The sequence below is a fragment of the Cervus elaphus genome, chromosome 14 (genome assembly GCF_910594005.1).
Source record: "Cervus elaphus chromosome 14, mCerEla1.1, whole genome shotgun sequence".
NCBI classification, from domain to species: Eukaryota; Metazoa; Chordata; class Mammalia; order Artiodactyla; family Cervidae; genus Cervus; species Cervus elaphus.
Genome location: NC_057828.1, coordinates 39,862,015 through 40,125,270, shown reverse-complemented (window position 1 = coordinate 40,125,270; position 263,256 = coordinate 39,862,015). Strand labels below are relative to the sequence as shown.

Here is a 263,256-nt window from a genome sequence, read left to right as displayed (position 1 = left end):
GCTCCCCAAAGAATCCTATTGCTTATATGGGAACTGGGCCTGTATTATGAGTTTAACAGTTACTAGGACATCTATGCTACACCTCAAGTTTTCATCCTGTTTTTAAAAAATCATTGGTTCCCTGTCAGGCAAACATTGAGACCAGGGATGACTAGAAGAGTCTCAAGGCCAAAAAGAAAAGCAGTGTCAAGAGCTGGACCATCATGATGAATGAGAAGAAATAGTCACACTGCCTTACCATTCCATCCTACTGACAGGTACAGAGCCTTACACCACTTGATTAATTTTAAAAGTACACATCTATGAGTGATAATGTGTGTGTACACACACACACACACACACACCTGTAATCTTAATTTAAAAGTCTTAGTTTTTAGCTGGTTTTAATGTCAGCTCATAATATTCACCTGTATTAAATCATAGTGGTATTTCATACATGGGTGATGGCTCTTTATTTCTTTGAAAGACCAGAAAAATCCCATGTTAGGATCTTGTCCTTTGGAGATGTTACTGACATACAGATTCTGCAGCAAACTGGTGAAAACTACCTTTTCAAAAGCCACTGTTTTAATCTTATTTCAAGGTATCAAACCTAATTTTAATTTTATTTTTATTAAAAAAATCTTTTTACTGTACTGCTTGGCATGCAAAATCTATTTTTTTTTTTAAGAAAAGCAATTGTTTTGTTTTATTGCTCTTTTTGATGATCAAATATGGCACAGGGATGAACATGTATTACTTTTACATATTCTCTGATATTTTAATCACCTACAGTAATAAGAATACTTAAAACATTAGTGATATGGAACATTAAGCTATTCAATATAGATTAACTCAGCAGAATGGAAATTTCTTTTTTTTTTTTTTAATTTATTTTTTCAGTGGGTTTTGTCATACATTGACATGAGTCAGCCATAGATTTACACGTATTCCCCATCCCGATCCCCCCTCCCACCTCCCTCTCCATCCGATTCCTCTGGGACTTCCCAGTGCACCAGGCCCGAGCACTTGTCTCATGCATCCCACCTGGGCTGGTGATCTGTTTCACCATAGATAATATACATGCTGTTCTTTTGAAACATCCCACCCTCACCTTCTCCCACAGAGTTCAAAAGTCTGTTCTGTACTTCTGTGTCTCTTTTTCTGTTTTGCATATAGGGTTGTCGTTACCATCTTTCTAAATTCCATATATATGTGTTAGTATGCTGTAATGTTCTTTATCTTTCTGGCTTACTTCACTCTGTATAATGGGCTCCAGTTTCATCCATCTCATTAGAACTGATTCAAATGAATTCTTTTTAATGGCTGAGAAATATTCCATGGTGTATATGTACCACAGCTTCCTTATCCATTCATCTGCTGATGGGCATCTAGGTTGCTTCCATGTCCTGGCTATTATAAACAGTGCTGCGATGAACATTGGGGTGCACGTGTCTCTCTCAGATCTGGTTTCCTCAGTGTGTATGCCCAGAAGTGGGATTGCTGGGTCATATGGCAGTTCTATTTCCAGTTTTTTAAGAAATCTCCACACTGTTTTCCATAGCGGCTGTACTAGTTTGCATTCCCACCAACAGTGGAAGAGGGTTCCCTTTTCTCCACGCCCTCTCCAGCATTTATTGCTTGTAGACTTTTGGATAGCAGCCATCCTGACTGGCATGTAATGGTACCTCATTGTGGTTTTGATTTGCATTTCTCTGATAATGAGTGATGTTGAGCATCTTTTCATGTGTTTGTTAGCCATCTGTATGTCTTCTTTGGAGAAATGTCTGTTTAGTTCTTTGGCCCATTTTTTGATTGGGTCATTTATTTTTCTGGAATTGAGCTGCAGGAGTTGCTTGTATATTTCTGAGATTAATCCTTTGTCTGTTTCTTCATTTGCTATTATTTTCTCCCAATCTGAGGGCTGTCTTTTCACCTGGTTTATACTTTCCTTCTTTGTGCAAAAGCTTTTAAGTTTCATTAGGTCCCATTTGTTTAGTTTTGCTTTTATTTCCAATAATCTGGGAGGTGGGTCATAGAGGATCCTGCTGTGATTTATGTCAGAGAGTGTTTTGCCTATGTTCTCCTCTAGGAGTTTTATAGTTTCTGGTCTTACATTTAGATCTTTAATCCATTTTGAGTTTATTTTTGTGTATGGTGTTAGAAAGTGTTCTAGTTTCATTCTTTTACAAGTGGTTGACCAGTTTTCCCAGCACCACTTGTGAAAGAGGTTGTCTTTTTTCCATTGTATATCCTTGCCTCCTTTGTCAAAGATAAGGTGTCCATAGGTTCGTGGATTTATCTCTGGGCTTTCTATTCTGTTCCATTGATCTATATTTCTGTCTTTGTGCCAGTACCATATTGTCTTGATGACTGTGGCTTTGTAGTATAGTCTGAAATCAGGCAGGTTGATTCCTCCAGTTCCATTCTTCTTTCTCAAGATTACTTTGGCTATTCAAGGTTTTTTGTATTTCCATACAAATTGTGAAATTCTTTGGTCTAGTTCTGTGAAAAATACCGTTGGTAGCTTGATAGGGATTGCATTGAATCTATAGATTGCTTTGGGTAGAATAGCCATTTTGACAATATTGATTCTTCCAATCCATGAGCATGGTATGTTTCTCCATCTGTTTGTGTCCTCTTTGATTTCTTTCATCAGTGTTTTATAGTTTTCTATGTAGAGGTCTTTTGTTTCTTTAGGTAGATATACTCCTAAGTATTTTATTCTTTTTGTTGCAATGGTGAATGGTATTGTTTCCTTAATTTCTCTTTCTGTTTTTTCATTGTTAGTATATAGGAGTGCAAGGGATTTCTGTGTGTTAATTTTATATCCTGCAACTTTACTATATTCATTGCTTAGCTCTAGTAATTTTCTGGTAGAATCTTTAGGGTTTTCTATGTAGAGGATCATGTCATCTGCAAACAGTGAGAGTTTCACTTCTTCTTTTCCTATCTGGATTCCTTTTACTTCTTTTTCTGCTCTGATTGCTCTGGCCAAAACTTCCAACACTATGTTGAATAGTGGTGGTGAGAGTGGGCACCCTTGTCTTGTTCCTGATTTCAGGGGAAATGCTTTCAATTTTTCACCATTGAGGGTGATACTTGCTGTGGGTTTGTCATATATAGCTTTTATTATGTTGAGGTATGTTCCTTCTATTCCTGCTTTCTGGAGAGTTTTAATCATAAATGAGTGTTGAATTTTGTCAAAGGCTTTCTCTGCATCTATTGAGATAATCATATGGTTTTTATCTTTCAATTTGGTAATGTGGTATATTACATTGATTGATTTGTGGATATTAAAGAATCCTTGCATTCCTGGGATAAAGCCCACTTGGTCATGGTGTATGATTTTTTTAATATGTTGTTGGATTCTGTTTGCTAGAATTTTGTTAAGGATTTTTGCATCTATGTTCATCAGTGATATTGGCCTGTAGTTTTCTTTTTTTGTGGCATCTTTGTCTGGTTTTGGAATTAGGGTGATGGTGGCCTCATAGAATGAGTTTGGAAGTTTACCTTCCTCTGCAATTTTCTGGAAGAGTTTGAGTAAGATAGGTGTTAGCTCTTCTCTAAATTTTTGGTAGAGTTCAGCTGTGAAGCCATCTGGTCCTGGGCTTTTGTTTGCTGGAAGATTTCTGATTACAGTTTCAATTTCCTTGCTTGTGATGGGTCTGTTAAGATCTTCTATTTCTTCCTGGTTCAGTTTTGGAAGGTTATACTTTTCTAAGAATTTGTCCATTTCATCCAAGTTGTCCATTTTATTGGCATAGAGCTGCTGGTAGTAGTCTCTTATGATCCTTTGTATTTCAGTGTTGTCTGTTGTGATCTCTCCATTTTCATTTCTAATTTTGTTAATTTGGTTCTTCTCTCTTTGTTTCTTAATGAGTCTTGCTAATGGTTTGTCAATTTTGTTTATTTTTTCAAGAAACCAGCTTTTAGCTTTGTTGATTTTTGCTATGGTCTCTTTAGTTTCTTTTGCATTTATTTCTGCCCTGATTTTTAAGATTTCTTTTCTTCTGCTAACTCTGGGGTTCTTCATTTCTTCCTTCTCTAATTGCTTTAGGTATAGAGTTAGGTTATTTATTTGGCTTTTTTCTTGTTTCTTGATGTAAGCCTGTAGGCATGCAAAATCTTAATTCCCTGAATAGGGATCAAACCTGTGTCCCCTGCAGTGAAAGTGCAGAGTCTTAACCACTGGACCACCAGGGAAGTCCTCAGAACAACTTTTTAAAATCACAGGTTCACTAAATTTTCTAGGCTGCAATTCAGTTCACATGAGTTTATCTCCTCTCATTTTATATAGAGCTCTTTTTAGTTTTTAATGCTACACAAACTATAGTGATCACAGATACCTTCCTGAGGAAACAGTACTGTCTGTATAGCCTTTTTTTTTGTCTAAGGGTGTGCACATCACATCCAGTTCTATCTTGGCCTCTGATGCTATCATCTCTCTCCACAAGGTAAAAACAGCTACTGTTCCTCTTTCTGCCCTTTATAGGAGTGTATTTCATCTGTGGTGTACCCGTTAACTAGCCCATCCTCTCTCCCTGGCACCTCAGCCTAGTTTTTGGTTGCTGCAGTTTTCTGCAAAACCCTCTCATCTTCAGAATCCCAAATGCCCAGGCCCTGGTTGGAGGAGTGGCCACTCCCTGTGTCATCACCTCCTCTTTTCCACACTCCTTTTTGTGGTTTCCTTCAGGATCTCTGGAGTGGGGCTGGGTGAGAGAGAACATTAGGAAGAACAATTTAGCTTAGAGAGTGTGGCACCCGCAAAGAGGAGTACCTGCTGAATCGTAAGATTACTGTTAATTCCTGGCCACTCTGCCTATACACTCTATTCGACTATTCTTCTCCTGAATCCTGTAGTTTCAAGGTTCTAGGTGATAGTTTAAAAGTGGGTGCTTCCATGAGAGGAATGACAACTGATTTCCTGAAGGAATGTTGGTGCTGAGTGCCTAGACCCTACTAGCTCTCTCTCTTTTCTCTGTTCTTTGTCTTGTACAGCCCCCATAACTGCATAGAAAGATGCATCTACAAGCTTGTAAAGAGGTGTTCATTTTGTAGTACCCGGGGGATTCAATGTCTCCTTTCCTCACATGAACTCTAGAGCTGAGGTTGAGAAAGTTTTTCTGCCAAAGGCCAGATATTAGATACTTTTTCTTTGTAGTCCATACAGTCTCTGTTGCAATGATTCCACTCTGTGCTGTCATGTGAAAACAGCCATAGAAAATTGGTGGACATGGGTGTGTTCTCAGAAAACTTACTTATAGACACTGATATGTGAAGTTCATATAATTTTTCTGTGTTATGAAATATTATTCTTTGATTTTCTTCCAACTATTTCAAAATGGAAAAGTGACTATTGGCTTGCAAGCTGTACAAAACAAATGGGGTGAGACTTGGCCAGGTCTGTCCCTGCTTTAGAGAAACAGCCCTGTTCTAAATAGCCCTGAACCACTGCTCAGGGTACTACGGGTCTTCTGTGAAGTGAAAGTACCAAAATGCTTCAAAGTATGAGCATGTAGTTGTGTTTTTTAAGAAATTTCCTAGGGAAGAAAGTTTCAAAATACATATGCTTTTTCCAGTTCAGTTTAGCAATCCTGATATATTCTTCTGTAGTGGGTGTTCATCACACTCCTGCTTGCCTCTGAAATGAGAAGAAGGCAGAATTACTCTTCAACTAATGGAGGTATGGCTGCGAATGTCACCCATTATCTGGGACAATAATTATTAGCTCCATCTGTTTATTTATCTGCTTATATGCAGAGATCATGAATCCCCAAAGGCTGCAACAATGGCCAAGAATGATGTAAAATGAAAGTAAAAAGTCCAACTAAGTAAAGACAAATCCAAGTCAAACATGTCCTTAACTATACATGTTCCCCTGTTTACACGTTCCCTTCAAGATCAGTTGAATCCCAGAAAACTCTCTGAATCCTATTGTATAAGAGATCACTGATTCCTGACACTGCAGCTCGCCCACCAAGGCCACTGATCACATGCTGACTGCAAAGAAATGCTCCCACACAGACACCCCTCAAGACTGGAATAGGTAGCTGTTTCACCTAATTCATAGAGAGAGATGAAGTTAAACAAAATGAGAACATGGAAGAATGTATTTCAAGTGAAAGAATAAGAAAACCCCCTGAAAGAAAACCTAATGGAACAGGGATAGTTTATCTCTTCTGAAAGAGAAAACCTTATAATCTAGGCTACTTTACCCAGTATGTTTATCATTGAGAACTGAAGGAAAGATAAATAATACAATAATACCAGCTGTTAGTATTGGGAGTTAAAGTAGTAAAAATACAGCTGTAATTAGAATGGATCAAACTGTTGTGGTATTTGATGCTGAGATGTGGCTGGTGGTTTTATATCTATAATTCTAGCAATAAAACTGATTGCACCTAAAACTGATGAGTCAACTGCTAAATGTAGTGAAAAGTTAGATCTATTGAAGGTCCTTCATGAGTTAAATTACTGGTTAAGGATAGTTTTTCCTCCTCCAAGGGATCTTTCCATCCTAGGAATCAAACCCTTGTCTCCTGCATTAATAGACAGATCGTTTATCAGTGGGCCATCTGGGAATCCCTAAGAGTGATGATGGGTGAAGTAAAGCTTACATTATTTATAGGAGATGCTATATCAGTATCTCTAATTACTAATGGTATATACTAATCAACTGCCAAAGCTCCTGATCATAATAGATATTACTATAAAAAGATTATTAGAATATGGCCAGTTGATAAATAGGCCAGATTTTAAAAAATTGTGTTTGGTTGAACCTTCCTCAGTATTCTAACTGTAATTGATACTACAGCAACAGTTAATATATCTAGATTTGTTGATGTTGTTGTTCAGTCACTAATTCATGTCTGACTCTGCAACCCCATGAACTACAGTACACCTGGCTTCCCTGTCCTTCACTATCTCCCAGAGTTTGCTCAAACTCATATTCATTGAGTTGGTGATGCCATCCAACTGTCTCATTCTCTGTCACCTCCTTCTCCTGCCTTCAATCTTTCCCAGAATCAGGGTCTTTTCCAATGAATCATCTCTAAATTTAATATAAAATTGATCTAAATGTAAGTTTCATCATGTTGATAAGATTAAGCTTGATATTAGTAAAATGAATACCTTGTGTAACTTCTGGTACTCAAAAGTGGAATGGGGAATATCAGAGTTTTATAATAAGGGCTACTATAGTAATAAAAGATGTTGGATTAAAATTTTTAGTAGTTGTTCATTGATGAGAATATATTGATTTAATACCGATAACCATTATGGGAACTATAGATGCAGTGGCTTGTGTTATGAAATATTTAGTGGACACTGATGGGCATCAAGATGGCAAAAGAGTAGGAAGTGGAAATGTTCACCTTCTACAAGTGGAATGATTCACACAAAACAACTACTGAACACCAACAGAAGACCTTAGGCTTCTGAAAAGACAAGAAACCCTCCATATAACCGAATAGGACAAAAGGGGAAGAAAAAGAAGGAACTGGATGGGGCCTGCACCTCAGGGAGGGAGCTATGAAGGAGGAAATGTTCTTGCACCCAAGGAAGTCTCCTCACTAGTGGGTAAATTAGACTGGACAGAGGGGGAGCTTTGGAGCCTTGGGGGAGAGCTCGGCAACCAGATCATGGAAGGCAAATGAAGGGTAACCTGCACAGAAGGTCAGCATTGAAGCCCTCTACTCTCCAGACAGAGATACTTTGTTGGCAGGGGTAGGGGCTGGGTGCTGAAGCTCAGGCTTCAGAGGTCAGACCCAGGGAGAGGACCAGGACTGACTGTGTGGAACTGCATGAAGAGGCTGGGCTGTGGCAACTGAGTGTGTACTCAGAAGAACCCCGGACTTGCCAAGATGCAAGGCACCATTAATTGGGAGCACACGAGGACAGGGGTGAGACCACCAGAAGATCCTTTTTCCTTTGAGTGCTCCTGGGCAACAAGACACGATGTACAGATACTCTGGAGGCAGGCTTGAGTCACTGCTGCCATTGTGAGCTCCAGATGTAGGCACTGGCTGCCACTACAGATGGCCCTGCCCCTGCTGTCCTGGGAGGGCACAGAGAGCACCAGCACTTAGGAAATCTGGGAGCAGACTCCAGGCCCTGCCCTCTTTGTCTGGGGGTGGGTGGGTGAAGATAATGCCTGTCCCTAGGAAATCCATGAACATGTACCAGGCCCTGCCCCCACTCTTCAAGGAGGACATGGAGAGTGCCAGCCCCTAGGGAATCTGTGAACAGGTGCTGGGCTATGCCTCTGCTATTTAGAAGTGTGCAAAGGCCACTGTACCTACACATCTCATATCAAGGGGATCATGGCCAACACATGGAGGAAGGAGACAGCAAACATCCAAAGTAAAAGCAGCTCCTTGATTTTGGAAAACAGGGTGAAGTAGAAGGACTTGAGCTCACCTTCTCTTGAGAAAACACCAATATCACAACTAACTGCTAAACAACCATCAATAAAAAAGACTGGAACCTACCAACCAAGATATTTTACATTCAAAGACAAAGAAAAAGTCACAATGAGGTGGCAGGAGGGGGAACTTTCATGACATAAATCCTATATCTGCCAGGTGGACAACACATAAACTGGAAAATAATTATATCACAGAAGTTCTCCCACAAGAATGAGCCCTGAACCCCACACTAGGCTTTTCAGCCTGAGGGTCTGGCATTAGGAGTATAAATCCCCAAAACATTTTTGACTTGAAAGGCCAGTGGGGCTTGAGCGCAGGAGCTCCAGAGAGTTGGGGAAACAAAGATGCTATTCTTGGAGGGTGTACAGAAAATCCACAGGAACCAGGACTGGACTTCCCTATGAATCTTGGAGGATCTTCAGAGGGAGGAAGGTGTCAGTTGCTGCTCACTGAGGTGGCAACAACACTGGTGGCAGAGGCCCTAGAGAATATTGATCAACATGAGATCTTCCTGAGGTCACCATTTTGTCATCAAGACTTTGCCCTACCCCAGAGCCTACAGGCTCCAGAGTTAGAATGCCTCAGGCCAAAAACCCAACAGAATAGAAACACAGACCTATGCCTTAGCAGACAGGGTTCCTAAAACCAAACTAAGCTCACAGTCACCTATAAACACACCCTTGACATGGTCCTGCCCACCAGAGAGACAAGACCATTAGTAGAAGGAAAGAAATCATAAAGATCAGAACAGAAATAAATGAAATAGAAACCAAAAAAATAATAGCAAAGATCAATGAAACTGAAAACTGATTCTTTGAGAAGGTAAACAAAATTGATAAACCTTTAGCCAAATGAACCAAAAAGAGAGGACTCAAATAAAAAAAATTAGAAATGAAAAAGAAGTTACAACTGATACCACAGAAATAAAGAGGATCATAGAGACTACTAAGCAGCTATATGCCAATAAAATGGACAATCCAGAAGTAATGGAAGATTCTTAGAAAGGTACAACCTTCCAAGACTGAACCAGGAAGAAATAGAAGATATGAACAAGCCAATCACAAGTACTGAAATTGAAAGTGTAATTTAAAAACTTCCAACAAACAAAAGTCAGACAATATGTCAGAAGTCAAAACCAGATGGCTTCACAGATGAATTCTATCAAACATTTAGAAAAGAGTTAACACTTATCCGTCTGAAACTCTTCCAAAACATTGCAGAGAAAGGAACACTCCCAAGTTCATTCTATGAGGCCACCATCACCTTGACAGGAAAACCAGATAAAGATATCGTTAAAAAAGACAATTATAGGCTAATGTCACTGATTAACATATACGTAAAATTCCTCAACTTAACACCAGCAAACCAAATCTGACAATAGTTTAAAAGGATTCTACACCATGATCAAATGGGATTTATCTTAGGGATGCAAGTTTTTCAGTATATGCAAATCAATCAATGTGATACACCATGTAAGCAAATTGAAGAATAAAAAACACCATACACAAAAACAAATTTAAAATGGATTAAAGACCTAAATGTAGGACAGGACACTATAAAACTCATAGAGGAAAGCATAGGAAAAACACTCTTTGACATAAGTACAGCAAGATTTTATTTTACCCACTCCTATTGTAAATAGTGTTGCAATGAGCATTGGGTAAATAGCCAGGACATAGAAGCAACCTATATGTCCATCAACAGATGAACAGATAAAGAAGGTGTGGTACATATATAAAATGGAATAAAACTCAGCCATAAAAAGGAACAAAACTGGGTCATCTGTAGATATGTGGATGGATTCAGAGTCTGCTATACAGAGTGATTCCAGCTTGTGCTTCTTCCAGCCCAGAGTTTCTCATGATGCACTCTGCATATAAGTTAAATAAGCAGGGTGACAATATACAGCCTTGATGTACTCCTTTTCCTATTAGGAACCAGTCTGTTGCTCCGTGTCCAATTATAACTGTTGCTTCCTGACCTGCATATAGGTTTCTCAAGAGGCAGGTCAGGTGGTCTGGTATTCCCATCTCTTCAAGATTGCCAGGAGAAATATCAATAACCTCAGATATGGAGATGACACCATACCACCCTTATGGCAGAAACTGAAGAGGAACTAAAAAGCCTCTTGATGAAAGTGAAAGAGGAGAGTGAAAAATTTGGCTTAAATCTCAACATTCAGAAAACTAAGATCATGGCATTTGGTCCCATCCCTTCATGACAAATAGATTGGGAAACAGTGTCAGACTTTATTTTTTTGGGCTCCAAAATCACTGCAGATGATTGCAGCCATGAAATTAAGTAACTCTATGGCTGATTCATATCAATGTATGACAAAACCCACTGAAATGTTGTGAAGTAATTAGCCTCCAACTAATAAAAAATAAATAAATAAATAAAATTAAAAAAAATAAAACTTTCAATGAAAAGGAAAAAAAAAAAAAAGACACTCCTTGGAAGGAAAGCTATGACCAATCTAGATAGCATATTAAAAATCAGAGACATTACTTTGCCAACAAAGGTCCGTCTAGTCAAGGCTATGGTTTTTCCAGTAGTCATGTATGGATGTGAGAGTTGGACTGTGAAGAATGTTGAGCGCTGAAGAATTGATGCTCTTGAACTGTGGTGTTGGAGAAGACTCTTGAGAGTCCATTGGACTGCAAGGAGATCCAACCAGTCCATCCTAAAGGAGATCAGTCCTGGGTGTTCATTGGAAGGACTGATGCTCAAGCTGAAACTCCAGTACTTTGGCTATCTGATGCGAAGGGTTGACTCATTGGAAAAGACCCTGATGCTGGGAGGGATTGGGAGCAGGAGGAGAAGGGGACGACAAGGATGAGATGGCTGGATGGCATCACCGACTTGATAGACATGAGTTTGAGTAAACTCTTGGAGTTTGTGATGGACAGGGAGGCCTGGCGTGCTGCGATTCATGGGGTCGCAAAGAGTCAGACACGACTGAGCGACTGAACTGAACTGAACTGATACAGAGTGAAGTAAGTCAGAAAAATATTGTATATTAGCACATATACGATGCAAAGAGATAGAAGAAAACAATAGAATGAGAAAGACTAGAGGCCTCTTCAAGAAAATTAGAGATACCAAGGGAACATTTCATGCAAAGATGGGCACAATAAAGGACAGAAATGGCAAGGACCTAACAGAAACAAAAGAGATTAAGAAGAGATGGCAAGAATACAGAGAAGAACTATACAAAGAAGGTATTAATGACCCAGATAACCATGATGGTATGATCACTCACTTAGAGCCAGGCATCCTGGAGTGTGAGGTCAAGCAGGCCTTAGGAAACATCACTATGAACAAAGAAAGTACTGGAGGTGGTGGAATTCCAACTGAGCTATTTCAAATCCTAAAAGAGGATGCTGCTAAAGTGCTGCACTCAATATGCCAGCAAGTTTGGAAAACTCAGCAGTCGCTGCAGGACTGGAAAAGGTCCGTTTTCATTCCAATCCCAAAGAAGGGCAATGTCAAAGAATGTTCAAACTATTGCACAATTGCAGTCATTTCACACGCTAGCAAGGTAGTGCTCAAAATCCTCCAAGCGAGGCTTCAACAGTATGTGAACCAAGAACTTTCAGATGTAGGTTTAAATCTATTAGAGAATTAAAAAATTTTTAGTCCATGAAATTTAATTTTTTGAAACATTTTAGTGTTTTAAAATTTCATTTAATTGGGAGTTAAGTTAGAGCATGTTTGGTTGAGATTATATATAATTGGAGGATATATGCTATAAATTATGAGATAATTAAAATTATGTAGGCTTTGTATGTGTTGTTATGAGGCTTCCTAGGTGGCTCCATGGGTAAAGGATCTACCTGCCAATGCAGGAGACACAGGAGATGTGGGTTGACAAGAGTCTGACATGACTTAGCAGCTAAACCACCACTACCACTTTCAGAAGCAGAGCATTCTTATGAAAACTTTTGTAAGCCAGTGACTTAAAAGGGAGAAGCAATTACATTGATAATGGATGCTCCAGATATAATAAATAGAGATGAAGCACAAATGCTTATAGACACAGTTGAAAGCTGTGGTGGCTTAATGCTATGCTGAATGTAGTACCCAGGAAAGGAGCTTGGTGGGGCCATTCTCCTGCTTGGGGCACATGTTGCCTCTATATGGATTCCTGCAAAACAAACATTGAAGGCAATTTTCACTTTTCACCTTTTTTTATAAAAGTGAAAATCTTCTTTGCATTTCTTTTGGATAGTGAAAATAGGTACTAATGTAGATCTTTTGTAAAGGTAAAATGGCATAAAACAAAATTTTGAAAAGTGGGGTAGGGGCGTACCTGTATAATATGTATAGGTAAAGGTCTATGAATGGTTAAGACAGCTTGTTAAAATAATTTTGTTTGATAATAATAAGTATACAAGTTCATAATTACATTTTTTATGTCCTTCAAATATTGACTAATTAACCCCTTTTGGTTATGTTGTTGGTTAGGGTTATAAGCGCAGTAACAATTTGTTTGACTATGTTAAGGCCTTTGATGACCATTACTAAGTCATAGTATCCCCCATAATTAAAAAGATACCAAATGTATGACACCAGAATTATGTGGGAGCATGGGATAATTAGTCATTAGTCCCCCAAGATGTCTTATTTAAGGGAATAGATGGACAATTTTAAGTGGAATGATCTTGAGGTAAGAACCAGATGTAAGCTATAGTTTCCTATTAGAACCATCACATGATATGGGCCTGGAGAGAGAAGAGGGGCATAACCCAAGTGAATTTTGTTTCCCAGAGCTTGGTAATTAAGGAAAGAGAATGGCTATGAGAAACATGCTGATGAGAATGGATGTAATCTATAATAGCATTTATTTAGGAAGAAAACTGTCAGTGGATATATACCATATACTTTACCTTGGGGAGTAATTATACATGAATGGATGAAAGAGCCAAGACTAAATTTAGCTAAGACTAGATATATAAACAAAATTTAAAAAATGAAATGGCTAAAAGTTTTTAATCAGAAAAATAATAAAACCAAAAAGTTCTAGAACTTAGGTAATAAAAGATTATATTTCAGCTGGGAGCTAACAAATAGGTAAAATTGAAACAGGAGTATGTGACAAAGATTGGCTGTGACTTATGGAGTTTTTTGACCCTTGGGTGCATTGTTGAGAAACATAGACTTGGAAGTTGTATGTAACCATACAAGCTGAATGGTTCCTTCACCTAGTATTTTTTTTACAAAAGGGCAAGGTTGCTATTACTCACACTGTTAATATTACCCCAGGAGCAGGAAAATCAAAGGGTTGTGATGAAAGAACTAAATAAAAAAGAGCATACCTTGCACCTGAGTTCCCATCAGTTGCCCAAGTTACAAATAACCACAAGTCACCACAAGGTAAGGAAATACCACCAGCCTTCCATCTAGAGCGGGAGGTCTGAGGAATAAGAAGTATCATTTTTATGATTCATTAGAAGGAGATTCATTGTCTTGGTGGCTTTGATAAATTGGGGGGGGGGGGGGGCAGCTGAGAGAATAAGAGAGCCTTTTGGCCCTGTTCCATCTCCCAGATCCTCTCACTTGGAACCGGGTTGATGTACAAGAGCCAAAAAGATTTCATAAGATGGTTTTGGACCTGTGAGGAAAAGGGCATGGGTTTGACGTTCACACCAGAAAAGTTTAGACATTTCACTCATAGAGTCCACATACTATTCTTGAGAGAAATACGCCACCTAGGAACACACCTAAAAGGCAATAGGAAACAAAACAGGAAGCTTCTTAGCTGATGTTAACTTGATACTCATGTCTGCATTTTAAAGCAATAATTTTCAAAATTTAGTTTCCACTTAGAATTTTAAAACTTGAAAGGACATTAAGGATTAAAATTCTGAATGGCCTCACTATGACATTTTGGGCAGGATGATGCTTCAATGTGAGGGATTATCTTAGTGACTGCAGTATATTTAGCTTGCCTGGTACCCAGTCAATAATGTCAGTGATACATCTCTGGCATTAGGATAACAAAAAACCCTGTCCCCACAGATTTCCAGACGCTTCTATGTGGAAGTACTGATGGCACTGAGAACCCTTATTTTATTTTTAGGCAAAAAATGATTAAAGATGTTAATTGTCTTATTCAAATCATAGCTGGCTAGATCAACAAATATTTCATAGTTCTTACCATGTGTCAGTCACTGAGCTAGATGCTGATGATACAAAGATTTGTAAGACATAGACTGCAGAGTCTAGCACAGGAGGCAGACATATAAAGAGTTGATTTCACTCTTATACATATGGGCTTCCCTGGTGGCTCAGATGAAGAATTTGCCTGCAATACAGGAGACCTGGGTTTGATCCCTGGGTCAAGTAGATCCCCTGGAGAAGGGAATGGCTACCCACTTCAGTATTCTTGCCTGGAGAATTCCATGGACAGAGGAGCCAGGCAGGCTACAGTCCATGGGGTCACAAAGAGTTGGACATGACTGAACAACTTTCATTATACACACACACACACACACACACACACTCACGCATATATTGCCAGTGTGCTGAGACAGATGACATATTAAATTGGCAAAATTTGGCAAAATAGCAAATAGATAAAGTTTGTGGAGCTGGCTGGATTTTATAACCATGGAGAATGCACACGGTACCTTTTATTTGTATCTTAAATTATATTCATATGCATTTTTCATACATTAATCTAGTAAACGAGTGCCTACTATATGTGCAGTAATGTTGTAAGCATTAGGGATACATTCCCTCATGTAGCTTATATCTGAGTGATCTCTTCTGTTGTGACTATTTCAGTTCTACTCCTAAAAGACTGACAATAGTGGAATATCTCTAAAACTTAGGATCCTATCAGTAAGTTTAAAAATAAGTATCCTTTCATTTCACTATTCCTTCTAAACCCAGAATATCATCAAGAGGAGGATGCCCATCACTTATTGGCCCCTAAGTAATATAGAAGCAGTTAGAAGTTACAATAAAATTTTTTGAAATTGCTTTTGTAAGTATAAGTTTATGAAAATGTTACATATAATAAGAAAATGGTATAGTTATGATTACTGTAGATTTTATCCATATATTGGTTAAGTTGGATTGAAGATTAGCATCATTTTATTTATAAGAAACTTTGTTAACTAGTTTTGTTAGCTTCAGTTCTGAGTGGGATCAAATGTTCTTTGATCTTTAATCAGAGAACAAATTGAACTCTTTCAAAGCACATAACTTAGCATTTTTGGTGTGACAAAAGTTAAAGTTAATCAAGTATGCTGCATTTTAAAAATGTTAAAGTTGTGTGTTCTCTGTTTTACAGTAAAATTATTTCTTCTTTATTTCCAAAGAATTAGTCTCAAAGACACACATTTATTTGACATCTGAACTATAACTGTACTATCTATTGTTGAAAGAAAACTCAGAGAGCTTTACTTGATATTAATATTATATTGTGCAAGAAACAAGCTGTTCTTAACAGGGAGACTTCAAACCCCAAAGTGGTATGAAAATCAGAAGGATGTTACAGGATGACTTCTAAAGTGAAAATGAAGAAGGTGTTTAACCTTTCAAATGATGATGATGACGATAATAATTATTACTATAAGGGTTTCCAGGTGGCAGGGGATTGGTTAAACGTGATTATCTTATACTATTTTAGGAAGATGACTGAAGTTTCACTCATTATTATCAGAGTCATTTACTACTATGTCTTAGTTATCATTACCATTGCATAATAATATTAATATTACATTTCTAAAAATAGATGATATATTATTACACATGTCAGAATTTATCTCAGAAGCATAATATTAAATAAGCATGAAATGAATGAATAAGGATTAAATAGTTTTTATGCATAATCTCCATAATGAAACTTGAGGTCACCAAAAAAAAAAAAAAGTCTGGTTAGTTTTTTTAGTAGGCATTATTAAGTTAATAAATTATCCAAAACTCTCATATTTGAGCAGAAAGTCTGGTTAGAAATCTACTTAACACCAAGGTTGATGACTTTTTCAGTCCTATTCTTGTAATTAATGTTATTGGGCTCAAGACTTGAATAGCGAATGAGGCAGTAGAGAAAATGAAGACAAAGAGGGAAAAATCCAAGGAGAGTGACTTAGACGACCTGGTTTGAAACTGAGTTCCAATATGTATTAGCTACATGACCTTAAGAAAGTGATTTCATTTCTTTTGTAGATTTCTTAATCAAATATGGAATGTAACTACTGCAAAAGGTGGCCACAGGGACAAATCAGCTGGTATATATGGAACATAAGCATAAGCTTCTTGTCAGAGAATATTTTTCTGCATATACACATTTAGCAGCAAATCACAATCTTTCTGGAAAAGAGCACATCTGCGGAGAGAGAGATAGGAACAAAAGTATACTCTTCTGTTTAAGAGAAACTTTCTTAGGTTAAGGGATTGCACCCTATATAGCTCTTAGTAGAAGTAAGCAAACAGCTCTAGAAATCAAGTGATAAATCACTATAAATTGGCTTAATTTAGTCACTTAAGCCAATGCCACACCTAAATGTTTTGCCCTGAAACATGCGTTAGAGCAGTGGTTCTTGAACAGTAGTGAACATTAAGATAACTTGGATGTATTACAAATAAAAATAAATAGATTACCATGACTACGCTTTATTTCTGATCATTGAATTAAAAACTAAGGGAGACACCCAGGAGTTTATCACTTTCTTAGTAGTACCTGACCTCACCCACTAACCCTCAAAGAAAAGAAGCAAAAACATCCCTCAGATATGAGAACTGCTGAGTTTAAGGATCCAGAAAGTCTAATACATAAACTTGACCCGACTGTACTAGATTTGGTACCCTTGGCCACAGAGGTTAGGGGTTATGACTACCTCAGCCAGCTCTTTAGTATGGAGTAGCACACTTTCGTATATCATTCTGCTTCATGTCTTTTAGAATAATGGAATCTGCCTGCAATGCAGGAGACCCATGTTTGATCTCTGGGTCGGGAAGATCCCCTGGAGAAGAGAATGGCTACCTGCTCCGTTATTCTTGCCTGGAGAATTCCATGGACAGAAGAGCCTGGTAGGCTACAGGCCATGGGGTCACAAAGAGTTGGACACAAGCGAGTGTCTAACAGTTTCACTTTTCACTTATATTTATGGTTAACTTAGCTACAGAGAAAACCATCTGGTTCCTAATCCAGAATGTGGATGTGAGATACTCTTAAATTCTTGTGTTACTTACATAAAGTCTAGAAGTGGCTCTTTCCACTTATTGGATATTTGATCTTGGCCAAACTACTTAATATTTCTGAGTTTCATAAAATTAGGATATTAATAGTAGCAACTTGATAGGACTGTGTCATAATAATAATTCCTACATAAAGTGACTATTTTCTATTACAATTAGGACTTTGAAGTCTCAGATAGGAAAAACTCAAGGAAGTAGCATTAGTTATATAATGATAATTAACAAAACTTGTTGCCAACTAGACATGCTCTAAACTATAAAACCACCCAGTACAGAGGCCAGCATAAAGCAGGTTCTCAGAAGTCCCAGTTCTCTCTCTGATTCCCTTTCCCTGACTCATGACAACATTCTATGTTCTGCCTTGCTTCTTATTTTACACCAAGTTATTATTATCTCTTGTATTATTTATTATTGTATTATTTGTCTTGTCTTTAAACTATTTGAAGGAAGGGAATACATGCTCAACTCATGGTGATATCCACAGTGTCTAGCACAAGACCTTGAAACAGAAAGTGCTCAATGAAAGTGTCAGTCGATGGGATAAAAACAGTAAAAAAAAAAAAAAAAAAAAAAGAATGATAGAAAGGGGAGATAGGAGTTTGTGGTGAGTAGAGTCAAGTGTGTCTGATGCAGAGTAGCCTAGTACTAGAGATGTTTAATCTCTCCCAGCAGTTGAGTTTTGGCCTCTGCAAGTCCCATCTTAGTTATCCAAATTTCAGTTCAGTTGCTCAGTCGTGTCCAACTCTTTGCAACCCCATGGACCGCTGCATGCCAGACCTCCCTGTCCATCACCAACTCCCGGAGTTTACCCAAACTCATGTCCATTGAGTAGGTGATGCCATCCAACCATCTCATCCTCTGTCATCCCCTTCTCCTCCTGCCCTCAATACTTCCCAGCATCAGGGTATTTTCAAATGAGTCAGCTCTTCGCATCAGGTGGCCAAAGTATTGTAGTTTCAGCTTCAACATCAGTCCTTCCAATGAACACTCAGGACTGATCTCCTTTAGGATGGACTGGTTGGATCTCCTTGCAGTCCAAGGGACTCTCAGGAGTCTTCTCCAACACCACAGTTCAAAAGTATCAATTTTTCGGTGCTCAGCTTTCTGTGTAGTCCAACTCTCACATCCATATGTGACCACTGGAAAAACCATAGCCTTGACTAGACAGACCCTTGTTGGCAAAATAATAATCACAAAATTTGAATACATATTTGAAAAGCATTTAAATAATGCAAATATTTCCAAAAGATACATGTTTGAAGCTAAAATGATGATAATTTAAAATCAAATATAACTAACATTACTAAATATGGCTAATTATGATGGATTGAACCTGAGGTGTGTAGCCAGGCGGATACATCTATACTTGATATATCCCCAGCAACTGAGTGGTGTGAAAGTGTTGTTTAATACAATCAAATGTCTTATTTCAGAGAAGAACATGACTCAGATAAAATTTGTTTATGAAGCTGGATTATAAAAGTAGGTAGGCTCACTACTTACAGTGGCCACAGGACTGGAAAAGGTCAATCCTCATCCCAATTCCCAAGAGGGGTAGTACCAAAGAATGTGCTAACCATTAGTCACTGTACTTATCTCCCATACTAGTAAGGTCATGCTTAAAATCTTGCATGTTAGGCTTCAGTATTATGCGAACCATGAACATCCAGATGTCCAAGCTGAGTTTATAAAAAGGAAGAGGAACTAGAAATCAAACTGCCAACATTTTCTGGATTATAGAGAAAGCAAGGGAATTTCAGAAAAACATTTTTCTCTGTTTCATTGACTATGCTAAAGCCTTTGATGGTGTGTATCATGACAAACTGTGGGAAGCTCCTAGAGAGATGGGAATACCAGACCATCTTACCTGTCTCCTGAGAGACCTGTATGCGAGTCCAGAAGCAACAGTTAGAACCCTGTATGGAACAACTGATTTGTTCAAGATCGAGAAAGGAGTATGACAGGGCTGTCTGCTGTTACCCTGTTTGTTTAATCTATATGCTGAGCACATCATGAGAAATGCAGGGGTGGATGAGCTTCAAGCTGGAATCAAGACAGGTGGGAGAAGCATCAACAACTTCAGATATGCAGATGATACCTACCTAATGGCTGAAAGTGACGAGGAACTGAAGAGTCTCTTGATGAGGGTGAGAGAGGAGAGGGAAAGAGCCGGCTTAAGACTAAATAGTAAGAAAACTAAGATCATGGCAACTGACTCCATTACTACATGGCAAATAGAAGGGGAAAGGGTGGAAGTAATGACAGATTTCCTCTTCATGGGCTCCAAAATCACTGTGAATGGTGACTGTAGCCCTGAAATCAGATGATTGCTCCTTGGCAGGAAAGCGACGGCAAACCTAGACAGTGTGTTGAAAAGCAGAGACATTACTCTGCTGACAAAGGTCTGTATAGTCAAGGCTATGATCTTCCTCATGGTCATGTACAGTTGTGAGTGCTGGACCATAAAAAAGGCAGAATACTAAAGAATTGATGCCTTTGAATTGTGGTGCTGGAGAAGACTCCCGGAAGTTCCTTGGACAGCAAGGAGATCAAATCGGTCAATCTTAAGGGAGATCAACCCTAAATATTTACTGGAAGGACTGATGCTGACGCTGAAACTCCAGTATTTTGGTCCTCTGATGAGAACAGTCAACTTATTGGAAAAGTTCCAGACGCTGGGAAAGATCAATGGCAGAAAGAGAAGAGAACATCAGAGGATGAGATGGCTGGATGGCATCACCAATGCAATGAACATGAACTTGGGCAAACTTCGGGAGATGGTGAGGGGCAGGGAGGCCTGGCCTGCTGCGGCCCATGGGGTCACAAAGATTTGGACATAACTTGGCAACTGAACAAAAACAGGCTCACTACTAAGAATTTTAGTTTCTGAAACATCCTTTCACTTTTAATCAGACTACCAAAACACAAAAGCTGGAAAGTGAAAAAAAGTCTTTGAAAGAAAAAGTATCATTTATTCAGTTATGTTGAGGGTACCAGTCTCATTTCTATTTGAAGAAAAAAATATCTTTCATTGAAGTGCCTTTGTGTCACTGCAAATCAGAATGGTAGGAGATGTTTCCAGGACTACACAAATATAGAAAGGAGCAATGGTGATAGTGCCAACAAAACCTTCCCATAGATACAGAATATGGTGAAAGGCTATCAACAAGAGGGTGGTTGAACAAGAAGAATCAAGGCTTGCTGGATTTCAAAGGCAGAAGCTGCACCTCTATCTCTGTAGAAGAGTTCTGACAGATAAAATACAGAACATCTTGAATGTAGTTAGTGAGAATACAAAGCAAAGATTGAGGGATGAGGATGTAGAAATGGGAAACTGAGGAGTGGAATAAATGTTTGTCAGCTGCATATAGCAGGCTAATAGTGAACTTCCCTTATAGCTCAATTGGTAAAAACTCTGCCTGCAGTGAAGGAGATCTGGGTTCGATTCCTGGGTCGGGAAGATCCCCTGGAGAAGGAAATGGCAAACCACTCCAGTATTCTTGCCTGGAGAACCCCATGGAGAGGGGAGCTATAGTCCATGGGATCACAAGAATCGAACACGACTTAGCGACTAACTCCCCCATAGCCTCTTAAGAAAGAAGTGAGTAAAGTCACTCAGTCGTCCGAAAAAGAAAGCAGAAACCTATATATATTTTAAATAATTAAAGTAATTTTTATTTATTTATTTATGGCTGCACTAGGTCTTAGCTGCTGCATGTGGGCTTTCTCTAGTTGCAACAAGCAGCGGCTATCTCTAGTTGTGGTGCATGGGCTTCTCATTGTGATAGCTTCTCTTGTTGTGGAGCACAGGCTCTGTAGGCTGCAGGCTTCAGTAGTTGCAGTGCATGGGCTTACTTGCCCCACAGCATGTGGAATCTTTCTGGACTAGTATCGAACTCATGTCCACTGCATTAGCAGGCAGATTCTTAACCACTAGACCACTAGGGAAGTCCAGATCTCCATACTTTAATAGAGCCTGATAGGATATGATTTTATTTTAAAGCTCCTAAAAACAAAATGAATAAAATACAAAACTGTGCCTTAAAACATGAACACCATATTTTGTTTTATCTCTATGTTTGCCTGCAGATTAGAAGTAATCTCACTAACTCCTTTTTCCCCTCTCTCCAACCACCTCTGCTACCCACTCCCTCCAATAGAAATAGAATGCCTGAGGTTTTGAGTAAAATTTATTCTAAATAAAATAGATTGGTGATAAGAAAGGGAATAGACGCAAATGTTCATGGGGCAGGAACATGCAGTTGAGTGGTTTCTTGGATGGTAGCTTCTACTTTTCTTCAATGCAAGGAGCAGAATCATGAATTTGTTTGTTTTTTTTACTAGTTTATTTGTGTTACTCACTAGTTTGTTTATTTTTGCTTTTATTTCCATTACTCTGGGAAGTGGGTCATATAGGATCCTGTTATGATTTACATTAGAGAGTGTTTTGCCTATGTTTTCCTCTAGGAATTTTATAGTTTCTGGTCTTACATTTAGATCTTTGATCCATTTTGAGTTTATTTTTCTGTATGGTGTGAGAAAGTGTTCTAGTTTTGTTGTTTTACAAGTGGTTGACCAGTTTTCCCAAGGCCACTCGTTAAAGAGATTGTCTTTTCTCCATTGTATATTCTTGCCTCCTTTGTCAAAGATAAGGTGTCCATAGGTGCATGGATTTATCTCTGGGCTTTCTATTTTGTTCCATTGATCTATGTTTCTGTCTTTGTGCCAGTACCATACTGTCCTGATGATTGTTGCTTTGTAGTATAGCCTGAAGTCAGGCAGGTTGATTCCTCCAGTTCCATTCCTCTTTCTCAAGATTACTTTGGCTATTCGAGGTTTTTCGTATCTCCATACAAATTGTGAAACTATTTGGTCTAGTTCTGTGAAAAATACCGTTGGTAGCTTGATAGGGATTGCATTGAATCTATAGATTGCATTGGGTAGTATACTCATTTTCACTATATTGATTCTTCTGATTCATGAACATGGTATATTTCTCCATCTATTTGTGTCCTCTTTGATTACTTTCATCAGTGTTTTATAGTTTTCTTTATATAGGTCTTTTGTTTCTTTAGGTAGATTTATTCCTAAGTATTTTCTTTTCGTTGCAATGGTGAATGGAATTGTTTCCTTAATTTTTCTGTTTTCTCATTGTTAGTGTATGGGAATGCAAGGGATTTCTGTGTGTTAATTTTATATCCTGCAACTTTACTATATTCATTGACTAGCTCTAGTAATTTTCTGGTTGAGTCTTTAGGGTTTTCTATGTAGAGGATCATGTCATCTGCAAACAGTGAGAGTTTTACTTCTTCTTTTCCAGTCTGGATTCCTTTTATTTCTTCTTCTGCTCTGATTGCTGTGGCTAAAACTTCCAAAACTATGTTGAATAGTAGTGGTGAGAGTGGGCACCCTTGTCTTGTTCCTGACTTTAGGGGAAATGCTTTCAATTTTTCACCATTGAGGATAATGTTTGCTGTGGCTTTATCATATATGGTTTTTATTATGTTGAGGTATGTTCCTACCATGCCTGCTTTCTGGAGGGGTTTTATCATAAATGGATGCTGAATTTTGTCAAAGGCTTTTTCTGCATCTATTGAGATAATCATATGGTTTTTATCTTTCAATCTGTTGATGTGGTGTATCACGTTGATTGACTTGTGTATATTGAAGAATCCTGCATCCCTGGGATAAAGCCCAGTTGGTCAAGATGTAAGATCTTTTTAATATGTTGTTGGATTCTGTTGGCTAGAATTTTGTTAAGGATTTTTGCATCTATGTTCATCAGTGATATTGACCTGTAGTTTTCTTTTTGTGTGGCATCTTTGTCTGGTTTTGGTATTAGCATGATGGTGGCCTCCTAGAATGGGTTTGGAAGTTTACCTTCCTCTGCAATTTTCTGGAAGAGTTTGAGTAGGATAGGTGTTAACTCTTCTCTAAATTTTTGGTAGAATTCAGCTGTGAAGCCATCTGGTCCTGGGCTTTTGTTTGTTAGAAGATTTCTGATTACAGTTTCCATTTCTATGCTTGTGATGGGTCTGTTAAGATTTTCTATTTCTTCCTGGTTCAGTTTTGGAAAGTCATACTTTTCTAAGAATTTGTCCATTTCTTCCAAGTTCTCCATTTTATTGGCATATAGTTGCTGATACTGCTCGCTTATGATCCTTTGTATTTCTGTGTTGTCTGTTGTGATTTCTCCATTTTCATTTCTAATTTTGTTGATTTGATTCTTTCCCCCCACCCCCGCCTTTTTTTTTTTTTTTTTGGTGAGTCTGGCTAATGGTTTGTCTATTTTATTTATCTTCTCAAAGAACCAGCTTTCAGCTTTGTTGATTTTGGCTATGGTCTCCTTTGTTTCTTTTGCATTTATTTCTGCCCTAATTTTTATGATTTCTTTTCTTCTACTAACCCTGGGGTGCTTCATTTCTTCTTTTCTAGTTGCTTTAGGTGTAGAGTTAGGTTATTTGTTTGATTTCTCTCCTGTTTCTTGAGGTAGGCTTGTACTGCTATGAACCTTCCCCTTAGCACTGCTTTTACTGAATCCCATAGGTTTTGGGTTGTTGTGTTTTCATTTTCATTCATTTCTATGGATATTTTGATTTCTTTTTTGATTTCTTCTGTGATTTGTTGGTTATTCAGAAGTGTGTTGTTTAGCCTCCATATGTTTGTATTTTTAATAGTTTTTTTCTTGTTCAGTTCAGTTTAGTTCAGTCGCTCAGTTGTGTCTGACTCTTTGCGACCCCATGAACAGCACCACGCCAGGCCTCCCTGTCCATCACCAACTCCCGAAGTTCATCCAAACCCATGTCCATCGAGTTGGTGATGCCATCCGACCATCTCATCCTCTGTTGTCCCCTTCTCCTCCTGCCCTCAACCTTTCCAGCATCAAGGTCTTTTCAAATGAGTCAGCTCTTCACATCAGGTGGCCAAAGTATTGGAGTTTCAGCTTCAACATCAGTCCTTCCAATGAACACCCGGTACTGATCTCCTTTAGGATGGGCTGTAGTTAATATCTAATCTTAGCACATTGTGATCAGAAAAGATGCTTGAGATGATTTCAATTTTTTTGAATTTGAAATCTTCCAAGGCTAGATTTATGGCCCAGGATGTGATATATCCTAGAGAATGTTCCATGGGCACTTGAGAAAAAGGTGAAATTCATTGTTTTAGTGTGAAATGTCCTATAGATATCAATTAGGTCTAACTGGTCCATTGTATCATTTAAAGTTTGTATTTCCTTGCTAATATTCTGTTTAGTTGATCTATACATAGGTGTGAGTGGGGTATTAAAGTCTCCCACTATTATTGTGTTACTGTTAATTCACTGTTTCATACTTGTTAGCATTTGCCTTACATATTTCTCCTAAGTTGGGTGCATATATATTCATAATTGTTATATCTTCTTCTTGGATTGATCCTTTGATCATTATGTAGTGTCCTTCTTTGTCTCTTTCATGACCTTTATTTCAAAATCTATTTTATCTGATATGAGTATTGCTACTCCTGCTTTCTTTTGGTCTCCATTTGCATGAAATATCTTTTTCCAGCCCTCCACTTTCAGTCTGTATGTGTCCCTAGGTTTGAGGTGTGTCTCTTGTAGACAGCATATATAGGGGTCTTATTTTTGTATCCATTCAGCCAGTCTTTGTCTTTTGGTTGGGCATTCAACCCATTTACATTTGAGGTAATTACTGATAAGTATGGTCCCATTGCCATTTACCTTGTTGTTTTGGGTTTGAGTTTATAAACCTTTCTGTGTTTCCTGTCTAGAGAAGATTCTTTAGCATTTGTTGAAGAGCTGGTTTGGTGGTGCTGAATTCTCTGAATTTTTGCTTTTCTATAAAGCTTTTGATTTCTCCTTCATATTTGAATGAGATCCTTACTGGGTATAGTAATCTGGGTTGTAGGTTTTTGTTTTTCATCACTTTAAATATGTCCTGCCATTCCCTTCTGGCTTGAAGAGTTTCTATTGAAAGATCAGCTGTTATCCTTACAGGAATCCCCTTGTGTATTATTTGTTGTTTTTCCCTTGCTGCTTTTAATATTTGTTCTTTGTGTTTAATCTTTGTTAATTTGATTAATATGTGTCTTAGGGTGTTTCGCCTTGGGTTTATCCTGTTTGGGACTCTCTGGGTTTCTTGGATTTGGTTGGCTATTTCCTTCCCCATTTTAGGGAAGTTTTCAACTATTATCTCAAGTATTTTCTCATGCCCTTTCTTTTTGTCTTCTTCTGGGACTCCTATGATTCAAATGTTGGGGCGTTTAACATTGTCCCAGAGGTCTCTGAGGTTGTCCTCATTTCTTTTAATTCTTTTTTCTTTTTTCCTCTCTGCTTCATTTATTTCCACCATTCTATCTTCCACCTCACTTATCCTATCTTTTGCCTCAGTTATTGTACTGTTGGCTCCCTCCAGAGTGCTTTTGATCTCAGTTATTGCATTATTCATTATTGATTGATTCTTTTTTATTTCTTCTAGGTCCTTGTTAAACTTTTCTTGCATCTTCTCAATCCTTGTCTCCAGACTATTTATCTGTAACTCCATTTTGTTTTTGAAATTTTGGATCATTTTTGCTATCATTATTCTTAATTCTTTTTTAGGTAGACTCCCTATCTCCTCCTCGTTGGTTTGGTTTGGTGGGCATTTATCATGTTCCTTTACCTGCTGAATATTCTCTGCCTTTTCATCTTGTTTAGGTTGCTATGTTTGGGGGCAGCCTTTCTAAATGCTGGAAGTTTGTGGTTCCTCTTTATTGTGGAGGTTCTTCCCTGTGGGTGGTGTTGGACGAGTAGCTTGTCAAGGTTTCCTGGTTAGGGAAGCTCGTATCAGTGTTCTGGTGGGTGGAGCTGGATCTCTTCTCTCTGGAGTGCAATGAAGTGTCCAGTAGTGAGTTTTGAGATGTCTGTGGGTTTGGTGTGACTTTTAGCTGCCTGTATTTTTGTGCTTAGGGTTATGTTCCTGTGTAGTTGGAGAGTTAAGTTGGTATGTCTTGCTCTGAAACTTGTTGGCTCTTGGGTGGAGCTTGGTTTCAGTGTAGGTATGGAGGCTTTTGGATGAGCTCTTGTGGATTAGTATTCTCTGGAGTCAGGAGTTTTCTGGTGTTCTCAAGTTTTGGATTTAAGCCTCCTGCCTTTGGCTTTCAGTCTTATTCTTACAGTAGCCTCAGACTTTTCCCTCCATATAGCACCGATGATAAAACATCTAGGTTAATGGTGAAAAGATTCTCCACAGTGGGGGACACCCAGAGAGGTTCACAGAGCTACATGGAGAAGAAAGAGGGAGGAGGGAGATAGAGGTGACCTGGAGGAGAAGAGGGGGAATCTAAAGGGGAGAGAACAATCTAGCCAGTAATCAAGTCCCTATTTGCTCTCCATAGGCTGGAACACTCAGAGAGGTTCATGGAGTTCCACAGAGATGAGAAGAGGGAGGAAGGTGATAGAGGTGACCAGGAGGAGAGGAGGGGGAGTCTAAAGGAGAGAGACCAATCTAGCTTGTGATCAGTTCCCTAAATGTTCTGCACAGCCCAGAACACCCAAAGAGATTCACAGAGTTAAGAAGAGAAGAGAATGGGGAGGGAGGAGATAGAGGTGACCTGGGGGAGAAAAAGGAGGGTCAAAAGGGGAGTGAGTAATCAAGCCAGTAATCACACTCCTAAGTAAAAATGGGTACTGAAGATTGGATTCTTAAAGGTTCAGAATTGATAACAAATGCCAAAAAGCAAAGATTAAAAATCTAGAGTAGAGGTTAGACTCTCAAAAATACAATATTAAAAAAACAAAATTGCTAAAGTTATTAGAATATATATATATATATGAAATTTGCTTCAAAAATAGGGTCTTATTTTTTGCAAGGTAATAGTAGGTTTTAAAAATGAAAATTAAAGGAGAAATAAAGAACCTAAAAAATTTTACAAATTAAAAAATGATAACAGTAAAATATATCTAGGAATTTCTCTGGAGCTGTTGAGGGCAGTGTGGGGTCAGTTCAGTTTCAGATTGTTCCTTGTTCCAGCTTATACTTCTTCTCAAGGTCTATAGGTCTTCCAATGTAGCCAATGCTAACTACAGGGTTTTAATCTGTTGCACCTGTCACTTCCATAGCGGTTCCCTCTTCTTTGTTTATTTTGGCTTCCTGTTTGCAAGTCTCTTCAGTATCTAACTTCCGCCCTGACACAAAGGGTGAAGGTGGTCATTTATTTCGGCTCACTTGTTCAGTTGTGCTGCAGGGAGGGAGGAAAACTGCAAACAAATATCTCTGGTGTGTGTGGGGAGTGCTTGCAGTGTCTGGGCCACACTGGGTTTGCCCCTGCTCACGGTGTGCATGCTTTTCCAGTCTACACTGCTCAGGCTCCAGGTTGCTCTGCAGGGGAACTCTCTAAAGCCGGCCCTGGGTTGCATGCACTTTCCAGGTCTAAGCCACTCAGGTTCAGGTTCTCGGGTACTCTACAAAGGCACAGACTCAGTTGGGCCTACTTTTTGTGCCCTTCCCAGGTTGAGCAGCTCAGGCGACCAGGTGCTTGGCGAGTGCACACTCCCCAGGTAGGGCAGTGTGTCTTTTCACCTCCCTGGTCCCAGCCGCTCGGTTTCCTGGGTACACAAGGAGTTCTGTCTCAGGCGTGCCCTGTGTCTCCTCTGGGGAGCTTCCTGGCTGCGAGCCTCCTGGCGGATGTCAACCATCCAGGATCCCAGGAAGACTTGGTTAACAACTGGGAGCCTGCTCGCCCCTCACCTTCTGGTTCTGGCTGTCGCCCGCCTGCCTCTCTGCCTCTGGTGGGGGATGGGCCAGTCCACAGCCAGCTAGCTCTCCTCTGGTATTTGCTCAGTCCTTTGTTCTGTGAATGGGCCCAGCAGTGCCTTAGGTTAGAGCTTTTTGCAGGAAAGTTCTCTCTCTCTGACTATCCCACAGTTTGGGTTGCTATCTCATGTTAGCTCCCTCAGATTGTCCTCAGGACATTCAGGCCCAGTCCTTACCCTAAGCAATGCAGCCCATGCCTCCCTGTTTAGCCCCCACTTTCTGGTGGCAGAAGTGTGTCTGGGCTACTTCTCCACTGGGAGTTGCAGTTAGGCCCATAGTCTGTGGGTTTTATTTATTTATTCTTTCCTCCCGGTTATGTTGCCCTCTGAGATTCCAAAACCCCCAACAGACCTGCTGGTGAGATGGTTTCCTGCTGTTTGGAAACTTCTCTTCTTTTACGACTCCCTCCCCAGGATGGGTCTCCATCTGTAACTCTTTTGTCTCTCTTTTTATCTTTTATATTTTGTCCTACCTCCTTTCAAAGACGATGGGCTGACTTTCTGGGTGTCTGGTTTCCTCCACATTCAGAAGTTGTTTTGTGGTATTTGCTCAGCATTCAAATGATCTTTCAATGAATTTTTGGGGGAGAAAGTGGTCTCCTCGTCCTATTCCTCCACCATCTTCTGGGTAAAGATTCTAATGAAAAACCTGATGATTTCACAAAGATTTACAAAAGGACTGAATGAACTGGTGAATATGCTTATAACTTTTATGGTTTCTATCTGAAAAATTACTGATTTGAATCTGTGTTTTTCAGGTGTAAGGAGAAAAAAACAAACAAACAAACAACACCTTCCCCTCAAACTAATTATGACAGTAAATTGGTAAAATTATATTTTATAAACAAATTGAAATATTTATCTTTTCTCTCTATCTGAACCCTCCAGAGATTGGAAGCTCTTAGTTTCCAGTAACTTTATCAGATAAGGTAGGAAGGTTATCTCACCTTGAGAAGGTAGGAATTTTCTTAGATCTTTTAGGCAACATCTGTGATAAGCCTGTGGGATGACTTTCCTAGCCCTGAAAAGTTTTATTTTAAAATTTCAGTCTGAGACTCTATAAAAGTCTCAGCAAAGCAAAAAAGTCTATGATCAATTATGGTTCTATAAGTCATCAGGCCAAGTTTATTGAGACCAGACCTATATTGCCAACAGGTCTTAATTTGGTTATATTAGGTAAAATTGACAGTGATTTTAGGGAGAAAGAGATGTTTCAACGAATGTTAGATCCCAGTTTGTTAAGGGAGGTCTGTGTCTACTAAGACTCATTTCCCAGATAGTTCTTTGCTGTTAGGGTATATTAATGTAAAATTTAATTGAATTATTAAAGGACACTCTAGGGTTGTTTCTGAAGCTTATCTCAGTAATCTTCCTTTGGATGAAGATCAAATGCCTCACACATGACCTTAAATCAAGATTGGAAGAAGACAAAAGTTAAGGAACTGTCTCCAACCTGAGTGGAAGGATCTTTCTATCAGGTACTCTTAACTAGCTCATGCCCAGTGAAATTGAAGGAAAATTGACTCTTAGGTTAACTCCTACTTCCAAAGGCTTCTAAGCTGGACTGGTCCATAGAGAGGCCTGCTGACCTCAAACTCACCTCAAAACAATGCTCAAACAGAGGAAACTACTCTACACTAGGATGAGAAGAAGATAACATCAGAAGTAGACGGTTTGCCCAAGATGCTGATCTGACTTTTATGATCATTTGTAATGTTTTCTTGATTCCTTGGACCTATGCCTATTAGTCACATGTTTTCTATCGTGGCCATGATTCTATGCTAGTTTAAAACTCAATCTAATTGTTGCGTTGTGGCCAATTACCTGTGCCTAGTACTTCTGGGTTACCTGTTCTCTAGGTGGATTTCTGTTCTCTAGGGCTCTGATTGGATACTTCCTAGGAAATTTATTTTAGAGGAGTGTTCAGTCCTGTTCTATCTATTCATGATATTGCTAGATGGGATCTTCTCACCTGGCCAATTGATAACACCTGCTCTGATTCTGGTCATAGATTTAAGTTTTCTCTTAGGGTCACTTAAACTCAGTCAGAGTGATGAGCTAAGACTCAATAAAAAATTAACCTCTCATCTATTAAAAGGAAAACTCCCTCAATTATGGGGAGGATCATGGTTAAGTCCAGGCTATGGTCATTTAAGTTTACAGGCTCCTCTATGATCAAGCTGGTAATTGTGAGACAAGGCTGTGTGCTTTATGAACTATGCCTATCATTACCCTTAGAGAGAATGATTAGAGAGAATGATATGAAACTCAGTGGATTTGTGGCACTAATTTATGGCCTTCACATCTACAGGGATGGATACAAAGTGTAGCCATGAATTTAAGGTCATACATGTTAACAAATTAGAGGTAACCCTAACCAGTGTACCATTGATATGCTCCCAGTGGGTCAAAGATCTGTATTCTACTGGTATGACCACTTAGCAGCTTGTGTGTGTGTGTGTGTGTGTGTGTGTGTGTGTGTGTGCCTTCAACGGGGTTGGAGGATGTAATTGACCATATCAAAGCCTTAACAACTTTCATAAGCTTTAAATGATAGTAACTGGGCTATTAGCCTATTAAATTCTGTCTCTATGATGAGAAAAGCAGTGCTACACAACTGCAAGGCCCTTGACACCTTACAGCATCTCAGGGAGATATCTGTGCTGTAATTCAAACTGAATGCTATATTTTCATATCTGATAAATCCTTTAATGTAACATATTTGAGCCACATGAAAAATCCGATTTCTGCTTTAAGTGACTCATTCCCTAGTCTTGACGATCTTTAAAAAAAAAACTGGTATGGGAGGCTCATGGCTTAAATACTTACTTTTAATTCCACTAATGTTATTAACTATACCATTTGTATTTTCCTTGTTTCACAAGACTATTATTTCTTGTATTACCAAGTATGTGACTGAGCCTCCAATGGCAATTATGACTAGACTTGAACAAATGTATAGCTCGATATATGATCAATGATTGTAATAGTATAACTCAAAGTGTGAAAAGATGCAACGAGAGGGAATACTTTCCTGGACCATAACTAGAAGACAGGTGTCCAGAGATCTTTGACTATTAAGACCTAGTCCAGTAAAAGCACATTGAGTGTCTTATCGACAAAAACCTTCTTCAGAACTGGGAACGAGCCTTTCCAGCAATGAGGGACAAAATGGTCATGAAATGCCCCCCAAAGTATGGTCGGATTTATGACCACAAGGGGGCCATGTCAACTACAAATTGACACTTACCAAGAGCATTGCCGATGACTGAACAACAGTCATCTGCCATCTGCCTCTATGGAGATTGAACCCCATGCTGCTATAGCTGTTGACCTTCAACAATCCCTGAGGGAGTTCAGGGTGGAGCAAGGCACTCTGTGCTCCAAGGAATCTGGTGGGACAGGTCTTTAGATAGTTGGATGTTTTTAGGAACAGATTTTATGATCTCAATCCTTGCATCTCCTCATATCTAGAGAAGCACTAAATCCCTTCATGGTGACATCAGATCCTCATGACTATTAGAGAAACCTTTTGTAAAATGAGTGCTTCATGGTATTGAACTCCCCCTTCACCTTATATATTGACTTTCCTCCACTGCCGCTTTGGAGCAGTCTCTCAGAGCTATCTGAGATGCTGCCTCCTGGACTGCAGTCCTCATTTTGCCCCAATTAAAACTTAACTCACAACTCTCAAGTTGTGCATCTTTTTTTAGTCAACAATTTCTATGACTAAAGTTGAGCATGGTGATCTTTCATTGAACTCTTTGAGTAAATTCTTCCCAAGAGTCAAACATTTTATATGAATTATATGATTTTTATCCACAGCCTCTGAAGATAAGCAATTTTTTATTGTCTTTTTATAGACAAAGAAACAAAAGCACAAAGACAGAGTAAGTTGCCCAAGGACACATAACTAGTACATGAAGTCCAAGTTCAAGCCCAGATTTCCTGACTCTAACACACCCAACTCTTGACTAATAAGCTCCATGCTTCTAATCTTATCACATGAGCTCATCACACTTTGTTGTCATACAAAGATCCTGATTATCAAAAACCATTTACATCTAGGATATATTCCTATTTAAGCATTTTAAAATTAAAATTTAGGTTTATTACTTTTCATAATTAAGAGTTAACCTCAAACTGAGCCAGCCTTAGATATTTGGAGAAGTAGTAAGCCTGGGGCATCAAAAGAACACCCAGCTTCTCTGCCAAAACCAAGCCTAGGTACACTCCCTGCAAGCCTTTCATTTGTCACTGAGTTAATATTTGTCAAATGCCATCTGTCAAGTGGGCTTCCCAGGTGGTGCAGTGGTAAAGTATCTGCCTGCCAATGCAGGAGACACAAGAGATGCGGGTTCCATCTCTGGGTCAGGAAGGTCCCTTGGAGTAGGAAATGACAACCCACTACAGTACTCTTACCTGAAAAATTCCATGGACAGAGAAGCCTGGTGGGTCACAAAGAGTTGGACACAATTAAGCTACTGAGCATACACACACAAACACAGAGTCAGATGGACCAACATGTGTGAAGGGAGGGATGTCATAATAAGCTGGCCTATTTAAGAAACAATATAAATCAACTATACTCCAATAAAGATGAATTTAAAATACTGATCCCACAGGCCATAACTACTGAAGCTCCACAACAAGAGAAGCCACAATGAGAAGCCTGAACACCACAACTAAAGAGTAGCCCCCACTCGCTGCAACTAGAGAAAAACCCAAGCACAAACAAAGACCCAGTATAGCCAAAAACAAATAAATAAAGTTATATTAAAAAATACAGCCAGGGTTGATGGTACACAGCGTGTGCAGGGGGAGTGACACAGGATGATACTGGAATTATTGACAGGCGTGAAGGCTGTGTCAAAAATTGTGGGTTTTATTTAAAATTCAATGAGAAGTCATTGGAGAGTTTTAGTCAGAAGAAGGACATCCAATTGGAGGTTTTAAAAAAGATCGCTTTGGTTACTTTGTCAAGAAAGGATTGGAGATGAGAGTACGGAAGCACAAGGGCCAAGAAAGAAGTGGAGGTAATAAACTGTTGTGACTCAGGAGACAGAGAATGCATGCCAAACTAGGACGTACAACACAAGCCAAGGTCAAATATTCACCAGTTCATTTAGATACACGTGTTCCAGAAGACCACTGATTAACTGATCTAACAATAGCTACACAGGCTCAAGCTTTCTCCAAACCAGCATCTCCTGCCAAATTCACAAATTATGACCAACACAATGCTTTCTAAATTCTGCCTTAAAACTTGACTTTGATAATTCCAATCCTGGAAATGTGTAAGTACCTTTCCCAATACCCTTTCCCCACCCCCATGTTAAGACACTGAAACTCCATCTGCAGGTAGCTTCCCTCTGGTCTTTGTTGATGGCAGCCTTGACAGTAATGCTACCAGAGAAAATAGAAAGAAGTGTATCGACTCAATGTGGACATAAACTCCATAGGTCTTGAAGCTGAATATAAGGGTCAGAGAAGCAAGGTAATAAAGATTAGTCCCAAGTTTCTGCTATTTCAACACCAAGGAAATAAATAAATCCTGAGGAACTAATATAATATTTAAGAGCAGAAACTCTGGATCTAGTGAGACAGAAATTGACTCCTTACTCTGTGACCCACTTGTAATTTTGCAAAAATTGTTTGCCTAGTACAAGCCTCAATTTCTTTATGTGTAAAATGGGTGAACACAAATAGAACCTCTGTCCTAAATTTATTAGGATTGAATTAGAAAACTATTATAAAGTACTTGGCACCATTCTTAGCATATGTTCAAAAATAAACATTACTTATTATACTGAAGATTATTCGCAAGCATAAATTCTAATATGCAAAACATTTAGTTTAATACAATACCTGCATTTTTTCTATGACAACTTAATTTTTTCACAAGCTCCTTTTCTGCCTGGTAACAGAAATGTATGCTCAGTTAATTCAGTTTGCCCCAGCTCCTGCCTGCAGGTAGGATCCTGAGGGGCTCACCAAGCCAGCAGGGGATGTGGAAGGGTGATGCAGCTGACCCTCAGCCACCATCGTTACAATGATCTCTCTGAGACTGTCTCACATCTGTTAGGTGTTCAGTCATTCATCCTGTTGGCGAGGAAAAAAAAAATGCTTCCTCTGACCTTTAGGTTTTTTTATTTTTATTTGACTGCTCTAATAATTAAATTGATGTGAAACAGATTCAGAGAACAAACTAACATTTTAATTTCATGAGTACAGAAATTCATAGAAATGTGAAACTCAAATGACCAAAGCAGGCAGCCTGTACAAGTTTTACACAAAGAAACAATGAATTTGTGAAGAACTGACAAGACAAAAAAACTTGGACTTGGGTGCTAGTTATTGAAGAAACTAAGCAGAGACACACAGCCTTCACAGCCCTGAATTCCTGCCTCTGGTAAAAGGATGTCTCTTTACCTCCTAATGCATGGAGGATGACTTTCACATGGGAGATTTATTTTTTGCTTACAGGAGGACAGAGAGGAGGGTCAGAGTATCCTCTGCACCAGCTGTTTCTCAAGTAGATTTAATTCAAAATCATCAGTATGCCAAAGTGAAATGTTTGGGGGTGGTCTGCCCTGAACCCCATCTACCCATTAGGTCACCACTGCACCCTCTCCATTCCCATGTCAAGATCTTCTGACACTCAGCTCTCTCTGCCACTCATGACTCTCTGACACTTGATAAAGAATCAATTTCTTCAGCCAACCACCAACTGTAGGAAATTAGGTGGGGATGCCTAAAGCACTTTGTCTTTTATGCTCTAATGTTCCCACTCCTTGCTGGGACAGGGAAGCTCTGGGGTCTTACCAGCTTCCATGTGCTTTCCTGCGTCTATAAGGATGGGCAGGAAGCTTGGGTTCTCTGCCACAGATATGCAGATCCCTGGACAGCATGTCTCCCTCTCTCCCTTCAAGGGGATTGAAGGGGAGGGTGGCTGAAACCAAGGGTCCCAGTTCTCTCTCCTCCACTGAGGACACAAGCTCACCTGGCCTGAGGGATGAGACAAAATTATGTCCTTTCATATATTTTATGTTCAGAGCTCACAATTTAATTCTTTTGAAATATATTTTTATGTGGACCATTTTTTTTTTTTTTTTGATGTGGATCCTTTTTTAGTCTTAATTGAATTTGTTACAATATTGCTTCTGTTTTGTATTTGAGGTTTTTTTTTTTTTTTTTTTTTTTTACCGTGAGGCATGTGGGATCTTACTCCTCATCAAACTCTCACTCCCTGCATTGGAAGACAAAGTCTTAACCACTGGACCACCAGGGAAATCTCTCACAATTTAGTTCTTCTGTTTCTTGTGTTCTATTCCACCATGCCTTTGCTGAGGGCCCTAAGTCATAGGTGCTATTTGAAGGAGGGAAAAGATCATAAGGCTCAAGAGATACTGAGAACAATAGTGGTTAATATATCAAAATGTGTATTATCCTATTATACAGCTACTATCATTGTTCATATTTATGTGAATCCACTGATTTAAGGAGGGCTTGTAAAGTTGTGACTAAGCAACTTAGGCTATAGAGCCAAATGGCTTGGGTTCAAAATCTCAGTAAACTATGCCTTTGGGTGTTTTTAGTGCCTCAATTTTCTTATTTGTGTCATGGAGATGATCGTGGTACCTTCCTCACAGCACTGTTTCATGTGTTGAATGAGATAACAAAGGTACAGTGGTCAGAACTGTGCACACAGTAAATGCAGTATGTTAGTCATTCTGTCGTGTCCAACTCTTTGCGACCCCATGGACTATAGCCCACCAGGCTTCTCTGTCCATGGAATTCTCCATACAAGTATAAGTGGAGACATGTTTTCTTATGCTTTAGAAACTGAGGTCTAATTGGCAATTGAGGGATCAGTTTACAATATGCTTTGTATCTTTTATAACAAAAATGACTATGAGATAGTAAATGTGAAAGTGACTTTTTATCTCAAATTGTAAAATAAAAATTCTGAAACCTGGTATGTATGAGTATAGACCTATTAAGTATGATCTGATTTATCTGCCCTACAAATACTATCTTCCCTTGACTTTTCCTTCCCTATAAATTCAGTTTGATATAGCAACTGAGTTATACGGGTAGAGAGTTCTGTGGCTCCAATGCAAGCACAGTCTTCAAAAAAACTTCAAAATGCCTCACTTGGTTTAATTCTCTTCAGACCCTACAGAGAACCCCAAGCCAGCTTCTAAATCCACCTCCTGGTGAATGGGTCAGAATGGACTCCCAGAGTTGGGAGCATAGAGATTTGTTTTCTTAGGATTTTCAGTTCACATTACTACCAGGTGTATACGGTGTGTCCAGTGCTAAGTGTTGGGGATGTAGGAGCAAAACAAACCGAGAGGAATCCTCACACTGATGAAGCTTATGCTGTAGTAGAACACAGGAAAACACACAGTAAACAAAATAAATGAATACAAATACAGACCATGTTGGCTGATGGGGAGTATTGCAAGAAAAAATTGTGTAGGGAAGGGGGAGAAAAGTGAGTGAGAGTGAACTGTTTTATGTGGCTTCTTTTGCTCTGCCCATGCCTAGGATGTAAAACCAGAAAAAGACATCTCAATACTTGATGCACCACAGCAGGGCTCATTTGCTTTTTCCCGATGACAGAAGATCATGGCTAAGAGAGCTACTCTTTTTGGAGTTGTTCTGATGAATAATTTGAGTCTACCTGCTTGAGAGAAACAGTGACATGGGAAAGACTGTGGACATTCTGGGATGGAGGTGTCGCCTACATGGGTTGGTAACTTCCTCTTATTATTCAGGTTGTTTATCTTAGGAGGTGCAAGACAACTTGGCAGTCATACCACTGGGAGGGAGAATGGGGTGGGGGGACTCCCCTTGCAGAGTCACCTGCCAGTTCAACAAACAACCACCCTCTATTCCAGGCTCTGTGCTGTCCCTGAGAACCCTCTACCCATATAACTCAGTTGCTATGTCAAACTGAATTTATAGGGGAGGAAGTCAAAGGAAGATAGTAATTGTAGGGCAGATAAATCAGAGCATACTCTTTAATAGGTTTATACTCATACATACCAGGGATTTTATTTTATGATTTGAAATAAAAAGTCTCTTTCACATTTATGATCTCATGGTCATTTTTGTTATAAAAGATATAAAGCATATTGTAAACTGATCCCTCATTTGCCAGTTAAACCTATTTCTTCTATCATAACGTTGGTTTTATATTATTTACCTTTACACTGTGCTTTGCTCTCTCTGCAATCCAGTGACCTTCCCCTCCTTACCACTTTAGCTCTTACTCCCATAGCAACATTCTGGATCTTGCGATCACCAGGAATTACCTGAGGAAACCTAGGGTAATTTGGGGAGTACCTACACTGAAAACTTGTAGAGTACTGTATAATATTACATATTATATTCAGTATAAACATGGGCTTCCCAGGTGGCTCAGTGGTTTACCACTGAGAATTGGCCTGCTAATGCTGGACATGCAGGAGGCAAGGGTTTAATCCCTGGGTTGGGAAGATGATCTTCCTAGAGTAGGAAATGGCAACCCACTCCAGTATTCTTGCCTGGAAAATTCCATGGAAAGAGGAGCTTTGCAGACTACAATCCACGGGGTCACGGAATTAGACAAGACTTAGCACACATACCTATAAACACAAGCAATCCTCCTTTGGGATCTCAAATTCTTATCTTTCCAGAACCCTGATACCTTCTGTATTAGCTTGTTAGGGCTGCCATAACAAAGTACCCCAGAATGAGTGGTGTAAGCAACAGAAACTGGCTTTCTCACACTTCTAGAAGCTACAAGTCCCAGATGAAAGTATTGGTAGGTTAGATTTCTTCTAAAACCTCTCTCTACTGGATTAGTCAGTCTCTTTACTGGATTAATCTGTCTCTTTACTGGATTAGTCTATTATTCTCCAGAATAGAACCATAGGATATATGTATATTTGTGTGTGGGTGGTAATTCACTTCAGTCATGTATGACTCTTTGTGACCCTATGGCCTGTAGCCCACCAGGCTGCTCTGTCCATGGGATTCTCCAGGCAAGAATACTGGAGTGGTTGCTGTGCCCTCCTCTATAGGATCTTCCTGACCCAGGAATCCAACGGATGTCTCTTATGTCTCCTCCATTAGCAGGTGAGTTCTTTAACACTAGCGCCACCTGGAAGCATGTAGATCTGTACAACAGGAGACTTACTGTAGGAATTGATTCACACAAACATAAGGGCTTTGAAAAGCTCCACTGTGCTTACTGCAAGCTGGGAAATCAGGACAACAAGTGGAATAATTCCATTTGAGTCCAAAGGCCTGAGAACCAAGAGATCCAGTGTTGGAGGGCAAGAAGACCTGGATACCCTAGCTCAAAAAAATAGAGTGAATTCACCCTTCCTTCACCTTTTTGTTCTATTCAGGCCCTAAATGGATTGAATGATGCCCACAGGCATTGGTGAAGACAAATATATTTTACTCACTCTATTGATTAAATACTAATGTCTTCTCCAAACACTTTCACAGACACTGAGAAATCATGCTTTACCAGCTCTCTGGGCATTACTTACCCCAGATGAGTTGCCACCTAAAATTAATCATCACAGCTGCTTTTCCTCTAAGTCTTCACATAAGTCTTTCTTCTCTGTATTTGTGTGTCCTATCTCCTCTTCTTATAAGGGCACCAATAATATTGGACTAGGGTCTAGACTAATGACCTCATTAAACTCTAATTCCTTCTTTAAATATCTGGTCTCCAGATAAAATCACATTCTGCAGTAATGGCAATTAAGACTTCAACAAAGGAATCTGGAGGGACACAATTCAGCCCATAACCTTCATTCCTACTACGCCTGGTCTTCCAGTAGGACATATGAACTGTTGAGCCCATCCTCTTGCATCTTCATTATCTTCTTTGCATGGCCTATGAACTATTGTCTTTTACTTCAGCTACCCTCCTAACAAAACCCACAATTGCACCAACCCTCTTCCATTGAATCCATGTAAGAAATACACACTGCGGGTCAATTTATCTGTTATACATCCCTTCTCTGATCTTAGATTAACATTGCTCCTGGACAAATATCACACAAGCACAGCCCAAATGGTGCTCCTGTGCATAAACAAGTTATGTTCTGTTAGAAATGCATGCTCCTCCACCCCAACTAGAACCTGGGGCTCCAGGCAAGCCTCACAGCTATTTCCTACATTTTGTGCTCTCCTGCAGTCTACTCTTCTACCACCTACTCACTCACTAGTTTGTTTATTTTTTAAATAAAATAAAAATAAACAAACTATAGAAAAAAAACTTAAAAATACAAACACATGGAGGCTAAACAACACACTTCTGAATAACCAACAAATCACAGAAGAAATAAAAAAAAGAAATCAAAATAGCATAGAAATGAATGAAAATGAAAACACAACAACCCAAAACCTATGGGATTCAGTAAAAGCAGTGCTAAGGGGAAGGTTCAGAGCAATACAAGCCTACCTCAAGAAACAGGAGAGAAATCAAACAAATAAATTAACTCTATACCTAAAGCAACTAGAAAAAGAAGAAATGAAACTAGAACACTGTCTAACACCATACACAAAAATAAACTCAAAATGGATTAAAGATCTAAATGTAAGACCAGAAACTATAAAACTCCTAGAGGAAAACAGAAGCAAAACACTCTCTGATGTAAATCATAGCAGGATCCTCTATGACCCACTTCCCAGAGTAATGGAAATAAAAGCAAAAATAAGCAAATGGAACCTAATTAAACTTAAAAGCTTTTGCACAACGAAGGAAAGTATAAGCCAGGTGAAAAGACAGCCTTCAGAATGGGAAAAAGTAATAACAAATGAAGCAACTGACAAAGAACTAATCTCAAAAATATACAAGCAACTCCTGCAGCTCAACTCAAGAAAAATAAGTGACCCAATCAAAAAATGGTCCAAAGAACTAAACAGACATTTCTCCAAAGAAGACATACAGATGGCTAACAAACACATGAAAAGATGCTCAGCATCACTCATCAGAGAAAGGCAAATCAAAACCACAATGAGGTGCCATCTCATTCCGGTCAGAATGGCTGCTATCAAAAAGTCTACAAACAATAGATGCTGGAGAGTGTGTGGAGAAAAAGGAACCTTCCTTACACTGTTGGTGGGAATGCAAACTAGTACAGCCACTATGGAGAACAGTGTGGAGATTCCTTAAAAAACTGGAAATAGAACTGCCATACGACCCAGCAATCCCACTGCTGGGAATATACACCGAGGAAACCAGAATTGAAAGAGACATGTGTACCCCAATATTCACCCCAGCACTGTTTACAATAGCCAGGACGTGGAAGCAACCTAGATGTCCAATGGCAGACGAATGGATAAGAAAGCTGTGGTACATATACACAATGAAATATTACTCAGCTATTAAAAAGAATCCATTTGAGTCAGTTCTAATGAGGTGGATGAAACTGGAGCCTATTGTACAGAGCAAAGTAAGTCAGAAAGAAAAACACCAATACAGTATATTAACGCATATTTATGGAATTTCGAAAGATGGTAATGATGACCTATATGCGAGACAGCAAAAGAGACACAGATGCAAAGAACAGACTTTTGGACTCTATGGGAGTAGGCGAGGGTGGGGTGATTTGAGAGAATAGCATTGAAACATGTATATTATCATATGTGAAATAGATCGCCAATCCAGGTTAGATGCATGAGACAGGGTGCTCAGGGCTGGTGCACTGGGATGACCCTGAGGGATGAGATGGGCAGGGAGGGTCAGGATGAGGAACACATGTACACCCGTGGCTGATTCATGTGAATGTATGGCAAAAACCACCACAATATTGTAAAGTTATTAGCCTCCAATAAAAAAAAAAAAAAAAAAGAATCTTTACACAGTTAAGAAACTGGTATTTATCCAAAAGTCCTTTTCGTACATCTTGATGAGGAAGCATTTTTGCAAAACTTGGTTAGTGCTATGACAATATTTTGAGATAGTAACTAGAATTATGCCTGATAACATTTTGTTGGCAATTTGATCTCTGGTTCCTCTGCCTTTTCTAAAACCAGCTTGAACATCTGGAAGTACATAGTTCATGTACTGTTGAAGCCTAGCTTGGAGAATTTTGAGCATTACTTTACTAGTGTGTGAGATGGGTGCAATTGTGTGGTAGTTTGAGCATTCTTTAGCATTGCCTTTCTTTGCGATTGGAATGAAAACTGACCTTTTCCAGTCCTGTGGCCACTGCTGAGTTTTCCAAATTTGCTGGCATATTGAGTGCAGCACTTTCACACCATCATCTTTCACGATTTGAAATAGCTCAGCTGGAATTCCATCACCTCCACTAGCTTTGTTTGTAGTGATGCTTTCTAAGGCCCACTTGACTTCACATTCCAGGATGTCTGCCTCTAGGTGGGTGGTCACACCATCGTGATCATCTGGGTCGTGATGATCTTTTTTGTACAGTTCTTCTGTGTATTTTTGCCACCTCTTCTTTTTTCTTTTTTTCATTTATTTTTATTAGTTGGAAGCTAATTACTTTACAATATTGTATTGGTTTTTGTCATACATTGACATGAATCAGCCATGGATTTACATGTTTTCCCCATCCCGCTCCCCGCTCCCACCTCCCTCTCCGCCCGATTCCTCTGGGTCTTCCCAGTGCACCAGGCCCGAGCACTTTTCTCATGCATCCAGCCTGGGCTGGTGATCTGTTTCACCCTAGATAATATATATGTTTCGATGATGTTCTCTTGAAACATCCCACCCTCGCCTTCTCCCACAGAGTCCAAAATTCTGTTCTGTACATCTGTGTCTCTTTTTCTGTTTTACATATACAGTTATCGTTACCATCTTTCTAAATTCCATATATATGCGTTAGTATACTGTATTGGTGTTTACTTTCTGGCTTATTTCACTCTGTATAATGGGCTCCAGTTTCATCCACCTCATTAGAACTGATTCAAATGAATTATTTTTAATGGCTGAGAAATATTCCATGGTGTATATGTACCACAGCTTCTTTATCCATTCGTCTGCTGATGGGCTTCTAGGTTGCTTCCATGTCCTGGCTATTATAAACAGTGCTGCGATGAACATTGGGGTGCACGTGTCTCTTTCAGATCTGGTTTCCTCAGTGTGTATGCCCAGAAGTGGGATTGCTGGGTCATATGGCAGTTCTATTTCCAGTTTTTTAAGAAATCTCCACACTGTTCTCCATAGCGGCTGTACTAGTTTGCATTCCCACCAACAGTGTAAGAGGGTTCCCTTTTCTCCACACACTCTCCAGCATTTATTGCTTGTAAACTTTTGGATAGCAGCCATCCTGACTGGCGTGTAATGGTACCTCATTGTGGTTTTGATTTGCATTTCTCTGATAATGAGTGATGTTGAGCATCTTTTCATGTGTTTGTTAGCCATCTGTATGTCTTCTTTGGAGAAATGTCTGTTTAGTTCTTTGGCCCATTTTTTGATGATTAGGTCATTTATTTTTCTGGAATTGAGCTTCAGGAGTTGCTTGTATATTTTTGAGATTAATCCTTTGTCTGTTGCTTCGTTTGCTATTATTTTCTCCCAATCTGAGGGCTGTCTTTTCACCTTGCTTATAGTTTGCTTTGTTGTGCAAAAGCTTGTAAGTTTCATTAGGTCCCAGTTGTTTATTTTTGCTTTTATTTCCAATATTATGGGAGGTGGGTCATAGAGGATCCTGCTGTGATTTATGTCGGAGAGTGTTTGCTTCTGTTCTCCTCTAGGAGTTTTATAGTTTCTGGTCTTACATTTAGATCTTTAATCCATTTTGAGTTTATTTTTGTGTATGGTGTTAGAAAGTGTTCTAGTTTCATTCTTTTACAAGTAGTTGGCCAGTTTCCCCAGCAATATTAAAAACAAAAACAAAAACACAAAAAATTTTAGAAATATATATGAAGGTCAGTTTAAAAATATGGCTTCTAGTTTTTTTTTTTTTTTGGCGAGGTTATAGTGAAATGAAAATGAAAATTAAGGAGTAATAGAGGGGTAATAGAGGACTTAAAAGAAAATAAAAAAAAAAACAGGAAAAAACATTTTTTTCCTAATTAAAAAAAATAGTAAAAATATATGAAAGTGAAAATGAAAGTTAAGGAATAATGGGGGAGTAATAAGGAATTTTAAAAGAAAATAAAAGAGAAAAAATAAAGAAAAGAAAAGAAATTTTTTTTTAATTAAAAAAAAAAAGTAAAAATATATCTAGGAATTTCTCTGGAGCTGTTGAAGTCAGTGTGGGTTCGGTTCAGTTTCAGATAGCTCCTCATTCCAGCTTACACTTCTCGATATCTATAGGCCCCTTCCATTATAGTCGGTGTTATCTACAGGGATTTTAATCTGTTGCACTGGTCCCTTCTGAAGCGGTTCCCTTTGTTTATTTGGCTTCTGTTTGCTGGTCTCTTCAGTGTCTAATTTCCGCCCTGACACAGGCGGGCGGAGGTGGGCTCTTGTTTAGATTCGCTGGTTTAGTTGTGCTGCGGGGAGGGAGGGGCGCTGCAGACAGATATCGCTGTGTGTGGGGAGCACTCACAGTGTTCCGGCCACTGGGTTTGCCCTCGCTCACGGGTGTGTGCTCTCCCTGTCTACACTGCTCAGGCTCCCGGCTGCTTTATATGGAGCGGGCCCTGCGTTGCATGCTGTTCCAGTTTTCGGGTACTACAGAAAAGCGCAGACTCGGTTGCGCCTGCGTTTTGTGCCTTCCCCGGCCCAAGCAACTCAGGCAGCCAGGAGCTTGCTGGGCACACTCTCCCCGGGTGCGGTGCACCTTATCCTCTCCGTGGTCCCAGCCTCAGTTTCCGCGCCGTGCCAGTCAGGTGCCTGCGCCTTGGGTCTATTCTTGGGAGCTGGCCTCTAGCTGCGACCCTCCCGGCGGATGTCGACCATCCAGAATCTCAGCAAGTCTTTGGTTAGAAAGTGGAGGCCTGTCTGCAGTTTGGTAGGGGTGCTGTCTCTGGGGCCGAGTTTGCCCCTTTCCCCTCCCCCCTGCCTCCTGCCTCTGGCAGGGATGGGCCGGGCCGCAGCCGGCTAGCTCTTCTCTGGAATTGCTCAGTCCCTTTGTTCTGTGAATGGCCGGCAGTGTTTGGACCGGTTAATTTTCTCTCTCTCTCTCTCTCGCTATCCCACAGTTTAAGTTGCTCTCTCACGTTAGCTCCCTCCGATTGCCCTCAGGGCATTCGGGCCCAGTCCTTACCCTAAGCAATGCCGCCTTCTCCTCTCCGTTCCGCCCCCACTTGCTGGTGGTGGATGTGGGTTTCTGGGGTATTTTTCTGCTGGGAGTTGCTTTTAGGCATGTAATCTGTGAGTTTTATTTATTTTTGCTCCCAGTTATGCTGCCCTCCGAGATTCAAAAAGTTCCCCCAGACCCGCCCATGAGAGGGTTTCCTGGTGTTTGGAAACTTCCTCTATTATAACTCCCTTCCTGGGACGGGTCTCCGTCCCTAGCTCTTCTGTCTCTCTTTTTATCTTTTATATTTTGTCCTAACTCCTTTCGAAGATGATGGGCTGCTTTTCTGGGCGCCTCATGTCTTCTGCTAGCGGTCAGAAGTTGTTTTGTGAAGTTTGCTCAGCGTTCAAATGTTCTTTCGATGAATTTGTAGGGAAGAAAGTCGTCTCCCCGTCCTATTCCTCTGCCATCTTGGTTCCTGCTGCCACCTCTTCTTAATATCTTCTGCTTCTGTTAGGTCCATACCATTTCTGTCCTTTATTGAGCCCATCTTGCATGAAATGTTCCCTTGGTATCTCTAATTTTCTTGAAGAGATCTCTAGTCTTTACCATTCTATTGTTTTTCTCTATTTCTTTACGCTGATCACTGAAGGAGGCTTTCTTATCTCTCCTTGCTATTCTTTGGAGCTCTGCATTCAAATGGGTATATCTTTCGTTTTCTCATTTGCCGCTCACTTCTTTTCACAGCTATTTGTAAGACCTCCTCAGACAGCCATTTTGCTTTTTTGCATTTCTTTTTCTTGGGGATGGTCTTGCTCTCTGTCTCCTGTACAATGTCATGAACCTCCATCCATTGTTCATCACGTATTCTGCACTTTGTCTATCAGATCTAGTTCCTTAAATCTATTTCTCACTTCCACTGTGTAATCGTTAGGGGTTTGATTTAGGTCATACCTGGTCTAGTAGTTTTCCCTACTTTCTTCAGTTTAAGTCTGAATTTGGTAATAAGGAGTTCATGATCTGAGCCACGGTCAGCTCCTGGTCTTGTTTTTGCTGACTGTGTAGAGCTGCTCCATCTTTGGCTGCAAAGAATATAATCAGTCTGATTTCGGTGTTGACCATCTGGTGATGTCCATGTGTAGAGTCTTCTCTTGTGTTGTTGGAAGAGAGTGTTTGCTATGACCAGTGTGTTCTCTTGGCAAAACTCTATTAGGTTTTGCCCTGCTTCATTCTTTATTCCAAGGCCAAATTTGCCTGTTACTCCAAAAAGTCAGTACATAAGGTTTTGGTGAAGGGGGAGTTCAATACCATGAAGCACTCAATTTACAAAAGGTTTTTTTGTTAGTCATGAGGGTCTGATGTTATCATGAAGGGATTTAGGGCTTCTCTGGATATGAGGAGATGCAAGGATTGAGATCATAAAATCTGTTCCTAAAAACATCCAACTATCTAAAGACCTTTTTTTGGGGGGTGTTAGTTCTGTAAGGTCTTATAAGTCTTCATAGAACTGTTCAACTTCAGCTTCTTCAGCATTACTGGTTGGGGGCATAGGCTTGGATTACTGTGATATTGAGTGGTTTGCCTTGGAAACGAACAGAGATCATTCTGTGGTTTTTGAGATTGCATCTAAGTACTGCATTTCAGACTCTTTTGTTGACCATGATGGCTACTCTATTTCTTCTAAGGGATTCCTGCCCACAGTAGTAGATATAATCATGATCTGAGTTAAATTCACCCATTCCAGTTCATTTTAGTTTGCTGATTCCTAGAATGTTGACATTCACTCTTGCCATCTCCTGTTTGACCACTTCCAATTTGCCTTGATTCATGGACTGAACATTCCAGGTTCCTATGCAATATTGCTCTTTACAGCATCAGACCTTGCTTCTATCACCAGTCCCATCCACAACTGGGTATTGTTTTTGCTTTGGCTCCATCCCTTCATTCTTTCTGGAGTTATTTCTCCACTGATCTCCAGCAGCATATTGGGCACCTACCAACCTGGGGAGTTCCTCTTTCAGTATCTGTTGGTCCTTTAATGGACTGGAACCTAGTGGTCCAGAGTCGACGATGAGAGAGTGAAAGAAGTAAAGAGGCTAATATTCCCTGGGTTATGCAGCCGGCTTCCGTGCTCCAGGGAATCAGCCAGAAATAGAGAGAGAGAGAGAGAACAAGAAAAAAAGAAAGAAAGATACAGGGACCAAAGCTCTGATGGAGCAAAGGTTTTAATCAACATGGTGTGTGCATATATACTGTCTTACAAGGTGGTTATTCTCAGCAAAGATAAACATTAAAATTCCAGGCTTACAAAACATAAGACGATCCCTATCAAAGAGAGAGTTGCAAACAATCACCTTTTACCGTATGGCTCATAAAAAGGAAGAGGCTCATAAAAAGGTGATTCCTCCATTTTGAATCACCGTAATGAGAAATGCCTGGATTCCTCAGCCCCGGGAAAGGCGTGCCTCTCCTCTTAATTCCTGAATATTCAGTAATTAATAAGGGCCAGAGGGTTCCTGACAGATCCAAAACAGCACACAGGAAGCCTCTTGTTAAATGCTTCCTGACAATTACCCCTATTTTATTATATTTGTTTAAAAAAAAAAGGTCCTGACCAAATGAGTTTAGTTAGTATTAACCAACCTTATAGAAAGGTGATGATAAACAACAAATACAATTAGCAAGACAATCACCAAAGTTACAGTTCTAGACCCAGTGCTGTGGGTAATACTTTGAAACCATCCTTGTGGGTCTAGCCTGGATAATTTGTTTAGCTAAAGTTTCCAAATTAGTGGAAGAGGGCAAACGTTTAGAAAAATTTTAAAGATTTTTTTTGCAGTAATTGTATATTCAGAGAGGCATTATCATATAAATGAAATTTGATTTGTTCCCAGTTGTAGGTACTATAATTGAACTAAACAGGAGTAACACAAAATTGGCAATTAATACAAGTCACAGATTAAGTTGTAAATTTCTTATGGCTATAACAAAAGAAAATGGGACACAGGCCTGTATAAAATATGACTGATTATAGCAAAAGAAATTGTTACTATGACCACGACTGGTCCCTGTGAAATGTCTGGTCCGAGTCTCAAGTTCTCTGGTGTTGGCAGCAAGTTTTTGTGTTTTATATATGTCTCATAGTTCAGGCCCAGTTTATTTATCGAGGATGGTTCGAGGAGGAGGAAGGTATCATTCCACTGTCAAGTCAGCCAAGAAGTCCTTTGTTATGGTAATGTTTCAACATAGCGTTAGTAACCTTTTACATAATCTTTTTTGTTCTTTCCCTAACTCTTTCCCTAAAGTTTCAGTAGTAAACATGGTTCACAGACAGAAAAAGGGCAGCAATGTCCGCAAGTCTTCTTTTGGAGGCAAGACAAAAGTCCAAGTTTGTCGGCAGACGTTTATGCATAACTTTGCTGGGCCCATACACAAAGGAAGGACTTCATAACCTAAAGAAATGTTAATTCATTTTCCCTCCTCCCCAGGGTGTGAGGATTCCAGGGAGGGGGCATATGGGTGGAGTCATTGGTTGATTCTGGGTCTTTCCTCCGTCAACTTTATGACCTGAAATAAAGGGGGGTTGGGTAAGTAAATTAGTTAATCTGGCTTGAGTGGGGGTTGTGCAGGCCAACGGAAAATAGCGATAAGGTTTTCAGGACTCTGAGGCATTCCCTGTTGAGAAATCAGATTTTTAACTTTATTAGTGAGGGTTTTTTTTTCTGTCCCCAAGAGGGAAGGTCACAGGATTGATGCCGCTGAGGACAGTGCTTTTTGGAAATCTTTAGAGCCGCCATGGCCCGTATTGGAATTTCTTCCTCCCGGGGTTCTTGCTGTTTCATCTCCATTTTGAATGTCGGGGGCCTCCTTGGGTCGAATTTTCTGAGGAAAAAGTTTGCTGGGTCCATCTGGGGAAATACAAGCATATTCCTTTCCCCGTAAGATTGATTTCCCAGATTTCTATTGTTTATTGAACCCGTCTTGGTCCCAAATGGGCAGAGGAAGAGAAGAGTCCTTCAATTCCTCGAAATGTCTTTCTCCTCTTGTTAAAATGTTTCCCTGTGGTAGGTTTAAAAAATGTAAAACAAATAGAGCTGTATTAACAATAATTATGAGTTTAGAAAATATCTTATGTTGGAATCTAGTAAAGTCTGCTCTAGATAAGGAAGACAGTAGTGTACTTGTGTATTCCCCCTTCTTTAATTTTTTTTATTTATAACTTTAGTGTGTGATGTGTTCGTTTGACTATGTCTTGTGTCTGTGGCTTATAAGGAATATCTGTAATATGTTTAATAGAAAAAGATTGTAAAAATTGTTTAAAGTGTCTAGAAATATAGGCAGGGCCATTGTCTGTTTTAATAGAGCTGGGAGTTTATGATGGAGGTTTCCATATGTTTAAATACAAAAACTGAATATATAGAATCAGAGACTATATTAATGGGGTAAGGATATAGGCAAATAACTTGAATAAGAGCATATAATTTATTTTGTTGAGCAGAATGAAATTTAGCATAAAAGGCTTTATATTTTTTAAGAGACCAGAATGAAGCTTTGGCGTTTTTAGTCCCATCTATATAAAAGAAATGTGAGAAACAATAAATTCAGTGTTTTTGAAGATATTCCACAGCTTATCAGAAGGATAATGAAATGAAATTTCTCTAAAATATTTTAGAAAAGCTAATTAGAAATCGGTAGAAGTTTGTAATATGTTCTCAAATTGAGATTTATATGTAATAAAGTTTTATTAAAGTATAAAGGAGATAGAGAAAGCCTCTGACATAGGCATCAGAAGGGGGCAGAAAGAGTGCCCCCCTGCTAGTCTTCGGCCAGGTGTCATATAACTACTAGCAGTCTGCTAATTAGAGAAAGGAGATGTCTCAAAACTGAGGAGAATAGCACTAGGCCCCTCACCCACAACATGCATTTTGAGATAACCTTAGCACCAGGTGAGTTGTCTCGGGCCACAAAATGATTGACATGAATCTTGAAGAAAGGCAAGTTTCCAAGCAAATACAGTTTCATTAACATAGCTTAAGACAAACACTTCCATAAGAAAAATGCATTGGTTAGCTCAAGGTTTGAGGAAAGTTAAGTTCAGGTGGAACCAGGTGTCATTATGGCAACACAGTATTTTAAGAGAAACCTCCTTTTAAATTTGTATAGAGAAGACAATATATATATATATATTATGTATAATATATATATATAGCTAGTTTGTTTTTTCCTGCTGCTTAAGAGAGATAAAATGTCTGACACTTGCAGCCTATTTTTTCCATTTGGACAGCCCTGGCCTTCCTGCCTGTTAAGTCAAACTAGACTGGCCAAGTAAAAGACCGAAGGTTTGTGGGGGCAGGGGCCCAAAAAGTCCAGTAGGTACTCTAGAGGGGACTGCTTGAGGGTAAAGGAGTTTAGGGCTGGTATATCGATGGCAGCACTGCTGGATGTTGAGGGTTTGAGGGAAAAGATGGAATTCGCCCCTGGTTTTTGTTGACGGGGACTTGGGGGGTCTCCTGCTTGGACTTTCCCAGAATAGTTTTTTTGTTTTTGTTTTTTTAATATCAAATTTAGAATTACACTCTTTGGCCCAATGCATTTTTTTACGGCAGCGAGGGCAGAGTTTTGGAGGTTTTTTGTTTTTTTTTTTACTTTCTTAGAGCAGTCTTTTTTTTTTAAATGGTTCTTATCTCTACATGTAAAGCATCCTTCATTTCCCTTTCTTAAGGTATTTCCCTTTCTTGTTTTAGCTAGCATTTGCATCTTTTGAGTTTCTGATCTTATATTTCGACAAGCCTTTAAATAATGAAAAATAGTCCCTGTCTCAGAAATTGGGGCTGTAGCCCTTTGACATTCCTGATTTGCATTTTCATAAGCAAGTAATTTCTCTAGTTGCCTTTTAGCTTCTCTAATTACTGTAGGAGAAATAGCAGTTTCTAATCTAGCTAAGAAATTGGCATACCTTTCATTAGGTCCCTGCCATATTTTAGTGTAGTTACCTCTAGGCTCCCCTTGAGGAGTAATTCGATCCCAAGCTTCAAGGGCCACTGTTTTTAATTGATCATGCAACAAAGGAGGACATCGTATTTGAGCTTCTATAGTGTCAAATTTGGAGAAGGCAATCGCACCCCACTCCAGTACTCTTGCCTGGAAAACCCCAGGGATGGGGGAGCCTTTTGGGCTTCTGAATATTCAGGAATTAATAAGGGCCAGAGGGTTCCTGACAGATCCAAAACAGCACACAGGAAGCCTCTTGTTAAATGCTTCCTGACAAGTATTCTATCATTTTGCCTTTTCATACTGTTCATGGGGTTCTCAAGGCAAGAATACTGAAGTGGTTTGCCATTCGCTTCTCCAGTGGATCACATTATGTCAGACCTCTCCACCATGACCCGTCCATCTTGGGTGGCCCCACACGGCATGGCTTAGTTTCATTGAGTTAGAAAAGGCTGTGGTCTGTACGATCAGATTGGCTAGTTTTCTGTGATTATGGTTTCAGTGTGTCTGCCCTCTGATGCCCTCTCGCAACACCTACCATCTTACTTGGGTTTCTCTTACCTTGGACGAGGGGTATCTCCTCATGGCCGCCCCTCCTGACCTTGAACGTGGAGTAGCTCCTCTCGGCCCTCCTGCGCCCTTGCAGCCGCTGCTCCTTGGATGTGGGATTGCTCCTCTTGGCCGCCACCCCTGACCTTGGGCGTAGAGTAGCTCTTTTCTGCTTTATTGACTATGCCAAAGCCTTTGACTGTGTGGATCACAATAAACTGTGGAAAATTCTGAAAGAGAGGGGAATACCAGACCACCTGACCTACCTCTTGAGAAACCTATATGCAGGTCAGGAAGCAACAGTTAGAACTGGACATGGAACAACAGACTGGTTCCAAATAGGAAAAGGAGTACATCAAGGCTGTATATTGTCACCCTGCTTATTTAACTTGTATGCAGAGTACATCATGAGAAACACTGGGCTGGAAGTACAAGCTGGAATCAAGATTGCCGGGAGAAATATCAATAACCTCAGATATGCAGATGACACCACCCTATGGCAGAAAGTGAAGAGGAACTAAAAAGCCTCTTGATGAAAGTGAAAGAGAAGAATGAAAAAGTTGGCTTAAAGCTCAACATTCAGAAAACTAAGGTCATGGCATCTGGTCCCATCACCTCATGGGAAATAAATGGGGAGACAGTGGAAACAGTGTCAGACTTTATTTTTTTGGGTTCCAGAATCACTGCAGATGGTGATTGCAGCCATGAAATTAAAAGACACTTACTCCTTGGAAGGAAAGTTATGACCAACCTAGATAGCATATTAAAAAGCGGAGACATTACTTTGCCAACAAAGGTCCATCTGGTCAAGGCTATGGTTTTTCCAGTAGTCATGTATGGATGTGAGAGTTGGACTGTGAAGAAAGCTGAGTGCTGAAAAATTGATGCTTTTGTACTGTGGTGTTGGAGAAGACTCTTGAGAGTCCCTTGGACTACAAGGAGATCCAACCAGTCCATCCTAAAGGAGATTAGTCCTGGGTGTTCATTGGAAGGACTGATGCTCAAGCTGAAACTCCAGTACTTTGGCTACCTGATGCGGAGAGTTGACTCATTGGAAAAGACCCTGATGCTGGGAGGGATTGGGGGCAGGAGAAGGGGATGACCAAGGATGAGATGGCTGGATGGCATCACTGACTCGATGGACATGAGTTTGAGTAAACTCCAGGAGTTGGTGATGGACAGGGAGGCCTGGCGTGCTGCGATTCATGAGGTTGCAAAGAGTCGGATACGACTGAGTGACTGAATTGAACTGATCTAAAGATCTGTCCTCCTAGGTTCCCTTGAGCACATAGTGCCTCATTCCACCCTGAACTCCCTCAGGGATTGTTGAAAGTCAGCAGCTATAGCAGCATGGGGTTCAATCTCCATAGAGGCAGATGGCAGATGCCTTTGTTGTTCAGCCATTGGCAATGCTCTTGGTAAGTGCCAATTTATAGTTCACAAAATATACTTTGAGGAAGTGGTTGGAAACCTATGGAAATGCAAAGGCAAGCAGATAGGTAACTGTTTCCTTGTGGCAAATTTTTAAAAAATTGTAGAGAAATTTTAGAAATCAATGTTAATGCTTTGAGAGAATAGTCTTAAAAATATATTTCTTCATTTAGTAAACACGTAAGTGTTTGAAATCCTGTAATAGCCTCTGATTGTATAGATTCTGCTTGTTTTAAAGTTTTCTGAAGTCATTAGAGAATATTTAATTGTTGGGGTTAGTTTTTGATTTTAAGTAAACATATCTGTAAAGTGATGAACATTTTATGAGCAAGGAATGACCACAAATACTCTCACATTCCAAGATGTTATATAATGACTTATGGAATTAACATTGCATGCACATGAGGCCTTATTGATTTATACCCTCAGTATCTTCTTGAAGAACACTGTGAATTACCAGGCTCATTTATTGCTATAGATGTCATGTTTGTTTTAGCCACTGTTGGCCTGGACAATTCCTATTAGTTGGAGGTTTTCCTCCATTCGTACTTCTCTTCAATTAAAAAGTCATTTTGGGGGTTACTTTTGGCCTTAATTTGCTTCCTGATGGAATACTTTCTTCTGCAGCTGAGAGTTTGTGAAGAGAAATTTTATCTTGGGAATAAAGTTTATTTGGGAAATATTTATATATTTCATATATGTTGGCTGTAAAAAAGGGAGAATAAAAGGAAGAGAGAAAGGCATTAACTGAGATCAAGCTGTGAAGAAATAGGACACCCAAATTTCAGGAATTGAATTCTCTAACACTGTGGGACAGCCTTATGAATATAATTCTAAGTGGTGATTCAGTTACAATCAATGTATTATTATAGAATTCCAATTCCCATGGCGTCTGACAAAGGACCTTCAAAAAGAATATTTCTTACCATTCTCTTTTCAAACTATAGATTTTTAGTTCCACTAGATTTTCTCTCTATGCCATAGTGAGATGGTGAGGGAAGGGAGGTTTCCTTGAAGAGAAATCAGCAGAGTCTAGTTGAAAGAGAACTTTAGGAGCAGTGGTGGTGTCATGTGACTCACAGATCACAGAACTGATGCTGAGAGCAGTAACTGGATAAGACCATTGTCTTCCTCAGGGAAGGGGTATGTTTTGGTGGGATGGAAGAGTTGTGTTATGTTCTTCATTCCCCTCCAGAAAGGACCCTTTAGACTCATTTATTTGTAGACACAAGTGAATGCTACTCATTATGCTAATGCTTTTTTTGAGATACAGGGTTTGTATCTTAACAGAGTTGCTTTTATGGCAAAGGATAAAGATTTAAAGGTGTAATTTCAAGCTTTAGTGAGCTGGGGTTTGAGAGAGGCTGTATTAATTAGAGTCAAGAGCAAATCACTGCAATAAAGAGATCTGTAAATACAAAGACTAAAATGGGTAGTTGTTTATTTCTCTTTAGTGTAAAAATGCATCCTGGGTAGAACTTACTCTGAGAAGCTATCCAGGTATCCAGGCTGGTAGGGGCTTACCCATATTCCAAAGGACATATTATTATTGTCTGCAAGTTTGAAGCTGAGATCCACATCCACATTCAACCATTAGGAAGGGATACAGCAGATTTCCTCCTTAAGGAAGTGATTAGGCTAAAGTCATACACTTTGCTTCTACTCACCTTCTGTTGGTGAGAACTTTGGCCACTTAGAGGCCAAAGGGGACTGATCTGTCCTTGAGTAGCCATGTGCCCATGTTGGGTAATTAGCTGACTCAGTTATGGAGTGCACTCCACCACCACTCAACTCTATATTCAGAAGTTCCACTTTCTTTCTATTCTTTAAAAGAAAAGATAACTGATGCTGTGATGGTCACAAACATAATAGCTAAAACTTCCCCACTGTGGGAAAGGAAACATACATCTAAATCCCAGGAGGTTGCAGAGAGTCCCATATAGGGTTAACCCAAAGAGTGACACATCGAGACACACTGTAATTACAATGAGAGAAATTAGAGAAGGAGAAACAGCAGAATGGACCAGGAGATGATAGAGGACATTACTGTTGTAGTTGAAAGTGAGAAAGAAATCCCTGGTCACCAATCTACAGGACTTTAAAGAACATGTAAATATCACAGATTATCTGACCTTTTACAAAACCCTCAACATTTGTATAAGGTCCACTGTTGTTATGTCTATTTTTGTTGGGGGAGAGTTGAGGGTGGTGAAGGGTGAGGGGTTATGAATTGGTTTGGCTTGCTTTGTTTTGTAGAAATCTAGGTAGGTATATTAGCTTCCTACTGCTGCTTTAGCAAATTACCACAAATTAGTGCCTTAAAACAGTACCAATTTATTTTCTTATTTTTAGGGGGCTCAGATGCCCAAAATGGGTTTAAATAGGCTGAAACAAAGTTGCTGGCAGTATTGTGCTCACTCTGGAGGCACTAGGGGAGAATCCATTTCCTTGTCTTTTTCAGCCTCTAGAGTTGTATTCCTTGAATTCCTTGCCTCATGGCCCCCATCTCCCTCTTCAAAGCTGGCATCACTGCATCTTCAAAAATCTTTCCTCTCTAACTTCCAACTTCCTCTTATAAAGACCCTTGCAATTACATGGGGCCAATCCAGATAATCCAGAAATCATTTCTCCATCTCAAGATCATGTCATTTACTCATGTCTGTAAATTTTCTTTTGCTATGTAAAATATCATACTTGTAGATTCTGGGGATTAGGAATTGGTCATCTTTAAAGAGATTGTTCAGCCTACCACAGTAGGTATCCTGTTAGCTTAGAAGGTGGGAAAGAAAATTTGCTGTGATTTGGAAAAGTTAGGTCTGGGGCATCTGGATGATATGAAATAATATGGGTTAAAAGGTAACCTAAAATCATCTATTCTGTCATCATTTCTAATATGAAGTAGCATTCATAATTATCTGAAAATTTTTATTGAAGCATGAGAGCAATATGTCTCTTTAGCATTTTATTCATTTGGCAAGTGTTCATTGAGCATATACTAGGTGCCAGACAGTGAATTCCAGAGTACTTAACCAAGTGTAACATTTCATTTCAGGAAATTTCAGTTTTGTGGGGCAGAGAGAAAAGGACATTAGTAATTTCACTACAGTGTGATGAATTTAATAACAGGTATTCAGAGCATTAAGGCAAAACATAGGAACAACACCCAATTATCTGATCAAAGAGGATTGGAAATGCATCTCAGATATATCAGTCAGGGTTCAATCAGAGAGGCAGAACCAGAGGTTTGACTATAAGCAACTGTAGAAGCAGGTGAAGAAATCTCTGCAAGGTTGCTGTCTTCACATCTAATGTTGGAGCTTGAAGTCTGCAGCACAGGCAACTGGGAAGGGAAGGTGGGTATAAAGTGGAGAGCAGGGATAAGGTAGAACCCACAAGCTGGGGACAGTGTTAGTCTCTTGCTGCCTCCAACACTGAGGATGTTGATGATGTAGGTGTCCTGCAGGAGAAGTTGGTGTCTTTTGTCAACATTACTCAACCCACTTGGCCCAGAAGTGACAGAAGCTGGAGGAAGACCCAAGGGAAAGTAGAGTGGCTGCTGCCTCACACCAGCGAGGCGAGCTGGCAGAGAGATGAAAATGTGTGTGAATGGCAAGTTGACCCATCCCAAAGCCACAACACTGGAAGTGATGGAGGAAAGGGGGCTTTCATCTAACTCTAAGTAGATGTCCCTATGGCCGGGATGCTTTATACTAGGATGTGATACAGGTGGGAGGAAGGTAAGGTGAGATGAGTGAATGATGAACCTGAAGCCTTAAGTCAGGCAAGATCACTGCAGATCAGCCTTTTTATATCAACTTTCTTATAAACCAGAATAAAGTGTTAAACTGGATCCTGATGGCAAGGGGGACCACTAACTATGTTGATTATGCAGTTTTCATTTCAAAAAGTTTAAAGCCATTAGCAGAGCACACTCTTTCCCTCAGGTTTCAGCTCTCCTTATTCTTCTCTCCTTAACCATCTGTATCTACAACAAACTCTCCAGCTTCCCCCAATACTCTTCTTGCCTCAATCTCTCTACCTGGAATAGTTTGCCTGCTCTCAGCCTTCTTCCTTTGCAAATACTGCACAAGGAGATCAAACCAATCAATTCTGAAGGAAATCAACATTGAATATTCATTGGAAGGACTGATGCTTAAGCTCCAATACTTTGGCCACCTGATGGAAAGAGCTGATGCATTGGGAAAGACCTGATGCTGGGAAAGATTGAAGGCAAAAGGAAAAGGGGACAACAGAGGATGAGATGGTTACATAGTATAACTGACTCAATGGACATGAATTTGAACAAACTCCGGGAAATAGTAAGGTCCAGAGGAGTCTGGCATGCTGTAGTCCATGGGGTCACAGAGCTGGACATGACTTAGGAACTGAAAAAAACAGACAGCATTCAGTGCGGGATGGAAATAACAATACCGTGTGTCTTCCTGAGGATGGGAACCTTGTTGACATCATCCAAATATCCCTGCACAGTGTCTGGTACTTAGAAGATGTTCAGTAGGTAAGTACTGACCACATCAAGCTCCAAGAGTGTCTCATCAAATACTTTGCTTACATGTTTTTTTCAGTTTTATTAGTGGTTTTGCTGAAGTAAGGCTTTTAAATCACTGTCAGACAGAGAGAGGCTAGACATTTCTACATTTGAGCAGAGGATCAAGAAGAGACTATAAAAGTTTCTTACATCCTTCACTAAAGCATCTAAAAAGGACTCCAAGGGAGAAGGGAAATCATTTCTCTTCTGAGGAGTGCTCCAAGGCACTGGGGAACCCTGCATTCTTTACCGATGCACTTTCATTCTTTACCAATCCATCTTCATAATGATCACCTATGATGGCTTCTTTATCATTCCTGATTTCCTTAATCCCCATAGGACTGCCTGTCAGGTCCTTGGGCAGGTTATACTTATAAAGAAGCTTCAATTTTTTTAAGTAGATGAAGTTAAACAGTCTTTGGAAGCTTTGTTTAATAGTTGAGGTGGTCAATTTATGTGCTATTTCCAGAAGAATTTTGTTTGTTATTTCTGCCAACTCCCTGATCACAGGATCTTCATCCCGAATCACTCGGTCAATAGCTGTAACAGTAGAAAGGCCATTAATTCAAAGCATTGCTTTCACAGTCTGAGAAGCTCTCAGTCTCAAAACAGTCTTACCACCTTTCACAGGAGCTCTGCTGCCCTAATTTTTGTTACCTAGACTAATAGCATCCAGGAAGTTTTTGCCTTCTGTCCTCACTAGACCTCATTATGTGCTGAGGGCATATTATGTGTTGAGTATTCTGCTAGACAGCATAAACATATATTCATGAATAGGCTCAATATTGCTCAGAATAATGAAAAAAAGTAGAGTCAGTCTAAATGTTTATCAGTCAGAAAGGGCTTAAAGTTAGTAATGAAATATCATAAAGGCAAATAGGACATACATGTTAACATGATGATGTAGACCCACGTTTCTTAGCATGAAAAGATGTTTATGACATGAGTAAGTGAAAAAATTATAAAAAAGTTATGACAGTTTAAAAAATAAATATGTAATAGTTTATATTCTTTAAAAATACGTGCCATTAAATATATACCAACATGCAAATATCATTATATTCAGATGCTGAGCTTGTGGGAAGTTATTATTTTCTTTCCTAACAAAAAGAAATAGAGAAGGAAAAAACAGATAGATGTAGAAATGAGAGAAAAAGGAAAAGGAGCAGAAGGAGGAGGAAGAGAGCAAACAAAAATATCTGAGCAACATGGAGAGAGTGCTTAGCATTTAGCAGGCAGTCAATAATATAAGTGAATGAAAAAAATGAAAAACGAAGAAAATTATGTGTCAGTGTAGGTTCATCAATTGTAACAAATATACCACTCTGCTGGGAGATGTTGGTAACAGTAGGAGGCTGTGCATGTGTGGGGGCAGGAGGTATACAGGAAATCTCTATCTTCCACTCAGTGTTTCTACTAATTTAAAATGGCTCTACAATATAAAGTCTGTTAACAAAAGAAGGAAGGAAGGCCGCCACCTTGTCTTCTGCCGCAGCCTGTTTGGAATTCTGATTCCAAAGGGGAAATAGGCAGAGGCCAAGAGAGATCCAAACATTTTGATAGAATAAGTATTAAAAAGTGAAAGGGAAAATCGCTCAGTCGTATCCGAGTTTTTGCAACCCTATAATCCGTGGAATTCTCTAGGCCAGAATACTGGAGTGGGTAGCCTTTCCCTTCTCCAGGGGATCTTCAAAACCCAGGACTGAATCCAGGTCTCCCACAATGCAGGTGGACTCTTTACCAGCTGAGCTTCCAGGGAAGCCCAAGAATACTGGAGTGGGTAGCCTATCCCTTCTCCAGTGGATCTTCCCAACTCAGGAATCGAACTGGGGTCTCCTACATTGCGGGTGGATTCTTTACCAAATGAGCTATCAGGGAAGCCCAAGTGACTCAGTCATGTCTGACTCTTTGTGACCCCATGGACAATACAGTTCATGGAATTCTCCAGGCCAGAATACTGGAGTGGGTAGCCTTTCCCTTCTCCAGGGGATCTTCCCAACCCAGGGATCAAACCCAGGTCTCCTGTATTGCAGGTGGATTCTTTACCAACTGAGCTATCAGGGAAGCTCTTCTGATGCAAGTATATATTGCTATCTCCTAAAATGTAAATTCTCTAAGGAAAGGGACTTTGCTTTGTCTGCTGCTGTGTGTCCTGCTCATAGAATAGTGCTGTCATATAGTAGATGCCAGATAAATATTTGTTGAACAAATTAATGAGTGATTGAATTCTTAACTCTCTGTAGTTCCTAAGGATTCTAGGATGGTAGCTAGGTCTCAGATAAAGAAAGGGCTAGATGGAGATATTGAGGCAGAGAGAGAAAGATAGAGGGAAAGAATAAAAAGTAAAAAAAAGATGCCCCTTAACCCAGTCCTTCTACTGATTTCCCCTTAACCACCTAACTACCTCTATAGCACTCTCCCATCCCTGGCATCACTATAGAGCTCAGATATAAATGGAATCACAAACAGGGAAGTTATTTAGGCCTATATATAAAGATTTCATTATAATTTCAACACTTACCCTCAAGCATGACATCAATTTCATCTCTGAGCAGTAAATGGCCACCCAATTTTGCCAAGTACCCTATGCACAAATTAAAATTAAAGTTACCCCAAAATACATTATGAAAATACATTATCTGATATTATCTACCTTCAGTGCTTTCTTCAAAGCAAAATGTCTCTAGATTATTCTTGAATAATCTTTTAGTGATTTCAAATAATTAATAAATCTTTATTGAGATATATGTGTGTGTATAAATGTGCACAAATCACATTTGTACATCTCAATAAATGACCAGAGTGAATACTTCTAGCTACCACCTAGGCCTTTAAATTGAATATTACCATTATCCTAGGAGCCTCCTTTATGCCCTTCCCAATTTCCTCCTTCACCTTTCAGAATACATTCTTTTGCTCAGCACTACATTGTGAGATTCATCCTGTTTTTAAACATACCAACAGTTCATTCATTTCCATTGCTACATGACAGAGGTTAGCAATGTTCTTTTGAAACAGAGCTGTGCTTATTGGCTTATTTGCTTATGGATCATCTCCAGCTTTTCTCACCCTACAAACGGCAGAGTTGAGTGGTTGTCACAGAGCCTGGTATTCAAAGCTTGAAATATTTCCTATCTGGTTCTTCACAGAAAGAGTTTCCTGAATGCTTTTTGTATGATATGCCATCTTATTAATGCATCACTTTTTGGCCATTCTGCTTATGATGGACAATGTGTTGTTTTTAATTTGAGGCTATTATGAATAGTGATGTTATTGTGGGCATTCTTCTACATGAACTTTGGTGTAGATATGTATGCTAATTTGAGGCTATTATGAATAGTGATGTTATTGTGGGCATTCTTCTACATGAACTTTGGTGTAGATATGTATGTAGATATGTATATGGTATATAGCTAGGAGTGGACTTACTAGCTAATGGATAAGCTTATGGTCACCTTGAATCATTACTGCAGAAGAGTTGCCAAGGTGATTGTACCAATTTTCACTCCTACCAGCATTGTATGAACATTTCTACTGCTCTCTCTATCCTCTCTAACACTTAATAGTTGTTAGCCAATCTTTCAGTCAATCTCATGGGTTTGGTGGTGTTATTATATTGGATAAACAAATTGGATATATAATTTTATATATATTGAATATGTAATTAGATATATAATTTTGTATATTGGATATACAGTTGTATATTTCTTTTGCAAAATGTCTGTTCCGTATGTCTCTTGCCTGTTTTTCTATTGAGTTGGTTTTAAATTATTTATTTTTAGGCATTTTAAATTCTGGTTACTAATCTTTTAAAAATATTACACCTATTACAAATATTTTCTCCTAACCCATGGCAAAACTTTTCCATTTATACTTTTCTTTTTGATGAGCAAAATTATTTATTTTTTGGCTGTGCTGGATCTTTGCTGCTGTGCGGGGGTTTTTCTCTAGTTGTGGCTAGTGGGGGCAACTCGTGGTGGCTTCTCTTGTTGTGGGTCACAAGCTCTACAGCACAGGGTCCACAGCTGTGGCACATTGGCTTAGTTGTCCTGAGGCATGTGGTGTCCTTCCAGACCAGGGATCAAACCTGTGACCCTTGCATTGGCAGGTGGGATTCTTAACCGCTGATCCACCAGAGAAGTCCTCTAGTTTTATTGCAGTCCAATTTACAGTTAGTGAAATTTGGGATCCTGATAGGAAATTTTTGCTGTCTCAAGGTCATAAAGATATTCTCCCATATTTACTTCTAGAAACATTATTGTTTTACCCTTTCATATTTTTGGATTGCAAATTCAACTGAAATTATATGGCATAAAATAGGGGTTGATTAATTACCTATGTAATTAATCTAGCACTATAAAGAGAGGAAAAAAGTCCTTTCCTTATTGCTTTGTAGGGTCATTTATATCAAAAATTGTGTGAGGGTCAGTGTCTTAACTCCATTCTATCATGTGCCATTTCTATAGTACCTTGATATATGATGGGTCTTGATATCTGATGCTATAAATTCTTCAACTTTGTGGTTCTTTTTCAAATTTTCTTGGCCATTCTCAAACCCTTAAATATTCATGTAAAAATTAGAATCAGCTTCTCATATTTCATATACATACACACCCAAAACTCCTGGTGAAATTTTGTTTGTGGTTGTATCAAATATACTGATCAAATTGAGGAGAGCTGACCATGTTATAATACTTAAACCTTTAATCCGTAAACATGATATATCACTCTATTTAAATATTTTTAAAAAACTTCTCAGAATTTTCTAGTTTTGTTTTGTTTCATGTGTGTGTGTGTGTGTGTGTGTATCAGCCTTGTACCTCTTTCCTTAGTTTTATTTTGGGATATTTGATAAATTTTGGTGCAATATATTAGGCATTAAAAAATTAATTTTCTAGTATTTATTGTTAAGTGTGTAGAAACTCAGTTGATTTCTGCATATTTGTATTGTATATAGAAAACTTGCTAAATTTAATTCCTATGGTTTTTCTTAATTCTTTCCAGTGTTCTAAATACTCAATTACTTATCTGCAAATTTTGGAAGTTTTAGTTTCTTTTTTTCCAAACTTATCCATTTTATTTCTTGTTATTACCTTATTTTAGTTTTGGAAAATTCTTGGTCATTATCTCTTTAAATATTTAGTTTCATTTTTTCCCCACTATCCTCATGGAAGTGTATATTAGGCCTTTTAACCACATCTCATGTTCTTATGCTCTTTTCATAGTTTCCATTTTTATCTTTTCAAGTTTTGATCTTGAGGCTGAATATTTTATTCTGACATTTCTTTTTTTCTCTTCCTGAATTTATTTATTTTAAATTGAAGGATAAGTACAATGTTGTGTTGGTTTATTCTGACATTTCTAATTCTCTTAATCTCATTTCAGTTCTTTCTAATCTGCTGCTAACTTCATTGAGATCTGCATTCTATCTCATTGTGTAATCTTTTGAACATACTAATCATATTTATTTTAAAGTTCATATCTGATAAAGTTGAATAACTGCAGATACTAGATTCTGTTTCTACTGTTCTTTCTTGTAGTTAAAAAAAATCTAAACGATTTTAAAAAAAAATAAGTATCAGTTATAGTGTATACAGGCTTGAGTCAATACTGTTAGTCTCTGGGCATTTTATCTTCTCCCAGAGAGGATTTGTTTTTGCTTTTTTGGTAGGCAGTTAGGTTAGAAATATATCTCTTTAATTTGACCATGGAGTTAGATATTCAAAGATTTGATAATTATAAGGGCTGGTATATTTTTAGTTTATTCTTATTCCTAGGGTAGAGACATCAGGGATCAGGCAGAAAACTTGGGTGTATTTACCAGGATCCCTCCTCATTGTCAATCCACTCCAAGTTTTGTTCCACCAGTTCAGTGAAACAGCTAAAATTTCTTCTTAGTTTATCAGCCTTCCACTACCCTTTTTGAATATAAAATTGGAAAGTCTATAAAGGAAAATAACTCCCAAATATCAGGCCTACTTCTTTTAGTTTTTCTACTCTCACTGCCTTTATAAAAGCCCTTAAATGTTTTTAGATAGACTTAAAAAATATTTTTTTTTTATATTCTTATTATCTTCCTTTTACACATCATAAAAATTCATGTTATTGTTGTTTAGCCACTAAATCATGTCTGACTCTTTTGTGATTTCATGGACTGTAGCCCACCGGGCTCCTCTGTCCATGAAATTCTCCAGACAAGAAGACTGGAGTGTGTTGCCAATTCCTTCTCCAGGGCATCTTCCCAACCCAGGGATCAAGCCTACGTCTCCTGCACTGGCAGGCAGATTCTTTACCATTGAGCCACCAGGGAAGCCTGATAAAAATTCATAGGGAGAAAGAAATTTGGTGAAGGTCACATGGCTAGTGGGTATTCATTTTGAGATTTCAATGGAACCTTATATATTCTCACCAATAATTCACATTGCCCCTACCTCAGTCAAAATAGGGATCACAAAAATCACAGCAATACATTATTTTGATAATATGATTTACAGATAATAAAACTTGGGATATTCTCATTGACAGGTGGAACATGGGCTTAAGAATTTAAGACTAATGCTTAAAGACAAAGCCCTGTGTTGTGGAGGTATCCTTAACTGGCAAAGTTTTGCTTAATTTTGTAATCCAGTGTAATTCCTTTTAGAATTAGATGGAGGGTACCAATAAATGAATAAAAATTTCCTATGCTAGAGAATACTAATTTTCCCTATTGTCAAATTACTTCTTTATCTTTAGTTCTCTTACTGAAACTGAAGTGAGTTTTAGCTAGACACATGGTTGTTCAGCAGATGACTAGACTTTTAAGACTTCTCTGCAGCTAGGTATGGCAACATGTCTATGTTCCTGGCAAATGATCATTTAGTAGGTTATGTTCAGTCTTTACAGAGCTGTGTCCTCTTGATATATTTCCCTTTCCAGTTGACTGTTACATAGAAGTGGTAGCAGGAGCTAGAGCAAACATCTTGGATCTGATGTAGGAAACTGTGTGATGAGAATATAAGAGCAACAAAAGAACTGACACTAGTCTATTTACACCAGGATTGTTAAATGAGAAAGAAATCACCTACTATTTTGTTTAAGCCATAATTAGGTTAACCCAGTGACACCTTTTGCCCTTCATGTTTTTGCTTATTTCTTGGTGTAATACTGCTAATACTGTCTGTCTGCAATGCAGGAGACCTGGATTCAATTCCTGGGTTTGGAATATCCTCTGGAGAAGGAAATGGCAACCCACTCCAGTATCCTTGCCTGGAAAATCCCAGGAAAATCTGACTATTTATTCCTCATGATTACAATTACTGTTGTTGTGTTAGTTGCTTGGTTGTGCTTGACACTTTGTGACACCATAGACTGTATAGCCCCCTCCAGGCTCCTCTGTCCATGGAATTCTCCAGTCAAGAATACTGCAGTAGGTAGCCATGCCTTCCTCCAGGGGATCTTTCTGACTCCGGGATTGAACCCAGGTCTCCTGCATTGAAGGTGGATTCTTAACTGAGCCACCAGGAAGCCCCACTGTAGCTATAGTAATATCTGATAAGGCTAGTCTGCTATCTTTTTTGGTTAGAACTTCCTGGATATTCCTGCATGGTAACTTTTCTACATCAATTTTAAAATTAGCATGTCAATTTTGAAAAAAGTCCCATTGATATTTTAATTGGCATCTCATTCCATGTACAGACTGATTTAGGAAACAATTAAAAGGACAGAAATGGTATGGATCTAACAGAAGCAAAAGATACTAAGAAGAGGTGGCAAGAATACACAGAAGATACACAAAAAAGATCTTCACGATCCAGATAATCACGATGGTGTGATCACTCACCTAGAGCCAGACATCCTGGAATGTGAAGTCAAGTGGGCCTTAGAAAGCATCACTACGAACAAAGCTAGTGGAGGTGATGGAATTCCAGTTGAGTTATTTCAAATCGTGAAAGATGATGGTGTGAAAGTGCTGCACTCAATATGCCAGCAAATTTGGAAAGCTCAACAGTGACCATAGGATTGGAAAAATTCAGTTTTCATTCCAATCCCAAAGAAAGGCAATGCCAAAGAATGCTCAAACTACCACACAATTGCACTCATCTCAGGCTAGTAAAGTAATGCTCAGAATTCTCCAAGCCAGGCTTCAACAATACTTAAACCGTGAACTTCCAGATGTTCAAGCTGGTTTTAGAAAAGGCAGAGGAACCAGAGATCAAATTGCCTACATCCAGTGGATCATCAAAAAAGCAAGAGAGTTCCAGAAAAACCTCTATTTATGTTTTATTTACAATGACAAAGCCTTTGACTGTGTGGATCAAAACAAACTGTGGAAATTCTGAAAGAGTTGGGAACACCAGACCACATGACCTGCCTCCTGAGAAGTCTGTATGCAGAAGAAGCAACAGTTAGAACTGGACATGGAACAACAGACTGGTTCCAAATAGGAAAAGGAGTACATCAAGGCTTTATATTATCACCCTGCTTATTTAACTTATATGCAGAGCACATCATGGAAAACATTGGACCGGAGGAAGCACAAGCTGGAAACAAGATTGCCAGGAGAAATATCAATAACCTCAGATATGCAGATGACACCACCCTTATGGCAGAAAGTGAAGAAGAACTAAAGAGCCTCTCGATGAAAGTGAAAGAGGAGAGTGAAAAAGTTGACTTAAAGCTCAGCATTCAGAAAACTGAGATCACGGCATCTGGCCCCATCACTTCATGGCAAGTAGATGGGGAAACAATGGAAACAGTGACAGACTTTATTTTTGGGGGCTCCAAAATCAATGCAGATGGTGACTGCAGCCATGATTAAAAGATCCTTGCTCCTTGGAAGAAAAGTTATGACCAAACTAGACAGCATATTAAAAAGCAGAGACATTACTTTGCCAATAAAGGTCAATCTAGCCAAAGCTATGGTTTTTCCAGTAGTCATGTATGGATGTGAGAGTTGGACTATAAAGAAAGCTGAGCACTGAAGAATCGATGCTTTTGAACTGTGGTGTTGGAGAAGACCCTTGAGAGTCCCTTGGACTGCAAGGAGATCCAACCAGTCCATCCTAAAGGAGATCAGTCCTGAATATTCATTGTAAGGGCTGATGTGGAAGCTGAAACTCCCAATACTTTGGCCACCTGATGTGAAGAACTGACTCATTGGAAAAGACCCTGATGCTGGGAAAGATTGAAGGTGGGAGGAGAAGGGGTTGACAGAGGATGAGATGGTTGGATGGCATCACCGACCCCATGGAGATGAGTTTCAGTAAACTCGAGGAGTTCGTGATGGACAGGGAGGCCTGGTGTGCTTCAGTCCATGGTGCTGCAAAGAGTTGGACAAGACTGAGTGACTGAACTGAACTGACACATTTAAAATTTTGATTCTTTCCACAATTGTGGGTTATACCTTTCTATTTATTTAATTTTTCTTTGTGTATTTCAGTAATTCTTGCAAGTTCTTCATAGAAATACTGCCTACATTTTAAAGTTTCTTTTTAGATCTTCCTTCCTTCCATTAACATGATTTGATACACATTGAACTGATATTTGTATGGTTGTAAGGTAGGAATTTGTGTGTGTGTGTGTGTGTGTGTGTGTGTGTGTGTGTGCGCGCGCGCGTTTTCATTGTCCTAGCACCTTTTACTTGACAGTCCATCATTTCTGATCTGATATACATTTCCAGTTCTAATTTTTATATTAGGTGTTTTTGTACGTGTGGATCTGTTTCTAGGCTTCCTATACTGTTTCACAGGTCTTGTCTCCTTGAGTGAGTAAAAGATTGTCTACAATCTGTTAGTTTTATCTCATATGTTGGTCTTGAGCTTCCACATACATCCAGAATCAACTTTTCAAGATTTAGGGAATTGTCTGTTTTTTAAATTATAATTGTATTGAGTTTACTGATTAATATTTCTCAATGGGGACTCAGAGGGAATTCTAGATGGGATAAGTTGTTATTAGTACTGTTACAATTACTACTGAATACTAAGCATACTACTATAATATTAAATGAACATTAAATGCTATATGAACCTGAAGCAAGCAGACAAGGGAGCCTAGGGGATATAAAACACAGAGGTCAGTTTTCAGAGGCATGGAGAAATGTAAAAAACAGTGAAAAATTTACTGGGAGCTGGAAGTCCTACTGTTAAGTAGATACTGTATGTTCTTCAGTTCAGTTCAGTTCAGTTGCTCAGTCGTGTCCAACTCCTTGCAACCTCATGGGCTGCAGCATGCCAGGCTTCCCTGTCCATCACCAACTCCTCGAGTTTACTCAAACTGATGTCCATTGAGTCGGTGATGCCATCCAACCATCTCATCCTCTGTCAACCCCTTCTCCTCCCACCTTCAATTTTTCCCAGCATCAGGGTCTTTTCCAATGAGTCAACTCTTCACATCAGGTGGCCAAAGTACTGGAGTTTCAGCTTCAGCATTAGTCCTTTCAATGAATATTCAGGACTGATTTCCCTTAGGATGGACTGGTTGGATCTCCTTGTAGTCCAAGGGACTCTTAAGAGTCTTCTCCAACACCACAGTTCAAAACCACCAATTCTTCTATGCTCAGCTTTCTTCTTTCTTCTATGCTCAGTCCAACTCTCACATGCATACATGACCACTGGGAAAACCATAGCTTTGACTAGATAGACCTTTGTTGGCAAAGTAATATCTCTGCTTTTTAATATGCTGTCTAGGTTGGTCATAACTTTTCTTCCAAGGAGCAAGGGTCTTTTAATTTCATGGCTGCAGTCACCATCTGCATTGATTTTGGAGCCCCCAAAAATAAAGTCTGTCACTGTTTCCATTGTTTCCCCATCTACTTGCCATGAAGTGATGGGGCCAGATGCCATGATCTTAGTTTTCTGAATGCTGAGTTTTAAGCCAACTTTTTCACTCTCCTCTTTGACTTTCACCAAGAGGCTCTTCAGTTCTTCTTTGCTTTCTGCTGTAAGTGTGGTATCATCTGCATATCTGAGGTTACTGATATTTCTCCCTGCAATCTTGATTCCAGCTTGTGCTGCATCCAGCCTGGCATTTCACATGATGTACTCTGCATATAAGTTAAATAAGCAGGGTGACAATACATAGCCTTGATGTACTTCTTTCCTGATTTGGAACCAGTCTGTTGTTCCATGTTCAGTTCTAACTGGTGCTTCCTGACCTGCATACAGGTTTCTCAACAGGCAGATCAGGTGGTCTGGTATTCTCATCTCTTTCAGAATTTTCCAGCTTATTGTGATCCACACAGTCAAAGGCTTTGGCATAGTCAACAAAGCACAAGCTGTTTTTCTGGAACTCTCTCACTTTTTCAATGATCCAACTGATGTTGGCAATATGATCTCTGGTTCCTTTGTCTTTTATAAATCCAGCTTGAACATCTAGAAATTCTTATGCAATAATTTATCCCTTCCTTCTTTAGTTAGCTGAATTCCATCCATCAATGCTTTCTTTAAGGGTTCATGGTAATGAACTTTTGCTGAGTTTTTGTGTTTTAGAAATATTTTATTATCTTTGTAGTTGTATATAATTTTGATGAAACTTCCCTGGTAGCTCAACTGGTAAAGAATCTGCCTGCCATGTAGGAGACCCTGGTTTGCTTCCTGGATCAGGAAGATCCCATGGAGAAGGAATAGGTTACTCATGCCAGTATTCTTGGGCTTCTCTGTTGGCTCAGATGGTGAAGAATCCGCTTGAAATGAGAGACACCTGGGTTTAATCCCTGGGTTGGGAAGATTCCCTGGAGGAGGGGGCATGACAACCCACTCCTGTATTCTTGTCTGAAGAATCCCCATGACAGAGAGCCTGGAGGGCTATTGTCCATGGGGTCGCAAAGAATCGGACACGACTGAGCGACTAAGCACAAAACAGCTTAATTTTGATGATCTAAAATTTTTGATCACATATTTTTCTACTAAGGATTTGTATGTACTATTCTACTATATTTTAGAGTTGAATATTGAAATGGAGAAGTCTAATTTCAGATTTATTTATTTTGTAACGTATAGGTGAGTTTTTTTAACCGAAATGTTCAAAGAATTCTTTAACTCTAAAGTTCCATAACTTTAGGAATGTTAGGAATGTTTTATTCTGTATAAAATATGTCTTGAAAAATTTTACCATCTTCAGCATATTTAATTAAAATTTTTTTTGTTTTTAAATTTTATCTTTGAATACTTTTTTAATTGTTCATTTTTTCTTAAGGGATATTATCTTTCTGTAATCTATCTTCTCTATTGTTACTCCCCAATTTTTCAAACTATTTCTTATTGGTTTACATCTATTTTGCTAACATTTCTCAACCCTTTACTCCTTTTCCCTTACTGGGTTATCAACACTATGTATTTTCTTCCATTGCCTGCAATGTAGTTTTTTTTTTTTTAAATAATGGTTATATATTTTTCTTACACTTTCTACCGTACTTTGAAAGATTATTTTTCATGTGCTCCTATTTTACCATTATATATTCCTGAGCACTTATATCTATAGACCTTTATTTTTAAGAGTTTTGGATTCATGAATATAATTATTATGATTTTCAAGTACTCTGTAGAAACATTTTTTAAAATTTGTCTCCTGCATTGCAAGCAGATTCTTTACCACTGAGCTACCTGGGAAGCCCACATGTATGACATAACTAAGTATTTTCTCATTCCTTGGTGCCCTACATACTTCCTGAGGGCAAATGAGAACTCTTTCCTCTCATTTCAAATAAAGGATTATCAGTTTTGATCTTCGTGGTAAGAAGGTAGTGGGAAAAAAACTGGTTGGTCAGATTTGTTCAAGGTCAAAAATTTTGGTTGTCTTCTTTTAGAATCTTACTGTACTCCCTCAACTCTACATTTTCTTTTTTTGACCTTTATTAGATTTGGTAGCTCTTCCTCATCTGTTGTGGGCTTCCCTGGGGGCTCAGATGGTGAAGAATCTGCAGTGTGGGAGACCCGGGTTTGGTCCCTGGTTTGGGAAGATCCCCTGGAGAAGGGAATGGCAACCTACTCCAGTATTCTTGCCTGGAGAATCCCATGGACAAAGGTGCCTGGCAGGTGACACTTCATTGGGTTGCAAAGAGTCAAACAGGACTGAGCGACTGACTATCGCTCATATGTTGTAATTTGTGGTTAGAGATGTTCATGTTTTGTTAAAGACTGACATTTAAAAAAAATATATTATTCTTCAATGGGGAGAGGTGATTTTTAAGCAGCAAAGGAGAACTGTAGTGGTTTGCCACCTTCTTAAATTTTGAAATTCATCTGGTTGAATATTTTGTATGATAGTTTAATTACATACTTAGTAGTGTATTATAAAGTAGAACTCTATTCTCATCATATATTTTAACTTCTGCTCATTATAGATATCATCATGAAAATTTGAGTCCATCCTAAACAAAGAAAATTTATAATTTTTTCAAGGAAAACTTCTAGCTGCTATCCGTTCTTTACCTGTTAAGACAAATTAGGAAATGAGAATTGAATTTTACTTACCTAGTAAAATAACTGATCCTCTTTTCAGGTATCTTCTGGAACTCTCCAGGAATCCTAAGGTCTCAGATATCAAATCTGTAATGTATTTTTGATGAGAAATAAGCTGAGAATAAAAAGGAAAAAAATTATCTCACTTCTTGAAAATACTTATATGCTAAATTCAGAGAGGCTTCCAGGGAAACAAACTTGGTTGCTTATACCAAATTAGGACCGGGTTAAAACTTGGGGGTTTCTATGTAGGAATGTTACTCTCTTGCTTGCAGATATTATTCAGCTTTTATATGATATCCAGTCTTTGGGTTTCCAACCTTTGGTTAACATCCTTCCATCCCTACCTGTCTATTGTTGCAGTTTATGCTGGTTTTCAGAAAACCAGCTCATTCAGTCATGGAAAACTAATTCCAGCTTTTCTTTTGGTGATCTGAAATGCTGTGCCTGTCTTTACACTGCTCAAAGTAGGTGGGTTGAAGGAAGGAAAAATAGATGATCCATGTTAAGGAGAAGAAAGTGGGAAAGTTTAATTTTTCTCTGTTCTCAAGCCCTAGCTGTAATTGTACATATATTATCTTCTCTTCAGAGTCCTTCTAGATTCACCTTGTGCCCATTATGCTTTTCATCACTTTGTATATCCTTTAAAATTGTCTCTGTAACTCTTAGGGTAGTAAATCTTGAGTGGACACTTACAAGATTGTTACAGATGTTGAGCACCACCAACTCAAAATTGTAATATTCATCCTTTAGGAAATATAATGTTGACCATTTTAATTCTGAGGCACAGATTTCTAATGTATATTTACATGCCTGTGAAGCAGAATAAGGTCAGTAAATATCCATTCCATCTGGTGTTATATAAAACACTGTGATTCTCTGCAAAACTAAGAAAACCAAAATTTCAGGACTTACTTTAACTACTCTTTCCTCTGTATCTTCCAAAAACAGGATCAGAGGCACCAAGCCTGCATAAACCACATCATTTAGCATCCATGTATACTGACTCATGTCCATGAGTAACTGACCAAAGTGGTGAATGGCCATACTCCGAATACCTCCATTAGCCTAAAACATGCACACGGAAAAGACCTCATTTGAGAATATACATATACACACTATATATATATATACATATATATATATATATATACACTAACATATAATATGTATGTATATATATACACACACACTATATAGTATATATATTTATATAATGTATATACACTATATATGATGTGTATATAAGTGTGTGTATATATTTATCATTTGTTTTTAGAAAAGATTCACCTTGGGTGAATTCACCTTGGGTCTAAGAAGTCATCTCTTATTCTGATTTGAAAATAAGACTTACTTACCAAAATTCATATTACATGAAAGAAAATCCCCTGTGAAAAGTTTACTTCTTAAATTTAGGAAGATAGTATTTAATAACATACTAAAGATATTACTGGGGATGGTCTTGATCACTGTCTCCTGTACAGTGTCATGAACCTCCATCCATAGTTCTTGCTCCTTGGAAGAAAAGCTATGACCAACCTAAACAGCATATTAAAAAGCAGAGACATTACTTTGCCAATAAAGGTCCATCTAGTCAAAGCTATAGTTTTTCCAGTAGCCATGTATGGATGTGAGAGTTGAACCATAAAGAAAGCGTAGAGCCGAAGAATTGATGCTTTTGAACTGTGGTGTTGGAGAAGACTCTTGTGAGTCCTTTGGACTGCAAGGAGATCAAACCAGTCAACCCTAAAGGAAATCAGTCCTGAATATTCATTGGAAGGACTGATGATTAAGCTGAAACTCCCAATACTTTGGTCACCTGATGTGAAGAACTGACTCATTGGAAAAGAGCCTGATTCTGGGAAAGATTGAAGGCCAGAGGGGAAGGGGACGACAGAGGATGAGATGGTTGGATGGCATCACCGACTTGATGGACATGCATTTGAGCAAGCTTCAAGAGTTGATGACAGATAGGGAAACCTGGCTTGCTGCAGTCCATGGGGTTGCAGAGTCAGACATGACTGAGCAACTGAACTGAACTGAAAGATATAACTTGGAGATAATTTCTATCAAAATACTTAGGGTAATGTGACCATGATGTATTCAATGCTGGAGGCCTTTGCAGAATTGCTACTGAATACCAATGCGAGTTCTTTGCATACTGGCATAATACTAGGTTTCCAAGGGTTTACTTAGTCTAAATAGGAAGGTGACTGGAGTATAAGGATTCTAGAAGAGAAAAATTACAAGTCAGAGGAAGAGATTAATTTTTTAAAAATATAATATCACTTCCAGTTTTTACAAAAATATTACTCCACTTTGAAAATAATAATTTACATGGACATACTAATTATCAGCTGTATGAACTTGGTCTAATATTCACTTCAGTTTGCCTCAGTTTGCTTGTATGTAAACTGGATAATAGTAATAGTGTTGTCTTCTAGTGAAAATGAAAGTCACTCAGTCATGTCTGACTCTTTGCGACCCCATGGACTATTCAGTCTGTGGAATTCTCCAGGCCAGAATACTGTAGTGAGTAGCCTTTCCCTTCTCCAGGGGACCTTCCCAACCCAGCGATTGAACCCAGGTCTCTCGCATTGCAGGTGGATTCTTTACCTGCTGAGCCACAAGGGAAGCCCAAGAGAGTTGTCTAGAGAATTATACGAAATTGTCCATATAAATGCCTTAGAATAATGCCTGGTGTACAGTAAATGCTCAATAAATTTTAGCCAGTGTTATTATTACTATTATTATCATTATCTCCTTATAAAAATCTTTTCTGCCACTAAGTTTCCTCTTTCTATAATTTAATAATATTGAGCCTTTTTTTCAATGAAATCTGCAGAACTAGTAAGAAGTTACAAATTTTGGCAAGATAATTTACTGTGACACAATTCTCTAGTTCACAAACAATTCGTCAAAGGAGTCTTTAAAAACAAATAGATTTCTCATAGTATACCAACATGTTCTTGTTTATTAAAATACTGTATTTTTAATAAACTATACATTTACCATAAAAATGAGAATTTTCAAAACACACAACTATCTGATCAAAGAGTTTCTAATTAATGTTTTCTATGATAAGAAATTCATTTGGGATATTACACATGTCAACTCTAATACCCATAATATGCCTGCTACTCACTCTGTTTTACAGATGATACACTAACAGACTGAGCCACTTGCTCAGGAGTTCACAGCTAGTCAGTGGCAGCACAGGGATTTGAACCTAGAAAGTCCAGATTCAGGGTTAACAAATATAGCCACTAAACTACAATTCCTCTCTTATCTAAGAATAAAGGTTACATTTTGACTCTCATTTCCTATGGTCAGGCTTCCGTAGTTTAAAAACAAACATACAGGGCTTTCCTGGTGGCTCTGTGGTAAAGAATCTGCCTATCAATGCAGGAGACATGGGTTCGAGTCCTGATCCGGGAATATCTCACATGCCACGGAGCAACTAAGCCTGTGAGTCACAGTTAGCCTGTGCTCCAGAGCCCGGGAGCCACAGCATCTGTGCAGCCATGACTGAAGCCCACGTGCCCTGAAGCCCATACTCTGAAACAAGAGAGGAAATCACAGTGAGAAGACTGTGCACTGCAACTGGAGTATAGTCCCCTGCTTACTGCAACTAGAGAAAAGCCTGAGCAGCACGGGAGAGCCAGCACAGCCAAAAATAAATAAATAAAATTTTAAAAATATGTAAAAACACAAATACAAACTTGGAGCTCACTTGGTTAATATTATTATCTCTGGAAAACAAATGGCAGATCTGCACAAAATGACTGCGTTCTGTTCACTTATTCTGGAAGGTAATATCATTGCCTTAGCTGGCACTTCAGCTGAATGATGAAACCTAATGGTCTCACATATCTGTGTAACTCACATGATCCATCAGAGGACAATAGCTGGAAGCAATTCTGGTAGACAGGGAGGAGTAGGTCACCTTGTCCAGTCTGTCTAAAAGTTTCCTTAGGGTTATCAACGCCCGGATTATAACAGTTGTGTCTTTGGAAAGGAAGGCATCCAAGATGGATGTTAATAAGCTGCAGACATTTTCTATCTATGTATAACAGAAAGAAAATGGTGAGAATTAGGAGCTAGAAGGAGACTTGAGGTAGCATTTGATATGCACACCTCTGAGTTTGGGCAGCATGCAGTGGTGTGCTGGGGCTGGCTTACAGGAATCAACTGTCAAAAAAAGTCACTATTAAAAATTTAAATTTTATAAATTTAGAAATAAATAAAAACAATGGTAGTAAATACTCAAGACTCATTGCTTCCTATTTCTTTTGCTAAATTTGCTAAATTTTTCTGCCTTTCGGGTTGTTTACATGTATTGTATCTGTATGGTGGAAATATTAACTAATAATGTGTTACTGTGCATCTCTGCCCAGATCCATGTTTACTGATGTCCCTTTGATAGATTGAAATCAGCAATGGTGGGAGTATTTACACCAGGGAATAAGTGGTCTTATTTTCACAAAGTTGATTGTTTAATAAATATATACCAACATGCCATTGGCAGTACTAACATCTAAACTAGATGACAATGACCTGTTTGGACATGAGAGCCACTGAGCTCCTGAGCTAAGTAGTGGGCCTCAATTGCAGATCAGAGACATGCAGAATATCCCACCATTAAAACATGAAAAGAAAACATCAAAAAAGAGAGAGAAAGGCTGGAAAGAAAAGAAGTAAAAGAAATAAATACTATTTGCCAAAGTAATAGCCAGAAGACACTTGTGTCATGCAGGAAAACTGAGTCCTTACTAGTAGATGGTGGGTGAAACATCAATCCAGATCACTTTCTACTGTCTCTCTCTTGGTCAGAGCACTAGACAAGGCAATAAATAACTTTCTATTCACAATTCATACTATTGACTCCTATGATTTATCTAAAAGAAATAAACTATGACTCACTTCATTCTAAATGCAAAATGAGTGCCCACTGACTGTCTTTAAGCTTTCAGAGACTGTGCTTAATAGATATACTAGGATTTATTAAATTTATTATTAAATCAGTAACAATTTATGGAATATCTACAGTCTCAGCATTGTGCAAGGTACTTTGGAATATGCAAGTGAATTATAAAACTTGAGTTCAGTTCAGTCGCTCAGTTGTGTCCGACTCTTTGCGACCCCATGAATCCCAGCACGCCAGGCCTCCCTGTCCATCACGAACTCCCGGAGTTTACTCAAACTCATGCCCATCGAGTCGGTGATGCCATCCAGCCATCTCATCCTCTGTTGTCCCCTTCTCCTCCTGCCCCCAATCCCTCCCAGCATCAGGGTCTTTACCAATGAGTCAACTGTTTGCATGAGGTGGCCAAAGTACTGGAGTTTCAGCTTCAGCATCAGTCCCTCCAATGAACACCCAGGACTGATCTCCTTTAGGATGGACTGGTTGGATCTCCTTGCAGTCCAAGGGACTCTCAAGAGTCTTCTCCAACGCCACAGTTCAAAAGCGTCAATTTTTCAGTACTCAGCTTTCTTCACAGTCCAACTCTCACATCCATATATGACCACTGGAAAAACCATAGCCTTGACTAGACGGACTTTTGTTGGCAATGTAATGTCTCTGCTTTTTATTTTTTTATTTATTTTTTATTTTTTTTAAATTAATTTATTTATTTTTTCAGTGGGTTTTGTCATACATTGATATGAATCAGCCATAGATTTACACGTATTCCCCATCCCTATCCCCCCTCCCCCCTCCCTCTCCACCCGATTCCTCTGTGTCTTCCCAGTGCACCAGGTTCGAGCACTTGTCTCATGCATCCCACCTGGGCTGGTAACCTGTTTCACCACAGATAATATACATGCCGTTCTTTCGCAACATCCCACCCTCACCTTCTCCCACAGAGTTCAAAAGTCTGTTCTGTACTTCTGTGTCTCTTTTTCTGTTTTGCATATAGGGTTGTCGTTACCATCTTTCTAAATTCCATATATATGTGTTAGTATGCTGTAATGTTCTTTATCTTTCTGGTTTACTTCACTCTGTATAATGGGCTCCAGTTTCATCCATCTCATTAGAACTGGTTCAAATGAATTCTTTTTAATGGCTGAGTAATATTCCATGGTGTATATGTACCACAGCTTCTTTATCCATTCATCTGCTGATGGGCATCTTGGTTGCTTCCATGTCCTGGCTATTATAAACAGTGCTGCGATGAACATTGGGGTGCACGTGTCTCTTTCAGATCTGGTTTCCTCAGTGTGTATGCCCAGGAGTGGGATTGCTGGGTCATATGGCAGTTCTATTTCCAGTTTTTTAAGAAATCTCCACACTGTTCTCCATAGCGGCTGTACTAGTTTGCATTCCCACCAACAGTGTAAGAGGGTTCCCTTTTCTCCACAGCCTCTCCAGCATTTATTGCTTGTAGACTTTTGGATAGCAGCCATCCTGACTGGTGTGTAATGGTACCTCATTGTGGTTTTGATTTGCATTTCTCTGATAATGAGTGATGTTGAGCATCTTTTCATGTGTTTGTTAGCCATCTGTATGTCTTCTTTGGAGAAATGTCTGTTTAGTTCTTTGGCCCATTTGTTGATTGGGTCATTTATTTTTCTGGAATTGAGCTGCAGGAGTTGCTTGTATATTTTTGAGATTAATCCTTTGTCTGTTTCTTCATTTGCTATTATTTTCTCCCAATCTGAGGGCTGTCTTTTCACCTTACTTATAGTTTCCTTTGTAGTGCAAAAGCTTTTAAGTTTCATTAGGTCCCATTTGTTTAGTTTTGCTTTTATTTCCAATATTCTAGGAGGTGGGTCATAGAGGATCTTGCTGTGAATTATGTCAGAGAGTGTTTTGCCTATGTTCTCCTCTAGGAGTTTTATAGTTTCTGGTCTTACATTTAGATCTTTAATCCATTTTGAGTTTATTTTTGTGCATGGTGTTAGAAAGTGTTCTAGTTTCATTCTTTTACAAGTGGTTGACCAGCTTTCCCAGCACCACTTGTGAAAAAGGTTGTCTTTTTTCCATTGTATATCCTTGCCTCCTTTGTCAAAGATAAGGTGTCCATAGATTCATGGATTTATCTCTGGGCTTTCTATTCTGTTCCATTGATCTATATTTCTGTCTTTGTGCCAGTACCATACTGTCTTGATGACTGTGGCTTTGTAGTAGAGTCTGAAGTCAGGCAGGTTGATTGCTTCAGTTCCATTCTTCTTTCTCAAGATTACTTTGGCTATTCGAGGTTTTTTGTATTTCCATACAAATTGTGAAATTCTTTGGTCTAGTTCTGTGAAAAATACCGTTGGTAGCTTGATAGGGATTGCATTGAATCTATAGATTGCTTTGGGTAGAATAGCCATTTTGACAATATTGATTCTTCCAATCCATGAGCATGGTATGTTTCTCCATCTGTTTGTGTCCTCTTTGATTTCTTTCATCAGTGTTTTATAGTTTTCTATGTATAGGTCTTTTGTTTCTTTAGGTAGATATATTCCTAAGTATTTTATTCTTTTTGTTGCAATGGTGAATGGTATTGTTTCCTTAATTTCTCTTTCTGTTTTTTCATTGTTAGTATATAGGAATGCAAGGGATTTTTGTGTGTTAATTTTATATCCTGCAACTTTACTATATTCATTGATTAGCTCTAGTAATTTTCTGGAAGAGTCTTTAGGGTTTTCTATGTAGAGGATCATGTCATCTGCAAACAGTGAGAGTTTCACTTCTTCTTTTCCTATCTGGATTCCTTTTACTTCTTTTTCTGCTCTGATTGCTGTGGCCAGAACTTCCAACACTATGTTGAATAGTAGTGGTGAGAGTGGGCACCCTTGTCTTGTTCCTGATTTCAGGGGAAATGCTTTCAATTTTTCACCATTGAGGGTGATACTTGCTGTGGGTTTGTCATATATAGCTTTTATTATGTTGAGGTATGTTCCTTCTATTCCTGCTTTCTGGAGAGTTTTAATCATGAATGGGTGTTGAATTTTGTCAAAGGCTTTCTCTGCATCTATTGAGATAATCATATGGTTTTTATCTTTCAATTTGTTAATGTGGTGTATTACATTGATTGATTTGCAGATATTAAAGAATCCTTGCATTCCTGGGATAAAGCCCACTTGGTCGTGGTGTATGATTTTTTTAATATGTTATTGCATTCTGTTTGCTCGAATTTTGTTAAGGATTTTTTCATCTATGTTCATCAGTGATATTGGCCTGTAGTTTTCTTTTTTTGTGGCATCTTTGTCTGGTTTTGGAATTAGGGTGATGGTGGCCTCATAGAATGAGTTTGGAAGTTTACCTTCCTCTGCAATTTTCTGGAAGAGTTTGAGTAAGATAGGTGTTAGCTCTTCTCTAAATTTTTGGTAGAATTCAGCTGTGAAGCCATCTGGTCCTGGGCTTTTGTTTGCTGGTAGATTTTTGATTACAGTTTCGATTTCCTTGCTTGTGATGGGTCTGTTAAGATCTTCTCTTTCTTCCTGGTTCAGTTTTGGAAGGTTATCCTTTTCTAAGAATTTGTCCATTTCATCCAAATTGTCCATTTTATTGGCATAGAGCTGCTGGTAGTAGTCTCTTATGATCCTTTGTATTTCAGTGTTGTCTGTTGTGATCTCTCCATTTTCATTTCTAATTTTGTTAATTTGGTTCTTCTCTCTTTGTTTCTTAATGAGTCTTGCTAATGGTTTGTCAATTTTGTTTATTTTTTCAAAAAACCAGCTTTTAGCTTTGTTGATTTTTGCTATGGTCTCTTTAGTTTCTTTTGCATTTATTTCTGCCCTGATTTTTAGGATTTCTTTCCTTCTGCTAACCCTGGGGTTCTTCATTTCTTCCTTCTCTAATTGCTTTAGGTGTAGAGTTAGGTTATTTATTTGGCTTTTTTCTTGTTTCTTCATGTGAGCCTCTAATGCTATGAACCTTCCCCTTAGCACTGCTTTTACAGTATCCCATAGGTTTTGGGTTGTTGTGTTTTCATTTTCATTCATTTCTATGCATATTTTTATTTCTTTTTTGATTTCTTCTATGATTTGTTGGTTATTCAGAAGCGTGTTATTTAGCCTCCATATGTTTGCATTTTTAACAATTTTTTTCCTGTAATTGAGATCTAATCTCACTGCACTGTGGTCAGAAAAGATGACTGGAATGATTTCAATTTTTTTGAATTTTCCAAGACTAGATTTATGGCCCAGGATGTGGTCTATTCTGGAGAAGGTTCCATGTGCACTTGAGAAAAAGGTGAAGTTGATTGTTTTGGGGTGAAATGTCCTATAGATATCAATCAGGTCTAGCTGGTCCATTGTGTCATTCAAGGTTTGTGTTTCCTTGTTAATTTTCTGTTTAGTTGATCTATCCATAGTTGTGAGTGGGGTATTAAAGTCTCCCACTATTATTGTGTTAGTATTAATTTCCTCTTTCATACTTGTTAGCGTTTGCCGCACATATTGTGGTGCTCCTATGTTGGGTGCATATATATTTATAATTGTTATATCTTCTTCTTGCATTAATCCTTTGATCATTATGTAGTGTCCTTCTTTGTCTCTTTTCACATCCTTTATTTGAAAGTCTATTTTATCTGATATGAGTATTGCGACTCCTGCTTTCTTTTGGTCTCCGTTTGCATGAAATATTTTTTTCCAGCCCTTCAGTTTTAGTCTGTATGTGTCTCCTGCTTTGAGGTGGGTCTCTTGTAGACAGCATATATAGGGGTCTTGTTTTTGTATCCATTCAGCCAATCTTTGTCTTTTGGTTGGGGCATTCAACCCATTTACATTTAAGGTAATTATTGATAGGTGTGGTCCCGTTGCCATTTACTTTGTTGTTTTGGGTTCACGTTTATACAACCTTTCTGCATTTCCTATCTAGAGAAGATCCTTTAGCATTTGTTGAAGAGCTGGTTTGGTGGTGCTGAATTCTCTCAGCCTTTGCTTGTCTGTAAAGCTTTTGAATTCTCCTTCATATCTGAATGAGATCCTTGCTGGGTACAGTAATCTAGGTTGTAGGTTATTCTCTTTCATTACTTTCAGTATGTCTTGCCATTCCCTTCTGGCCTGGAGGGTTTCTATTGATAGATCAGCTGTTATCCTTATGGGAATCCCTTTGTGTGTTATTTGTTGTTTCTCCCTTGCTGCTTTTAATATTTGTTCTTTGTGTTTGATCTTTGTTAATTTGATTAATATGTGTCTTGGGGTGTTTCGCCTTGTGTTTATCCTGTTTGGGACTCTCTGGGTTTCTTGGACTTGGGTGGCTATTTCCTTCCCCATTTTAGGGAAGTTTTCAGCTATTATCTCCTCAAGTATTTTCTCATGGCCTTTCTTTTTGTCTTCTTCTTCTGGGATTCCTATGATTCGAATGTTGGGGCGTTTCACATTGTCCCAGAGGTCCCTGAGGTTGTCCTCATTTCTTTTGATCCTTTTTTCTTTTTTCCTCTCTGCTTCATTTATTTCCACCATTTTATCTTCTACCTCACTTATCCTATCTTCTGCCTCCGTTATTCTACTCTTGGTTCCCTCCAAAGTGTTTTTGATCTCATTCATTGCATTATTCATTATTGATTGACTCTTTTTTATTTCTTCTAGGTCTTTATTAAACATTTCTTGCATCTTTTCAATCTTTGTCTCCAGGCTATTTATCTGTAACTCCATTTTGTTTTCAAGATTTTGGATCATTTTTATTATCATTATTCTAAATTCTTTTTCAGGTAGATTCCCTATCTCCTCCTCTTTTGCTTTACTTGGTGGGCATTTTTCATGTTCCTTTACCTGTTGGATATTTCTTTGCCTTTTCATCTTGTTTAGATTGCTGTGTCTGGAGTGGGCTTTCTGTATTCTGGAGGTCTGTGGTTCCTTTTTATTGTGGAGGATTTACCCAGTGGGTGGGGTTAGACGATTGGCTTGTCAAGATTTCCTGGTTAGGAAAGTTTGCGTCGGTGTTCTGGTGCGTGGAACTTCATTTCTTCTCTCTGGAGAGCAATGGAGTGCTCAGTAATGAGTTTTGAGATGGGTCTATGTGTTAGGTGTCACCTTGGGCAGCCTGTATGTTGACGTTTAGGGCTATGTTCCTGCGTTGCTGGAGAATTTGCTTGGTATGTCTTGCTCTAAAACTTATTGGCTCTTGGGTGGTGGTTGGTTTCAGTGTAGGTATGGAGGCTTTTGGACGGTCACTTATTACTTAAAGTTCCATGTAGTCAGGAGTTTTCTGGTGTTCTCAGGTTTTGGGCTTAAGTCTCCTGCCTCTGGATTTCAGTTTTATTCTTCCTGTAGTCTCAGGACTTCTCCAACTACACAGCACTGATAATAAAACTTCTAGGTTAATGGCGAAAAGATTCTCCCCCGTTAGGGACACCCAGAGAGGTTCACAGAGTTACATGAAGAAGAGGAGAGGGAGGAGGGGGATAGTGTTGAGCAGGAGGAGAAAAAGGGGGACTCAAGAGGAGAGAGACAGATCTACACAGTTGTCTGTTCCCAGAATGTTCTCCGTAGCCCAGACACCCACCAGGATTCACAGAATTGGATTAGGAAGAGAAGGGGAAAGGAGGAAATAGAGGTGTTCAGAGGCAGAAAACAGAGAGTCAAGATTGGGAGAGAAAAATCAATACACTCCTGAATAAAAATGGGAACTGAATATTGGATTCTTAAATGTTCACAATTTATATGATATATTGAAAAACAAAAATTAAAAATCTAGAGTAGAGATTAGACTCTTAAAAATACTATATTAAAAACAAAAACCAAAACACACACAAAAAAAATTTTTTTAAATATATATGAAGTTCAGTTTAAAAAATAGGGCTTCTCTTTTTTTTTTTTTTTGGTAAGGTTATAGTGTATTGAAAATGAAAATTAAGGAGTAGTAGAGGAGTACTAGAGGACTTTAAAAGAAATAAGAGAAAAAGAAAAATAGAAAATAGAAGAGAAAAAGGAGGAAAAAAGAAAGAAAGAGAAAAAAAAGAATTTTCCCTAATTAAATAAATCGTAAAAATCTATGAAAATGAAAGTTAAGGAATGATGGGGGAGTAATAGGGAATTTTAAAGGAAAATAAAAGAGAAAAAATAAAAAAGAAAAAATTAAAAAAAAATTTTTTTTTCTTATAAAAAAAAAAAAAAGTAAAAATATATCTAGGAATTTCTCTGGAGCTGTTGCGGTCAGTGTCGGTTCGGCTCAGTTTCAGATATCTCCTCGTTCCAGCTTACAGATCTCGATATCTACAGGCCTCTTCCGGTGTAAACGGTGTTTTCTACAGGGATTTTAATCTGTTGCACCGCTCTCTCCTGAAGCGGTTCCCTTTGTTTATTTGGCTTCTGTTTGCCGGTTTCTTCAGAGCCTCATTTCTGCCCTGACACAGGCGGGCGGAGGTGGACTCTTATTCAGGTAGCTAGCTCTGTCGCGCTGCTGGGAGGGGCTGACGCTGCGGGGATGGGCTGGCGCTGTCGGGAGAGGCTGGCGCTGGTTTCTCGGTCTGCGCTGCTCAGAAACCCGGCCGCTCCTCATGGAGCAAGCCGCGCGCAGCTCCAGCCCTCGGGTGATCCACAAGAGCGCGGAACAAAAGGCTGAGTCCGCTCTTGTGCCTTCCCCGTCAGAGCGGTCCAGGCAGCCAGGAGCTTGACCGGCGCACTCTCTCCGGGTGCGGCGCACCCTCTCCCATGGTCCCAGTCTCGGTTTCTGCCGGCGCCAGTCAGGTGTGTGCGCCTTCTGCCCTCTGCCCCCAGCCCGTCCCCGCCCGCGTCGGTCGGGTGCCTGCGCGCTGTGTCTCGCCGCGACCTGCTCCCGCCTCCGGTGGGTCCGGGCCGGCCCGCAATGTGCGAGCCCCTCTCCAGACTCTCTCGGTCCCCCCGTTCCGCGAACGGCCGGCAGCGAGTTCGGGCCGACCAATTTTCTCTCTCTTCCCTGCTCTCCCACAGTTCAAGCCGGCAACTCACAAAAGCTCCCTCCGATTGTCCTCAGGGCACTCAGGCCCGGACCCTGCCCCAAACAATGCCGCCTGCTCCTCTCCGTGCCACCCCCACTTGCTGGTGGCGGATGTGGGTGTCTGGGGCACTTTTCTGCTGAGAGTTGCTTTTAGGCACCTAATCTGTGGGTTTTATTTATTGTTTCCCTCCCAGTCAGGTTGCCCTCCTAGATTGAAACACTTCCCCCAGGCCTGCCAGTGCGAGGGTTTCCGGGTGTCTGGAAACGTCCTCTAAAGACTCCCTTCCCGGACGGATCTCCGTCCTTAGCTCTTTTGTCTCACTTTTTATCTTTTATATTTTTTCCTACCTCCTTTCGAAGACAATGGGCTGCTTTTCTGGGCGCCTGATGACCTCAGCTAGCGATCAGAAGTTGTTTTGTGAAGTTTGCTCTGCGTTCAGATATTCTTTTGATGAATTTGTAGGAGAGAAAGTGGTCTCCCCGTCCTACTCCTCCGCCATCTTGGCTCCTCCCCCCCGTCTCTGCTTTTTAATGTGCTATCTAGGGTGGTCATAACTTTCCTTCCAAGGAGTAAGTGTCTTTTAATTTCATGGCTGCAGTCACCATCTACAGTGATTTTGGAACCCCCAAAAATGAAGTCTGACACTGTTTCCAATGTCTCCCCATTTATTTCCCATGAGGTGATGGGACTAGATGCCATGATCTTAGTTTTCTGAATGTTAAGCTTTAAGCCAACTTTTTCACTCTCCTCTTTCACTTTCATCAAGAGGCTTTTTAGTTCCTCTTCACTTTCTGCCATAAGGGTGGTGTTATCTGTATATCTGAGGTTATTGATATTTCTCCCTGCAATCTTCATTCCAGCTCGTGCTTCTTCCAGCCCAGCGTTTCTCATGATGTACTCTGCATACAAGTTAAATAAGCAGGGTGACAATATACAGCCTTGAGGTACTCCTTTTCCTATTTGGAACCAGTCTGCTGTTCCATGTCCAGTTCTGACTGTTGCTTCCTGACCTGCATACAGGTTTCTCAAGAGGTAGGTCAGGTGGTCTCGTATTCCCCCTCTCCCTCAGAATTTTCCACAGTTTATTGTGATCCACACAGTCGAAGGTTTTGGCGTAGTCAATAAAGCAGAAATAGATGTTTTTCTGGAACTCTCTTGCTTTTTCAATGATCCAGCGGATGTTGGCAATTTGATCTCTGGTTCCTCTGCCTTTTCTGAAACCAGCTTGAACATCTGTTCATGGTTCATGAACATTGTTCATGGTTCACGTATTGCTGAAGCCAGGCTTGGAGAATTTTGAGCATTACTTTACTAGCATGTGAGATGAGTGCAGTTGTGTGGTAGTTTGAGCATTCTTTGGGATTGCCTTTCTTAGGGATTGCTTTGATGTACTCTTCTGGAAAGGCAAGTAGTATTTACATGACTCAGTGGGAAATGATATAGGACAGTAGTTCTCCAGTTTAGCCTATATTAGAATCACCTGGCTAAAACCTTTGACTGTGTGGATCACAACAAGCTGTGGAAAATTCTTTAAGAGATGGAAATATCAGACCACCTCACCTGCCTCCTGAGAAATGTGTATGCAGGTCAAGAAGCAACAGTTAGAACCAGACATGGAACAACGGACTGGTTCAAAATTGGGAAAGGAATACATCAAGGATGTATGTTGTCACCCTGCTTATTTAACTTATATGCAGAGTACATCATGCAAAATGCTGGGTTGGATGAAGCAAAAGCTGGAATCAAGACTGCAGGGAAAAATATCAATCACCTCAGATACATAGATGACACCACCCTTATGGCAGAAAGCAAAGAGGAACTAAAGAGCCTCTTGATGAAAGTGAGAGAGGAGAGTTAAAAAGTTGGCTTAAAACTCAACATTCAGAAAACTAAGATCATGGCATCTGGTCCCATCACTTCATGGCAAATAGACAGGGAAACAATGGAAACAGTGACAGACTTTATTTCTGGGGGGCTCCAAAATCACTGCACATGGTGACTGCTGCCTTGAAATTAAAAGACACTTACTCCTTGGGAGAAAAGCTATGACCAACCTAAACCGCCTATTAAAAAGCAGAGACATTACTTTGCCAACAAAGTTCCACCTAGTCAAAGCTATGGTTTTTCCAGTAGTCATGTGTGAATGTGAGAGTTGAACCATAAAGAAAGCTGAGTGCCAAAGAATTGATGCTTTTGACCTGTGATGTTGGAGAAGACTCTTGAGAGTCCCTTGGACTGCAAGGAGATGAAACTAGTCCATCCTACAGGAAATCAGTCCTAAATATTCATTGGAAGGACTAATGCTGAAGCTGAAACTCCAATACTTTGCCCACCTGATGTGAAGAACTGACTCATTGGAAAAGACCCTGATGCTGGGAAAGATAGAAGGCAGGAGGAGAAGGGGACGACAGAGGGTGAGTTGGTTGGATGGGATCACCAACTCGATAGATGTGAGTTTGAGCAACTCCGGGAGTTGGTGATGGACAGAGAAGCCTGGCATGCTGCAGTCTATGGATTTGCAGAGAATCAGACCCGACTGAGTGACTGAACTGAACTGAACTGAGGATGACCTGGAGGAATTTTGAAGTCATAGGTTGGTGGGCACAACCTCTAGGATTTCTGATTCTGTAGGCTTGTGATAGGGCCTGACAATGTGCATTTTCAACAAGTTTCTGAGAGACGCTGATGCTGTTAGTTTCAGAGTCATAGGTAGAGAGCCATAAATATAAATATTATATAAGCAAGTGCTTATAGTTGGTGTGGCTCTGAAAGGGATCAGGCTGCTAGAAAGCAGAATATTCAGTGAAAGTTGACTTGAGATAATCATTGAAAAATAAGAAAAATGTGAATGGGTGAAGGAGGAAAGTAGTATAAAGGAAGAAAAAACTTGAACAAATGCTCTGAGGTAGGAATTAATGTGTATTCATGTGTGTATGTTGGAATGAAAAATAACTTACGGACATGTGGTTTAGACTGCAACAAGAGTGTTTTTGTGGGCAATTTTGATAAGTCCTGAGTGTAGTGAATAATCTTCTGGGAAGATATAAATAAGATGATAAAACCTATTGACAACACATCCTTTCAACTCAACTCGGTTTCCTTATTGATAAAATACTTGACTTTGATATTGTTTTAGGGATGTATAAACTAAAAACAATCAGTGTTTTGTCTGTAACGATACTGAGTTATATCAAATCTCAGATCGTAACTTTGACTGCTGGCAGACACAAATCACATACACATGCATACCTCATTGATAACTGGTGCCATACTGGCAATTTTCTGAAGGCTCAATTTGCAAACTGCAGGATCGGGGTCATTGACCCAGTTTCTGAAGAGAACCAAAAATTTTTCTGGGAATGGGTCCTTGAAGAAATTATTGAGAAGCTAAAAGAAAACAGTTAAGTTAATAGATGGAATAATGGCCAAGCATGATTTTTTTTTTTTGCTTCAGTAATAAAAATCAAGACATTTTTAGTAAAACAAATACAAATCACACTAAAACTCTAAATGCATACACATACCTTTACTTCACATGTATTTCTGGGCTCATAGAGGGAAGGAGAAGTAGCAGATATAATAGGAAATACATGCTTTGTTATATACATATGATGAAAGAAAATTTCATACATATAGATATGATGAAAGAAATTCTTACATATAGGATAATAGCGTTTATGTTAACTTTTTATACTTTTATGCTGCCTCCTCTTTCTCTTACCTGGAAAACCTTGGTGCCTAATAGCAGTTATATGTTTACTCATTCATTTTCTACCATGTAATGCATACCATGGGCTTCCCTGGTGCTCAGATGGTAAAGAATCTGCCTGCAGGGCAGGAGCATGTGTGTGCTAAGTCACTTCAGTTGTGTCTGACTCTTTGTGGCCCCATGGACTGTAGCCCACCAGGCTCCTCAGTCCGTAGGATTCTCCAGGCAAGAATACTGGAGTGGGTTGCTGTGCCCTACTCCAGGGGATCTTCCCGACTCAAAAATCGAACCCGTGTGTTTTGTGTCTCCTATATTGACAGACAGTTTCTTTACCTCTAGCATCACCTTGGAAGCCCAGGAGACCCAGGTTCAATTACTGGGTCCAGAATATCCCTTGGAGAAGGGCATAAAAACCCACTCCTGTATTCTTGCCTGGAGAATCCCATGGACAGAGGAGCCTGGCTTGCTAAAGTCCACGGGGTTGCAGAGAGTTGGACATAACTAAGTGACTAACACTTTCACTTTCAATGCATATCATAATCTTAAAATTATGGTATCAACACATATAACATCAATAAACCCTCGGGGGGGGAGAATATTTTTTTACAGATTTTTTTTTAAATCTTTGTGATTTATCTTACTAATGATGTTTAAAGTACCATGTTCATATGTTACTTGACATCCTCCACAAATCTGTGGTGTGTGTGTGTGTGTGTGAGAGAGAGAGAATCATACAATTCCTTAGGAAAAAAACTAAGGTCATAGTAGCTAACTGGATAAAGATCAGAGTATTCATAATATGAAACTTTATAAATAACAATATTTTAAAAATGTTCAACCTCTCTGAAAGTTTTAACAGTAAGAACAAATCAAATCGCCCATAGGACATCCACTCTCACATTGGAGAGCTTGTCCATGGTGGTGAAGTGCTATGGAATGAGCTCTCCCATGAACTGTGTGGGGAGGACTGATGCACTGCCTTCCAGGAAACCATCCCTAGCCTGAGAACGTTTATGTCGCTAAGTTGTGTCCGACTCTTCTCTGACCCCATGGGCTGTAGCCCATCAGGCTCCTCTGTTCATGGGATTTCCCAGGCAAGAATACTGGACTGAGTTGCCATTTCCTTTTCCAGATGCTCTTCCTGACCCAGAGATCAAACCTGCGTCTCTTGCATTGGCAGGCAGATGTTTTACTACTGAGACACCAGGGAAGCCCAAGAATACTTATACACTTTAGTTATTATTGCAAATTCTTGGAATCTATTATAAGAAAATAAAATACCAAAAGAAAGAAAATTTAGGCACAAAGATGTAAACTCGATTGCTATTTACATTAGTAGAAAACTAGAAATAACAAATATAAATAGATGGCATAGGCATTGGTAATACTATCTTAGGTGTCACTGGCCGAGAAGACCAAAATAAGGTAAAATACATAGATTGTGTGCTCAAAATAACTAAAGGCCAAGGGGCTGCATAGTTGAACTGGAAAGTTGACAATTGCCCAGAAGTTCTAAACAGAGAAAGCAGTGGAAGAGTGTGGTCATTGCTGATTTCCTGGATGGACAGTCATGTGACTGTCCAATTATATCACATCCATTATGTAATATTACATCAAATAAGTATTACATCCATGATGCGAGAGGCAACTAAATTTCATTCAACATTATCAGGTATATTAATGATGCTTATATAAATTTTATGTAGTCTGTAAGTTTATTTTTTATTTATTTTTTTCAAGCTCAAGAATTCTTATTTTATTCAAAAGATTATAAACTATTATTGTCAATCCTTTTGATGATCAGATTGTCATAGGTTTTCCCGGGGATGCTCCTTCAAGCTGGCTTCTGTGTCCTTTTGACCCATTCTGTCATTTTTTAAGTAAGTCTGACAGAACAGGGTGTTCCAGATTCATTGTGTACATTCCCTGGAATCAACCATTCCTACAGGGAACCCTTGTTCCTTTTTGTGGGAAACGGTATTTAGAAACCAAAATCTGAGGAATAGAGGTACTCACAACTTCTAGGCCTTTCTGAGCTAAGAAATTTCTTTTCTCCCTCCCTCCATCCTTCACCCCCCCACCTGTCTTTCTCTTTATCCATCTATTTATGTTAAAAACCTGAACTCACTTGCTTTATTTGAGATAGAAATTAAAAATGAATAGTAGGTATAAATTTCTTTTAACTGTATTATTGTATGGGAGGGATTTTGTATGTTATGTTTAGACCAATTTGGTATTTGTACATAATTAAAGGATAGTACAATAAAAATAATGAGTCACATAATAAAATATGAGAGATTCAAATGCATTAAGCAAGTTTGAAAAAATAGGTGATTTGCCATTGCAATGTTAAGTTAAACTAATTCATGTATCCTTCTGAAAGCTTTAGAAGTACATACTATAGTGTAGGGGTATGCCTTTGTAGTTTATTAACTATTTTGCTATGAAGTTTGAAATCATGTCAAACTTTGGGAAATATTTAGCATCATACCTTAGATCGAAACTTGTATATTATATATTACTTTTAGGGAAGATTAGATTTTATTTGGAGAAGGCAATGGCACCTCACTCCAGTACTCTCACCTGGAAAATCCCATGGATGGAGGACCCTGGTAGGCTGCAGTCCATGGGGTCGCTAAGAGCACAACTCAGCGACTTCACTTTCACTTTTCACTTTCATGCATTGGAGAAGGAAATGGCAACCCATTCCAGTGTTCTTGCCTGGAGAATCCCAGGGACGGGGGAGCCTGGTGGGCTGTCGTTTATGAGGTCACACAGAGTCGGACACGACTGAAGCGACTTAGCGGCAGCAGCAGCAGCAGATTTCATTTAGTTAATTTCATTTTATAGAATTTTCTACATGCTTTTTGTAAGCAAAAAGCTTCAATTTACTCAATTCTTTATGGCATTCCAATATTTGATGTAATGCTCATGTACAAAGTGATAGAGTTCTATATCTTCATGTTACTCAGTTATTTAGTCCATTCTTTTTTTTCCTCCATGCAGTCTGAAGTCTCATTTAGATCCAAATGTCACCTAGCACCTTTAGTAAACTCAATTATCCAAATACTTTAACAAGCATGCAGAGATATATGAATTAGTGCTACAAAAATAATTAGTTTGCACAATCCACACCCCTTCAAAGGCCAACTTCTGGAACAGTCTAAGGGACAACCCTCTCATAATCCAAATCTATCTTCACCTTACCCCCTCAGCTTCAGATATCTGTTATTGTCTTAACTTTTGGTAAGAATCAGCATTTGGAGAGGGAGATAAAACATTGGAGTGTTGATTTAAGTTTGCATGAGGAAAGGAAATGAGAATGCAGCTATTCACAGTCTCCTAGTGAAACTCACTTCAGTGAGAAATGTTATTGTGATGACACTGTCTTCTGACCTTCTAGGACCTTCTACAGCGAGTTTGTAGAGATAATGCAAGGTCTCTGGAAACTGTGGAAATTTATATTCACTGAGAGTTCTGTAAAGGAGAATAAGGCACTGAATTAGCAAAGAAGATAAAAACACTTTCTGCATCAGCAAATGCTAATGGTAGAAAAGGGAGAACCATTAGCCTTATATTTTGTATCATGCAGATAAAAAGAATATTCTCAAATATCCCTTAATCCAAGGTAAACTGCAGCCCCATTATGAATTCTATGCAGACTCTGGGGAGCTATATGTACCTGGATCACTGAAAATCTCTCTGTCCTTAACATCACTCCTCTTTCCCATTTCTCCTATCCCGTGTCACAGTACAGACTGCCCTATGTTACTGTAAGCTCCCATCCATGCCTGACCAAAAGGAGAAAAAATAAATAATGCAAAATAAATATCTTGACAATCAAAGATGGCCACACAGGTTGCATTGGTGGTTTTAGACCAAATCATTCCTTTGAATGATATAATTAAGAAACTATCCTGGGAGATATCCTAGGTTATTAAGGAGATGAGGTGGTGAGCCCTGATTCACTGAGCCATTCTCTATAAGACACTTGGACCAGTGACCAGGCTCACAGTTATTCCAACATGCTGGCCTAGATCAGATTGGCAGGACTGGGAAGAATCATGTAACAGAGCTTCGATTTGAAGATTCCAGGTAGAGAAGCACAAAAGTGTTGTTCACTTTTCAACAAGTGTTGTTGTTCAGATGTTATTTTGCATCTGACTTTTTGCAACCCCATGGACTGTAGCACACAGTCTCCTTTGTCCTCCGCTATCTCCTGGAGTTTGCTCAAACTCATGTCCATTGAGTGGGTGATACCATCCAACCATCTCATCCTCTATTGCCCCCTACTCCCCCTGATCTCAGTCTTTCCCAACATCAGGGTCTTTTTCTGATGCTCAAATTTGAATGTGCATACAGATCAATCAGGGATCTTGCTAAAATGCAGCTTCTGATTAGTAGGTTTGGAGAGGGCCTTGAGGTTCTGCATATTTCACTTCCAGGTGATGCTATTGCTATTGGTATGTGGACCATGCTTTGAGCAAGAAGATACAAATGTACTAGGGTACTGACGAATGAATGACTCTATCTGTAGGATGGAAAGTTAGCACCTTTTGTTTTTATATAAAATATGTTCTTAAAATCTATGTGTAAATAAAATGTTGGTTTAAAAGCACCAAGAGTCCAGAAACCATATACACTGTACTTTCTGAGTCAGTCACAACTTCAAATGGTCTGCCAAGTTGTCAAGGCCATGTATCGTGATTCTTGATCAGAAAATCTCATTCCTGTAATCAGAAACTTGCTATTCACTGGTGGACTAGCTAGAAAAAGAACTGTGGTACAAGTAAAAACCCTTTTCTATCATACTTTCCCAAATTTATCTGTCTCATTGGGCACAGGTTTCTATCAGACCTCTTCTAAGTGAGAGCACATTTATAACCACCTGATGTCTATAAAGCAGAAATCAGCTAACAACAGAGGAAGGAAGAAGCAGATTCCCCTCTAGTTCTCCATATCTGAAAGGGAAACTTGTTGGGTGGAGGAAGGATAATTTGGTATCTGTATCTTTAGGTAAGAGAGCAAGGCAAGGAAAAATAAACCCCCCTCAAAAATAAGTGAAAAAGTAGAAGTTGAATGGCAGTTCAGATCATTAAGAGAGATTTGGAAGTTTGGAGTGGATACTGACTGTGTTCCCACGTGGCTCAGTTGAAGAAAGATGAAACAGGTGGGAAAGAGACAGAACATTTCTCAAAGCCCCTGTTCTTACTTGGCCACAAGGTAGACTCCGTGATGGTGAAACAGTACTTGTGAAAACTGGTTCCAGCAGTTCTTTTTGTTTAGCGCAGTATCCACCTCTTGAAGTCCAGAACAATTAAGCAGAACTCTCAGGGCATCCCGGGCATAGCTAAGGGCCAAAAGAAGAGGAGAGTCATCACCTGCCAGTAGCCGTTACCTATCTAAATACAAGTGACCTGCCTTTTCTACGATGGACAGGATGCTGATTTTGTGAACGGGGATGCTTCAAAGGAAAAGAGCACTAAATGGTCTTCATCTCTCCTGATTAACAGGCTGTGGGATGTAGGGTGAAACTGAAATTGTAGCATGTAAAATCTAGGATTAATAGTAGAGCAGCCTATTAGTTTATTAAAAGCTTATTAGCAAAAAAAAAAAAAAAAGTAAAAGCTTATTAGCAAAAGATGCTAAATGATGTGAAAACATGCTAAAGGTGCCTATTGATTGTCTTCTTTGGATGCTTTAAATAAATAGAATACATTCTTACCTACTAGCGATGATTTGGTGTATGTCTGCTTGAAAGAGAGTGGATTATATTAGCATACTTAATATCTTAATGGGACAGATTGTGTTTGAGAGTCCTGCCTGGCTTAGACTAGGGCAAATAGCAGACAGTTGGGTTCAGATTACCCTGCACAGTAGCAAAGCTAACTGTAATCTCTTGGACAAAAGAGAAAAGCTGAATTTACCTTATGTGGGCAGAATGACAGGCTTCCCAGGTGGCACTAGTGGTAAAGAACCCAGCTGCCAATGCAGGAGACATAAGAGATGCGGGTTCAATCCCTGAGTTGGGAAGATCCCCTGGAGGAGAGCATGGCAACCCGCTCCAGTATTCTCTCCTGGAGAATCCCATGGACAGAATTTCCTGGTGGGCTATATAATCCATGGGGTTGCAAAGAGTCAGACATGACTGAAGTGACTTAGCATGCATACACACCTGGACAGAATGGTAGCATGCTATCATAAGCCCACCCATTACATCACCAACCACAAAACAACTTTACCTTTCACAAAACACATCTGGGCATATTATTTCACCTCACACCTAATTTACCCTGAGAGATCACTATCAGAGTAAATGGCAGAGCTAGTACATGTCCAGCTCTGGACCTGCTGCTCCTCCCTACTCTTTCTGTGTGGTGGCCTCCCTTTGTGGCAGGAATAAACTGTGTTCTGTGGGAGTTTTTTTTTTTTTTTTTTTTATACTACATACACATTCAGGGAAGGTCCTAGCTTACTTTGAGGTACTTAGGGTAATTACTTTTCCAAAGGCATCCTACCCTTCAAGGGGGAGAAAACTATAATAAATGAATATACTGCACATGGGATTATGTAGTTCCAAAGGAACCCAAGGGAGTAGAGATGTTTGACAGCTGGAAGCGCATTTCTTATTCAGTCTGAAACAACCCCTAGTATCTCACAAAGGCCTGTCTTCTGTCATCAGTCTCAGGTTGCTGCTGTAGAAGAGTTGAAGCATGAGGGCCATCAGAAGCTGGGGGAAAAACTGCGCCACTGCTTTCTTGTAAGGACCAAGAGGCAGTAATGTGCACAGGGCCTGGGATGCCTGTAATGGAAAGGAAAAGGCGTCAAGAATGTAACCACCTCCCTTTAAACCCAGTTGGCAGTGATGAGGGACGTGGAAAGGGAGAGACTCTGCAACCCTTCCCCCAATTTCCTTGAAGGAAACGTGAAGCGAGCATGTATACTCATTCATTCAATAACAGTCACTAAGTCCATTCTGAAGCAGGAACTGTGCCAAGCATTTTCTGGCCATGGGCTCCCAAAGCACTAACAACATGCCTGACTGCCAAACCGGCAGGAAGCAAGCTGATCCCCAAGGAGGACACACCTCCCCAGGCTCCATGCCTCTGTGGTTGATAACGCAGGTCCTCCCACTGCTTCAACAATCCAGGACAGTGAAATATTTAAGGGGGGCGGGGCATACCAGGTCACTAACAAATTGTTTGGTCCCCTGACCACTACAATAACCTACAATATCAGAGAAACACATCTCACCACAACATGTTGGTGGAACATTATCCATTTTTTCCTATTATATCTCTATAAGACTTGAATTTACTCTCAAGAGTGCCAATGTGGGTGCTTGGGAGATATATAATGATGGCATGAATGAGATTAGGCCTTCACGTGCCTATCAAGTCTATGTGACCTCACTGGTGGCTGCCTCTCCGATACCATCTCCTACACTTTCACCCTCGCTTAAAATTCTATCCAGATGTTTTGACCTTGCTTCACTAACATACCAGGTAAACTCCCATCACTACATGGCTTTTGCCCTTCTCTCTGTCTAGGACTGTCATGCCCAGGTACCTGCAAGGATCACTCCCTCACCTAATTCAGGTCTTTGATTAGATTACTACAGTAGAGAGACCTGCCCTGAGCAATTTACCGAACCCTCCCAGCCACTTCTTTTTCCTACCCTGCTTTATATCTCTTCTAAGCTTTGTATCATCTGACATATGACACATATTTTTTGGTTCATTGTCTGTGTCTCTTACAAGAGGGTAAGCTTTGTGACCATGGATGTGCACTGAGTGTATGAATGAATGAATGAGAGCCAAATTGTGTCAAGGAAGTATGACTGAGTCTGTGGGCAGATAGGAATTTTCATGATTAAGAAAACAATGACAACATACAGAAATTACTCATTGTGTTAATTACCGCCACAGGCATCATATTCGTAGCGTTGAGAGAGAAATGTTTTCTTTCTGTTATTTTCTCCATTTCTCTAGGCTTTCCTTTCAGTATCAACAAGATTGTCTTCAGTACATGAGGGACCACACTTGACTCAGCACCGGCTGCATACCACATCAGTATCAAAATGCTGCAAACACAACCCGCCACCCCTGAACATGAGAATCATGCACTTTTCATTTCCTGCTCAACAGTGTGACTCAAATGAGGGAAACAGTCTTGGTTTTACATCTTTATAGAGCAAAGAAACTGCAGACAATTCCCAAACAAGCTGATATTCCCATTCCCAAATGATCCCATTAAGATTTTTGTGACCCAGAGGAATCGGGTGGAGAGGGAGGTGGGAGGGGGGATCGGGATGGAGAATATATGTAACTCCATGGCTGATTCATGTCAATGTGTGACAAAACCCACTGCAATGTTGTGAAGTAATTAGCCTCCAACTAATAAAAATTTTAAAAAAATAAAAAAAAATTTATGATAAATGTATAAAAAATAAATAAATAAATATCTGTTCAGCTCAAAGTCAGGAACTGATCAGCTTCTATACCCCATACTCCTCCTTCCCACCTTGTGACCTTGTTTGCCCAGGAATAATTGAATATTTTAAAACTGGTATCAATATACAAATTAACATATATGTAAATAAATCAATTTAAAAAGCTGGATAAAAAGCTAACTAAATAAAAATCTACATAACTTAAAAATTAGAAAGTTAAATTTAAAAACTAAGCCATTTCCCCAAATGTCACATGTCTAATCAGTTCACCAGATGTGACTAGAACCCCAGCTTCTCAGCCTCCAATTCCCAAGTTGCTGTCCCTACATACCTGCTACTCTTCAGGATTATTCTTACTGTTGCTCATTTTAAAAGCAGTCCTCTGTGTTGGTATATTCTTGATACTTTGTCAAGCTGTGCTGAGTTCTGAACTCTGTTGCTCATTCTCTCTGCGTTTGTGTTCTTAATATGGGGCCCTGGCCCCTCAGAACATGGACACACTCAGCTCTCTAGAACCCTAGTACCAAATGCTTTTGTCTGCAAGGCTTATTCATAGAATCATGCTTAGAACCACATGGACATCAAATCTTTCAAGGCCTTTTCCTTTGCCTCTTAATCGTATCTTCTGGCTGACCAGATCTTCTTTCTGTTTCTCTGTTTAAGCTTACCTACAAATTCCAATCTTTTCTTTTTTTAAAATTTATGATAGTAATTTTTCTTTTTCTTTTTTTTCCATTTATTTATATTCAGTTCAGTTCAGTCACTCAGTCATGTCCGACCTTTTGCGACCCCATGAATCACAGCACGCCAGGCCTCCCTGTCTATCACCAACTCCCGGAGTTTACTCAAACTTATGTCTATCGAGTTGGTGATGCCATCCAGCCATCTCATCCTCTGTCGTCCTCTTCTCCTCTTGCCCCCAATCCCTCCCAGCATCAGGGTCTTTTCCAATGAGTCAACTCTTTGCATGAGGTGGCCAAAGTACTGGAGTTTCAGCTTCAGCATCAGTCCTTCCAATGAACACCCAGGACTGATCTCCTTTAGGATGGACTGGTTGGATCTCCTTGCAGTCCAAGGGACTCTCAAGAGTCTTCTCCAACACCACAGTTCAAAAGCGTCAATTTTTCAGCACTCAGCTTTCTTCACAGTCCAACTCTCACATCCATACATGACCACTGGAAAAACCATAGCCTTGACTAGACGGACCTTTGTTGGCAATGTAATGTCTCTGCTTTTTAATGTGCTATCTAGGTTGGTCATAACTTTCTTTCCAAGGAGTAAGCGTCTTTTAATTTCATGGTTGGATTCACCATCTACAGTGATTTTGGAGCCTAAAAAAACAAAGTCTGACACTGTTTCCACTGTTTCTGCACCTACTTCCCATGAAGTGATGGGGCCAGATGCCATGATCTTAGTTTTCTGAATGTTGAGCTTTAAGCCAACTTTTTCACTCTCCTCTTTCACTCTCAAGAGGCTTTTTAGTTTCTCTTCACTTTCTGCCATAAAGGTGGTGTCATCTGTGTATCTGAGGTTATTGATATTTCTCCCACAATCTTGATTCCATCTTGTGCTTCTTCCAGCCCAGCGTTTCTCATGATGTACTCTGCATATAAGTTAAATAAGCAGGGTGACAATATACAGCCTTGACATACTGCTTTTCCTATTTGGAACCAGTCTGTTGTTCCATGTCCAGTTCTAACCGTTGCTTCCTGACCTGCATATAATTTTCTCAAGAGGCTAATATAGGTTTCTCAAGAGGCTAATATAGGTTTCTCAAAAGGCTAATATTGGTTTCTCAAGAGGCTAATATTTATATTAGTTGGAGGCTAATTACTTTACAATATTATAGTGGTTTTTGCCATACATTGACATGAATCAGCCATGGATTTACATGTGTTCCCCATCCTGAACCCCCCTCCCACCTCCCTCCCCATCCCATCCCTCTGGGTCATCCCAGTGCCCCAGCCCTGAGCACTTGTCTCATGCATCAGACCTGGACTGGCAATCTGTTTCACAATTGATAATATACATGTTTCAATGCTATTCTCTCAGATCATCCCACCCTCGCCTTCTCCCACAGAGTCCAAAAGTCTGTTCTATACATCTATGTCTCTTCTTCTGTCTTGCATATAGGGTTATTGTTACCATCTTTCTAAATTCCATATATATACGTTAGTATACTGTATTGGTGTTTTTCTTTCTGGCTTACTTCACTCTGTATAATGGGCTCCAGTTTCATCCACCTCATTAGAACTGATTCAGTATGAATTGAGAAGGTACAGAAAGCAAACATAATTAGAATTAGATGAACTTTATTAAGTAGCTCACCTACTATTGCACAAGACCTGCTGGTGACCAATTTAATAAAGTTCATCTAATTCTAATTATGTTTGCCTTCTGTACCTTCTCAATTCATACTGTTCATGATGGACTCATTGGCAGCTTTTATCTTATATTCATGTGGGTATATCCAATCTCCTCAACAAAATGCTTGAAGGCTGCAAATACTTTACACACAGTGGATACTCAGTTCCTACCTAAATAAGAAAACACTGAGTCTTATGAATATTTTTACTTTTCAGGAATTTCCTAAGTAGTAAAATACTTTGTGAATTTAAGCTTCCTTAAAAAATGCAATCTCTCAGTTGAAAAAAGTCAACAACAACAAGAACAACCAACAAAAAACCAATAAACTTGGTTGGCTTGTTGAAAAAAATCAGCAAAATTGGTTTAGCATTTTGTTGATTTCATTGCCCTCTTATAGACATTAACTAATTTAATCCATGTAACAGCTTCACAGATAAAAAGTTTTCTCATGTCACAGATTAGGAAATTGAGGATCATAATGTTTATGAAACTTACATGATGTCACACAGGATATAAGGGTCAATTTGTTTCCAAGGCCTGAATTCTTTTATAATGTAACTTCCTACCTTTTACACTGTAATAGAGAAGTAATACCTTCCCTTCCAATGTATGAACTATAGAAATGGAGTAATGTGATTTAATAAGCTCTTCTAATTTGGCTGTTAGATTCATAAAGTCACGTAGGCTCACATTAACATGTTTTCTTCTTAAATATTTCTTCTGATCCTGGATCATGAATTTCAAATAAACAGTTAAGGGACAGGGGACTCCCAACTATACCTGGGAATTTTTTTGTTTTATTATTTTATTGGTGGGTGGAAATATCTTAGGTCTGTCCTTCATATATGAAAAAAAAAATCTCACTATGAATTCTATCACATATGGGGAAAAAACCATTATTACTTTGAGGAGAGGTTTTTCAATGTGGGATACACAACAGAATACAATTAAAGCCTTGAATAAATAATAACAATGATCATTTCTTGATTGTCTACTGTGTGTCACATATTTTATGAAGCTATACATACTGTATATGATCTTAGTTAAGCCTTACAATCATCCCATGTGGTGTAAAAATAGACATTATCTTTCAGGAAAGAAAGAAAGGAGATCTGACCTGCCCCACTCTATCTGACTCTCAAGACTGAGCAACCCCTGAGGAAGGAGCGTGAGGGGCCTTACTCATCTGCTGGTACTGGGTAGTCCATAAGTTGAAAGATGACTTTCTTCGGTGAAGTACGTGTCAACAAAGTGATGACCCGCAACATAGCTTCCCTCAAAATGGGAGAATCATCTCCACACAATTGCTTATAAATAGTATCCACAATTTTAGACACCTGTAAAAGCAATTTCACAGGCCAATTAGTCTTTTGTTCCCTAGGCACTTATAAACCAAACATTTCGTAGACATAAGAATTTAGTCCTTCTCAGAATGACCAAGGCAGCAACTAACACACAAATAAGCACCAATGGAAAGCATATTTATGTGCTTTTTTACATAATGAAATTATTATTTGCATGAGAAATTAACATGCATTTATTTTTTTCCTTGATGTTTTTTAAAAATGTAATACTGTTTATTTGATTTCAAAAACATTTAAGTACTCCAAACATACAAAAAAATTAATAGGACATTGCAGATCATGTTTGGTACAGAAGGTTCTTGAATTTTCATCGGTGCAGTGGCTCTTGGCTTTGTTGACAATGCAGAGTTCTATGGTTTGTTTAAAAAAGTTTAAAACTACTGTACTTCATTGAAAGTGAAAGTCGCTCAGTCGTGTCTGGCTCTTTGTGAACCCGTGGACTATATAGTCCATGGAATTCTCTAGGCCAGAATACTGGAGTGGATAGCCTTTCCTGTCTCCAAGGAATCTTCCTAACCCAGGGATCAAACCCAGGTCTCCTGCATTGCAGACGGATTCTTTACCAGCTGAGCCACAAGGGAAGCACTTCAATGAAAAACGATCCGAAACAATTCCCATTCCAGCTGACCCTCTCCTTCTCCACAGCTAATAATGGCAGCGGGATGCTATGTCACTATATACAAAAACGAGACAGCCTTGGATGCCCACTTCAGTGTCTACAGGTCCGGTTCCACAGTGCATGCCCTGAGCAATGGCCCCTCTGGACGGCATTGCCCAACAGCCTCCACACCAAGCAAGGACCATTAAAAGTGTATCTCGGTTGCTTTGTTCTTTTTACAAGCTATAGATATGTACTGTTGAGAACTTGGGATTTCTAGCCAATGACCATAAAGTTAACCCACCACCTTACAAATTAAAAAAAAAAATGCCAGGAACGTCTTTAAATGCCTTGTCACACCAACAGCAAAGTGCAGAGTGAGGAGAATATGAGAGCCTTTTCATTTTAGAAACATGTACAACTTTGATATAGTTTCCATACAGTTTTGTACAGTTTGATACACCCATGGTCACTTCATGTAAACCCCTGACAATTGCTAGAGCACTTTGAGAGACTAAAATATGACCATGATCCAACCGGGTAATTAAACCTAATGAGGGCAACAGACACATCTCGTGCTTGCTGCCTCCATGAGAGTCGCCGCCTTCAAGTTTTATTGAGATCATAATTGACACAAAGCATTGTATAAGTTTAAAGCCTATAGCATAATGATTTGATGTCCATACATCATGAAATGATTACCACAATAAATTTAGCATACATCCATCATGCAAATATAAGGAAAAGAAAAAATATTTTCTGGTGAAAAACTCTTAGAATTTACTCTCAACAACTTCCATATATAATATACAGCAGTGTTAATTACATTTATCATGTTGTGCCTTATATCCCTAGTATTATTTATCTTCTAACTGGAAATTACCCCTCCCACCAGCCTCTGGCAAGCCACAAATCCTATCTCCTTTTCTATGAATTTAATTTGTTTTTGAAATATAATTGACCTACAACACTTCCTTAGTTCCTGGCATACAACATAGTGATTCCATATTTCTATATGTTATAAAATGTTCACCATATAAATTTCTCATCTGTCATTGTGTGAAGATATTACCTTATTCTTGGCTATGTTTGCCACACTGTAACTTTCATCCTCATTACTTACTAGAGTCTATGTCTCCAGGTGAGTCCAAGTTGCCTCCTGTCTCTCTAGGAGGCTCTCCAAGATCAGTGTGTTTGATCCACGGTCTTTCTCAATTACTGCTTCTGCCTTGGGTCTTCGAGCATATGAGTTTTACCGTGTATGCTTTAAAAGTGAAGTCTTTGTTTCTTACAGCCCTCTGACTCTCCTGAAAGCAAGGCTCAGAGGCCTTCAAAATCAGATATTCTGGGGGTTCATCTTTCTGGTGCAGGACCCCCAGGCTGGGTAGCCCAATGTGGGGTTTAGATGCCTTACTTCTTGGGCAGAACCTCTGAAATTGTGATTCTCCTCTGCTTCACGGTTCTCTGACCTGGGGGTATAGATATTGACTGTATAGTGTCTCTGCACTTCCTACCCATCTTATTGTGCTTCCTTCTTTAGTTCTTTAGTTGTAGATTTGTTTTTCTGCTAGTTTCCTAGTCTTTCTCATCAATAGTTGCTCTGTAAATAATTGCAATTTTGGTGTGCCTTTTTGAGCGCAAGGCCCTCCTATTCTACCATTCTGGCAGCCTCCCAGTCTATGCATTTATGGGTAATAGGAGAAGAGTCATTTTTAAAGAAAGGTTTATTTTGGTTGGGTAGACTTTATTAGGTAAAGCATATAAGCTCAATTCAGAAAGCATATGTATAACCTGAGTCCTTTAAAAAGCAAGTCAAGATAATGGAATAGAATAATAATGGAACAATACACTTGCAAAGACATTTTGACAGTTAAAGAAGACATGCATCTGTATTTTGAAGAAATGAACTATGTGTTAGTGGAATGGCCTAGAATGGTAAACAATGAGTTATAATCTTGCAAGTTCTCTTTATAGGCTTTGTGTTAGTTTTATTTTTCCTATTTTCATTCACCTTTTTCTCTTGCTTTATGGCTTTACCTTTTTTAAAAGCATTATTGAAATATAGTTGATTTGCAATGTTGTGTTAGTTTATATATATGGGCTTCCCTGTTAGCTCAGCTGGTAAAGAATCCATCTGCAATTCAGGAAACCCTGCTTCAATTCCTGGGTTGGGAAGATCCCCTGGAGAAGGGAAAGTCTACCCACTCCAGTATTCTGGCCTAGAGAATTCCATGGACTGTATAGTCCATGGGGTCACAAAGAGTCGGACACGACTGAGCGACTTTCGCTTTCACTTTGTATGTTATTTATCTTTGTTATCTGGCTTACTTCACTTAGTGTGATAATCTCTAGGTCCATCCATATCGCTGCAAATGGCATTGTTTCATTTTTTTTTTTTTTTATGGCTGAATAATCTGATGGTAGCTCTATTTTTAGCCTTTTAGGGAATCTCTATACTGTTCTCCATGCTGGTTGTACCAATTTACATTCCCAACAATGGAGGAGGGTTCCTCTTTCTCCACACCCTCTCCAAATTGATTATTTGTAGACTATTTGATGATGGCCATTCTGACAGGTGTGAGGTGTTATCTTATTATAGTTTTCATTTGCATTTCTCTAATAGTGATATTAAGCATCATTCCATGTACTTTTTTTGATTGGGTTACTTGTTTTCTTGTATTGAATTGTATGAGCTGTTTGTATAGTTTGGAAATGAATCTCTTGTTGGTTGTATCATCTGCAAATGTTTTCTCCCATTATATAGGTTTCATTTTGTTCTGCTTATGGTTTCCTTTGCTGTGCAAAAGCTTTTAAGTTTAATTAGGTCCCATTTGTCTATTTTTGTTTTTATTTCTGTTTTGACATTGTATACATTTTTATTTTTAGTGTATAGTATTATGCCATCTAGGAGATGGATCCAAAAAGATATTGTTGAGATTTACATAAAGAATGTTCTGCCTATGTTTTTCTCTAGTATTTTTATAGTATCTGGTCTTACATTTAAGTCTTTAATCCATTTTGAGTTTATTTTTTATATATGGTGTTAGAAATGTTCTAATATTATTATTTTACATGTAGCTGTTCAATTTTCTGAGCACAACTTGAAGAGATTGTCTTTTCTCCATTGTATATTATTTTCTTTGTTGTAGATTCATTGACCATAGGTGTGTGGGATCATTTCTGGGCTTTCTGTGTTGTTCCATTGATCTATGTATCTGTTTCTGTTGCCAGTACCATACTATTTTGATTACTGTAGTTTTGTAATATAGTTTGAAGTAAAGACGTGTGATTCCTTCAGGTCCATTCTTCTTTCTCCAGATTGTTTTGGGTATTTGGGGGTCTTTTGTGTTTCCATATAAATTTAAAAATTTTTTGTTCTAGTTCTGAGAAAAATGCCATCGGTAATTTGATAGAGATTCCATTGGATGTGTACACTGTTTTGGGTAGTCTACTTATTTTTGTAAAAAGTGTATTTATTTATTTTTGGCTATATTAGGTCTTTGTTACTGCATGTGGGGCTCTAATTGTGCTGAGCAGGGGCTACACTTCATTGCAGTGCATGGACTTCTTACTGTAGTGGTTTCTCTTGTGTGGAGCATCAGCTGTAAAAGCTTGGGTTCTAGAGTACAGGTTCAGAGAGTTGTGGTGCATGGGCTTAGTTGCACCACATGTGGGATCTTCCTGGACCAGGGATCATAACTGTGTCCCCTTCATTGGCAGGTGTATTTTGAACCACTGGACCACCGAAGAAGTCTCAACCTAGTGTTTTAACAATACTGCTCCAATACAAGAATGTGGTATAGCTTTCCTTCACTTTGTGTCATCTTCAGTTTTAACACCAACATCTTAAAGTTTTTCTACATAGGTCTTTTGCCTCCCTATATTTAGTTCAGTTCAGTTCAGTTGCTTTCTACATAGGTCTTTTCTGCATAGGTCTTTTGCCTCCCTATATTTAGTTCAGTTCAGTTCAGTTGCTCAGTCATGTCTGACTCTTTGAGACCTCATGGACAGCAGCATGCCAGTCTTCCCTGTCCATCACCAATCCCGGAGCTTACTCAAACTCATGTCCATCGAGTCGGTGATGCCATTAAACCATCTCATCCTCTGTCATCCCCTTCTCCTCCTGCCTTCATCTAGCCCAGCATCAGGGTCTTTTCCAATGAGTCAGTACTTTGCATCTGGTGGCCAAAGTATTGGAGGTTCAGCTTCAGCATCAGTCCTTCCAATGAACACCCAGGACTGATCTGCTTTAGGATGGACTGGTTGGATCTCCTTGCAGTCCAAGTGACTCTCAGGAGTCTTCTCCAACACCACAGTTCAAAAGCATCAATTCTTCAGCACTCAGCTTTCTTTATAGTCCAACTCTCACATCCATGTATGACTACTGGAAAAACCATAGCTTTGACTAAACAGACTTTTGTTGGCAAAGTAATGTCTTTGCTTTCTAATATGCTGTCTAGGTTGGTCATAACTTTACTTCTAAGGAGCAAGTGTCTTTTAATTTCATGCCTGCAGTCACCATCTACAGTGAATTTAGAGCCCAAAAAATAAAGTCTCTGATGCTTTCCATTTTGTCCCCATCTATTTGCCATGAAGTGATGGGAACAGATGCCATGATCTTAGTTTTCTGAATGTTGAGTTTTAAGCCAACTTTTACACTCTCCTCCTTCACTTTCATCAATAGGCTCTTTCATTCTCCTTCGGTTTCTGCCATAAGGGTGGTGTCATCTGCATATCTGAGGTTATTGATATTTTGCCCAGCAATCTTATTCCAACTTGTGCTTCATCCAGCCTAGCATTTTGTATGATGTACTCTGCATATAAGTTAAATAAGCAAGGTGAAAATATACAGCCTTGACGTACTCCTTTCCCAATTTGGAACCAGTCTGTTGTTCCATGTCTAGTTCTAACTGTTGCTTCTTGACCTGCATACAGATTTCTCAAGAGGCAGGTCAGGTGGTCTGGTATTCCTGTCTCTTGAAGAATTTTCCACAGTTTGTTGTGATCCACACAATCAAAGGCTTTGGTGTAGTCAATAAAACAGAAGTAGATGTTTTCCTGGAACTCTCTTGTTTTTTTTGATGATCGAATGGATGTTGGCAATTTGATCTCTGGTTCCTCTGCCTTTTCTAAATTCAGATTGAAGTTCACTGAATCCATCTGAAAGTTCACTGTTCACGTATTATTGAAGCCTGGCTTGGAGAATTTTGAGCGTTACTTTGCTAGCATGCAAGTTGAGTGCAGTTGTGTAGTAGTTTGACCATTCTTTGGAATTGTCTTTCTTTGGGATTGGAAGGAAAACTGAGCTTTTCCAGTCCTGTGGCCACTGCTGAGTTTTCCAAATTTGCTGGCATATTGAGTGCAACACTTTCACAGCATCATCTTTTAGGATTTGAAATAGCTCAAGTGGAATTCCATCACCTCCCCTTGCTTTGTAATGATGCTTCCTAAGGCCTGCTTGACTTATTCCAGGATATCTGGCTGTAGGTGAGTGATCACATCTTCATGGTTATCAGGGTCATGAAGATATTTTTTGTACAGTTCTTCTGTGTATTTTTGCCCCCTCTTCTTAATATCTTCTGCTTCTGTTAGGTCCATACCATTTCTGTCCTTTATTGAGCCCATCTTTGCATGGAATGTTCCCTTGGTATCTCTAATTTTCTTGAAGAGATCTCTAGTCTTTCCCATTGTGTTGTTTTTCTCTATTTCTTTGCACTGATGACTGAGGAAGGCTTTCTTCTCTCTCCTTACTCTTCTTTGGAACTCTGCATTCAAATGGGTATATTTTTCCTTTTCTCCTTTGCCTTTTGCTTCTCTTCTTTTCACAGCTATTTGTAAGACTTCTTCAGACAACCATTTTGCCTTTTTACATTTCTTTTTCTTGGGGATGGTCTTGATCACTGCCTCCTGTACAATGCCATGAACCTCTGTCCATAGTTCTTTGGGCACTCTGTCTATCAGATCCAATTCCTTGAATCTATTTCTCACTTCCACTGTATAATTGTTAGGGATTTCATTTAGGTCATACCTGAATGGTCTAGTGGTTTTCCCTACTTTCTTCAATTTAAGTCTGAATTTGGCAATAAGGAGTTCATGATCTGAGCCACAGTCAGCTCTTGGTCTTGTTTTTGCTGACTGTATAGAGCTGCTCCATCTTTGGCTGCAAAGAATATAATCAGTCTGATTTCGGTGTTGACCATCTGGTGATGTCCATGTGTAGAGTCTTCTCTTGTGTTTTTGGAAGAGAGTGTTTGCTATGACCAGTGCGTTCTCTTGACAGAACTCTGTTAGCCTTTGCCCTGCTTTGTTTTGTACTCCAAGGCCAAATTTGCCTGTTATTCCAGGTATCTCTTGACTTGCTACTTTTGAATTCCAGTCCCCTACAATGTAAAGGACATCTTTTTGGGGGGTGTTAGTCCTAGAAGGTCTTGTATGTCTTTAGCTTCTTCAGCATTACTGGTCAGGGCATAGACTTGGATTACCGTGGTATTGAATGGTTTCCCTGGAAAGAAACAGAGATCGTTGTCATTTTTGAGATTATATCCAAGTACTGCATTTTGGACTCTTTTGTTTACTATCATGGCGATTCCATTTCTTCTAAGGGATTCTTGCCCACAGTAGTAGATATAATGGTCATCTGAGTTAAATTCACGCATTCCAGTTCATTTTAGTTCACTGATTCCTAAAACATTGATGTTCACTCTTGCCATCTCCTGTTTGACCACTTCCAATTTGCCTTGATTCATGGACCTAACATTCCAGGTTCCTATACAAGATTGCTCTTTATAGCATCGAGCTTTGCTTCCAACACCAGTCACATCCACAACTGGATGTTGTCTTTGCTTTGACTCCATCTCTTCATTCTTTCTGGATTTACTTCTCCACTGATTTCCCCTAGCATATTGGGCCCCTACCGACTTGTAGAGCTCTTCTTTCAATGTCCTGTCTTTTGCCTTCTAATGCTGTTCATGGGGTTCCCAAGGCAAGAATACTGAAGTGGTTTGCCATTGCCTTCTCCGGTGGACCATTAAGTTTATTTTATTCTTTTTGATGTGACGGTAAATGTGATTGTTTCCTTAATTTCTCTTTCTAATCTTTCATGGTTAGTTTATAGAAATGCAACTTATTTCTGCATATTAATTTTTCATCCTGCAACTTTACTGAATTCATTGATGAGTTTTAGTAGTTTTCTGGTAGCATCTTAAGGATTTTCAATGTGTAGTATCACATCATCTGCAAATACTAGCAGTTTTACTTCTTCCTTTCCAATTGGATTCCCTTTATTTGTTTTTCTTCTCTGATTACTGTGAATAGGACTTCCGAAACTATGTTTAATGAAAGTGGTGTTTAACTGTCTTGTTACTGCCCTTAGAGGAAATGCCTTCAACTTTTCACCATTGAGTATACGTTAGATGTGGGTTTGTCGTATATGGTCTTTATTATGTTGAGGTATGTTCCCTCTGTGCCCACTCTCTGAAGAGTTTTTATCATAAATGGATGTTGAATTTTATCAAAAGATTTTTCTGCATCTGTTGTAATGATGATATGGATTTGTTCTTCAATTTTTAATATGTTATATCACATTATGATTGATTTGCAGATTTTGTAAAAGTTTTGGACTTGGTTTGCTAACATTTTGTTGAGGATCTTTACGTCAATGATCATCAGTGATATTGGTGTGTAATTTTCTTTTTTGTGGTATTTTTGTCTGGTTTTGATATTAGAGTGATGATGGCATCATAGAATTAGTTCTGAAGTATTCCTTCCTCTGCAATTTTTGGGAACAGTTTTAGTAGTATAGATGTTTAAGTGTAGATGTTAGTAGTATAGATGTTTAGTATAGTATAGATGTTTTCTCTAAATATTTGGTAGAATTTGCCTGTGAAGCCACCCATTCTGGAACGTTTGCTTGTTGGGAGTTTTTAAATCACAGTTTAAATTTCAGAACTTGCTATTAGTCTGTTCATATTTTCTATTTCTTCCTGGTTCAGTCTTGGGGAATTGTACCTTTCTGAGAGTTTGTCCATTTCTTCTATATTGTCCATTTTTGAGGTGTATAGTTGCTTCTAGTAATAGTATGATCCTTTGTATTTCTGTTTTGTGCATTGTAACTTTTCCATTTTCATTTCTAGTTTTATTGATTTGGGTCCTCCTCTCCTTTTTTTTTTTTTTTTTCCCCTTTATGAGTCTGGCTAAAGGTTTATCACTTTTTGAAATATTTTCAAAGAACCATCTTTTATTTTGATTGATCTTTTCTTTCCTTGGTCTATATTTCATTTATTTCTGCTCTGATCTTTATGAGTTCTTTTCTCCTACTAACTCTGAATTTTTTTTTTTATTATTTCTCTAGTTGCTTAGGTGTAAGTTAGGCTGTTTATCTGGGATTTTTCTTGTTTTTTGATAAGCTTGTATCACTTTAACTTAGCTTTTAGAAGTGCTTTTGCTGCATCCCATAGGTTTTAGATCATTGTTTTAATTTTCATTTTTTTCTAGGTATTTATTTCCTCTTTGATTTCCTTAGTGATCCATTGGTTGTTTAGTAGCATATTGTTTAGCTTCCATGTGTTTGTGCTTTTCAGTTTTTCCCTTATAGTTGATTTCTAGTTGCATAGTGTTGTAGTTGGAAAAGATGTTTGATGTGATTTCAATTTTATGAATTTAATGAGGCTTGCTTTGTGGCCCAGATGTATCCTGGAGACTGTTCCATGTGCTCTTGAAAAGAATGTGTATTCTGCTGCTTTCAGATGGAATGCTCCATCTAAATATCAATTCAGTCTATCTAGTCTAATGTGTCACCTGTATTTCTTTACTGATTTTTTGTCTGGATGATCTGTCCATTGATCTAAGTGGGATGTTAAATTTTCCCACTATGATTGTGTTACTATTATTTTCTCCTTTTGTGTTTTATGATGTTTGTCTGATATATTGAGGTGCTCTTATGATGGGGGGACATAGAAATTTACAATTGTTATTTCTATTCCTTGGATCGATCCCTTAATCATTATGTAGTGTCCTTTTTTGTCTCAGATAACAGGCTTTATATTAAAGTCTATTTTGTCTGATAAGTATTGTTACTTCAGCTCTCTTTTGATTTCTATTTGCATGGAATATCTTTTTCTATCACCTCACTTTTGTCTGTATATGTATCTAGATCTTAAGTAGGTCTTTTGTAGGCTGCATATATATGGGTCCTACTTCTGTATCCATTCAGCCAATCTATGTCTTTTGGTTGGAGCATTTATTCCACTTATATTTAAGGTAATTATCAATATGTGGGTTCTTATTGCCATTTTGTTAATAGTTTTTGATTTGTTTTTTGTAGATATTTTCCTCCCTTTCTTCTTTTGTGATTTAATGACTGTCTTTAGTGTTGTGTTTGGATACCTTTTTTGTGTGTATAACCATTACAAATTTTTGATTTGCGGTTACCATGTTATTTGGGATAGTAGTCTATATATATGTGCATGGTTATTTTAAGTTCCTGATCTCTTAATTTCAAATGCATTTTTAATATCCTGCATTTGTACTCTTCTTCTCTCATGATTACTGATTTTGATGTCATGTTTGTCTGTGGATAATTTCCTACATTTACTGTTGTTTGCCTTTACTGGTAAGCTACCACTTTCATATTTTTTTTTTGTTTCTACTAGTAGTCTCTTATTTTCCATTTTGAGAAGTTTCTTTAGTATTTATTGTAAAGCTGGTTTGGTGGTGCTGAATTCTCATAGCTTTTGCTTGTATGTAAGTTCAGTTCAGTTCAGTCGCTCAGTCGTGTCCGACCCTTCGCGACCCCATGAATCGCAGCACGCCAGGCCTCCCTGTCCGTCACAAACTCCCTGAGTTTACTCAAACTCATGCCCATAGAGCAGGTGATGCCATCCAGCCATCTCATCCTCTGTCGTCCCCTTCTCCTCCTGCCCCCAATCCCTCCCAGCATCAGGGTCTTTTCCAATCAGTCAATTCTTCGCATGAGGTGGCCAAAGTATTGTAGTTTCAGCTTCAGCATCAGTCCTTCCAATGAACACCCAGGACTTATCTCCTTTAGGATGGACTGGTTGGATCTCCTTGCAGTCAAAGGGACTCTCAAGAGTCTTCTCCAACACCACAGTTCAAAAGCATCAATTTTTCGGCACTCAGCTTTCTTCACAGTCCAACTCTCACATCCATACATGACCACTGGAAAAACCATAGCCTTGACCAGAAGGACCTTTGTTGGCAAAGTAATGTCTCTGCTTTTTAATATGCTATCTAGGTTGGTGATAACTTTCCTTCCAAGGAGTAAGTGTCTTTTAATTTCATGCCTGCAGTCACCATCTACAGTGATTTTGAAGCCCCCAAAACTAAAGTCTGACACTGTTTCCACTGTCTCCCCATCTATTTCCCATGAGGTGATGGGACCAGATGCCACGATCTTAGTTTTCTGAATGTTAAGCTTTAAGCCAACTTTTTCACTCTCCTCTTTCATCGAGAGGCGTTTTAATTCCTCTTCACTTTCTGCCATAAGGGTGGTGTCATCTGCATATCTGAGGTTATTGATATTTCTCCCAGCAATCTTGATTCCAGCTTGTGCTTCTTCCAGCCCAGCGTTTCTCACGATATATTCTGCATAAGTTAAATAAGCAGGGTGACAAAATACAGCCTTGACATACTCCTTTTCCTATTTGGAACCAGTCTGCTGTTCCATGTCCAGTTCTAACTGTTGCTTCCTGACCTGCATACAGATTTCTCAAGAGGCAGGTCAGGTGGTCTGGTATTCCCATTTCCTTCAGAATTTTCCACAGTTTATTGTGATCCACACAGTCGAAGGCTTTGGCGTAGTCAATAAAGCAGAAATAGATGTTTTTCTGGAACTCTCTTGCTTTTTCAATGATCCAGCGGATGTTGGCAATTTGATCTCTGTTTCCTCTGCCTTTTCTAAAACCAGCTTGAACATCTGGAAGTTCTCAGTTCATGTATTCCTGAAGCCAGGCTTGGAGAATTTTGAGCATTACTTTACTAGAGTGTGAGATGAGTGCAATTGTGCGGTAGTTTGAGCATTCTCTGGCATTGCCTTTCTTAGGGATTGGAATGAAAACGGATTGTATGTAAAACTTTTGATTTATCTATCAAATCTGAATGAGATCATTTCTCTTTTATCACTTTAAATATATTATGCCACTCCCTCTTGGTCTGCAGTTTCTGCTAACAAATCAACTGATCACTATTTGGGATTTCTTTGTTATGTTATTTGTTGCTTTTTCTGTGTTGCTTTTAATGTTTTCTCTGTTTTTAATTTTTGTCAATTTGATTACAATGTGTCTCTGTGTGTTCTTGCTTAGGTTAGTCCCATATGGGATTCTCTGTGCTTCTTGAATTTAGGTGATTGTTTCCTTTCCTGTGTCAGGGACATTTTCAGCTGTTATCTCTTCAAATATTTTCTCAGCTTCTTTCTCTCCCTGTTCTACTTCTGGGACATCTATAATGTGAATGTTGGTGTATTTGACCCAGTTGTCTCTTAAACTGTCCTCACTCCTTTTCATTCTATTTTCTTTATTCTGCTCTGCAGCAGTAATTTCCAATACTCTGTCTTCCAACTCACTGATTCATTCTTCTGCCTCACATATTCTGCCATTAATTCCTTTGAGTGTATTTTTCATTTCAGTTATTGTATTCTTGAAACCCAGGTTGTATACACACACACACATACACAAGTGCACATGAAGTGAAGTGAAAGTCCTCAGTTGTGTCTGACTCTTTGTAACCCCATGCACTGTGGCCCACCAGGCTCCTTTGTCCATGAAATTATCCAGGCAAGAATACTGGAGTGGGCAGCCTTTCCTTTTTCCAGGGGATCTTCCTAACCTAGGAATTGAACTCCGGTCTCCCACATTGCAGGTGGATTATTTACTGTTTGAGCCAGCAGGGAAGCCCAAAGAAAGCTGAGCACTGAAGAACTGATGCTTTTGAACTGTGTTGTTGGAGAAGACTATTGAGAGTCCCCTGGGCTGCCAGGAGATCAAACCAGTCAATCCTAAAGGAAATCAGTCCTGAATATTCATTGGAAGGACTGATGCTGAAACTGGAGCTCCAATAGTTTGGCCACCTGATGTCAAGAACTGACTCATTAAAAAAGATCCTGATGCTGGGCAAGATTGAAGGCAGGAGCAGAAGGGGATGACAGAGGATGAGATGATTGGATGGCATCACTGACTTGATGGACATGAGTTTGAACATACACCGGGAGTTGGTCATGGACAGGGAAGCCTGGCGTGCTGCAGTCCATGGGATGGCAAAGAGTCTGACACAACTGAGTGACTGAACTGAACTAAACTGAGTGTATTCTTGATAAAAACTTCTTGTAACTTCTTGTTCTGTGAATCCATTCTTTTCCCAAGTTCTTGAATCATCTTTATGTTCATTACTCTGAACTCCTTTCTTGGATAGATTGCCTTTTTCCACTTCATTTCACTTAGTTGTCCTTCTGAAGTTTTATCTTGTCCCTTTGTCTGGAGCATTTCTTTGCCATCTATTTCTCAGTCTTTTTTCTAAATTTCTATTTGTATTTTTATGCATGTAACAGGTTAGTTATGTATGTTTCTTAACCTTGGAGAAGTGGCCCTCTGTAGGGGATGTCCTATGTATCACAGCAGTACATTTTCCTCTTATTACCCAATGGCCAGGAACTAACTGTTTCTGGGTAGTTTCTGACCTGTGTTTGCACGTTCAGTTCTGCAGGCTGTGGAATTATGATTTTCTTACTCTAGTGTCTGGGCCCTGGTGGGGGAGGCTGGATTAGAGGTTTGTGCTGGCTTCCTGGAGGGAGGAGTAGCTGCCTGCCCTCTGGTGGGTTGAAATGGGTCATGGTTCTCTTGTGGACAGGGACATGTCAAGGGACATATCTATTTGTGGCTGTGGGCTCAGGAAGTCTTTAGGCAGCCTGTCTGCTGATGGGTGTGGTTGTGTTCCCACTCTGTTGTTTGACCTGAAAAGACCCAGCACTGAAGCCTACAGGCTGTTGCTTGGGGCCAGGTCTTGGTGCCAGAGACCCAAACAAGATATTTCACTCATGTAGATGAACACTCCCCAGTATGTCCACCACCACCTTTTATGACCCCAGAAAGAGCCAAAGCTTCTCCTTGCCTCCTTGGGAAACCCTCCCAGACCAGCAGGTAGTTCTGGCCCAGGCTTCTATGAAATAACTGCTTTTATCCTGCATCCTGTTACACACAAAAAGTTGTGTGTTCCTTCCAAGAGAGATGTCTCTGTTTCTCTTAGTCTTGCAGACCTCCTGCAGTCAAGTCTTACTGATCTTCAAAGCCAACTACTCTGAAGACTCCTTCCCCTAATGCTGGTCCCGTAAGCTGGGGAGCCTGGCATGAGACTCAGAGCTCTCACTTCTGGGAGAACTTCTGTGACATTGTTATTTTCCGGTTTGTGGGTTACCCACCTGAGTGGTATGGGATTTGATTATATCAGTACTGTGCCCCTCCTACTGTTTCATTGTGGTTTCTTTGTGTCTTTGATGTAGAGTATCTTTTTTGGTAGGTTCCAGTCCTTTTTGCCAATGGTTGTTCAGCAGCTAGCTGTGATTTTGGTGCATTAGTGAGAAGAGGCAAACTCAGGTCCCTCTACTCCACCATCTTGTCTCCAACCCCTGTTCACTTTTAAAGGAGAGTTTTGGCTAGACCTGGAATTCTTCTCAAATCAAGGGTTGTATATTCAACATCAAGCTTAATCTACCCAGAGCACCTCGCTTCTTATTTCACTAATGCTTCTCAGAGGCTATAAGCTGAAAAGTTGGTTGATGTAAATTTACATTCCATTGAAGTTTCCTTGTGTACAATTGAATTATCTGTGTATAACCCTTTACTCTGGGGCTTCCCTGGCAGCTCAACAGTGAAGAATCCACCTGCAATGCAGGAGTCTCAGGAGACACAGGTTCAATCCTGGGATTGGGAAGATCCCCTGGAGGAGGGCATGGCAACCCACTCCAGTATAATTGCTTGGAGAATCCCATGGACAGAGGAGCCCAGCAGGCTACAATCCATAGGATTGCGGAGTTGGAATTGACTGAAGCAACTTAGCATACATTCAACCCTTTACTCTAAACAAGTGTTTACTGTAAAATATTCATCCTACCAAGGTGGACATGAGATGGAAGACATAAACCATTGTTCATCTCCACAGATTTCTTAACTATTAGGTTTGGAGCTTTTTCTTCTCATCCTCCCCCTACTACTATAAATTCAGCATGCCCCTAAAACAAGCCAGCTGTGTTACTGTATGTTCAATTGTAGAAAAGATGATTTTCTTCAATCCTCAAGGAAGGATATGCTGGATTAGATTTATTTAGAAATTGTAAGCCCACAAACTATATTTGAAATTTAGGAGATTTTCAGGAAATTTTTAATGCAATTTTCCCTTATAACTGACTTTAGAACCTAGTCCTGTTCAAGGCAAGAATCCACTGCATTCAGTAGTTCAATTGTTTGTGGGAGCTAGGGAAACACGTTGCTAAACCCCAGTTTGTTCATTTTTTCTCCCTAGTTAATGGTTTTTGTAGAACAGGCTGGTTTTACACATCTAGTTTTCTATTTGGCTTCTCTTCCTCTCTACGACCTGATATGGCTTTACCTAGATTCCTATCCTCACTGCATGAGAGGAGAACTTTATTTTGTTAAGGAAATGACTGTTGCCCTCAAGCTTTCCCTTTTGCTCTGCTTGCCTTTTGGAATGTTCCTGACTATATTGGCATGGGAGTTTGTAAGAAGCATTACTTCCTTTTTCCTGCCCTCTGAATTTGTGTGCAAGCACTCAGTTTATCTATGATCATGTCACACTGCTATGTCAAGAGCGGGAACTGGGAGTTCAGCCTTTATGTCTCCATCAGAGCTGGTTTAATGGGCATATGACCTATGCATTTGCATAAGGCCCCACATGCTGAAGGTCCTTCAGTTTGTTTAAACTTCTGCTGTCACTAATAGTGAATTTTTAATAAGTTTTCCCTTTAGCTTGTGTTTTTTAATGAAGTCCCAAAGGACAATGGAGCCTGTGTGTACATGGAGGAGATAAGTATAGTATGTGAGTCAGTGAAAGTCGCTCAGTCGTGTCTGACTCTGCAACCCCATGGACTATACAGCCCATGGAATTCTCCAACCCAGAATACTGAAGTGGGTAGCCGTTGCCTTCGCCAGGGAATCTTCCCAACCCAGGGATCGAACCCAGGTCTCCTGCATTGCAGGTGGATTCTTTACCAGCTGAGCCACCAGATAGGCCCGAGAATGTGAGTCAGTAGCCCCTTTCAGAGGTAGCATTCACAATGGCCTGAGTCCATAGAATTCCAGTGACTACATTAATGTGTAGGGCTTCAGGGGGAAATCAAAACAGGTATAAGATAAGCATTTATTGATGCTTCAATCAATAGGCTGAAAATGACAACACAGAAGAAAGAGAAAGATGTGGCAATCCATAAATTGTTTTCCTTTCCAATCTTTCCTAATTTATGAGTAAGATGGTGATAGAGTGTTAAAGAATGTGTGAATGACAAGAAGTTGAATAAAGACAATTAAGTTAGTTTTGTGTAGTGTTTATAACTGTTTTGGTAAGAATAAAATGCATATGCATGCATAAGCTATGAAATAAGAATTGTAGTATTTGTTAAGTTGTGTGGTCTTATATTTGCATCTATAACTGGCATTGCACAATATAAAGGTGGACTGCAGAATTCATGCTAAAATTTTAAAATTTTAGTTTGTTTTTTTTTTAATTAGAAAATAACACCATGATAAATTGAGGAGGGGGAGCTTCATATGTTTGTACATTTAATACTACTTTTTTCTATGTTTTGAATAAGAAGTCCTACATTTTAGTTTGCACAGGGACCTGCAAATATGTGGCCAGCCCTACAGCAAACTGAGGGCTCTTAAAACTTTCCTTAATGGTTACACAGGGTGTTTCAATTATAGTTGTACTATTTTATTGTTGTTAATGTATTTCTTTAAAATTCAAAGCAAGTATAGCAAAATGTTACAATTTGGTATGATTGGTGGTTGGATGTTCATTACACTAGTTTTGAAACTTTTCTGTATGCTTGAACTATTTCACACAAAAACCTTCATTTGATTGAAGTGACATAATGAACAATGGCAAGAAATATATACGAAAAGAAGTAGACATATAACAAAGGCAGAAAAAGCCCATTAGAGAATGTACTCTGCACTCTTCCACTCATTGTGAAATATCTTACCATGGTAACCTTATGGGCATTACATTCCAGAGTCAATTTCAGTACGGTTGCTGCCTCAGATGCAGTTGTTTGATCAGGTACAGAGAGTTTCATCAGGAGACTCCATACAAAGTCAGTCAGCAAGGGTGGCAATAAGGTTTTTCCTACACTCTGAAACCAAAAAGAAGAATCATGATCTCAGACCTTACTTATATCAACAAATAAAGACAGCTACATGACTTTTGTGGGTCTTAGGTACCTTTGCTGTTGTCAGCCTCTTCCTCCATTAAACATATTAAAAATTACGCTTTACATTGTGTTAGTATTAAGATGACTGTCATTCAAACTTAATCATATTTATTTTTCATCTTATTTTTAAAGCAATTAAAACATTTTCATCTGAATAACTCAGCTCTGGGGCAAGCCAGGGAGAAGTGGGAAACCATGGCATTAAAATTTAGAGCAACTATAAAATATTGATTTAACCCCATTTCAGCTATTCAAATACTAAAAACTATTGTGAAGTTCTTCAGCTTTGGAAATACGCTTGTTCAGATCCAAAACAAGCATGATTTGTAGAAGATGAAGGAAAGGATGGGTTAAGAAAGGAAGGTCCATTGAAGGGTGTGAATTTTTCTCTTTTTCAGAGAAGCATCAAGAAGTGGGAAGAGAAAAAAGGGCACATATGTCTATGATTGAGGCAAACAACTGCAATTCAAATAATCTCTTTTTAAAGTTGGAGGAACATCCATGGACCATAAAATGCGAACAGAATCACAGTACTATGGATCTCTCAGTTAAGAAAGATGACTGAACCACATTTTCTCCCTTTCTAAATGTATATGTATATATACAAAACTTCTTTTGTGTGTATGTATGTGTGTATGCAATTCTCTGAAATACAGAAATATTCAATATTGCCAATACCAGCTTTTCAGCACCCCCGTTAAAGGAATGGAGCATACATCTTTCTGGTCAGTAGGGAAGGACTGAGGTCTAATTGAAAATTGATGACCACCAGGCTCCCTCCTACTGAGCAGACAGGTGAGGTATACAATTTTTGGAAAGCTATGAAAGATAAAGGATGGTCACTAAGACTTAGTGAGGTGAACAGAATATCATAGTTGGCTATACTTTGAGAAATCAGATTTGATTATACAAGATGTTGAGTTAAAAAAAATCATTGAAGAGGGGATATTCTTTTCGGATATTCTGTTCGGATATTCAACAAAATAGCTTAGTGTCTATTAAGAGTTGTGGAAGGAGCAATTCCTAGTGAAACTTAGAGATAGTGTTAGAAGTTTCTGTCATGTGAAGGTAGAATGGAGAAAAACAAACTTGACTCCATATTGGATCTATTTCTTTAACTCTAGCCTTTGTGCTCCATAACCTGTGATTAGAAATGCTGGCTTTGCACTTTTGTCTCAAATAGTAAAAGAGTGTTGCCTATAGCCTGAGATATACATACTAGCCCTTTCTCAACGTTCTGCCTCCCAGGCTTGACCTTTAAAGTATAACACATTTCCATTCAAATAGAGGTTAAATGTTGAAGAAAAGAAAATAACAGTTGTCTTTCTGAAGGTTTATAGGAGCATTGTGACCAGACCAACCTGGACAGCTGAAGGAACAAAGGATTCCAGTACCAATAAGTTTCCAACAACCAGCCACACCTCCTCCATTTTTAATATAAAAGAAGCTTAAATTCTAAGTCCAGTAAGATGGTTCTTTGGGATACTAGTCCACCATCTTCTTGGGTTTCCTGGTTTTCCAAATATGTTGCTATTTCTTATCTCAACACCTTGTCTGTTGATTTATTGGCCTACTGTGTGGTGAGTAGTATGAACTTGGACTCAGTAACAAAGGTATAGATATGACAGTAGAGAACATCAAATGATAGACTCCCTTATAAAATGTGATCTAGCTCTCTTCGCTAAAAACCTTGATGCATATCCTCCTATTTGCATCCTCTGGACTTTGTTGTTGTAAATGGTCCTGTTGCTTTCCTTACTACAACCTTAGGTTCCCTCACGCACCTGTTCCAATCTACTTCTGAAAGTCCCTACCTCTGGATTTTTTAGCTACTGCTCTTGCACACAGCGCTGTCCTAGGCCTGTTTTGATCTCACAGTTGGGAACTGAGTAATAGAGGTCATGAACACAAGGACCCAGGGCACCCTCCCCAAATCCTGCATTTCTCAGTCTTACGGACATTAAAGTCAGATGAGAGGACACTAAGCTGGAAGTAGAGATAGTAAGCTTCATAAGCCACTTGAAAGAGACAGACCCTGAGGAGGCTGCCAGTGCTAGGCTCACTAGCCAATCGTGGGTCTCAGGATTTCAATTCTAGGGCTCTGGAGTTAAGAATGGAAGAATATAGAAGGACTTTCTAGTAAACCTAGATGGATGCTTAGTTTCTTCATGTAAATAGAAAACTTTATAGTTAACCAGGCTTGTGACTTCTGAGAGGAGGTGGATTAAGAATAATGCTTGATTTTGGAAAGATGCATCATTATGCAGATGCATATTTAAGGATATCTATGTGGTATTTTTTATTGTATTATTTGAGATGTATTGCTTCCATATCTCCACACCCTCCTACAATTCTATCTTCCTCAGTGTAGGAGGGCAAGGCACTGCTTTATGTATGTAGTTTCAGGAGAAAATCTAAGACCCTTCAATTCAAGAGATAAGCTAGCCTGAAGGGCCTCTCCAGCCGGTTTTGCTGAACTGTTGATTCCTGTGTAGCTAGAAGAGTATCAGCTGGACAGCATGATTCAGGCACCTGTGCTGGATGACCTCGCAAGCATATGAATAAGCATATATAAGTTTGAAGAAGGTGAAGGAATGTATAGAGATGTAGAGTCTCATGATTTTCCCTAAGGTTGGGTCAATGTAGAAATTACTTATTTAGTGCAAAGGTTTATCACTTAGAGTTAAGAAGTTTTTAAAATTTAATAGGTTTTTAAAATATATACCAAATTATTTTAATGTTTGCTGAGCATTATAATAGCATTGAAAAACCTCTTAATTGCTGACTTCACTAATTTTTCTAGAAAACCAGAAGTTTCCCATCTTTAGTAACTTATTAGCCAAACCAAAAGAAGCATAACAATTAGGAAACACTCACCTCATTTTGCTTTCTGTAAGAATTATCTAGTAAATAATGTAAATTGCTATGTTCTGGAATAATAGGCATAATTTTTATTAACAGATAAAGAAAAAGAAGCCAAATACTCTATCATTTACTCTTTGCTTTACTGAATTTAATTTAAATAAAAGAGAAAAATCTATTAGTATAAATTTTGTTGAAATAAGTTGCTACTAAAAGTAATTTACACATGAAACAAAAGCTATAGGATAAAGTGGGGGCTAAGTTACCTGAGCAATTTTACTTTTGTCTTTTTGCAAATTCTTGGGTAGAAATTCTGTACCAGAGGAAGAAGGCTGGATACAATGATTTTCAGGCTTATCATACTTTTTACTTTTACTTTTTGCAGTACCCTCTGTTTTAAGGAAGAAAGTTTAAGATTTTCATTTGATCACTGGTTCCTTCTATAACATTGCTATTTCTAGTTTCCTTTTCCTGCCCAATTCTGGGAATGTAAAGTTTTCTGAATGTTTAGCTCTCTGCTGAAAGTTTAGTCACATAATATATTAATATTATGACTACATTGGCCCAGAATTTATAAAGTGTTAAGAGAAGCCTCTGTGGAGGACATATATAATTTTAATAGGTTGACCAAGTATCAAGTACATTTCGGCCATCAAATGCATAGTTCAGTGCAATGGAAGAGCTACTGCTAAGTTGGAAAGTCTATTGGTAAAAGAGCAGATTTGGAGGCATTTTGCAAAAAACTGAGGGAGTGGTATAGCAACAAAGAGGAAAGCTCTCAAATAAGCTTCAGGTACAGATGTCTTTAGTTCTAGAGAAGGAAGATTTTAACTGAATTTTTGTTTGCTAACAGCTTTATAGAGATATAATCAATATGCAACATATTTAAGTGTATAATTTGGTAAGTTCTTGAAGGGAAAGACTACCCACTCCAATATTCTGGCCTAGAGAATTCTATGGACTATAGTTCATGGGGTTGCAAAGAGTCTGAGTGTATTTCAGAAAGGACATGACTGAGCGACTTCCACAAATGACTATACACACACACACATACACACACACACACATATATATATATATATGCCCATAAAAGAATTATTGCAATAAAAAAGATTTAGTCCCTCCAGAAGTTTCCTCTTGTCCTTTCATAATTGCTCAAACCTGCTACTGGATACACACTGTAGCACTTCCTGATTCAGAGATACACACAGATCTGCATTCTTTCATTTGTATTTTCTAATTTCGTGTAAGTGGAGCGATTTAGTATGTGCTGCTCTTCTGTTGCTTGGCATCTTTCATTCAGCAAAATTATTTGCAATTCATTCATATTATTGTATTTGTCAATACCTGATTGATTTCTCTGTGATGAATACTACCCCATTGTACATATATACCATCATCTATGTATTCATATGCCTCCTGGTAGACATTTGGTTGTTTCCAGTTTTTGGCTATTAAAAATAAAGATCCTGTTAACATTCATGTACAAGTCTTTGAGTAGATATTTGCTTTCATTTCTTTTAGGAATGACTGAGGAATGACTGGATCATATGGTAGATGTGTGTTTGACTTTTTAGGATACTGCCAAATTATTTTCCAAAGTTGTATCATTTCACATTTCCTCTGGTGGCTCAGATGGTAAAGAATCTCTGGCCTGTAAGGCAGGAGACCCAGGTTCAAATCTTGGGTCAGGAAGATCCCCTGGAGACAGGAATGGCTACCCACTCCAGTATACTTGCCTAGAGAATTTCATGGGCAGATGAGCCTGGCTTACAGTCTGTGGGATTGCAAAAAGTCAGACACAACTGAGCAACTAACACAGATGGACTGAATGGCACTAAAGTAATTCAGGGATAATTTTTTCCTCCTGATGAGACAAAATCTGTTTGTGTAATCTACTTTATTACTTGTGAATTATGAAGTTTCAAATTCTAGCTTATGGGCACCATTCCCAGTCTTTTGAAATTCAGTGCTTTTACCTCTTTAACCATTTTGGGTATTACCCCCTCACCCCACAAACCTCAGGTAGTTTCCTTACATAGCTAAATAGTTAAATGGACTCTGCAGATCTCTGGAGCTCTCCTTTGTTCACTCCTTTCTGGTACTCTGCCATGTGAGCTCTAGATATCTTGATCTTTCTGGATTCCCAATTCTGTCTCTTCAACTTGGGACCCTTGGGTTGCTCATTTCTGGGCTGCAGCCTAGAAACTTACTCTAGGCTGTAAACTCAATCAATTGTAGACTCTGCTTTATTTATTCATTTGTTCTCTTCTCTCAGGAATCATTGTCGTCATCTGATGTCTTTAAACAGTTTATTATGGGAGGGTAAATCTGTTCTCTGTTTAAGTACTTGGAAATAGTTTGATACCATAAGGTTTTGCTCTCATGCTTTGTTAGGCAGACCAGAGCAGCATTTATTTACATCTTGGGCTAATATTTCCCCATCACTGAAGCAAGAATTCTATTTGATGTTCCATTAGAGACAAAAATAATGCCTCTTTTTAAGAGTCCCATTGGTAGTTTTTCTTCTCTTTCTTCCCTACCTCCACCCAGCATTTCTGTCCCTGCCAGTAACACCCTGACACTAATCTAAGTATGAAAGTGTAAGTCACTCAGTCATGTCCAACTCTTTGTGACCTCATGGATTATAGCCCGCCAGGCTCCTCTGTCCATGGGATTTTCCAGGCAAGAATACTGGAGTGGGTTGCCATTTCCTTCTCCAGGTGATATTCCCGACCCAGGAATAAATATTGAAGAACCAACTATAACATTTTAAAAATAATTCTAAAAAAGATTAAAAAATACATTTTGATAAATGGAGCTATAGATCTTGGGGCAGGATTTAGAAATCTACAGATGTAGAACCTCCTTGGAACCCACAGTAAAATAATTAGGAACAGATTCTTCGTAACCCTTAGAAAAGATGAATCTTACCGCTCTGACACTTTGCAATGCAAAGGAGGTGATACATTCCCACAAATGCCTGTTGTGTGATTGAGGGATCAGAATGAGAACACAAAAGAGAAAGCTCTGCTGCCAGGACACCCAGACATGGAGCATTAACACTTGCCTAGTGAGAACACAAAGTAGAAAAATGCATTTGCTAAGCACAGTCAGTGTTAAATGTTTGTGTCTGATCTGCACACACACATGCACACACATACACACACACTCAAACAGACTCTCACACACAGTCAGTCCCCTACATATGAACATACTCTGTTCTGAGAGTATGTTCATAAGTCCAAAAAATTTACCTTAGGTACAATCAGCTATAGAGTACTATACTGTAATAGGTTTATAATAGTTTTCACACAAATACATTAAAAAACACAAAAAATAAAACATTTAAAATCTTACAGAACAGTATTTTGAAAAGTACAGTAGTACAGTGAAACAGCTGGCGTATTTGCATTTGCATCTTTGAATGTTCACAACCTGAAGATTTATATGTAGGGGGCTTACTATATCTGACTATGGTTATAGTTGAGTGTCAGAGTACACAAAATATGTATTAAAATCCTTGCTCTGTTACTGAGTTTCAATTTTCTCATCTATGAAATGCATATAACAAATGCTACCTTGTAACATTATTGTGGGAATTAAGGGGGTAACATTTATGACAAAAAGGAAAGTTCCTAGCAAAGTGCTTGGAAATACTAGAGATTCCACCTAATGTTAGTTTCTATTCCATAACGTAGGTACCTATTTGTAGGTAGCAAATTCTTAGGATACTGGGTAGGGGAGTGAATGTCCAAAACCCTTCATGCTCCTTCTCCATGTATGAAACACTTCAGATGACTCTGTGAGTCACTGGAGAAGTGTGACTTTTCTTCCTATAATTGCTCTAATTCTTTCCAGGGAAATTAATTTTTTAAAAAAACTCAGTACATTTGCTTCTGGTATCAAAGCTACTATCAGAACATTTATGTATCTCTCCTCCCACCTTCCCTCCACCCCATACACACAAAATTTCTTTGTGGCTTCTCAAATAGGTTTCTCGAATATTTAGATTTTCATCTTGATTGATTTGTTTGGTCAGATCAAATGTAAATAGAGAGTGAAGCAGACATATAGAAGAAGAGATGGAAGAGACATTTTGCTTTTCTGAAGGTGTGAGTATTATTACCAATTTTTTTAAACAATTAGGCCTCTGCCCACATGTAGGTTTGCTCAACTAGTGGGTCTGCAGAATCTTCTTGTCTCTAAGACAAATTATTACTTTTCCTAGATAGATGTTTTGATGAATGAGCAATGGTTGGTGGTAAAAGAGTCAAACCAACCTTCCAGGGAGATCCCAAGACCTGTTTCTCCTTCTTTGTATTACTCTCATATACCCTTATTCTTGCTTCTCTTGTTGCTTGACTCACTCACATCTATCTCAGTCTTACACACATTCACACACACACACAGCACACATACACACACAGTTATATGGAGTCGTTCCTGAAAAACATGAGGTGACCTAGGTCATGTGCCAAGGGTATGACCAAATTAGAATGCTGGGAGTGATGGTCTAAGTAGAAGGGAAGATAATCTCTTGTTTCTGTGGATGTCTTCCTTGGATTCTTTCTGCCTTTACTTCTTTGTAAGGCTACCTGGGGCTTCCCCCATCCTTAGGTGGCTCAGTAGAAGAGAATCCATCTATCAATGCAGAAGATGCAGGTTCGATACTTGTGTTGGGAAGATCCCCTGCAGTAAGAAATGACAACCCACTCCAGTATTTTTGCCTGGGAAATTCCATGGACAGAGGAGCCTGGTGGGCTACAGTCCATGGGGTGGCAAAGAGTTGGACAAGCCTCAGTGCACGATTCAGGAGAAACTACAAGCAGACAGTAGAGGTCGCTGTTTAGGGCCTAGGAAGAAACCTTTTATTTCCACTAGGTATTCTCCTCTTGATGAAAATGAAAGAGGAGAGTGAAAAAGTTGGCTTAAAGCTCAACATTCAGAAAACTAAGATCATGGCATCTGGTCTCATCACTTCATGGCAAATAGATGGGGAAACAGTGGAAACAGTGGCTGACTTTATTTTTTTGGCTCCAAAATCACTGCAGATGGTGACTGCAGCCATGAAATTAAGACGCTTACTCCTTGGAAAGAAAGTTATCACCAACTTAGATAACATATTAAGAAGCAGAGACATTACTTTGCCAACAAAGGTCCGTCTATTCAAGGCTATGGTTTTTCCAGTGGTCATGGATGGATGTGAAAGTTGGACTATGAAGAAAGCTGAGTGCCGAAAAATTGATGCTCTTGAACTGTGGTGTTGGAGAAGACTCTTGAGAGTCCCTTGGACTGCAAGGAGATCTAACCAGTCCATCCTAAAGGAGATCAGTCCTGGGTGTTCATTGGAAGGACTGATGCTGAAGCTGAAACTCCAATACTTTGGCCACCTCTTGCGAAGAGTTGACTCATTAGAAAACACCCTGATGCTGGGAGGGATTGGGAGCAAGAGGAGAAGAGGACGACAGAGGATGAGATGACTGGATGGCATCACCGACTCAATGGACATGAGTTTGAGTAATTTCTGGGAGTTGGTGATAGACAGGGAGACCTGGCGTGCTGCGGTTCATGGGGTCACAAAGAGTCGGACACGACTGAGAGACTGAACTGACTGACTGATTCTCCTCTTTTGGTTTGCATTCCAAGTTTCTTTTTCCATTGAATGGCAAGATTTTCAGAACTGCAATTGTGTTATAGGTTTAAGAAAAAAGGGCAAGATGCTCTTTTTCTCTATTGTGGGTAACGGAGGAGTATGAGTATGTGTCTAGTATTTTTGCCACAAGCTTCTCTACCATAAAAATCTTTGCCACATACATTTCTACTGCAAACATTTTAACACATGACTAATTGGTGATAAGGTAATTTTGCTGTGAAAGATAAAATAATTAGTTGACAGTTTGGTCTGACACTTTGGTTTCAATTGGTTGAAATAAGTCAGATTTTCTTTCAGTTAGCCCATTTATTGATGGCTTTATTGAGCTGACAGATGACAATGATTTGCCCCAAGAGTTGGTTTCTTATTTTGAAACATGCTACATTGAAGGAAAAAGAGGTTGAGTCTCAAAGGCTCAGAGGTGAACCTACATTTCCCATAGAATGTTGGAATGTCTATGAACAGACATGTGGTAAGATGCCAAGAACAAAAAACAGTGAAGAGGTTTTTATGACACAATATAAAGCTTAGTTACAAATATGCATTCTAATACTCAGAAACCAATGCCTCTCTTAATGAAGGAAGAAATTTTGGCAAGAAAAAAGAGAAAAATTTCCGTGCTGAATGAGGAGATGAATCAACAAGCAAAAAACTTATACTATGATTGAAAACCTTCAAAGACAAGTGCTTAAGTACCACCCACAAAATAAAATCCATTTTTTTTTTTTTTTTGGCGGGGACAGGATTGACATGAATTTATACACATTTTAAATGTATTTAAATTGCATTTCTGAAGAAAGTCTTTTAAATTTTGTTATTAAATTTTCAAGTTTCATAATGACCTTTTCAATGTCCTCCTTTTATTTTTCATTATCTTATTTTTTATGAAAAAAAAAATTGCCTCATGGTCAGTTAGTTACACGACAAAGATATCTTGGCAAAGATGCTTATAGCAAAAGTACCTAGAACCAGGGGACTATGTCTTACAGCTTATCTCACTGGAGCTGGGGAGCATTTACAGGGGATTGGCCCTAGAGATTTTTGTGTGTAGTTTTTTGCCTTGAGCATTCTGTCTGATTATCCCTTCTCATGAACTTGTGTATGTATAACTCTGAGCAGGTGTCTTTGTAAAGAAAGCTGCTAATGATGCCAGATAGGGTCTTTCTAGATGTGTGTCTCTAGCAGAGTAGGTGTGGCCGTGTCTAGACTGCATAGCATGTTTGAGGTGGAGGGTAGACATGACCTAGTATGGGCCAAGAGAAGAGTGAGGTTGTTTGAACCTTGGGGCACACCAATTATGCCCTGCACAGGTCCCTTCAGAAGTCTGCCAACCTCAGTCACAGCTCCTCAAACACAGGACTTCAGGAATTTTTAATACAGTATAACTCCGTTTTTTTTTGTTTGTTTGTTTGTTTTTTTTTTTGTTTTGTTTTTTGTTTTTTTAAGAAAATCTATGTAAAGTGCTGAAAGTAGGAAAGAGTGAAGATCTGGAGAAATGTAGCTTCTCTGCTTCTGTCCCTAAGTGCTCCTGCTTAGTTTTCTGGCCCTTTCTAACTGGATTCCTTCTTTTGCATACCTCTGGCCTCTCCATTCCTTATAATAATTACTAGAGTTTTAAGTGTTAACTTCCAAAGGCAAATACTTATTAGGTCATTTAGCTGCTTCTTATCTGTCTCTAAACAATGGACTTCCACTTCGGTTCCCACATCAGTTTGGGACATTGCCTATATATTCTTGCTTGATGAATCAGTACAGAGGCCGTATTCACTTTTTGTTGTTTCCTTTTGGCATATAAATATTTCTTCTTTACCCCTTTTGAGACTAAATACTCATCTGTACCCCAAATTATCTATTTTTGATAATCATCTTTGTACTCTTTATTTGCCTGGGGCTATTGTGTTTGGAGGGTTTTCTCAAATGCCTGGCAAGTCTCAGTTGTCTAGTAATATTTAAGAATGTGATACCACTGGTGGAATTTTGTATGTGGGCAAGGCTTGTCAACTGGTCGACTTGGCTTTAGAGTAGCTGAATGGGGACGCTGGGGTCATGCTGAAGTATGTCTAAACAACAGAACCAAGATGATTTTCTCAGGGAATTTGCAATTGTTTTGAGAAATAAGTCCTCACATTTTGTCTACTGATGGACTCATTTCCCTGGAATAGTGTATGTGTGCAATGTAGATCCTTCTGTATGAGGTGAGTCTTTTCAGTGAGTTAGCATGTCTTCAAGTTTCCTCTGCCTCCCACGCTTAATTGTTACTTGTGTTTCTATAGCTTCAGACTCTCCAGGGTCCATAGGGCAAACTAGATCCCTTTTCAGCCATCCTCCATCCTGATGTTCACATGCCCTTGTCTTTCAGCTTCTCCTGCCAGACTTTATCAGTTACCATCTTCTATCTATTCTGTCATCCAGAAATTTGCTGACCTCGCTAGCCCATTGAGATCCCTTTACTAATTCTCTTTGGTGCTGTAGCTTTATATATTTAACGCATTTTATTACTATCATTTTGTGGAGGGAGTGGAGATAGACATGTGGACAAGCTGTTAGCTTCGACTAGAAATCTTTCACCTGTCTTTTGAATGCTGATATGCCAAAGGAACAAATCTAGGAAAAATCTCTGTTGATGAGATAAGATGACATGTTTAGCTCACATGTCTTCACCTGTTTGAAAATAGTTTAATCGAAAGGACAAATATTCTTTGAGTGGAGCCATTTCTTCACCCTGATGGGCACACAGGTCATGTAAAAGGAATACCATTTAAAAATATATTTCTGATAGAATACAAATGAAAGAATTGTTCAATAGGACAAGGGCCTCTGAGAGTCTGGAAGACAAGGGTATGGTAATTTATGAGGAAAATAGTTTTTATCCAGTGAATGGCCAGAACCTGAGAACAGAATGGGTAGTTATATTTAGGTAGAGAATGGCAGAACAAATCTTCCTTTATTATTTACACTGTGTCAGATATAGATATACACAGACCTTGCCTATGGGAAGTTTAGCTTCTAATTTGTTAATATTTTTGCCCATTGTATGTATTTGTCTCCTCACCTCCATTAATTTCACTGACTTAATTATCTTTAAAAATTGTGATCTTCCTGTGCCTCAAAGATGGCTCTGATGGTAAAGAATCTGCCTGCAACGTGGGAGACCTGGGTTCAATTCCTAGATGGGGAAGATCCCCTGGAGAAGGGAATGGCAACCCACTCCAGTATTCTTGCCTGAAGAATTCTGTGGACAGAGGCTATCATCCATGGGGTTGCAAAGAGCTGGATATGATTGAGTGACTAAAATAATCAAATAATAATAATTATCTTTAGAAAACATTACTTAAAGAGAATGTTAACTTAGTAAAGGTTTGTTTCCAAGACTGAGATAAGCTGGATGAGGCTACTTTAGTTCCCACCATCTGGAAAATGCTGGTTTGCTTCCACCTGGTGGCATTCAGCAAACACTGCAGAAAAAAGGAACGCAATACTGCAGAAGCGCAGTCTTTAGGAGCAGGGGGCTCAGGAGCAGTCCCTGTGACTTACAGATCCCTTGACTTTCCTGGCTGCAAAGCTTAGCACTCTGCTGATCACCACCATGGCTTCCTCCTGCATGTACGAACTATCTTCATTCATCCATACAACCATTTCCTGTTGAAAACACAAGAACCATCCTAGAACCGTGGTGTTTCTATTTCCACAAGTTCCTTTCTTCTGCTCAGATCATCACCTTTACCAAGTCAAGATTCACCATGATCTCCCAATGATTTCACACCTATTCTATACGTATTCAAAAAGTATGACAATGAGCTTGTACACCACTGTCTATACAAGTATAGTACTTCATCTGCCATAGTAGCTACACTTGGGTTTTGTTTTGTTTAATCCTATCCAACATGCATTTACTAATATCCCACTATTAACAATCACTTTGCCAGACATCATGAAAAGTTCAGCATGGATTATTAGGATTACCATGATTATCATGAATTATCATGGACAACAGGATTATCATCAAATGCTTCTCCTCTTCTTAAAGGGCATGTTAATTCTCTCTGTTAAATCATAGGATCTGATTTTCAGTTTTAAAAAAGAATCAAAATGTTATCTGATCCTGAAATGTCATTTTATTCTAGAATTCCCTCTGCAAATTCACAGATATTTTCTGTCTCGTGGTATAGAGTATATTCCTGGAGGTAGCTCAGTGAGAAAGTTCTTGTTAATTTTGATTCATTGCTAAATTTGGTCTGTCTTGCTGTGTTCTGCCCCCTTTTTCTAAATCCTCAGGTACAAGGACATAGGTGTAACCTTGGGAAAGGAATAAGACTGCATGTGCCTCACATGTTAACCACCATTAGTAGACCTCTTAAGACTGATTGTTGGAGTCCTTAGTATTTATGCCAATGGTTGGCTAAATCTCTTCCATTTCACTTTCTCCCATTGTATAAAACTGTTCTGAAGTTTATTTCTTAGGAATGAAGAGTCTTTAAATCTCAGCCTCTTCCTTCTCCAGGAGTGAGGTCCAGCTCTTTTTGAGGATCAGGGGAGTTTCTAGATGTGGTAGGTTTAAGAATAAGGTGGTCAAGTAACAGACTCCCAACTTATAGTAGCGCCTCCACTAATTAGATGCCCACATATTATTGCTCCTCTTTCAGCTTCCATTTCCTTATCTGCAAAATGGGAGAAATAATTTTAACTTTCTCATAGGATTATTTTAAGCATTAAATTAAATAACCCATTTATTAAGTATTCAGCTTAGTGCCTGACATAGAGTAAATGCTCAATAAACAGCATAGGGTGGTTGAAAGAGTATACATGGGAGTGTTAGTGAAAGTGTTAGTCACTCTGTTGTGTCCAACTCTTTGCAACCCCATGAACTGTAGTCCACTATGCGCCTCTGTCAATAGAATTCTCCAGGCAAGAATACTAGAGTGGATAGCCATTCCCTCCTCCAGGGGATCTTCCTGACCCAGGGATCGAACCTGCGTCTCCTGCATTGCAGGCAGACTCTTCAGCATCTGAGCCACCAAGGAAGCCCTTGGCTTTAACTTTCACTTTCAATAACCACCTTAAAGTGCATGGAAAATATATGGCTAAAATCAGGCACAAGTTACATCTGTATATTTTATTATCTTTCACATTTCTCCTTATCTTCATAGATATCAATTCTACTTCTTTCCTTGAATGTATTTTATGATTTGCAAAACCCATCGATCTAGTTTCTCAGTATTTCCAGACAGCTGCCTCCGGATGCTATCATGTTAAAAATAAAAAATCAAAAGTCATAATATGTCCAGATAAGTCTCTGTCTCTAGCTGGCACATTAAAAATATACTGATGTCCTGAATATGAAAATTGGGATTATGAATGTTTATTAGAACTTCCTTGATACCATGGTATCCATGAAGATAGGATGCCCATGGAATTCCCTAGTCCCAGAGTTGTGAGGGAAGAATATGCATATAAACATTTTCAAAATATGGCTAACTGTTACATGGGCCTGAAGATGGTTTAGACCAATCATTGTATGTTCTGCTACCCTATATTGTGTTCACACTTATGTTGCCACATAATATTTGGCTTCTTAAGTGTCTGTTGTTGCCATACTTCCAAAATTGAATTCTTAAAATTCTGTCTCTGTGGTTCAAATAAAAGGAAGTGATTTCATTTGGGAGATGACACATTCTGAAAGGTAAAGAAAATCTTTCAGCCGCCAGATACTTGAAGGATATGTAAGTATGGCAAAGGATAAAAAGTAAAATGTAGTATGGGCTTCCCTGGTGGCTTAGTGGTAAATAACCTGCCTGTCAATGCAGGAGACACAAGTTCAATCCCTAGGTTGAGAAGATCCCCTGGAGAAGGAAATGGCAACTGACTCCAGTATTCTTGCCTGGAAAAATCCCAAGGACAGAGGAGGCCAGAAGATTACAGCCCATGGGTTTGCAAAAGAATTGGACATGACTTAGGGACTAAAGAACAATAACAATATTGTATACTCTTGAGCTCTATGACAAGAAAACAAAACCATCTATTTTCCCTTTACCTTTAAGATCTGCAGTTTGTAGACATCTTTAGACACTAAGATCAGAAGAGTGTCCTCAAATAAGTTTAAAATAGTTCGGTATAAACTCTGAAAAACAAGGAAGTTAGACAACCACCCAGCCAGTAGTTATGCAATCCTGGGTCCTCAGTTTTCTCCATAAATTGAAGGTAAAAAAAAAAAAAAAAAGCAGCGATGTAGCTATGGAGGTGAGACCTCATTCAATACAACATGCCATGAATTGCTTTAATACCTTGTAGGACAAGTGAACCCTGTGTAGCAAGACTGAGAAATAAAAAACCATGGATGTTACTGATCTTACTACAGAAGTCTTCCTACCTGCACTTTTCTTGGCTCCTGTTTACTTCTTTGAAGCACTTGCCAGTAAACTTGCTGGACTTGCTAAACAAATTAACCAAAATCTCTTCGCCCATTTGTTCCTATAAATTCTATACAATTCCTTACACCCCAGGGATTGTAGAGTTCACTGGGAGTCCAGGAAAAGAGATTAGTGCTGGAATATGCTATTTATCTATTATATCTAAAAAAAGTGAAGAAGAAAACATAGATTACAACTTGTGGCGGACATTCTGTGGGATTGCTGTGCATAAAGACGTCTCATCACGATTAAAGGAAGCAAAGTCTTACTTCTAGGTCATCTTCGTCATCTTCATTCATCCTAATTTCCCTCACTTCGTCAAGATTTGTGACAGCAAATGCCATTTTAAAGGATGACTTTATTATCTTCAGTTGAGTTTCAAACTGCAATGCGGGATCCACGAAGCTGACCAAAAAAAAAAGGTTTAATTATTAAATTAAGGAAAGAACAGATGTAAGCTAAATTTAGTGGCCTTTTCTTAGTTTAAGAGACAGTATACTAGAACATGAGGCCCAACTTTTGGCTTTATGTAATGTGTGAATTTTAAATATTACTCTAAAATTATTATGGTGATTTAAATATAAAAGAATCATTTTTTGGTAAAAAAAAAATTTGTAATCAGTTATTTAGAATTCAGAATTTATTTCTCCATAGACATAATACTTTACAGGGTGGTTATTTCCCAGCTAAGCTCATCAAGCCATGCTGAAATTTAGGTAGTTGAAATATATCACTGCCACATTTTAGCTAATCAATGATACTGTGTTTCTCATATGTAACACTTCTGATACTGAGATACATCTTCCAGTAGATGGCAAAAGAAACCTTCCCATCAACAGTTTAAAAGATGTTGTGACACAGCTATTTTTCCTTTGATAAGTGTGCTCTGGATAACAGTGCCTCCTGAGTTTTTAAAGTACAAATAATTTTTTTTCTTTTTTACAAGATGGTAATATAGTTGGTAAAGGTAGAAAATCTTGTGCTGAACTCAGAATCATTTTCCTCTACTGGACAAGAAGATCTAAATATTTGCTATCCATTGTTTGAAATGGAATCTCCTGGAACATAGTAGATAATTTTTTAAATCTTAGGAAGATTGATTTGACTTATTCATGGACTCCAGTGGATTTTCAGACTCTGAACAAATAAAAGTGTGTTACCAACAAAAAGTTCCAGTGGTTTTTTTCAGTGGTAGGATTCTAGGGATGTATGATTTGGTTTTGGAAAATGAAAAATTAATGTTTTGATAAAATAGAAAATTGTCTTGTAATGTACTTTGAAATCATATTGCCAGTTCTAAAAATGCTAAAATGGTCCACATGATGAACAAGGATTAGGAAAGTAGCATGATGCTCCCCTGGTAGCCCAGCTGGTAAAGAATCCACCTGCAATGCAGGAGACTCCAGTTTGATTTCTGGGTTGGGAAGATTCCCTAGAGAAGGGATAGGCTACCCACTCCAGTATTCTTGGGCTTCTCTGGTGGTTCAGATGGTAAAGAATCTGCCTGTAATGTGAGAGACCAGGGTTCAGTCCGTGGGTTGGGAAGATCCCCTGAAGGAGGGCATAGCAACCCACTCTAGTATTCTTGGCTGGAGAATCCCCATGGACAGAAGAGCCTGGCGGGTTACAGTGCATGGGGTCACAGAGAGGGAGACTCAGCTCAGTGACTGAGCACACAGCACACACGTGAAGCTCTGACACCATTCACAACTGCTGATGGGCTAAGGATCTCCCCATTTCAAACGTGAAGAAGGTTGAGGGTCAGATATTGGTGATACTAAAGAAGAAAGCCAACAAAAATATATGGGTCAACAAAGGCAATTATCAGCAAGTACGCTTTTTTGGCCTATATGTAATTTGTTTTCAAAAGAGCAGTTATTAAATTACTAGTGTGTTTTACAGCCAGAGACATCTTAGTCTTGAGAATTGCAATGTAAAACTTTTCTTATATTCTAAGATATATAACAATATGGTATAGAAATAAATGTGAGAAGAAACAATAAATAGCTCTCACAAATTACTGTATGCTTTAAAAAATTTTTGAGCTAAATACTTGTTTCTGACATTGGAGTGAAGTGAGAATTAGTGGTAAACCAACTATACTAAAAATTTTTCTTGAAAATGTTTTGTTTCTTCTCATTATAGAGCAATAGGTATTATATAATATTAGTAAGTGAAATTTTTGCAAGTATAATTTCAAGAATCACAATTGAATAAAGGAAAGTAGATGCCTCTTGATAAAAGCATGGGAAAATTATATAAAATATGATCAGAAATAAATCAGGAGGGCTATATCAATATGCTGTATGATTAATTCAAATAAAAAAGTATTAAGAGAGATATGTACAATTCATATAAATTGATAAAAGTTATAGTTATTAACATAAAATTTCAAGCACATAGAAACAAAATTGAAAATTGCTGAATATTCATTAAAATATAATTTATAAAAAACTATTAAATTATTAAGAATTAAGGAGAAATAGAAGCACATAGGAGAAGATTAAGCATTCAGTTATTAGTAAATGGTAGGTAAAAATTAAAAATCTGCAAATGATAATATCTTTAATATAATTAATAAGGAGATATAAATAAATTATACTAAATCAGATAGCAAGGGTTATCTTTTTAAATAATCATGGAATGCTGAAAAATATTTTGCATATAGTTAGCCATAGGCAGTTTCAAACTATAAAAGCATATATATTTCATTCTCTAATCACCATGAGAAATCTATTTTAAAAATTAGAAAATTTGAAGTATTTAAATATTATCAACATTTTTTTCTTATTTAAAATGAGACAAAAATAATAAACTATGCATATAACTTAAGATTTTGAAAGGGCTAAAAATACAACCAAAGAAATGAAGGGCATAAACAAAATAAATACATTACTTAAAAAAACTATATGGGGAAATAAGTATAATGGTGATTTTAAAGATTTAAAAGAGAAGTAAAAAGGGAGTAGAAACTAAATAATTAGAAAGACTAAATTAGTCAAAAAAAGAAGGAAAATATTATATGGGTTTAATTTTGTTATTGTTTAGTTGCTAAATTGTGTCTGACTATTTTGTGACCCCATGGACTATAGCCCACCAAGTTCCTCTGTCCATGGGATTTGTCAGGCAAGAATACTGGGGTGGGTTGCCATTTCCTTCTCTAGGGGATCTTCTCAATCCAGGGACTGAACCCACATCTCCTGCTTGGCAGGTGGATTCTTTACCGCTGAACAACCTGGGAAGTCCATGGGTTTAAGAGTAACAAAATTCATTTATATTGTTAAATTATACAGGTATATATGAAGATATAACATGTGTAAATCTTTATATACCAACTAATACTTGGTCAAAATATGAAAAGCAAAATTTATAATAAATTTTTCAAAATAAAGGAAAACCATTATATATGTGGGAGATTTTTAACATTTAGGTAGACCAAAAAATTAAAATATGAAGGGGATTCTAATCTACAGTCTGCCTTTCCATGAACCCTGTAAAATAATATAATATGCCAAATCTTGTCTATATGTATCTTTGTATATATGCATGCATATCTTCCAGGTGACTAGGCTTTGATGAAACACTTGTAGGTGCAGTTCTTCTGAAGAACAAATTGACACTATCAAAATATCTAAGACAATTCATCTCATTTGCATTACTTTGGGTTTAGGGGAAACAGATGCTAAAAGAGGATTTTAAGAAGACTAAGAGAAGTAAAAGAGATTTCCAAGAGAAGCAGAGAAGGAAGGAAGAAGGATTAGGGTAGGAAGAGTCTTGAATTACAGCAAGTTCCAAGGAGGGTTCAACCTGGCTGATGAGGCTCTCTCAAGCTGAAGTCACCCACTGGTACCCATTAGAGTTATTTGTCCTACCATGCTGGGTCATTGATGGGAGCAGCCCACAGGAAGTGAGGCCTCACAAACCATGTTGGCAAATCTACACAGGCAGCAGCTGTAGCTGTTGGCCAGTGAAGATCCTCCAGAGCAGGGCATTTTTATGGTTGCCTATCATTTAAATCAGGACTTCCCTGGTGGCTCTGTGGTAAAGAAATACACCTGCAATGTATGAGACTTGGGTTCAGTCTCTAGGTTGGGAAGATCAAAATGGTAACCCATCCCAGTATTCTTCCCTGGGAAATACTATGGACAGAGGAGCCTGGTGGGCTATAGTCCATGGGGTGGTAAGAGAGTCAGACATGACTTAGCGATTAACACACACACACACACACATACATACACATCACTTAAACCAGAAATCTCACTCTCAGAAGGGTATTTCAAAGAAGTTTTTCAGAACAGATACAATCTTTTATGTACAAGGATGATCATCACAGTATTGGTAAAATTTAGTTTAGAAAATGTCAAAATTTGGAAATATTCTGTTGCCATTAAAATGAAAATATGATCTTACAGAAAAGTTAAAATTAAGACAAAGTAAAATGAAAAGTAGTATAGTGGTTTATCTACCTGTTTATGCAATACAGAAAGGTTTATAAACATCAGAAAGAATAGCTGCTGAATTAGGGTGGAGGAACCTGGAGTAACTTTTTACTTTTCACGTTGTTGATATGTATCTATTACATTTTAAAGGTATTCAACCAGTCCAATAAGAGAGCATGAAAGCTTATTATACCTGGAGTTCAAGGCCAGGATCATGGCTTGATTACTTATCAGACCTGAGTATGTGTCCCATAGGCTGGTAGCTGAATGCTCCTGCAAGTACCAGGAAAAAGAAAAGAATCAATGATGATATATCTGTGGGGCTCATAACACCATGTGCAATTCTGCCTTCTACAGAGACCAAAGAGGTCAAATTGGACTTGAAACATAAGTACAAACTTTTGTAAAAATGTTGAGGCCAGACAAACTGTAATTTAAAACCTATGCATGATACTTCTGTAGCCAACCATAGTTGTCTATATAATTGGCATTTCCAGACAAAATTTTGTTAGGAATACTCTTTACCAGCTGTTCTTGTATACACCACTGTTAAGTGCAATATACTGCTTGTGGAGTCTGTCTATGACGATACCAGCAAGGTGGTTTATGTTAGGCCTTACTGAAGAATGTTCAAACTCATACTCCTATAGAATGAGAACCAGGTACAGGTCAACTTATAGCTGTCTAATATAACTATTTAAACTTATATATGACATTCAGTGGGATCCCAGTAAGAATTACCAGTTTTTTATACAAGAAGTTGGAGAACTAGAGAAGGACTAATAGGACAGGATCTCTTTTCTTCCCTGCATCTCACCCTTGTTTATGTAAGCCTCTGTTGCAATGTCACTTTTTTGTATCAGGCCCATTAGTACTGTTTATAGAAATTCTCAATATTTCTGAAATAGCTCAGAGTTCTCTTTTAGGTGCATGTGTGTGTGTGTGTGTGGTCGCTCAGTCATGTCTGACTCTTTGCGACCCCATGGACTGCAGCCCACCAGGCTCTTCTCTCCATGGAATTTTCCAGGCAAGAATATTGGAGTGGGTTGCCAATTCATACTCCAGGGGATCTTGCCAAACCCAGGTATCAAACACACGTCTCTTTACCACTGAGCCACCTGGGAAGCCCCTTTCTTTTAGGTACTGCTTTATAATAATGATTTTTCAAAGAGGGTTTTTTTCTCTCTAGCGCATAGGCAAATGACTGCCCCTGATTGCTTCTCACCCTAAAAGAGCCCTTCTCCATTTGCTCAGTGCTGCTCCATTGATTCCAGCAATGAGTGCCCTGTGGGATCTATGTTCTGCCTCTGTGGAGTGTAAGAGCAATCTTGAAGGATAGAACTATATTCCTGTCTATTAAGTCCATGTTGTGGGGTGCATATTTGAATTTTGATAAATATTTATGTTGAAATGCTAACCCCCATGTAATGATATTAGGAGGCAAGATCTTTTGGAGGTGATTAGGTTTGGATGAGGTCATGAGGGATAAGTCCTTTGAAGAATTAGAGCCTTTCTAAGAGAGGGCTTGCTTTCAAGTTATCTCTCTACCAAGTAAGGATACAAGGAAAGGATGGCTGTCTGAAAACCGGGAAGAGGAATCCCACCAGATACTGAATCTGCCATTTTTTGGTCTTGGACTTCACAGCATCCAGAATTGTGAGAAATAAATTTCTGTTGTTTAAACCATTCATTCTCCTGTTGCTGTTTAGTGCTTAGTCATGTCCAACTCTTTTGAGATCCCATGGACTGTAGCCCTCCAGGCTCCTCTGTCCATGGGATTTTCCTAGAATACTGGAGTGGGTATAGAATACTGGAGTGGGTTGCCATTTCCTCCTGCAGGGGATCTTCCCGACCCAGGGATCAAACCCGAATCTACTGCTTGGCAGGCAGATTCTTTACCATTGAGTCACCTGGGAAGCCCAACTATTTTCTGGTCTCATATTAAACCAGCCCAAACTAACTGAAATAGCCATAGAAACTTCCTGATTGGGGATCTTAGTTGGAAAGTAGCATCTTCCCACTAGAGATAAGCATCCTGCCGTGTCTTCTCTGGGAATCACATTGACTGTTGTCTAACATCTCTTCTCTGCTGTGCTCAGACCGAGCAGTGCAGAGGACTTATTTTCTTTTCTCTAAAATATTTATATTCATATTTAGTATTGATTCCTAACAACATCACATATGATTTTACTTAACCTTGAGAGAATAAGCCTTTGCTATGCTACTTATTAACATTTTGCACATTATTATCACTTAGAGAGCATGGAACCTTCTGTATGGCAGACAACTCTCACTGTAACTTGGAAGTATAATGGTAATTCTTTTATTTTGGAAAGACATTTTTGTCCTTGTCACCACTTTCATTTGATTTGCCCAGAAATCCACTAGTTGTATTTCTCGACAATCAGTAACTGAACATTTTGTCTGATATAAGCAATGATCCTCTGGCGGTATTGTCTCAGTTGGAAATTTTCTTATAGAATACATTCTAACTGAGCTTGAGTCCTTGGAAATTAATATATGACACTTTAAATCTCAGTCAGGAGAGGAGCCAAGATGGCGGAGGAGTAGGACGGGGAGACCACTTTCTCTCCTACAAATTCATCAAAAGAATAACTGAATGCAGAGCAAACCTCGCAAAACAACTTCTGATCGCTAGCTGAGGTCATCAGGCGCCCAGAAAAGCAGACCATTGTCTTCGAAAGGAGGTAGGACAAAATATAAAAGATAAAAAGTGAGACAAAAAAGCTAAGGACGGAGACCCGTCCCAGGAAGGGAGTCTTAGGCGGCCTTGCTTGGGCTAGGGTCCGGGCCTGAGTGCCCTGAGGACAATCGGAGGGAGCTTCTGTGAGGTGCCAACTTGAACTGTGGGAGACCAAAAGAGAGAAAATTAACCGGCCGGAACACACTGCCGGCCGTTCGCAGAACAAAGGGACAGAGAAAGTCCCAAGAAGAGATCGCAGGCTGCGGACCCGCCCAGCCCCGCCGGAGGCAGGGGGGAGGGGAAGGTCGCGGCGAGACACAGGGCGCAGGCACCCGACCGGCGCGGGCGGGGACTGGGGCTGGGGACGCAGAGGGCGGAAGGCGCGCGCGCCCGACTGGCGCCAGCGGAAACTGAGACTGGGTCCGCGGAAGGGAGTGAGTGCGCCACACCTGGGGATAGTGCGCCCATCAAGCCCCTCGCTGCCTGGACCGCTCTGACGGGGAAGGCACAGAGAGCAGGCGCAGCTTTTCCTTCCGCGCTTTTGTGTAACACCCGAGGGCTGGAACCTAGCGCAGCGCGGGGCGCGCTCCGTATAGAACAGCTGGGAGCCTGAGCAGCGCAGACGGAGAAAGCAGCGTCAGCCCCTCCTGGCAGCTCCAGCCCGCCCCCGCAGGGCCAGCCCCTCCCCGCAGCGTCAGCCCCTCCCAGCAGCGCAACGGAACTAGCTAACTGAATAAGAGTCCACCTCCGCCCGCCTGTGTCAGGGCGGAAATGAGGCTCTGAAGAGACCGGCAAACAGAAGCCAAATAAACAAAGGGAACCGCTTCAGAAGGGACTGGTGCAACAGATTAAAATCCCTGTAGAAAACACCGACTTCACCGGAAGGGCCCTGTAGATATCGAGAAGTGTAAGCTGGAACCAGGAGCTATCTGAAACTGAGCCGAACCCACACTGACCGCAACAGCTCCAGAGAAACTCCTAGATATATTTTTACTTTTTTTTTTCTAAGTAAGGAAAAAAAAAAAATTTTTTTTTATATTTTTTCTTTTTTATTTTTTCTCTTTTATTTTCCTTTAAAATTCCCTATTACTCCCCCATTACTCCTTAACTTTCATTTTCATAGATTTTTACGATTTTTTTTAATTAGGGGAAAAAAAAATTTTTTTTTCTTTCTTTTTTTTTTTGTTTTTTTTTCTTTTTTTTCTTTTTCTTTTTTTTCTTTTTTCTTCTTTTTTTTCCTTTCCGTTTTCTCTTTTATTTTCTATTTTTCTTTTTCTCTTATTTCTTTTAAAGTCCTCTAGTACTCCTCTACTACTCTTCATTTTCATTTTCACTACACTATAACCTTACCAAAAAAAAAAAAAAAAAAAGAGAAGCCCTATCTTTAAACCGAAGATTATTCTCTCCCAATCTTGACTCTCTGTTTTCTACCTCAGAACACCTCTATTTCCTCCTTTCCCCTTCTCTTCCCAATCCAATTCTGTGAATCCTTGTAGGTGTCTGAGATACGGAGAACACTCTGGGAACAGACAGCTGCGTAGATCTGTCTCTCTCCTCTTGAGTCCCCCTTTTTCTCCTCCTGCTCATCTCTATCTCCCTCCTCCCTTTTCTCCTGTTCGTGTAACTCTGTGAACCTCTCTGGGTGTCCCTAACAGGGGAGAATCTTTTCGCCATTAACCTAGAAGTTTTATTATCAGTGCTGTATAGTTGGAGAAGTCCTGAGACTACAGGAAGAATAAAACTGAAATCCAGAGGCAGGAAACTTAAGCCCAAAACCTGAGAACACCAGAAAACTCCTGACTACATGGAACTTTAAGCAATAAGTGACCGTCCAAAAGCCTCCATACCTACACTGAAACCAACCACCACCCAAGAGCCAATAAGTTTTAGAGCAAGACATACCACGCAAATTCTCCAGCAACACAGGAACATAGCCCCGAATGTCAACATACAGGCTGCCCAAGGTGACACCTAACACATAGACCCATCTCAAAACTCATTACTGGGCACTCCATTGCTTTCCAAAAAGAAGAAATCAAGTTCCATGCACCAGTACACTGACGCAAGCTTCCCTAACCGGGAAACCTTGACAAGCCAATCGTCTAACCCCACCCACTGGGTAAATCCTCCACAATAAAAAGGAACCACAGACCTCCAGAATACAGAAAGCCCACTCCAGACACAGCAATCTAAACAAGATGAAAAGGCAAAGAAATACCCAACAGGTAAAGGAACATGAAAAATGCCCACCAAGTCAAACAAAAGAGGAGGAGATAGGGAATCTACCTGAAAAAGAATTTAGAATAATGATAATAAAAATGATCCAAAATCTTGAAAACAAAATGGAGTTACAGATAAATAGCCTGGAGACAAAGATTGAAAAGATACAAGAATTGTTTAATAAAGACCTAGAAGAAATAAAAAAGAGTCAATTAAAAATGAACAATGCAATGAATGAGATCAAAAACACTTTGGAGGGAACCAAGAGTAGAATAACGGAGGCAGAAGATAGGATAAGTGAGGTAGAAGATAAAATGGTGGAAATAAATGAAGCAGAGAGGAAAAAAGAAAAAAGGATCAAAAGAAATGAGGACAACCTCAGGGACCTCTGGGACACTGTGAAACGCCCCAACATTCGAATCATAGGAGTTCCAGAAGAAGAAGACAAAAAGAAAGGCCATGAGAAAATACTCGAGGAGATAATAGCTGAAAACTTCCCTAAAATGGGGAAGGAAATAGCCACTCAAGTCCAAGAAACCCAGAGAGTCCCAAACAGGATAAACCCAAGGCGAAACACCCCAAGACACATATTAATCAAACTAACAAAGATCAAACACAAAGAACAAATATTAAAAGCAGCAAGGGAAAAACAACAAATAACACACAAAGGGATTCCCATAAGGATAACAGCTGATCTATCAATAGAAACCCTCCAGGCCAGAAGGGAATGGCAGGACGTACTGAAAGTAATGAAAGAGAATAACCTACAACCTAGATTACTGTATCCAGCAAGGATCTCATTCAGATATGAAGGAGAACTCAAAAGCTTTACAGATAAGCAAAAGCTGAGAGAATTCAGCACCACCAAACCAGCTCTTCAACAAATGCTAAAGGATCTTCTCAGACAGGAAATGCAGAAAGGTTGTATAAACGTGAACCCAAAACAACAAAGTAAATGGCAACGGGACCACACCTATCAATAATTACCTTAAATGTAAATGGGTTGAATGCCCCAACCAAAAGACAAAGATTGGCTGAATGGATACAAAAACAAGACCCCCATATATGCTGTCTACAAGAGACCCACCTCAAAACAAGAGATACATACAGACTAAAAGTGAAGGGCTGGAAAAAAATATTTCATGCAAATGGAGACCAAAAGAAAGCAGGAGTCGCAATACTCATATCAGATAAAATAGACTTTCAAATAAAAGCTGTGAAAAGAGACAAAGAAGGACACTACATAATGATCAAAGGATCAATCCAAGAAGAAGATATAACAATTATAAATATATATGCACCCAACATAGGAGCACCACAATATGTACGGCAAACACTAACGAGTATGAAAGAGGAAATTAATAGTAACACAATAATAGTGGGAGATTTTAATACCCCACTCACAACTATGGATAGATCAACTAAACAGAAAATTAACAAGGAAACACAAACTTTAAATGACACAATGGACCAGCTAGACCTAATTGATATCTATAGGACATTTCACCCCAAAACAAGCAACTTCACCTTTTTCTCAAGTGCACACGGAACCTTCTCCAGAATAGATCACATCCTGGGCCATAAATCTAGTCTTGGAAAATTCAAAAAAATTGAAATCATTCCAGTCATCTTTTCTGACCACAGTGCAGTAAGATTAGATCTCAATTACAGGAAAAAAATTGTTAAAAATTCAAACACCTGGAGGCTAAATAACACGCTTCTGAATAACCAACAAATCATAGAAGAAATCAAAAAAGAAATCAAAATATGTATAGAAATGAATGAAAATGAAAACACAACAACCCAAAACCTATGGGACACTGTAAAAGCAGTGCTAAGGGGAAGGTTCATAGCATTACAGGCTTACATCAAGAAACAAGAAAAAAGCCAAATAAATAACCTAACTCTACACCTAAAGCAATTAGAGAAGGAAGAAATGAAGAACCCCAGGGTTAGCAGAAGGAAAGAAATCTTAAAAATTAAGGCAGAAATAAATGCAAAAGAAACTAAAGAGACCATAGCAAAAATCAACAAAGCTAAAAGCTGGTTTTTTGAAAAAATAAACAAAATTGACAAACCATTAGCAAGACTCATTAAGAAACAAAGAGAGAAGAACCAAATTAACAAAATTAGAAATGAAAATGGAGAGATCACAACAGACAACACTGAAATACAAAGGATCATAAGAGACTACTACCAGCAGCTCTATGCCAATAAAATGGACAACTTGGATGAAATGGACAAATTCTTAGAAAAGTATAACTTTCCAAAACTGAACCAGGAAGAAATAGAAGATCTTAACAGACCCATCACAGGCAAGGAAATCAAAACTGTAATCAAAAATCTTCCAGCAAACAAAAGCCCAGGACCAGATGGCTTCACAGCTGAATTCTACCAAAAATTTAGAGAAGAGCTAACACCTACCTTACTCAAACTCTTCCAGAAAATTGCAGAAGAAGGTAAACTTCCAAACTCATTCTATGAGGCCACCATCACCCTAATTCCAAAACCTGACAAAGATGCCACAAAAAAAGAAAACTACAGGCCAATATCACTGATGAACATAGATGCAAAAATCCTTAACAAAATTCTAGCAAACAGAATCCAACAACATATTAAAAAAATCATACACCACGACCAAGTGGGCTTTATCCCAGGAATGCAAGGATTCTTCAATATCCGCAAATCAATCAATGTAATACACCACATTAACAAATTGAAAGATAAAAACCATATGATTATCTCAATAGATGCAGAGAAAGCCTTTGACAAAATTCAACACTCATTTATGATTAAAACTCTCCAAAAAGCAGGAATAGAAGGAACATACCTCAACATAATAAAAGCTATATATGACAAACCCACAGCAAGTATCACCCTCAATGGTGAAAAATTGAAAGCATTTCCCCTGAAATCAGGAACAAGACAAGGGTGCCCACTCTCACCACTACTGTTCAACATAGTGTTGGAAGTTTTGGCCACAGCATTCAGAGCAGAAAAAGAAGTAAAAGGAATCCAGATAGGAAAAGAAGAAGTGAAACTCTCACTGTTTGCAGATGACATGATCCTCTATATAGAAAACCCTAAAGACTCTACCAGAAAATTACTAGAACTAATCAATGAATATAGTAAAGTTGCAGGATATAAAATTAACACACAGAAATCCCTTGCATTCCTATATACTAACAATGAAAAAACAGAAAGAGAAATTAAGGAAACAATACCATTCACCATTGCAACAAAAAGAATAAAATACTTAGGATATATCTACCTAAAGAAACGAAAGACCTATACATAGAAAACTATAAAACACTGATGAAAGAAATCAAAGAGGACACAAACAGATGGAGAAACATACCGTGTTCATGGATTGGAAGAATCAATATTGTCAAAATGGCTATTCTACCCAAAGCAATCTATAGATTCAATGCAATCCCTATCAAGCTACCAACGGTATTTTTCACAGAACTAGACCAAAGAATTTCACAATTTGTATGGAAATACAAAAAACCTCGAATAGCCAAAGTAATCTTGACAAAGAAGAATGGAACTGGAGGAATCAACCTGCCTGACTTCAGACTCTACTACAAAGCCACAGTCATCAAGACAGTGTGGTACTGGCACAAAGACAGAAATATAGACCAATGGAACAGAATAGAAAGCCCAGAGATAAATCCACAAACCTATGGAAACCTTATCTTTGACAAAGGAGGCAAGGATATACAATGGAAAAAAGACAACCTCTTTAACAAGTGGTGCTGGGAAAACTGGTCAACCACTTGCAAAAGAATGAAACTAGAACACTTTCTAACACCATACACAAAAATAAACTCAAAATGGATTAAAGATCTAAATGTAAGACCAGAAACTATAAAACTCCTAGAGGAGAACATAGGCAAAACACTCTCCGACATAAATCACAGCAAGATCCTCTATGACCCACCTCCCAGAATATTGGAAATAAAAGCAAAACTAAACAAATGGGACCTAATGAAACTTAAAAGCTTTTGCACTACAAAAGAAACTATAAGTAAGGTGAAAAGACAGCCGTCAGATTGGGAGAAAATAATAGCAAATGAAGAAACAGACAAAGGATTAATCTCAAAAATATACAAGCAACTCCTGCAGCTCAATTCCAGAAAAATAAATGACCCAATCAAAAAATGGGCCAGAGAACTAAACAGACATTTCTCCAAAGAAGACATACAGATGGCTAACAAACACATGAAAAGGTGCTCAATGTCACTCATTATTAGAGAAATGCAAATCAAAACCACAATGAGGTACCATTACACACCAGTCAGGATGGCTGCTATCCAAAAGTCTACAAGCAATAAATGCTGGAGAGGCTGTGGAGAAAAGGGAACCCTCTTACACTGTTGGTGGGAATGCAAACTAGTACAGCCACTATGGAAAACAGTGTGGAGATTTCTTAAAAAACTGGAAATAGAACTGCCATATGACCCAGCAATCCCACTTCTGGGCATACACACTGAGGAAACCAGATCTGAAAGAGACACGTGCACCCCAATGTTCATCGCAGCACTGTTTATAATAGCCAGGACATGGAAGCAACCTAGATGCCCATCAGCAGATGAATGGATAAGGAAGCTGTGGTACATATACACCATGGAATTTTACTCAGCCGTCAAAAAGAATTCATTTGAACCAGTCCTAATGAGATGGATGAAACTGGAGCCCCTTATACAGAGTGAAGTAAGCCAGAAAGATAAAGAACATTACAGCATACTAACACATATATATGGAATTTAGAAAGATGGTAACGATAACCCTATATGCAAAACAGAAAAAGAGACACAGAAATACAGAACAGACTTTTGAACTCTGTGGGAGAAGGTGAGGGTGGGATGTTTCAAAAGAACAGCATGTATACTATCTATGGTGAAACAGATCACCAGCCCAGGTGGGATGCATGAGACAAGTGCTCGGGCCTGGTGCACTGGGAAGACCCAGAGGAATCGGGTGGAGAGGGAGATGGGAGGGGGGATTGGGATGGGGAATAAGTGTAAATCTATGGGTGATTCATATCAATGTATGACAAAACCCACTGAAATGTTGTGAAGTAATTAGCCTCCAACTAATAAAAAAATTAAAAAAAAAAAAAAAAAAAGGCAAGGTTGCTGGTCTGTTTTGTTAACTGTTAACTGTTGCATTCCCAGTGTCTAGAATAGTGCTCAGCACAAAACAAATATTTATTTAATGAGTAAAAGCAGCTCTGATGTGATATAATAATAAAACCTATTAAAGACTCTTTATCCGTAAAAAAAAAAAAAAAAAAAAAATCTCAGTCACTGGTTCTCAACACTGGCAGTACATTAAGGGGTTAAAAAATACTGATTTGAATACTGGACCACACCTTCAGAGATTTGGATATTGTAAGTCTGTATTCAAGACCTGGCATCAACATTAAAAAACAAAATTTATGATGCTGATATATTACATAGAACTCCTTTTTAAAACTCATTGTATTTAAATTAGTTTTGTGCCACCACTGTCTTTCCTTAGAAAGTTATTTTCCAGAGAGGTGTGGGACTCTCATCTCTGCACCCTACTAGAAGTCATACTTCACCGATTCTCCAGACATTTTAGGGTTTTAGTGTCAACATATTAACAGCTTGACTTGTGATAGGACCCCCAACTATGCACTCCCCTCATCAAAAAGCCTTTGCCATGCTTACAAATCTGCCCTTTTGACCAAGCATCTTGCTATGGAAAAATAGAGAACTGAATAGTTCTTTAGTATTACTGTAAGATTGCATTCCCAAGATGCAGTTATTTTCAGTTGACCATCAGACAGTTCTTTAGTATCTACCATTTGCTAGGCACTGTGTTAAGCAGTGGGACTAGAGCAGGGGGAAAGACAGATAGTATTTCTATAATCTCATGGGTAAGTAAACTTGAAACAAAGGAAATTGGTACATGATCAAAAGAGGAATTACAGGGATTACTATGGGAAGCTAATCTAGCAGATGATATAAAGGAAAATTTGTTTTCTAAAGAAGTTTTAGACTTAAGCTTAGAGACTATAGGGGTCAGGAGAGCAGAGGAAGTTTTCTCCAGAAAGAGAAACACTAGGGTCTAAAGATGACTTGAGAAAGTATTTGCTGCATTACAGATGTGGTTCTCAGCCTTGGCTGAACCTTAAAATCACTTGGATCCCTTCTAGAAATATAAATGCCTGGAATTCACCCCACAAAAGTGATTCAAAATCTCTGAAGGTGTGGCTCTAGCAACAGTATTTTAAAAGCTCCACACACAATTCTATTGGGTTGGCCAAAAAGTTCGTTTGAGTTTTTCCATAAGATGGCACAAAATCCCAAATGAACTCTTCAGCCAACCCAGTAATATGAAGCTGGAATTGAGAACCATTTTATTGAGGTCATAAAATGAAACCATATGGATGGAGCAAGGAGAGTAAGGGGAATGGTAAGTCATGAGGCCAGAAAGGGTGGATCACAGCTGGTCCTTTGTGAGTAAAAGGATTTAGTACTCATCTCTAAGGCCAATAAAAGTGAAAGTTGCTCAGTTGTGTCCTATTGTTTGTGACCCCATGGACTATTCAGTCCATGGAATTCTCCAGGTCAGAATACTGGAGTGTGTAGCCTTTCCCTTCTGCAGGGCATCTTCCCAACCCAGGGATTGGACCCAGATCTCCCACATTGCAGACGGGTTCTTTACAGCTGAACCACAAGGGAAGACCACAAGGCCAATGGGAGCCAGTTAATAGAAGGAGCAATAAGACCACAGGGCTGCTTTGTAGAGACTTGATTGAATGAGATAAAGTTGTTGCAAGAGAATGTTATCAAAGAGAGATTGTAATAGACTAGGATTAGAATGTTGGCAGTAGAAAAAGAGAGATGCATAGTGACTGGCAGTAATATCAAATGCTGCTTAAAGTTCATACAAAAAAATTATCCTTTGGATTTGAGACATGAAAACTACTGGAGACCTGGAGGTTTTCTGTAGATGCCCAGACTGGCAGGTCATCATGCTGAGTATTCAGCTCAAGTTTTATATTTGGATCTGAGGTTCTCAGCTATCTTCAGACACAAATGAAGCTATACACAAATAGACAAAGAAAAAAAATTCTACTAGTCAAAGGTTGCTTTTCCTTTCTATAAGAAAGACCAAAGTCAACAAGTGAGACACTGAAAACAAAACAAAAATAACAAGATGTGTTATTGTGACAAAATCATTTCATTTGTTCCCATTTCAGAACCATGTATACTGGGGACAATACTTGTCACTTATTGATTCTGGTGTGAAATAGTAATACTCACTGAAACTTGATATTCTATGCCTGCTGCTGCTGCTGCTGCTAAGTCGCTTCAGTCGTGTCTGACTCTGTGAGACCCCATAGATGGAAGCCCACCAGGCTCCCCCTTCCCTGGGATTCTCCAGGCAAAAACACTGAAGTGGGTTGCCATTTCCTTCTCCAATGCATGAATGTGAAAAGTGAAAGTGAAGTCGCTCAGTCATGCCCAACTCTTAGCAACCCCATGGACTGCAGCCTACCAGGCTTTTCCGTCCATGGGATTTTCCAGGCAAGAGTACTGGAGTGGGGGGCCATTGCCTTCTCCAATTCTATGCCTAGAGACCTTATGTAATACCTTTTCCTATCTCATTTTTCTCAGCTGGATTTCTGCCCCTTATGCTTTCTTTGATTTCTCTACTCCAAACAGAGCAGTGAACATTTCTGTTGAGTTCATTATTGATGGCCACTATAGTATACTTTCTTGAGGCATCTCAGAAGTTACAGCATGACTGTAAAAGTAGACCTGTTCAGAGAACCAAATATCCCTCACTTCCTTCACTTCCAAAGGGGAAGATTTCCACTTTGTTTGATTGGGGCCAGCAAAAAGAGGAAATTTTTCAAACTCAAGTGTACATGGACATCATAACCAGTTAATACATCCAGTATCACTGCCTAGTATCAATAGTATCAGTACTTAAGTCCAAGTCTTAATATGACTTCATTCCAAACCTTTTTGGTGATTGTCCACTTTGGAGCCCTATATTCATATATATCCACTTCAATATCTGAGAGAATTCTGCTGATAAAACTTAATGGTTTCTTACTCTCTCATTTTTCAAAAATATAATTGTATAAACCATCAGAACTAGTAATACGTAGTATTACCAGTACATAAATATAAAAAACCCTGAGCAGAACAGGTGATGAAGCCAGCATATTCACATCAACTTCAGTGGTTCAAGAGGATGAGGATTACTAGTTATTATTTTCCCAAGGCTCCTTGTAACCCCTTCCTCTAATAAATCCCCAATTTAGACCTAGATTAGACCTCTGAGTTAGGTCATTAGGGATTATTGTAATAACATAAACATTCTTCACATCTCTTCCATGATATCCATGGAAGCAGAACACGTTTTTTTCCAAATGATTAATAAGGTTTAGCCAGTTGGTGATGTAGACATTGTTTCCTAATTCCCACATTTTAGAAAGGCCTCTAGAACAGGCACTTATTTTGGAACAATTTCAATTTAGCTTTACCGCAGTTCTCCTGGGTTCCCTTACCCTATTGCTCTCCACCCGGGTGCACTTTCCCAATAAAATCTCTTGCTTTGTCAGCACATGTGTCTCCTTGGATAATTCATTTCCGAGTGTTAAACAAGAGCCCAGTTTCAGGCCCTGGAAGGGGTCCCCTTTCCTGCAACAAGTGGTGACTCTGGTGGGGACTCTTCTTTGCTGAGACTGATATCCTGACCACTCGGTGTACTCAGCGGCCAGCTTGCCTGCCAATGGACCAGACCCAGCGGCTGCAACTGGGACCCTTTTGTCCCTGGTCTCCTCCTGACACAGACAACTGGCCAGAGTGCCCCAACTGGTTTAATATAAGTTAAATATTATATCTGTTACAAGTTTGTCAACAAGGAAATTACCTTGAGTGAAGAAACTTCTAAAAAAATGTAAATGAGATCAGATGCCTCATGGCCTGCAACCAGGACTGGAAAAAGACATAATTTAAGGGACTGTCTCCAACCTGGATGGAAGGACTTTTTTATCAGGAGAAACTACACTACACCAGGATGAGAAGACGATGACATCAGAGGTAGACAGCTTGCCCAAGATGCTGGACCTGATTCATATGATCATTTATAATGTTTTCTTGACTTCTTAGACCTTTGCATATAAATCAAAAGCTTTTCTATAATAGGCCTGATCCTATGCTAGTTTTAGAAATCAATCCAATTGTTGGGTTTGTGGCCAGTTACCTGTGTCTAGTTCTGGGTTACCTTGGTAAATTTCTCTACAAGACTCTAACTGGTTGGTCCTGAAAAAATTTACTTAAAAAAATTATAGTCATATTCTTGTCACTGTGATATTACTAGATGGGATCCCCTCACCAGGTCAATTAATAATGCCTGCTCTGACTCTGGCCATAAACTTGAGCTTTCTTCTATTACTCAAGCTCAATCAGAGCAACAAGCAAAGTTTCAGCAAAGGAGGAAAAATCTCCCACAATTATGGGGTGGATTTATATAGATAACACCAGGCTATAGTAATTTAGGTTTAAAGTCTCCTCTAGGTTGGAAGGGTCTTCCCTGGTGGCTCAGAGGTTAAAGCATCTGCCCACAACGTGGGAGACCTGGGTTTGATCCCTGGGTCGGGAAGATTCCCCTGGAGAAGGAACTGGCAGTCCCAGTTTTCTTGCCTGGAGAATCCCATGGACGGAGGAGCCTGGTGGGCTACAGTCCATGGTGTCGCAAAGAGTCGGACATGATTGAGTGACTTCACTATCTTCACTAGTCCATCTAGGACTTCAATTTGCCATCTGTTAAGCCTTTTATTTTCCACTTTGACAAAATTCATGCTATCTGTGAACACTAGTAATTCTAGGTAACTCATATTACCAAACTGCTTCTCTATTTAGTGTTGAAAAGTTCCTCTTTAAATGAATAAATCTTCAATGGGCAGAAAAATCCTTTATTATTGTCCTCATCAGTCAATGTTATATGATAATTGGAAGCAATAACACTGACATAGCAAGTGTAACCCATGGAGAACCATAACATTCCAGCAAGTAGTCTGATGTCTCTTGAAGGCAAGATAGAGGGTATTAGCTCAGTGATTATGTTAATACATGGAATTAAAAAAACTTCCATATTTCTTTTTACTGTTACTCTTGGACAGACATTTAGGAATAGCAGTTAGAATGGAAAAGCTACATTCTAACTATATGAATACCTAAGGCATTAATCTCTCCTCACATAGTCCTTCTAGAACATTGTTGAAATTGTCTTCTCAGTGAACATTTGATGTGCCAAGTCACTAACACACACATCTCAATCTCTCCACAAGGAGAAACTCTTTGGTTATGTCCTGAGTTGATTCTTCAGTATGTTTTCACACATCTCAGATCAAAGCCAGGAGATCTTGTGATTTCTTAAAATGTTACAGTATAATATCTAATAGGAGTCTCAGGGGAAAGAATGAAGAAAACATAAAGAAGAAAACTGTCCAAGCAATAATACAAGATAGGGGCTTCCCTGATGGCTCAGTGGTGAAGGATCTGCCTGCCAGTGTGGGAGACATGAGTTCGATCCCTGTTCTGGGAAGATCCTACATGCTGGAGAGCAAATAAGCACATGCTCCACAACTTCTGAGCTTGTACTTTAGAGTCCAGGAGCTGCAACTGCTAATGCCCATGTGCCCTGCACTCTGTGCTCTGCAACAAGAGAAGCCCGCAATGAAAAGCCCACACACCAACAACTAGAGTGTAGCCCCTGCTTGCCGCAACTAGAGAAAAACCTGTGCAGCAATGAAGACCCAGCGCAGCCAAAAAATAAATAAATAAAAGTCTTTAAAAAATAATAAAAGATAGTTTCTCAAAGATAAATGGGTTGGAATCTTGAGACTGAAATATGAGTAAGTGCCTAACATACTTGACTAAAAAACACACCTAAAACTATTGTTATGAAATTTCAGTTTAGCCAAGATGAAGAAAGATCTTAAAGGCTTCCAGAGAAATAAAACAGATGACTAAGACTACAGAATCAGATCATGATCAGATTTTTCACTGATTATACTGTAATACCAGAAAAATGTAAGTTATGCCTTCAATTTTATAGTTTAAAGAAAATGATTTGCAGCCTAGGGAAATGGCGAGAATCATTATTGATGATATTATTGTTATTATATTTAAAAAATTTCATCTATATTGCAATATTTTGAAAGATGGAAGCATACTACTTTTACAAAACTAAAAAAAGCCATTTAAAATTGATCATATATCCACTTCACACACACACACAAATCTCTAAGTTCCCAGAACAGAAATTGTGCAGGTCATATTCTGCTGCAACAGTGCTATGAGATTACATGTTAAAAATAAAAGAATGAAACAATGGATATGTGTATGTAAAAAAATGAATTTATATTCCTATCTCACACCTAAACAAAAATAACTCAAAATAGAGAATAGATCTAAGTGTAAGAGCTACAACTGTAAAACCTATAGAAGAAAATGTAGGAGAAAATCTTTGTCACTTTTGGTTTAGGCAGCATTTTCTTAGATACAGCCTCCAAAGTACAGTCAACAAAAGAAAAGAAAAATTAGATTTGATCAATACTAAACATTTTTGCTTTCCATAAAGACACAATTAAGGAAAAGAAAAAAAGTCAATGTGCTGGGAGAAAATATTTACAAATCATATATTCTACACTCAATAACTATAAATATATAAAATACCCCTAGATAAATAATTAAGAAATATTTAAGGTATACATGAAAAAAACTTTACTGAAGATTCAGGTAAATGAGAGAATAAAACATGTTCCTGATGATAAGAACTTGAATGATGTCTCCATAAACTAATCTATAAATTTAGTATTTATTGTTGTTGTTCAGTTGCTAAGTCATGTGTGACTCTTTGTGACCCCGTGGACTGCAGCATACCAGTCTTCCCTGTCCTTCACTATTTCCCAGAGTTTGCTCAAACTCATGTCCATTGAGTTGATGAAGCCATTCAGCCATCTCATCCTCTGTCATTCCCTTCTTCTCCTGCCCTCAATCTTTCGCAGCATCAGGGTCTTTGCCAATGAGTCACTTCTTTGCATCAGGTGTCCAAAGTGTTGGAACTTCAGTTTCAGGATCAGTCCTTCCAATCTATATTCAGGAAATCAATGTATATTGATTTCCTTTAGAACTAACTGCTTTGATCTCCTTGCTGTCTAAGGAACTCTTAAGAGTCTTCTCCAGCACTGCAGTTTGAAAGCATCAATACTTCAGTGCTCAGCCTTCCTTATGGTCCAGCTCCCACATCCGTACATGACTACTGGAAAAACCATAGCTTTGACTATATGGACCTTTGTTGGCAAAGTGATGTTTCTGCTTTTTAATATGCTGTCTAGGTTTGTCATAGCTTTTCTTCCAAAGAATTTCATAGCAGCAGTCACTGCTCCTGAGTGATTTTGGAGCACAAGAAAATAAAGTCTGTCACTGTTTTCATTTTTTTCCCCGTCTATTTGCCATGAAGTGTTGAAACTGGATGCCATGATCTTAGTTTTTTGAACATTGAGTTTTAAGCCAACTTTTTCACTCTCCTCTTTCACTTTTATCAAGAGGCTCTTGAGTTCCTCTTCATTTTCTGCCATTAGGGTGGTATACACTTTAGTATAATTCTAATCAAATGCCAAAAGAAATTCTAGGAGAAATTTCACAAATAGAGTTCAAAATTTTTCTGAAAGTGGGGACTTCCCTGGTGGTACAGAGGTTAGGACTCCACACTTCCACCACAGAGGGCACGATCCTAGGTGTGGAAACTAAGATCTCACATGCAGCACAGTGTGACCAAAAACAAAAAAGTTGATCTGTAATGACCTATACAGAAAAAATATATATAAAAAAGAGTGGATAAATGTATATGTATAAATAATTATTTCCTGTACATCTGAAACTAATGCAGCATTGTAAATCAACTATACTCCAATAAAATAAAAGCCAAAGTTCTTTTGAAAAGCATAAATGAGTAAAATTAGTCAATACATTTTTGAAAAAGAGGAACCACTGGATAGATTCACTTAATTAGATATAGAAAAACTTTGTGCTATTAATATATAGCTGAGCCATCTATAATAGATTAAAAATATGATAGCTTCTTTACTGCTGTGATTTGCTAAGATAATATTGACTATTTTTTGCTGATGGTGAAGGATCCGCTTGCCAATGCAAGAGATGAGAGTTTGATCCCTGGGTTGGAAAGATCCCCTGGAGTAGGAAATGGCAACCCACTTGAGTATTTTTGCCTCCATGGACAGAGAAGCCTGGCAGGCTACAGTCCATGGGGTTGCAAAGAATTGGACATGACTGAGCAAGCATGCAGTTTTGCTGGAGCCAAATGATGCTGCTGAGGCGGCCATCTGTCAAAGGCATTGATACTGCTGCTAGTGCTTGCTGGTAGAGTCCCATGACGGGTGATACCCACAATCAAGAGAACTCGTAACTTATTTTACTTAGCATAAGACCCTCTAAGTCTATTAATGTTGCTGAAAATGGCAAGATTTCATTCTTTTTATGACTGAGTAATATTCCATTGTATATATGTACCGCATAGTCTCCATTTATTTGTTGATGGACAATTATGTTGCTTCCATAGCTCGGCTGCTGTAAATAATGCTGCAATGAATATGGGGGTCATATATATTTTCAAATTAGTGTTTTTGTTTTCTTCAAATAAACACAAAGGAGTTGAGTTACTGGTTCACAGTAATATAATTTGAAAGTCAACCATACTTCAATTTAAAAAGAGAGACGAGGAAAACTGGGGTTGCACAAAAGATTCTCTCACTTTCTAGCAAGAGCCACAGGTGACCACATTCACTGTCACCATTTTATCTACTCATTGTTTCTCTCTCTTTTACAGCAACCCCTTTTTTCTAGGACTTGGCAGCTAGGACTGCTATAGTGAAACTCTGCCCATTCTTCCACCAGCCCATTGTCCTTGAATCACACCTATGTACCTTGATAATACTTTCACACAAGAGGTGTTCTTCTCTTGCAGTCTCTTCCATCCTGATAGTCCTGTCTCATCTGGAGTGGTCCATCTGGAGTGGGCCTGAATTCTAGCAAGAACTTAGTTTAGGCTCAAACCATGACCTTTACATGAAACAAGTTTAATTTTTGTCCCGTGAATCATTTGACCATCTCCTCTCTGTCTATATACATCTATTTCCAACATAAGTCTTTGTCATTCTCTTGAAGATAATCTTATTTTTGGACTTAAGTGAAATATAGACCATGCTTCTGAAAAACATTAAAAACTGAAATTACAGTACAATTTTAATCTTCATAGGACCATATTCTTACTTTACAAGTTTAGTAACTGTCTTACTAGATCACCAGTTTATCTCTGGAGACATAGCAGGAATCAATAAAACAGTTGACTGAGCAACAACAACTAACAACAAAACAGAGTTTCAAATTCACACAGTAAGATTGCTCTATATTAATTTTATGAAGATCCCCCTTCACCAGAGAAATAAAAGGGACTAGGGGTGACTTAGAGACAAAGAAAAGAAATCCAATGACATAAAAGTAAAATAAAGATTAAAATTAGGATAAAATTGATGATCTGTGAGGGACATTCACAGACATACATAGGAAACAGCACCTTTACGAGAGCAGGAGATGGATTTCAAATTTAGATACAAATGTGTAGGTTGAGCCAGTGATGAAACTTAATGATCTATAGAAGCATCTTTTAAAATAAAATTTTAAAGCACTATATTTATTTAAACATTTAAAAATGTAATGCACACACATACAGGACAATCAGGTAAATAGTGACAAAATTTCCAAGTCTTCCTTCTATCTATCCAGAGATAGAATACACCGATATAGAAGTGCTAGCAACACTGTTTTGGTTGAGAAGACCAGGAAACGGTTTGATTTTTTCCTGTAATTCTTCTACTGTACTCCATCGCTCTCTACTCCCTGATCCGATCCTCTCCTAGATCGTTGTCTCCCTTATTGACTTCTAAGTCTGATTTCATGAATTTTCCATCTCTTTTGGTTACTAAAATGAATTCACCATTATTTTTAATACTGAATCCTGTTTATTTAAAATCTTTAACCTTATTATTTATTCCTTGATCCCAAGGGCAGGCAAGAGTCTTGGTTTTAGGGCCAACACATTATAACTTGGTGGTGATACCAGAGATTCTGGAACCAGATTCCATGGATTCGTATCCTGTTCCGCCACTTGAAAATTATGGACCCACAGGCAGGTCACACCTCTTGCCTCAGTCTCCTCATTTTCCGAGCAGGGATAATAGAAGTACTTACAGTATAGGACTGCTGTGAGGATTAAATGAGCTTTTCATGTAAAGCACTCAGAGCGTAACTAAGATGTTATTAAAGCTATTTAAGTGTTAGCCATTTTTGCTATTATTGGAGTGAATAATGGGGTTTTTCTCTCTCACAGCTCCCCTGTCTCCTCTGTCTTTATTTTTATTTTTATAATAGTGTTTATTTTATTTTTGACTGCCCTGCGTCTTCATTGCTGTGTGAGCTTTCTCTAGTTGTGTCAGTAGAGGCTACTCTCTAGTTGTGGTGGGCAGGCTTCTCAGTAGTGGCTTCTTTTGTTGTGGGCACAGGCTCTGGGGTGCGTGGGCTCGGTAACTGCGGCTCCTGGGATCCAGAGCACAGGCCCAATAGTTACGGCACAGGGGTTAGTTCTCCGCGGCATGTAAGATCTTCCCAGACCAGGGGTCGAACCCACGTCTCCTGCTTTGGCAGGTGGACTCTACCACTAAGCCAACAGGGAAGCTTCTCTGAGGTTGTGGTGGTGAACTGGGAAAATATTTTTCTTTTTTGTCTGCCCACAGCATGACCTCTTGTCCTCTTTCTAGTGGTCATTACTTCTGACCTAGTTTGGTGGGAAGGATTTCCACAGTGATGAAGAAGAATAGGCTATTGTAGCAGGCCAGTCAGGAGATGAAGGTAGATGGGAAAAATAGTGTGATGAGTCAAAACTTTCATCCTTTGGAATTAGTGTTGAAGGTCATTTTCCGGGGCACACAAGGGTAAGCAGGAATAGGACTCTGCCAAGAAAAAATCTAAAAACAGTTTTCAACCAAACTGCCCTTTTCTCTTCCATCTACCCACACAATTGTATTTTAAGCATTATTTATAACAGGTGTGTAATGGAGACAATGAACAAATTTGTTTGTTTCCCCCCAAGAGATTTCAGTTACATTAATATCCTCATAAAATATCACTTACCATGTGGTGCCACTTGACACTGGACTGTAGAATGTGAAGATTACTTACTAGTCAAAGAGAAGAGAGAGACTCATTAAAAGAGAATGAACTCACACATGTACACCCATGGCTGATCGATGTCGATGTATGGCAAAAACCACTACAATACTGTAATTAGCCTCCAATTAAAATAAATTAATGAATGAAAAAAAAAGAGCAAACGAACTCTTACCACCTGTTGGATCATATCCCCAAATCTAAAGCTTTTTAACCTTAATGGCAAAGCTCAATAAAGATAGTACATGAAGACACACACACACAGGAAAACTTCAGACAAATTCATCACAGATTTTCCTGGACACTTAACTAAAGATTAGCCAAGAAGCCACATTAAAAGCATAATCAAGTGATATTTATTTCAAACATACAAGAATGGTGATATTAAAGAGGACATAAAATATAATTCTCATCTTTAATTATTAAAAAATTACATGATAATTTTTATTAAGGCAAAATTTCTGATAAAATTTTAAATCAATTCTTGATTACAATTCTTTAATAAAATAGGCATGTGTCATTCTCTTAATGTGACACATAAACACAAAAGCCAGAGCCAGGTGTAATAAGGAGATAATTAGAAGCATTCTCAATTAAAGAACAAGGCAAAGATGACTATTACTACTACTATCATTTGCCATTTCTGGACATTCCATCCAGTATTATTGAAAAATAGAAAGAAATCAGTATATTAAAATTGGAAAGAAAAAGACTATATTATCTTTTAATTCTTTATCTCATGGGAAAGTATACGAGTGCCTTTTATTTTATTTTATTTTTTTAAGTTTCATTGACCTTTATTATTTTTTATTTTTTTTAATTATTATTATTTTTTTTCCAGTGGGTTTTGTCATACATTGATATGAATCAGCCATGGATTTACATGTATTCCCAATCCCGATCCCCCCTCCCACCTCCCTCTCCACCCGATTCCTCTGGGTCTTCCCAGTGCACCAGGCCAGAGCACTTGTCTCATGCATCCCACCTGGGCTGGTGATCTGTTTCACCATAGATAGTATACATGCTGTTCTTTTGAAATATCCCACCCTCACATTCTCCCACAGAGTTCAAAAGTCTGTTCTGTATTTCTGTGTCTCTTTTTCTGTTTTGCATATAGGGTTATCGTTATCACCTTTCTAAATTCCATATATATGTGTTAGTATGCTGTAATGTTCTTTATCTTTCTGGCTTACTTCACTCTGTATAAGGGGCTCCAGCTTCATCCATCTCATTAGGACTGGTTCAAATGAATTCTTTTTGACGGCTGAGTAAAATTCCATGGTGTATATGTACCACAGCTTCCTTATCCATTCATCTGCTGATGGGCATCTAGGTTGCTTCCATGTCCTGGCTATTATAAACAGTGCTGCGATGAACATTGGGGTGCACGTGTCTCTTTCAGATCTGGTTTCCTCAGTGTGTATGCCCAGAAGTGGGATTGCTGGGTCATATGGCAGTTCTATTTCCAGTTTGTTAAGAAATCTCCACACTGTTTTCCATAGCGGCTGTACTAGTTTGCATTCCCACCAACAGTGTAAGAGGGTTCCCTTTTCTCCACACCCTCTCCAGCATTTATTGCTTGTAGACTTTTGGATAGCAGCCATCCTGACTGGCGTGTAATGGTACCTCATTGTGGTTTTGATTTGCATTTCTCTGATAATGAGTGATGTTGAGCATCTTTTCATGTGTTTGTTAGCCATCTGTATGTCTTCTTTGGAGAAATGTCTGTTTAGTTCTTTGGCCCATTTTTTGATTGGGTCATTTATTTTTCTGGAATTGAGCTGCAGGAGTTGCTTGTATATTTTTGAGATTAATCCTTTGTCCGTTTCTTCATTTGCTATTATTTTCTCCCAATCTGAGGGCTGTCTTTTCACCTTACTTATAGTTTCCTTTGTAGTGCAAAAGCTTTTAAGTTTCATTAGGTCCCATTTGTTTAGTTTTGCTTTTATTTCCAATATTCTGGGAGGTGGGTCATAGAGGATCTTGCTGTGATTTATGTCAGAGAGTGTTTTGCCTATGTTCTCCTCTAGGATACGAGTGCCTTTTAAATGTGTCTATATCAGAATGATTTAACTAGCACTGAAGTTATGGATGACTGAAATGTTTGGCAAAATACTCTAATAAAACTTTTAGGACCTAATATGTTTTGTTTGCTTCTTTAAGGAGGTAGCCCTTTGATCGTTACTTTTATTTCTTCTAATTGTTCTATTTAAACTTTCTAGGTCTTCTGTACTTCTTTTTCAAAAAATAATGTCTTTATTTTAGAATAATTTTAGATTTATAGAAAAGTTGTGAAGATAGCATAGAGTTTTCATGTACCTGTCACCTTATTTCCCCTAGTGTTATCATCTTACATAACCATAGCACATCTGTCAAAACTGAAAAATTAATAAAAGTACAATTTTATTAACTAAATTGTAGACTTTATTTGTCTACTAAAGTCCTTTTCCTGTTTCAGGATTCAATTCAGGATACCACATTGCATTTAATAGTAATTTCTCCTTCATTTCCTCTATTTTGTGATTATTTTGTGATCTTTCCTTGTTTATGAATTTGACTATTTTGGGAGGGAACCTAGTCAGATGTTTTGGAATGGCCCTCAAGTTTGCATTTATCTGATATTTTATCAACATTTCATAGGAGATATAGTTTTTTGGGGAAAATATCACAAAACCGAAGTCTTCTTCTTCTCAGAGTATCAGATTTTGAGTTTATTCACTAGTTGTACTATTTTTCCCTTATCAAATTCAAGGATGCAGCTTCATCTTTATGTATGCCTTCTTTCCTCCATGAGGTTCTTTTTCTAACTTCTTGTGAATTCTTGATTCAATTATATTTCCATCCTTCCTAGTTTATAATTCTAAGTATGTAAAGCTGTGGATTTTTCTCTGCATACTCTTTCAGCTATATGTTATAGATTCTAATAGGTAGGGCTATCAAGATTCTGTAACTTCTGTATTAATTTTCTCTTTAAACTAAGAGTTGTTTAAAATAGAGTATCTTATATGACAAATGATAGGAATTTTTTGTTTCCTAAATTGATTACTGACATAATTTTTTTGCATTGTGATCAGAGAATATTTCTGCTGTTTCTACATTTTGGAATTTATACAGAAATTTCTAGCTTAACATATGGTTATCTTTTGTGAGTATTCCTTTTTGTGGGCACTAGGGAAAAAAAAGATATATTCTTTGCATTCAGGGCTAGAGATTGATATACGAGTTTCTCTCTCTCTTTCCCACACACATACATACACACTTACATTTGTGTTCAACATAGCCTAAATTCTTACTTGCTTTAGTAATCCTTGAGGACATGCTGACAGAAGTGACTTAAAGCCTTCTGCTACTCTGTAAAAGAGTATATTGTATTAGTACATAAGCCAATATGTGGTTCCTAGAGCTTTGTCTGCTTTATGAATTTTGATACTTTTATGTTATATGGTATTTCAGTTCAGTTCAGTCGCTCAGTCGTGTCCGACTCTTTGTGACCCCATTAACTGCAGCATGCCAGGTCTTCCTGTCCATCACAAACACCCAGAGTTTACCCAAACCCATGTCCATAGAGTCAGTGATGCCATCTAACCATCTCATCCTCTGTCATCCCCTTCTCCTCCCACCCTCAATCTTTCCCAGCAACAGGGTCTTTTCAAATGAGTCAGCTCTTCACATCAGGTGGCCAAAGTATTGGAGTTTCAGCTTCAGCATCAGTCCTTCCAATTAACACCCAGGACTGATCTCCTTTAGGATGGACTGGTTGGATCTCCTTGCAGTCCAAGGGACTCTCAAGAGTCTTCTCCAACACCACAGTTCAAAAGCATCAATTCTTCGGTGCTCAGCTTTCTTTATGGTCCAACTCTCACATCCATACATGACCACTGGAAAAACTATAGCCTTGACTAGACGTACTTTTGCTGACAAAGTAATGTCTCTGCTTTTTAATATGCTGTCTAGGTTGGTCATAACTTTCTTTCCAAGGAGTAAGTGTGTTTTAATTTCATGGCTGCAGTCACCATCTGCAGTGATTTTGGAGCCCAGGAAAATAAAGTCAGTCACTGTTTCCACTGTTTCCCCATCTATTTGCCATGAAGTGATGGGACCAGAGGCCATGATCTTAGTTTTCTGAATGCTGAGCTTTAAGCCAACTTTTTCACACTCTTCTTTCCCTTTCATCAAGAGGCTCTTAGTTCTTCTTCACTTTCTGCCATGAGGGTGGTGTCATCTGCATATCTGAGGTTATTGATACTTCTCCCATCAATTTAGATCATTTTAATTTTCAATTGCTGTGTAACAAGTTACCACAAATGTAATGATTTAAAAAAACACTCATTTATTATTTGACATTTTCTGCTGGTCAAGGTCAGACGGCTGTGCTTAGGGTCTCACATGCTAGAATCAAGGTGTCAGTATGAACTTCCATCTCACTTGAGATTCAGGATCTTCTTCCAAGGTCATTAAATTGTTGGCAGAGTACAGTTCCTTGAGACTGAAAGACTGAAGATCCTGCCCTCTTGCTGGCTGTGTCTGAGGGCATCTTTCAGCTTCTAGAAACTGTCTGCAGTTCCTTTCTCTGTGGCCCCTTCACACTACCAATACAACTTCTGTCTCCAACATCTAAGACCTAGACTTAAAAGGATCATGTGATTACATCAAACCATTCATAATACTCCTTTGATTAACTCAAAGCCAACTGTCTAGTAACCTACTTACATCTATAAAATCCCTTTTGCCAAGTATTGTGTAACAGTCATATCCCATTATATTTAGAGCTCCAGGCTTTGTCCTTTCTTAACCTTTCAGCTTCAAGAGGTGGGATTTATGCAAGGCAAGGATACCCAGAGACAGGAATATTGGAGGACATCTTAAAATTCTTCTTGCAGCATGCATTTTTTATAATTTTTATCTTCATTATGGTTTATAGATTTTCTCATTATGTGATGCACTTAAAAAATGACACTTTAATGCTTTAAGGTTAATTCAAGCCTAAAAGTCAGCTTGTCTGAATTAAGATCCTGACTCCTAATTTGTTGTTGTTATTTTTTACATTTTCTTTGTGTACTTTGCCCCATCTTTGAGTTGTTTTGCTTTTTAAATGTTTCTAGTAGGTAGGATATTGCTGGGTTTCATGTAATTTAACCAGATTCCTTTCTCTGTAATGCAAAAGTAGAAAGTCAAGTGATACCTGGAATAACAGGCAAATTTGGTCTTGGAGTACAGAATGAAGCAGGGCAAAGGCTAATAGAGTTTTGCTAAGAGAATGCACTGGTCACAGCAAACACCCTCTTCCAACAACACAAGAGAAGACTCTACACATGGAAATCACCAGATAGTCAATACCAAAATCAGATTGATTATATTCTTTGCAGCCAAAGATGGAGAAGCCCTATACAGTCAGCAAAAACAAGACTGGGAGCTGACTGTGGCTCAGATCATGAATTCCTTATTGCCAAATTCAGACTTAAATTGAAGAAAGTAGGGAAACCACTAGATCATTCATTCAGGTATGACCTAAATCAAATCCCTTACGACTATACAGTGGAAGCAACAAATAGATTCAAGATATTAGCTCTGATCGACAGAGTACCTGGAGAACTATGGGTGGAGGTTCGTGACATTGTATAGGAGGCAGTGAGCAAGACTATCCTGAAGAAAAAGAAATGCAAAAAGGCAAAATGGTTGTCTGAGGAGGCCTTACAAATGACTGTGAAAAGAAGAGAAGCAAAAGGCAAAGGAGAAAAGGAAAGATATACCCATTTGAATGCAGAGTTCCAAAGAATAGCAAAGAGAGATAAGAAAGCCTTCCTCAGTCATCAGTGCAAAGAAATAGAGGAAAACAATAGAATGGGAAAGACTAGAGATTTCTTCAAGAAAATTAGAGATACCAAAGGAACATTTCATGCAAAGATGGGCTCAATAAAGGACAGAAATGATATGGACCTAACAGAAGCATAAGATATTAAGAAGAGGTGTCAAGAAAACACAGAAGAACTATACAAAAAAGATCTTCACCACCCAGATAATCATGATGGTGTGATCAGTCACCTAAACCCAGACATCCTGAAATGTGAAGTCAAGTGGGCCTTAGGAAGCATCACTATGAACAAAGCTAGTGGAGGTGATGGAATTCCAGTTGAGCTACTTCAAATTCTGGAAGATGATGCTGTGAAAGTGCTGCACTCAATATGTCAGCAAATTTGGAAATGTCAGCAGTGGCCACAGGACTGGAAAAGGTCAGTTTTCATTTCAATCCCAAAGAAAGGCAATGCCAAAGAATGCTCAAATTACCGCACAATTGCACTCATCTCACACACTGGTAAAGTAATGCTTAAAATTCTCCAAGCCAGGCTTTAGCAATACGTGAACTGCGAACTTCCAGATGTTCAAGCTGGTTTTAGAAAAGGCAGAGGAACCAGAGATCAAATTGCCAACATCCATTGGATCATCGAAAAAGCAAGAGAGTTCCAGAAAAACATCTATTTCTGCTTTGTTGACTATGCCAAAGTCTTTGACTATGTGGATCACAATAAACTGTGGAAAATTCTGAAAGAGATGGGAATACCAGACTACTCGACCTGCCTCTTGAGAAACCTGTATGCAGGTCAGGAAGCAACAGTTAGAAGTGGCCATGGAACAACAGACTGGTTCCAAATCGGGAAAGGAGTACATCAAGGCTCTATATTGTTACCCTGCTTATTTAACTTATATGCAGAGTACATCATGAGAAACACTGGGCTGGAGGAAGCACAAGCTGGAATCAAGATTGCCAGGGGAAATATCAATAACCTCAGATATGCAGATGACACCACCCTATGGCAGAAAGTGAAGAAGAACTAAAGAGCCTCTTGATGAAAGTGAAAGACGAGAGTGAAAAAGTTTGCTTAAAGCTCAACATTCAGCAAACTAAGATCATGGCATCTGGTCCCATCACTTTATGTCAGATGGATGGGGAGACAGTGGAAACAGTGGCTGACTTTATTTTCCTGGGCTCCAAAATCACTGCAGATTGTGATTGCAGCCATGAAATTAAAACACACTTACTCCTTGGAAGGAAAGTTATGACCAACCTAGACAGCATATTAAAAAGCAGAGACATTACTTTGTCAGCAAAGGTCTGTCTAGTCAAGGCTATGTTTTTTCCAGTGGTCAGGTATGGATGTGAGAGTTGGACTATAAAGAAAGCTGAGCACCGAAGAATTGATGCTTTTGAACTGTGGTGTTGGAGAAGACTCTTGAGAGTCCCTTGGACTGCAAGGAGATCCAACCAGTCCATCCTAAAGGAGATCAGTCCTGGGTGTTAATTGGAAGGACTGATGCTGAAGCTGAAACTCCAATACTTTGGCCACCTGATGTGAAGAGCTGACTCATTTGAAAAGACCCTGTTGCTGGGAAAGATTGAGGGTGGGAGGAGAAGGGGATGACAGAGGATGAGATGGTTGGATGGCATCACTGACTCAATGGACATGGGTTTGGATGGACTCTGGGAGTTGGTGATGGACAGGGAAGCCTGGTGTGCTGCGATTCATGGGGTCACAAAGAGTCGGACACGACTGAGAGACTGAACTGAACTGAACTGCTATATTACTTGATGACCTATTAATCCTCTAATTTAAGTAATAAAGAAATCAAGGTACTTACATTTTCTCCTCCTTATTTCCTAATTTTCATGGGTGATTAGTTATATAATTTTTATGTTTACATAGTTTAAATATTTACATTCGGTTCTATAAAAACAATCCCCATTTTCTTTTAAATAGATTCAGTGCATACTGCTCCTCTAGCATCTCTTTGAGCTGAAGTTTATTTTCTATTAGTCTCTTGAAGAAGGGAATCACATTCCTTGAGTTCTTTCTTGTTAAAAACCATTTCTCACACTACTCTGTTTTCATTGTTTTTTTTCAGACATTCCATATTTACTAAATGTGTATTACCAGTTTACTGTATCAAAGTCTTAGCTTTAGCAAAATTTTCCCCTTAAAATTCTCACAGGATTGAATACAAATGTGAAGAAATTTTAGAACAGATCTAGAATTTTTCCTGCGATACAAGTTTTGCTATTCAGGGATTTTACATGTGCAAGGTTTATTTTAATAAATTAATTGTGACTGACATTTAAAAAATTGATCTTTAATCTACTTAATCTTAAGCGTTTCACTACCTGATGAATTTTTCTGTTTCCTGACTCCTTGAAATCCATCTTCATTGAGAAAAATAAATGTTTTATGGAAAGGAGCTCAATTTCAGAGCTTGAGTGCTTGAGGTGAGTCTAAATTTTGATGGTGTAAACTGCCATACATTAGTATAAGTACTTGAGATGCCTGTGAGGCAAGAGAGATGTGGTCAAGATGGTGGGAAGGAAGATAGACATGGAGTCAGGAGATTAACAAAACTGAACTCTTCCAAATGGCAAATTTGTTATGAACTTTAGAAGAGGGCTCATTGTGAGGTAAATTATAATCATAATTTTTTCAAGAGAACAAAAACTAAGAAAAGTAATCAAGGTTAGAAAGAAGACAGGCTTTTGACTGAAGGATCAATAGAAGAAAAAACACTTAACTTATGTGTAACTTCTTTGCAATTGATAGCAGGCAGGTAGTGAAGAGAAAAGCCAGTGTTTTACCTCTTAGACAAAGGAATCCTTTGAGATGTTGTTGCTCGTCATGACAACAATATATTTCAAAGATTCCATTTTGGAATGGACGTGGTTCTTGCCTAGAAAGTACTGATATGCCCAAATGGCTGGTGATGCTCACTGTCAATCCCGGGGAGGGAAGCCGCTGGTTCCTATGTTATCAGCACTTATAGGTAGCTCTGCAAACCAACAGCTTGACAGCCTGTGGACAAAGGATATGAACAGAAAATTCACAGAAAAGGAAAAGTGAATGGTCAATACAGATTACAAGATGCTTAATCTTCCTCAAAGTCACAGAAATGCAAACCAGTAAAGTACCATTTCACAACAAATAAGTCAAAATAAAAACTAAAAACAAGTAAAATTTAAAAACTGATTATTTAAATATCAGCAAACATCGAAGAAACTGGAACTTTCTCACACCACTGGAGGAAGTACAAATGACATAGCTACTTTGTAGAGCAATTTTCACATTTTAGAAGAATTGAAAAACTACATGCCAGAATTTTCAGTTGTTGGTCCATAGACAGAAACATTTGTAGAATTTGCAAACTTGGAGGCATGGGGAAGGATATTCACTGCAGCATTATTTCTGTGACAAATTTAAGATATATTTTACATTCCATAAAATTTACCATTTTAAAGTGTACAACTCAGTAGTTTTAATTATAATTACAGATTTGTACAACCATCAACACTACCTATGCAGCTATAACTATGAGAGATATAAATATGGTCTGAGGTTTTCTTTAGATGTCTTCATCTGGTTTTGATATCAGGGTAATGCTGGCCTCATTTCAATAGTCAGACATGTTCAATCCTCTTCTACTTTTTTTAGAAGAGTTTATAAAATTGGTGTAAATTTGTCTTTAAACATTTGGTAGAACTTACCATTAAAGTAATTTGGTTCTGACATTCTTTTATGGGAAGGTTTTTGACTATTAATTTAATCTCTTGTTATAGTTCTGTTTAATTTTTTCCTACTTTTTGAGTCAGTTTTGATAGTGTGTGTCTCTATAAATCTCTCCATTTCATATGGTTATGTAATTTGCTGGAAATTATTCAGAGCATTCCTTTATGATCTTTTCAATTTTGGAAAGGTTTTTCTTCATTTTTGAAGCATAATTTTGCCAGATATAAAAATCTTAGTTGACAATTTTTTTCCCTCCCAGCCCTTTCAACATATCACCCTACTGCATTCTACCATCTGTGTTTCTGATGACAAACCAGCTGTTAATCTTATGACAATATCTTATACAACAAGTTAACTGCTTTTCATTTGTTGCTTTTAAAATCTTCTCTTTGGTTTTGGCTTTAGACATGCTGTTTCACATTCTCTGAACTTACGTGTGTGGAGGTTAATGGCTTTTTGGGTCAAATGTGGGAAGCTTTTGGCCATTATTTCTACAAATATTCTCCCTCTCCTTTCCTTCTGTTACTCATATTAGGCATATTTTTAGTATACTTGATGATATACCATGAGTCTCTGAAACTTTGTTTATTTTTCCTCATTCTTTCAAGTTTCTGCTTTTAAAACTGGATAACCCCAACTGACCTAGTTGCAAATTTGATGATTTTATCATCTGCTATTCAAATCTGCTATTAAGCCCCTCTAAGTAAAATTTTCATTTTAGTTATACTTTTTTACTTCAGAATTTCTATTTGACAGTGTTGTATAATTTCTATTTCCTTTTTGATATACCTTATTTGGCAAGAGAGACATTGTTTTTATATATTTTTTAAAACACAGTTTCCTTTAGTTCTTTCACTATATTTTTTACAGTCTATTAAAAGTCTTTGTCTAGTGGGTACAACATCTGGTTTTCTTAGCAACCATTTCTATTGGTTTTTTTTTTTTTTTTCCTTCTTATGGACCATAGTTCCTTTTTTATTGCATGTCATAATTTTGATTAAAATATGGATATTTAAAATAACTTAATAGCAGCTATAGTGATCATATTGCTCCCCTCTCAGAGTTTGTTGTTATGCTCATTATTGTTATTGGTGGTGGTGGTGGTGGTGTTTTGTGAATGTAGTGACTTTCCAGAACTAATTCCGTAAAGTCCATATTTTTGGTCACATATGGCCACTTTCTTTGTTCAGTTAGCTAATGATTGTGCTCTGTCAGTTGCTCAGTCGTGTCCGACTCTTTGTGACCCCATGGACTGTAGCCCACCAGGCGTCTCTGTCCATGTGATTCTCCAGGCAAGAACACTGGAGTGGGTAGCCTATCTCTTCTCCAGTAGATCTTTCCGACTGAAGAATCAAACCAGGGTCTCCTGCATTGCAGGCAGATTCTTTACCAGTTGAGCTACTAGCTAACGATTAGACAGAGATCTTCTTAAGGGTTTTGAACCAATAAGTCTTCCTTCCTTTGCCAAGGAGCTCTGTCTATGTGCATGTTGTTGTTGTGGAATGCCTTCCACACTTCCAGCAGTTCACAACACTGTAATCCCTGATTACAGAGCCTTAAGGTTGCCCAGATATAAGAGATTAGAACCTTCTCAGGTTTTTCCCTGGCATGCGCAGAGCCCTGGACATGATTCCCAGAAATGTGTCAGAGCTTTCAAGACCTCCTATGGGCACTTGTTTTCCAATTTTTCTTATTTTGGTCAACCTCTTATTTGCTCCAACTTGTATTGCCACCTCTGGGCAATACATTGTTAAACAGTTACCACTGATTGGTTTTGGCAGTTGCTCTGAGAATAAAGCTGTTTGCACTGAAGAATCTCTGAGTCAGGTAAAACAGTGACAGGCCCTATGAATGGTAACTTTTCAGGGAGATAACAAAAAAGTCAAATAGTAATGGTTCCCTGAAGGATTTGGGAAATCTACAAACATATTCTGCCCTCTCTAGCAGTGGCTAGGCTGCTGATTTTCATAGCTACCATGGTATTGGGGTTCTTGGTTTTCAGCTATTTTTTTAAAATAAACATTTCTTACATGATTGCATTAATTAATCCCCCAAGTTATAAAAAAAATTGGATTTTGCTAGTGTTCTCATTGCTTTTATAGAAGAATAAATTTTTAGAGGTTTTTACTCCATCATTGGGCTTACAGGGTGACATGAGTGGTAAAGAACCCGCTTGCCAATGCAGGAGACATAAGAGACGACGATTGGATCCCTGGGTCTGGACTATCCCCTGAAAGAGGGAAGGGCAACCCACTCCAGTATTCTTGCCTGGAGAATCCCTTGGACAGAGGAGCCTGGTGAGCTATGGTCCATAGGGTCACAAAGAGTCGGACATGACTGAAGCAACTTAGCACACATGCATGGACTCCACCATTATGAAAGTACTTACACAGCCTTACTTTTAATAGGAAAAAAATTGTAAAAATACGTTATACTAAGAGAATGGACAGTTAATTGTGATCTCTGTACCGTGGAACTCAGCAGTTAAAATAATGGACTAACAGTATGAGTCTGCACATGGATAGCTACAAAAACCAAATTGTGGAATGATACCTACAGCAGAAATATTTATATAATTAAGACACATAAAACACACTACTATTTTTGATATGTGCATATATTGAAAGAAAATTATTTTTACAAAACACAGGCTGGGAGGGTAAACACCTTATGCACAATAGTGCTGGAGATTTGGAATAAAAATATAAGAGCAACTTTCCCCATGTTTATTTATAGTATTTATTCTTTTATGAAGAAAACATGGACACATGTATTTTGCTATATTATTTTTGTGGTTTTTTTCTATTTGAACTTAGGAAAAAAGAATAAGAAAGTCATAATGGTTTGAGTTCTGTTCTCTGGCAACTCACTTGACTGTGTTCAATTTTTTATAATCTAAGGGTGAACAGAAAAGAAAAGACAAGAGTAAGATAAGTAGCTGCTGCACCACAATTGGGTCTGTTATAAAATGATTTTGAGATGGATTTCAAATCTGGAATGTCAAATTCTGGTTTTCATTCTTCTTTTAAAAAAAAAATCACAAATTCAAACCATACAGAAAAAACGTGAATCATTCCCTTCAGCCTTCCTAAAATCTCCATAGTATGTCTCTGCTCCAGTGACGGAAATGAAACAATCGACAGAGTGTCTCTTCTCTCCAAATTCTTGGTTTGTAATGCCTCCATAGCTTTCCAGTGGAGGGAAAAGGAGTTACTTTACAGTTATAACCACTTGAAAGAATTACCACCTCATTTCCAGAGATTCCTGACATCCCATTATAGGAGCACAAATATCAGTTCTATTTCTCAAGCAGTAAGTGGGGAAATCTGAATTGCCATGATACATAATTTTTCTCACGGACTATTTGACAAGGTAAAATGAAAAACAAACCCAAGCCTAGTCTCTCTTGACCTGTTATTCAGCCAGAGAAAGCATCAAAAAGTTCTCATTACCACGTGGAACCACTAGGTGTCACTAAAGATAAAGCTTGTATACATTAGAGACTATAACTAGGAAAACACAGAAGGCAAGCGCAATTCATCATGTTAATCGAGAGAATTGAAATTTCCACCTTCACTTGACACAATGGAAAATGGCTTAATACCTAGTTTAATACCCCCAGGAAATGGTTTCAGGCCCTGTCATATCTGTGCATGGACCCATTTGGGTTGGCAAAAGCATTTAGCAGAAAAATAACTAAATGACCTCACAAAAAACTCAAGAAGTATGTTATAGAATGACTTTGTTAATAAAATGGGGTTAAAATTTCAAGCCTCAAGTTCTGGAGTCCCTCTTGGGAACTGTGTCTAAAATTTCAACAGCTGCTTCCAGGTGGCAGTGAGTCAGATAAATTAAATTCTCTTTAGACAAGGAAATTGAGATATGATTTTTTTCAAATTATTTTCTACTTTTCTCTATGATTTCCCCCATTTATGTCTTTATCCTGAAAACCAAAACTGGCAGATATTACAAATTCAGCACATATTTTCTGGATGAATAGTATGAATCAAGGGAAGGAAACCAATATTATTTCGTTCTTCTTTACGCCTTGTTCTCTTCTGGCTTTCTTGCATTCCCCTTTTACCTAATCTTCACAAAAAACCCTGTGAGGTAGTTATTGTAATCATGGGTGAGTACAAGCAATACTCACAGCATATAAAGACAAATGGTCTTTACTTTTATCTCTCATCATTCCTTAAACCTTTATTCAGTAGGAAAATTCTTTCCCTGCTCCTGGATAAAACCTTCAGGCACACCTAGGATATATGATCTCCTGTTGATACTAAAACATCCTATGATCACTTTCAGTGGTAGAACTGTCATAATTTAGTAATGAAAACTGTACAATTTCATGTAATAACACAACTTATTTCAGTCAAAATCACAACTTTCCCTCCCCAAGCTGGGGCTGGTGGTGGTCTGGCAGCTTCCAGAAGTGACTAACATACTCTTCTCAACTCCTATGGTACTTCTACTCAACTCCTTTCTGACTCCCTAACATACTTTGGAAAGAAGAAGAGAGGGCAAGGGAAGTAAATGGTCTTTCTTTGAATGGTGCTTTTGAGATAGAAACATTTGATGGCACTTTCAAAGATGCAAGCTAAGAATTTTCTTCTAGCTGGCCACTCTCTCTCAGTCTTTCATATATTTTGAATTTCTTTATTTTATGTCAAATTTATCTTTAACGTAACTTTATTTATTAAATACTATGGCATTCCCTCCTTCTATAATAATAGAAGTCCCAAGTTTTAGCTGAGCCCATGGCCCCTTGCAATAAGGACTTCATTTCCCAGGCACCCATATCATGATCCATGTACAAATTCTTGAAGTATCCTTAAATGGAGAGGCTAGCTTTGTTTTTCCTTTCCTCTTTCATATCAGCTGGAGCAAGGACATAGTCTTGCAGGCTCTGTGACAGTGAGGTGGAAGTCCTGTGGTGAGGGCCTGGGAAATCATGGGACTGACTTGGCAGCTTTGTATACATAGGCTTCGTTTAATGAAGATAGTTAAACTTCTAGTCTACTGCTTTAAGTTTTTATCACTTGCAGACAAGCAAACTCCTAAGTGATAGAATTGGAAAAGACCCTGATGCTGGGGAAGATTGAAGGCAGGAGGAGAAGGGGATGACAGAGGATGAGATGGTTGGATGGCATCACCGGCTTAATGGACATGAGTTTGACTGGGACGTGGACCAGGAGTTGGTGATGGACAGGGAAGCCTAGAGTGCTGCAATCCATGCGGTCACAAAGAGTCAGACATGACTGAGTGGCTGAACTGAAGTAGAGAAACATACAGGTAAATGAGACTTAATTTTAGAAGAGCTTTGTTAATGAAAAAATCAAGATTAAGAAAATGGCCTTTACTCATGCATCCTAATTTTTATCACTTTACATTCATGACACTATATGAGGTTCTGGAAGAAGAGTGAACAAAGGTGAAGTAAAGGAGGTTCTGCCCACAAGAGGTCACTCTTAGCCTCTTCTCATCCTTCCCATGCCAGACCCTGGATCAACACCCCGAGGCTGATTTCTTCTCCAACATTTCATAGCTGCTGCTTCTCTGTTCTCTGAGGCAGCACGCTTTGTTTTTTCCTTATTAAATTCCAAGAATATCTACTGACATCCGGGGAAATAAGTAAAGAAAGAAAGATACCATGGTGTTTTCATGCTTAATTTCCTATAATTATATTTCTCTTAGATAAAATATGTATTATAATGTGTTATAAAAATGTATAGTAGAACATTGGATTTTTTTTCCCCTAAAATGGTCAATTCTCTGTCAGATTCTGAGACTATTTCCCTAAGAGACTTCCAGTTCAAGGACATACTCCATGAACAAAAGATTCTATGGTTACTGCCTCTTTTTGCAAGTTCATATTGCACATTAGCATATTAAATGGCAGAGTACCCCTGAGGTGCTCTCAGAAATGTATTTAATTTTCTTTAACTTAGCATTTTCCAATCTCATTTGATTAGGGGACCCTTTAATCCTATGGCATCTATTAACATGTATTAGTACGGCACCCTCTGCATCCTGGGGTGTCACAGGGGGCCTTTCATGTTGTCCACAAGTTTGATCACTGATTGCATAATAACAGTCTTTCATAATTTTCATATAAAAGTTAGGCTTATGCAGAGCATTTCCTTAGTTTGAAATCATTTTCTCATAAATTTTACTTAAAACTCTGGTATCAATGACTGATTTTCTGTTTGACAAAATAAATGTACAAGTAACAAGCATTATTACTGAAATAATTTTTAAAGAGCCAATGATAGATTTAGGCTTATTTTTCCAGAGTAATACTTTCCATGGTTATGATTTTATATTATGCATATATAGTATCGTATATTTGTTGGAAAAGTATTTGTGGGTCTTATGATAAAATGTATTTTGGTACTGTCTTTGGTTGTGTATGCATGCATGGGTGCTCAGTCGTGTCCAACTCTTTGCAATCCCATGGACTACAGCCAGCCAGGCTCCCCCGTCCATAGAATTTTCCAAGCAAGAATACTGAAGTGGGTTGCCATTTCCTTCTCCAGGAGATCTTCCTGACCCAGGGATTGAACTCTTGTCTGTTGTGTCTCCTGTTTTGGCAGGCAGGTTCTTTACCAGCTGAGTCAACAGGGAACCCCATTTCGTGGTGAATCTTAAAGGTACAGCTGAGGAGCTAGAGAACCTCACTCTTTGGATTGAGTGATGGAAGCGTGAAAGAGTAGGAAGGCAATTTGGGGAGAGACTTGAGAGCAGGGGAAAGAGGGAGGAGGAGACACTGCTTTCTTATTAATGAAAGCACTACGAAGTCCACCCTTCCCGTGTTTATAAACTGACCCAAAGAAATGTCCTTGTTTTTTTCTCCCAGGTACCTCTCTTTCTCCTCTTTACATTGTATGTCAAAATGGAAAGTACATGGTTAAAATGAGCAAAGGCCATTCTGATTTTTTTTTACTACCTCGCATTTAATTATAGGAATGATAAATATATGAAGCTAAAAATAATGCCTAGTGGAAAACAATTCCTAATGGAAAAATCAACAGGAAGGCAGGATGCTGGCCCCATCCCTAACATGTACGTTGTAGCTTAGAGTTCCATTGTATTTGATTTTTAATTTGGTTATTTTAAGCTTTTAATTAAGTAGGACATTTCTTTAAAACTATAGCTGAATAATTATGCCACATTTTTGTTAAAAAAAAAAAAAACAACTTAAACTTTCGACCTTCACATTAAAGAAAATTCTTCCAACAATTGGCCTTAATTTTTTTAAGCTTAATTTCTGGAAAACTGGCAATTTGATGAAGTGGAGGGTGAGAGAAGGACCTAGTTATATATCACATTTTCATTTAGATATGGTAATTTTCAGGATATATTGTTGAATTTAGAATGAAATTCTTATAAAAAGGAAGGAAAGGAGGAAAAGGGGAAAAAAGGAGGAAAGTCTATAAACAATTTTAGCATGCAATCTGTTTTATAGTAAAATTTGAGAATGTTACAAAGTGACTCAAGATTCCCCCATGGAAGTTTTTAAATATGAAAAATATGTAATACTCTTGGTAGTCCACCATCAAGTTTTTAAATGTAAAAGACTTATGTAACGTGTAGGGCACTGGACATTATGTATTAATTTTCTGTCCTTTCATACCACCACATTTCTAAAGTAGATAGAAAATACAGAAACTCATCTCCACTAAACAAGAACAGATAAACAAAAGAGACTCTCAAAAAAGTGTGATCTAGTCAAACACTCAGGGTTATTTTATTTTCAAAGCATTAAGATGAAAACATTAAAGAATATGTTGATGGGTTTAAAAAGTATAAAAATTTAGAGACTGATGATAACATTACTACCCTCAAGGTCGCCCTCTAGAATGGGAAGAAGACAATAAACAAAATCAAAATGTAGGGTGTCATTTGGTTATAAATACTTCAAAAAAAAAGTAAAAAGTAGAGATGGGGGAGCAGAGATTTTGATTTAGGGCAGAAGAGGAGGGGATGTAATTTGCAGTTTTAAATAGTGTGGATCGCAAATGCTTCAGTGAGAAAGTGATATTTAGGCAAAGACTGAAAGGAGTGATGGAAGAACCGTGCGTCTACCTGGAAGGAGGGCATTCCAGTAGGGGAAACAGCAAGTGTATAGGCTATGGGACCAGAGCATTCTTGGACTCCTCAAAGAGAACACTGTTGACTGAAAAAAAATGTGAGAGTCATGGGTTAAGTTTTATACAGGGCAAAATAAGGACTATTGCCCCAGAGACAGTATTTCAGATAGCTCTGAGAAACTACTCCAAAGAGGGGGCAGTATATGTATAATTTTGATGAAAGGGAAGTACGTGCAATCAAGCACCTAATTTTTGCAGAATGTTGCTGCTAGTCTTGTGAAAGTTATTGCCAGTCCTGTCACTGTGAAGGATTTTAATGCTTTTCTAGATATAAGCAGATGCAAGAATTGGGCTCACAATATCTTCTCCTGAAAATACCTAATTATCTGAAAGCCTGTCCTGCCATTTTTTCCCAGAGCACAGAGTAACTCATTCCTGATCTCCTCCCTGAGTTCCTTTCAGGGAACTCAGCTATAGTAGCTGAGTACTACTCATAGTAGTATGAGTAGCTATAGTAGCTCATAATTTGATCCTTGTAGAGGTAGATGGCAAGTGCCAATTTGTAGTTGGTACCAATATAGTTGGCATAAGTGAGAAAGGGGTCAACTATTAGGACAGAAGGTGAGAGGGAAACCTCATAGACTAGTATAGTCATCTCGCAGATATTATGCATGAGAAAAGAATCTATTAGAAACTTTAAGTAGAAGAAGGACATAATCTGACATATCATTCTGATCTCTTTTGAGAAGTATATAGAGCAGTTAAGAGGTGTTTGTAATAATTCAAGCAAGAGATGATGTTTCTGAACCAGGGTTAATGCAGTGCAGGTAAGAACAATGGTGAGATTCTGACTTTATTTTCAAAGTAGGGTGTCTGTATTAGGTGATGGATTGGATATGGAGGTATGAGAGAAAAAGAGAAATTATGAGAAAATAGAAGGATGGACATCCCATTCTGTAAGAAAGGAAGTCTAGGGAGGGAGTGCAGAGCAAGGATGGTAGAGAAAATAAGGAGTTTAGCTTTTATATATTAATTATGCAGATGTCTTAGTAGAGATGTAGACATATGGATATGAGAGTTTAGTCTGTGATATGAGATGCATCATAAGACCCTGAAGAACATATGAATTAGTCAACAAAGAGTACAGGGAAAGTGAGTTATTCAGGGGAAATTAGTTTGGGGTTTAAGTTTATACTGTATAGCAAAAGGAATTCAAGTTGGACTAGAGAAGTCAATGTTAAAAAAAAAATAGTAGGAAAAATGAGCAAATTTCTGACCTCTGAATGAAAAAAGATCTGAGTATAAAAATAATGGAAAAATCAAAAGGGAAAATATCAGTAGCTTTATGACCTGTAAGTTTGAAATACCATCAAAAACATAAGGTGAATAACAGTATTTATTTGTTGTTGCTCAGTTGCTCAGCCATGTCTGACTCTTTGTGACCCCTTGGACTGCAGCATGCCAGGCTTCCCCATCCTTCACCATCTTGTGGAGTTTACTCAAACTCTATTTTGTCAGTGACACTATCCAACCATCTCATCCTCTGTCACCCCTGTCTCCTCATGCCCTCCATCTTTCCCAGCATCAGGGTCTTTCCCAATGAGTCTGCTCTTCTCATCAGGTGGCCAAGGTATTGAAGTTTCAGCTTTAGCATCAGTCCTTCTAATGAACATTCAGGATTGAATTCCTTTGGAATTGACTGGTTTGATCTCCTTGCTGTTCATGGGACTTTTAAAAGTCTTCTTCAGCACCACAGTTTGAAAGCATTAATTCTTTGTCGCTCAGTCTTCTTTATGATCCAATAATATCATAGATATGACAAATGTGACTCAGTAGTCTTATACAAAGAGGTTTTATAAAACAGTGATAAAAAGACTAAAATTCAGTACAAAAAAAAAGTGAAAGGTCATGAGGATACAATTTATGGGAAAAGGAAAGGTCAATAAATATATTTTAAGTATTCAAACTGACCAATAATCAAAATGATGAAAATTAAAATAAAGCATCCCCCCCCCCCTCATTTTTCTTTTATCTTTTGCATGATCAACATTCCCGGCTGCCCTGCAGGAGAGCTCCGTGTGGGGCTAGACTCAGACCCTGTCGTCCTCTTCTGGGAATGCACACTTGGATCTTCCTGACACATAATTCAGAAATGTAAATCCTTGGAATAGTTCATGCCCTGTGACACAACAGTCACATTTCAAAAGATTGGAAGGAGACTCAATAGAAAGTTTGTTTACAAAGATATACTTCACGGTATGGTTTATACTGTGAAACGTAAGAATAATGCAACTACTAACAAAAGCAAAATGATTGCCCCAGACCTGAAGGACTTCCTGGGCAAACCATGGGATTTTGAGAAATGTTAAGCTACTAAATTTTGTGTAATATATCACAAAGCTAACTGATACGCTGAGTCACTCAAGCCCAGGGAGCAGCTATTCTATCATTATGTGCTGCGCTGTGTTCTGCTTAGTTGCTCAGTCATGCCTGACTCTTTGCAACCCCATGGACTGTAGCCTCCAGGCTCCTCTGTCCATGGGGATTCTCCAGGCAGGAATACTGGAGTGGGTGGCTATACCCTCCTTCAGGGGATCTTCCCAACCCAGGTCTCCTGTATTGCAGGCGGATTCTTTACCAACTGAGCCACCAGGGAAGCCCAAGAATACTGGAGTGGGTAGCCTATCCCTTCTCCAGGGGAACTTCCCGACTCAGGAATTAAACCAACTTCTCCTGGATTGCAGATGGATTCTTTATCAGCTGAGCTATCTGGGAAGCCCAATAGTACAAGTGAACCAGCAGGCAAAGAGGGCACATCTTGTGCTCCCCTTACCTCATTGTCCTTACTTTCACCTCCAGAAAAGTAGGCTTTATCATGGGTGGAAGCTTCTCCACGTTAACTTTGGGTGGGATTGTAGTCGCGTAGGGCCATGGGAGAAGCCTGAGCACAGGCTTATCTGACCTTCGGTACTTCATTAGAGCTATCTGTCTCCCACTGCTTTATCAGCTATTCTTGTAAGACTCTTGGTGTCCCTTTAGTCTGTGTAGTGGAAAGAAAGTGTGGACCATAGTTAATTGAATTAATAAAGTCATACTTCAGAGCGGAGAAAAGCATCTATCATTTTTTGTCAGGTGCCTGGGCTTCCCTGGCGGCTCAGATGGTAAAGAATCTACCTGCAATGCAGGAGACCAAGGTTCGACCCCTGAGTCAGGAAGATCCCCTGAAGAAGGAAATGGCAACTCCAGTATTCTTGCCTAGAGAATTCCACAGCTCCACAGCCTGGAGCCTGGTGGGCAATAGGCCATGGGATCGCAGAGTCCGACACGACTGAGTGACTTTCACTCCCTCACTTCCTGAGAAGGAAAGGCAGGGAATTCAAATGACATTTGAGTGTTGGAAAAACAGGTTGTCATTTCTTGGCAGCACAGTCTAGTTCTTTCTTAAGGACGTTGGGTGGAAATTTTTCCCTCCCTTCATTTTTTTAAGCTCATATGTATTTCCAGGGAAATCCAATCCTTATATTTCTGATTCATTTGCACTTAACTCATCACAGTGTTTTTCAAGAACTATTTCCAGAGGGCCTTTAAAACATGACTCCATTTATTGGACAAATGAGTTCCTCTTGCTGCCTATCCCAGGTAGCACATGCACAAGGAGGAAGTGACATTCTCTAGAAAAATCATTGGAATGCACTTTCCTGAGGGAAGCAGGACTCTACTGGATAATTGGCTTTAGTGCTTTTCATGCACTAAATAAAGGAAACTGGAATATCCTGGTGGCTCTAAGTGACTAGGAATTAGTTTGGTAAGGAAAACAGCAAGAACCGTCCTGGAAGTGATGATGGACTCTAGACCTAGGAGGAGGTATACATCAGCTCATCTGACTGAGGCGAGGGTGTCAGGAACAGCTACAATAACTCCCTGGGAGCAACCCTTGGAGCAGAGGACTGAAGTATGTATGCTTCAGTCTGGATGAAGTAGTCTGTTTAATGACAGTGAAGAAACTCAATCTGAAGAATATTTCTAGAGAAAAGCTCAGTCATCTCAGAGGTCCTATGTTTTCTTTTTTCTTTTAACTCTATTATATGTATGTTCCAACACCCTCTTTAGCTTTCATGTTCTTTTTCCACTGTTGCCTTCCAATCAGCATATAGGCATGTACAACTCTCCATATAAAGCCACCCTTTTAACCCTATGTCACTCTACCATTCACCTGTCCCTTTCAGCTGAGATTCTAGGAAAATTAACTCACACACTATCCATCCTTTGATTCTCAGTTGTCTGTTGAAGGGGAGCAGAATAAGTGAGCCACAAATATGCTACGTTTGACAATGGATTATTTCGAGCTGAAGTAAATCACCCCATTAGACTCAAAGAAAACAAAACACAGCTCTCTTACCTCTCCCTTAACTTCCTAAAAGAATTTAGATAGGGAGCCTGACTGAGAGAGAGAGCAATTACCAGAGATAACTGTTATCTGAATGGCATATCTGTACAGCAGAGCAAACATCTAATTATCAACTATCTGCTCTTCTTACAGTCTTGTAACCCATCCTCTTCCCCTTTGAAGTCCCAAGCCCTTATCTCATTCCTTGGCTCAGGATGACAAATAAACCTCAACTTCCTCACTTGCCCTTGCGTCTCATCTTCTGATGGGGATCCCATACATTTATAATTAAATTTGTTTTTCTGTGAATCTGTCTTATACCAATTTAATTAATAGACCAGCCAAAAAACCCTAGATGGGCAGAGGAAAATTTTTCGTCCTCTGTACTGCTCAACACATAAAAAGCTATCTTTCACTTTTACCACTCATTTAATCTTTTTTTTTTTTGGCTATGGCTGGGCAAAGATCTTCATAATTAATATATTTAATGGAGTACCACACTGCACTGTGTATCATTCTTGATGTCTCTATTGCTTTGAACAGTATAGAAATATCTCCCTACATCAATGTGTATCACAACGAACTCAGCTGAGCTTTAGTGTTCAGAGTTTTATTGGGGTTTTGTTACATAGGCATGACTGATTGAATCATTGGACATGTAATTGAACTGGATCTCCAGCCCCACTTCCCTTTTTGCAACCCTCTGGTAACAGAGTTGGTCTTTCTTTCATGGCCAGAACCTATCCAGGGGCCAGCATGAGTCACTTTGTTAACATAAATTCAGTGTAGTCCCATGTGGCCACCATGAGTAACAAAGACACTCCTACCACTCAGGAAATTCCAAGGATTTAGAGGTTCCCTCCCAGGAACCAGGGACAAAGACTAGCTAAACTCTTTCTTATTTTTTAAAATGAAATATAGTTGACTTACAATGTTGTGTTAGTTTCTGGTGTATAGCAAATTGATTCAGTTATATATTTTTTCAGATTTCTTTTTTTGCACTACAGTGTATTGCAAGATAATGAATATAATTCCTTGTGGGCTTCCCTGGTAGCTCACATGGTAAAAAGTCTGCCTGCAATGCAAGGAGACCCAGGTTCAACCCCTGAGTTGGGAAGATCCCTGGAGATGGGAATGGCAACCCACTCCAGCATTCTTGCCTGGAGAATCCCCATGGACAGAGGAGCCTGGCGGGCTGTGCAGTCCATGGGATCGCACAGAGTTAGACAACTGAGGGACTAACACTTTCACTTCCATACAGTAGGTCTTTTCTGTTTATCTGTTTTGTATATGGTAGTTTGAATTTACTAGTCCCAGAGTCCTAATTTATCCCTCTCCACCTTTCCCCTTTGGTAACTATACGTTTGTTTTCTATGATTGAGTCTATTTCTGTGAGTCTGTTTCTGTTTTGTAAATAAGTTCTTTTGTATCATTTTTTAGCTTCCACATATGTGTGATACTATATGATATTTGGCTCTCTGACTTACTTCACTTAGCATGATAATCTCTAGGTCCATTCATGTTGCTGTAAATGGCATTATTTCATTCTTTTTAATGGCCGAGTAGTAGTCCATTCTGGGGCTTCCCAAGTTGCTCAGTGGTAAAGAACCTGCCTGCCAAAGCAGGAGATGCAAGTGTGATGCAAGTGTGGGTTGGGAAGATCCCTTGGAGGAGGAAATGGCAACCCACTCCAGTATTTTTGCCTGGAGAATCCCATGGACAGAGGAGCCTGGTGGGCTACAGTCCACGGGGTCACAAAGAATTGGACATGACTTAGCCACTAAACAACAATAATATATATACCACATCTTCTTTATCCATTTTTCTGTCCACAGACATTTAGGTAGCATCCATGTCTTGGCTATTGTAAATAGTGCTGCCGTGAACATACAGGTGCATGTATCTTTTAAAAAAATTTATATTTATTAATTTATTTGACTGTGCTGGGTCTTAATTGGAGCACACAAGATCTTTGATCTTCACTGCAACATGTGAACTCTTAGTTGTAGCATGCAAACTCTTAGTTACAGCATTTAGGACCTAATTCCCTGACCAGTCCCTTTAGTCAAAGCTATGATTTTTCCAGTGGTCATGTATGGATGTGAGAGTTGGACTATAAAGAAAGCTGAGCACTGAAGAATTGATGCTTTTGAACTGTGGTGTTGGAGAAGACTCTTGAGAGTCCCTTGGACTGCAAGGAGATCCAACCAGTGAATCCTAAAGGAAATCAGTCCTGAATACTCATTGGAAGGAATGATGTTGAAGCTGAAACCCTGATACTTTCCACCTGATGGGAAGAACTGACTCATTTGAAAAGACCCTGTTGCTAGGAAAGTTTGAAGGTGTAAGGAGAAGGAGATGACAGAGGATGAGATGGTTGGACTCAATGGACTTGAGTTTGAGCAAGCTCCAGGAGTTGGTGATGGATAGGGAAGCCTGGCGTACTGCCATCCATGGGGTCACAAAGAGTAGGACACAACAGAGTGACTGAACTGAACTGAAATGAACTCCCTGACCAGAGATCGAACCTGGGCCCCCCTGCATTGGGAGTGCACAGTCTTAGCCACTGGATCACCTGGGAAGTCCCTTGTGTATCTCTTTGAATGATACATGATGATAGAGTTTTCTCTGGATGTATGCCCAGCAATGGGATTGCTGGATCATATGATAACTTTATTTTTAGTTTTTTTATGGAATCTCCATACCTTTTCCAATAATGATTACACCAATTTACATTCCCAGCAATAATGGAGTGTTCCCTTTTCTCTGTACCCTCCCCAGAATTTATTATTTGTAGAGTTTTTAATGATGGCCATTTGAAACTCACTGTAGTTTTGATTTGCATTTTTCTAATAATTAGCAATGCTGAGCATCTTATCATGTACCTATTGGTCATCTGTATGTCTTCTTTAGAGAAATATCTATTTAGATATTCTTTCATTTTTGTGGGGAGTTGTTTTATTTTGTTTGATACTGAGTTGTGTGAGCTGTCTGTTTTGGAAATTAAGCCCTTGTTGGTTGCATTATTTGCAAAATTTCTCCCATTCCATAGGTTGTCTTTTCATTTTGTTTATGGTTTCCTTTTTATGCAAAAGCTTCTAAATTTGAAATATTTGCATATATTCTCTTCTAGGAGTTTTATGGTATCATATCTTATATTTAAGTCTTCAGTCCTTTGGGGTTTATTTTTGTGTATGGTGTGAAGAAGTGTTCTAATTTCACTAATTTACACGAGGCTGTCCAGCTTTCCCAACACCATTTGCTGATGAGACTGTCTTGTCTATATTGTATATTCTTGCCTCCTTTGCTGAAAATTGACTATAGTTGTGTGAGTTTATTTCTGGGTTCTTTGTTCTTTTCCATTGATCAATATGTCTGTGTTTGTGCCAATACCATCATGCTTTGATCACTGTGGCTTTGTAGTATTATGTGAATTCTGGGAGGGTTATGCCTCCAACTTTGTTCTTTTTCCTTAGGATTGCTTTGGCATTTCTGGGTCATTTATGGTTCTATATTATTGTTAGGATTATTTGTTTTAGTGCTGTGAAAAACACCCTGGGTAGTTTGATAGGGATTTCATTAAATCTGTAGAGTGCTTTGAGTAGTACAGCAATTTTGACAATATTAATTCTTCCAATCCAAGAGCATGGGGTATCTTTCTATTTCTTTGAAACAGCTTCAGTTTCCTTTATCAATATTTTATAGTTCTCAGCATATGAGTCTTTCACCTCATTGGTCTGGTTTATTCCTAAATACTTTGTTTATTTTTTGATGCAATTTTAAAAGGAGTTTTCTAACTTCTCCTCTTTGATACTAAATTCTTTCTTAGGTAACAGCTAAAATTCTTGAAACGCTATAGGGGAGGAGTAATTCACAGAAGGGGGCTCTAGGGTTTCAATGCACATTGAATGTACATGCTTAAAAATAATCTGATATGTGAAAGTCAGGTTTATGAAAACTAAATACAAGAAGAATGGAGAGTTATGGAATAATCATACAACAGGTAGGGTAATATGTAGACATTAAAATTGTGCTAAAAAAAATTAAAGACAAAAGGAAAACACTTAGATAATGTGAACTTTTCTATATGGAGAAAAAGCAAGCAAGAAGAACAAAAACATAGTGGAAGAACCTTAGCAATGACCATAGTGGGAGAAGAGTGGAATATATTGAAGGAGTAAAGTGGTAGAGAATACCTTCTCCAATGAACTTAAAGTTTTGTTCACATGACTGGACCTGGGGCAGGATGTTATGAAGTCCACACTGGCTGTGAGGTTAATACGGAAAAGCTTTGTGTCTTCTCCTATGTATCAGTGTGAGACAGAAAATAAAACTGTTGCTTAGCTTAGTTGAAGATAATAATAAGGAAAAAAACACAAAACGCTTTCACACTTACATTCCTACTGAGTTAATAATATTTAATCAACCACTTAATTTACCACTTTTTTGTACCTATTTTCTTATGTCAAATTTTGTTTTGTGTATTTCCTGTCTTTTTTTTTTTTTTTTTTTACAGTGAATGTGTATTTTTCTCTAAAAAATCCCCAAAGGTACAAAATGGAAATGGCATTAAGAGAAATTTGCTATGGTCTTTCTCACTTTTTTATTTCCTTCTTTCTTTCTTTTTTAGCTAAAAACAAAATGCAAAACACATTCTACATATTAGGAAAAGGCTTTACTTTTGTGCTTAGAAATGACAACATGTAAAAGTTTTTTTTTTTAATCCATTAAATTAATAGAAAGTGATTACCTGCCTGACAAAAGTTCATCTGAGAAATCTTTTCAAAACCAAGTTTTCTTGATAAATATTTAATGTGCCAATGTGCAAAAATGTCCTTTCCAGTTGATCAAACTTATTTTATCAAACTATTTACATTTGCACTGAAATTGGCTTTATCTTGTACATTACTTTGGGGATAAAATTTCCCCAAATTCTGATGTTAGTTGGTATTTAATACTGACAAATTGAAGCCTCAGATTTACATTTCTTTGAAATATTAAAAAATGCAATTTTAGAGAAAAAAAATTATCATTCTTGTATATTCTACAAGAACTTTCCTAAATTTGCCAGTGAGGTATTATCTAATCAAGATTAAAAAGGAAATAATAATAACAGAATCCAAATGTATTTTTTACATTTCAGACGCAAAATGCTTTTATAATATTTAATTTGGTTTCTTATTTTATATTAGATTTTTATTTATTAAATTCCTTCATTTTATTATTGACCTGTAGTGCTCGATTTATAGCCTGACCCAAAGATATTCTCCATTAAATATTCCTCCATTCCCTTTGACATAAACCAAGTAAGAATTAAGCTCTCCTTCACAGAGCCTAAGATTTTTCATCCTTGTCACACTCCTGTAATCTTTATTTCAAATCGTATTCTATCAGAATTAAGTTTTCGAAGCACCACCAGAAATCGGCAGATCCTTGGAGGCCCTCTGAGATCCTATCAGGAATCCAGGAGATCAAAACTATTTTCATAATAATACACTAATGGTGTAAAATCGTTGATGGGTAAAACTGTCAGCCTTTTGCCTGAATCAGTGCAGTGGCACCAAACTGTATTAGTAAACAAAACAAAACAAACGAAACAGGCAAAGCTCATACAAGTCTTTCAAATACTCAGTGTAATAAAATGGGAAGGACACATAAAACACTTCTGTACAGAATGAAATACAATGACTTCTTGTTTTTGAGGTAGAGCATTTGTGTGATTATTTGAGTTGTGAACTGAACTCAACACTTTACTCATGAAATATACTATTTTTTTTTTTAATTTGAAAGAAGGAATCAAACAGTGTGGTTATTCAGACTTGGGTATTTGGCAGACATTTTCTCAAAAACAAGTGAAGTGAGTTTGTCACTTTGGGGAAAACAACTATCTGATGCCAATGATACAATTAAAATTTTAAGGAGAAAATTCAAATCTTGGAGAATTTTATCCACCACCATGGGTTTGACAGCTTCCAAATACTTGAAGACTTTTCTGATGAAGTTGGTGGTGATATTAGTAAATGTGACTTTGTGTCAGTGTTTGGAAGATCTGTATAACTAAGTAAACCAGAATGTTCCAAATTACCAATGTATGATATTACAAAGTTAGGCATAAGTAAAAGATTTCCTCAAAGTGCAAGACAAACCAATGGGTTTTTAATGTAATAGAGTATGAAAAGTGTTTGATATGATTTCAGATTCCACATTGTAAGTAACCTTTAATAAACTACTGCTTATCAAACTTTGGTATAGTAGCAAAGAATAACCACAAATATGTGAAAAAGCATATGGAAAGACATGATGTCAAGGACACTACAAGTAGTTCAATAATTACTAGAACAGTGGTTCTTTTACAGGCATATTTCGATTAAAAAATTTGTTTTTAAGACACAAAACTACTTTGTTGAAATTACTGCTTTGTTTCCAAAATGCTTCTCTCTGTAAAAATGGTAGCTAAGAGTAGTGACTTTTTTATAGTTTTCTTTCTCATCAGCCATGTACATGGTGAGGGGACATAAAAAACATTGCCTGACCTTTGTAAAAGCCCATTTTGATTACCAGTGCTTTTTGAAAGCAAAATTTTGAATAATAATTTCAGTTTTAATTTCATTGTGAACATTTCTTCAACTTAGCCACTGAAATTTCTCAAGAATAATTGACTTTAGAGATAAGTTTAATATGTCTTTGAAATACACTTTAGCTCTCAAGTCTCTCACAGATGAAAGCTTTGTTCTTGGCAGTGCAAGAAATATACACCCTTCTTGAAAACTGATTTTAGGGAAAAAATATGCTTATTTTGGATGTTCCCTGTGAACAGTTAGGACACTCTCAAATAAAGCAAATGTTTCCTTTATTTCAAGGCAAATAAATGATGTTTTCAGATGCCTCCAAACAGACCTCAAAAATGATCCACACTACTGTCATTTTTGAGTTATTGGAGGGATCTCATTAGCCATGAAGGAAACCAGAGACCTGAAGTAGTGCCTTCAGGCACCACTGCCTAAGGCTTGAAATACAAAATCATTGAGAAACTCAAAACTGTGCAAAACAAAGAACTGGGGAATGATTCAATTTCCTACTAACCAGGCAATGATGGCCTCGTTGTCTGTTTCAGGCCCATTCAGCCCCACCACACTAATTTCTTTCTCTGTTTCCCAATATTTAGGGATATCCCCCAGAAAGATACTTTACAGCTCTAGAGTCATAATTGATTTCATGGATGAATGGTCTTTCCCACACTGGTGCCGTGCTGGAATATAAGAAACACGTAACTTACTGGAATCTTGAGATCTGGATTCTAGGGACTGTTTAATTGCCAACAGAGAAGGGCGGCACTCCAGTACTCCTGCCTGGAAAATCCCATGGACGGAGGAGCCTGGTAGGCTGCAGTCCATGGGGTCGCTAGGAGTTGGACACGACTGAGCGACTTCACTTTCAATTTTCACTTTCATGCTTTGGAGAAGGAAATAGCAACCCACTCCAGTATTCTTGCCTGGAGAATCCCAGGGAGGGGGGAGCCTGGTGGGCTGCCGTCTATGGGGTCGCACAGAGTCGGACACGACTGATGCGAATTAGCAGCAGCAGCAGCAGCAGTTAATTGCCAACTGTGTAATTTTTAACAAATTACTTGACCTCTCTGGGCCCCAGTTATCTCCTCAGTAAAAGAAAAGATTACAACAGATTCCAGTTACAAAGTTCTGTAATTTTATGAACACTGTCCTGCCATTGGTTCTTAGGCTTCACAGAGGAGAGTTGATAAATATCACCACATTCATCCAGTTTCTCCGTCCTTACTGTACCCACATTTGGCCTCAAAAATCACATTCATTTCAAGACTTCAGGAAGCTATTCAGTTCAGTTCAGTCATCGTGTCCAACTGTTTGTGACCCCATAAACTGCAGCACACCAGGCCTCCCTGTCTATCACCAACTCCCAGAGTCTACTCAAACTCATGTCCATTGAGTTGGTGATGCCATCCAACCATCTCATCCTCTGTCATCTCCTTCTCCTCCCGCCCTCAATCTTTCCCAGCATCAGGGTCTTTTCAAATGAGTCAGCTCTTTGCATCAGGTGGCCAAAGTATAGGAGTTTCAGCTACAACATCAGTCCTTCCAATGAACACCCAGGACTGATCTCCTTTAGGATGGACTGGTTGGATCTCCTTGCAGTCCAAGGGACTCTCAAGAGTCTTCTCCAACACCACAGTTCAAGAGCATCAATTCTTCGGCGCTCAGCTTTCTTTATAGTCCAACTCTCATATCCATACATGACCACTGGAAAAAACATAGCTTTGATTAGATGGACATTTGTTGACAAAGTAAAGTCTCTGCTTTTTAATATGCTGTCTAGGTTGGTCATAACTTTTCTTCCAAGGAGTGAACGTCTTTTAATTTCATGGCTGCAATCACCATCTGCAGTGATTTTGGAGCCCAGAAAAATAAAGTCAGCCACTGTTTCCACTGTTTCTCCATCTATTTGCCATGAAGGGATGGGACCAGATGCCATTAGTTTTCTGAATGTTGAGCTTTAAGCCAACCTTTTCACTCTCCTCTTTCACTTTCATCAAGAGGTTCTTTCTGCCATGAGGGTGGTGTCATTTGCATATCTGAGGTTATTGATATTTCTCCCAGCAATCTTGATTCCAGCTTGTGCTTCTTCCAGCCCAGCATTTCTCATGATGCACTCTGCATATAAGTTAAATAAACAGGGTGACAATATACAGCCTTGATGTACTCCTTCTCCTACTTGGAACCAGTCTGTTGTTCCACGTCCAGTTCTAACTGGTGCTTCCTGACCTGCATACAGGTTTCTCAAGAGGCAGGTCAGGTGGTCTGGCATTCCCATCTCTTTCAGAACTTTCCACAGTTTATTGTGATCCACACAGTCAAAGGCTTTGGCATAGTCAACGAAGCAGAAGTAGATGCTTTTCTGTAACTCTCTTGTTTTTTTGATGATCCAGTGGATGCTGGCAATTTGATCTCTGGTTCCTCTGCCTTTTCTGAAACCAGCTTGAACATCTGGAAGTTCATGGTTCACGTATTGCTGAAGCCTGGCTTGGAGAATTTTAAGCATTAATTTACTAGTGTGTGAGCTGAGTGTAATTGTGCAGTAGTTTGAACATTCTTTGGCATTGCCTTTCTTTGGGACTCAGTCCTGTGGCCACTGCTGAGTTTTCCAAATTTGCTGACATATTGAGTGCAGCGCTTTGACAGCATCATCTTTTAGGATTTGAAATAGCTCAACTGGAATTCCATCACCTCCACTAGCTTTGTTCACAGTGATGTTTCCTAAGGCCCACTTGACTTCACATTCCAGGATGTCTGGCTCACCCATTCAAGGATGTGTGAGTGATCACACCATCAAGATTATCTGGGTCGTGAAGATCTTTTTTGTATAGTTCTGTGTATTCTTGCCACCTCTTCTTAATATCTTCTGCTTCTGTTAGGTCCATACCATTTATGTCCTTTATTGAGCCCATCTTTGCATGAAATGTTCCCTTGGTATATCTAATTTTCTTGAAGAGATCTCTAGTCTTTCCCATTCTGTTGTTTTCCTCTAATACTACCAAATGATTAGAGTTGGAATGTTTTCCAGTTGAGTTTCAAAATTAATTCCTGGTTATTAGGATGACTTCCCCTCAAATAGTTAACATGTATTAGTATATACTAGGTATCTGTCACTGTTTTAAGTGCTTTACAGGTATTAATTTACTGAATCTTGGCAACTTTGTTAGAAAAGTACCATTATTAGCCCCATTGAGCAGATGAGGAAACTGAGGAACAAGAACATTTAGTACTTGTTATGGTCACTCAGCTGGTAAGTGGGAGAGCTGGAATTCAACCTCAGGCAGTTGATTAGAGAGGTGCATTCTTAACCACAAGCCTGGACTGTTTCCAATATTTATTTCTGCTTGTTTTATCATTCTTTTAACTTATTTATTATGGAAATACTAAAACACACATTATAATAAATCTGCATATGCCTGTTACCCAGCCTCAATAATGATCAAAGATGACCAAATATGGCTTATCTATATATTCTTTACCTTCTTCAGCTAGATTACTTTGAAAAAAAAATCCCATGGATGATAGATTTTATTTGTAAATACTACAGTTTTGTTGTTCAGTTGCCCAGTTGTGTTCGATTCTTTGTTACTGCATGGACTGCAGCACGACAGGCCTCCCTGTCCCTCACCATTTCCTGAAGTTTACCCAAGTTCATGTCCATTGCATCAGTGATGCCATCCAGCCATCTCATCCTCTGATGCCCTCTTCTCCTGCCTTCAATGTTTCCCAGCATCAGAGCTTTTCCAATGAGTTGGCTGTTCACATCAGATGACCAAAATATTGGAACTTCAGTCTCAGACTTTTCTAGGGTATTCAGGGTTGATTTCCCTTAAGATTGACTGGTTTGATCTGTTTGCTGTCCAAGGGACTTTCAGGAGTCTTCTCCAGTGCCACAGTTCGAAGGCATCAATTCTTTGGCATTCTGCCTTCTTTATAGCCTAGCTCTCCCAGGTACTGACCACTGGGAAAACCATAGTCTTGACTATACAGACCTTTGTCAGCAGAGTGATGTCTCTGCTTTTCAATACACTGTCTAAGTTTGTCATAGGTTTCCTGTCAAGAAGCAATTGTTTTCTGATCTCATGACTGCAGTCACAGTCTGTGGTGACTTTAGAGCCCAAGAAGAGGAATTCTGTCACTACTTCCACCTTTTCCCTCTCTATTTGCCGTGCAGTAATGGGACTGGATGCCATGATCTTAGTTATTTTAATATTTAGTTTTAAGCCAGCTCTTTCTCTCTCCTCCTTCACCCTCATCAGGAGCTCCTTTAGTTAGTTACTCTTTGCTTTCTGCCATTAGGGTGGTATCATCCGCGTATCTGAGGTTGTTGATGTTTCTCCCGCCTATCTTGATTCCAGCTTGTAACTCATCCAGCCCAACATTTCTCATGATGTGCTCAGTGTATAGATTAAGCAAACAGGGTGACAGCAGACAGCCCTGGTGTGCTCCTTTCTCAATCTTGAACCAATCAGTTGTTCCATACAGGGTTCTAACTGTTGCTTCTTGACCTGCATACAGGTTTCTCAGAAGACAGGTAAGATGGTCTGGTATTCCCCTCTCTTGAAGAGCTTTCCACAGTTTATTATGATCCACACAGTCAAAGGCTTTAGTGTAGTCAATGAAAGAGAGGTATATGTTTCCCTGGAATTCCCTAGCTTGCTCTATGATCCCATAAATGTTGGCAAATTGATCTCAGGTTTCTCTTCCTTTTCTTAACCCAGCTTGAACATCTGGAAGTTCTTGGTTCACATAAGGCTGAAGCCTAGCCTATTATGCAAGATTTTAAGCATGACCATACTAGCATGGGCGGCTGCTGCTGCTGCTAAGTCTCTTCAGTCATGTCCAACTCTGTGCGACCTCATGGACTGAAGCCTACCAGGCTCCTCTGTCCATGGGATTTTCTAGGTGAGAGTACTAGAGTGGGTTGCCATTGCCTCCTCCTACTAGCATGGGAGATGAGTACAATTGTCCGATGGCTAGCACATTCTTTAGCATGACCCTTCTTGGGAATTGAGATGAGTACTGACCTTTTCCAGTCCTGTGGCCACTGCTGGGTCTTCCAAATTTGCTGACATACAGAATGTAACACCTTGATGGCATCATCCTTTAGGGTTTTGAATGTTCTACTGGAATTCCATTGCATCCACTAACTTTATTAACAGCAGTGCTTCCTAAGGCCCACTTGACTCACTCTCCAGAATGTCTGGTTCTGGGTGGTTGACCACACCATTGTAGTAATCTGGTTGGTTCATTAAGATTTTTTTTTTTTTGTATTACAGTTCTTCCATATGTATCTTCAGTATGTATCTCTAAAAGATTTTTTTTACCAATACTATTGCCATATATAAAAGAATGAACAATAATTCTTAATTAAAACCAAATACTTTATTCAGCATTCAAACTTTTATTATTCTCTCATAGTTTAAAAAATGTGTTATTATATGAATTTTTTCAAATCCTAAAGTGTTTGTACATTGCATTTGGTTGGTATGTCTTTTAAATCTTTTTCAATCCATAGGTTTCTCCTTCTTCTTCTTTCCTCCTTGCCATATATTTGTGGAGAGAACTGAGCTGTTTATTTGGTAGAATTTCCTATAGTCTGGATTTATTACATTCTGTGGTGTCACTAGCATGTTCCACTGTCCCCTGTAGATCAGATAAACTGGAAATTTGACCTAGAAGCTTGATAAGATGCAGATTTGATTTTGGGCAAGAATACAGGCAAACCTAGGAGATATTGTGAGTTCAGTTCCAAACCACTGCAATAAAATGAATATCTCAATAAACTAGGTCACCAAAAATTTTTGATTTCCCAGTGCATGTAGCACTGAAACATATACAATACCATGTGTAAAATAGATAGCTAATGGGAAATTGCTATATAACAGGGAACTCAACATGGTGCTCTGTGACAACCTATGGGGGTAGGGAGAAGGTTCAGGAGAGAAGAGACGTGTGTATACTTATGGCTGATTGACGTCATTGTATGGCAGAAGCCAACACAATGTTGTAAAGCAATTATCCTACAACTGAAAATAAATTTTTATAAAAATTATGTTAATACTGCACTCTAGTCTATTAAGTATAAATAGCATTATGTCTAAAAAACTGTATATACCTTAATTAAAAAATACTTTATTGCTAAAAATTGCTAACCATCAATATGATCCTTCAGCAAGCTGTTATCTTTTTGCAGTAATAACATCAAAGATCACTAATCACAGGTCACCATAATAAATATAATGATAATGAAAAAGTTTGAAATATCATGAGAATTACAGAAGATGACACAGAAACACAACATGAGCAAATACTCTTGGAAAAATGGTGCCAATAGACTTGCTCAAAGAGCGGTTGCCACTAACCTTCAGTTTGTAAACCTTCAATATTTGTGAAGTGCAATAAAATAGGGTATGCTTATACTTCACAGATGGTGTTGTGAGTGTTATATGCATCACACTAGTAGCCACAAAATGCCTGGTTATTTTTCTTTTTGTGATATTAAGACCAGTGAGTCTGGGTATTGTCAGTCTGAGCTACCCATTGTAATGTTCCCCTTCAATTTTCTGTCTAATGGTTTAGTATCCATTGATGATCATTGGTCATTATTTCACAGGGGTTTGGAAAATGATGCTCTCTAATTCTATCATTCCTTCTGCATTTGTTAGCTGGAATTATAATGCAAGAAAAAAAAATCTGCCTTTAGAAACTATTTAGCTTAAGGTAGAGTTCACACATTTTTCTATCTTTAACTATGTGGTTGACAAATGTGTATCATCTTTGGTTTCTGAAACAGTGTACAACTTAAATTAATTACAGTAAGAGGCATTTGTTTAATTTTGGAAAAGACAAGCAATAAAATAGAGAGAATGTTGAAATACTATAATTTACATGACAGTCTTTCAACAACTCATTATTGTGACACATGAAAGGCAGCTTAGTTTTCATAATAAATTTTGATCTTAACTTTTTCTTTACAATTTGGACTGGTTTGCTGACTTATTCATTTATATGGGTGAGAAATGTGTATGGAGACCTCACTAGGTACAAGGCAATCTGCTAGTCACTGGCTACACAATACCAAACAAAACAGGCTTTGCCTTCTCTGGGTTGCAAGTTCAGCGGGAAAGAGAAAAATTAAACAGTTACACAAATGTGAGATGATGTGTGAATAGTGTATGGTGTTATGGGAGCACACAGAGAAACTTCAGAAGTTAGTAGCTAATCAGAACTTTGTTCCTTTAGCATCTCCATTTCTAAATCCTGAGTCATTTAGGCAGCCAGCACTAAAGCCTTAGTTGTTCATGAAAATCACAAAATGACCAATTAGCTAAACTACAGTAAATTCATGGAAACTTGCTATTGAATGTTGTTTCTACTTATCTTTATGATTATTATATTTCCCAGAGAAGTTAATGATTAACGAAATGTCACATGATCTTGATCAAAGAATTGAAGGAATTATTGAAGGAAATATGAGCAAATCTCAATGATGGGAATATGTGTTTTCGCCATTCTGTGCAAAAAGAAAAGCAATTACACAACACTGGTCTTACAAAATTTCTCCGACTGTCCAAGTTAAAGGTGCAAATTTTAGGTTCCAAAACAAGGGATGACACTGAGACTTTCTTATTGAAACTGGAAATTTCATTAGGCCAATTTTATAATTGTCAGTGAATTGCTCAGGTGATATGTTTCAGCAACATTATCGGCATTTATATAGCCAGAACTTACTGGCTTAGGGACAGTATTATCACCATTTTTATTATTGAGGATAAGATATTTGGATTTTTTAAAAAAGACTGAGCTGGCACTAAAGTAAATCACAGAGATCTTGATTCTTCTCTTATATTTAGGAATTTCCTTCTTTCATTAGAGAAAGAAATTCATATATTAAGAATTGAGGAAAACAAAGAAAAGCAAAACAAAAGGTCACATACAAAGAGAACTAAGAAATGCTTTCCATAGCCAAATGAAAAAGACAAAAACTGTATTAGGAAACTACTAGCTTTATTCTCCGGGGCTGAAGCATTTTTTTTTCTCCCACACTTCAAGTGAGTGGAGCTGACCACCTTGTCAACACTTGACACAGTACTGATTTCTTCATTGAAAAATGTTCTTAGTGTTTCTGGGTCCAATCAAATATGAATATTAAGAGCAATCTGACAAAATCAACAAATGCTTCTAATCTTAACAATCTGTAATTGTGAGTTGATTTTTTTTTTAAATTTAGTGGACTAAGCAAGGAGGAATCAGGGTATGTGATAAAGTGATACTTCATGTTGATGGAGTGTGTCCTATGGGCCCCACACTCTTCTTGGAAACTTTTGTGCATTACCTCACTTAATCCTCATAATAATACTATAAAATTGATTCTATATTTTATAGATGAAGAAATGAAGCACATTTCTAACTAACTTACTGAAGGTCACACATTTAGCAAGAGGTGGAAACAGGTTTTGAAACCACTCATGCTAACCCAGGGAACCCCTGCTTTTAATCTCTACATTTTACTCCATTTAGAAGGGAATCAGAAATCTGAGTCAGGCTGCCTCCACTGATCAAGAGGTAAACACATGGGCTGGCACAATTTGTAAATAATGTCACTGAAATAATATACTCATTGTAATGGATGATTTTTAATACTAGGAATTTTATTTAAAATTCTGATAACTGGATTTTAAGTTGACATAAAGTTTATGATCATGTGAACTGAATGTTCAACAAAAAGCCTGTAGAAATGTTGCTTTAGATTGTGATGAAAAATAAAATCCATGAGGATTAGCCTAAGGATAAGGATGCTAAGTGACGGAAAGGGAGAGGACGGAAGGAGTAGAAGGGGAAGAATGTGTTTCTCCTAGACATCTAGAGTAGAACTACTTAACCTGGTTTTCCTTGAGGCTCTCAGAGTAAAAGACTCCTGAAGCAGGAAGTAAATTCCATGCAGGTAGGAACCACACAATTACAATTGCCAGTAGCTTTTCTAGTGCTTTTATTGTTGGTGTTGTTTAGTCACTAAGTTATTTCCAACTCTCTGCAAACCCATGGACTGTAGCCCGCCAGGGTCCTCTATCCCTGGGATTTTCCAGGCAAGAATACTGGAGTGGGCTACCATTTCCTTTTCCAGGGAATCTTTCTAATCCAGGGATTGAATCTGTATCTCCAGCATTGGCAGGCAGATTCTTCACCACTGAGCTACTAGGGAAGCCCTGTTCCAGTACTTTTGGCACAAATAAAAATTACTGAAGGAACCATGAGTATTATAAGTGTTTGACTCCTCAGCAATGAGACCCAATGGCCTTATGAGAAATGATGAAAGAAAAAGTGTGAGCTTCCCTATAGAGTCTGAGATACACAGGCTAAAAAGGTATACTATCCAATAAAGCCAAATAGATTTTCATGGGAAAAAAAGTGTACAAATTCACCTTCTAGAGCCAAGGTGATATTTTACAGAGAACTTCGGTGTTTTTTAGGTCTGTTTGGTGCTGTAGTTACATCAGTCAGTACATGTGTAACTTCTGGAATAACTTGTCTAATATAGTAGCCTCTAGCCACAGGTAGCTATTTAAATATAAACTGATAAAACTAAATCAAATTTAAAGTTCAGTTTTTTAGTCATTCTAGCCACATTTCAAGTACTCAGCTAAAGGTGGCTAGGGGCTACCAAATTGGACAGCTCAGCTCTAGAATATTTGACAATGCCACTATGAGAAATGAACACAAATACCTTAGGTTGAAAGAGCAGATCTTGATAAAGTGCAAAATAAGTAAAGAAGTCAACTACCACCACCAATACTAACACCAAAATTAACAACAGTCTTTATCCTTTACCCATACTACTAGGTAAAGTTGTCTTTTGGGGGTTTTCTCCTCCCCTCTTTCTGTTTGCACCTTTTTGATGAAAAGAACAGGTCCTGTGACGTTTCTGATTATTCTCTAATGTGATTTTTATTCACAAAACTTATTTCGGTAATGTTTTTGTCTAATTTCATTTAATCATCAAAACTTCAATTTTTATCATCAAGAGTTCCCTTCATGTAGTCTGTATTTACTCTGGCTGGCCACATATATCTCTTTCCTCTGCCCCTAGTTTTCGGCCCCTGTCAGACTGCCTTCTTTGAAGATGACTTTAGGCTGATCCCTGGGAAAAACTTTATCACTGTATTTCCAGGACATATAACAATGCCTGGCATGGGTGCTAAATGCATACTTGTGGTTAAGTAAACTGAGCCACAAAGTTTTTAAGTAAATAAAATGTAATTTTATACTCAAGTACTCATCAGGAGTAAAACTTGGGGGTACTCATTTATGGAGACATGAGAGCAAAGAGCAAAATTATAGTATGAATATTTCATTAAAACTTTTTCTTCAAGTATAATTTATATCAATAAAATAGATTTAAGGACTGATGATTTTGCCCACACCCATGTAACACCCATGTTACACTTATTCTTTCCAAGATACAGAACATTTTAATCACACTAGAGATACCTTTCTTTGCCCGAACTTCACAGTCAAAACCTGCTAACCACCCACTGCATCACCCTTGGGAACCATAGATTTGTTTTCACTATTATAGAACAGTTGAATTATAATCAAACACTATTAAATGAAATCAAAGTATAGTCTTTTGTGTCTGGCTTCTTTAACTCAGCATAATTTTTTTGAGGTCCAGATCTATTGCATATAGTGTTCTATTGTATGGATATACTACAATTTCTTCACTTACCTGTTAATGTTTATCTGAGTTATTTTCAACTTATCAATTATTATAATTAAAGTTGCTTTGAACATCCACTTTTTAAAATATATCCTTTCATTTATATTGGATAAGTAGCTAAAATGGCATAGTTGGATCATAAATAGGTATATGTTTAACTTTGTGAAACACTACCAGAATATTTCCAAAGAGTTTTATGATAATATTTCCACTAGCAGTATATAAAAGATTACTTCATGTGCTCATCAACAATTGGTGTTATCAGTCTTTAAATGTTAACCATTCTAGTGAGTGTCAGCTGGTCTTTAATTGAGTTTTTAGTTTGCTTTTCACCGATAACTAATGGTGTAGAGTACTCTGTACTTTTTCATATACAAATTTGCATTTGCATATTGTCCTTGTAAAATGCTTGCTCAAGTCTTTTGTTCATTTTTTAAAGTTTGATATACATGGCGGGGGTGAGGGTGCTCAGTTGCTTTAGTCATGTCCGGCTGTCTACAACCCTGTGGACTATAGCCTACCAAGTCCTCTGTCCATGGGATTCTCCAGGCAAGAATACTGGAGTGGGTTGCCATGCCCTCCTCCAGGGGATCCTGCTGAGCCTGGGATCAAACCCACATCTCTTATGTTTCCTGCATTGGCAGACGGTTTCTTTATCATTAGCGCCACCTGGGAAACCTGATATATATAGTATTTTCTTTCAGTCCATGGCTTGTCTTTAGATTATCTTAGCAGAATCTTCCAGTATTTTAGGTTTGAGAAAGTTGATTTGATTTGACTTTTTGTCTTTTGTGGTTAGTGTTTGCTAGATTACAGCTAGAAAACTATTGCCTACAACAACATCACGAAGGTGTTTTTCTTTTGAAACTATGTATACTTGATTTTTATATTTAGTTTTATGGTCCATTTCAAAATAGTCATTTATGTTTTATGTGAGGTGCAGATTGAGTGAGCCTCACTTATTTTTGCATAGGTAACCAGCACCATTTGTTTAACAGACTTTCTTCCTCCCATTGAATTGCTTTGTATTCTTAGTTAAAAAATCAGGTGACTCTAAAAGTATCAATTTATTTTGGGACTGATAACATAGCACATAGCAGGAATCCCTTAGAAGAAATAGAGTACCCATCATAGTCAACAAAAGAGTCTGAAATGCAGTACTTGGATGCAGTCTCAAAAACGACAGAATGATCTCTGTTCATTTCCAAAGCAAACCATTCAATATCACGGTAATCCAAGTCTATGCCCCAACCAGTAACGCTGAAGAAGAGGAAGTGGAATAATTCTATGAAGACTTACAAGACCTTCTAGAACTAACACCCAAAAAAGATGTCCTCTTCATTATAGGTGACTGGAATGCAAAAGTAGGAAGTCAAGAAACACCTGGAGTAACAGGCAAATTTGGCCTTGGAGTACAGAATGAAGCAGGGCAAAGGCTAATAGAGTTGTGCCAAGAGAATGCACTGGTCATAGCAAACACCTTCTTCCAACAACACAAGAGAAGACTCTACACATGGACATCACCAGATGGTCGACACTGAAGTCAGATTGATTATATTCTTTGCAGCCAAAGATGGAGAAGCTCTATACAGTCAGCAGAAACAAGACTGGGAGCTGACTGTGGCTCAGATCAGGAACTCCTTATTACCAAATTCAGACCGAAATGGAAGAAAGTGAAGGAAACCACAAGACCATACAGGTATGACCTAAATAAAATCCCTTATGACTATACAGTGGAAGTGAGAAATAGATTTAAGGGACTAGATCTGATAGACAGAGTGCCTGATGAACTATGGACGGAGGTTCATGACATTGTACAGGAGACAGGAATCAAGACCATTCCAAAGAAAAAGAAATGTAAAAAAGCAAAATGGCTGTCTGAGGATGCCTTACAAATAGCTGTGAAAATAAGGGAAGTGAAAAGCAAAGGAGAAAAGGAAAGATATTCCCATTTGAATGCAGAGTTTCAAAGAATAACAAGGAGAGATAAGAAAGCCTTCCTCAGCGATCAATGCAAAGAAATAGAGGAAAACAATAGAATGGAAAAGACTAGAGATCTCTGCAAAATAATTAGAGATACCAAGGGAACATTTCATGCAAAGATGGGCTCAATAAAGGACAGAAATGGTATGGACCTAATAGAAGCAGAAGATATTAAGAAGAGGAGGCAAAAATACACAGAAGAACTGTACAAAAAAGACCTTCAGGACCCAGATAATCTTGACGGTGTGATCACTCACCCAATCTGGAATGGGTGAGCCAGACATCCTGGAACGTGAAGTCAAGTGGGCCTTAGGAAGCATCACTATGAACAAAGCTAGTGGAGGTGATGAAATTTTAGTTGAGCTATTTCAAATCCTGAAAGATGATGCTGTGAAAGTGCTGCACTCAATATGTTAGCAAATTTGGAAAACTCAGCAGTGGCCACAGGACTGGAAAAGGTCAATTTTCGTTAATCCCAAAGAAAGGCAATGCCAAAGAATGCTCAAACTACCACACAATTGCACTCATCTCACACACTAGTAAAGTGATGCTTAAATTCTCTAGCCAGGCTTCAGCAATACATGAACTGTGAACTTCCAGATGTTCTAGCTGGTTTCAGAAAAGGCAGAAGAGCCAGAGATCAAATTGCCAACATCTGCTGGATCATCGAAAAAGCAAGAGAGTTCCAGAAAAACATCTATTTCTGCTTTGTTGACTATGCCAAAACCTTTGACTGTGTGGATCACAATAAACTGTGGAAAGTTCTTAAAGAGATGAGAATACCAGACCATCTCACCTGCCTCTTGAGAAACCTGTATGCAGGTCAGGAAGCAACAGTTAGAACTGGACATGGAACAACAGACTGGTTCCAAATAAGAAAAGGAGTACGTCAAGGCTATATATTGTCACCCTACTTATTTAACTTATATGCAGAGTACATCATGAGAAATGCTGGGCTGGAGGAAACACAAACTGGAATCAAGATTGCCAGGGGAAATATCAATAACCTCAGGTATGCAGATGACACCACCCTTTTGGCAGAAAGTGAGGAAGAACTCAAGAGCCTCTTGATGAAAGTGAAAGAGGAGAGTGAAAAGGTTGGCTTCAAGCTCAACATTCAGCAAACTAAGATCATGGCATCTGATCCCATCCCTTCCTGGCAAATAGATGGGGAAACAGTGGAAACAGTGGCTGACTTTATTTTTCTGGGCTCCAAAATCACTGCAGATGGTCATTGCAGCCATGAAATTAAAAGACATTTACTCCTTGGAAGGAAAGTTATGACCAACCTAAACAGCATATTAAAAAGCAGAGACTTTACTTTGTCAACAAATATCCATCTAGTCAAGGCTATGGTTTTTCCAGTGGTCATGTATGGATGGAGAGTTGGACTATAAAGAAAGCTGAATGCTGAAGAATTGATGCTTTTGAACTGCTGTGTTGCAGAAGATTCTTGAGATTCCTTGGACTGCAAGGAGATCCAACCAGTCCATCCTAAAGGAGATCAGTCCTGGGTGTTCATTGGAAGGACTGATGTTGAAGCTGAAACTCCAATACTTTGGCCACTTCATGCGAAGAGTTGACTCATTGGAAAAGACCCTGATGCTGGGAGGGATTGGAGGCAGGAGGAGAAGGGGACGACAGAGGATGAGATGTCTGGATGGCATCACCGACTCGATGGACATGAGTTTGAGTAAACTCTGGGAGTTGGTGATGGACAGGGAGGCCTGGCGTGCTGCGGTTCATGGGGTCGCAAAGAGTCAGACACGACTGAGAGACTGAACTGAACTGAACATAGCACTGAGTTTTTCACTTTTCAAGCATAGCACATCTTTCCATTTATTTATCTCTTTAATTTCAGCAGTGTTTATAGATTTGCATGCATAAGTCTTGCATATACATCACTATATTTGATTTGAAGCATATTATAGTCTTCAAAGCTCTTTTAAATGTTATCGTTTTCTTAATTTTATTTTCTATACTTTGTTGTTAGCTGTTGTTCAGCTGCTCTGTTGTGTTTGACTCTTTGCGACCCCACGGACCGCAGCACACCTGGCTTCCCTGTCTTTCACCATCTCCTGGAGCTTGCTGAAACTCATGTCCATTGAGTTAATGATGCTATCCAACAATCTCATCCTCTGTTGTCCCTTTATCCTACTGCCTTCTATCATTCCCTGCATCAGGGTCTTTTCCAATGAGTCACTTCTTCACATCAGGTGGCCAAAGTATTGGAGGTTCAGCATCAGTCCTCCCAATGAATATTCAGAATTGATTTCCTTTAGGATTGACTGGTTTGATCTCCTTGCTGTCCAAGGGATTCTCAAGAATCTTCTCCAGCACCACAGTAAGAAGTCATCAATTCTTCACTTGGGCATCAATTCTTCACTTACTAATTTGTTGTTAGTGTCCAAACTTAAAGTTGTATATATTGGCCTTATGTTCTGTGACCTTGCTGAATTTACGTATTAGTTATAATACATTGTTCAAGGAGTTCTTCAGATTTTTCTATGCACATGATTATTTTACCTGTGCATAAAGACTGTTTTGTAGCTTTCTTTCCAACATATGTATCTTTCACTTATTGTCTTGCCTTCTTTAATTGGCTGGGATCTCCATTTTAATGTTAAATGTAAGTGTCAAAATGGGTATCTTTCTTTTTCAGCTCCAGAAATCTTTATTGGAATTTTAGTTAGCCAAATCATAAGCTGTGCATGCTTAGGGTAAGATTCTACAATGCTGGGCAAAGTGCAGCTACTGGGGGAAGAGCAACTTTCAAGAAGCTGTGAGCTAAAAAAACCATCTGAGTTCATAGAGGGGTGGAAAATGTTCACAGCTTGTCATAAAGAACAGAAAGAACTTATAGAAAGACTGTATAGAATGATTAAGATTCAGCCTAACTAGTTGGTGATCTGCTCTCTCAACTATAAGGAAGAGTTGGAACTGTTCCAATTCAGTCATCCCCCAAGCTATCTTTTGATGCTTTATTTTCCTTTCAAGGTAACATGTAATGCTTACCTTAAACAGATGTCACATGTTGGGGGTTAGGAGGTCATCACTGAAATTCCGTAACATCCCACTCTCTTATACATACCTAGTCTTGCTCTCAGTACATTAACTGAGTACTGGGTACATTAACTGAGTACTGAATATATAACTCAGTACATTAACTTAAATGCCTTTCTTAATACGAAAGTCATAACCCCCTGTTAGGATTACTGAATAATATAGACAGATGTTGTTTAGAGAAATATTAGTAGAAAATTTGGAAACCAGAATCAGAAATAAATATCTAATACATATTTAATAAAAATCACTTTATTTGGGAGACATGTCCCAAAGAGAGCAGTAACAACATAACCAAGATTTAAGGTTAATTTGTTCATAGACGTTCAAACGCATCATAGGAAATAATTCTTGGCTAGAGCAATTGAGAAGATGACTTAATGTTTTTTCTCAGTTTTGGGAAATACAGCATTACCACAGTTAAAAAAATAAAATAGTAAAAAAGCACCAAAGGCAAAATTTGAGTTTGTGCCTTGCCAAAAATAACAGGAAGACACTTATGCTGTCACTCAGAGCATAAAAATACACCAAACTCTAGTTCAAATCCATTATCTGCCCTTGATGCCACATTTTTACCAGCCATATAGAGCCTGTCTGCCTTCTTTATTTTTTTGAACTATTTGGAGAGTAATGTATTCTCAAACTAATATAAAAGTTGGCCAAGATTAGAGCAAGCAGTTGTACTCAGTTAAATTTAACTGTGCTGATCCAACCTGGAAGGAATTGGTATAAACTAATTGAACTAGATTAAAATAAATTATATTGGATCATACAGTTGCCCTTTAGAAACAGATAATTTTATACATAGACACATATATACAACTGTAAAATCCAGATAACACAATACTTTAAGTTGTTTTCAAGTACTCAGGCCTTGAAATGGACATGAAACATTTAAACTCTATCCTCTTTACCAGTAGGACCACATATGAACTATACTAATAATATAACAATTTATCTTCAGTAAACACACATACATACAACCTATGTATGATATATAGTTTTGGCCTTTTAAAATATGTTTTTGTCTTATTTTTAGGTGATATGAGAGGGAAAACCTGTACGCCTGTTTCTCCTTTCTATCTTAACCTGGTATAATGCTTTATATTGTGTGCGTGCTCAGTCGTCTCTGACTCTTTATGACCCTATGGACTGTGGTTGGCCAGGCTCATCTGCCCATGGGATTCTCCAGGCAAGAATACTGGAGTGGGTTGCCATCCCCTTCTAGGGGAATCTTCCCAACCCAGGGATCAAACCTGCGTCTCTGGCATCTACTGCATTGTAAGCAAATTCTTCACCACTGCTATACATTGCTTCATGGTTGAAAGAGGTGATAATGTCATGAAGCACATTCTTTGATAATTTTTTCAGTGAAAGACTATTAAACTGTGTTTTCGCCCTCTTCTTTTAAATGATAGTTAAGCTAAGTGAAAAATTCTGGGTTACTGAGTTTCCTTTAGCACTTTAAATATATTATGCCATTGTCTTCTGCTATCTATTGTTCTGATTAAAATTCTGCTCTTAATTTCATTGTCATTTCTTTACATATAATCCTCAGCTTCACTACGTGTCTCAGTTTGACTGACAGCTGGGCTTTCCAGGTGGTTCAGTGGTAAAAGAATCTGCCTTCAATGAAGGAGATTTGGGTTCAGTCCCTGGGTCAGGAAGATCTCCTGGAAAATGGAATGGCTACCCTCTCCAGTATTCTTGTCTGGGAAATTCTATGGATAGAGGATCCTGGCAGGCTACAGTCAGTCTATGGGATCGCAAAGAGTCAGGCATGACTCAGCGACTGAGTACATAGGTTCCTTGCACTTGGATGGCTGAGCCAAGCTGATTGGTTAATTATTTATGTAAATTTGGAATATGCTATCCAGATCCAGTCATGTTAGATGGGAGTAGGGAAAGGGAGGCCCAGTACAGCCTCAAAGACCAGGATTCTCTAGAATGACATAGCCAAAGAGCCCTACACCTGAAATGCTGGTACATTATTTCCCATTTTGCTATTTAGCCCTGCTGAGATATCTCCAGCACAGAACCCTGAGGTAGGAGTAGGGTAAGATTTGGATACCAAAACTTCCAACTGAAATCCTTAACAGCATGAAATTCATCTTCTTAATTTTATAGAATAATGGTACAGCTAAAGCCCAGAAGGTGAAATGACTTTATCCAAGATATATAGAAAGTTTGTTAGTGATGTAAGAGCTGGTTTGAATTCTGCTTCTGTCAGCTACTAGCTCTGGAACCTAATGTTAACCTCTTTGACTCTCAATTTCTCATCTGTAAAATAGGGATAAGAATATGTGTCTCAAAAGGGTTCTTACTTCCTGATATCTTAATTGGTAAAGAATCTGCCTGCAATGCAGGAGACCACGGTTCAATTCCTGGGTGGGGAAGATCCGCTGGAGAAGGGATAGGCTACCCACTCCAGTATTCTTGGGCTTCCCTTGTGGCTCAGCTGGTAAAGAATGCACCTGCAATGTGGGAGACCTGGGTTTGGTCCTGCGTTGGGAAGATCCCTTGAAGAAGGGAAAGGTTACCCACCCCAGTATTCTGGCCTGGAGAATCCAGGACTATGCAGTCCATGGGGTCACAAAGAGTCGTACACGACTGAGTGACTTTCACTTTCACAAGGTTATTATGAAGCTTAGCATTATGCCTGAAACAAAATAGAAGCTAAATAAAGATATTAATTTTGTTGTTATTATTAGTGTTTTTCATTTTAACACACTGACTTTTACCCTCTCCTGATTTTTTAATTTAATTTTTTAATTGAAGTATATTGATTTACAGTGTCATATTAGTTTCAGGTTTATAGCACAGTGATACAATTTATATGTATATATTCTTTTTCAGATTCTTTTCCCTTATATGCTATTCCAAAATATTGTTTATAGTTTCTTGTTCTACACAGTAGGTCCTTTTTGGTTACCTATTTTATACATAGCAGTGTGTATTTATTGATCCCATCCTCCTAATTTATTCCCTCCTCCCACCTTCCCCTTGGTAACTATAAGTTTGTTTTCTATGTCTGTGGGTCTCATTCTGTTTTGTAAATAAGTTCGTTTGTATCTTTTATTTTCATATTCCACTATAAGTGATACCATATGATATTTGTCTTTGTCTAGCTTACTTCACTTAATATGATAATCTCTATATCCATCCATGTTACTGTAAATGGCATTATTTCATTCTTTTTATGACTGAGTGATATTCCATTATATATATATACCACATTGTCTTTATCCTTTCATCTGTTGATGGACATTAGGTTTCTTCCATGTCTTGGCTATTGTAAATAGTGTTGCAATGAACACTGGGTTACATCTATCTTTTTAAATGGATGCTTGCTCCAGATACATGCCCAGGAGTGGGATTTCTGATAACTCTATCATATGGTAACTGTTTTTAGTTTTTTAAGGAACCTCCATACTATTTTTCATAGTGGTTGCACCAATTTACATTTTCACCCACAGTGTAGGAGAGTTCCCTTGTCTCCAAACCCTCTCCAGCATTTATCACTTGTAGACTTTTTGATGGTGGCTATTCTGACTGGAGTGAGGTGATCCCTCATTATAGTTTTGATTTATGTTTCTCTAATAATTAGGAATGTTGAACATTCTTTCATGATCCTGTTGGCCATCTGTATATCATCCTTGGTGAAATGTCTATTTAGATCTTCTGACCATTTTTTGATTGAGTTGTTTGATATTGAGTTGTATGAACTGTTTATACATTTTGGAAATTAAGCCCAGTCGGTTGCATGATTTGCAAGTATTTTCTCCCATTCTGTGGGTTATCTTTTGTTTTGTTCATGATTTCCTGTGCTGTGCAAAAGCTTTAAGTTTAACTAGGTCCCATTTGTTTATTTTTGTTTTTATTTCCATTACTCAAGGAGACGGATCCAAAAAGATATTGCACCAATTTATCTCAAAATGCCTTGTGCCTATGTTTTCCTCTAGGAGTTTTATAGTATCTGATCTTACATTTAAGTCTTTAATCCATTTTGAGTTGACGTTTGTGTATGGCGTTCGAGAATATTCTAACTTCATTCTTTTACATGTAGCTGTCCAGTTTCCCAGAAACACTTACTGAAGAGACTGTCTTTTCTCCTTTTATATTCTTTCCCCCTTTATCGTAGATTTAATCTGTAAGTGCATGGGTTTATTTCTGGGCTTTCTATCCTATTCCATTGATCTATATTTCTGGTTTTGTGCTAGTACTATAGTGTTTTGATTACTGTAGCTTTTTACTGTAGTCTGAAGTCAGGGAGCCTGATTCCTCGAGTTCCATTTTTCTTTCTCAAGATTGCTTAGACTACTCAGGGTCTTTTGTGTTTCCGTACAAATTTAAAAGTTTGCTCCAGTTCCATAAAAAAAGTGCCATTAGTAATTTGTTAGTGATTGAATTGCATCTGTGGATTACCTTGGGTACTATAGTCATTTTAACAGTATTAATAGTTCCAGTCTAAAAACACAGTAAATCTTTCCATCTGTTTGTGTAATCTTCAGTTTCTTTTATTAGAGAATAAACCTAACAAAGGATGGGAAAGACTTGTATTCTGACATTCTTATTTTCTTTGAAAGAGGGAGCTCTTATCTTCATCTCATATTTATTTATGTGTGTGCTTAATGAAATTAAATGGGACATTCTCTGAATAAATATATATCTCACTTGCTCCTAGGGTAACATTTAGTACACTGTGCATGAAGATTGAGAAGTGGTGATTGATAATATTTGGTGATAAATGAACAGTTGACAAATAGATCATAGTCTCTCTAACATAAAATTAGTGCTAGTAGTTTGTTCATAACTCGTTAGTCTACTCCAGACCCAGTATATGAGTCATAGGCCTGAATGCCAGGCTTAAGAACATGGAAGGCAACTTTCTTCTTGACCACATAATTTCAGAGGCCACTCATTAGTGTGAGTGTGTGAAGATGCTCAGCCACTGCATAATTAGGGTCCTTCTGTTCTCTTTTCCAACTTTCCCTCACTTCCCTCCACATTTCCCATTGTTTCATCATCCTGTACTGCCTCTCATTTGGCATTCCTACAGGAAGGTTTTGATGACTTTCTGGAAAGTTGGGGATGGAATTAAATTATGAAGGTTTAAGGGATTTTGTTACACTTCCATTTAAATCATCAGAGGAAGAGAGCGTGGGATAGATGGGTGAGTTTTCTTTAATTCAAGCCTGCCAAGTTCCTCCAACCTGACAGGATAACATTTCAACTCCAAAGAGAAAAAATATATTACTTACCCTCATGTTGCTTGGGAAACAAGGAGAATATATGCTTCTTGGATGAAGCCCATAAGATCTAAAGGCTACAGTTGCTCAGGAAGCCAAAGTTGAAGGATGTCATTGTTATTAGGAGGCTCTGTTAATGTACAACTCCAGAAGCTTCAAGGGAGAAGTGGAAATGGAAATTGTTGTTTCCAAAATGATGATAATGAAGAAAACAAAAACAAAAACAAAATGATGATAATGTAGTTTCAGATTTTTAAATACATGACCATGAAATCCCTGAGTTTTGGTGTGTTAGAAGGAGGCCTTCCTGGACACTGAACTTTACACGTGAAAAAATAGTGAGTGCATTTGAATATCATCTTTTAACTAAGACAGACCCAAATTCTCAATCTCGGATTGGCATTTACTAACTGATCAACCTCAGTAAGTTATTGTCCTTACAAAAGCTTCAGCTCTGCATTGAAACATTGGAAATAGTTTATATCTATTTCACTGGATGTTTATTTGTTTGTTTTGAGGATCGTAGGAGTTCATGTGTATAAAACATTCATCACAGTAAATGGAACTTATTAAAAATTCAGTAAATGGTAGCTTTCTCAGATGTTGGCCAAGACACATTTACTTGCTGAGCTAAATTAACCAAATATTTAATAAACACCAACTCTGACCCAGACACTTTGTAAACACAGAGGTGATCTTGTTCTATCTTCTAGACACAGATTTCTTGATGAAGGAGGTAACAGTCCCCAAGGAGAACAGAGATATCTTCCAGACACAGAGATGGTCTTGTTGTCCTATCTTTAATCTGCTTATGGGCAAATACATCTTGTCTTTTGATAGTTTTGTTTTCATCTCTAAAACATCTGTATATGTCTTGTATTAACGTATTGTTATGGTTTAGACGCATGAATAAACTTAACAAATATTCACTGAGGGTCTATTTGTCCCAGGTAATGTTCTAGGTATTTGGGATATATCAGTGTATAAATCAGCCAAAGATTTTGCCCTTGAGAAATTTACCTTATGAACAAATGAAGCTACTTAATAATAACATCCAAAAATGTATTACTCACCCTCATGTTGCTTGGAAAACAAGGAGAATATCTGCTTCTTGGATGGAGCCCATAAGATCTAAAGGCTACAGTTGCTCAGGAAGCCAAAGTTGAAGGATGTCACTGTTATTAGGAGGCCCACTTAATGTATAACTCCAGAAGCGTCAAGGGAGAAGTGGAAATGGAAATTGTTGTTTCCAAAATGATGATAATGTAGTTTCAGATTTTTAAATACATGACCATGAAATCCCTGAGCTTTGGTGTGTCAGAAGCAGGAAAAAAAAAAAAAAAAAAGAACCATTTTTTTTTAACCTATGGTTTGAGAATTTCCCTGAAGAAATAGAAGCAATTTTAAAATAACTCTTCCCTGGATAGTGTGGTGCCACTTATAAGCCACCACCACAATTTGCAAAGTCACCAAGCTTTCTTAGAGCTTTTATGAGAATCATATGTGAGTGTGTGGTCTAAGAGAATGTCTAGCTCCTTTGGAGAGATGGGCTTTACACTGAGGCAACTTAGGAGTCCTGGTCTTCTACCCATAAAATCACTTCATTGGTCACCTCTCTAGAAGGCAACATGGAGGCAAGTATGGGACCCTGGAGGTTAGGGAACTTTCTCTGACTAGTAGGTGTGTATCTGTTGCTTTTCTAGATCTGCCCTCCTTGGGGACTGTGTGCCTCCTTCATCAAGAAATCTGCCAGCATTCACAATTGGAACATAAACAGGCCAGCAGGTTCTGATTAATCCAAATTGGAACTATTCAAACAGTCACAAAAAGAGATCTTTTCCCCTGAAGGAATTTACATGTGAAGAGAGACTAAGATGGGAAATAAACATTTCTATAATGATTAAAGTTAATTGGCTTGAAAGGATGCCTCTGAAAGAAATGCTTTCTGGTTTTAGTTCCAATCTATTTCGGGACAAGCCTGTTTTTCATAAGATTGGTAACTGCAAACAGATACTGCCCTTTCATTGGAAACAGATGGTACAGGACATAATTAAAGAAGTATGCACTGGCATCTCAAATAACTGCTTTCAATTACAGCATTTCAAGAGTATTAAGGGGAAATATTTTAAACAAGACCACTGCAAAAATAGATTTTGTCATTAACTTTGAAATAATATTTGACTTAAGGCTGAAATTTCCATGTGCCAGGTCTGGATCTCACGGCTGATTCTGATTGGTGCAGAAGAAATTGAATCATTATGGTCCTATCGTTCAGGGGAAAAAATTTTAAAAAAACCTCCCATTTTTTTTAATGCAGAGAAAAACTGTTTTTTTCCCTCTGGTAAGACTTGTATTTTATTTTGCTGTTGAGTCTCAGTTCTATATTACAACCTTGAGGAGCTTTCACAGTGAAACCATCTCAGTGTTAACTCCAAGGTTATCTGTCACTAATGCAGTTGTCTGTGTGTGTGCAGGCAGTGGGTACAGGTCTTCCCTCAATGTGAAGCATGTTTACATGCCCTATACCCCATGTTGTTAAGTATACACTATACACTTTCATGCTGAGATCTACAAGTAAAAGCCTCAAATTAGGTAATACACAAACTCATCAGATTGCCTGGACTGGTACATTCATGATCTAGGTAATTTTAGTTTTAGTGGAGATAATAATAACTATAAGAAATTATGTAACATTGGGAAGTTACAAAATGTTTCACTTGTCCTCTTTTAACATACTGAAATGATGTTTATTTTCTTAATAAATACTTTCTTATTTATTGAGCATCTAACATACGACAGGTACTGCACCAGGAGATAAAGCAATGAACAAAGACAGCTGCTTGTTTGTCCTCCTAGAGCTTATGATCAAATAGTGGGTAGAAAGACAAGGGAACAATTGCAATATAGAAAGGTAAATACTATGATGAAGGGTAATCGGGGTGGTATAGAAACACTGAAAAGCGGTACTTTACCCAAAAAGAGGTTTATACCCTGTTCTAAACTTGGGTTTAGAAACAGAAAAGCAGAGCAACTGTACAATACATCACCTTAATGACTCAAATACATGTACTATTGGATGTACTAATATCCCCTGATCATGAAAGCAGCAATTGGGCAGATAGCGTACAACTTACTGATCACCAATAGGCATTAAGTGATCATCAAGACACAGTATAAATTTACCTTTGATTATATGTACACATGTATGCATACACTAGAAGAGACAGAGAACCTGCATGAGGCATACTACTGACTCCTCCTCACCAAAGTTGTATGGGCTCTAAGCTCTGTCTTGTTGTGGTAATGTGTTAGGTTGAGTGATCCTACGGTCATTCACTTGCCTTTACACCAATGGTTTGTGATCTTGAGATGGCTAGACAAAGGCTTATAGTGAATAATAAGTACAGGACAAGAGCAAAATACTAATCAGTCCACACATCTATTTCCTCACCACAAGGGTAATGAGTAGAATGTTTGCAATTGGATTTTTGGAGTATTAAAAATTTTTTTTGAGTAATTAAGCTCTTAAGAAGCTTGGTAATTTCCTTCAAGTATATACTCGGTATTCAAATTCTCCATGAAGTCATTCAGATTAATCCCACCCAATAATTAACTTTCCCTCATTTTGGATACTGTTTGTACTTTGTGTGTATGTGCACACACATGCATGCACCCTATATCCTTTATTATTCTTGGGTAGTAAATAGGCAATACCACAAATATTAATACTATTTGTTCAATAAAACACTATATAGTTGGTTCCCAAAGAATTGTGAAGAAAATATGGCACAGAAAGTGATCATGCTTTGATAAACAATGATGGGAGAACGTTTCCAATTTGAGGCAGGAAATGAAGAGAGGAGAGAATTCTGGAGTCTGGCTAAGGGAGAGAGGGATGGGCTTTAGAACCTTCAATAATGATGTAAAAAGTGAAGGAAGAAAAGTGATTTTAATAAAGAAACTTCAAAATCTTCATGTAAAACAGCATTTTTTTTTGGATTGGGGATGATTCAGGTTTGTAGGCTAGACAACCCCAATCTCTCAATTTTCCCAGCATCTATAAAATACACTTGCCACAGACTAATTGTGGGTGGAGTGTGTTTCCCTGCTGCTTAGACTCTGGGCTTGGCCACATGACTTGCTTTGACTATGTGGGTAAGAGTTATAGGGGCCAGTTCCACACCTAGGTCTTCGGGGGTCTCACATGCTTCCTCTTACTTCTGCTCCCTCTATGAGAGGAGCATGGTCTGGCGAGCTCTCTACTCCAGGATGATGGAGACACGTGGAGCAGAGCCACCCCAACTTGCCCACAGAGCTGCAGCAAGAAGCAGATCTATCCAGCTGAGCCCAGCCTCAGTCCCAGCTCAGCCAACCCACAGACCCATGGGGGAAAAAAAAAATTTCCTTTAAGTCATTGAGTCTTGGGGTCATTTCTTATTTAGAAATATTGTACAAAAGCTACTTAATACATTGCAAAAAAGGGTAGTGTCTAGAGGGAGGAAGAGAATAGATCTGAAGACAGGCTTCCTTTTCTGACTATCTTTCCCTGTTGCTTCATAGTTCTACGGAGAGGCAGGTATCAGGCAATGGCTGGTTTGCCCAGTGATTGGGAGCCTTGCTTGATTAGATGAAGTTTATGTCTTGCTTGCTTGACCAGAATTCTACTCTTCACAATTCAGAGCGAGTTCACTCAGTTTGGGGTGGGAAGGGAGGCTATTATTTCTGCTCCATATAGCCTCACTACTTTGCTGAGAGCTATTAGTTGAAAGCATGATTTTGGATATTCTCTCAAAAGAACAGGATGTTTTTTTTCCACTTGTCTCTTCTACAAGTAGAGAGTAGTTTTATCTTTACTTTGCCCCAACTTTCTCTTGATAAAACTCCCCAAACTCTTGACAGCTTCTGACTATAGCAGTGGGTGACTCCTGCTTTTTCCCTACTTAAATTCCCTCTTCCAATTCAACTCAAGGGCCACCACACTGAAACCTTCAAGCAGGATGGGTTTATGAAAGAAATGTAGAAAAATCTAATTTTTTGTCAAAAACTTCATAAGGCAACAGACATAGAACTATTGTGGCCTTACCCAAATGAGCTCCTTGTCTCTGTTGAGTTTTATCATAAACATTGATTTTTAAAAATAAATCTCACATGTTATTTTGATATTTTCTTCTTTCTAAAAATAATGAAGTATTTCCAAGTGATCACCTGGGGCAAAGGAGGGTAAGTCACTGTCTTAGTCATACTACAGGTTTGTACAAAGTTTACTCAGTTAGTTTTTGTGTGCCTAGCTATCTAGGTCCCACTGATGAGACAAGTCATACAACTTTAAAAAAAAAAAAGAAAAAACCTTTTTAAAAGACTATGAGAAAAGTATTACTCTGTGCTATTTAGAGAATCTTGGGAGACTTTTTTCCTTTGGTAAATGCCACAAAAGAGACGTTTCTCATGAAAACTTAACTGATAGACAGACTGTAGCATGATGAGGGGTGGCCTCTGGGAATAGTTATGGGAGAGAGCTTGGAGCCAGGACCAGCAATTATGAGACACCAAGGAAAAAAGCAGAGGTTGCATAGACAAAAAATATTCCAAAAGCAATCATGAAAGTGGAATGAAAGGAAGAAATAGAGTAAATGCTTTAAATAAAAGTAGTTCTCACCATACAATCCCCAACAGCATTCACATCTGGTGTAGCAGAAAATATACTTGACTTAGATATATCCTTGAATATACATTGAAAGCTTGGATATATGCATAAAACTATGTGGACAGAGAGAACTGGAATTTGAGTCACGGACCTACATTTGTAATTTGAGTGACTTCCAGCAGTTTTTCTATAGCTTCAAATTTATTTGCAAAATGGAAGCCATGAAATAACATATGTGGGAGTGCTAGCATATACAGTAAGTGTTTAAAATATATTTGTTGAATCTAAATAATACAATCGGTTCTACAATAAAGGCAAGGGTGCCTATTATGGCCTTCAGAACTTGGAATATAATGCTCAGTCCTCATATTTCTCAAGATCAATTACTTGACAAACATCACAGAAAAGATTATAGAGTTCTATTACAGAGCTGAAAACACATGATATGAATTCACTGAGTGCCTAAGTGAAATTAGCATTTTGGTAGGCACTCAGGGCCAAGGGGAATGAGGCTGAGTGGTAGGAGAGGAAAATAAAGGAAGAAGACCTATTGGATGCTACTTCTCTCAATCAAGTTTAGATTTCACATCTGTGTGGCTGAGAACATAAGCTTTGAGGTCAGACTTGCTTTCAAATCTTGACTTTGCTTGTGTGACTTGGATCTAGTCTTTCCAAGCCTCAGATTCCCCATCCATAGGATGTGAACAAAAATACTTACAATACCATTTAAAGATTACAGAGGATTTATGAAAAATGTTTGGCAGTTAATTGACATATGATACAGGGCAGCTATTGTTACTTAAAAGGCCATAGCTCTTTCAGAGCAGAAACTGGACTTCATGAAACTTTGTATTCTTCATTGTGTTTAGCACAATGCCTGTCTTACATTAGGTAAAATAAATCTTCATTGAATGGATGAATAACCAAAATAGTTTATTCAGTACTCTTGCCTTTTGCACTAATTGCCATCAGATGGCGCTTTTGCCTGGTTTGAGTGTTTCATTTTGTTTTTGTTTTTTCTCTTAAAAGACCAACAGCACCACTTCTGACTTCAGAGCATATCTCTAAGATGGAAGAACTACAGTAGACATAAATTGGCTGTCTAGGGTTCTTGCCTATTAACAGCACACTGAGATTCCACCTAAACATTGGTTATACCTCTGGTTTTGGACTCAGTCCTGTATTCATTTCCCAGCGCCATCATGTCTGACAAGTCACTTTGGGAAAGTTAGTTACCTCTTTGAACTTAATTTACTTGTTCATAAATAATGACCTTAGTGGTTGATGTGAAGATTAAATGAGACAGCATATGTATAATGCCAGACATATAATAGGCAGCACAAGATTTGAAACTGAATATATGACACCAAAGCTCAAGCTCCTTATATTACATTTGATTTCCAAAGGATTTTTAGGCTCCTAAAAAGAAAGAAGCCATATCTTATTCAGAACTACTTTGCATACACCTTGGTGCCTAGCATAATACAGGGCAAAAAGAAGAATGTAATCAATACTTGTGGGGCTCAATTGCTTCCAACTGTTAACCATACTCTAAGTGAATCAAGAACATTTCTTTAGGAAAATGTGCCTTCAGACAAAAGGAACCAACACTGATCCACTAAAACAGGAATACCAAAGAGACTTTCTTTCCCTTCATAAAATTATTAGACTGGTTGTTGAATAAAAAAAAAATTAACAGCGTATCTTTTCATTTTAATAAGTCTTTAGGCAGTTAAATACTTAAGATGTTTTTACATGCAAGTAAGAGAAAACCCAAATCAAACTGGCTTCAAAAGTAAGCACACTTATTGGTTTACATCCTTGAAAGAGCCTGTCAGAATTGGTTGACCCAGCAGTTCAACAACATGATCAAGGATTCAGGTTCTTTCTGTCTCTCCATTTTGATAACACCATCAGCTTTATTATGGATGTAAGTTGTTCAGTAGTAGAAAATAGGCTACATGTTTCCTTATTCATTTCTGAAAAGAGAAAATGAAAGAGAGCATGCCACTCCTGAGCTTTGAGCTTAATTTTCTCCTTCACGATTTTCCCACTTCTTAAGTAGTAATTGTTGTCAATGAAATGCTATACACTGATAGGCTTTGGTTAAGAATCATAACAAGGGATATGGCATTATGTCTAGCTTGTATGCGTAGTTGTTCACTTGTGTCCGACTCTTTGTGACCCTTTGGACTATAGTCCGCTGATGGGATTCTCCAAGCAAGAATACTGGAGTGGGTTACCATGCCCTCCTCCAGTGGATCTTCCCAAACCAGTGATTGAATCTGCGTCTCCTCTGTCTCCTGCATTGCAGGCAGATTCTTTACGGGCTGAGCCATTAGAGAAACCCACGTTATGACTAGGGTTAAAGTCATTTCTTCAAACACTGTTTCTTCTACAAAGGAGTAGGAGTGGAGTGAGGAGAAAAGGAAAGGGGTTCAGTTACCATGTCCTCAGCAAACATTATTATATTTACTGAAAGTATATAAATGTTTGATCTGACTAATATAGCTGGGTTGATTAGGAGATGATTAAATAGCTGCGTGGTTAACAAACTAGAATGGGAAATGACATGTCACATATTCCAGAAGTCGTCCTTTTCATTACCCTGCCAACTCACATTGAGTTAGGTACTTTTCTACTCTGCTTTTATACAAAAATAGGTATCATTTCACATATACACAATATATTAATTATTTTGTTATTTAGTTGCTAAGTCATGTTTGACTCTTTTGCAACTCTGCGGACTACAGCCCATCAAGCTCCTCTGTTCATGGGATTTCCCAGGCAAGGATACTGGAGTGGGTTGCTATTTCCTTCTCCAGGGGATCTTCCTGACCCAGGGATAGAACCTATTTCTCCTGCTTTAGCAGGCAGATTCTTTACCATTGAGCCATCAGGGAAGCCGCTTGTTAATTATATAACTACCTTCCAACACAACCATAATACTTTTGAAAGTTGGAGCTGGGCCTTACCCATATTTCTAGCCTTAAGACATAGCATAGAGCCTGAAAAATAATAAAGAGTTCAATTTTCCAATACCAGTTAATGGGCAAAGCAATGGGTAGAAGTTTCAGGAAGCGAGATCTCAAATTTTCATATGTGTTAAAAGAAAATTTCCTTCCAATAAATATGTTACATAAATTACTAATAGTCATCAATAACTTGACTATAAAGAAGGTTAATTTTGAATTAAAATATCTTTAATGTCCCTCTGGGTCCTGGAATGTGATGATTTTCTGAGGTTACTGGTGATGACCACAGTGTTCATTCCATGATGGTGGCCCGGATGGCTCCCATATAGAAATCAGCATGTTCTGGGTGGTGGGAAGGTGCTAGAGTCAACTGTTTGACTCATGAAAATTCAAACCCTCTTTCCAGGGCCATGGTCTCTACAAAGGGATCACATTCTATTCTCCATGCCAGCCCTGGTGACCAGTTCTTACTGATTATCATCTGCTATGGACTTGGCATTCTCTGCCTGCTTATGAGTCAGATGCCAAAAAGTTAAGAAAGATAACTGAACGAAGCTCATGAACCAATACAGTGCCAGAGGTGGGGGAGGAATTTACCAACAGCTGGAGTAATCTTTAGCTCAAACAATCTTTAAGAAAGAGAATTAACAAAAGCAGAACTCAGTATGTCAGACATTCATTGTTTATCTTGTGCTGAGTACTGTGTAGGACCTCTGGTTAGGGGAGTAATAAATACAATGGAGACAAGGTTCTGGCATACAATAAAGTTTAGAATTTAGAGTGAAATATTTGCAACACTCACATGTGCACACACGCATACACACACAGTATTTGAGAAATGCACAAGACAACATCCCAGACAGTAAAAGGGGGGGTGACTGCACAATATGACATCTAGAAATGTTCTGCAAACAGTCTACCCTCCCACTCACCCTTCAAACCTGTCCTAACCTCTTGGTTTGCTTCAACACTGTTACTCTCTCCACCCTATTAGAATTGAGTTCCTTAAACCCTTTGATTCCTTTAAATATTCCACGTAACCTTAGCTTGCTGTCTGTTGAAGACATCTTTTCAACACCATCTTTATTGGTATAAAAATTATGTATCACTCTGAATTCTACCACTCACGTATAACCCCCATCAGTACAGTGGTGGATGTTCTCTCATTTTTTTCTACATATATTTTTTTCTTTCACTGATTCGCAGGGTTTTCACTTGCCATTCCTAGAACACTACTTATCTATATAAGATCTGGAAGGTTTTTGGTTGTTAATTGCTCAGTCCTGCCTGACTCTTTGTGACCCCATGGACTTTACCCCACCAGGTTCCTTGTCCATGGGATTTTCCAGGCAAGAATACTGGAATGGGTTGTCATTTCCTTCTCCAGGGGATCTTCCTGACCCAGGGATTGAACCTGGATCTCCTGCATTTCAGGCCAACTCTACCACCTGAGCTACCAGAGAAGCGTCTGGAAGGATATATGAACAATTATTAGCTGCAGTTTTCTGTGGAAAAGGAAGAGTATTGGGACTTTTATTCTCTGTCCTTACATGTTGTTATTTTAAGCAACAAAAAAGTATTCAGGTAAATTAGTAAAATTTCTAGAAGGAGAAAACAGAATCTCTACTTCCTATATAGTTACCAATAATAAGTATCTGTTCTATCACTTTAACATATTGCAAATAGTCCTTGTTCTTGGTGTGCATGGCAAGAAATAAAAGTATTCAATCTTGATCCTAACTTTTTTTCTAGAGAGGAATAAGAAAAGAAACATAAGAAAGAGGAGCCTTGATTTTCTACTAAAGCCCCACAGTGCTTAATAATCAAAACAGCAAATATCATGGGATAAAGAAGACTCTAAGTCAGGGAGGGGATTTTCTCAACAGTTTCTCAGAGGGAGTAGTTTTTGTGTAGCAAAAGCAGAACTGGCTGGAAGTAAGGAAGCCTGAGGTTTAGGTTTAGTTCTGTGAAAACCCAGATCTGTGAATCTGTAGGACTCATGGCTCTTTAGTCCCTCTTGGTTTCAGTTTCCTATCTTACAAAAGAACTAATTTTAGAATATTTTAAAATTGAAAATTATTGAGGACACAACTTTTTAACCTTGTCAAATAAGGACAAAGAAAAGCAAACAAATGAACTGCAAAACCAAAAACTGTCATCAAACTCCATCATCGTTTCACAAATGAAATGATACACTAGCACCAAAAACGCAAGGACACAACCTCACATTTAAAAAAATTAGCTTTATGTAAAAAACTCTCAACATTTGCTCTGGTTTGTTTCTTTCCTCCATGGGCAAGTACACATGTGCCTTGGACTCATTTGGGAACCTCAGCAGTAAACTCTCTCACCTTCCCTTCTGGCGCTGTCATGTTGTGGCCCTGAGCCTGAGCCCGGATACCTTACTGGATGTTCAATGGCAAATTCAAGGACTCAGACGGAACGTAGAAGTCATGCTTCAGAGCAGAGACGTTCAGCACTGGGAAACTATTACTGAACAACTGCTGATGCCAAGTACTATTATGGGTGGTGGAATTCCACGGAGAACAAAACAAACACAAGAGCAGACTTCATGGAACTTACATTCTATTAAGAGAACCAGATTATTAACAAAGACATAGCACATACATAGTGTATCATATGATCTTGAATACTATCAGTTCAGTTCAGTTCAGTCACTGCGTCGTGTCCGACTCTTTGTGACCCCATGGACTGCAGCATCATGCCTTCCTGTCCATCACCAATTCCCAGAGTTTACTCAAACTCTTGTCCATTGAGTCAGTGATGCCATCCAACCATCTCATCCTCTGTCCCCTTCTCCTTCCACCTTCTATCTTCTCCAGCATCAAGATCTTTTCAAATGAGCCAGTTCTTCACATCAGGTGGCCAAAGTATTGGAGTTTCAGTTTCAACATCAGTCCTTCCAAAGGATATTCAGGACTGATTTCCTTTAGGATGAACTGGTTGGATCTCCTTGCAGTCCAAGGAACTCTCAAGAGTCTTTTCCAACGCAATAGTTCAAAAGCATCAGTTCTTCGGTGCTCAGCTGTCTTTACAGTCCAACTCTCACATCCATACATGACTACTGGAAAAACCATAGCCTCGACTAGACGGACCTTTGCCGACAAAGTGCCGTCTAGTTAAATATTATAGAAAAAAATAAGCCTGGTAAGTCTGGTAGGTAGTCATTCAAATGTGAAAAGTGGTCAGAGAGAATCTCCTTGAGCAGAGACTAGAAGGAAAGGCAGGGAAGGCGCCATGGAGATGTCGGAGGGAAGAACACTTTGGTACGGGGAATAGTAACTACAGACGCCCTTGACAAGACTGTGCTTGATAGTGTTGTGGAACAGCTATGCACAGGGGTAAGAAGAGGGAGGAAAAGGAAATCATCAGTAGTTGAGGACCAGCGCAGGATCTCACAAGCTCCAGCAAGGACTGACTTTTCTCCGAGTGCATGGTGAGTATGAGAGGGCACTGTGCAGAGGAGTGATGTAGTTGATTCCTGTTTTCATAAAATTACTCTGCTACTGTATAAATGAGAAAGAGCATTTTATAACAGAAAAGAGAGATACCTGAAAAATACCCTCTATGATGGTGGTGTTTTTGTTGTTGCTACTGCTATTTTAGTGGTGAGAGAAATAGGAAAACAATATGGTACTCAGGGAGAAGGCTAAGATTTGGAAATATATATCTAAAGCAATCTATGTCTTTATATTATCTATCTGTATCTATAAATCTCTACGTAGATGTGTATAGATATATATATAAAGGTTGTGTAGGTAGATAGATCTATACTTTCTATCTATCATCTATCTTCTCTCTGCTTGCGTGCATGCTCATTCTCTCAGCCGTGTCTGACTCTTTGCGACCCTATAGACTGTAGCCCACCAGGCTCCTCTGTCCATGGGTTTCCCAGACAAGAACCCTGGAATGGGTTGCCGTTTCCTCCTCTAGGAGATTTTCCCCACCCAGGGATTGAACCCGTGCATCCAGCCTTGGCAGGTGGATTCTTTACCACTGAGCCACCTGGGAAGCCCAATTCTCTCTACAGGTACTAAATGAATTCTCTCCTTTAGTTCTTCCCAAACGAATGCTTTCTAATTTTAGGCTCTTTAAAACTTTTTTTTTTACTTTTATTAGCTAATTATTATATATATTCCATGGGAACCCTATGTATTAGTCTAGAAGGACTAGAGTATGCTGCAGTGATAAAGAAACCTCAAAATCTTGATGATTTGACATCATGAAAGAATATGTCTAATGTGGATTAGCAGGCAGGTGGATAATCTTGGTTATTCAGAGACCAGACTGAAAGAAGCTTCAATATTTAGATCTATAATTGTCAAGGTAGGAAAGGATTCATGAAAAATACGGTACTGATTTTTAAAAACTTCTGCCCAGGAATAACACTTACCGTTTTCCCTCACACTTCACTGGTGTAAGTACATGGCCATGCCTAACTTCACAGAGGCAGGGAAATGCAATTGTACCATGTTCCTGTAAGAATGAGAAATGTGAAAAAAATAATTGAAAGTCCTAATGACTCCCAGTGTCTGGCTCACTTTTTCTGATTGGATCTTAGGATTTCCTTGCTTTCACCGTTCCAATTTGCATAGGTCTTCCTTGTTTATTTTAATTGGACTATTTATGACCTAACAATTCCCAAATCCCTTATTGTCACTCATGTGACACAGCACCCTGCCTTATATTGAAGTTATTTTTGTACAAAGGCACAAGTGGCATGTGCTGGTCTGAGTGCACATCTGTCTTTTCCTTTAGCCCAGTAGGTTAGTCTTTGCAGCCAGGAAATTGATCCAAAAAGATCCCATGGAGAAGCAATAGCATTGAGCATTTCACTGTTAGAATTTCAGTGTTAGTATTTAACTGTTTTAATGCATTAGTGAGTGACAAGGTGCCATCTTGAGCAATAGTGATAGGTTTCCAGCTCTGAAAACATTCTAAAACTGTCTCAAACAAAGAAATTATTTTGAGTTTCCAGGTCAGGGAATAAGATCCACATGCCATCTCACTACCAGCATATCAAACTATGATTTTTCTTTCTTGACATTTCAGAGATTATGACTACGTAGTGACAAGTACAGGCAAGTGTGAAGTTCACCCCACAGATGGAGCCCTCTTTTCCACTTTTTTTTTCCATTTATTTTTATTAGTTGGAGGCTAATTACTTTACAATATTGTCACTTTTTAATCATCTGATTTATTAAAAGTAATGTCCCTTCTTGGTTAAGTGACAGATATTAGCGATTGCTGTTTTTCTTTCAGCAGTCCCCATTTAACACACTAGGCATTTAACACACTAGGCATGAAGGAGCAGTAGAACAAATGCCAAGATAGAGAGTAATCCTTGGGAGAGTTTGGTGGAGGAAAAGATCAGGTTTTAAAATAGAAACCCATCCATTAGCTACAAGTGGAAACAACATTTCATTTGCTTTACTAAACTGGAGGCTTCTTGAAAGTTGGGATTGTTTTTTATTTTTCTTTCTCATACTACAGCCCAACAGTGTACACTGCCAAGAGGTGGCATAAATAAACACTTGTCTGTTGAACAACAAAAAATTGTACCAGGCTTGCTTCTTCCATCCAATAGGTGGCATTGTTGACTTATAAATGGCTTTTTATAGCACAGGAAAGTATATTTAATACCCTGTGATAAGCCATCATGGAAAAGAATATGAAACAAGAGTGTCTGTATGTGTATAACTGAGTCATTCTTCTGTACAGCAGAAATTGGCACAGAGTTGTAAATCAACTGTACTTCAATAAAATAAATACAAGTGGCTTTAGAACCAGCACAGCAGCTAAGCAACCATCACCATCAGTTTTGTTGTTGCTGTTTTAAATCACATCTATGGTTCATAGAATAGGGCAGATGTGAAAAGCACAAATATTCCTCTTTTCAGAAGCGCTTTGTCTTTGAGAAGCCATATAATGGCTGATGAGTCATTTTAATTATGGAGTATCAGTAAATGATAAAAAAAAATCCAACTTTCCCTCTTTGATTTCTCTGAATGAACTCAGAGGGAATTCTTTGTTTTCATTTCTGTTAGTGCCAGTTTAACCATGACTTATATCACTTGAATTTACACATTAATTCACTAAGTCACTTATGTATTGAAACAGTGGCATTTACACACTTTGATTTTTGTGCTTATTATACAAAGCTAGAAGAGGACAGGGCTACAAAAAATGAGACCCTATCTTTAGTGTCCAAGATTCTTGCAATCTATTAAGATAAAATATATATAAATTCAATTGGTAATAATTCAGGCAAGATGCTCTTATGTTGGGTACTAATAGTCAAAAATAAAAACTAACATTTGGTGGGAATTACTGTGTGCCAGACACTGTTCTAAGCATTTATTTGATCCTCATAGCAACCTTTTGGAGTAGGTACTATTACTATTCTTATTTTATTAGGGAGGGAACTGAGACCTGGGGAACTTAAGTAGCCGGGTCATGGCAGGTAGTGTGACTCCATTTGTAAGAGCAGCTTATACGAAGTACTTACCATGTGTCAAGTAAGTGTTTATGCCTTTATATGCATTATGTTAGCTAATTTTCATACTAACAATTTCAACTAAGTATTAGCCATTATCTTTATGTTACTTTTATTTCCTATAAGAGTGTACTAGCCTTTCTTAACAATTTATAAATGCCCTTACCTCTCTGTTCCTTGAAAATAAGCACAGAGATTTGTACAAACCTGGATTTATTAATTTAACTTCAAATATAACTGGGTTCCAGAATGCCAGTAATTTACTAAGCATCATGAGAGTGTGCATTTTTTCCCCATAACAGTTCCATTTCATCCAGCTTTTAGTAAAAATTAAAAATATATATTTGTAATCTTCATTGCCTCCTCTTCAGATTAAGGAAATCTACTTTCAGCAGTGGAAATAATGGCCAAATGATTGATCAGAATTACTAAAATTTCATCCATTTTGATTCACTAATACACCACAAAACCTTTGAAATAGGGAAGTTACATATATACATACGCTAATCTTTTCCCATCTTCAAGAAACAAGCAGAATCCCATAAACTCCAACAATCTTTAGCCTTTCCTTCAATTAAAAAAAGAAAGAAATGAGAAGTGGGAATTGAGGGGAAACAATAAAAAAAAAAGGGAGATAAATCTGGACATGGAATTTGGAAGATAAGTTTGGTTTGATTTTTAATCATGGTGTAGGTTAGCAAGAACCTGTAAAGATAATGATCTTATTTAGAAATTTACCAAATCATTTTTTTTTCTTTTAAAAATAATAGTTTTGGGATTGCCCTGGCAGTCCAGTGGTTAAGACTCTGCTTCCATTGCAGGGCCCCAGTGTTTAATCCCTTCTTAGGGAATTAAAATTCCACATGCTGCGCAGCATGGTCAAAAAAAAAAAAAAATTAAAAAATAAAAATAAAATTACAGCTTCTTGGAATATAATTCACATATCATTAACTCCTCCAATTTAAAGTGTATAATTTTCAAAGCTTGTTTTCTGAAATTTATAAGGGTTTTTCTCAAGGTTGAGTAATGAGAAATTCTGATTAATCTAATATATTGGTTAATATTTGCCATGGACACTTTTTACCTCAATATAGCTGAATTTCAGGATTCCTAATTAGGCATGTGGCCACTTTACACGCAGGCTGAAAATCTTTTATTTTTAGAGGGAAGTACCAAAGTGTTACAAATGTACATTTAAAATTTTTACTAAAATACTGGGAGGACTATTCTGATATCCCCTATTTCAAATTAGACCTATAATGAATCGCCAGAATTCTGTAGTTCATTTGTCCAAAATTAAATTAAATTAAATTAATACCTAAGTATTTGTCCAAACCTCAAATCAGAGTTCAAAGAATAAAATGTTTTTTGTGTAATTCCCAGGCTTATTTTCAAAGGGTTGAGAGACAGTGCTTTTATATTTATTCTTAAAAAAATGGAGAGAAAACTTGCATATAATTTTAGACTCACGTGGGGGGAAATTCATGGCTTCTTAGGTTGCTTAAGATTGATTTTTTTCATGTTTGTTAAGCATCTTGTAAGTTTAATTATTCTATTTTCCAATCAGAGGGAACAAGTTATCAGAATATAAAACATATAAAACATCCCCTTTCAGCTTTCTCTGTTCTCTGGAAGAACCCTAAGACCAAATCGAGTTTTATTTCCTACCACTAGAAATATCCTCCAAAAGAGTTTCCATATAATTCCCATGACATATTGTATATTCATGAGGCAATATGTAATGAGAAAGAAGTTTTAAGTTTGCATTTTAGCAATGTCCTTCTAAAAAGTTAGAAAGTTTATGTCCTAAGTGGCAAGTTGCCAGGGATATAGGCATTCTTACACTGGTTGGTTGGAAAGAAAGAAAATGTTGGTCACTCAGTCATGTCTGACTCTTTGTGACCCCATGGACTGTAGCCGCCCAGGCTCCTCTGTCCATGGAATTCTCCAGGCAAGCATACTGGAATGGCGAGCCATTCCCTTCTCCAGGGGATCTTCCCTATCCAGGGATTGAACCCAGGCAGATTCTTTACCGTGGTGAATGATCAGGAAATCCCATGTTGGTTGGAAGGAAATATTATTCACAAACTTCCTGAAAGTCACCTGTGTACTTTGTGTTAAAAGAAGCTTTACCCGAAGGCAAACTCTTTGAACTTGCAATTCTACCTGAGAGTTTATCTTAAAGAAACAAGTGGACATTTGTATGGGGACATATGTACAACATTCAACACAGTGTTTATAGTAACTAAAAATTTAAAATAACCCAGCATCTATCAATAGAGGATTGATTAAATGTTATATCCATTCATACAACATAATACTATAAAACAAAGAGGAAGAGATTTATTAACATGGAGAAAGTTCATGGCATGTTTTCGAGTGACAAAAAAGAGGTTACAAATGTTGATACCTTTGTGGAAAGACATATGAATTTGTATATGTGTACATATATGAATAGAAAAAACCAAGAAGGTTACATACTAAAGTACTAACCATAGAATTAGATGGAATTACAGATTATTTCCTGAAAAGGGAAGTGGCAACCCACTTCAATATTCTTGCCTGGAGACAGAGGAGCCTGGCAGGTTACAGTCCATGGGGTCGCAAGAGTCGGACACGATGTAGCGACTAAACCACCACCATAGATTATTTTCTTTTTAATTATTTACTTCAGAATAAACATTAGTATAATTATGTATATGTGTGTGTTTATATGTATATTCAGAAAAATAAGGCTATTTTACAAACAGAAGCAAACAAAACAAATATAACACAAAAAATTGAGTTCCTGGAGAGAATAAGCAAGCCCTGGTAACCTAACTCTTCAATCAATAGGTTTAACTCTTAATTTAATACACAGTTTTGAGTACGTGTTACGTACAAGGCACTATATTCCTGATTCTTTAGCTTTTCAACATTCTGCCTCCCTTCCCATCCTTTCCTCTTCCCCTTCCTCTCATTTCTTTTCTATATCTATCTATCCTTCCTTCTTCTTCTCTGATTTCTTCCCCTTGGCTTGTTTCAAATTCCCTAATCCTAATTCTTTTCATATAGGAACACAGGCAGTTTTCTTCCGTACACCACCAACCTCTGAATGACCAATCTAACCTCGTGGTTTTCATTTTCTCTCACTCTCCATTTTTTAATTTTTTATTTTTAATTAGAGGATAATTATTTTACAATATCGTGATGGTTTCTGCCATACACCAACATGAGTCAGCCGCAGGTATACATATGTCCCCTCCTTCTGGAAACTGCCTCCCCAACCCACCTCTCTAGGCGTCACAAAGCCCTGACATTGGGTTCCCTGCGTCATACAAATTCCCCCAGGCTATCTATTTTACATATGATAATGTATATGCTTCAGTGCTACTACCTGCCCTTTTTAATTCGAACCCCTCCCTCCTCAACCTTATTCGACCTGGGTTTTGCTTTTACCTCTCAAAGGAAATTAATCTGGCAAAACCAGTAGTAAACTTCTGTGGTTTCATATGAAAACTTATTTTTGTATTTTCTTCTATTCTTTTCTCATATGCTTCACATAGTTATACCTATAGCATAGAAACATTTTTTGGTATTTTATTTTCCTTTCAACATAATACTATACTTTCTATACTTAGAAACATTTTTTTTTGTATTTTATTTTCCTTTTAACGTAACACTATTACTTTCTATACTTCTACTCCCTTACCCACTATATTCACCCTCAACATTTGCCTAGCATTGAGTGATTTTAGTTATGATTAAGCACTTGGCTTTGGTGTAATCAAAAAATAGGTGGATAAAAAGTGATAAAGTCTTATCTTTGTAACTTATTGGCCTGTAATAGAAATTACTTAAAGCATAACATGATGAAATGGGGATAATTTAGAATCTATGTCATAAGGCTGTTACAAAGATAAAACCAGTAATCTAAATTAATCCTTTGAACAGTGGCAAGCACATAGTAAACAATCCGTAGATGGTAGCTACTTTTATTGCATTCTACTTAAGTGTACCTTACTTATACACTGTTCTTTCCCAGACATTTAAGTCACAACTATGTTTTATTACTGTTAAAAAGTTACAGTATTTGGTGCAAATATAATATTTTCCTATCTTTTTTAACTGATTTGTTTAATGGTAAAATATAATTCCTTATGAATCAAGTCTCAGAACTGGGATGAGAGTGTTAAAGAGGCACAGATGTTTCATATCTCTGGATCACTTTTCTTCAAATGACAATTATTACCTGCATTGCCACCTGCAGTTGGTGCATGTGCAAGTTCTTCCAACACAACCTATACTGGACAGCATCATCTCTTTCCATGGCTGATGTCTTAATAGACGTGAAACTGTACCCCACGGTTATTTCAACAAGAATCTTTTTTTTTCCCCATTGTGACCAGTCTATCAAATGCTTACGTACTTATTAAATTTTGTCTTGCATAAACCAGTTCTTCCTAAATGCTCAAAACTAAACTATTGATTTTACCCACAAAACCGTTCTTCCTCCCAATATCTCCATCAAAAAGTGACCTTTCTGTGCACCTAGTTTCTTGGCCGAAAAGCTTGGAGGCACCCTTGATTCATCCCCCACATAGTTTCCACCCAATCCATCGGCAACTCTGTGCCTTTTTCTTCAATAGAATCTGGAATATGAGTCCATCAAAGATAACCCATACAAGTGTCTCAAGTGGATTTGGAGGTTGATGTAACTCCTGTGTATCTTGATTATGTTCTGATTACTTGACTGTAGACATTTGTCAAAGCTTATTGAACTGTCCACTTATAATGGATGAGTTTTCTACATGTAACTTATCCTTCTGCGAAATGATTTAATATTTTATTCTTGCAAAGAAATTTTGCATACAGTTTACATTGTTTTGCCTAGCGTTCTTTAAAAGAATCTAGTTCCTGGTACATTTTAGTTTATTTCCTTGATTTTTCTATTTGGATCTAGGTTGTACCTTTTCTAGAAGCTGAAAATTCCTTAAGAGCTCTACCTGTTTGGTCTTAACTGAAGAATTTGCTTTTCCAAGAAGATTTGAGCCACACAATCCATTGATCTGGCAGCTAGTCCATCTGCTGAGAGTGCCCGATGGGACGGGTGTCATCTGTTTTTGCAGCACCCAGTGCCTTCCTTGAGCAAGTGTACATGATACTTCCTTGTGATCTGCACCACAAAGGTCTGTGTGGAGTTGGCCATATACAGAGCTTGAAACTATGGCCCTCATTAGTTTTTTCTTCCAATTTTATTGAAATATAATGACATACAGCACTGAACTTCATGTGATAAGAATTTCATGATGCATGTAAGGCAAAGTGCTATACTGTGCACCTTAAACTCAATATATCATGACTTACATATATCATGAAATTATCACAGAAAGTTCCATGAACATCCATCATCTCATATAAATAAAAAATTTAAGAAATAGAAAAAATTTTCCTTGTGATATGAATTCTTAGGTTTTCTTAACAATCTTCATCCATGAAGCAGTATTAATTATATTTATCATATTGTATATTCTACCCTTAGTACTTACTTATCTTGTAACTAGAAGTTTTACGTTTTGACTGCCTTCATCCAATTCCTTCTCCCCTCAACCCCTGCCCCTGGTAACCACAAATCTCTTTTCCTATGAATTTTAAAATGTAGTTTTAAGTATAGTTGACTTATCACACTATGTTAGTTCCTGCTCACAGCATAGTGATTCAATATTTCTACACATTTCAAAATGATCATCATTATTATTCTAGTGAAATGTCACCATGTAATGATATTATGTAATTATTGACTTTTTTCAACACTGTACATTTCATATATGTGACTCATTTATTTTACAACTAGGAGTTAGTACTTCTTAATCTCCCTCACCTATTTCTCTTGTCCCTTACCCTATTCCTCTGGCAACTACCTGTTTGTTCTGTGTATCTATGATTCTGTGTCTGTTTTACTATGTCCATTCAATTGTTTTACTTTTTGGATTCCACATACAAGTAAAATCATATAATATTTGTCATTCTCTGTCTGACATTTCATTTCACATAATACGCTCTAGGTCCATCTACTGCTGCTGCTGCTGCTGCTAAGTCACTTCAGTCGTGTCCGACTCTGTGAGACCCCATAGACAGCAGCCCACCGGGCTCCCCCGTCCCTGGGATTCTCCAGGCAAGAACACTGGAGTGGGTTGCCATTTCCTTCTCCAATGCATGAAAGTGAAAAGTGGCAGTGAAGTAGCTCAGTCGTATCTGACTCTTCGCGACCCCATGGACTGCAGCCCACCGGGCTCCTCCGTCCATGGGATTTTCCAGGCAAGAGTACTGCAGTGGGGTGCCATTGCCTTCTCCCTAGGTCCATCTATATTGTTACAAATGATAGATAGCATTCATTTTTATGACTGAGTAATATGCCATCCCCTGGAGTAAGAAATGGCAACCCACTCCAGTATTCGTACCTGGGAAATCTCATGGACAGTGGAGCCTGGCAGGCTACAGTCCATGGGGTTCCAAAGCACTGGACTCGAATGAGTCACTGAGCATGGGCACAGTAAGCTGTGCTGTTGTATATACCACTTTTTCCCTATTCATTTATTGATGGACACTTATCTTGCTTCTGTATCTTGGTGTTTGTGAATAATACTGCAAGAAATATAGGGGTGCATATATATTTTTCTAATTAGTATTTTTATTTTCACCCAGGGGTGAAACTATTGCATCATATGGTAGCTCTATTTTTAATTTTTTGATGAATCTCTATACTATAGTCTATAGTGGCTGTACCAAGTTACATTCTCACTGTCTGAAAATTCTTTCTCCACATCCTTTCCTCCACTTGTTTGTTGTCTTATTGATAATAGCCATCAGACAGGTATGAAGTGATATCTCATTGTAGATTTGGTTTACATTTCCCTGATGATTAGTGATGTTGAGCATATTTTCATGTGCTTGTTGACCATATATATTTCTTCCTCAGAAAAATATCTATTCAGGTCTTCTGCTCATTTTCTAATCAGGTTGCTGTTTTCCTGATATTGTTTTCTATGTTTAAATATTTTGGATATTAACTCTTTATCAGTCATATCATTTGCAAAAATTTTCTTTCATTTAATAGGTTGTCTTTTCATTTTGTCAGTGATTTCCTTTGTTGGGAAAAAGCTTTTGAGTTTAATTAGGTCTCTCTTTAATTTTGCTTTTGTTTCCTTCACCTTAGGAGACAGATCCCCAAAAAAGTATTGTTATGGTTTATGTCAAATAGTGTTCTGCCTATGTTTTCTTCTAGGAGTTTTATAGTTTCCAGTCTTACCTTTAGGGTTTATTTTATAGTTTATTTTTATATATGCTTTGAGAAAATGTTTTGATTCTTTCATACGTTGGTGTCCAGTTTTCCCAGCACCGCTTATCAAAGAAACTATCTTTTCTCCATTGTATATTTTTTGCTCTTTTGTCTTAGATTGTCATGAGTGTATAGATTTGTTCTGAGCCCTCTGTTTGGTGCCATTGATATGTGTCTGTTTTTGTGTCAGAACCATACTATTTTGATTAATGTAGCTTTGTAGTATAGCATGAAGTCAGGGAATGTGATACCTCCAGCTCTGCTTTTCTTTCTTAAGATTAATTTGGGTATTTAGGGTCTTTTGTGTTGATTAGGTTTGTTCCTAGGTATTTCATTATTTCAGATGCAATAATAAAATTATTTTCATAAGTTCTCTTTCTGGAAGCTTGTTATTAGTGTATATAAGTACAATATATTTCTTTGTATATCAATTTTGCATCCTGAAAATTTACTGAATTCATTTATTATTTTTAATGGTTTTTTGAGTGGCATCTTTAAGATTTTCTATGTAGAGTATTATGTCATCTACAAATAATGGCAGTTTTATGTCTTCCTTTCCAATTTGTATTCTTTCTGATTGCTGTGGCTAAGACTTTCAATATTATCGCTGAATAAAAGTGATGAGAATGGGTATCTGTTTTTTTCCTTATCTTAAAGGAAATGTTTCTAGTTTTTTACCATTGATAATGATGTTAATGGTGGGCTTGTTATATATGGCATTTATTAGATTGAGATATGCTCTCTCTATACCCACTTTTTTGAGAATTTTCTGCATCTTTTGAGATGATTATATGATTTTTTTCTCTTTAATTTGTTAATGTGGTGAGCTGCATTGTTTTGCAAATATTGAACATTCATTGTATCCCTGGGATACACTTGATCATGGTTTACTGTCTTTTTAATGTATTGTTGAATTTATTTTGTTGAGGATTTTTGCATTTATGTTCATCAGTGTTATTGACCTTCATTTTCTTTTTTTGAGGTGTCTTTGGTTTTGGTATCAAAGTGATGTTTCCTCATAGAATAAGTTTGGAAGTATTTCTTCCTTTGCAATAATTTGGTATAGTTTGAGAAAAATGAATGTCAACTCTTCTCTAAATGTTCAGTAGAATTCACTTGTGAAGCCATCTGGTTCCGAGCTTTAGTTTGTTGGAAATTTTTAAAATTACTGATTCAAATTTATTGCTAATAATTAGTCTATTTATATTTTCAATTTCTTCTTGGTTCAGTTTTGGCAGAGTTTACATTTCTAGGAATTTTTTCCATTTCTCTGGTTTGTACGCCTTTTAGTGGCGTACAGTTGTTTGTACAAATACCTTATGATCATTTGTATTTCTGTGGTATCAATTGTGACTTTCCCTTTTAATCTTTGATTTTATGTGTTTGGATCCTCTCTCATTTTTCTTGTTGAGTCTGATTAAAGGCTTATCAATTTTGTTTCTCTTTTCAAAGAACCAACTGTTGGTTTCATTGATCTTTTTTTTTTAAATCATTTTTGTTTTATCATCTGTATGTCATTTATTTCTGTTCTGATCTTTACGACTTCTTTCCTTCTATTAAATTTGGGTTTTGTTTCTTCTTTCTTCAGGTGTAATCTTGAGTTGCTTGAACTTTTTTTGTTTCTTGAGGTAGGCATGTTTCTCTGTAAATTTTCCTCTTAGAATTGCTTTTGATGCATTTCATAGATTTTGGATCTTTGTTTCTTCACTTTTATTTGTCTCCAGATATTTTAAAATTTCCTCTTTGATTTCAATGGCATGATTGCTTAGTAGCATATTGTTTAGCTTTCACATGTTTATATTTTTGAAGTTTTTTTCTTATAGTTGATTTCTAGTTTCATAATGTTGTGATTGGTATGTATATATATATATGTGTGTGTGTGTATAGCATATATATGTGTATATATATGCATAATAAAGTTGGTGATCTTTTGACATTGAATGTATTTTAACAATTATGCATTCTTTACTCCCCCCACCACATTTAATGTTTTTAACATCATATATCACATCTTTTTGTTGTATGTATTTCTTGATGAATTATTGTGGATATAGATGACTTTACTACTTTTTTTTTTCAACTTTCCTTCTAGTTTTATACATGGTTGATTTACTACTCTTCCTGTATAAGACTTACTACATACATTTATTGATAAGATTTTTTCCTTTCATTTTTAAAATATTTCTAGATGCTCCTTTTCTTTACCACTTTACAGAAATCTATTTACCATTTCTTGTAAAGCTGGTTTGGTGATTCTGACCTCTTGGCTTTTGCTTGTCTGTAAAACATTTGCTCTCCCCATCAAATCTGGATGAAAGCCTTGTCATGTATAATATTCTTTCTTCATTTTAAATATATCATGTCACTTCCTTCTGAGAAGTTTCTGCTGAAAGGTCATCTAGTAGTCTCATGGGTGTTTCTTTGAATATGACTTGCTGCTCTTCTCTAGCTGCTTTTAACATCCTCTGTTCATCTTTAAATTTTGCTATCTTAATTACAGTGTGTCTTGGTGTGTTCCTCTTTGGGTTTGCCTTGTTTGGGACTCTGTACTTCCTGTTCCTGGATGTCTGTTTTCTTCCACAGGGTAGAGACATTTTCAACTTTTATGTCTTCAAATATGTCCCCTGCTTCCATCTCTCTCCTTCTGGGACCCCTATAACGTGAATGTTAGTTTACATGATGTTGGCTCAGAGGTCTCTTAAACTGTCCTCAATTCTTTTTATTCTTTTATCTATTTTCTGTTCAGCCTAGGTGATTTTTCACCATTTCTCTGTATCATCTAATCAACTGTTGATTCCTTCTAGTGTATTTTTCATTTAGGTTATTGTACAAGGAATTGAAAAATCTATCCCATGACTTTCTAGCCATTGAAAACAAGCCTGTTTTCCCAGCTCCACTATTCCTGTCCTGGCACCCATCTCTCCTCCTTTATTTGTGGTTAGCCAGCAGAGAAAGGGTCAGGGAAATAGGCTTAATGGTGACAATTTTGGTCACTGTGTTGATGATCTACTCACTTACTAGCTGCCTGAACCTGGACACATTGCCTGATTTTGCAAAATCTCCATATCACTTAGGTGAAATAGGTATAATAGTAATGCCCACTTTATAGGTTTTTGTGATGATTAAATACAATGCTAAGCACATCATATGCCATAAAGTCAGTGTTGAATAGATATCAGCTAATATTATTATCATTTTATCATGATATCACCATCCAATAGACATCCAATAGACAGCTAAGACCGAAGGCAGGACGTGGAGCAGGAAAAAGTCCTAGGGGTATTAAAATTAAGTAAGTTTATAAGTAATTAACAAGTAAAAGGAGATTGAAAGAAAAAAAAAAAAAAGGCCTAGGAGTAGACTTGAAGCAGAGCAGGCCAAGGACAACACGGTGACAACAGACCATTGTTCCTCCAAATTACTTGCCAATCCTGATGTCTTTAAACCTTGGTTTATGAATAAAACTTCACTTATCCATAATTTACTATCAAGATAAAGGCATGAAAAAAATATAGGCTAGAAAGTCTTTTCACCTGCCTTTCTGCACATGGTCAGACAAGAAGTAGGGTTCAAAGAGACAGAGAGAAGAGTTGAAGTAGATCCTCCACTTGTGCACCAAGAATACACAAGCATTCCTACCAACAATTCAAAGGGTTAGCAGCTCTCCTTTCCTCCAAACTGGGATCCAGCCTATCATGTGATCAGGATTGGAAGTAAGTTTGATTTTCAAAAGGGAGGAGGATAAACTTAGGGGAAAATAGAGTTTTCATATAACAAGTTGTGTTAGAAGAAAGTATATTAGATAAATTGTACAACTTAGCTCAGCTGGTAAAGAATCTGCCTGCAATGCAAGAGACCCTGATTTGATTACTGGGTCAAGTTGATCCACTGGAGAAGGGATAGGCTACCCATTCCAGTATTCTTGGGCTTCCCTGGTGGCTCAGATGGTAAAGAATCCGCCTGCAATGAGGGAGACCTGGGTTCGATCCCTGGGTTGGGACAATCCCCTGGAGGAGGGCATTGGTAACCCACTCTAGTATTCTTGGTTGGAGAATCCCCATGGACAGAGGAGCCTGGTGGGCTACAGTCCATGGGGTCACAGAGAGTCAGACAACACTGAGCAACTAAGCATATGTCATTACTTCATGACAATAAACGTAGGTGCCTTGTGGTGCAAGTATCATTTGGCAAACTCAATTTAAAGCTATTGGACCTGATTTCCAAGGTAAGTTTTTCATAGGTGAGCTTTTTGTCAGGGGAACAACACAATTGGGTCCCTACACATTCCTTTCCATTTCTTACCAAGGAATAAGAAATTCCTTGGTATTCTTACCAAGTATGAGCTTATATAACCCTTGGATCTATATCAGGAGAATAAAGAATCACTGTAATGGCATCTGGTGTCACAACAGCAGCCAAACAGTATGTGTGTATTTCTCCCTCCAAAGACCTGCTCTCTATTCTTTTATAGGAAGAGAGATAATATGAGGCAGACTCACTGTAGCACATCAGTGAGACTTAGCCAGAATAAATGGAAAGAGAACTTTAAAGTGGGTTTTATAGAAATCTCAGGCTTGATTAGCTGTGTGTTTCAAAGTAAGTAGAAGGACGAAGATAGGAAGAGAGAGAAAACTCACTACCTATCCTTCCATTCATCACTGTTTCTTCCATTCATCACTGGCTTAAGAGCCTTAAACCTTAAGTTTACCTAGCCCACTGTGATTGAGCACTGACCCACTGATTAACATATTCAACAACTATTGACTAATGATGTTCTATATGCAAAACACTGGGGATATAGCAAATAACAAAATAAAACAAAATCTCTGCCTGAGAAAAGTAGTAGAATCAGAGATTTAACGTGAGTATGGGGTGTAGGACAGGGTAGGCAGGAAGACTGGACATATAGGCCATTATAAGGACTTTGGATCTTACTTTGAATGGTATGGGAAAGCATAGGAAGGTTTTAAACAAAGAAGTGACATCATCTGGCTTATATTTTAATAGGATCACTCTGGCTACCATGGTAATTATAGCCTAAGGTGTCACAAGGGCAGAAACAGGAGAAGGGTTATGAGGTTATTGAAGTCATCCACATAGGATGTGATGATAGTTTGTGCCAGAGATGGAAGTCAGGGAGTAATAATTTGGATGTCATCATTATATAAATGGCATTTGAAGCCTTTAGAAATAATTAGATCACTTAAGGAATGACTTTAGCCAACAACTGAAGACGAGGACATTCCATTTAGATGAAGAAACAGCAAAAGAAACTGAGAAGAAATAGCTATAAGGGTCAAAGCTATTCTAAAAGCCCAAGTTTTAGAACTTATGTCAAATATTTTTGCTAAATCAAAAAGGATGAGTTGAGATATAGTCTTTGACTTTGAGATAGCATCTTAATGAAGCAATTTTAGTGGAGTGGTGCGAGGAGAAAGGAGAGTATTAAGATCATTGTTCGGGACACCAGAAAGGGGAATGGAAAAGGGAAATAAAACATGGTTGTTGGGAAGCATTAAGGACCCATTTGAGCTGGTGGCAATGACTTTAAGGAAGGAAAGTCAGTGTGGCTTGTGCCTTTTTCCAGCCACACTTAGCTGCATGGGTGCTGGTGAAAAGGGACCAGAAGGTTAGACAGAACCAAGATTGTGGTTTGCCAAGCAAGTATGATGAAGTAAGAGGGCAATAATGGATCTGAGACTGTGTGGAAAAGGACTCATCATAGTGATAGATCATGGAATTTAAGCTATACAAGGAAGGTAGAGAGAAATGAGAATAGCGAAAATTTCATAGGATCAATATGCTGAAGGACCAATGACATTGAAAGGTGGTTTACTTGGGTAGTAAAAGGAAAGAGTGGGAATTTCAGTTAAAGCATGAGATGGTTGAGGTTGAAATTACAGAGGATTGCAGTTGTTGATAATAAGGAGTTCTGGAGTATGGAATGATTAGCTGGTATGGATATAAGGTCATCATTTGTGCTAAAAGTCAAAACTTTATTAAAACTTTCATTAACCCACAAAATTGTCATTGGGCTGCTTAATGTGTGTCTGCTCAGTTGTGTCCAACTCTTTGTGACCCCATGGACTGTAGCCCACCAGGCTCCTCTATGTGTAGAACTTTCCAGACAAGAATACTGGAGTGGGTTGCCATTTCCTACTCCAGGCAATCTTCCCAACCCAGGGCTCAAATCTGCATCTCCTACATCTCCTGCATTGGCAGGAGGATTCTTTACCACTGAGCCACCTGGGAAGCCCAGGCCTCTTAATGTGAAATTCGGGCTTCCTTGATAGCTCAGTTGGTAAAGAATCCACCTGCAATGCAGGAGACCTCAGTTGGATTCCTGGGTTGGGAAGATCCACTGGAGAAGGGAAAGGCTGCCCATTCCAGTATTCATGGGCTTCCCTTGTGGCTCAGCTGGTAAGAATCCAACAGCAGTGTGGGAGACCTGCATTCGATCCCTGGGTTGGGAAGATCCCCTGGAGAAGGAAAAGGCTACCCACTCCAGTTTTCTGGCCTAGAGAATTCCATGGACTGTATAGTCCATGGGGTTGCAAAGAGTGAGACACAACTGGGCTTCTTAATACTTAGATTTAATTGTCTTGTTCCCATATGTTCCTAATGTTCCTATTCCTGTTGACCGATCTAGGCTAGCCTAAGAGTACAATTATCAGACCTTTTTGAAATCCATCTTCAAACTATTGATAGAGCACATGGGAAAAGCTTTTCGGTACTTTGCCTGGCAATCAGTTTAATATGGATTTATTCCAACCTTGTGGTATACAAAACATGCACTTAATGACTAGTAGTTATGGTTATTGTTGTTGTTCCTTATTACTTTTATTCACTGGTATATGCAGCCCTCCCTGGACTAACACAAAACTATCATAATCAGAATTTCACTTCTCCTGTCTGTGTGATTTTTTCATAATTTTACATTCCAGAAACCATTCAGATAAAATTGCCAATAGTCCTTTACTAAAGGAATTGATTTAGGTTTAAAAAGTATGAGATATCAGAATGCAAGTGAAAAGGTAGTACGGTTTAAGTAATTGGCTCATGTGTCAATTGCCTAGAAGCAAACTAAGTCAGCCAATTTCGGCAATTTCTGCCTTTAACTGCAGTTGAGCCATGAAAATAGGTAACTACAAGTTAATGAACCAAAGATTTTTAGGCAGCAGGGAGAGTAGGCCTGGCCTCCATGGCAGCTCCAGGACTCATCTGCAGAAATCAAACCCAGAAGAGAATTTTCCAGTGCTGCTCCCTCTCCACATGCCTATGTACCTTGGCCACTGCTTTGAGAAGGTCTGACAAGGCTCAGGATCGGATCACTGACTTTTGCAGTTGCAAGGAAAATGGTCCATGCAAGAGAGGATGGACTGTCAATAGGATGGACTCTATCAATTTGACATGCTCTACTCGATGGACATGAGTTTGAGTAAACTCCGGGAGTTGGTGATGGACAGGGAGGCCTGGTGTGCAGCGATTCATGGGGTTGCAAAGAGTCGGACACGACTGAGCAACTGAACTGACCTGAACTGAACCACTAAAGCATGTCAAATTGGCAGAGTCATTAATAATTCCAGTCATTGGGTTTTGCTCCAAAGGAAAACGGTGACGTTGGCACCCGGTAAAATATAGATGAGGGCCAGAGAACAATAAGGATACACATCTGGAAACCTGAGCTAGCCTATGAGTCATTCTTGGATGGTGGGTGGGACCCAGCCTCTCTTTTCTGTTGCCCAGTGTGTTTGACATTAGAGCACTCTGCCCAGAAAACTCAGATCTGGGAAGATTGCAGCCTCTTATTGTTGAGGGAAGGAGAGGGAAACAGGAAACTCTCTTACTTACTACATGCTCACCAGGTGCTTGGCACTTTTTCCATCATTTTATGCAGTCATCACAACTATCCCATGAAGTTGATATTAATATTATTTCTATTTTATAGCTGAAGAAACTGAAGTTTAAAAATATAAGTAACTTGCATAAGTTTACTGAGCCAATTCAGTGGCAGAACAGAGCTTTGAACTCATGTATCAGTTCATTTCAGTTGTTCATTCCAACTCTTTGCAACCCCATGGACTGCAGCATGCCAGGCTTCCCTGTCCATCACCAACTCCCAGAGCTTGCTCAAACTCATGTCCATCGAGTCGGTGATGCCATCCAACCATGTCAACCTCTGTCATCCCCTTCTCCTCCTGCCTTCAATCTTCCCCAGAATCAGGGTCTTTTCCACCATCCAACCATGTCAACCTCTGTCATCCCCTTCTCCTCCTGCCTTCAATCTTTCCCAGCATCAGGGTCTTTTCCAATGAGTCAGTTCTTCGCATCAGGTGGTCAAATTATTGGAGTTTCAGTTTCAGCATCAGTCCTTCCAATGAATATTCAGGACTGATTTCCTTTAGGATTGACTGGTTTGCTCTCCTTGCAGTCCAAGGGACTCTCAAGAGTCTTTTCCAACACCACAGTTTAAAAGTATCAATTCTTCAGCTCTCAGCTTTCTTTATGGTCCAACTCTCACATCCATACATGACTACTGGAAAAACCATAGCTTTGACTAGACAGACCTTTGTTGGCAAAGTAATGTCTCTGCTTTTTAATATGCTACCTATGTTGGTCATATCTGTTCTTCCAAGGAGCAAACATCTTTTAATTTCATGGTTGCAGTCATCATCTGCAGTGGAGCACAAGAAAATAAAATGTCACAGTTACCATCGTTTCCCCATCTGTTATCTTTTGCAACACTACTTGGAGTCAGTGTATTAGGCCATGGCTATCTAATATAATTTCCTCAATTCACTGAGAAGGAGGAAGAGGCTTAAAAAAGTGACATGCCTAAGTGCACACAACCAGTAGTACTGTGGTCAGCACTAGAGCACCCTGTTTTTCTTGAGCCCTAAGCTTCCAGGGGTGATAGTCAAGAAGGAGGAAAGGAAAAACAATTAACCCCCTGATGACAATCAACATTTACACTGCTCTTTACTATTATATTATTTCCACATAGAATTATTTCATTTAAGCCTCTTACAGCTCATGTATACATTTAGTAATATCATTTCCATTTTTTTTCTCTTGAAAAAGAGGTTCAGAAAGGCTAACTGACTTTCTGTATAACACTTAGCTAGTAAGCCATGAAGAAGAGTCATGTCTTTGGTCTTTTGACTGTAGATCTAATCCAACATTTGTTGAGCACTTTCTACATCGCAAATATTGTGAAAAGGACTGGGAATGCAGAGATGAGTGAGGCCCAGATCTGCCTCTCAAGGAGCTCACAGCCTAATAAGGGATGCAGCCAACATATCAGAAAATGACACTGGGAGGTATCAAGCCCTTATTACTCTTAGTTAACATGACAACAGTATTGTGATAGGGTATGTGGGGGTGAGGTTTCATTTGACAAAATGATTAAGGTACAGGTCATAGAACTCTTGACTATATCCCACACTTTGTCAACAGCAATTTTTTTTTTTTTTTTTGTATGCGTGTAAAGTGTGAGTTTCCCTGGTGGCTCAGTGATAAAAGAATCAGCCTGCAATGCAGGAGACACAGGTTTGATCCCTGGGTTAGGAAGATCCCCTGGAGAAAGAAAAGGCAACCCACTCCAGTGTTCTTGCCTGGGAAATCCCATGGACAGAGAAACTTAGTGGGCTACAGTCCCTGGAGTCACAAAGAGTCGGACATGACAACCAAAAGGTAAAGTATAACCAAGTTCCCACTGAAGCAAAGTGGGAATTGAATTTTGGGTAGAAGGACAGTTCTTTTTCAGGGTTTCAATATCTTCTTATCATTGCTGCAAATATCTTCACACTTTTATGATCAAGGTCCTACACTTCTCTACTCCACAAGTTTCTCTCAGAAATTATTAAGCCCAGAGAAGGAAGCATATATCCCTGATGGGGTAAAAAGGCTTTAGAACTGTGAAAGAATGATAAAGAGGGGAAGGACACATTGTTGCATGGGTAATAATTTTTTTAAGTCTCTGATGAGGAAAAAAGACCAAGATAATATTTTCACAAAAATCTTTTTTGGAAGGCAGCCAGACAGGCCAGATCAACTCAAGCCTTGGAGACCAGCCTCCGTGACTATTTTGGGATTTCCAAGAGGGAAATCTGTGGGGATGAGGTACAGCTGAACAAGAGGAAGCCAAGAGTTTCATCAGCAAAGACTTCATCTTGACTTGTTTTGCAGGGGAAATAAAGGTGGGGAGGCCCTTTTCTCTTCCCCAGGGATGTGTTGAATATTCAAAAATATTAATTTTGGAACAACAGTGCCTACAATTTTGAAAACAAGCTAACAAAGCCAGGGCCTGTGTTGATTAGATTGGCAGAAAGTCCCTCTGAACCCTCTAAGGATGCCCTTTCCAAATCCCCACAGCCCTTCAACAGAAAATCAAAATGACATAACATCCAGACCAGGAAATACTCAGCCAAGTAGATTGCAACCTCTAGGCACCCCCAACATCTAACACAAATCATACTTTAGCATTTGGAGGTAGCCCAGACTTTTTAATACTTACCAAAGAAGTGTAAGTTTTATTTGACTATCCACACACTCTTGCTGCAAGTTTAGGTATCATGTTTTCAACCTTGCAGATGGTCCTTCCTGGATACAGAGCCTCCTCACTACAGTGTCCTCAGCACCTACGTGAACTTCCATGCCTGTTTCCTACCCTCAAATGTCAGGTTTAACCCTATTGCCCAGGGCCCCACTCTGACTCCCCAGTCTAGGCTAAACTTTCTTTTCTGAATAATCCCAGTTTAAAGCTTGCGCGACCGAGTCCCTTGACCCCTCCTGCTTAGTAGCTGCTCATTCAAACTTGTAAATAACATAGGTAGCAAGAATGGCTTGATGTGTTTTTTTTTTCTCCTAGAAGTAGTCCTAATTTAAACTCTAGAATTAATGCATTATCTCAAAAATATGACTACCTATTAGCATAACTCTGAGGAAACAGGGAAGATTAGAGAGGGTATCTGAGTGCAAGAAGGTATCTTCCTCATTTCCTGATATTAGAACACAGAGATAGTTACTTGATCTGTTTCTGGATAAATTCAATTCTGGTTCCATTGCTGTTGTTGCTAGTTTTGTTGTTTAGTGAATAAGTTGTGTTTGATATTTGAGATCCCATGGACTATAGACTTCCAGGCTCCTCTGTCCATGGGATCTCCCAGGCAAGAATATTAAAGTTGGGTTGCCATTTCCTTCTCCAGGGGATCTTCCTGACTCAGAGATTGAACCCATGTCTCTTGCCTTGCAGGTGGATTCTTTACCACTGAGCCACCAAAGAAGCTCTCTACTTCCATAAATACATTTAAGAAAATATTTTGGTTATCCATGATAGGATTCATAAACTTGTAGAATCCTATTATACAGGAAGAAAAAAAAATCTGTTAGTGTTTCAAAGTATTTCCTCCAGTCCTGAATGGTAGGACTCAATATTGTAAAAACTGTAAAATTTCCACATATTGATTTTTTTAATTTATTTATTTTAATTGGAGGCTAATTACTTTACAATATTGTAGTGGTTTTTGCCATACATTGACATGAATCAGTCATGGGTTTACATGTGTTGAATTTTGAATTCAGAGGATAGTGAGATAGATAGATACATGACAAATCAAAAAAGAAAATTTTATTGGTAGAATTAAAGTGATGGCTATGAATGTATCCACTGAGGCTATTGGGATAGCATTTTTTTTAAAGTATGAATAACTTTGTTGTTGTAATTTATAAATAGTGAAATTCACAGATTTTAAATGCACATCTCAATGAGTCTGTATAGGTATACCTATGGAACTAACACCCCAAACAAGATGCAGAACATTTCATCACCTCAGAGAATTGCCTCATGCTCATTCCCGGCTGTTCCCTGTCCGCCTCACCTCAGGCAACCACTATACTAATCTTTTTTACAAAGACTAGATTTGTATTTTCTAGATTTTTTTCTGAGTCCTTTCGCTCAGCCTGGTTTAAACATTCATTCATGTTTGTTGTTTTTTATTGCTGAGTAGTATTTCATTGTAAAGATAAACTACAAATCTGTTTATTAATTCTCTCATTAATGGACATGAGATAGCATTTTAAACTAAAACAATTTACAATTCAGTGTATCCTCATATTATTTGTATGAGAGGGTAAGTTGTACAATTTCAACCCAGATATTTTGAAGTCAATGCCTATGTACACACACACACACAAACAACATGTAGTGAGAGTTTTAGGCATCTTTTCCAAGTTAGAGGAAAGATACTTTCAGAAAAAGTAAAACTGTAGCTGGACTTGTTTAGGACTCGGGAATAGCAATAAAAAATTGTCTTTATCCATAACTTTTTTCTCTTACAAAGATATAAGTGAGCTCTATGAAGAGACTCAATGTTCTGTGGCCAACTTCTACTTTCCTTTTTTGAACAGTGGATGAGAATTTTTCATGAGATTAAGTTCACTTTGTCTTCTCTCAAAAAATGTTGACCACAATTTAATTAACTGGCAATGAATTCTACTTTTAATTCTCATGCAATTAGGTTTATATAAGAAATGAAAGGCATAGAAGAGATCTAGCTCAAATTTCTTATTGTACGTGTAAAGAAAGTGAGGTCCAGAGATTGCATGAGTTGTCTGGTTGTACCAGACCTGGGTCCAGAACTCTGGCCTCCTGAGGCCCCGTCCATTTTCTATTGTATTCCTCCACCACTTTGTCCTTCTGTGGGCAAGGTGTGTATATACAGGTGACTATATATATATATATATATATATGTATATATGTAACTCAGGTTCTATGGACCATGAGCTTTTTTCTAGGGTCCAGGGGATTCATCAAGACCAAAGTGGGAATGTGTTCCCCTGATGCTCAGACTCATCAACCTACTTACCTTCCAGCCCTTAGTCTATGGAGCTCAAGTCTTTCTGTGCTTATTTTATGTTCATGTCTCAAAGCTGGGTTATTCCAGTGTCTAACCTGAAACTTAAATAGCATAGCAAAAGTGTATCAAGCTCATTTTTTCAATTTTCATTTTAGAAAATTTCATGTTTTTTTATCAGCTGAAGTTATTCAGAATGTATATACACAGCAATGTATCTAATTTAGCAAAGGCAACAAAAAAAGAGGCCTTTAGTAAATATTCAGCTCATAGTAATAAATTCAAATATATAGACATTGTCAGAAATAATTTTCCAAATGAAACAAGAAGTGAGAACTGGTGAAAGGCAAAGGCTGGTTTTTACATTGTTGTTTAGTTGCGACGTTGTGACCGATTCTTTGGGACCCCATGGACTGTAGCCTGCCAGGCTCCTCTGTCCATGGAATTTCCCAAGCAAGAATACTGGAGTGGGTTGCCATTTCCTTCTACAGTAGATCTTCCTGACCCAAGGACTGAACTCATGTTTCCTGCATTGGCAGGCGGATTCTTTACCAGTAAGCCACCAGGGAAGTCCAGTCTTTGTATTAGACAACCATTAAGCAGGATGGTGAATGATAGTGTTCACGTGAAGCTTTGGAACAGTTTCAGGCTATTAGGAGAAGCAAATTTACTGCTAATGGAAAAATCCTGGGATCAAGCCCATATTAGCATAATGAGGCACAGAGCTGTCTCTGGTTGAGGGCTTAGCAACACCTCTTTGATGGTGGAAGTGGTGGGTGTGAGGCAAACTCACAGCCCACTATCTGATTCTTAGATAGCATAGTGATCCTCAGATTTGTTCAGGGAAATACTCCACACAAAGGATCTATCTCATTTCATCAAACATATATGAACATTTTTGCTATCAGAAGATATGACTCTCTTATATGTAAGTAATGTGAAGACATAGCCACAACACACTATCCAGAGGAAAACAAGGTATTATGCTAAGCACCTTTGGTTATTTACACGTATTTTCTCTTTTTCCAAGAAAGCAAAAACTTAAGGCAAATTAAAAAGGAAGACATTCAATTCACGTATTTTATTTTTTTCAGTGAACTGTGAGAACAGAGCCACTATTACAGGAGCTGAACATTTCTGCCCAATACTCTGTTGGGATTCAGTTTGAGAACCACTATTTAAAAGAAAAGATTCTCCCCAAAGGGTCTTGAATTCTTCTTTTTAGGTGTAGTTTTAAAACCTTTTTATTTTATGTTGGAGTGTAGTTGATTAACGATGCTGTGTGAGTTTCATGTATACAGTGAAACGATTCAGTTATACGTGTGTGTGCTCAATCAGTTGTGTCCGACTCTTTGTGACCCCTCAAACTGTAGACTGCCAGGTTCCTCTGTCCGTGGGTTTCCCAGGGAAGATTACTGGGGTGGGTTGCCATTTGCTTCTCCAGGGGATCTTCCCAACCCAGGGATCGAACCCCTGTCTACTGTGTCTCCTGCATTGGCAGGCAGATTCTTTACCATAGAGGCACCTGGGAATCCCTCAGTTATTCGTATACATATATGTATATATTTTTTCTGATTCTTTTCCCACATAGGTTATTACAGAGTATTCAGTAGAGTTCTCTGTGCTATACAGTAGGTACTTGCTGACTAGCTATTTTATATATAGTAGTGTATGTATTGAGCTTCCCTTTTAGCTCAGTCGGTAAAGAATCTGCCTGCAGTGCAGGAGACCTGGGTTCAATCCCTGGGTCAGGAAGATCCCCTGGAGAAGGAAATGGCAACCCACTCCAGTGTTCTTGCCTGGAGAATCCTGCAGACAGAGGAACTGTAAGAATCCATGGGATCGCAAGAGTTGGTCTTGACTAAAGATAGAGAGAATATGTTATGTATTAATATGTTAATCCCAACCTCCTAATTAATCCTTCCTTCCCATTTTCCCCTTTGGTAACCATAGGCTTGTTTTCTGAGTCTGTTTTGTTTTGTAAGTAAGTTCATTTGTATCATTTTTTTAGATTCCACATGTAAATGATATCATATGATACTTGTCTTTGTTTGATTTAGTATGATAATTGTGTTGCTGCAAATGGCATCATTTCACTTTTTTTTTTTTTTTACAAATGAGTAATATTTCACTGTATATACGTACATTTTGTTTATCCATTCATCTGTCAATGGGCATTTAGGTTGCTTCCATGTCTTGGCTATTGTAAATAGCACTACAGTGGACATTGGGGTGCTTATATCTTTTCAAATTATGGCTTTCTCCAGATATATGACTGGGAGTGAGATTGCTGGATCATTTGTTGTTCAGTCACTCAGTTGTATCTGACTGTTTGTGATCCCCTGGACTGCAGCACTCCAGGCTTCTCTGTCCTTCACTATCTCCCTAAGTTTGCTCAAACTCATGTCCATCAAGTTGGTGATGCCATCCAACCATCTTGTCCTCTGTCATCTCCATCTCCTCTTGCCTTCAATCTTTCCCAGCATCAGGATATTTTCTAGAGAGTGACCCTTCACATCAGTTGACCAAAGTATTGGAGCTTCAGCTTCAGTATCAGTCCTTCCAGTGAATATTCAGGACTGATTTCATTTAGGATTGACTGGTTTGATCTCCTTGCAGTCCAAGGGACTCTTGATGGATCATATGGTAGCTCTATTTTTAGCTTTTTAGGGACCTCCATCCTGTTCTCCATAGTGACGGTACCAATTTACAGTGTAGGAGGGTTCTTTTTTCTCCACACCCTTTCCGTATTGACTTTTTGTAGACATTTTGATGACAGCCATTCTGACTGGTATGAGGTGCTACGTCATTGTAGTTTTGATTTGCACTTCTCTAATAACTAGTGACTTTGAGCCTCTTTTCACATGCCTATTGGCCATCTGTATGTCTTCCATGGAAAAATGTCTATTTAGATGTTCTGTCCATTTTTTTGATTGGGTTGTTTGTTTTTTAATGTTGAGGTGTTATGAGCAGTTTGTATACTTTGGAGATTAACCCCTTGTTGGTTGCATTATTTGAAAATATTTTCTCCTGTACTCTAGGTTGTTCTTAATTCTGTTTATGGTTTGCTTTGCTGTGCAGAAGCTTTTAAGTTTAATTAGGTCCCATTTGTATATTTTTATTTTTATTCCTCTAGGAAATGGATACAAAAAGATATTGCAGTGATAGGTCAAAGAGTTTTCTGCCCATGTTTTCCTCTAGGAGTTTTATAGTATCTGGTCTTACATTTAGGTCTTTAAGCCATTCTGAGTTTATTTTTGTATATGGTATATGCTGCTGCTAAGTCACGTCAGTCGTGTCCGACTCTGTGCGACCCCGTAGACGGCAGCCCACTAGGCTCCTCTGTCCCTGGGAGTCTCCAGGCAAGAACACTGGAGTGGGTTGCCATTTCGTTCTCCAATGTGTGAAAGTGAAAGAGAAGTCGTGTCCGACTCTTAGTGATCCCATGGACTGCAGCCTACCAGGCTCCTCCATCCATGGGATTTTCCAGGCAAGAGTACTGGAGTGGGTCGCCAGTGCCTTCTCCTATATGGTATATAGAATGTTCTAATTTCATTCTTTTACATGTGGCTGTCCAGTTTCCCCAGAACCACTTATTACAGAGACTATCTTTTCTCCATTGTATATTCTTGCCTTGTTTGTCATAGATTAATTGACCATAGGTTGTAGGTTTATTTCTGGGCTTTCTATCCTGTTTTGTTGATTTTTAAGTCTGCCTTTGTGCCACGTTACCTTTTTGATTACTGTAGCTTTATAATACAGTCTGATGCAGAAAACTGATTCCTTCACCTCCATTTTTCTTTCTCAAGATTGTTTTGGCTATTCAGGGTCTTTTGAGTTTCCATACAAATTTAAAAAAATTGTTCTAGTTCTGTGAAAAATGCTATTGTTAATTTGATAGGGATTGCATTGAATCTGAACATTGCCTTGGGTAGTACAGTCATTTTAATAATAGTGATTCTTTCAGTTCTAGAACATGGTATATCTTTTTATCTATTTGTGTCTTCTATTTATTTCATCAGTATTATATAGTTTTTGTAGTACAGGTCTTCTGCCTACTTAGGTAGGTTTATTCCCAGGTATTTTATTCTTTTTAATGCAATGATCAAATGGGATTGTTTTCATAATTTCCCTTTCTGATCTTTCATTGTTATTGTTTAGAAATGCAACAGATTTCTATGTATTAATATTATATCCTGCAACTTTCCTGAATTCATTGATGAACTTCTAGTAGAAATCCCATGGACAGAGGAGCCTGGAGGGCTACAGTCCATGGGGTTGTAAAAGTCAGGCACTACTTAGTGACTAAGCAACAACAACAACTAGCATCTTTATAATTTTCTATGCATAATATCATGTCTTCTACAAACAGTGACAGTTTGCTTCTTTTTTTGCTTCTTTATTTTTTCAATTTAAATCTCTTTTATTTCTTTTTCTTTTTCTTTTCTGATTGTCATGGCTAGGACTTCCAAAATTATATTGAATAAAAATGGCCCAAGTGGACATCCTTATCTTGTTACTGATCTCAGAGGAAATTCTTTCAGCTTTTCACCATTGAGTATGTATATATGGCCTTTTACTATGTTGAGGTAGCTTCCCTCTATGAGCACTTTCTGAAGAATTTTTTTTTTTTATTGTAAATGAGGGTAGAATTTTGTTGAAAGCTTTTTCTGCATCTACTGAGATAATCATATGGTTTTTATTCTTCAGTTTATTAATGTGCTATATCACACTGATCGATATGCAGATACTGAAAAATCTTTGCATCCCTGGGATAAATTCCCCTTGATCATGGTGTGTAATCCTGTTAATCTATTGTTGGATTCGGTTTGCTAATATTTTGTTGATGATTTTGCATTTATGTTCGTCAGTGACGTTGGCCTGTAATTCTCTTTTTTTGTGGTATCTTTGTCTGGTTTTGGTATCAGGGTCATTGTGGCCTCGTTGAATGAATTTGGGAGTATTCCATCCTCTGCAGTTTTTTGAAATAGTTTCAGAAGAATAGGTGTTAATTCTTCTCTAAATGCTTGATAGAACTCCCCTGTGAAGCCACCTGGTCCTGAACTTTTGTTTGTTGGGAGTTTTTAAATCACAGTTTCAATTTCAGTACTTGTGATTGGTCTCTTCATATTTTCTCTTTCTTCCTAGATTACTCTTAGGAGATTGTATCTTTCTAAGAATTGATCCATTTCTTCTAGATTGTCCATTTTATTGGTGTATAGTTGCTTGTAGTAGTCTCTTATTATCCTTTGAATTTTTGTGATATCAGTTGTAACTTCTCCTTATTCAGTTCTTATTTTATTGATTTGAGCCCTCTCCCTTTTTTCTTTTCTTTTTTTTTTTTTCATTTATTTCCATTATTTGGAGGCTAATCACTTTACAATATTGTAGTGGGTCTCGTCATACATTGACATGAATCAGCCTTGGAGTTACATGTATTCCCCATCCCGATCCCCCCTCCCACCTCCCTCTCCACCCGATTCCTCTGGGTCTTCCCAGTGCACCAAGCCCGAGCACTTGTCTCATGCATCCAACCTGGGCTGGTGATCTGTTTCACCATAGATAACATACATGTTTCGATGCTGTTCTCTCGAAACATCCCACCCTCACCTTCTCCCATATGACCCAGCAATACCACTTCTGGGCATACACACTGAGGAAACCAGATTGAAAGAGACACGTACACCCCAATGTTCATCGCAGCACTGTTTATAATAGCCAGGACATGGAAGCAACCTAGACGCCCATCAGCAGATGAATGGATAAGGAAGCTGTGGTACATACACACCATGGAATATTACTCAGCCATTAAAAAGAGTTCATTTGAATCAGTTCTAATGAGATGGATGAAACTGGAGCCCATTATACGGAGTGAAGTAAGCCAGAAAGATAAAGACCATTACAGTATACTAACACATATATATGGAATTTAGAAAGATGGTAATGATAACCCTATATGCAAAACAGAAAAAGAGACACAGATGTACAGAACAGACTTTTGGACTCTTTTTTTTTTTACATACATGTAAATCCATGGCTGATTCATGTCAATGTATGATAAAATCCTTTTTTTCTTGATGAATCTGGCTAAAGGTTTTTCAATTTTGTTTATCTTTTCAAAAACCAGCTTTTAGGGTCATTGATCTTTTCTGTTATTTTCTTTCTTTCTATTTCATATATTTCTGTTCTTATCTTCATGATTTCTCTCCTTCTATTAACTTCAGCTTTTGTTTATTTTTTCTCTAGTTGCTTTAGGTATAATGTTAGTTTGTTTGAGAATTTGCTTGTTTCCTTAGGTAATATTGTATTGCTTAGACATTTATCTCTTAGAATTGGTTCTGCTGTGTCCCATTGGTTTTGGATCACCGTGTTTTCATTTTCATTTTTCACTAGGTATTTTTTGATTTCCTCTTTGATATCTTCAGTGATCCATTGATTGTTTAATAGCATATTGTTCAGCCTCCACATGTTTGTGTTTTGTACAGTTTTTTCTTGTAGCTGATTTCTAATCTAATAGTGTCAGAAAAGATGCTTGATAATGACTTCAATTTTCTTCAACTTATTAAGGCTCATTTTGTGGCCCAGTGTGCTATCTATCCTAGAGAATGTTCTGTGTGCACTTGAGAAGAATGTGTATTCTGTTGTTTTCAGATGGAGTGCTCTATAAATATCAACTAAGTCTATCTGATCTAATGCTTCAGGGCTTCCCAGATGACTCTAGTGGTAAAGAACCCACCTGCCAATGCAGGAGACATAAAGGATGTGAGTTTGATACCTGGGTCGGGAAGATCCCCTGGAGGAGAGCAAGGCAACTCACTCCAGTATTCTTGCCTGGAGAATCCCATGAACAGGGGAGCCTGGTGGGCTCCAGTCCATAGGGTCACAAAGAGTCAGACATGACTAAAGCGATTTAGCACACATGCACAATCTAATGTTTCAGTTAAGGCCTGTGTTTCCATGTTGATTTCTGTCTGAATGGTCTTTCCATAAATATAAGTGAAATTTAAAGTTCCCCACTATTATTGTGTTATTAGTAATTTCTCTTTTTGTGTCTAATAATATTTGCCTTACATATCCCTGTGCTTCTATGTTGGGTGCATATCTATTTACAACTGTTATATTTTTTTTCTTGGGTTGCTCCTTTGGTCATTATGTAATATCCCTCTTTGTCTCTTGTAACAATGTTTATTTTATGTCTATTTTGTTTAATATATGTATTGCTACTCCAGCTTTCTTTTGATTTCCTTTTGCATAAAATACGTTTTCCATTCTGTCACTTACATCTGTATGTGTCTCAAGATCTGAGTGGGTCTCCTTTAGACACCATATATATGGATCTTACTTTTGTATCCATTCAGCTGGTCTATGTCTTTGGTTCGAGCATTTAATCTATTTACATTTAAAGTAATTACTGGCATGTGTGTTCTTATTGCCGTTTTGTTAATTGTTTTGGATTTTTCTGGTAAGACTTTATTCTTCCCCTCCTCTTCTGCTCTTTTCTCTTGTGATTTGATTAGTATCTTTAATGTTGTTTTGGATTCATTCCTTTTTCTTTTTTTGTGTGTATATCTACTGTAGATTTTTGGCTTGTGGTTACTATGAGATTTTGATGTAGCAGCCTATATGTATACAAGATTGCTTTAAGCTCCTGGTCTCTTAATTTCAAATGCATTTCTAAGATCCTGCATGTATACTTTCATGATTGCTGGGTTTGATGTCATACTTGTGTGTGGGTTTACTCTATGTTTACTTTTACTGGTGATCTTTCCCATTCATCATTTTCTTGTTTCCACTTGTGTCCTTTTCTTTTCCACTTAGAGAATTTCCTTTAGCGTTTGTTGAAAAGTTGGTTTGTGGTGCTAAATTCTGTTAGCTTTTTCTTGTCCATCAAATCTGAATAAGAGCCTTACTGGGTAGAGTATTCTTGGTTGTAGGTTTTTCCCTTTCATCACTTGAAATATATTATGCCACTCCGTCTGGTCTGCAGAACTACTGCTGAAAAATCAGCTGATAATCTTATGGGGATTATTTTGTATGTTGTTTCTTTTCTCTTGTTGCTTTTAATATTTTCTCTTTGTCTTTGATTTTTGTCATTTGGTTAGTATGTATCTTGTTCCTCCTTGGGTTTATCCTGTATGGAACTTTCTGCACATCCTAGATTTAGATAACCATTTCCTTTCCGATGTTAGGGAAGTTTTCAGCTATTATCTTTTCAAATATTTTCTTGGGTCCTTTTTTTTTTTTTTTTTTCTCTTCTCCTTCTAAGATCCATGTAATGCAAACATTTGTTCATTTAATGTTGTCCCAGAAGTCTCTGAGACTGTCCTCACTTCTTTTCATTCTTTTTTCTTTACTCTGTTCCACTGCAGTTATTTCAACCATCCTGTCTTCCAGCTCACTTATCCATTCTTCTGCCTCAGTTATTCTGCTACTGACTCCTTCTAGTGTATTTTTCATTTTGGTTGCTGTATTGTTCAACTCTATTTGTTCTTCGTATCTTAGAAGAAGAATTCTAAGAATATTTTTGTATCTTTCTCGTATCTTCTCTGTCTGTGCTTCCATTTTTCTCTAAGATCTTGAATCATATTTCTATCATTACTCTGAATTTTGTTTTTGAGTAGCTTGCCTGTCTACATTTCACTTAATTGTTCTTCTGGGATTTTACCCTTTCCTTTGTCTGAAACATATTCCTCTGCTAGCTTGTTTTGCTTAACTTGATGTGTTTCTGTCTTCATTCCATAGGTTACAGGAGTGTAACTTCTCTTGCTTCTGGTGTCTGCCCCCTGGTGGAAGAGGCTGGTCTAAGAGACTTGTTGCAGATTCCTGGTGGGAGAACCTGGTACCTGTGCACTTGCGGGTGAGCTGGGTCTTGTACCCCTTGCGTTCAGGGATATGTCACAGGGTGTGTTAGAGGCAGCTGTGGACTCAGGAAGACTTTAGGCAACCTGTCTCCCGATAGGTGGAGCTGTGTGCCTGCCTTGTTGGTTGTTTGGCCTGGGGTGTTCTAGCACTGGAGCCTACAGGCTGTTGGGTGGGGCCAGGTCTTGGTGTCAAAATGGCAGCCTCCAGGAGAACTCACAGTAATGAACACTCGCTGGTACCTCTACTACCAGTGGCTTTGTCCCCACAGTGAGCCACAGATGCCCCCACCCTCCCAGGAGATCCTTCAAGACTAGGACATAGATCTGGCCCAGGCTATTACAAAGGCACTTCTTTTTTTCTGGGTCCTAGTGCACATGAGACCTTGTGTGTGCCCTCTAAGAGGGACGTTTCTGTTTCCCCGAGTCTTGTGGAGTTCCCTGCAATCAAGCCCCACTGGCCTTCAAAACCAAATGCTCTGGGAGCTCCTCCTCCTACTGCCAGACACCCAGACTGGGGATCCCGATATGGGGCTCAGAACTCTCATTCCTATGAGAAACCTCTGCAACCAACCTCTGCAACATAATTACTTTCCAGTTTGGGGGTGGCCCACCTGGTATGTGTGGGATTGATTGCATCATACATGTGCCCCTCCTACTGTCTCATGGCTTCTTCACTGTCTTTTAATGTAGAATGTCTTTTTTGGTAGTTTCCAGTATTTTTTGTTGATGATTATTCAGCCACTAGTGGTAATTTTGGTGTTTTCCTGAGAACAGATGAGCACAAGTCCTTCTGCTCCATCATCTTATCTCCTAGTCCTGAATTCTTTCTCCTCCTCTTTATTGCATTATCTTCCACTTCAGAGACACAATATCCTCGTGCCATTTCTATCACCCTCTATAAAAAATGATGATTATTATTACTCAAAAATTCCTTTTCAGAGTGATTGCAATGAAGGTTCAATAATTTATACAAGGAGACGTTCTTTTTTTTTTTTTTTAACAAGAATAATTTGCTGTAAGTGAAAGGAATGAAGCTCTAATTGTAGGCATCAAATAACAAGGCAAGGAACTCAAATGGCAGTCAATAAGGACAGGGAAAGGCAAGAATGCTAACTATCCAAGAATTAAAGGCAAGATTGCACATTCCAAAAATAAATGGCTGAGATCTGAAGCACAGAAAACTACATAAAGAAAAAGAAGCTGTAGAAAAAGCGATTCCATTTTAGGGTGACTTGCTAAAAGTTTCTATTCCTTCATTTAGATGCATTGCTGATTAGTGAAGTATTGTTTGAAGTTTAGACAATTGGTGGTGTTCCAGTTGTTTTTTTTTTTTTTTTTTTTTTTGACATCTGAAACTGGGCTTTTATTGCCCATTTCTCTGTATCTGAGATTCCTGCTTGCATTTATTTGTTTCTTGTTAATTAGTATTATTTTTTAACTTTTAATTTTAAAATAATTTTAGACTCATTAAAAATTTGCCAAATAGTACGAAGTGGTTTGGTCATTTTTTTAAACAAAAAGTTCTTGCCTTTATTAAGGCAATTTCTGCCAACAAAACCTTCCATCAGGGCAGCTCTGGCTCTGCTGTCAACAGCCCCAAGATGGCTGCTCTTGTAGGATCAAACTTTTAACAATGGCCATCTACATATAATAATTCCCATTGTTTTCTACCCAGAAATCCCAATGCCTTCCCAAAAGAGGGACTTTGGTCAGTTTTCTGAAGGAGCTCCATATTTCTTGGCAATTCATAGTCCAGTGTTACTAGCTTAGTAAAATCTAACAAATATTTATTAAGTTCCTGCAATTTGCCCAACATTATGTTTTTTTTTTTTTTAATTGAAGTGTCAGTCAGTCAGTTCAGTCACTCAGTTCTGTCCAACTCTGCAACCCCATGGCCTGCAGCACATCAGGCTTCCCTGTCCATCACCAGTTCCCAGGGCTTGTTCAAACTCATGTCCATCAAGTCAGTAATGCCATCCAACCATCTCATCCTCTGTCATCCCCTTCTTCTCCTGCCTTTACTCTTTCCCAGTATCAGGGTCTTTTCCAGTGAGTCAGTTCTTCACATCAGGTGGCCAAAGTATTGGAACTTCAGTTTCAGTCCTTCCAATGAATAGTCAGGAGTGATTTACTTTAGGATTGACTGGTTTGATCTCTTTGCTGTTGAAGAGACTCTCAAGAGTCTTCTCAAACACCACAGTTCAAAAGCATCAATTCTTTGGCACTCAGCATTCTTTATGGCCCAATTCTCACATCCATACATAACTACTGGAAAAACCATAGATTTGACTAGATGGACCTTTGTTGGCAAAGTGGTGTCTCTGTATTTTAATATACTATCTAGGTTTGTCATAGCTTTTCTTCCAAGGAGCAAGTGTCTTTTAATTTCATGGCTGCAGTCACCATCCACAGTGATTTTGTAGCCAAAGAATATAAAATCTGTTATCGTTTTCACTTTTCCCCCTTCTATTTACCATGAAGTGATGGAATCAGATGTCATGATCTTAGTTTTTTGAATATTGAGTTTCAGGCCAACTTTTCATTCTCCTCTTTTACACTCATCAAGAGACTCTTTAATTCCTATTCACTTTCTGCCGTTAGGGTGGTATCAGCTGCATATCTGAGGTTGCTGATATTTCTTCCAGAAATCTTGATTCCAGCTTCTGATTCATCCAGCCCAGCATTTTGCATGATGCACTCTGCATAGAATTTAAATATGCAGGGGGAAAATATAAGTCTTGTCATATTCCTTTCCTAATTTTGAACCAGTCAGTTGTTCCATGCCTGATTCTAACTGTTGCTTCTTGGCCTGCATACATTTTCTCAAGAGATGGTCTGATATTCCCATCTCTTTAAGAATTTTCTGGTTTGTTGTGATCCACACAGTCAGAGGCTTTAGTGTAGTTAATGAAGCTGAAGTACATGTTTTTTTGGAATTCTCTAGTTTTCTCTGTGATCCAACAAATGTTGGCAATTTGGTCTCTGGTTCCTCTGCCTTTTCTAAACCCAGCTTGTATATCTGGAAGTTTTTGGTTCATGTACTGCTGAAAGCGAAAGTCTCTCAGTTGTGTCCGACTCTTTGTCTGACTGCTTGTTAGACTTTCTGACTATACAGTCCATGGAATTCTCTAGGCCAGAATACTGGAGTGGATAGCCTTTCCCTTCTTCAGGGAATCTTCCCAACCCAAGGATTGAACCCAAGTCTCCCACATTGCAGGCGGATTCTTTACCAGCTGAGCCACAAGGGAAGCCCGAGAATACTGGAGTGTAGCCTATCCCTTCTCCAGCAGATCTTTGTGACCCAGGAATCAAACCACAGTCTCCTGCATCGTAGGCAGGTTCTTTACCAACTGAACTATATGGGAAGCCTAGCTTGAAAGATTTTGAACATAATCTCACTAGCATGTGAAATGAGCACAATTGTATGGTATTTTAAACATTCTTTGGTATTGCCCTTTTTTGAGATTGTAATGAAAACTGACCTTTTCTAGTCCTATGACCACTGCTGAGTTTTCCAGATTTGTTGACATATTGAGTGCACTTTCACAGCATCATCTTTTAGGATTTGAAATAGCTTAGCTGGAATTCTATCACCTCCTCTAGCTTTGTTCGTAGTGACACTTCCTAAGGCCCACTTGACTTCACACTCTAGTATATCAGGCTCTAGGTGAGTGACCATACTATCATGGTTATCCAGGTCATCAAGACTTTTTTTGTGTAGTTCTTCTGTATATTCTAGCCATCTCTTCTTATTCTGTTTCTGTTAGGTCCTTACTGTTTCTGTCCTTTATTGGTCCCATTCTTGCATGAAGTGTTCCCTTGATATCTCCAATTTTCTTAATGTATAAAATTATGGGTGTACAGTATAATGATTTATAATTTTTAAAGATCTACCCTTTACCATATATTTTACCATATATTACATCTAATGTAGTTGTAGTATAATTATCAACTCCTGACATACACAGAAAACCCTTATACAATACTATTAACTAAACTACAGACATACCTCATTCAAATATTATTAGTGGTCCCACCAGTGTCCTCTGTTTGGATCCTCCAGGATCCATTTAGCTGTCATGTCTCCTCAGACTTATTCAACCTAAGACTCTTCCTCCATCTTTCTTTGTATTTTATGACCTTGAAGCTTTCAATGAGTCCCTCAATTTTATTGATCAGAATCTCTCCTATGATTAATTCAGTATACTCATTTTTGGCAAGGATACCACCGAAAGGATTTTTCTCCCTTCTCAGTGCATCCTATCAGAAGCCACCTTTTACTAATCTGTCTCATCACTGCTGATGCTACCTTGATGCCACGGTTAAGGTGGTGACTTCCAAAGTTCTATACAAGTTTTTCATCCTTGAAATTAACAGGCATCTTGTGGAAAGATGCTTTGAGAAACTGCAAATCTCCTGTGTCTCATAATACTTTTGTTTACTGATTTTGATATCCATTATGATTCTTGCCTGCAGCAGCTGTTAATGTGGTGTTTGACAAGTGGTGAGTTTCTATAGCTATCTTCTTTCCTGCTTTCCTTCCTTTCTTCTTCCTTACCTGTTTTTTTCTCCTTTTCCCCTCTTTCTTCCTCTTTTTCTCTCCCTTCCTCCCTTTGTCCTTCCCTCCTTTCTGTTCAGATTCTCCCAGTTTAGGCATTGGGAGTTCCTGCAAGTTGGCTCTTATTTTTCAAGTGATTTTTTTTTTAGAACTCTTATTATAATATTCTTTTGTTATAGAAGCCTAGCCTACATCTGGACTTACATGGACACTAATACAGTTACCAAATGGAGGAGCTTGGATTTGAACCTAAGCACACACTTCTGTGCATGGAACCCTCATCTTCTTAAACTCCACAGAAAGCACTGCCTCCGTCTGTCTTCCTCTTTCTCATACTGTTGCCCTATAACTACCACGGTAGCTCCTGTTTATGCTGAATTGGATAGTCCACCTTATTGACTGTCTCTCTTCTCCTCCTCTCCCAGAACTGTGGAGTGACCCCAGAAACTATAAAGATTTCATTCTCAGGGCTTCCTGCATTGACTGCTCTTGGGACTCAGGTTCATATAAAATGATGTTAGACTGCATGATATCCAGGATATATTTAGAACCCAGACCTAAAATAATCTCATCTACTCAGATAATTTCTTTCTCCTGTAGGAGATGAACAACAACAAGAAAGGATACATATCATTCCTTAGCCAAGTACAACCTTCCGGCTATTTCAGGTTCCCATGTCAAGCTACGCATACTTCCCAAGAGGAGAGGGCATATTTTAAGTATATGATTTAGGATTTACACCTGAAAACATGACTGATGAATTTCTCTTGCACAAGCCAATGCTATTTTCAAACGCGGCGTGTTTCTTATTCTCCAGAGGAAGATATGAAGCAAACTAAAAACATGAATTAGAGTTTTGATGGGAAATGGGGTGTGGAAAATGGACCATTTTCACAGCAGGTTTTTATTTTGAAGCAATGTATGCTTTTTAGAAAGATAGTGACCCAGAAAGTTATCCTCCAAGTTTTTAAATACTTTTAAAGCCAAGGCATATATGGGGAAATGTTATTTGTATGAAAGACTGGAGAACAGAAAACTAGACTCTCAGGATGAAGTATCCTGTAAGGTCATACTCAGTGTAACAGCAGCCTGGCACAGGTTTTCCAGGAACTAGGTTTAGGAACTGGGTACAATTTAGGGATGATCTGACATATTCCTACAGCAATAATATGTATTCAGCACTTAATGTGAGAGCATCATTATTGTTTTTAAACTGAGATTTAAGAACCATCTAGCAATGTTATTATCATTACAGGTGAGTCAGTACAATTTATCTTAATGAGTTCCCCCAAGTGGTGCAGGGCTAAAGAAACTGCCTACCAATGCAGGAGACACGGGTTCTATCCCTGAGTTGGGCAGATCCCCTGGAGAAGGAAATGGCAACCCACTCCAGTATTCTTGCTTGGAAAATTCCATGGACAGAGGAGCCTAGTGGGCTATAGTCTGTGGGGTCACAAAGGGTCAGACATAGTTGAGCACACAACAGCAATTGAAACAACAAAGCAATGCATCTCAGGATTGGTGTTCCATTTAGAAAGCTTTTGGTTGCAAGAAGAAGATGAAACTTTAAGTGGCTTAAGTACTAAGTAACGCTCAGTTTTGCACATAAGTCCTGAAGTAGGATCATTCTGGAGTTGACTCATTGAGCACTCAGGGATGTCATTGAGTATCAGTATTCATTCCATTTTTCCCTTTTGCCGTCCTCAGCATTTTGTCACTCCTTGTGGACCTCAGACAACTACAGCATATTCTGGGATGAAATGCTAATGATGGCATGTAGAGACAGAAATGGCCCAACTGCTCACTGTGTCCATTAAACAAAACAAAACAAACTGAGTTGCCCTGTAGTAGACTTCCCCTTTCACATGTGGCCAAACCTTAACTGATACAGGCTGCACAGGGTTGAGTGGATTGGATGGCAGCAAAACTTGACATCCCAGTTGGAAAAATGATGCTAGTAAAACAATATAAAAGTGTATATATAAAACAATATAAAAGTGTACACATGAAAAGTGTAGTGACCGGAATGAAGAGAATGGCCCTGAGCAAGCAGAGAGATGGACAACCTACAGTGAAGAAGGAATTCATAGGGCCTGGACTCCATCTCAGGCCTGTCTGTGCTGATCGTGCGCGGCCACCTCTCCAGTGGACTCTGAACTCTGTGCTTAGCGCCTGTGGGAATGACAATGGAAGGATAAGACCCCCCTCTGGGCAGGGGAATCTTGAAGAACAGACACTAATCACCCCTGCCTCCGGACACTATCTATCAGAATGTAAGCACAGGCTTATCAGTTATTAACTATTTGGAATGTAACTGCGGGCTTATTGATTATTGACTGTTTGAACACATAACACGTGAATGATGGGGTTATTGTAGTTGTATTTACCCTTCCTTTGTTTATGTAAGTCTCAAGGGAATTGGGGTAGTGGGTTTGGACACATGGGGTATAAAAGATTTTCACAAATGCTGGTCGGGGCCCTTGGCTAAGGGGAGACTCTGCCTTGGGCCCGCCGGTGTAATAAACTGCACTCCACTATCTGCATTGTCCTTCTGAGTGAGTCTGTTTCCTGGAAAGCATGGCTATAACAACAGAACTATAGATATGTGGATTTTAGCACTGACAAGACTGTGATTGATGGTACATGGGGATAATAAAGAAGGGTAATGATACTACTGACATTTGTGCCAGGTCATCCTTTGTTGTCAGGGGCTGTCCTATGTACCATGAGATGTTTAACAGCATCGCTGACTTCTACCCACCGAATACCATCAGGACCACAGTCACAGTCATAACAATCAAAACTGACTCCAGATATTGCCACTTGTCCGTCTGGGAACAAAATAATTGCTGAGAATCACTGATTTAAGTAGAATTTCAACTCTTATAAGTATGGCAATCACATAGCATTCCCTTGGCCTTAAGCCTTATTTTAGGAGTGAGCATAATACATACAATTCACATTAAGGAGTAATTTGAAAAAAGTTTCCTGGGAGTTTCTAGGAAATGGTTCTATACTCCCAAAGAAGAACCACAAGAAGAGATGACTTTTCCTCTTCTGAATATCATTGTGTGATATGATGTCAAGCCCAGATCTACTGCAGCCATTTTGCACCCAGCTGACTCATGTGGAAGTGCAGACCTGGAGCCACTGACCATTGTTCTACTCTTGGTTTCCCTATTACATGAGTCTCAAATCTCCCTTGCAATTTAACCCAGTTTGCATTGGATTTTCTGTTGCTTGCAGCCAGAGACTTCTAATCTACACAGTGACTTTGGCAAGATTAGTTCCAGAGGAGATGTTAGGGGCAGAAGTCAGATTGAATGACTTGAAAGTCCTCTCATTCAGAATTGAATGAGAGGTGAAGTACAGGAGACAGTGAGTGAGAGAGACTCTTTCAAAAAGTTTAGCAGTGAAAGAAGGACATAGATAAGGCAGTAGACAGGGGGTGGAGTTTGACAAAAGTATAATTGTTTAGTCAAATATGTGGAGGACTTGAGCTTATTTAAATGCTAATGGGAAGGGGCCAGTTTAAAAAAAAAAAAAAAAAAAAGAGGCTGCAAGTAGAGCCAGGGGAGAGACTTTTTCACAGAGCAAAGTATCTCAGGAAAGAGAATGGGGAAAGTGATATGATTCCATGATATGTAGAGTGGTGCATCTTGGGTAGATGGAAGAACACTTTTCCCATCCTGACCTTGGGGATGGAAAAGGAAATGCAGATAAATTGGAAGTGGAGGTTAGATATCAGGGAGGTTCTATTTTGATCATTCCAATTTTCCTGTAAAGTAACAGGAAGAGAAGGGAAGATACAGATAAAACTCTTAAGAGCTATCCAGCTATAAGTCACTATTTTGTGTTTACATAAATTGGGGCTATAATAAGCTCATTGGGATCACATCTCTTTGGCAAAATGAGTCCTTTTCATTCTCTACCTTGTAGAAGATGCCCTAGTTACAGATTTTAAAAAGAGAGACATCTGAGAGTGGCAGCAAGCCTGTGATTCATGTAGCCATGTAATTCATGTGATGAAGGTTGTAAAGGTCAAAGAAGGCTCCCCAATTTCTGGGCTTCTTCTCCTTGGTGACATAGATCACTCATTCTAGGCCCTTTTCCTGAGACTGGAGTTCAGAGCTGGGGGAGTCATTATAGCTATTGGTCGCTGAACAAATGTGATAAATGGCTGGCTAGAGTCCATGTGAACATGGCTTTCCTCTGAAACTTCTTGTCTGGACTATAATAATAGAATGTTTGGAAATCATTAAGTAGCTGCCTTGACTTGTTTAACTCGATGGCCTCAGACATTTCATCGAACTGACATAGGATTTATGTCTTCATAACACAATAACATTTAGTGAGCACCGTGGTTTCGAAACGATTTATGCCTGATCTGCAGTTGGAGAATGATTTACACCCCAGTGAGGGGTAGAGTTATAAGAGATACCCTGTTTTCTACTGCTGGGTTGCTTTCCATGGAGGGTGGAGAGGAGACAGTAATGTTCACCCCCTGAAATTTTTTCTTGATAGGTTTTTTCATTAGAATAAAACGAGAAGTCTGAACTCGTTCCTTTTTCTCTGCAAAATGTTTCCTATCACTCTGGTTCCTATTAAAATTCTGATCAGTCTTGGACAAGAAAGGGTGAAAGCAGTCATAGGAACTCCACGCCGGACAAGAGTCTCAGCGTTCGCATCACTGATTTGACCTTGCTGAAGGGACTGTGCGGTGGGAGTGCTGTGTGCACTGAGGTGCAGAAAGCCTCAGTGTGAAGGTCAATAGATACTTTTCTCAAGTCTGTGCTGATACCCACAGCAAATTAGCTAGTGGGCCTCCAGGATGCCACGAAAGTCACAGTCAACACTCGGTGGGAGTTCCCTAGAGACGGTGAGGCAGAGGAGTCCCTAGTGGTTCAGAGCATGGGCTTTGCAGTAAGCATGCCTGAAACTGCATCCTGTCTGCGCTGTTATCCAATTCTGCAACCTTGGGCTTTAATCTTTGTGCCTCAGTTGTCTCATTTAAAAATTGGGGCAATACATTAAAAATAATGAAATAATGGAGTAAGATGGATGGACCTATAGACTGTCATACTGAGTGAGGTAAGTCAGAGAAGGAGAAATATGGTATGGCATCCCTTATATGTAGAATCTAAAAAGAAATGAGACAAATGAACTTACAAAACAGAAAGAGACTCACAGACTTAGACAACGAACTTATGGTTGCAGTAGCAGGGAAGAATGGGGGGAAGGGATAGTTAAGGAGTTTGGGATGGACTCTATAGGTACATGCTGCTATATTCAAAATGGATAACCAACAAGGACCTAGCACATGGAACTCTGCTCAATATTGTATGGCAGCCTGGATGGGAGGGGAGTTTGGGGGAGAACAGATACATGTATTTGTATGGCTGAGTTCCTTTGCGGTTCACCTGAAACTATCACAACGTTGTTAATTGACTATACTGCAACACAAAATAAAAAGTTTTAAAAAATGGATCCACTTTTAAAACATTGGGGCAATAATACCTAACTCAAGGAATAGTTCTAAGAAACTTACACTCTAAGAATATCTAAGATTCCAGTGGCATAAAAATAAAAAATGAGGAAAAAAGAAGTAGAAGCTGAGGTGAACAATAAGCTGAGGCTTATTGCTTAGCCTCGAGGCATCTTGAAAGAGCAAAAAGACAATTGGACTTATAGTTTGAAGTCTTTCTTTAACTTCCAGTTCTTTGCTACCTATGGAAATGATAGTAGACATGCCACATGGCTATTATGAGAAATACACAAGAGATTATTTATGAAAACACTTAGTACTTGATAGATACTTAATATATGTTCATTTTCTTCCTTCTTTCCAAGCAAGCAGGAAAAAAGTTAGATGAGTTTAAATCTTGATTATCCAAGTGTGATCATGAAGATGGTGTCAGTTTTACAGAGTTAAGGCTATTGCACAAATTTGTGAAGCAAGCATAGATTTCCTTTGGTTTTCTCCCACGTTGCCTTTAAGCCTCCTTTCTCTAGCCCCCACACAGACAGGCCTTTCTGAGTTGTCACAGGTAAAAAGCAACACTTGGTTGTCAACTCATAATGGCTGAAAGGTTATGAAAACCACGAGTACTGGGATTTCAAAACCCCAAGGAGAAAGGAAAGTCTTAAAGACTTATGGGCACTATAATGATAATGATAACATTTTAGAAAGACTTTTTGGATGCAGGCCCTTGTTAGCCTTTCCATCTTTTCCACAATACCAGGTAGCCAGGTAGCCTGAGGGTTCTAAATATTCCAGATCCTCTGTTTCTTGCTCAAGCCAGTTGTCACCAACCTGCTCCATCCTCATATGGCCCCACCCAGCCCTAGTCTCTTTACTAACAGGTTTCATTCTTCACTGCATTTGTCACTAAACTGCTCTGAGAGCTCGTGCACCGGGCTGGAAGGGTGATAAGTCCATGTTGTCATAGCTCTTTTTTATCCTTTTCTTTCTGTCATACACTCATTACTATGAAATAAGTGCCCAAAGTAGCCCAAATCTCTCATAATGCAAAGCTTTCATAGTACTTCCTATTTCTGATATAAGAAAAATCTTCACACATTATCAAATTTAAATTTCATTCAGGTATTTATTTCCTAAGCAATAAGGAAAGAAGAAGTGAATACACACATGGTTCTCAAAAATGCCTCAGAGTTGCCCAATCACTTTTTTTTTCCCCCAAAATATTTCATTTCCTTTGGATCTGAGGGAAAGTAAATACAACAATAATTCATTTACTTCAAGTGAAATTTTTGAAGGTGAGGGACATGAATTGGCACATAGACCTAGAGTTGCAGTATTTCTTTCATTCAGTTCCATAGATAGTTATTCAGCATATACCTCAAACATTGCTGGGGCTGTCCAGGACAGAGCTTAGACCTGGCTTCTGCTCTCTGAGAATACCCTCTGCATGTGGAGTATATGAATATTACCAGGTTGATAAAAATTGCTTCTTTAGGTTGTCCATCTCCCACCATTAGACAGTGGTTTACTCCAAGTCAGGGAAATGACTTAGTTAACTTTCTAATTCAGATGTCTCCTGTCCTCATTGAAACTTCAAATTCATTTGGATGCAAATTTCTATACTACTTAGTATTCTCCAGAGGAAAGGAATCCCCAGCATCAATAGTATTATTGAACAATAGAGACTTTCCTGAAGTTTTTGCAAGGGGAGATTGAGATGGGGGTTTAAATCTTAAAGCCCATAAATAAAGGTCTTAAACTTCTTCATGAAACGTTAAGTTTTTCTCCAAATTCTTTTCGTCTCCCCAGACAGTGAATGCAGTTCTCAGGTCTGAGCTGTGGTGCTAATTCAGCAGTGGGCTAAGGAGAGCCTGAAATCCAGCCCGGGCTGCCCTCTGCAAGCTGAGGGCTGTAGCCACTGAAAGGAACGAGCTCCGTTCTGTTTGCACATAGGCACTGTCAACTTGGCACACCATGCCTGGCAGCTACATCTCCCCTGAACGGGAACCTTTCCTACTTCCCACAGAAGTCTAATGGATTAGAGCCCCTGGTGCTTACTTTGCCTTCTCAGTACATGTGTGCTGAACCTCACTTAGAGTGAGTTTTACAAGTAAGAAACAAGCATGAAGCATCGTCATACAATATGAAAAGAATATTTGAGACAAGAGATGCAGAGTAGTCTTAGAAAGTGGTATGTTTTTGAGGGATCCTATATTCTGCCAGTAGGAAATTTTGTGTGTGGGCAAAATTTGCTGGAGCATCAACAGAATTCTTACCAAATTCAGGCTTACCATGTAAACAACTTTTTGTCAAAGTCTGTAAGAATATTTTATACATCTCTCTTTTACTTAATAAAATTTAATTCAGAGCAATAGGAAAATGAGGAAAATTTGTTCTCCGTGAGTGAAAGTTAGAATTAGAAAATGACTTTAGAGATACATATTTTTTTTTTGCTTCCAATTACTCAATAACTTCTAATTAGAACAACAAAATGTTTCCAAGTGGAGGAACTTCAGCAGTCTACTT

The 263,256-nt window shown here is 38.5% G+C and overlaps 1 protein-coding gene and 1 non-coding gene across 2 annotated transcripts; both read right to left on the bottom strand.

Moving 5' to 3' along the window:
* Positions 1-4,112: 4,112 nt before the first annotated feature.
* Positions 4,113-4,185, bottom strand: TRNAE-UUC. The gene has a single exon. It is a non-coding gene; the product is annotated as a tRNA-Glu (tRNA).
* Positions 4,186-57,286: 53,101 nt separating this feature from the next.
* Positions 57,287-208,176, bottom strand: MROH9 (maestro heat like repeat family member 9). The gene is made up of 24 exons (XM_043922893.1): positions 207,595-208,176; positions 206,534-206,674; positions 165,536-165,749; positions 160,182-160,269; positions 156,883-156,929; positions 135,887-135,966; positions 131,524-131,659; positions 130,879-130,965; positions 128,382-128,486; positions 122,126-122,261; positions 119,458-119,582; positions 116,102-116,251; positions 99,097-99,251; positions 95,016-95,178; positions 93,755-93,897; positions 92,308-92,445; positions 90,452-90,572; positions 86,636-86,773; positions 74,419-74,595; positions 71,448-71,600; positions 71,229-71,345; positions 70,545-70,647; positions 59,612-59,674; positions 57,287-57,630 (listed from the first exon to the last, which is right to left on the bottom strand). Exons 4-24 carry the CDS (start codon positions 160,234-160,236, stop codon positions 57,287-57,289), a joined length of 2,736 nt encoding a protein of 911 aa, XP_043778828.1. The 5' UTR covers positions 160,237-160,269; positions 165,536-165,749; positions 206,534-206,674; positions 207,595-208,176.
* Between the last annotated feature and the right edge of the window lie 55,080 nt (positions 208,177-263,256).

What these genes read in the sequence shown, in the direction of transcription:
- MROH9 (XM_043922893.1), bottom strand. Translation starts at nt 160,236, where the DNA reads ATGTCCTCAAGGATTACTAAAGCAAGTAAGAATTTAGGCTATGTTGAA. An exon ending in AGGCTATGTTGAACACAAAT is followed by an intron (nt 156,930 to 160,181) that starts GTAAGTGTGTAT and finishes CTCTTTGACTAG; the next exon opens with TAAGTAATCTTCACATTCTA. An exon ending in TCAACATCTGTAACAATCTT is followed by an intron (nt 70,648 to 71,228) that starts GTAAGTGTCCAC and finishes TTTTATTCTCAG; the next exon opens with CTTATTTCTCATCAAAAATA.